A 243,793-nucleotide genomic window follows, 5' to 3' on the forward strand; every position below is an offset into this window, starting at 1 on the left:
GACCCTTGGGCAAAAGCCTGAAGGTGGAAGGTTTAGGGGGTGAGCCATGTTGTGATCTGGGGGAAGGGGATTAACAGCAGAGGGAACAGCAAATGTAAAGAAAGGCCCTGCTTGCAACTCCTGAACAACATCTCAGTGAGTTGATATAGAGTCTGGAAGGTCAAGGAGAGAGGCTGCAGTGGAACAAAGCACCAAGCTCAGGGATGACCCACCTACCTCTCAGTGGTATCCTCCATAACCTCATAGTCTATTTATTCAAAAAAACCCTTCCATTTCCCAAGACCATAGCATAAGATCACTGAAAGCAGGGGATGAGTCCCCTACCTCTTTAGACCCTCACGGTGGTCAGTGAATGCTTCTGGGTGATGCAGGGGTGCATTTGCCACACTCTCCTTCACCTCCACTGCAGGAACTGGCTTATACCCAGAAGCATAAGGAGAGGCCATGCGACAATGGGGAATTTGGTTGGAGGTACATAAGGTGACAAAGGCAAGAGAGTCACGTTTATAATTAAAAGCTTCCTATAGGGGCACATGGGTGGTTAAGCATCTGCCTTCAACTCAGGTCATGATCTCAGGGTCCTCAGATTCAGCCCCCATAGGGCTCCCTGCTCAGCCTATAAAATTTTGTCATCATTCCTTCCACAGTTAGCTTCAATATGGGACCATCGCTAGTAGTTTTAATTCAAAATTTCTTAGCTTTTACAATGCTCTTCTGCCAGTAAAAATAAGAGAAGTGAGAAAAAATGAGCACATTTTCTGAAATTAAAATTTAGAGCAAGGGGACCTGCCTTTAATAAAAATGGGACAGCAAACTGATTTTTCCAGCAATAGGAAAGTACCAATGCCACCTCTTAAAGTTCTGATTTACGTCCTGTCGACTCCCATTAGGAGTGAAACAAGTGTTTTTTTAGACTTCCATGGAATCATCCCTGACCTCCTGCCTTCAACTTATCTCCAGGCTGGAATGGTCTCTTGAACCATCAGCCGTCACCCCGACCCTGAGGGCCACCCGCCCCATCTCTTCCATGCTGCTGTGACCTCGGATAACAATCCTTTCCAGACAGGCTTTGTTCCCACTGTGTTTGGAATGCTTCAGAGCAAAACTGAGTGTGAATAAGAGCCTTAGTCCTTTCCTTCACTTAGTTCTCCTTCCTTTCACCCGTCACACCTCACTCTTAGCTGGAGGGGGCTGGTTGTTTCCTGCTCAGGACTCCCCCAGTTCCACCTAATTTGTCCAGACTTGTTGGGAGACTAATCTCTTTGTTCCCGTCCTCCCTGTGGCTCTGGGCACCCTTCCTTGCTGCCCCATGCCTGCAACAGTCTCCTCCTTGTCTGTCAAGAGCCTTTCCGGATCCAAATCCTCATGTAAGACTCTGGCCCTGCAGCTATTTTGGGGTGCTATGTGCCCTTGGCCTTTCACTGAGGCTGAGATGGGAAAACAGAGCATGTTTAAAGGGTAGTGGAAAGAGAGAGAGAACAAATATCAGCTAGTTCCCGAGCCTTGCACTTTGTGGGGTTTTCGAAATAGAAATGTTCACATGGCTTCCTTCCTAGGGCTCCCCTCTCGACTTCAACACAGAGGGGCTTGGTGGATGTGGGAGTGGGCTGCCCTAGGCGTCTTTGTTTGTTTCAGCAGGAATGTCGGGATGGGAAAGGGTGAAGAATGAACAAAAGGCCTTGGTGTGCCCAACAGAATCTCCTTGGAACCTATAAATTCCCAAATATCCTTAAAGGGCTCATAAATTAAGCCATATTGAACATCCTCAAGGCACCTTGCACATTCAAACTCCTTGTATAGTTTCATCCACACACACACACACATCCCTGTGGGGTAGTTTTATTAGCCGCATTTGTAGATGCAGAAACTGAAGTGTGCAATGCTAAGTGCCTTGCTGGGTTGCATAGCTGGTAAGGGGTGAAGTCTAGACCAGATTTAGTTCTGCATCCAAAGTCTGAATGCTTTCATTTTTTTCTTATTTAAAAATAAATAGGGGCACCTAAGTGGCTCAACTGGTTAAGGAGCAGCCTTCTGCTCAGGTCATGATCTCAGGGTCCTGGGAGCAAGCCTGTAGGGCTCCCTGCTTGGCAGGAAGTCTGCCTCTCCTCTGCCCCTGCAGCCAACTCATGTGTGCCCATACTCTCTCTCTCTCTCTCAAATAGTCTTTAAAAAAATATATGGTTATTCTTCAGATTTATCTAAATAATGACATTCCTCTTTTAATTTTTTTTGAGTGTAGTTGATATGAAATGTCACATTTGTTTCAGATGTGTACAACATAATGGTTCAGCTTCTCTATGCGTTATGCCATGCTCACAAAGGATAGGTGCCATCTGTCGCCATACAACCCGGCTACATACAATACCATTGACCATGTTCCCTATGCTATGATTTTATTCCCATGACTTATTCATTCCATAACTAGAAGCCTGTATCTCTCCTTCACCCATTTTGCCCATTCCCTCACCCCATTCCCTCTGGCAACTATCAGTTTGCTCTCTCCAAACAATACATAATCTTTACAGAAAACTTGGAAAGGCAAAATAAAGTGTAAAATAAAAGTAAGCAATAATTCCACCATCCAGGGAGATCATGATTTACATTTAAGTGTCCTTTCCACCAGCCTAAGCTTATATTAATCATACTATTGTATGTCCTGCTTCTTTTGATATTTGGGTTTTTGTTTGTGTGTTTTTATTTTTTATTTATTTTTATATTTTTAAATATTTTATTTATTTATTTGACAGAGAGAGAGAGAGAGAGAGCACAAGCAGGTGGAACAGCAGGTAAAGGGGGAGGGAGAAGCAGACTTCCCGTTGAGCAGGGAGCCTAATGCAGGGCTCCATCCCAGGACTCTGGGATCATGACAAAGGCAGACACTTAACCTACTGAGCCACCCAGGTGCCCCTGTTTGTATGTTTTTAAATAGATTTTAATTTTTAGAAGAGTTATAGGTTCACAGCAAAATTGACAGAAAGGTACAAAGTGTTCTTGTACTTCCCCAACTCCCTTTTACGCACAGTCTGCCCCACTATTGATACAACTGCACCACAGCGATGTATTTGATATAATCAATGAACCAATCTCAATACATCATTATCACCCTAAAATCCACAGTTTACATTAGGGGTCACTCTTGTGAAAGAGTTGTACAGTCTATGGCTTTTGAAAAATATATAAGACATATATCCATTATAATAGTATCACACAGAATAGTCCCACCACCCTAAAGTTCCAGTACTCCTCTTCATCCCTCCATCCCCCAACCTCTGAACTTCTTACTGTCTCCATAGTTTTGCCTTTCCCAGAATGCCATATGGTTGGAATTGTACAATGTGTAGCCTTGTCAGATTGGCTTCTTTCACATAGTCATATGCATTTAAGCTTCCTCCATGTGTTGGCTTGGTAGCTCATTTCTTTTTAGAGCCGAATAATATTCCATTGTCTAGATATACCACAGTTTATTTATACATTTGCCCACTGAAGGACATCTTGTTTGCTTCTCTTGGCAATTATGTACAAAGCTTCTATAAACATCAGTGTGCTGGTTCTGTGGGGAGATGAATTTTCAACTCATGTGAGTAAATCCCAAGAAGCAAAACTGCAGGATCATATCGCAAGAGTATATTTCATTTTTTAAATTTATTTATTTATGATAGTCACAGAGAAAGAGAGAGGGGCAGAGACACAGGCAGAGGGAGAAGCGGGCTCCATGCACCGGGAGCCCGAGGTGGGATTCGATCCCAGGTCTCCAGGATCCCGCCCTGGGCCAAAGGCAGGCGCCAAACCGCTGCACCACCCAGGGATCCCCGAGTATATTTCATTTTGTAAGAAAGTGCCAAACTGTCTTCCAAAGTGGCTGTACCATTTTGCATTCCCACTAGCAATGAATGAGAGTTCTTGTTGCTCCACATCCTCACCGACATTTGGTGTTGCTACAGTTTGGGATTTTTGACATTCTAATAGGTGCGTAGCCATACCCATTGTGATTTTAATTTGCAATTCCCTAATGACATAATATGGAGCATCTTTTCATGTGCTTATTTTCCATTTGTATATCTTTTTTAGTGACGTATACATTCAGATATTTTGTCCATTTTTAAATGAGTTGTTCATCTTATTATTGAGTTTTAAGAGATCTTTGCATATCCTGGATAATAATTATTTTATCAGATGTCTTTCATAAATACTTTATACCATTCTGTGGCTTGTTGTCTCATTCTCTTGACAGAGACTGTTGCAGAGCAGAATTTTTTAATTTCAATGAAATTCAAATTTGTAATTATTTCTTTCATCAGTCATGCCTTCGGTGTTGTAGTTTAAAAGTCATTGCCATAACCAAGATCATCTACATTCCCTCCTTCTTGGAGTTTTGTAGTTTTGCCTTTATATCTAGATTTGTTCCATTTTGAGTTATCCTTTTGTGAAGGGTATATGTGCTGTGTCTACATTTTTTTTTCCTATGGGAATGTCCAGTTCTTGCAGCATCATTTGGAGAAAAAAGTATCTTCTTCATTCCACTGCTTCTGCTCCTTTGTCAAAGATCATTTGGCAATATTTACATAGGCCTATTTCTGGGTTCTCTGTTCTGTTCTACTGATCTATTAATCTATTCCTTCATCAATGCCACACTGTCTTGAGGTCAGATAGTGTCAGTCCTCCAACATTGTTCTCCTCAATGCTGTATTGCCTATTCTGGGTTTTGCCTCTCTATCATATAAACTTTAGAATCAGTTTATTGAATCCACAAAATAACTTGCTGGAATTTTGATTAGGATATCATTGAATCTATAGATCAAGTTGGGAAGAGCTGGCATCTTGAAAATATTGAGCGTTCCTATCCATGAACATGGAATATCTCTCCACTTATTCAGTTCTTTGATTTCTTTCACCAGAATTTTATAGTTTTCCTTACATAGATCTTGTTCATATTTTGTTAGACTTATACCTAAGTATTTCATTATGGAGGGGGTGATAATTTAAATAGTATTGTTTTTTTTAATTTTTTTAAAAAGGTTTTATTTATTTATTCATGCAGAGAGAGAGAGAGAGAGAGAAAGGCAGAGACACAGGCAGAGGGAGAAGCAGGCCCCATGCAGGGAGCCTAACGTGGGACTCGGGACTCGATCCTGGATCTCCAGGATCAGGCTCTGAGCTGAAGGTGGCGTTAAACCGCTGAGTCACCCGGGCTGCCCAGTATTGTGTTTTCAACTCCAAATTCCACTTGTTCATTACTAATATACGGGAAAGTAATTGACTTTTTTTTTTTGTAAGATTTTCTTTATTCACGAGAGACACGGGGAGAGAGAGGGAGAGAGAGAGAGGCAGAGACACAGGCAGAGGGAGAAGCAGGCTCCATGCAGGGAGCCAGACGTCGTATTTGATCCCAGAACTCCAGAATCAGGCCCTGGGCCGAAGGCAGGTGCTAAACCACTGAGCCACCCAGGGATCCCCAGTAATTGACTTTTACGTACGGTAATATATAAAAGTATATATCTCCCTTATCCATCGGAGATATGCTCCAAGCCCCTCCATGGATGCCTTAAAACCACAGATAGTATAGAACTTTATATATACTATGTTTTTTCTTATACGTATATACCTATGATAAAATTTAATTTATAAATTAGGCACCATAAAAGATTAGCAACAATAGTAATTTATTTTTAAAAAATATTTTATTTATTAATTCATGAGAGACACAGAGAGAGAAAGGCAGAGACACAGGCAGAGGGGGAAGCAGGCTCCATGCAGAGAGCCCAATGTGAGATTAGATCCAGGGTCTCCAGGATCACACCCTGGACCGAAGGCGGCGCTAAACCGCTGAGCCTCCCGGGCTGCCCAACAATAGTAATTTAAAAAACAATTATACCAATATACTGTAATAAAAGTTATGTGAATATGGTCTCTCTCCCTCTCAAAACATCTTGTACTGTACTCATTGTTCTTCTTATGAAGATATGAGAGGATAAAATGCCTATATGAGAAGTAAGATGAATGACATAGAGCATTGTGATGCAGTGTTAGGCTACTATGGTTAGACCTTCTGACCATATATGAGAAGGAGAATCATCTGTCTCCAGACTGTGGTTGACTATGGAAAGTGGAATTGCAGATAAGGGAGGAATTGTTATATTAATCTTGTATCTTGCAACCTTGCTATCATCATCTACTAATTCCAGGAGTTTTTCTGTTGATTCTTTGGGATTTTCTACACAATTGTGTCATCCCAATCTGTACAACTTTTATATCCCTTATCTGTCTTATTATAATACCTAGGACCTGTAATACAATTTGAAAAGAATTGATGAGAGAAAATATCCTTGCCTTGTTTCTGATCTCAGTGAAAAGCATGTAGTTTCTCACCATTAATTATGATATCAGCCATAGGTTTTCTGTAGACTTTTTTTTTAAGTTGGGAATGTTCCCCCTTTATTCATAGTTTGTTAAAAGTCTTTTTCATGGATGGGTGGTGGATTTTGTCAAATGCTTTATCTGCACTACTGATATGATCATGTGATTTTTCTTCTTTACCCTATTGGTGGGATAGATTACATTAATAAATGAGCCTTACATTATCTGAGATAAATCTCCCTTGGGTGTGGTATATAGTTATTTTTATACATTGTTGGATTTTATTTGCTAATATTGTGTTGAAGATTTTTACATCTATGTTCACGAGAGATGTTGGTCTTAGTTTTCTTGTAATGTGTTCAGTTTTGATATTAGGATAATGCTGGGCTCATAGAATGATTAAGAAGTATTCCCTCTCTTTCCACCTTCTGGAAGAGATTATAGAGAATTGGTATTTTTTTCTTTAAATGTTGGTAGACTTCCCCAGTGAATCCATATGGGCCTGATGCTTTCTGTTTTGGAAAGTTATTAATTGTTGATTCGGGTTTATTGCTACTTGTCTATTTTTTCCTGTGTGAGTTTGGGAGATTTTATCTTTCAATAAATTAGTCCATTTCATCTAGGTTTTCAGGTTTGTGGGCATTGAGTTGTTCATAGTATTCCTTTAGTATTCTTTTTAAGTCCATGATATCTGTAGTGATGTCCCTTCTTTCAATTCTGATATTAGTCATTTGCCTTTTCCTTTTTTTTTCCTTATAGCTTGGTCAGAGGTTTATTTATTTTATTGATCTTCTGAAGGAATAAGCCTTGATTTTATTGATTTTCTCTATTGATTTCCTGTTTTCAATATTAATTTCTACTGTACATTTTTCTTTTCTTCTGCTAATGGATTTTATTTGCTCTTCTTTCTTTAGTTTCCTAAGGTGGAAGCTTAGATTATTGATTTTAGATCTTTCTCAAACTTTTTTTTCCTAATATATGCATTCTATGCTATAAATTCCGTCTAAGCCCCACTTGCACTGCATCACACATATTTTGATAAGTTGCACTTTCATTTTCATTTAGTTCAAACTATTATAAAAGTTCTTGGGTAGCCTGGGTGGCTCAGCGGTTTAGCGCCGCCTTCAGCCCAGGGCCTGATCCTGGAGATCTGGAATGGAGTCCCATATCAGGCTCTCTGTGTGCAGCCTGCTTCTCTCTCTGCCTGTGTGTCTGCGTGTCTCTCTCTCTCTCTCTCTCTCTCTCTCTCTCTCATGAATAGATGAATAAAATCTTTTTTTAAAAAAAGTTCTCTAGAGATTTCTTCTTTGAACTATGTGTTATTTAGATGTGTACTGGTTAACCTTGAGTATTTGGGGATTTTTTAGCTACCTGTTTTTGACTTCTAATTGAATTCCATTATGGTCTGAGAGCAGTCATTGAATGATTTCTATTCTTTTATACTTGTCAAGGTATGTTTTATGTGATCTATCTTGTTAAATGTTCCATGTGAGCTTGAGCAGAATGTGTATTCCACTGTTGTTGGATTAAGTTATCTATGGATGTCAATTACATCGACTTGATTGATGGTGCTGTGGAGTTCAACTGCATTCTTACTGATTCTGCCTGTTGGATCTGTCTGTTTCTGATAGAAGGGTGTCGAAGTCTTCAACTATAACAATGAATTCATCTCTTTGTAGTTTCTCTGTGCAGTTTTATCAGTTTTGCTTTATTATTTTGATGATGTGTTGTTAGGCACATACACATTAAGGATTGTTATTTCTTCTAAGCAATTTCTTAAGTCTATGTTTGTGCTATGTTGTACAATTTTATGCCTTACTTTTTTTCTCACTAAAAACATGATTTTTTCCTAAGCAAATTTCTTTTTATTCCATAAGTCTAATTTTTAAAATTTATTTATTCATGAGAGACACACAGAGAGAGAGAGGCAGAGACACAGGCAGAGGGAGAAGCAGGCTCAATGCAGGGGCACGACATGGGTCTCAATCCCGGGTCTCCAGGATCATGCCCTGGGCCAAAGGCAGGCACCAAACCGCTTAGTCACCCAGGGATCCCCAAGTCTAATATTTTTTAATGAACTTGATTCAGACTAATTGATGATGACTCACAGTACTGCTACAGCAAGATTCACTTCAAGTGCTTGGGGGAATAATAGGAAGGGGTACAAGACCTCAGACAGGCAACAGGTTGAGAGAGCCCTTGACAGACATCAGCAAGAGAAATGGCAGAAGAACAAGTAGAAATTCAGTTATTAGGTGAGAGAGCAGATCAGCACCAGCATAGACAGGGCCAACCATGCTCATTCCATCCTAACACCTGATCGTGAATACAGAGTGAAGATCAGGAATCCAAGGTGAAAGGAAGTTTGAGTGCTTCTTGAGAGAGAAGCCAAGGACATGCGCAAAGGGCAGGCCAAGATTCAGAGTCGCTTAAACTGGAAATCGGGGTCAACCCCACTCACCCAGGATGAGGGTCCAGCAGGTCTGCCAGATGGGGCATCCAGTCTCTATTCTCAAATGCAGGAAACTTCTTTCTCATCTGCCACTTTGGACTTGTGTATAACTGTGTGCCTCCTGGGCAGCTGAACCAGTTTGAAAGTGGGCTGTGATAAATGTTTGACTCTTTAGTAATTGCCTTTGGGAATTGCTTCAATTACTGACCCATTCTATTGGCCTGGGTGTACACCAAACATTTCCTTGTCTTCTGGAACCCTGGCTTTGATTGGCCTTGTCTATGCTGAGAATGGAAAAGGGGAGAAGGGCTCTAAAGGTAGGACTGGGCATTCTTAAAACAGGACTTTGGGTGAGGGTGGAGTTAGTGGCAATGTCCTATTGCTACTGAATCAGCTGGGTTTCAGGCTGTCCTTCAGTACTGAGGCCTCCAAGGTCTCCTCACAGTGCAGTTATACCCTGGGCTTCTAGACTTCCAGGCTCCTTACATGATGGTGCCCCTGAGCAAGCTTTCAGTGCCAACCAACTCAGTTAGCTAGGAAGATAAGACTGGCTTATCTTGCTCTCTGAGAAGGACTTTGGCATTTTCTGTGAACTAAAATTTCCCCTGAGCAATCTTTTGTTTTTGTTGGAGTATGGCTGTTGCTTTTCTAGAACAGAATAATAGAGAATGCTCTGTAATTGGCAAGGATATCCTCCAGTGAGCATTGCCTTGAATCAAGGAGACATAATGTGGTAGACTACAGAAGACAACTTTTCAGCATGAACATTTGAAGCCTCAAACTTTTTTTTTTTTAAGATTTTATTTATTCACCTCACAACCCTGAGATCATGACCTGAGCCAAAATCAAGAGTCAGCCACTTAACCAACTGAGCCACCCAGGCACACTTTTCTCTCTCTCTCTTTCTCTCTCTCTCTCTCTCTCTCTCATTTTTTCTCTTTGTTTGTTTTGTTTCTTATTTTGCTTAGCATTACTACTGTCTAGCTCCATCTGTATCATTGCTAATGGCAACATTTCACTCCTTTTTATTGCTACCTCTTCTTTATCCGTTCACCAACCAATGGACAATTGGATTGCTTCTATATCCTGGCTCTTATAAATAATGCTGCTATAAACACAGGGGTCCATGTACCCCTTTGAGTTAGTGTTCTTGTATTCTTTGGGTAAATACTCAGCAGTGCAATTGCTGGATCATAGGGTAGTTCTATTTTTAACTTTTTGAGGAAACTCCATACTGTTTTTCATGGTGGTTGTACCAGTTCGCATTCCTTTTTGTGATTCTACACAAATTTTAGGATTGTTTCTTCTAGTTCTGTGAAATATGCTGTTGGTATTTTGATAGGGATTGCACTAAATGTCTAGATTGCTTTGGGTAGCATAGACATTTTAACAATATTTGTTCTTCCAATCCATGAGATGGAATGTCTTTCCATTTCTTTGTGTTGTCTTCAATTTCTTTAATCGGTGTTTTACAGTTTTCAAAGTATGGGTCTTTCACCTCTTTGGTTAGGTTTATTCCTAGGTATTTTATTATTTTTGGTGCAATTGTAAATGGGATCATTTTCTTAATTTCTCTTTCCACTGCTTCATTATAGGTGTATAGAAGTGCCATAGATTTCTGTACATTTATTTTTTTTCTTAGAAATGTTTTAAAGTAAACTCCACCCCCAGGTGGCTCAGTTGGTTAAGACTTTGGCTCAGGTTATGATCTTGGGGTCCTGGGATGGAGCCCTGAGTCGAGATCTTTGCAGAAGGGAATTATAGACCTAAATGTGAGACTTGCTTCTCCCTCTCCCTCTGCAGCTCCCCCTGCTTGTGCTTTCTCTCTTTCTCAAATAAATAAAATCTTAAAAAAAACCTCCACCTCCAACATGGGGCTCGAACTCATGACCCCAAGATCGAGTCACATGCTCCACCAACTGAGTCAGCTAGGTGCCCCTCTGTACATTGATTTTGTATCCCGCAAGTTTACTGAATTTATCAATTCTAACAGGTTTTTTTGGTGGAGTCTTTCAGGTTTTCTATATTTAGTATCATGTCATCTGCAAATAGTGAGAGTTTTACTTCTTCCTTATTGATTTGTATTCTTTTTATTTCCCTTTGTTGTCTGATTGCTTTGGCTAGGACTTCCACTAGTATGTTGAATAAAGTGGTTAAGAGTGAACATCCTTGTCTTGTTCCTGACCTTAGAGGAAAAGGTTTTTCCCCATTAAGGCTGATGTTAGCTGTAGGTTTTTCATAGATGGCCTTTATTATGTTGAGGTATGTTCCCTTAAACCTAATTTGTTGAGTGTTTTTATCATGAATAGATAGATGTTGTGCTTTGTCAAAAGCTTTTTCTTCATCTAGTGAAATGATCATATGGTTCTTATCCTTTGTCTTATTGATGTGATGTATCACATTGCTTGATTTATAAATATTGAACCACCTTTGCAACCCAGAAATAAATCTTGCTTGATCATGAATGACCTTTTTTTTTTTTTTTAAGAGGGAGAAAGAGAGTCCACACATGTGCCAAGAGGGTGGGGAGAGGCAGAGGAGATCGAGAGAGAGAATCTTAAGCGGACTCCATACCCTGCATGGAGCCCAACACAGGATTTGAACTCACCACCCTGAGATCATGACCTGAGCCAAAACTGAATGTCAGACAGTTAAGATTGAGCCACCCAGGCACCCCAGTGAATTATTTTTTAATGTATTGTTGAATTCAATCTGGTAGTATTTTTTTGAGAATCTTTGCATCTATGTTCATCAGGGCTATTGGGCAAGGCCAGAAGTTAATCGGCTCCACTGTGTAAGGAGCAATGTGGCCAACTGGGCCAAGTCCATTAATACCCTTGTTGATTAATTTCTTAGTTAATAATTGTTTTGTCATGGAAGATAAGCCTGAAAATTGAAATATCAGTTGTTTCAGCATTTTGAATTCTTCCTATGTGTCTGGGCCCTGCTAAGAGTCACTGTGTGATATATGGAAATATCAGTGAGAGAATGCACATTTTAACCTTCTGAAGAATTTAAATAAATTCAAATAGCATAAATTTAAATAAAATCTCCTGGGTCACCTGAAGAGGATTGAAAGCAGTCAAGAAGGTGCACTGGACTGACTGTCCTAAAAATATGAGTGCTCTAAACAGGTTCTCGTTTAGAATTTGAGACTCTCCAATGGGAGAATTTGAGACTCTCTGATGGGGCTGGCATAAAACAGGGTCACTCCATACCTAGTTTAACGGAGGAGCTCTAGAGATTTTTGCTTTGCCCTTTCCTTTTTGTACACAACAGAAAAGTCCATTTTGCTGGGGTTCTGGAATACCGCCAACTCCTCCTGCCCTATCTGTCTCTAAAATTCAACAAGGGATCATAAATAATAGCCCACAGTCCAAAAATACATTTGGGGAATCCTGTCAAATGGAACAACTGAGGTCAATGACTTCTGCATGGCCTCTGATATTTAGTTCAAAGAGTGAGAAGGGGTGAGCAGTGCTGAGTCAAAGAAATGAGAAGAGCCAAGCCCCAGCACCACCCAGGTAACCCTGATATTCACTTACCTATGGCTGCATAATGAACTGCCCCAGAACTTAGCAGATTAAAACAACATTCTATCTCATGACTTGTGGGTCAAGAATCCACGTGGCGTCAACTGAGTTCAGTCCGGGTGGTCACGTGATGGCAGCTTCTAAGGTCCAATATAGCACCACTCACATGTCTAGAGCCCTGGTGGGCTTCACTGAATGGCTTGTTCATTTGGCCTCTACAGCATGCAGTCTCAAGGTACTACATGGCAGCTCAGAACTCCCAAAGAGTTCCAAGAGACCTGAGTAGAAGCTACAAATTTTCTTATGTCCTTGCCTCGGAAATTCCAGAATATTCCTGTGTAGCATTTTTTCCAACCAAGCAGGTCACAAAGGCCAGTTCAGCTCCCAGCAGTAGGGCACTAGACTTTACTACTCAGTGGGAGAATTAGCAAGAATTTGTGGCCATTACTAACCTAGGACATTGGAGAATGGAAGAAATTGCTACCCAGTGGAAGTGGGTCATCTGTACAAGCATCTTTTTACTTCTCTGTGTCTTTCTTCAGTAGTAGGAAGGATACTGGAGAGATGCAAGACAGGTCTTGAACACATCATCCCAGTCCCTCTCAAAGACTATGGGATGCTGTATATCCTGGAGACTTGGAGACCCAGAGCCTTACTGGGAACCAGCATTCCCTGAAACATCTTACTCTGACCTCTATCGCTAAACTTACAGCCCATCTTGTCTACAAAGTCTTACCCTTTTGGAGGTCTTAAAAAACTGGAGATGCTCTTTCTTTAGGAACATATCAGACTCAGTGAATGAACCAAAGAACAGACCCCAAACTTGGCTCATCCTACAAACATTCAAGCACAGCCTTTCTTCACATGTTGAAGGCATATTATTTCCAAACATTTTATTATTTTTTCCAGTTCCCAAACACTATCATTCAAGATCATGGGTGAAGGTAATCCATGCATTCCACAATAGACAACTATTTATCAACCATGGGGTAATCACAGAGGTGGATCCTTGGCAGTACAAACGAGAAAGAAGAAACACACAATCCCCTCACACTAAGCGGATCTTGGGTAACAACAATAGCCCAATACTGTATAAATATCTTCTCAAAACCCTGAGTAGGGACTATCATTTAACCTTATGTATAAATGAGGGAGGAATCATGGGCAGCTCGGGTGGCTCAGCAGTTTAGCGCTGCTTTCAGCCCAGGGCCTGATCCTGGAGTCCCGGGATCAAGTCCCACATCAGGCTCCCTGCATGGAGTCTGCTCCTCCCTCTGCCTGTGTCTCCACCTCTCTCTCTCTCTCTCTCTCTCTCTCTCTCTCTCTCTCTCTCCCCTCTCTGTGTATTCTCATGAATGAATGAATAAAATCTTTTAAAAAGAAAAAAATGAGGGAAGAATCAAGCTCAGAGAGGTGAGGTGATTTATCCAAGGGCACACAACAAGGAGGTGGCATCACTGGGATTAGAATCTGGATCAGGTTGTGCAGTCTCCTTTCAGTCTCCTCTCTCATAGCAAAGAAGCAATTTGCACTTCTGGGTAAAACAGAGGGTGCTGGTCTTTAATGCTGTCTCCCTCACTTGTAGACCACTGGAGCTAAAGGTGGGGGACTTGGAAGGTGGTCTGATGCAACACACAGACCAACATTTCCAGTAAAGCTACAGTTTTTCCAGGCCCCATTGTCTTTGGCACTTTTGAAAAGTATCTATCCCTTCCAGAGTTCAGTCTGGACAAATGTAAAGAGAATTATAGGGCACTTGGGTGGCTCAGTTGGTTAAGTGTCTGCCTTCGGTTCAGGTCATGATCCCAGGGTCCTGGGATCAAGCCCTGCATCAGGGAGCCTGCTTCTCTTTCTCCCTCTGCCACTTCCTCTACTTGTTCTCTCTCTCTCTCTCTCTCTCTCTCTCTCTCTCTCTCTCTCTCTCCCTCTTTCCCTCTCTCTCTCTTTCTTTCCCTGTCAAATAAATAAATAAAATCCTTTAAAAAAAAAAGCTATAAAACTATTCCTAAGCGTTGACCCAATTGTCCCCCCCCCCTTTTTTTAAAGATTTATTTATTCATTCACAGAGAGCGAAGAGAGAGGCAGAGACACAGGCAGAGGGAGAAGCAGGCTCCATGCAGGGAGCCCGATGTGGGACTCGATCCCGGGTGTCCAGGATCACACCCCAGGCTGCAGGCGGCGCTAAACCGCTGCGCCACTGGGTCTACCCAGTTGTCCCATTTTTTGAATACACCCCAAGGAAATATGCAAAAGAGAAAAAAAAGCAAATAGCACAAAGATGTTTATGGTAAAACCATTCATAACTGGAAACATGAGACATAACACATAAGGTTATGAAAATTATGGTACATTAAGACAGTGAAATGTTATGTTGCTAGTAAAAGGAATTAAGTTTATAGATTCTGTTGATATACCAAAATGCATATGTAGGGGCAGCCCAGGTGGCTTAGCGGTTTAGCGCCGCCTTCGGCCCAGGGCCTGTCTCTGTCTCTCTCTCTCTGCGCCTCTTATGAATAAATAAATAAAATCTTTAAAAAAAAACAAAAAACCAAAATGCATATGTAGGATAATGGAAAGAGAAAAGAGAAGAATACAAAAGAGAATGTGTACTCTGTCTACAAACATAAATCAGTCTGTGTGCTCATTGATAAGGACTCAAAGTGAACAGGGTGCTGCAAATAGTGGTGCTCTAAATTATGGCATTTTCCCCTCTAAAGTCCACAGTACAATGAAAATTCTGAATTTTCATTTGGGGAAAGAAAGTGAAAAAAAGATCCATCCTTCCCTTTTTCTTTTTTAAGTTGGCAACCATGTTATATGAGTTTCATGTGTACAATATAGTGATTTGACAATTCTATACATTATGCAGGGCTCACCACAATAAATGTGGTCATCATCTGCCACCATACAACATTATTACAGTATTATTGACTATATTCCCCACACTGTACTTTTCATCCCTGTGACTTATTTATTTTACAACTAGAGGTTGTATTTCTTAATACCCTTTATCTATTTCACATGCTACCCTCTCCCCCACTGGCAACTACCAGTTTGTTCTCTGTATTTATGAGTCTGGTTTTGCTTGTTTTGTTTTTTTCAGATTCTACATACAAGTGAAATCATAAGATATTTATCTTTCTCTGTCTAATTTCACTTAACATAATACCCTCTAGGTCCATTTATATTGTCTCAAGCAGCAAGATTTCATTCTTTTTTATGGCTGTAATATTCCAGTGTGTGTGTGTGTGTGTGTGTGTACACATATACACACATATACACACACCATTTCTTCTTTATCCATTCATCTATTAACGGACACAGGTTGCTTCAATATCTTGCCTATTGTATATGATGCTGCAATAAACATAGGGGTGCATAGATCTTGCTCATGATGAGGGGAGAGGGGATTTCCTCATCTCAAGGCTCAATGTGTGTCTGCCATGTAATGTGTTTCCAAGAAGAAACACAACTCCATGTTCATCTACGTAATAGAAATGCAGCATTCCAGCGAGGCCAGGGGATGCCTGGCCTATACTCCCTAGTCCATGTCTTGATAATGACATGTAGTTCTAGGCACTACTCTACAGGGGGGATTGACAAACTGGACATCATTTCAAGGAGGATAACTAGCATGTGAACTGACCAAAGATCCCAGCTATGGAAGAAGCTTGAAAAGCCTAAGGATTTCTAGCCTTCTCTAGCAGAAAAATTTATCAGAGACACAAGAAGCACTCCTCTAGCCCTTCAGAAACATTTGTGTGAAAGAGGTTGTTTGAAGCTGGGAAGCACTGTGGCTTGTTTGAAGCTGGGAAGCACTGTGACCCATGGACAGAAGTTAGGGAAGGATGGGGTTCAAGTCAACATGAGAAATAGAGCCATTCAAAAGAGGCAGTGAGGGGGATCCCTGGGTGGCTAGTGGTTTAGCGCCACCTTCAGCCCAGGGTATGATCCTAAATTCCCGGGATCGAGTCCCACGTCGGGGTCCCTGCGTGGAGTCTGCTTCTCCCTCTGCCTGTGTCTCTGCCTCTCTCTCTCTCTCTGTCTCCATGAATAAATAAATAAAATCTTAAAAAAAAAAAAAGAGACAGTGAGTTGCGAACCACCCGAAATATGTAAGCAAAGCATGTAAGGTCCCAACACGTAACAACTAACAGCCTGTGAGTCCATGGCCCTCTGGTTTAACATTTGCCAACTTAAGTGAGTTTATATTTCACTCAGGGACAGACACAGCTTCTCTGGTTCATGAAGCCCTGAAGGGAGAGCACATAGTAAATATGAAATATTCTGCTCTTTATATACTGAGATAATTCCACTGGCTCACTGTCAATAGGATTTCTACTTCCAGTTGTTTCCCTAGAACTGATGATGTGTTTAAAAGTGATAACAGTGAACTACACACAGGCCAGAGGTACCACCTTCTGCTGATTTTCTTTTTCCCAGTGAAAAGTGAATTGTCCTGAACTGAGCAGCACCTGTGATCTTTGACCTCAGTAATCAAGCAAACAGAATTTTAAAAATCTAGCAAACAGCGATCCATCACCTTTTTGTGTCTTCCAATCACTATGCTAGGCTGTCTGAAAATGTAAAGAAGTATTAGCCATGATCCATGCCTTCCAGGAACTCATAAACATGAGGTTCTTTGTCTAGTGGCTTCCACGCTTTTTAGATTAAGAACCCTTATCAGTAAAAAAATTGAATGTGTAAACATGTACTCCCATGTATGTATGTTAATGTAAAAATTTATACATGAAGTACTGTCAAAATATACATTAAATATTCATAAAGCTTAATTTCTTTCTTATCTAGAGGCCAAAGCATATAAACACAAGTTCCAATATTTTCTTCCTGAACTCTTCACTTTGCTCCCGTACCACTCTCTGCCCTCAGTGTGAATGTTCATTCTAGAGACCAACCATAGTTCTTTCTTTCTTTTTTTTTTTTTTAGGATTTTATTTTTTATTTGAGAGAGAGAGAGCATGAACAGGGGAAGAAGCAGAGGGAGAGGGAGAAGCAGACTCCCTGCTGAGCAGGGAGCCCAATGTGGGGCTCCATCCCAGGACTCCATGACCATGACCTGAGCCGAAGGCAGATGCTTAACTGACTGAGCCACCCAGATGCCCTAAAGACCAGAATTCTTACCAACTGAGAGGTAGTTTGATAATAGCGGACAAGCCACAATAGGAATAATCTAAGGGAATGGAGATATTTAATAAATACCACCAGCTCTGAAAAAGTTTTAGGTTTATTGGTAGATACTGGAGTTGAGGTGTTTTTTTTTTTTTTTTGGAGTTGAGGTTTAAGCAACTTTTCCCAAACCAGTTTCAAAGTAGCTGACTGACAGAGAAAGACAATTATCATATTATTTCACTCAATATGTGGAATTTAAGAAACAAAACAGAGGAGTATAGAGGAAGGGAGGAAAAAAATAAAACAAGACAAAATCAGAGAAAGAGGCAAACCAGAAGAGACTCCTAACTCTAGGAAACAAACTAAGGGTAGCTGAAAGAAAGGGGGGCGTGGTACGGGGTACCTGGGTGATGGGCATTGAGGAGGACACATGATGTAATGAGCACTGGGTATTAAATACAACTGATGAATTACTGACTAGTCTGAAACTAATGATACAGTTTATGTTAATTGATTGAATTTAAATTTGAAAGAGTAGTTGGCTGATAAAATCTTATAGTAAAATAAATGCAAATTTATAACCAATTTTTTTTAAAGGAAGCTTTAAAATAGTAAGGGCTCTCATTTGATTTAGGTAGAGCTAGCACTTAATGATTGACTCATTTATTAATTCAATATTTATTAAGAAAGTAATATGTTAGGTATTGGGGATACGGCTGAAAGAAAAAAAAAAGAGCAGATAGAAGGTCCCTGAACTTGTGAGATAATAAACAAGCATGACACAGAAATACACGGGCTAGCAAATAAATATCGAATTACAAATTGTGATTCATGTCATGAGAATAAGCAAGGTGAGCAGGCTGTTGGGAGGAGACTGATCACTGGTTTGGATCAGGGCTCAGACAGGCTTCTCAGGGAAATGTGATCTGTCCCAACTGCTGAAGACCGAGGAGGGCCTGCCACATGGAAGGGGGAAGGCACATTGCCAAACACAGACACCACACCCCAAATCCCCTACACCCGAAGGCACACTTAAACTGTCATTCTGATGCCCTTGGGGCCCATCATGCATATGTAAGGTGTCCTCTGCAGAACCTGCCGCAGAGTTCTGCTCATTTTAGGTGCTTAATACACTGGGTGAACAGACATCTGGCCCAAAGAAGAGCTTTCCTATTATCAGGCAATTCAGATCCCCATTCAATGCCTCACATACACTCTGCTATCTTTGGTCAAGTTTCTGGTCAACTATAACATATGACACAAAGGCCAGAAGATGGACAGCCATAGACAAACCACCCACGTGTCCTGCCAATGATGAGCACTCTTAGTGAGCAGGGTTACCACATCCTGCACCTGGAAGTAACAAAGAAAACCGTCGATTTGCTCTATACCTGTTCGAGCACCCGGCAAGGGCACTTGCTCTATTTCAGAATGTAAGACTCTGGAATGAGCATGTTGTAGGTCCCATGCCCACTGAAGATGTTAGTATATGGTAGGTTGGTTGGATTTATGATGTGGTATTATCTGGTAATCACATTCTGTCCGTTAGGTCAAGCTAGGTGCCGTCAGGAATGCGGGGAAGAGCCTGCTGAAGACAGGGAGCAGATAAGTGGTCTCAGTGCCTTAAGTGAATCCAGCTGGGGCTGTGGGTCCCTTGGTAGCTCCACACCGACCAACATGGCTAAGTAGAATGCACACTCAACCCTCACAAGTTTGGAGTTCAAACCACCAGTCCCTTGTGGAGTTTCACTTGCTTTTTATAGTAACAAGAAAGCTTGAAGAGAAATCACCCAGGACACTCTTCAGATGAAAAATAAGAACTATAGGGGTGCCTGGGTGGCTCAGTAGGTTAAGCATCTGCGTTTGGCTCAGATCATGATCTCAGAGTCCTGGGATCCAGCCCCACATCAGGCTCCCTGCTCGGTGGGGAGCCTGCTTCTCCCTCTCCTCTACCCACTCATGCTCTCTCACTCAAATAAATAAATAAAATCTTTAAAAAAGAGAGAGAGAAAAAAGAACTGTAAATCTGCCCTTGAACTCAGACTTATCTGACATTCTAGGGTCTTGAGGAAGGCAGATCCCAACCACTATAGCGCAGAGGTTCAGTTAATGCTTATTTCAATTCCGAATATCTATGACAAAAAAAAAAGAGTGAGGAGGAAAGTCCCTTAATTCTGTTTATAGAGAGATAATCCCAGAGCCAGTGAAAATTGGGCATTAAAACAGTCTTACAAGAGAAAGATGTCTTCCTAACAGAACCAGGAATAGCAGAGACACTTCTAACGTAAAAACCTTGTCACTTTAACTTCAAAGCAACATGAAATACATCCCATGGTACTGTAAGGATGTAATTTGAGCCATTCTCAATAATCATTTACAAACTTAAAACAGGTAGCAACCAAATGTGCCAAAATTCAACAAGAGAAGAACATTTTCCAGAAAGCACAGATTGGAATTTGTTTGATTTTAATTCCCGGCAAAACCCAAAAATTGATAGATAGCAGATGGTACGTAAGCCCTGTAAAAAGGAACAAATGAAAGATACAACCAAACTAACTACAGTTATTCCTAAAGATTTTTAAAAGGTAAGTTTAAAGAAACATGAAAGGCTGTGTACCATGTGCCACGATTTGCAATGGACATCTAACCAAATCTCTCATGGCACCTTCTTGGCCAGAAGATGATCTGCAGCCTCTATAGGGAGTGAGTGGACTCCATTGTGACAGAGCAACTTGAGTGATGAGCCCATAGTGATCCCCGGGGACCTGCAAGGTGTCTGTCCTGAGTCCTGTCCACTTCCAATAGTATTGCCAGGCTCCACATGGAAACATGGAAGACGAGTTTATCAGGTTTATAATTGACCCCACGTTATACGGGACTGCTGACGTACTAGAAAGTACCACACAGGCATCCACTCACCCACTCACCACCTGCAGCACCTTCTGTGAGCTTCATTTTCCTTCTTTGAGTCCTGGTAGAGTGAAAAAAAAAAAAACTCATAGGAACTTTGTGAGAAGGAAACTACACAACAGAAGTAAAATACCCAGGAGAGAGCTTCTGTAAATCCAATTGTCCTCCTGATCTTAGAAAGTGCCAGGGTTCAGGGCACCTGGGTGGCTCAGTCAGTTGGGCATCTGACTCATGGTTTAGGCTGGGGTCATGATCTTGGGGTTGTGATCTCGGGGTTGGAGGATAGCGCCCCGGTGGGGGTCTGCGCTGGGGGTGGAATAGGCTTTGGATTCTCTCTCTCTCCCTCTCCCTCTCCCTCTGCCCCTCCTGGTACTTGCATGTGCACATACACGTGCGCACTCTCTCTCTCTCTCTCAAAAAAAAATAAATAAATAATAAATAAATAAATAAATAAAATCTTTAAAAAAAAAAAAAGCAAAAAAGGAAAGTGCCAGGATTCAATATTATCTCAACAGCTGAGATTGATTAAAAATCCAAACATAAAATATAATAAAGCAAACACACAGCTATTGTATGTAAGTATACAAAGGTAGGCCATGGGAGAATTAACCTCATATCAACATTGATTAAATGATTTTTTTAGGGGCACATGGTGGCTCAGTCGGTCATGATCTCAGCATCCTGGGACGGAGCCCTGAGTCAGGCTCCCTGCTCCATAAGGAGTCTGCTTCTCCCTCTCCCTCTGCCATTCTCTCTCTCCCAAATAAATAAATAAAATCTTTAGAAAAAATTTTTTAAAAAAACAATTTCTTTGGAACTCTGGCAATTGTGTAATGAGCTACAAGTTCATAGTAAAGAGGTGGTTGTTGTTGTTCTTAAAGACATGCTCGGTCTGAGGATACAGCGCTAGTGATGTGGTGTGGAATAAGGCTCATGGCTGGGTGTGGCCCCCAGGTGGAATTTGCTCAGTACCATGACACATTGTCTAGAATTAAATCTGTTTGTGAATGAAAATTGTTTTCAGGATGCCTTGGTGGCTCAGCGGTTAAGCATCTGCCTTCAGCTCAGGGAGTGATCCTGGAGTCCCGGAATTGAGTCCCACATTGGGCTCCCTGCATGGAGCCTGGTTCTCGCTCTGCCTGTATCTCTCCCTCTCTCTCTCGCTCTCTCTCTCTGTGTGTGTGTGTCATGAATAAATGAATAAATAAATAAACAGAAAATTGTTTTCATTCACAGGGATAGTGGCACCTCCTCATCCCTCCCCCCCCACCCCGGGGACAGAGTATCCTTGTGTTCAAGGTTACTCAAGGTCTCTCTCACTACTTGGGGCCTCACTCCTGGGCTCCTGCGGGGCTCTGGTTCCCCAGGAGGGAGGTGTGCCTGGGCTGGGTGTGGGTGCAGCAGTGCAGCAGTAGCTTGGGCTCCCGAAGAAGGAAGCTCCTCCCATGTTGAGAAACCTGGTCTGGCATCATCACCGGGTAACTGTCTGATTCTGTTTCACACCAAGGTCAGGCAAGTAATTGAAGTAAACAGACTCAGAGTCCCAGTTTTAGAAAGGTATGTATGCCCTACCTGCCACTCACTTTTAAGCCACGTTGGGTGATATCAAATATACAATCACATGATCAGTTCTTATCAAATAAAAGTCCTATATTTGACAACACTGATTAAGTCATCACTTCCAGATGAGTGAAGTGAAACATAAGTATATTTATTGAGTGATAAAATGGATTATCTCTTAATAATGAAGTATTCTGTAATTCAAACTTTATAATTTAGGCAGCACTTTCCTTCCTTCTCCTTTAGCCAAAAGTATGGTGAAGACTTATAACCTGGTCCCATAATTTCACATCAGGAAGCACCACTGACTTCTTCCTGGAGCCTAATTATTTTTAAAAATTCATAATGACTCAGATAACATAGCCTTCAATTTTTTAAAGTAATCACTACTTAAATGTAGAGATAGGGCTCGAACTCTCAACCCAGAGATCAAGAGTCCTATGCTCTACCAAGGGAGCCAGCCAGGCACCCCCATTGTTTTCAAATTGTATTGTTTATAGAATCAAGTCATTAGTGAATCATGTATACAATGGCCATAGGCAAAAGGACAGTAACATATTTAAATAAAAGTAGCAGACTGCATTGGGTCTCTGAAGAAAGACATTTTAAAAACATTCACAAATATAGATACTGGAAATCTGCTTTCTTTACATCCATCCAGTCTTATTCTTCATCTACAACCAAATTTAGTACATGCCAAAGTTATGTTATTAAAAACAAAGCCATTGTTTAGCTATGAGTGTAAAAAATGCATCTGCTTCCCCCCACACCCCCCCCCAGACAAAAAAGGAAACATTTTTAGCCATTTTCAAGTGATCAAAAACAGCCAAATGGATTTTTAGGGAGTTTTCCAAAAGCAAAAGAACGGGGAAGTGAGCTGATGTTAAAAAGACACAATCTGGGTACCTGAATAAATTTTGTCCAAATATATCAAAGATTAGTTTACCAAAAGTCAAAGTACAGCATGTCCCACGGGCTCAGAATTGCTCCTGACATATATGGATAAACATATGGTTTGTTATACAATTTATATTATTGTGAATGCGATCGTCCTGTGAATCTGGTGTGGAGGCAGATGAAGAGTACAACCTTTGTCAACCCAGTACATTACAATTTTCTATTGTTAGAAGTTGTTATCAGTAATTTTGTCTCTCAGCCCTTCTCTTGTCATGCTTTACACTAAGCAGAGCCTCCAAGTTAAGAAAATATTCAAAACAGTTGAGAAAATATTTGAAGCACTTTTGAAACAGTTAAGAAAATATTTGAAACACTTTCTTTGGTCGCCTTTTACGTGAGACTCCTTGAATGAATTAAACCTGTTTAGTGCTACCCACACTCTCATTTCCCCTGGCCGCTGTCTTCACTGCACTTCACGATATTTTTCAAATCATCTCCTTTCATGGGGTTGCCTATAAATTAATCCATCTTCTAGCCACTGGCTTGCCTTCCTCTCAAAATTCTGTTTGTGCGAGGTTCTTCCCTCTTCTGCCAGGAAATCTATTGCCTTTAGTCTTTCTCTTCTGGTTAGCTCTCTGATGTAAAATGTGGATATTGAATTTAACATGACTCCTCATGCTGTTTGGAAATATTCTTACAGCAAAATATCCCCCAAGCAAAAAAAAAAAAAAGTTGGGGGGAGTAGATAGAGCAGAGAATTAGTCTAGTGTGTGCATACCTACTGCCAGGAGGATAAATATAAAAGGCATAATTTAACTTGTAAAAAAGGGATCTACTAAAATGCTGTTTTTTATTTTGAAAATCAGGTGGGATTTTATCATGTGGATGTAGTCTGTGCATCAAATCAATAAATGAGAACAACTTTAAAGAACTCATTTGTGTCCCATTGTATTAGGAAGCCTTGCATTTCACTGGAGCCCCATTGCAAATTTGCAGCATGGCAGAGGGTGCCCTGGGTGGCTCAGACCGTTAAGTGTCCAAGTGTCCAACACTTGGTTCAGGCTCAGGTCATGATCTCAGAGGTCCTGGGATGGAGCCTCTGCATCAGGCTCTGTGCTCAGCGTGGAGTCTACTTGAAAGATTCTCTCCCTTTGCCCCTCCACCCCCATCTCTCTTTCTCTCTCAGATGAATAAATAAATCTTAAAAAAAAAAATTGTAGCATGGCATAAAGTCCAATGGCAGATATCTCAGTTTCCAAAAACCTATGGCTCTCTCTATATACATAAATAAGATCATTCTTTTAAAAAAAGGGAGGGGGGCGTAAAAAAGAATAAAGACAATCACATTATTTGTAGATTGAACCAGGACACAGGTAGAAAATTTGAAAAAAGGGATGGCAGGGCAGCCTGGGGGGCTCAGCGGTTTAGCGCTGCCTTCAGCCCAGGGCATGATCCTGGAGACCTTGGATCGAGTCCCATATCGGGCTCCCTGCCCGATGGAGCCTGCTTTGCTTCTCACTCTGCCTCTCTCTGTCTCTCTCTCTGTCTGTCATGAATAAATAAATAAAATCTTTAAAAATTAAAATAATAAAAAAAGGGGGGATAGAGAAGGAATGTTGATGCTATGGGCTCCAAGCCCAGGCAACTGGGAAAAGTAATGAGCTCAAGGTTTCACAATCTGTAAAATGCTATAATGTCCATTTCTTTCTTTATTCTTTTTTTTTTTTTTTTTTTTACTAATTTCCACACACAGCGTGGGATTCAAACTCACAACCCAAACATCAAGAGTTGTGCATTCTTCCTACCAAGCCAGCCAGGTGTCCCTCACGATATGTATCCTACCACTGCCTTTTCTTTCTGTATGTAGCCAGCTGTTAGGACTCCTCCATGCCTGTCTTGTCTTAGCTTATGTACTCCCAAAGAGCAAGAGCGTGTCTATCTAACTCACTCTCAACAGTGTGCAGTTCATTGTCATTGGCAAGTAGGCTCTCAATGTGCACACTCCTTATCCAGACATGAGTTGGTTTGGCCTGGGCTTGGGCAAGAGAATGTCTGGCTCCAAAACACAGAGCATGAAGCCAAGGGTGAGAAGAGAGACAGAGCTTGGAGTAAAAGAAAACTGACTTAGGGACGCCCGGGTGGCTCAGTGGTTGGGCGTCTGCCTTCGGCTCAGGTCGTGATCCTGGAGTCCTGGGATTGAGTCCCACATCAGGTTCCCCACAAGGAGCCTGCTTTTCCCTCTGCCTATGTCTCTGCCTTTCTCTGTGTCTCTAATGAATAAATAAATAAAATATTTTTAAAAATCAAACAAACAAAACCGACTTAAAATCCAGCCTGATTGTGAAGATACCTAGGTGTAAGCCAGGTGGAAGACCACAAGAGGGTAGAGTAGAGCAGAGTAGACAGGATGGACAGAAGGTTTCAGGAGCAGGGAGGCAGCGCCAGCTGTGAGATAGTTTTCCTTAACCTCCCCTTCCGCTTACATATTCCTGTTCTAGCAGAAGCTCTCTTCATCTTTTTACCCTGCAAAGAAACAAATTATAAGCATCTCAAAGGCGGAGGGAAGGGTGTCAGAAGCCCCACTTCGTGGTCTACCCTGGAACCCTCTAGGAACTGTCCGGGTCTTCTACAATCTAGCTCTCATTCAAAGGGGTGGCCACCAGATGCCCCAAGTTCCCATGAATTGGGGTGACTTGGTTTACAACACCAAGGGCATCACCCTGACTGCCCCTTACTTCCTCACACCTTCCTCTACATCACACAAGGCAACCACCTCACTGTTCATCTATGCTCACTTGCTTTTCTCACACTCTACTATCTTCGCACTCTGGTCTTTCTAGGCTCTGTTTGCATCTCTCTCCTTGACTCAGCACTTTCTCAGAAAACCAGGCCTCAGGGTAAATGCTTGACTCGGTTCAGGAATCTCAGCATTTCCCTGCAAGCAGGCAGGGCCCAGTGTGTCTAGTCACTGCAGGGTTCGTCCGTCCTGGGCTCTGGCCTATTGATTCCATAGGGCTGACAGTCTTGCCCCCCACATCTCTCACTAGGATGATGAGTAAGAAGTTGACGGTGGAAGGAGTCACAGCTGTGATAAGAACACATATGACAATCAGCAAACAAATATAATCGAGTATAACTCGAATAAATAAAAACAGCTTCAGCTTCATGTGAATATACAGCTTTGGGGGTTTTTTTTGCATAAAATTAGAACCAGTTGCTGTGTTCACAGAAAAGGCTTTGCTTTGCCAAGCAAATTGGCAGAGAAGATGTTCTTGCAATAAAAAGACAACATCCTAATATCTTTTTCTAGCACCATCCTATAAAATGCAGTCTCTGTTGCATTGCCAAACATAAGGGAATTATAACTTCCTCCCATCACTACCAACACTGCTACAGACAGAAAAGGAAAAGCCAACATCTTTATTAATTCTTTGAATAAATTGTACTGTGCACATGTCAAGTGCTGGAAATTGGGCTAGCCACTAGGAGAGTTACAGTTGCAGGGAAGCTGTGATCCCTGGCCCACAGGCACTCACAATCTCGCTGGGGAGATAAGACAAGTACAATTAGACACTCCACTAGGCAGTGTGCCATAAATGCCAAGTGGGTGAGCGGTAAGGATCTGAAGAACAGTAGGATTTCAGAGGAGGGAGAGAAAATTTCTGGCTTAACAGAGGAAGTTCAAGTTGAGCTGGGCTTTTGTTCCGTCGATAAATATTTATTGGGTGTCTCTGAGGTCTGGGTACTGTGCTAATTGCTGGGGAAACACAAATGGGCATTACAGACATGGGCCATGGGTCCTATGGGAGCCTATGAAGGAAACAGACATCAGTCAAGTGATCACACAATTCTTTAACAATTACTCCTCTTGAGTTGCATAAAGGAAACAGCGGGAACTATGAGGGCATAAAGGAGCAGGTGGGAAGACTTCTCTGCCACAGGGATATGGTGGCTCAGATTTTTAAATGAGTAGGGATCAACTAGGAGAAAAGAAAAGTAAAAAGAAAAAAGAGAGTGAGTATTTCTGCCAAAGAGAACAGCACAAGCCAAGTTCTTGAAATAGAAGTACACATGGCAACTTAAAAAAATTTCACTGCCCCTGTAGGTGGAGCAAAAGTGATGGGGAAAGGATGTTTGGGTGGCTCAGTCCATCAAGCAAGCAACTGACTCTTGGTTTTGGCTCAGGTCCTGATCTCCAGTTCATGGGATTAAGCCCCGAGCTGGGCTCTGGGCTCAGGGAAAGGATTTGCTTGGGATTCTTTCCCCCTCTCTCTACCCCCAGCTCCTCCCACTGCTCATGTTCTCTCTCTTCCTCTTTAAAATAAATAAATAAAATCTTTTTTTTAAAAAAAGTGATACCTGAAAAGGAAGAACAAGAAAAGACTGGAGCAGACCGTCAGGGTCTAGTGAGTAAGGACTTTAGTCTTGATCCCTAGAGAAGTGAGAATCAATTGAAGGGATTTAGGAAGAAGGTTGACCATCAGATTCATCTATTAAAAACACTATTCTGGTTTCATTGTGGTGAATGATTGCTGGTAGGACTCTAGAAAGGATGTGGAAGACCAACTAGCCAATTGCCCCAGTCCAGGCAATAGGTAACAGTGGCTTTGGAGGACAGAGTTGATGCATTTGGGAGCTACTCGGTGGTGAAAAGCTAGTATTAGTAACTATGATAGATCAGTAACTATGGTAGATCATGAGGTTGTGGAAGCCATTTCCTCAGTCCGGATGTTTCTTAGCTATGAAAAGTGTTTGTTTCAGCCCTTCATCTTTTCCTTCCTCCTCTTCTTGTTCTTCTTCGAAGTGAGCTGCCACAGAGAGCAAGAGTTCTCTTCAGCTTCCCCTGGCAGTGACTGAGCTCTAAGCACTCCTCAAGATCAGGTGGGTGAGTGGGTCTGCTTTCTTCTTTCTATCTGGCCCTTAGGTTGAATTAACCCCCAAACCTTCGTGATCAATAAAACCACTGTAAGGTTTTCAATATCTTGGCCTCCATATTTACTGTTTTCTTTCTCAAATTTCTTAACCTGGGCAGAGAAAAGAGATGCTATTTATTAGGGAATCCTTTCAGACTTCCTAGATGTGGGGATTCCTTGTAGATGAATAAGATTTTGATAGAAATGAAAGCAAAGGCATTATAGGTGGGGGAACAGCAAAAGGAAAGGAGCAAATGGCAGAAAAACATTTAAAGTGTGAGTGTGGAAAACTGAATAAACCAGTCTGGCTGGAACTGAAGATCTATGTGGGGAAGTTGCTAAAAGCAGGCTGGAAGGATTAGGTTGGCTTAAGATTTGGAAGGTGCAAAGGGCCATGCTGAAGATTTTGGATTTTATCCTATAAGTGAAAAAAGTCACTGTAAGGGGTCTTCAAGGAGGTGGCATGAGCTAAACAACTGGTGGTATGTAGGGTAAATTGGAGCATAGAAATCAGGAAAAAGAAAGAAATCAATCAATCAATCAATCAGTCAGGAGATTATTACAAGGTCCTGAAGAACTAGTGTGAAAATGATAAAGAGGGAACAAATATAGATATATGGAGGAAGAATTAGCAGATCTTCCTTAGATGATCAGAGGTGATGGGTGATATGCAAGAAGAATTCAAGATGGCTCCATGGTTTCTAGTCCAAACTGACCATTTTTGAATGCTTATGCAAACTGCTATCTATTTACTCAACAGAGTATCTTATTTCTTTAAAATATTACCTATAGGCAGTGACTTTAAATATTAAATATATTTAATATTTCTTTAAAATATTACCTAACAGTTTAGCACCACCTTCAGCCCAGGGCATGATCCTGGAGTCCCTGAATTGAGTCCCACATCAGGATCCCTGCATTGAGCCTGCTTCTCCCTCTGCCTGTGTCTGCCACTCTCTCTCTCTCTCTTTTTTTTTTCCACTCTCTCTCTCTATCTCTATCTCTCATAAATAAATAAATAAATAAATAAATAAATAAATAAATAAATAAATCTTAAAATATATATATTACTTATAGAATATGGGTAAATACTTTTTATAACGTTAAATTTTAAAAAGGTGGATATAGGAGTGCCTGGCTGGCTCAGTCAGTAGAGCAACTCTTGATTTTCGGGTTGTGAGTCTGAGCCCCACATTGGGTAGAGATTACTTAAAAATAAAATCTCTGCCCCCTACCCCATTTGTGTGCTCACTCTCTCTCTCTCAAATAAATAAAATCTTTAAAAATAAATAAGATCTTGGGATCCCTGGGTGGCTCAGCGGTTTAGCGCCTGCCTTTGGTCCAGGGCGTGATCTTGGAGTCCCGGGATCGGGTCCTACATCGGGCTCCCTGCATGGAGTCTGCTTCTCCCTCTGCCTGTGTCTCTGTCTCTCTCTGTTTCTCTGTCTCTCTCTGTATGTGTCTCTCATGAATAAATAAAATCTTAAAAAAAAAAAAGATCTTAAAACAAAAATAAAAAATTAATAAAAATTAAAAGCTGGGTATAAAATTAGCAGTCCAGGGCAGCCCAGGTGGCTCAGTGGTTTAGCGCCGCCTTCAGCCCAGGGCGTGATCCTGGGTCCAGGATCGAGTCCCACATCAGGCTCGCTGCATGGAGCCTGCTTCTCCCTCTGCTTGTGTCTCTGCCTCTCTCTCTCTCTGTCTCTCATGAATAAATAAATTAAATATTTTTTTAAAATACATAAAATAAAATTGGCTGTCCATTATGAGTACAGCTCAGAAAAAAATAGTTTGCAAAAGGAAAAAGTCACTTTGAATAAATAAACCAAAAATGTCAAATGAGATTATTTTTGAGCAGTGGAATTCTATGTGGCAGTTCTTTTCTCTTTTACCTATTTCTCAAATACTCTGAAGTGAGCATATATTACTGTATAATTATAAAATAGAATAAACTTTATTTTATTGTATTTTTTTAATATTTTATTTTTTTATTTGACACAGAGAAAAAGAAGAGAGCACAAGCAGAGGAATGCCAGGCAGAGGGAGAGGGAGAAGCAGACTCCCTGCAGAGCAGAGAGCCCAATGTGGGACTCCATCCCAGGACCCTGGGATCATGACCTGAGCCAAAGGCAGATGCCCAACCTACTGAACCACCCAGGCGCTCTAAACTTTTTTTAAAGATCTTATTTATTTGAAAGAGAGAAAGAGCACAAACGGGGAGTTGGGGGAAGGATGGCAGAGGCAGAAGGAGAGGTAGAGAAACTAGCAGACTCCCCACTGAGTGCAGAGGATTTGGAATTCGATTCCAGGACCCTGAGATCATGACGTGAGCTGAAGGCTGACAAACCCTTAACCGACTGAGCCACCCAGGTGCCCCTGAAATAAAAATTTTAATGAAAAAGGACAAGATCCATATTCCTGTTTTAAACAAGGGAGTAAGGGCAGCCCAGGTGGCTCAGCGGTTTAGTGCCGCCTGCAGCCCAGGGCCTGATCCTGGAGACCTGGCATCCAGTCCCACATCAGGCTCCCTGCATGGAGCCTGCTTCTCCCTCTGCGTGTCTCTCTTTCTGTGTGTGTCTCTCATGAATAAACAAATAAAATCTTTTTTAAAAAAAAGGCATTGCTTCCAACAAAAAGGCATCTGCTCTTTAATAAATAAATAAATAAATAAACAAACAAACAGACAAACAAACAAGGGAGTAAGAGAAAAGATTTTCTTTTTCTAATTTCAAAAGTGGTATGTTCTTTTTATTATGTCCCAGGAGCATGAGTGTGATTAAAGGGATTGATAAATGACCAAGAATTTATGAGTCATCAATTACAACTCCCTGAAGAACAAGGAGAAAACCCTAAGCCTTGAAGTTAGTATGAAACTAACATCATGTAAATCTACCAAAATTGAATATTCAGTACTTCATTTATTGTCTAGTTATGTAAAGACACACTCGGCATGCCACTGCTGTGAAACGGAAACAAGTTGTAATAACAAACAGTAAGAGAGGCTTCCCTAGGTTAGGTAGAAACTCAACCAGGAAGACTTTGGAATGATTAGAACCTTACAAAGAGCCAGAGACAAAGTCAACACAAGGAGCCCTTGGCTGTTGTAACAGTCTGGATGGCTCACTGTTCAGATTAGTGCAAATGCCTCAGGTGACCTTGGGGAGAGCTGGCCAACAGGTGGGGAGGGACTCATGACTCAATCACACTGAGACTCGGGTGTAACGAGGTGAGCCCTGATACTAGATGGACACCACGAATCTGCGATTTGGTCTGCACAAGATTTTTTTTTTTTTTTTACCTCAGTCTCTCTCCTGAGGTAATTTGCCAATTATTTTCACGAATCCCAAGACAGTTTTACATGGATCCAAATAATGCCTCTTACTTTTTAATATCCCTACTTAGCCATTAGGTTTTTGATGGATTAATTTTAATTTTTAATATTGAGCACATTCTGTATTTTAGACCACAGAGCACAAAGCTATTATGCAGTTAATGAGTTTCATAATTATATACAATACAGTGAACTGTGTTTTATTTAAATTGGGCAAACATTAACAATCATACCCAGAGCATTTTTTCTTTCAAGCCTCCTCCATGCTCTATGGCACATGGCAAAGTTTCGTGGTAAATCCAAGGAAGGATAAGGAAGAGTGAGGGTTGACTCTGAGAAAGCCAGAAAGACCAAGATAGGGCTAACTCCTTGTTACTCTCTGTGTCCCTAGAGGACAGCTTTGTGGGATGAGAAGCTGGGTACCCACAGGCTGCACATCCACAGAGATGCGGTCATCTGGAAGGTGCTGAGCACACCTCCCAGCCCCCACATATCTTTCCTGTAGATTGACCGCAGGGCTGGAGGCTTTACCATTACAATTCTCCCTGAGAGTTTTGAAGCCTAATCACATTTATGGTCCTACTTTGAAAAGTGAAAAGCACCTCTGGCAACATTTATTTGCTGATACCTCAGAGCAAGTGCTCTAACCAGTTGATCTAGATTAACTAGTAGATCTTTCGAGGAAGAGGCAGTAATGCTAAGAGTTTGGGCTTCGGAGTTTAAATGTTGCCTCTGCCACTTATTAGCTGAGAGTGACCCGGGCAGGTTAGGTACTTGGGCCTCAGTTTCTTCATCTATAACATAAAGTTAATAATATTTGCCTGGAAGGGCAGTCGTAAGGCAAAGATGTATGTAAAATATTTAATCACAACAGATGGTACCTATTTTGGGACAACCAGTCAGTCAGCAAGAAGCTCTTAGCTCCTGACTGAGCACACGCCCCTCCCTCAACTCATGAGTGTTTCTAGCAAAATAGTATTTAACCTTGAGGTCCCCAAACCTTGCACTGAGGAGATTTGTTTGTTTTATAAACTCAGAGGCACTTGATTTATAAAACACCAACCCTTCAGAGACTCTGATTTAAGAACTTAAAGAGGCGTAGAGGTCAAGAGTAGAGATTCTAGAGTCAGATTGCCTGGATTCAAATTCCAGCTTGCTGGCTTACTATGTGTGTCCTTGGGCAAGTCACCTATCTTTTCTGCCTTGTCTCTTCATCTACAAAATTATGGATAATAACAGTGACCTACTTTACAGAATTGTTAATGGGATGAAATTAGTTATTATTACTAGTAAGCATGAGGTAGGTCCTAGATCTGATGTTGTAAAAGAGGCTGTAGGGGCACCTGGGTGGCTCCGTCTGTTGAACGTCTGACTCTTCTTGTGTTTGGTTCAGGTCATGATCTCAAGGTTGTGGGATTGAACCCCACACTGGGCTCCACTTTCAGCATGGAGTCTGAGAGATTCTCTCGCTCTCTGCCCCTGCCCCCACTCATGCACTCTCACTAATATACAAATAAAATCTTATAAAAATAAATAAATAAAAAACAAAAGAGGGTGTAGATCATGAGATGCAGCTGAGCTGGGGAATCACTTTGCCACAGAGCTATTTCTAATCAGCTTCAAACAATTGGCCTTTGATAAGATCTCAGAAGTAGAAACAGGAGACTCTGGGACATCAAAGAATAACTTTTGGCAAATGACTGATCACTGACAAGGAAGATGAAAACTAAGAGGCATGGCTTTTTGATCATGCTTTATGTGGATACATTTACAAAACACTGGACAATTTTCAAGGTAAACCATTTACGTCAAGAAGCACAGTCAAAAGATTGGAAGGGAAATCTATAATTACAGAATTGCACACGACAAATCAAAAGTCAATTAATCATTGCCAGAAATGTTTAAAACTGCTTGAGTTGTCCACTGAAAGTCGGGGGAATAAGATATACCCATCTTAAAATGGAGAGAATTCCATCAAATTAGATCCAGATGCTTCTAGAGCTCTATACCTGTATAACACAAATAGACCAGCTCCTTTAAGAATCAGAAATCAAATGTAGGGCAGCCCAGGTGGCTCAGCGGTTTAGCGCCGCCTTCGGCCTAGGGCCTGATCCTGGAGACCTGGGACCAAGTCCCACATCAGGCTCCTTGCATGGGGTCTGCCTATGTCTCTGCCTCTCTCTGTCTCTGTCTCTCATGAATAAATAAATAAAATATTTTTTAAAAAAATCAAATGTAGACAATACATGATGAGGGAATTTCAGTACTTTTAGCAACTTAGAATGTTACCCATTCTTGCAAAATTCAGAGGTGCAAACAGGCATATTATAGCTTCTTTCTTCCTTGTTTTTCTTTTCTTTTTTAAGATTTTATTTATTTGGCAGAGAGAGAAAGAAAGCACAAGCAGGGGGAGTAGCAGAGGGAGAAGCAGTTTTCCCGTGCAGCAGGAGCCCGATGTGGGGCTCAATCCTAGACCCTGGGATCATGACCTGAGCCTAAGGCAGACACTTAACCGACTGAGCCACCCAGCTGCCCTTCTAAGTGACTTATTCTTTATTGTTGAACTTATTCTTTATGTATTCTGGATACCAGTCTTTTGTCATATATGTGGTATGTGGTTTGCAAATATTCATTCCCAGTCTTTAGCTTTCTTTTCATCCTCTTAGCATAGTCTTTTGCAGAGCAAATGTTTTCAGTTTTATGAAGTCCAATTTATCAATTTTTCCTTTTATGGATCATGCTTTTGGGTTTTTTTTTTAAGATTTAATTTATTTATTCATGAGAGACACACAGAGAGAGGCAGAGACACAGGTAGAGGGAGAAGCAGACTCCATGCAGGGAGCCTGACGTAGGACTCGATCCCGGGTTTCCAGGATCACACCCCGGGCTGAAGGCGGTGCTAAACTGGTGAGCCACTGGGCTGCCCTGGATCATGCTTTTAGGTCAAATCTAAGAACTCTTTGCCTAGCCCTAGATCATGAAAATTTCTCCTATGTTTTATATCTTTTTATAGTTTTACATTTTACATTAACCCAGTGATCCATTTTGAGCTAATTTTGGTATAGGCATAAGGTCTAGGTCAAGATTTTTTGCCTATGGATGACCAATTGCTTTAGCATAAAGGCTGTCCTTCCTCCATTGAATTGCTTTGTACCTTTAGTTTTTAAAAAATCAATTGACCATATTTCTATGGATTTATTTCTGGAATATCTTCTGTTACATTGATGTATGTGTCTATCTCTCTGCCAATACCACAATGTCTTGATTACTGTAGCTATGTAGTAAGCCTTAATAATGGGGGAATGATTCCTCCCACTTTGTTCTTTGTCAGGATGCTTTTAGCTATTGCCTTTCTATATAAATTTGCAAATAAGCTTGTCTATGTATACAAAAAAACTTTCTGGATTTTTGATAGGATACTATTAAATCTGTAGGTCAACGTGGAGAGAATTGATGTTTTTATTATAGTGGGTCTTCAAACCCATCTCCACTTATTTAAATCTCTGATTTCTTTCATCAAGGTTTTGTAATATTCACCATACATATCATATTTTATGTCTAAATATTTTGCTTTATTTGAGTGTTGTAAGTGGCCATATGTTCTAATTTCTATTTCTGTATCTTCATTGTCAAGTAGAAATGCAATCATTTTGTGTGTGTTGATCTTACACCCTAAATCCTTGCTGAACTCACTTATTAGTTCTAGGAGATTTTTTTGTAGACTTCCTGGGATTTTCCACATAGATAATTATGTTATATGCAAATAAATATAGTTTTATTTCCTCCTTCTAATCTGTCTACATTACATTCTTTTTCTTCCCTCTTGCACTGGCTAGAACTTTCAGTATTATGTTGGACAATATAACTTCCTTGCCTTGTTCCCAGTCATAGGGGGAAAACATTCATTCTTTTATCGTTAAGTATGATATTAGCTCCAAAGTTTTTTGTGGATGCTATTACCAAGTTTAGGTATTTCCCCTCTATTTGTAACTTGCTGAGAGTTTTATCATACATCAGTGTTGGATTTCTACATCAAAGTAATATGGTTCTATGATTTTTCTTCTTCAGTTTGTTGATATAGTGGATTACATTTATTTTTTTGAATGTTGAACCAAACTTGTATACGTAGAGTAAATCCCACTTGATCATGGTTCATAATTCTTTTTATGAGAGACTTTGGTCTATTGTATTCTTTTCTTTTACTACCTTTGGTTTTGTTATCAGAGTAATACTAGCTCTATAAAATTAGTTGGGATATGTTCTCTTTGTGGAAAATATTGTGTAAAATCAGTACTAATTCTTTAGGCATTTGATAGAATTCTCTAGTGAACCTATCTGAGCCTGAAGGTATTTTTGGAGGTGGGGGGAGTTTTTAAAATAATAGGCCTTATTTTTTTTAGAACAGTTTAGATTTACAGGAAAATTGAGAAGATGGCACAGAGTGTTTCCATATATTCTGTACCCATTTTTCTTGGTCATTAACATCTTAAATTAGTATAATTAAAGAAAAACATTGATAAATTATTATCAACTGAAGTCCATATTGTATTCAAATTACCTTAATTTTTACCTGATATCCCTTTTCTGTTCCAGGAATCAATCATCCAGAACACCACATTACATTTAGTTGTCATATCTTCTTAGGTTCCTCTTGACTGTGAATTTTTCAGACTTCCTTTATCTTTGATGACATTAATGGATTGGATGAATACTGATCAGGTATTTTGCAAGATTTCCTTCCACTAGAATGTCTGATGTTTTTCTCATCATTAGACTGTGGTTAACAGTTTGAGGGAGGAAGACCACAAAGGTAAAATGCCACTCTCATCACATCATATCAAAGACAAACTACCAACATGAATTATTACTGTTGATGTTGACCTTAATCTCCTGACTGAGCTATTGTTTGTCAGGATTCTCCACTATAAATTTACTTGTCCCCCCTTTTTATACTTCACTCTTTGGAAAGAAGACATTGTTATTGGTTTATGATTTGATTTTATTATGGCCAAAGAATACACTCTGTATGTTTTTAATTCTTTTAACTTCACTGAAGTTTGTTGTTGTTGTTTTTCTTTTCTTTTTTTTAATAATAAATTTATTTTTTATTGGTGTTCAATTTGCCAACTTACAGAATAACACCCAGTGCTCATCCCGTCAAGTGCCCCTCTCAGTGCCCATCACCCATTCACCCCCACCCCCCGCCCTCCTCCCCTTCCACCACCCCTAGTTCGTTTCCCAGAGTTAGGAGTCTTTATGAAGTTTGTTTTATGACCAGGGTGTAATCTAATATTAGTAAATGTTCCAAAAAATATATCTTAAAAATTTGTATTCTGTTGCTGGATGCAGTGTTCCATAGATGTTAGCTAAATCCTGTTGGTTGATCGTGTTGTTCCAATCTATATCCTAGCTGATTTTGTATCAGTCCAATAGTTGTATCAGTTACTGAGAGGGGAAGATTGAAGTCTTGAACTATAATTGTGAATTTGTCTGTTTCTCCTTTCAGTTTTGTCCATTTTTGCTTTGTGTATTTTAAGGCACTGTTGTTTGGTCCACATATATTTAAGATAATTGTGTCTTCTTGGGAGAATCTATCCTTTTATTATTATGTAAGCTTCCCTCCTGTTTCTGGTGATTTTCTTTTGTCTCAAATGTCTGACATTTATGTTATCAGGTAACAGAATCACTTTTGCTTTTTTTGGTTAATGTTTGCATGATACATCTTTTCCCATCCTCTTTGACTTTCAGTCTACCTGTGTTGTTGAATTTGGAGTGAATTTATCCATTCTGCCAATCTCTGTCTTTAAAAGGTATAGTTAGACCATTACATTTAAGGTACCTGTTGATGTTACTACTTAGTTTACTAATTTGCTGTTTTCTGTTTGTTTCTTCTATTTCTCTTTGGGGTTTTTTTTTTTTTTTGTTTGTTTGTTTGTTTGTTTTCTCCCTGCAAGTTATTTGAATATTTTTTAGGATTCCCGTTTGATTTTTTTTAAGATTTATTTATTTATTTTAGAAAAAGAATGTGCATAAGCAGGGGGAAGGGGACAGGGAGAGGTAGAGACAGAACCTCAAGCAGAGTCCTCTCTGAGCATGGAGTGGGATGTGGGGCTCGATCCCGCAATCCCGAGATCATGACCTGAGCCGAAATCAAGAGTCAGACGCCCAGCTGCGTGAGCCACCCAGGTGCTCCTCCTTCTTGATTTCTTTATAGTATTTTTTAAAAGATTTTATTTATTTATTCATGAGAGACACACAGAGAGAGAAAGGCAGAGACATAGGCAGAGGGAGAAGCAGGCTGCCTGCACGGAGCCTCATATGGGACTCAATCCCAGGACCCCGGGATCATGACCTGAGCCAAAGGTGGCTCAACCACTGAGCCACCCAGGTGCTCCTATACTATATTTATAGTACTTCTGGGTATGTCTTTTAGTATAGTTTTGGCAGTGGTTGTCCTGCAAACCACAGCAGAGGTTAGACTTCTATCAACACTTTAACACTTTGAGCAAAATATGGAAACCTCACCTCCACCCCCTTTTGGGGACCTAATGATACTCATTACCTTGAGTATCAGATGATGTTATAATTTTTGTTTGAATCATCAAATATGATTTATAAAACTCATGAGGAAAAAAATTGTCTGTTGTATGTACCCAGATTTCTGTTTTCTTCTTTGTTCCTTCTTTCTTCCTGATGCACCCAAATCCATTCTTTCATTTCCTTTCTGTTTGAAGAACTTACTTTAGCCAATTTTTTAAAAGATTTATTTATTTATTTATGAGAGAGAACACACACAACCTGGAGGGAGAGAAAGAGAATCTGAAGCAGACTCCATGCTGAGCACAGATGGAACAGGGCTCCATCTCATGACCAGGAGATCATGATCTAAGCTGAAACCAAGAGTCAGGTGCTTAACCACTTAACCAACTGAGCCACCCAGGCATTCCTAGCCAATTTTATGGGTGGTTCTGACAATGACAAATTCTTTCAGTGTTCCCTTGTCTTAGAATGTTTTTATTTCCTTTTGTTTCTAAAGGAGAGTTTCACCAGATATAGAATTCCCAGTTGACAGATCTTTTCTTTCAGCATTTGAAAATTAATGTGTGCCGTTTCCTTCTGGTCTTCATGATTTCAGATGAAAAATTGCTGTCATTTGAATCAATGTTCACTTATAGATAATGGACTGTTTTTCTCCTCCTGCTTTCATGGATTTTTTTCTTTGTTTTTGGTTTTTAAAAATTGAATTTTGACATGTCTTGGCATGGATTTCTTTAGCTTTAGCCTGTTTGGGTTTTGCTTAACTTCTTAAATCTGTAGGCTTGTATCTTTGGTCCAATTTGGGGAGTGTCAGGGGCACCTGGGTGGCAGTCAGTTATGTGTCCAACTCTTACTTTTGCCTCAGGCTGTGATCTCAGGGTTGTGAGATGGAGCCCCCTGTAGGGTCTGTGCTCAGTGGGAGTTTACTTAAGATTCTCTCTCCTTCTCCCTCTGCCCCTCCCTCTTGTGTGAGCACTCTCTCTCTCAAAATAAATAAATAAATCTTTAAGAAAAATCTTTGTTACATGTTTTCAACATTTGTAGGAGGGCCTTTTCTTTTAAAAAATTATTTATTTATCTGAGACAGAGAGAAGGAGAACACAACGGGGGCGGGGGAGAGGGGCAGAAGGAGAGAAAGAGTAAGAAGCAGACTCCCCATTGAGCAGGGAGCCAGATGCAAGGCTCAATCCTAGGACCCCGAGATCACAACCTGAGCCGAAGGCAAACCCTCAACTGACTGAGTCTACCCAAGCACCCCTGTTTTCAACATTTGATTAAACTTGTTATGGCATTAGTTGATTGTCTTTTCTCATTCAACTTGTGACTGGTTTTTTTTTTCTTTTTCTTTTTGGCTCTTAGTATAACAAGTGATTTTCAATTGTATTGTGGATATTTTGTCTCTTATGTAAGTGATTCATGTCCTATTTAATTTAACAAGTAGTCACTCTGTTTAGGTATTTTTTTTAAAAGAGTTTATTTATTCATGAGAGAGAGAGAGGCACAGACACAGGCAGAGGGAGAAGCAGGCCCCATGCAGGGAGCCCGACATGGGACTCGATCCTGGGTCTCCAGGATCACACCCTGGGCTGAAGGCAGTGCTAAACCGCCGAGCCACCTGGGCTGCCGTCTGTTTAGGTTTAGTGTATGGTCCTGGCCTACATTCTGGACTGGGGTTCCAATGGCAGTTTAATTTCCAGACTGAAGAGACTGAGACTCTTGACTTTGCATTATTATTCAGTAGTTTATCTAGTGTCACTGGGACTCCCATTGGTCCCTGGTGCCTCCTGAAAGGGCAAAAGTATTTTCCCTTCTGGGTATATCCCTTCTGGGTATATCTCATTGTGGTAGGATCTCCTATCAGTTTCTCCCCAGCTGCTCCAGACTCTCTGGTTAGAGGAAGGAAGTCTTGGCCTGTAGGGAAAAAGACAGCTTCATGACCCCTTTGGCTACAACTTGCTATAGCTGGGTTCTTCTTGCCCATTCTGCCCTGACTCCATAAATAGGTTGGCTTGGTCGGCCATAACAAAATACCACGAACCGGGTGACTCAAACAGAAATTAATTTTCTCCAGTCTAGCGTCTGAATGTTTGTGTTGCCCCAAAATTCATATGTTGAAATTCTAACTCCCAAAGATGATGGTATTGGGGGAGCCTTTAGAAAATGCTTGGGCCATGAGGGTGGAGCCCTCATGAATGGAATTAGAGTTCTTATAAAAGAGGTTCTGGGGATCCCTGGGTGGCGCAGCGGTTTGGCGCCTGCCTTTGGCCCAGGGCGCGATCCTGGAGACCGGGGATCGAATCCCACGTCTCGGGCTCCCTGCATGGAGCCTGCTTCTCCCTCTGCCTGTGTCTCTGCCTCTCTCTCCTTCTGTGTGTGTGTGTGTGTGTGTGTGTGTGTGTGTGTGTGTGTGACTATCATGAATAAATAAATAAAATCTTAAAACAAAACAAAACAAGTCCTGCAGGACATAGGTAGAAGGCACCAGCTATGAACGAGGAAGAGGGTCCTCACCAGAGTGTGGCCACTGGCCACTTAATTTTAGACTTCCAGACTCCAGAACTGTGAGAATAAATATCTGTTGTTTATAAGCCACCCAATCTGTGGCAATTTGTTACAGCAGCCTGAACAGACCAAGATAGGATGCTAGAAATCCATGATCAGGGTATGGGCAAATTCCACATCTGTTGACGCTTCTCTTCCTGGCTTATAGCCAGCTCCCTTCTCCCCATATCCTCACATGGCTTTCTTCTTAGTGCACAGAAAAGAGGGTGCTGTTCTCTGGGGTCTCTGCCTCTTCTTGTAAGGATAATAATCCTATTGGATATGGTCCCCACCCTCATGACCTCAGTGAAACTTAATTACTTCCTTAGAGATCCCATCTCCAAATACATTGGTGGCTAGGGCTTCAATATGTGAATTTGGTTGGGGTGGAGGTGAGGAACACAAACATCAGCCCCATAACACTTTGTGACTCTGGGTGGGAGAGAAGGACTTGGGGCCCGCAGGAACAAAGGCTTTCGGGACCAATCTACCTGCTGTAGTTGGACCTCTTTAGCCAGTTCCATCTGTCTTGGTATCTCTTGGCAGAAAGGGGAATCTTAGGCCCATCAGGGAATAAGAATGCTTTGCCTGGCCTCTTATTTTTGTGAGGCTCCAAACTAGTGCCCTCTTAGTGAGTCCCCTTGCTGGTTGTGTTAGGATCACCTAATATAAGGATTTCAGTCAATCAGAAGGGAAGAATGAGCCTGCCTGGGCTGCCTTCTGTTACCAGCCCAAGGAGTCAGAGAATGCCAGGTCTGGCTTGTCTTCTGTAGGGTGAGTATATATTAGGTATGTTTCTCTAGCTTCAGAGTCCCAGATTAGTTCACTTTCTACTTACCACTGTCCAGAGATCTCTTTTGTTGGTCTCTTGTGGTATTTCTGGGTTTAAAATTGTGCCTAATGGAGAACAGGGGAAAATGGATCTATCCTACCTGGTCCAGAAAGAAAGTTTTGTACCACCTTCTGAAAATGAGTGTTATCTCAGTACTATAATTGATGAAAGAGCTGGAATAGGAAGACTGCATGACTTTCAGCTTGATAAAATACACTAAGCATTCCCATTAATCTGGCTGACTGAAATGGAACTCAAGGATTACTCAATGATGCAGGTAGATGGTAAGTATCCTTCATGGTACCTTCTTGATTGTCTCTGTATTTCCAGACCACATGGTTTCATCTGGCTAACATTGATGGTAATCAGGGGTTCTAAAATCTATGGATCTCAGCCAGCTGAAACTTATTGCTATTTATAAAACATACGCCCATTTGAAATTTTTGCCTAATCATTATTTTGATTCAAGATGGTAGACTAATCAATACATTGAAATTCAGGTGTGATTTAATGGAAAGAGTCTTGGAATGAAAATAAAGAAACCTGGATTCAGGTTTTATTTCTGTTACTAATTTGTTATTCACCCTTGGAGAAATACATTTGTTATTTAAAATGAAAATAATAATTCCCATCCAGGACTATGAGAATCAAATGAAATAAAGTATGTGAAAGCATTTTGAAAAACACAAAATAGGGCAGCCCCAGTGGCGCAGTGGTTTAGCACAGCCTGCAGCCTGGGGTGTGATCCTGGAGACCCGGGATCAAGTCCCATGGCAGGCTCCCTCCCTGCATGGAATCTGCTTCTCCCTCTGCCTGTGTCTCTGCCTCTCTCTGTGTGTGTGTCTCTCATGAATAAATAAATAAAAATCTTAAAAAAACCCACAAAATACTATATATAGGTGTGACATCAGTATTTTCTTTGGTAGGAGCAGTGGTTATGACAGATTTTCTTTAATATATCCACATTCTCAAATGTTACTAATGGCAGTTATGAGATGGTTATCTAGTGAAATGGTGAAAGCACCCATTATCCTTGCTTGGTTCTGAGACACTTGATTTCATAACGCTCGCCTCGCCTTATACATGCTGTGTGGCATAAGATCATGTTTGAAATCAAAGCGAATAGAAACTAGGTTGGGTCCTGGTGAGGATACTCATGCTCCCTGCACATATTTGGATGTCAGGGTGTCATGGTGCCAGGCTAGTCTGGGAATTAGGAGGCCTGAGCCATTCTGTTCTTGACTCTACTGAGTTATGTGACCTTGGGGAAGTCACTTTAAGTCACTCTGGAACTAAATATGCTCACTGCGTATGCAAGATTTGGACCTGAGGAGCTCTAAGAGACTCTCCGATTCTAAAAATATTCCATGTGTTGCAAAGCCACAGCTAGGTTCCGAGTACTTAACTGGTCACTACAGCAGCAATCAACCACTGTGGTTTTGTTTGACCAGCATTGATGTATAGAGTTTAACCAGACAAGGGGTGGCCTTGTGCTCAGCCCTGCCTCATGGTTCCTTCACGATGTTTCCTAACTATGCCTACCCTCTTCATCCTTGTTCCACACTGTTATTAAGGTAATCAAGCTACCTTGCCTAGACCATTGCAAGAATCTCCCCATGGGGACACCTCAGCTCCCATGTCTTTTCCAATAATTTGCTGTACATCCTGCAGTAAGGGTTATCTGAGATTGTAGACCTACTGAAGGTTGGGTTGAAGGAGATCTTAGAAAGCCACTATTCCAGGATATTCCAAACCATGTTTCTTTTAAGAGCTGTTCTACCAGGGTGCCTGAGTGGTTCAGTGGTTGAGTGTCTGCCTTTGGCTCTAATCCCCGGGTCCTGGGATCAAGTTCCACATCAGGCTCCCCACAAGGAACCCACTTCTCCCTCTGCCTATATCTCTGCCTCTCTCTGTGTGTCTCTCGTGAATAAATAAAATCTTAAAAAAAAATAAGAGCTATTGTACACACAGATACACATGATTCTGTGGTAAACTACTTTGGAAAATCCTGTATTGCTATGGGGAAACCCTCCTTGTTTTGTTTAATCTAGAGTTCTCCAGACTAATCTGACTACAAAGTTTTGTTATTGTTTTTGCCACAAAATACCTAACATATCTTAGAACTAGTATTCTGAAGAACATAGTTGGGAAATGCAGATCAGCCCATTTTCTGAATGCAACAGAAATGGCTTTCCAAAATAATTTGATTATAAAATATTTCTACACATCTAAGTTTTTAATAATATATATGTGGAGTTAAAAACAATATTGAAACAAACACCCATCATCCACCCAAGAAGAAGAATATTATCAGAATCAATGAAGCCATTTTAGGCCTCTTCCCAATTGTACCATCCTGTGTTTATCATTCATCTGCTTTTCTTTATAGTTTTAACACATATATAGATGCCCCTAAAATACATCTTTACATTGTACATACCTTGAACACTTTTTTTAAAGATTTTATTTATTTATTCATGAGACACACACACACACTCACACACACACACAGAGAGGCAGAGACACAGGCAGAGAGAGAAGCAGGCTCCATGCAGGGAGCCCGACGTGGGACTCGATCCCAGGACCCCGGGATCATGCCCTGGGCCGAAGGTAGGCACTCAACCACTAAGCCACCCAGGCATCCCTACCTTGAACATTTAATTAATGGTTTTACTATAGTTATGCAACATATGAAGTATTTGCTCATTAATTCTATGAGATTCATTCATTCATCATATAGAATTCCACTGTGTGAATATATCACAATTCATTCGTTCGTTTTCCTGTCAACTGATATTTAAGTTGTTTTCTTCCCTTTTTTTTTTTTGGTTTATCATAAGCAATGTTTATGAATGCCTTATGTGTACACATGTGTATGAGCACACTGCTAGTGTTTCTCTAGGTTATAACCTCAGAGACAAATTGCTGAGTTTTAAGATATATTCATCTTCAGTTTTACTGAGTAATATAAAATGGCTGTTCAATTTACAATTTATATTCTCACCAGTGGTGTATGAGGGTTTCTGTTGTTCCATGTCCTTGGCAATATTATTTTGCCAGACATTAAAAAGAAACTTTAGGGGATCCCTGGGTGGCTCAGTGATTTAGTACCTGCCTTTGGCCCAGGGCACAATCCTGGAGTCCCGGGATCGAGTCCCACATTGGGCTCCCGGCATGGAGCCTGGTTCTCCCTCCTCCTGTGTCTCTGCCTCTCTCTCTCTCTGTGTGTGTGTGTGTGTGTCTATCATAAATAATAAATAAATAAATAAATAAATAAATAAATAAATAAATAAATCTTTAAAAAAAAAAAGAAACTGTATATTATGGAAAATTTCAAACATGTGCTAGAATTGCGTTATGATCCACCCTTCAGCCTCAACGCTTATCAAGTCTTGGCCAATCTTCCATTGGCCATCTTAGACTATTTTTTTTTAAGATTTATTTATTTATTTATTTATTTATTTATTTATTTATTTATGATAGACATAGAGAGAGAGAGAGAGAGGCAGAGACACAGGAGGAGGGAGAAGCAGGATCCATGCCGGGAGCCCGATGTGGGACTCGATCCTGGGACTCCAGGATCGCACTCTGGACCAAAGGCAGGGGCTAAACCGCTAAGCCACCCAGGGATCCCTGTCTTAGACTATTTTAAAGCTAATCCCAGACACAATATCACTTCATATTTTAAAACTTCAGAACAGGGTTTTGAGTGGCTCAGTCTATTAAGCATCTGACTTTAGCTCAGGTCATGATCCCAGAGTCCTGGGATTGAACCCCACACTGGCCTCCCTGTTCAGCAGAAAGTCTGCCTCTCCCTCTTCATCTGCCTCTCTCTCACCCCCCATTCATGCTCTCTCTCGCTCTTGCTCTCTCACTAGCTCTCAAATAAATAAAATCTTTAAAAATAAATAAAAGAAAACTTCAGAACATATCCTTAAAAAAATGGACTCTACCTTTTCAAAATTGTGATAAAACTTACATAGTCAGGTACACAAATCTTAAAAGTATAGCTCAATGTATGGTGAATTTTTACACATGTCCACAACCGTGTAACCACTACCTAGACCAAGATCTAGAACATTTACAGGGGTACCTGGGTGGCTCAGTTAGTTAAGCATCTGCCTTCGACTCAGGTCATGATCTTGGTGTCCTGGGGTCAAGCCCCACATTGAGGCCCACACTGGGCTCCCCACTCACAGGGAGTTTGCTTGTCCCTCTCTCTCTCCTTCTCCTTCTGTCCCTCCCCCTGTTCGTGCTCTCTCTCTCCCTCAACTAAATAAATAAAATCTTTAGGAAAAAAATATCTAGAATAGGGACACCTAGGTGGCTCAGTGGTTGAGCATCTGCCTTCAGCTCAGGGTGTGATCCTGGAGTCCCACATCTTCTCTGCCTATGTCTCCCTCTGCCTATGTCTCTGCCTCCCCCCCTTCTCTGTGTGTGTGTGTGTCTCATCAACAAATAAGTAAAATATTTTAAAAAAAGATATAGAGTATTTTCAGCCCCCCTCTGCCAAGAAGGTTCCTTCATAGGGCCTTATAGAAACATAAGTACAATAGCTTATCACACCCAAACTTTAACAGTAATTTCTTTACTTGCAACATACATTGGTTTTTGTTTTTATTTTGCTTGTCTTATTGTCTGCTCAAATCAAGGTCCAAATAAAAGCCATACTTCTCCCCTCCTTGCAGTTTATATGATGAACAAAGCAGCTTCCCACAGTCTGGGTTCAGGTCAATGCATTCGCTTGGTGCTGTTTCACGTGTTCCTCTGTTCTCTATTTACACTAATGTGTTTGGTAAGTCCAGAGATTTCATTAGATTCAGGATCAAGTTTCTGACAAGAACATTTTATAAGTGGTGGTGTATTCTTCTATAAGAATGCACATAAAATGTTTGGTTTTGTCTAATTTGTGTGGAAAGGCAGCAATCACTGATAACCACTGGTCATTAATTCATTAGAGGGTGAATTGTGAGATGCTTCCTTTTTCATATATTAGCTAGGATACTTCTCTACAGGGAAGATCTCCCTCACCCATTATTTGGTTACTTTGAGATGCAATTTGTATGGGAATTGACAGATTTTGAAATTTCTATCAAGATAAAAAATTAAATGATGTTGTGGCTTAAATTTTATATTTCCTTGATTATTAATGAAATGTTCATATGTCTCATTTTTTCTTCTGTGAAAGAAAAAACTTTCTTGCCTGTCCTTGTCTTTTGTACATTTCCCCCATTGAATTGTATGTCTTTTTTGTATTGATTTTTAAGAGTTGGTCACATATTTTGGTTACTGATTCTTTGTTGGTTGCAAATATCTCCTCCCAGTTTGCGGTATTCAACTTTGGCCTCTGAGGATATCCCTTACTTTGTTATCAGCTTAGATATACATTTTTTAAAATGTTCATTTGGCCATGTAAAGGGTATAGATATACACCACTAGCAAATTACATGTGGTGACTATGTAATATGAGGTTTGCTGGGGAACTTACAGGCAAAGAATCAGCAGTGTAGGTCCCCTCCATCCTCTCACTATCCTGTGGGTAGGTGTGCTGAAATAAGGCATAATTAATTTGTAGGGAAATTAGAATATGACAATAGGAGCTTCAAGGAAATTAGCTCTTTCTAAAGGAGGAAGCTCTGGAGCTCAGCCTCTGGCAAGGCTGTCCTTCTGCTGAGCTCACATAGATTTGCTGAGGCAGCTGCTTGGTAAGCTACAGAAATGGGAGAGGAAATGAGCCTCCAGTGCCATCTGGACTTGTCTCTCCTTATATCTGAGGTGTTTTGTAATGGGATGTTTTTTTCAGGTTATCTCGCCTGCCATTTTACCAGAAATGGAAGTCCTCCAAAGAATGTTTTTGAGGTCAACAGAATGCTTGCAATTAGACTGTATATAGAATGATACAAGCCAAGTTACACATTGCTGCCAGATTAAGCTTCCTAAAAATTTCACCTTGTTCATGCTAGTCTCTGGCTTGTGAGCTTTTTGTAGTACCCCAATGTCTACATATTAATATCCATGTGTTTTGGCTGCAATTGTGTTCCAATCCAGTTTTCTGACCTCACCTTTCTGCAAATTTCCACTCTACTAAATTGGGCTTGTTATTGTCCTTTAAGAGCACCAAGAAATTCGACTGCCTTCCTTCTTCCCTCCAATTATCCAAGCCAGATGTCTCTGAGACACAAAACAAATTCTCCCTTCTCTGTGAAGTGTCCCCTGACCATTCCTGTTTTTTTGTGAACTATTTGATTATTGAGTAGAAGCAATGACTTTTGACAGCTAGTGCTCACCAAATAACCATGTGACATTTTCCAGCCACTTTTGCAGTGGGTTGGGGTTATGAGACTAGTTCTGGCCAGAGGACTATGAGAAGTGATATGTGTCAATGGGCCAAGGGCAGTTAGGAAGTGGTCATTTTCCTCTTCGCTTGATGCCACTGCTGTGGCAACCTTATGTTCTAGACAGGGTTGTTACAATATGGGAGGGAACCATCCTACCCACACTGAACTTTATGTGAAGGAGAAATAAACCCTAGAACTTTGAGAGTTGGTTTGTTATTGTACCATTGATTAGCCTATCCTTTTCATGCAGACCTCATTTCTTCAGACAATATAGAAGTGTACTGTTTCTTAACTCTAACATTATTTTTCTTTCTCTTATTATTTTTGCCTGCCAAGCACCACCACTCCATATTCTGAACAATACCCCCTATTCCAGAGGGATGATCCAATGGGAGTGGCTTTTTCTTACAGCTCCCAGTTGACCCACCCAAGGCACCTGATTCAAGCTAAGTCAATGAGCTCCTCCTCATTATTTTTGACTTGGAACCAAAAGAGTCAGCTCAGACTTTCCTAATGATTGGATATAAAGTTTTATATACTGGAGCTCTAGGATATAAAACTGGGAGCTGCCAGCAGCCACATTCTGATGTTTGGAGAATGCAGGTCTGCAAGAAGATTGAGTTGACACAGGGAAGCAGAGACATTTAAGGTGCTGCTTCCAGTTGTTCCTGAGGCCTATGTTTCTCAATGCTTACTCACCATGATATACCAAAACTTTCTTGTATTCCAAGAGACAATAAATCCCATCTGAATCAAGTCCCCTTGACTGTCTGTCACCCACAACCTAGTGAGTCCAGCTGACATCTATCTACTCTTTCCCTTACAGAAGTATTATCGTGCCTGGGTACCTCAGTTGGTTAAGCATCTGCCTTTGGCTCAGGTTATGCTCCCAGGGTCCTAGAATTGATCCCCATGTCAGGCTCCCTGCTCAGTGGGGAATCTGCTTCTTCCTCTTCCCCTGCCCCTCCTCCTGCTTGTGCTCATGTTTATCTCTCTCTCTCTCTCTCTCTCAAATAAATAAATGACATCTTTAAAAAAAAGAAGTATCATCAAACCAGCATAATAGGAATTTGGAGAAATGGTTGCCTCTGAGTTTGCCCCCAATTGGTAATGTTCTTTTAAGGGTACAGGATGCTCTAATCCACAACCAGGTATAATCTTGTCAGACACTTTCTACCTTTTTGTTTCAAAGAGATACTTGTAGTTTGGCTCCACGGAACCATGGAGAATGGGTGGAAAAAGAAAGGGGTAGGAACCCCAAAGGCACAAACCTAGCCATGCAGGAGGAAACTGAACAATAGGCTGATTATGTGGTGTTAATGGGCTTAATTGGATTATCTTAAGACAGCAAGGGTTACACAGTTCTCAAGTCTTGCTTCAAGGAAAGAGAGCATTCTCTTTAAAATGTGTTAACTAAAAATAAAATAAAATAAAATAAAATAAAATAAAATAAAATAAAATAAAATAAAATAAAATAAAATAAGATGTGTTAACTAATTGAAATACTGTAGCAGATGCCATTGGTGCTCACCAAATATCCTCCCAATTCACCCCTAAGATCACCAGCTGCACCTGAGTCTCTTTTCTTGAATGCTTTCTCTGGCTACAGAATAGGGCTCAGCCTATGTACCAGGCAAGCTGGAAGTACCAGGGAAGGACAACCCCTAGTGTTCTCATCCCTTGGTAGGACAATTCTGAGGTGCATTCTGTTGTCTTAAAGAAACCCCAGTGGGGGAAAAAAAAAAAGAAAAAAAAGAAACCCCAGTGGGAATGAACATCAGACTACTCATTAGCATACTCTTTCATCTCCTCCCAGAATCCCCGCATTCCCTATCCATACTTCTTTGTTGTTGTTTTTTTAAGATTTTATTTATTTATTCATGAGAGACACACAGAGAGAGGAGAGAGAGAGAGAGAGAGAGAGGCAGAGACACAGGCAGAGGGAGAAGCAGGCTCCATGCAGGGAGCCTGACACGGGACTCCATCCCCGGTCTCAATCCTGGGTCTCCAGTACTACACCCCGGGCTGAAGGCGGCGCTAAACCACTGAGCCACCTGAGCTGCCCCATACTTCTTTGTTAATAAACTACTTATACCCAGATCCTCGGGAACTAAAACATTATGATGATGATTATGATGATGATGATGATGATGATGATGATGATGGAGGTATGATTAAATGCAATAAAAGTCACCTTTTTGGAGTATAGTTCTATAAGTTTTGAAAGACATAATTGATCAACATGCTGTACGCCTTAAACTTACACAATGTTATATGTCAATTTAATATATATATATATATTTTAAAGATTCACACATTTATTTCAAAGAGAGAACATGAGCAAGTAGGGGGAGGGACAGAGGAAATGAGAGAGAATCTTGAGCAGAATCCGCATTGAGCATAGAGCCCAAGCTCAATCTCATGACGCTGACTGAGATCATGACCCGACTTGAAACCAAGAGTCAGACACTCAACCAACTGAGCCACCCAAGCACCCCATGTCAATTATATTTCAAATAAAATATAATAGATTGTAAAAATTAAAATTAAAAATTCTGCGAAAGGCGGGCACTTGGCTGGTTCAATCAGTAGGTCATGCAACTCTTGATCTCAGGGTCATGAGTTTGAGCCCCACGATAGGCATAGAGCTTATTTAAAAAAAAAACTCTAAAAAATAAAGGAGAGACACACTGAGCAAATACCACCACATTTCTATCACTCTCCTCCTTCCCTGAAATTCCCTGGCACCCCTGTATGGTCAACCCTCCCTCTACACCCAGCTCCTGATGATCACTGATCAGTTTTCTGTCTTTCTTCCAGGATATCATATAAATGGAATCATGCATTATATAGCCTTTTGAGTTTGGCTGCTTTCACTTAGCAAAATGTATTTGAGATTCATTCAAGTTGTTAAGCAGATCAGTAGTCTGTTCCCTTTTATTGCTGAATAGTATTGAATTACATGAATATATCACACCGTGTTTAACCATCCACCAGTTGGAGAACATTTGGGTTGTTTCCAGTCTTTGGAGGTTATACATAATGCTGTTAGGCTTTTGAGTGAATGTAAGTTTTTATTCCACCTGGGTAAATACCTAGGAGTGGAACTGCTGAGTTGTATGGTACATTTTTAAGAAGCTGTTGAATTGTTTTCCAACCAGCAATGCATGACAGTTATAGTTGTTTCATAGCTTCATCAGTACTTAGTATTATCAGTTTTTTAAATTTTAGCCATTCTGATAGGTATGTAAACTTATCTCATTGTGATTTTAATTTTCATTTTGCCATGACTAATTATATTGAGAATTTTTTTAGGTGCTTAATCACCTTTCATATATCTTCTTCATATAAGTATCTGTTCAAACGTTTAGACCATTTTTAAAGATTTATTTATTTATTTATTTAAGAGTGAAAGGGGGGGAGTGGCTATGGGTGGGATTTCTTCCTATGTCTAGGATCTCCACACTGGTGTGGAACATGCAATCAAAGGAGTAAACACGCTAAAAAAAATAAAAAATGGAACTACTAAATGATCCAGCAATTCCACTACTAGGTATATATCCAAAGGAAATTAAAACAGCATATCAAAAAGATATCTGCAATTCCATGTTAATTGCAGCATTATTCACAATAGCAAGAAATAGAAAGAACCTACATGACAATGGATGAATGAATAAAGATATGGCATACATATACAATGGAATATTATTCAGCCATAAGAAATAAAGAAGAAAATCCTGCCATTTAGGACAACATGGATAGATTTTTAGGACATTAAGCTTAGTGAAATAAGCCAGACAGAGAAAAACAAATAGTACATGGTATTACTTACATGTAGAATCTAAAACAAACAAGTCAAATTCATAGAAACAGAGAGTGGTTGCCAGGGCCTGAGGGTCTGGGAGGAAATAAGGAGAGGTTGATAAAAGAATACAAACTTTCAGCTAAGGACACACAGATCTACCTAAATAGTCAAAATGTATTAAATCTATGTGGCTTGCAAAGGGAGGGGAAAATATCATTAAATGGTGATTTCAGAGGATCTTCTAAGAATCTCTCATAATACTCATTATTATAAGACTCAGGAATATCATTAATATTTTCCTTTATACTTCTCATGCTTTTTTCTTTTTTTTCTCATGCTTTTTTCTATGCACAAACACGAACTAGGATATAAGTAATATTTTATAATAATTTTTTCATTTGTCATGGAAGTCTTTTCAAATCAATAATGATCTATATTAATCCTTTTTAATGATTGTTCAGTATATTGTGTGTTAAATGTAATTTATTTATTCAATCCCCTACTTGTAAATATTTAGGTTGTGTGTAGCATCTAGATATTACATTTCTTTTTTTTTAAGATTTTATTTATTTGAGAGAGAGAGAGCATATAAACACATGTGTGTGAGCTGGGGTGGGGAGGAGCATGTGGGGAGGGACAGGGAGAGAATCTCGAGTGGATTCTATGCCAAGCTCAGAGGCGGATGAGGGGCTTGATCTCACCACCCTGAGACCATGACCTGAGCTGAAATCAAGAGTTGGATGCTTAACCAACTGAGCCACCCAGGTGCTTCTAGATTTAGTGAATTGTCCCTTTGTGTCCTTTGGCCATTCTTCTTATTTATTTATTTATTTATTTATTTATTTATTTATTATAGTCACAGAGAGAGAGAGAGAGAGAGAGGCAGAGACATAGGCAGAGGGAGAAGCAGGCTCCATGCACCGGGAGCCTGTCGTGGGATTCGATCCCGGGTCTCCAGGATCACGCCCTGGGCCAAAGGCAGGTGCCAAACTGCTGCGCCACCCAGGGATCCCATTCTTCTATTGAATTATTGAAAATCACCCTAAATATAAGTGATGTTTAATATATTTAATTAATTTAAAATGTTTAATAATCATGAGCAACCTTCTTTCCTTTCTTCCTCCTTTTCTTTCTTTATAATTTAATGTAAAAAAAACACTATGCAGGTCTGAGCATTGAAAGTGGTTGGAGTTCACACAAGGAAGGCAGCCGAGCAGGGTGACAGCCTGGCAGGCCTTAGAAAAAGTACAGGGGATTTAAGCAATAAGTAAATATATTGAGGATAAGGAGAGCCAGAATTCTCACAGAAGGGAATTTCAAATATGGAAAAGAAAATAAACTCAAATGATCTCTGAGTATTGGATTGGAATTACAGGGATTGATGTGAACTGATGGTTTGGAATATAGGGATGTAGAAACAAGTATATATCTTTATGTACATACAGATGGTCCCCAACTTACAATGGTTCAACTTAATGATTTTTTGACTCTATGATGGTATGAAAGTTATACATATTCAGTCGAAGGTCTATTTTGAATTTTGATCTTTTCCCAGGCTAGGGGTATGTGGTATGATCTTCTCCCACGATGCTAGGCTGTGGCAGTGAGCTGTAGCTCCCACTCAGCCATGCCGTCATGAGGGTAAACAACTGATACACTTACAACCATTCTGTACCCATACAATCATTCTGTTTTTCATCCTCAGTACAGCATTCAATAAATTATGTAGGATATTGCACACTTTGCTAGGAAATAGGCTTTGTGTTAGATAATTTTGCCCCAACTGTAGGCTAATGTAAGTGTTCTGAGCACATATAAGGGAGAATAGGCTAAAGCTTTGATGTTTGATAAGTTAAATGAATTCAGTTAATTTTTGACTTATGTTATTTTCAACTTACAATGAATTTATTGGGATTTAATACCATTGTGAGTATAGTGTTATTATACATGTATTTTCCTTATGATTTTCTTAATAATATTTTCTTTTCTCTTGCTTACTTTATAGTAAGACTACAATATGACATACAAAATATGTGTTAGTCAATCATTTATGTTATCACTGAGAATTCTGGCCAACAGTAGGCTATTAGCAGTTACCTTTGGGGGAGTCAAAAGTTTATACATGGATATTTCCCATTGTACAGAGGAGTTGGTGTCCCTAACCCATATGTTGTTCAAGAGTCAACTGTATATATGAGGGGAAAAAAGTGTGTATGTGCACGTGTGTATACACATTTATATATTCTCTAGCTCTGTCTGCTAAGAGGACCTATGGCAATAAACATACCTAATGTCCAGATCTTGGTATCTAAATTCCATTCCACTTTTGGAATCCTTGTAGAAATGCCTGGTTCTAGGTCTGGAGCATGGAAAATACAAGATAAATATTCTTGTATTAAAAAGTAAGGAAGTGCTCAGAGACCAATGGGGCATATCAAAAGGACACAGGATTTAGCTTGAATGGGGGTTCAAATCTGGGCTAAACATGAGACAATATGGGCATCAAAATAAACAATGATAGGAACAGATTATATCTCTTTGGGTAGAATAGGAATCCATGAGTTCACACTGATATAAATAGACTATGAATAAATACATGGGGAGAAGATAAAAATTTTTCCTTAGAGTAGAAGGCCAACTGATAAGTTTAAAAGGCATGATAGAATTAGAAAATAACCACTTGTTGATCATTACAATTAATTATTATTAATTAATTATTCAGGCAGGAAGCATGAGTTGATGCTAAAACAGGCAGGTGAAAGTTGGATGAGAACAGGATATTTACACAGCTTCTTAAGTTCCCCACTAAATAGTGATTAATTGTAAGAGGAAAAAGAGTCACTTTATCATTAGATACTACTAACCTTGTTTGGGACAAACTGACATCATGTGTTACCTGATAGGAATGCAGTAAGAAAAGCACATCTCCTACTTCTGTGATATACCCGCCAAAAATATGCAACCTTAAACATGAAGGAAGAGACATCAGACAAAACCAGTTCTGCACAATAACTGAGGAACTATTCCAGATTGAAGGAAACCAAAGACATGTAGCTATATATGTATACCCTAGATTGGATCCTTTTGCTTTATTTTTATTTTATTTTTTTTAATTTTTATTTATTTATGATAGTCACAGAGAGAGAGAGAGAGAGAGAGAGAGGCGCAGAGACATAGGCAGAGGGAGAAGCAGGCTCCATGCACCGGGAGCCCGATGTGGGATTCGATCCTGGGTCTCCAGGATCGCGCCCTGGGCCAAAGGCAGGCGCCAAACCGCTGCGCCACCCAGGGATCCCATGGATCCTTTTGCTTTAAAGGACATTGTGTATTGAGATGGTTAGTGAAACTTGATTACATTTCTGGATGGACAGTATATGGGAATTCTCTGTACTATTCTTGTAATTTTTCCATAAGTTTAAAATTATTTCAAAAGAAAAAGTAAAAAAAAAGAAAATTATAAACAGAGGAAAGAAAGAAGAGTGCTGAATTTATAGTCAGATGTGAGAACAGGACAGAATTCTCAAAAAAACTCTTCTTAGTGGTGAATGAGTAAAAAAAAAAAAGGAAAGGAGAAAAGATTTATATGACTATAAAATATGATTTTTTTTCAGTTTGTTAGTGAAAATACTTCAGTGCATAACATTTGTATTAACAAAAATATAACAGAGGCACCCGAGTGGCTCAGTCAGTTAAGCATCTACCTTTGGCTCAGGATCATGATCTCAGGGTCCTGGGATAGAGCCCCTTGTGGGGCTCCCTGCTCAGCAAGGAGTCCACTTTTCCTTCTCCCTCTGCCCACCCACCACCTGCTCAAGCTCTCTCTCTCTCATATACATTTTTTAAAAATCTTTGTAAAAAAATCAATATGTAATAGAAATAAATCAATCAGGAAAGGTGACAGACCCGTCAGGTTGATGTGATCATTGTCACTACCTCACAAACAACTGCATAGTGAAAAGCAAGAGTTTATTTATTTTTAAGTTTATTTATTTACTTGAGAGAAAGAGCACATGAGAAGCATACTCTCCACTGAGCAGGGAGCCTGATGTGGGGCTCGATCCCAGGACCTTGGGACCATGACCTGAGCCAAAAGCAGATGATTATCTCCTGAGCCACCCAGTCGCCCTGAAAAGCAAGAGTTTAAAGTGAAGAAACTGCATGTGTAGTTCAAAATCCAATAAAAAATATAGTACTGAAAAATATATATATATAGTACTGTGGGCTTGGAGCCAGAGGACATTCTGAGGATGGGCTTTAGACCTAAATTTAACCATCTGGAACACTGTCTCTCTCTTTTTTTTTAAGAGTCATACTCAACCTTTTCAAATAACAGAGATACCTTTTAATAGGAAGTCTGTATTTCATCATAAAGATGGAAGAAGCACACCATGCCCTTGGCTGAGTACTCACCCGAGAAGCAGGTTCTATTTTGACATTGCATCGCATGTTGTAGAAACATTGCTTATGGCAAATTTATTTTATGTAGTCATGTGCAAGCAAATCAATCAAGGAGCTTACAGACTGGCAACTTATGTCCTAACTTATGCTCATACTTCTGTTAAAATGAATATGTGCAGTCTCTCATAGGATCTTGACAGCAGCTCTTGGTCAGAGGTAAACCATCACCACTAGTCCAATTTTACAAATAAGGAAACCACATGTAAGCAAAATGAAGTGCCTTTCCCAAAGTTGATACCTAACAAGGGGCAGAGCTTGGGCTCAACATAGATACCTTGTCTTGAAATTTGCTGGAATTTCCATGACATCAGTCTCACCCAAAGAAACACAAATCAACACTAAGGTGTAAGTCCGTGATCTCAAATCGTTTGTTCATATTTTATCACCTATAACTCAAAAAGCTCATGTCTTCAGTAATAGCTCCTATAAAGAACTCATTTGTAATCCATTTCTAAACTCTGTTATTGAAAGTATCAACAAGTGTTTAAAGCGTTTGTTAGTGATTATGTTACAGAAGCTGAAGCATAAAGCTATTTCTGTAACCTCCACATAGACACTCCTCCATATTTCTTCACTGGCTGTGGTACTGTTCAAATTGACATTCAAGATGCAGGCAAAATTTGTCGAATCAGATCAGGTTATTGGTTGTAGTCCAGAACCTGTGACAGCACGTCTGATTATCTCGTCAGCCAGAAATCAAGACCAGTGCTCAGAAAATAAGTTCCAGACATTTTCTAAACAAATAATGCTTAAAAAAAAAAAACATTTTCTAGAATGCTTAACTGGTAGTGGCATCAAACTTGAAAGACCATTCAGTGGATTTGCATCATGGCTTAAGAAAAGCATCATCTAGCCAAGTCTGCCTATAATGATTTTCACATGCTTTAAATAGGTATAAGCAGATATAATGGAAGTGTCAGATGAGACTATTTTCCTAGTCTTTAAAAGTCAATAAGCAGAGGCAACGGGTGGCTTGGTTGGTTGGGTGTCTGACTCTTGATTTCTGCTCCGGTCATGATTTCAGGAACATGAGATAGAGTCCTGAGGAAGGTTTTGCACTGGGTGTGGAACCTGCTTATAATTCTCTCCCTGCCCCTCCCCTGGTGCCCACTCACCCCCAACTCTTGCTCTCTGTCTCTCTCTCAAAAAAGCCAATACATATTCCAGCAAAATTCATATACTTGCTCATCTTAAAAAAAAAGATTTTATTTACTTATTCATGAGAGACACAGAAAGAGGCACAGAGACACAGGCAGAGGGAGAAGCAGGCTCCATGCAGGGAGCCCAATGTGGGACTCAATTCCGGAATTCCAGGATCATGCCCTGAGCCAAAGGTAGCCGCTCAACCGCTGAGCCACCTGGGTGTCCCCACTCTTGTTTTTGTTTGTTTGTTTGTTGTTTTTTAAAGGTGGTGAAGTAAGGAAGTGAATTAGAGACTATTATTTATTTAAAAACCATTCATTCTACAAATATTTATCCACTATGTACCTGGCACACAATCTAAGTGAATGTATCATTTTCTTATGCTAATAATGGAAATTAAATAAGTTTTGGCTAACATACCAGTGGCAATACTAAGCATACCTGAGCATACTTGAAACCCCAAATACTGGTTGTTTTAGAACATTTTTTTTAGATCAACTAAGGCACTTTCAGAAATATTCATGCCAGGGACGCCTGGGTGGCTCAGTGGTTGAGCATCTGCCTTTGGCTCAGGGCGTGATCCTCGAGTCCGGGATCTAGTCCCACATCACGCTTCTTGTGGGGAGCCTGCTTCTCCCTCTGCCTCTCTCTCTCTCTCTCTGTCATGAATAAATAAATAAAATCTTAAGAAAAAAGAAATATTCATGCCAAATGCAATAGATAAAATTCTCTTAAGTAATTTTATCAGAATTAAACAGTGTCATTAATGTTTAGAGATGTTGTAAAGAGTGAGATGATTATGCCTGGAAAAAAAAATGGGGGAACTAGATGGAAAAGCGGTGGTTGAGAGTAGAGGATGGAGGAAATGGACGCTGGAGTGGAAGAAGCAAAAAGACCTAAAGGAATAGAAAGCTAACTGTAAACCTGGTCACATCACTTGTTCACTCAAAAACTTTCATATGCTAAGACCACCACCGATGGTCTTCTACCAAGTAGCTGTTACTCTTCCCTTCCCTCCCTCCTTGCAGATAGAAGTCACTTTCTATCACAAAGGGTGAAAATGCCAGATACTACACAGTTTCCCAACATTTAGTCCAGCTATGTGATTCCCTGTGACTGGGTTCTGGCTAATGAGAACTGGGGAATTCTAATAGAAGATTCTGGAAAAGATTTTCTTCTCTGTTTGCACAGACTCTACCTACCTTTTCCAGGCCATTGAATATAACTGTGTAAGGATGTGATGCTTGGAATTGCTGCAGTTATATGGGGGCTAGAAGAGGAGATATCATGGGGCCATAAGAAGGGGTGTCACATACATTGAGAATGGCAGAGTGAAAAGATGAACCAACCCAAGAACCACACTTCTCATTATGTGAAATATTAAAAAGTTTTCCCTGTTTAAGTATTTCCCTTTTATTTATTTTTATTTTTAAAATATTTATTTATGTATTTATTCATGAGAAACATAGAGAAAGGCAGAGACATAGGCAGAGGAAGAAGCAGGCTCCCTGCAGGGAGCCTGATATGGAACTCCATCTGTGGACCCCGGAATCACTACCTGAGCTGAAGGTAGATGCTCAACCACTGAGTCACCCAGGTGTCCTTGTTTAAGTCCCTTTTAGTCAAGTTTTTTGTTGCTACCTGTAGCTGAAAACATTCTAATGAATATACTTTATTATTGCCTTAGATAAAGCTGAAATTATTTCCTATAACTTATAAAGTTTTTAAAATCTGAATAATCTGGCACCTTTACCTTTCTTTTTTTTTTTTTTATTTATGATAGTCACAGAGAGAGAAAGAGAGAGAGGCAGAGACATAGGCAGAGAGAGAGCAGGCTCCATGCACCGGGAGCCCGATGTGGGATTCGATCCCGGGTCTCCAGTATCGCGCCCTGGGCCAAAGGCAGGCGCCAAACCGCTGCGCTACCCAGGGATCCCCACCTTTACCTTTCTAAGCTAGTCTCTCACTTTTGTATTCTTCCTTTTTTTTTTTTTTTAAGTTTATTTACCATCTTTAGTAATCTCAATACCCAACATGGGGCTTGAACTCATGATCCTGGAGATCAAGAGTCACATGTTCTTCTGACTGAGCCAGCCAGGCACTCCTCTTCATTTTTTTTTTTTTTAAATTCTAGTCAAAGGTACTCTCTCTTCTTCTCAAGCTAGTTTCTAGTGGAACCTTCACCACTCCTACCATTCCTGCTTTACTGCTTACCTATTAGGACTTGGTGAAATGTCACATCCTCCTAGAAGCCTCTACTTACTAACCACCCAGAGTATGCAGTTGCCACATTTATGATGTCCCTAGATATCTGAACTTCCACAGTTAGAGCACATATTCCACTTTATCATAACAGCTTAAAAAATTGGCTCATGCAAGTCGGGTTTGTGTCTCCCTTGTTTATTACTGAATCTTAAGAATCTATATGGCACCTAGCAATCATATCTGTGGAACACATGAATGGGGTGCAGGATATTAGAAGCAAAATAATTTCAAATATCAATTAGAAAAGGCAAACATCTGATTAGAAAAATGCACAAAGACATGCTGGGCAAATGGCTATAAATAGATGAAAAGATGGTCAGCTGCTGTAACAATCAGGCTGTTGGTAGAGCATGAGACTCTTGATCTTGGGTTCATGAGTTCAAACCTCATGTTGGGCGTAGAACTTATTTAAAAATAAATAAATAATGATGTGCCTGGGTGGTTTAATCCGTTGAGCATCAGACTCTTGATTTCAGCTTAGGTCATGATCTCAGGATAGTGAGATTGAGCCCTACAATGGGCTCTGTGCTGAGCGTGAAACCTGCTTAGCGTCCTGTCTCCCTCTGCCTCTCCCCCACTCACATGTGCTCTCTCTCTTGCTTAGATAAATAAGTAAACAAACAAATGTACAAAAAAAGTAATATTTTTCACCTGTAGATTGGCAAAATGGACAAAGGTTTCTCCCATTTTGGAAAGGCTGCAGTGAAATAGGTACTCTCATATACATTGTAGGAGCAAGTGTAAATTGTATAAGCTTTCTAACCATAAATATCAACACTTAAACTCACCTACCATCTAACCTAGTAATTTATTGAGAATGTATTATAAGAAAATAATCGGGCAATGTACAAAGATGTTTGTACATGGATGTTCACCACAGCATTGCTTAACACTAAAAAACTGTAAGCAGCTTAAATGGACTCCCATACAGAACTTGTGCACGCACACTGGAATTCTACAAAGCTTTAAAAAAGATGAGATGGCAGCCCCCCGTGGCCCAGCGGTTTAGCGCCGCCTTCAGTCCAGGGCATGATCCTGGGATCCTGGAGACCTGGGATCGAGTCCCACACCAGGTTCCTTTCATGGAGCCTGCTTCTCCCTCTGCCTGTGTCTCTGCCTCTCTCTCTGTGTGTCTCTCATGAATAAATAAATAAAATCTTTAAAAAATAAAATAAATTTAAAAAAATAAAAACGGAAAAACTGAGCTGTCTCAATATGGATAAATGTTCACAAGACATGTTCAATTCAAAAAGCAAGTATAGAGTATTATTAAATAACAATGCCATTTAAAATACATGTTAAATACCAAATTTAAAACCATTAAACCAATTGATAAATCGGTTGAAACAAATCATCCAAAGAACACCTTGGACCAAGATGAACATATCCAGCCTTTAGTTTTGAACCTTTTCAATTAGAGAATGTTCACTTTACATTCACAACAATCAATCATACTAAAAAAAGGCACAAGTTGTAAAGTGAGCCACTTAGGGTAAAATGATGGCAATGTTTAGGATTACTGGGAACTGAAATTTACACACACACACACACACACACACAAAGATCTGGTTTTGCAACTTTATAGTCACCGATGCTTATCTCACCGAATTAGTCTTATTTTTTGCCTCTTAAAAATTTATGGATTTATTTATACTTTAGCTGATTTGATAAGATTCTTCTCATATGAAGAGAAATAAACAAATAAAAATGAAGAAATGCTTGTTTTTCTTTTTCCTGTTGGATAGTCCCAAAAAGAAGGGAGAAATTTAAGATGTTAACTGAAAAATAAAATGTAGGGAAAAAAAGAGGAATCTGGGTGCAAACCATATCTTCCATCAAGCTTCCAGGTAAGAGCCCCATTTTCACTGTCATCTGTGAGGTGCCAGCTGGTGTCAAGCCTTGGGTCTTTGGGGGATTCCTCAGTGTATGGTTGCTTCTCAGTTTTTTCCTATCAGACTTAGGATTGAGCTTCTCTGTATTTATCTATAGGCTTTGAGGCTACCCAAACTGGCTGCTGTTTTCTTTCATTCTCTTTATCCTTATTAGTTTATGCTTTAAAATTATGCCAATGACAACAACAAATACTTTTCATGTTTCTATGAGAGATTTTGGAACACAGTGGATAGAAATGTGTAGGGGCGCCTGGGTGGCTCAGTAGATTAAGCATTGGATTTGGGATTTCAGCTCAAGTCAAGATCTCAGGTTCCTGGGAAGGAGCCCTATGGCATACTCTGCAGTCAGCACGGAGTCCTGGAGAGTCTCTCCCTCTGCCCCTCCACACACACACACACACACACGTACTCTAATCTAAAATAAATAAATCTTAAAAAAGAAAAAGAAAAGAAATGCGTATGTGTAGCTTGCCATCTTAAAACAATAAAATGTGACAATCCATGTAAAATTTGGATCATGGTCCCCTGGTCAAAGCTTTCAACTGCTAGTATTTTTATTAGTGGGCTTGTTCTCTTATATCTGACTACTTGGTCTATTTTCTGGCAAGTCTTTCTCCTTGTCCTGTCTCAGCATAAATATTTCCAAAGATTCTACTCTCTGAAGCTGAAACTCACTTATGATTTCAATTCGGATGGTGCCCAAATATATACATTATCTCCTATTTCTTCTGGCTGATCATTTTCCAACCATTAGTGTAATTCTGACGCTAACAAATCTCATATGCCTGATACTGAGCTCTGTATCTATCCATACAACCAGGTCTTCTCCTTTGAATATCTCTTTTTCCTTATTCCTTTCTTTTTGGAATTGGCATCACCAAATCCTTGAAGTCTTAAAACCTGGCTGTTAGTTCAAATGCCTTATATTCCTTTACCCTCTACATTCAATCATTTGTCAAATTATGTAGCTTCCCCTTTGGGAATGGCTTTCACTTCCACATCCTTTTTACTGCTTGTCCAGTGGGAAAAAAATATACGTTATTCAAATCTACTTCGTTAGCCATTAAGATCTCTTTCTAAAGGGCAATTCTTAATGATGACCTAATGAAGTCCTCAGCCTTACCTTCTAACCCTCACTTACGGTCTCTCCACATTCCAGACAAGTTAGACTACAGTAGACATTAAAAAATGTTAAATTTAGCATTTGACCTTTGATTGTTTATAAGTGACTTTCCAAAAGGCTGGAGGCATTGCTAATTATTATTTTCCTGAAGCACAACTTCAAGTTACATATGCTATAAAGTTGGTGACAGGAAAAGTCACTTAATTATAAGAGTGCCTTGCCATCTGCCCCACAGCCACACCTCACTCTGGCCTTATTGATTTCTATTTATCCTCATTGTAGTCAGCAAATTTTATTAAAGTTCTGAGGGACTATCTATATTTTTCCACTTTACTGTCTCCCAGAAGGAAGAGTCTTATGGTAGGAATGGCATTTGTGATTTTTGTTTTATAGATAGAGCTCTTGCATCAGGGGTAACTCTCCTTGCTTATCCTTAAGAATGCCCAGGGCTTTCTGGTTTCCAGAGCCTTGCTTTCTTGTTTCCTACGCCAGTGATTTTCATTATATGTTGCTACATAAGTAACCACCCTCAAACCTGGTGGCTTAAAAGGATAATCATTAATTTGCTCAGAAGAGTGTTTACAGTTTGGTCAGCATTCTGACATAACAGCTTGTCTCTGTTTCATGTGGTGTCAGCTGGGGTGGCTCAGGAGGGAGGACCTACCTCCAAGATGGCTCACTAATAAGGCTGGCTGCTGGTGCTGGCTGTTGCAGGCAGCTCAGATGAAGCTGTGGGTGGTGGAGTTTGGGGAGATGGCTGGGGCTTGACTTTTTCCCATGTGGGCCTCTCCAGGTAGCTGCTTGGGGTTTCTCATTACATGAAAGACAGGTTCCAAGAGGGAGGAGGCAGAAACTGCCAGAATTTTCTAGTGCCTGGGCTCAGAGCTCCCAGAATGTCATTTCCTCCACACTCTATTCATCAAAGCAGAAACAGGCCTAGCTCAGATTCAAGGGGAGGGCACATAAGCTATAACTCTTGATGGCAAGAGGGGCATGCAAATACAAAAAGGTGAAATTATGGGAGGGGGCTGTGTTTGAAGACTAGCTATGCCATTTACCTAGTAGCCACAGCAATACATGTCCCCCACCCCAATGTGAAAAATACATTTATCTCCTCTCCAAAGTTATGAAAATATCCATCCTATTGTGAACATCAGTTCACAGTCTAGGACAGGGGTGAGTTAACCACAGCATGAGGTCCAAACCCGACCTTTTGTACAGCACCTGTGATAAGAATGGTTTTATATTTTTAAAGGGTTATAAAAAAACAAAACCAAGAAAATGTGAGAACAATTATAAACATGACCTGCAAAGCCTCAAATATTTACTATCTGGCCCCATACAGAAAAGGTTTGCCAACCTCTGGTCTAAACCATGAGCTTCTAAATGGGGTCTAAGGGCAGATGTGGCTCCTTGAGTGTCATTCCTTAACTATGGCTCCTCAGACATGGATCCTCTTGATCTGAAGACCAGTGAACTAAAGAGACAAAGTATATGTTTCTCTCACACACCCAACATCTGATGGTAAGGTAGGGACAGAAAACCAATAATAGACACCCCCATTCGAAAAGGGAATGAAACAAAATGGACATGGAAAGTGGCCCATAGCAATTCTGAAATCTGACTGGGCAAATGATGTCAGTTCCTTTTTTTTTTTTAAGATTTATGTATTTATTTATTTTATATATAGAGAGAAAGAGAGTGAGCAGGGAGAGGAGCAGAGGGGGAGAGGGACAAGCAGACTCCACTCTCAGCACAGAGCCTGATGCAGGGCTTGATCTCACGACCTTGAGATCATGACCCTGAGATCATTACCTGAGCTAAAACCAAGAGTTGGATGCTTAATCACCTGAGCTACCCAGTTCCTTAATTTGGCCCACTCCTTCTCTTTGGAAATGATTCTCAGGGGCTTTTTGCTCCATCTTCAGTCATCTCCCCTTTTGGAAACAGCCCATAATTGCAGATGAGTAGCTTCCTCAGCCTGCTTTCTGCCTGTGAAATTGAAGCTCCAGAGGCCTCTTTTCATCACACACAGTCTCTTTGGCTGTGCAAACTAGTCAAGATCCCTTAAAAGCCATAGGTTTCTTATATTTCAGGTTTTAATCAACTCCTTTTGGGAGAAGCCATACTCCCATTTCTTTCCATGGGAGGCCCTTCTCTGCATTGAGTCAGTGTGAGATTTTGTGGGCAATACCATCCAGATTCTTAGAAGCTCTGCTATCTAGCTGAGAGGATCTATGAGGTACCACCTTAAATCTTTCTGAGTTATCAGTTTATCTATTGCTGCATAGCAAGTTATCCAAACAGAATGGCTTAAGATAGCAATCTGTCATTATCTCACAGTTTCTGTTGGTTAGAAATCCAAGGTTCTGCTTAGTGGGGTCCCTTTGCCTCAAGGTCTCTCTCAAAGGCTGGAACCAAGGTGTCAGCTCAGGCTACCATAACAAAATAACCTAGTTTTGGATAGTTCTTGGGAAGTCCAAGATCAAAATGCCAGCCATTTTTGTTCTTGGTGAGGGACTTCTTCCTGGCTTGTAGATGGCTACCTTCGCAGTGTATCCTCACATGGTAGAAAGCAGAAACTCTTATGTCTCTTTATCTCTTAGAAGGGCACTAATCCCAACCTAGGGGTTCTACCCTCATGACCTCATCTAAACCTAATTACCTCCCAAAGGCTCTAACACCATCACACTAGAGATAAGGGCTTCATACTATGAATACAAACATTCAATCCATAAGAGGTCTCCTCTAAGACTGTGCTTAGGGAAGATCCACTTCCAAGTTTGCTCACATGGTTGTTGGCAGGATTCAGTCCCTTGTGAGTTGTTGGACTGAAAGTACCATTTCCTTGCTGGCACTTGGATGGCACTGCTCCTTGTCACATGGACCTCTCTGTAGGGCCACCGGTATCATAGTAGCTGGCTTCCACCAAAGGCAGTAAGTGACAGAGCAAAGAGAGGGTGTGTAAAAAGAGAGCCATGGTGTCCCTGTAATCTAATCTTGAAAGTGATATCCATCACTTTTGCCATACTCTATGTATTACACAAGGGCTTGAATACCAGGAAGTAGGCATCTTTGGGGGCCATGGTAGAGGTTGTCTACCACAGGCTCTTCCAGCTATACTTTTGTCTTGAACTTCACCTAAGGCCATATTTTCCCTGAGAGCACCCTGGATTTGACCTTGGCCCTAAGGCCATTTCTAATTTTGAGAGTTGTGTCCTCTGGAGAAGCTAGGAATAACAGTTTTATTTCATACCCAGCAAGTCCTGGCTTCTTTATGCTTCCTCTAAATTCAGATTGAAAATAGAACAATTCCCTTTTGGGGGGCTCATCTCACTTCTCTTGTACTATATCATAAGCATCTGAAAGAAATTCTTCAACCTTTTTAACACCTATCCAGATATGTCCTTAGCCAGATCCACATGTTCATTCAGTATCTTTTCTATCTTTCATGTAAACAGCAAGCTAGTTTAGCTGTTTTCCAACAGATAAATGGAGTCCCCCTCTCTTCAGCCTGTAATAACAATACTCACTGCCCCCTTAGTCATGCTCTTCACTAGTAGACTCCTCAAAGTTTTCCCACCTTCCATCTTACACCTGGTCCAAAGCCACTGCCACATGTTCTAGGTTTCTATACACTGGGACCTCACCTCTAGGTATGCATTATGTTTCAGTTCTCTATTGCTATATAAGAAAACGGCCTAAAACTTAGTGTTTTAAAACAATAGCATTCACTTTATTGCTAACAATTTTGCAGTTTGGGCATGACTCTGAGAGCAGCTCATGTCTCTTCCGTGTGGCGTCAGCTCCACTAGGCAGCTCCACTAGGGCTGGAGTATCCACTTCCAACAGAACTCACTCAGAAGGCTGGCAATTGGTACCAGCTGTCTGCCGAGAGCTCAGCTGGAGCTGTGAGTCTGGGACCTAATTCTCTTCCACGTGGACCTCTCCACGTGGCTGCATGGGCTTCCACAGATGATTAGAGGGAAGTGATTGCATCTCACAACTATTTAGGAGGTAAAAATCAGGACGTTGCACAACGATGTGAGTTACTTCATGGTACTGAACTGTGCACTGCAGAACGGTAAATACAGTGCTTTGGGTTTTTTTTTTTTTAAGCCACAAAACCTAATAAATAAAATCAGAGGAGGATGTTGATGGCCTAGAGATGGGTGGGGCTGGAGAGACACATGTCAAAGAGGACAAAACCCCCAAAATAGCCTCTGGCCCTGAGACCTTTTTGGGTTGAGTAAAGGATGAAGCGTTAACAGGTAGTCATAACAGGTAGTCACAACGCGTAGTAGATACTTTAGCTTTGTGCTGCAGGGCTAACACAGGTACCAAAACCATGCCATGCAAACTACCTCAGAGTAGAGCTTTAATGTCTGCAATTCCCAGAGACAAACACTGAGAATGTCATTATAGGTTTGGGTTTTTTGTTGTTGTTTTTAAAGACGTTATTTATTTATTCATGAGAGACACACAGAGAGAGGCAGAGACATAGGCAGAGGGAGAAGCAGGCTCCCTGGGGGGAGCCCGGATGTGGGACTCAATCCCTAGACCCCAGGATTACTCATGACCTGAGCCAAAGGCAGATGCTTAACCACTGAGCCACCCAGGTGCCCCTAGGTTTGAGTTTTCTTAAAGCAAGCCTCCAAACCAATACTGCCAGAGAAACAGAGATAAGTAATAAAACTACAGGTGCATACAATATTCCCCCTTTCAAGCATGTGACCTTTTAGGCTAGAAGCAGTACGGTGAAGTGGTGGGCAGGGAGAAAGCAAGATGTTTCATGGTCATTAACCCTATTTTTCTAGGATGTAAAAATCCCTTTGTTGCTTTATAACGAGTAGTCTGGAAACTAGTGCTACTGAGATCTTACTTTTGAAACTTTCTTTCTTTAAAGTAGCAAACAGGTCATAAAGATCATTTATATCCTGAATGATTTCTTTCACTGAGGTTTTATAAACAGCTAAAGTCTATTTACAGATTTTCAGTGGGTTTTGTTGGTAATGTATAGCCTTGTTTTCTTCAAAGTAAGCCTACACCATTTTTCATGGAAAGGACAGAAAACGGAGTCCCTCTTTTCATGGTGTATTTACCCTCCTCCTCATATACTTTTCTGAAAACACCTTGAATTTCATGCTCATCACTGATACATATCCTAGTCCTCCCTGCTGTATTGGTAACTGTCTGGTACGTTATGTGACTGGTGCAATTTTTTTTTTCCTTTAAGATTTTTTTTATTTGTTTATGAGAGACACAGAGAGGCAGAGACATAGACAGAAGGAGAAGCAGGCAGGGGAGCTGATGCGGGACTTGATCCCAGGACCCCAGGATCATGACCTGAGCCAAAAACAGATGCTCAACCACTGAGCCACCCAAATACCCTGCAATTTTATTTATTTTTGAAATCTCATCAGTTGTCTCATTCTGAGCAAGCTCTCTATCTAAGTGGGTCTCCCCTGCAAAATAATGCCTAAAGACTACTACCATGAATCTGCCTAGTCCTTGTGGTGGCTCCCTATGCTGAGACACTTCCACTTATTCAGTCCCTCCTGCAGGGGCTTTGTAAAGATGTGATGTCATTTAAGGCTGAAAATCAATCTCTGATAAGATTGTGTTCATTTATTCAAAAATATTCACCAAGAGCCTACTGTGTGTTAGGCACTGTCTAGATATTGGGGACACAACGATCAAATCAGACAAAGATCTTCTTCTAGCCCTTATTTTTTTTTTTTTATGCCAGATGTTTTTGACTTTTAACAATGGACAAAGTGCTGGCAAAAGAATCAGGTTCTACATTTGGAATTAGGCCACATTTTCCTGGACGGAGGTAGCAACAGCATCCTGGAATCATACAGCACCTTCCACCGACTCGTAAGTGGAGTCTGACTGGAATCATCAATGACTAGATCAACTGTCATTTTTCTTGGGCCTTTGCCAGGCTCCAGCAAGACAATATCTTTCTGTGGAGTGTATTCAGTACCTGGCAATGGCCGAGGAGGGCAAAGGGCCTGTGTTTATTGGTGGCGCAGGGGCCCAAGACCACCACGCAGCCATTGCTCAGGAACACATTGCCCCCTCGTGGTTCCTTATGTAACTGAGGGAGGGACTGGGAGTGGAAAGGCTCTCCAAGTTTCCAGATTAATCGTGGTGGCCTTTGCCTCTTCTGAACTTCCACTGCAAGTTCAACAGTTTCTTGGTTTATTTTCATCCAGGATACGCTTTTTTTCCCCCCACAGAGGCACATGACATCCTGACAGCAATTAAACCTATTTATCAAAAGCTTCAGACTTCCCCCACCCCCAACCCAAGAAAACTCCAGTAAGTGAATGCAAGAATCACCACTGTTTTTCTTCACAACGCTCGTCACACAAGTATTTTCTCTGCTTTCTGCTATTTGAACCAGGATCGCTGATCATGTGGCCATGGAGTTGTTTTGGGTGTTTCGTCTCCACAACACCAGTTAAAACTCCCTAGAAGCAGGAGCCTTATCTTCACCCCCACCTCCACCCCACCCCCAGCAGCACTTAAACCAGTACAGGGTGAAGAATGTCTGGCGGGGAGGGGGAGAGCAGAGAAAGATAAACAGTGAAGCGAGCAAATAAATAGAAGTTGTGATTGGTACTGTGCTGGAAAGGAACAGCATGTCGTGTGAGAGAATTCCTGGGCGTGGGAAGTGAGGGAGAATCTTCTGATAGAGGCCCTTTTAAATTTATGTGTTTATGATACAGGAATGGAGAAGCTCTCTATGGCCCCGGGAAAATGGAAATTTCCTTAATAATAATGCTAGTTTCCCTGTTCTGTAAACTTACACCGGGCAGGAATGAGTGCTGGGTGCTCTAGCTCTACCAACCTATAATCTCCTCTAATTACAACCCCCTGGGAGGTAACTAACTATAACTACTCCCATTTCGCAGGTGAGGAAACGGAACCCAGGCAGTCCTCTGGCGCGTGGTGCTTAAACAGGGACTGGGTGCCCCCCTCCCAGAATGCTGAGCCCTTTTTCTTCCTTAAGGGGCTTTGACCCTCCGAAGATCATCTGGGTTGGCCTCCAGCTCGGCTCGCGGCGAGCAACAGTCACTTAGCCAACGAGTATTTATTGAGTGCCTACTGTATACCCGGTAGCGTATTTAACTAGCCGTGGGATTATCAAGGTAAACAAGGACACGGTGTGGTGTTGCGTTGTGGGAAGGCTCCCCTGGAAGGGTGAGGGAGGCGGGCAGGTAAGCAATTCCAGGACGGTCTGCTGAGGGCCGAGAGAGGGGCCTGAGCAGAGGGGGGCGTGAAGCCTAGCAGAGGGCGAAGGCCGGGGCTGAGAGCCTGGGAGGGCCCGGCGTGGGAGGTGGGTTTGAAGCTGCGCCCTGGAAACGCCGGCCCCGAGCCGGCTGCCCCCGGACGTCGCTCGTTCTCTCGCATCCTGTCATTTCGAGCTGCCAAGTAGGAAGGGAGGAAATAGGTCTGAGCCGGTGCTGCAGAGGCAGGGCAGGCTGAGCGACGGGGGCGCGATCCCCACGGCGGTAGCCCACCGCGCGTCCCGGGCGTCGCGCGGGCCCGGCCCGGCGCCCCGAAGCCCCTCTCCAAGCGGGCGCGCACCGCCGCGCGAGCTCGCCAGCTCCGGGGGCCCCCGGGGGCCGGGGAAGCGGGAGGACCGGGCCTCCCTCCCTCGTCCGCCTCGGCCCCTGCCCTCCGACCTCCCGCCGAGTCGGGGGGCTGGGGTCGGCCGCTTCCGCCCGCCGCCCCCCGCCCCTCCCCGGCGCGCGCCATCCGGCCGCGGGCGGCCCCTCCTCCCGAGGGGGGCTTCTCCGTCCCGCGTCCCGTCCCTCCCGGCTGAAGCCGGCAGCCCACGTCTAGGGAGGGCGGAGGGAGGAGGAGGGGGAGGGGGAGGGGGAGGAGAGAGGGGAGGGAGGAGGGCGAGAGAAAGGGAGCTGCTTGGATCCCGTACTTCTCAGAGCCTGCCTGGAGCGCGCACTCCGCGGCTCTCCGGGTCCCAGCGTCCCAGCCGCGCCCCGCACCACCTCCTCCTCCTCCTCCTCCTCTTCCTCTCCTCTTCCTCGGGTCTGGGCACCCCTCGCCCCCTCCCTCCGGCCCCCGCCAGGCTCGGGCAGCGGCCGCCCCCAGCCCCGACGCGGCCACATCCCCGACTCTCTGGGCTCCCTCCTGGGACGCGCGCCCGCGCCCCATCCTTTCTTCCTTCCTTCCTTCCTTCCCTCGCGCCCGCCCGCCCGCGCTCTCCAGGTCTCCCTCCCGGTCCCGATTGTCTCCGTCCCCGCCGGCCCGCGCCTCGCCCTGCCCCGTGTCTCCCGCGCACTTCCTGGGTCGCCTCGCCTCGCCTCGCCGCGGAGCCCGAGCCGCCGCTGCCCCGGCTCCAGCCCCCGCAGCCCGCGGCGCCCGCCCGAGGGAGCCCCGGCGCCCGGGGAAGGGACAAGCGGGCGAGCGCGCCCTCGCCCCAGCCCCGCGCCCCAGCCCTGCCCGGCGAGGAAGGACCGGGAAGATGAACAACGGCGGCAAAGCCGAGAAGGAGAACACCCCGAGCGAGGCCAACCTTCAGGAGGAAGAGGTACCGGGGGGCTCGCTGCGGCGGGGGCACGACCTGGGGCGCCGCAGTCCGGCGTCTGGGCACGGCCCTCGCCCCGACCTGTGGCCCGGGCCGGGCCGGGGGGGGCGCGCGGGGCCGGGGGGGGGTCTCTTCGCAGAGCGCGTTTCTAAAGTTGCGTAACTTTGAGGACTTTTCGGAGTTTGCTAAGTATAATGCTCAGCTTTGTCTGCGTGGGATTTTAAAAGCGGAATCGAGAGCTGACTCCCGGGTGACCTCCGGTTCCTGGGACCCAGAGGGTCAGGACTGAGGCTGCGACCGGGGCTGGGAGTGGGGGGTGCTTGCGCGTGCGGCGTAAGGAAGGAACTCGGGGAAAGTTCTCGGCCGGGAGACACCTTCAGTTCCCTGCCCCCTCCCCCTCCCTTTTCAGTGTTAAAAGTTCTTGGTGAGCTCTCTTCCCAGCTGAGGCATTCTGGATTAATAGATAACTCATCAGCTGCATTCTTCTCTGATGAGTCAAAGACCTCGAATCTGGGTGATTAGGGTTTGTACATTTTAGGGGCGATGCGGCTGGGGTGGGGTGGGGGAAGCCGAATAAAAGAGTTTGAGAGTTTACAACTCGCCAAGAGATCGTCTTGGCTGTTTTAATAGGACTCAGACTCCTGAGCGTGAATTTTATGTGGTGCGTCCGTGACAACGTTAAAAACGTTGCGGCGGCGGAGCGTTCCTTGGGGGGGAGAAACCCCATTTATCCGTGGGAGGGAACACCTGAACGGACGGTTTCAGAACTTTGTAGTTAGGATATTTGTGGTATTCTTTCAAGTGGCTTTGTTCCTGCAGGTATGTTATCTGGAGTCCAAGAAACAGTACATGTTTCGCCTGCTTTTTAAGTTCTCCCGTAGCTGAGTTCTTAAACGTCCTAAAAAGAACTTGAGTGTGTATGTGCAAGGGAGTATGCACCTAGATAGGACTTGTGAGGCATTACTTAGAGGGATTGTATTCCAGTATATAGGGCTAACAGAATGGCAAACTAATTCTAAAGCGGTCAAGATGTTGAGATTATTCTGGAGATAATCTGTCGCGTGCAAACTAAGATTCTGATAGTGAAACCAAACGTTGGGGGAGGATTTAATTAGTACTGTGAGACCTCGGCACATAGTCCACTTGTGAAAAGGGAACTATTTATATGAAGATGGAAGGACCTAAGACCATGTAAGTCCATGCAAAACACAAGATTTTACTGCTAGCACATTTGTATGGGGCAACCCGCCTGACTTGCAGTAAGCTGAAAATTGCCTTCACACCTGAAGATAATTGCGCATTTTATTATAAACTAATTCGAAAAAGGTTATTTACATGCTAGTTCTTTACAACCACTGACATGCCTCTTTTCAAAGAGGGGGGAGACCTGAATTGCAAGTTCCACTTTTGGTCTTGTTCTTACTGGCTGCTTTGCTATTTATTTTCCCTACCCTTGAGATAACATGTAAAAAATGACAAGTGTGCTTCTTTAAGGACTTGCTATACTTAACTAATTCACCTAACACACCAATTGCTTCAGAAACCTTTTTATTTTACTTAAATGGGCAGTCTATTTATTTCTAAGGGTAAGAATGTATTGTGTGAAAACATCTTTTTCTGCTTGTCTAGTTGAGAACACTTGTAAATGGAAAAAGTTAATCAGGCAAACCAGAAGCTTTTTTTTTCTTTCTTTTCTTTTTTCTTTTTCTTTCTTTTTTTTTTTTTTTTTTGCTTTTGTAGGTAGCAAAAGAGGTGTACGCGTTCCAAAACCATAACCTACTTAACTTGATACAATTAGAGAAAAATCACATTTATTTTACTTAACCCATCTCAGCCTCACAGCCCCCAGGACTGGTGGTGTCGGCCCTGGTCCTGGGTCCCCTTAATGTGTGAAGCTTTCCATCGGAGTTGGAAGCACAGGTGAGCTTAGTACAGTTACTGCTTCTTAACCTGTTCTGTTGCCCTGACAATGTTCCTCTTCCGGAGGGAATGGCATGTGGCTCTGTGGTGTATCAGTTTTGGCAAGACAGCTCTTTTAAAGGTAAGAGGACAGGAAGATTTGAGAACCCACGTTGTGTAAGAGGTAGAGGATAAAGACAGATCCACCACGAAGAGAGAGGGTTTATAATGTTAAAGATTCAGGAAAAGAAAGGAAATAGGCCTGGAGTGATCCAGGTAGTTTTCCTCTAATTCCCTGTTTTGAGTATGTTTTGTTTTTTTGATAAACTCTAACCTCTTTTTTTTTTCTTCTAACTCTGAAAGCCACAAGTAAAATAAATATGGTATCTGGTGAGTCCCCATTAATGTACTCAGCATCATACAAAACCACTGCACTGGACCCTTTCCCTGCCCACCCAGTGATCAGCAATTTGTTCTCAAACACATTTAAAAGCTTTGGCTGAGGACTCCAGTAAACAGAACACACACATATAAAATGTATATACACATAATGACAGAAAAATGTTTTGTTGTAGTTTCTGGTGGCCATTGAGCTGACTTGGAAGAACAAGTCCAATCATCATTAAGAGAAAATAGTTTATTTCCTAGAACATCAGGGCAATTTAAGCTTTCTCTACCACTTCATAGAATCTGAGGGGGTTTTAAAAAATAGGTTCCTTTTATCTTCCAGTACATTTTAGCCCTGTTTGAGAGCGTTTAAAGCTTACTCTGAAATAATTGATACTGAAACACTTATTTGGTTCCAACTGTACAAACTGAACAGTCCAGGATTTAGGAGAATTTCTGCAGCTTTTTGGGGTTGGATGTTTGAGAACTTGGACAGGACATAGACTTCTGCTTTGGAGAGTATTTAAAGCTTTGAGGAAAAATTTTTAAGATTTGACTAGTTAACTGTAAGAGATAATACATCTGGCTTTCTAGCTTGTAGTGTGCTATACATGTGTGTTTCTCTGCAACATGTCCCTTTAAAGAAAAACCAGTTGTCAAAATCTTCCTGGGATCTGAGATTTATAGGGCTTATGTATAGGGTGTTAGATAATTTCTAACATCATTTTAGTTGATAAAATCCTAGAATTTTTCATCTAACTTTGGACTAGTCAGTATTCTCTTTAAATGCTTTTGGCAGTTTATACTGAACCAGACTTTATTCATATTGATATGTATATAACAGACTTGTTGAGATTTACATATCGACTTTTTCTATCTGGGAGTAGATAGAAAATTATTTTTGGTTACTTATTTTTCAAAATAGATTTTTTTTTTTTGGAAAGGAGATATGTAGTTTGGTTTTTCTTTTTTTTTTTTTTTAATTTTTATTTATTTATGATAGTCACACAGAGAGAGAGGCAGAGACACAGGCAGAGGGAGAAGCAGGCTCCATGCACCGGGAGCCCGATGTGTGGGATTTGATCCTGGTCTCCAGGATCGCGCCGTGGGCCAAAGGCAGGTGCCAAACCGCTGCGCCACCCAGGGATCCCTGTAGTTTGGTTTTGTCTTTACTTTTATCCAGGTCATTGAGTATTTTTCAGGCTGATCACAAATCCTAAGAGGTGTTTTATTATGTTGAAGCACGAATGGTAAATAGCAACTTTTCCTTAAATTGACTTGAGCCTTTTTGTACTTAAAACTGGAAAAGCAAAAAACTTGGCATTGTTGGAATATTGACTGAAAAGATGTTTGGCAGATGTTGGGCAAGAATCATGTAAAGTTGATTCTTTACAAGCTAATACAAATCTTTACCTCCCTTTTCTTTTAAAGTGCTTAGTGGGGCGCCTGGCTGGCTCAGTTGAAAGACCATATGACTTTTGATCTCAGGGTCATGAGTTTGAGCCCCTCAAACCCAATCTCAATTGGGTGTAGAGATAACTGAAAAATAAAAAATCCTGAAAAAATGCTTCATAATCTTGCTCCAATATTGGGGTCAAGAAGAAAATGGTTTCCTCCAATTGGCCCACAGAAAGGGTACCAGGTCCTTTTGATGTGGCAACCTCAGATTTTTCACTTGGGCGTTAAGTTTAATCTACCTTATGACTTGGGCAGAGTACAGAAAGTTCTATATGGCTCAACCATGTCTGGAGTCTGTTATTCCAAATTAAATCTAACACAACAAAACTGTTTCGGCCTTGGTGATAGTGTTTTAAAAAGAAGGCACAGTAACTTCTTAGTGAGATGTAAAAGAGCACTGCAAATAAGGCATGTGCTCCTAAGCTGTTTTTCCAGCAGCGGTTTTAAAATTTCGCTCATGAACCCTTGTGCTCTTGTGCAGTCTGTTTCCCATGGCATTTGTTGGATGGATTGTTTGGTAGGGTAGGAGTTCTTTTTTGCAGTTGCTTTCATATGGTTTTTGTGGGTTCATATTAATTTGTGCTTTGAGGACAGAGTTCAGTGTCGGTGCTGGGCAAGAAAGTGGGCACTTAGAACACCAGAGTCCTCCAGAAGGCTGCATTAATTTGTGTCACCTTGCAGTACCTATGGCAAAATATGTTCATGAATTAGTTACTTCTGATCGTGAACATTCATAAAGATTGTCTTACCAGGGAAATTGCTAAGTAAATCATGGTTATGATTTCTGAAGGAGAATAGTAGGCAGCCATGAAAAGCCATGTTTTTAAGATCTATATGTATTTGATTTTTTTTTTTTTTTTGTTATTGACTTAAAGCAACAGAAATGATTCTCTCACAGTTCTGGAGGCTAGAAATGTGGAATCAAGGTGTCTACATTGCCACGCTGCCTCTGAAAGCTGTATGTGAGAATCTGACCTTTTCTTCCCAGCTTCTGACAACATTTTAATTGAGTGCATAATTGTCAATGTTATGACATTAAATGAAAACAAATTTAAGGGAGCAGCCCGGGTGGCTCAGCGGTTTAGTGCCGCCTTTAGTCCAGGGCCTGATCCTGGAGTCCTGGGATCGAGTCCCACATCAGGCTCCCTGCATGGAGCCTGCTGCTCCCTCTGCCTGTGTCTCTGCCTCTCTCTCTCTGTGTATCTCATGAATTAAAAAAAAACAAAACAAAAACCCCAAAAAACCAGATTAAGAGTTCTATGTGATGCCAATTCTTAAACAACAACAAAAAACCCTAAATGGGTTAAAAGTTTTTATTGATCTATATTTTTTTTTGTAATTTATCTGGTATATTACAGATAATTTTTATTTATATATATTAGCCATTTGGGGTTAAAAATTATCTGGTAGGTTACAGATAATTTTAACTTTCCAGTGCTTTTCTGTGCTTTCTAAATTTTCTAAAATAAACATGTGAATAAAATGGTAAAAAAACAAACCCTACAACAACCCGAATGTCTTTCTCTTTATTTATTCGGGAGAGGAAGAGGCAGAGGCAGAGACATAAAGCAGAAGGAGAAACAGGCTCTCTGCAGGGAGAGCCAAAGGCAGATGCTCAACCACTGAGCCACCCAGGCGTCCCTCTGAGTCTCTCATGAAATTTCTTTGCCATATCTGTAGAAGTCCTAAAACCATTAGGTTGGTCTCGCTTCATTTTGCTTACAAGCCTTGTTGCAGGAACCGGGACTCTTCTGTTCTTTAGCCTTTCCTCTTCCTAATGTTAATCTCTTTCCTGGCTCATTCTAGTGCTCTTTAGCTGCTTACCTTGTTCTGATGTGCTTTCTCAATGCATCCTTCTACCATACTGCTCTGTCCTCTGGTGGGTCCTTCCCTGATCTGTTCTCTGTACAACAAAGCCCAAACTTGACATCAAGATTGCCTAAATTGTACCCCTTGCTCCGTACACCATTGGCTTCAACCATCTTTTCCCTCTTGATCTAACTTGAGCTAGATCCTTTCTAAAGCCTCCTTTCAAGGCAGGAGCCAAGTTTCAGCGTAAGTTGTTCAGGCTCCTGTCACCCGAAGGTATCCTCCCAAAAAGATGGTTGTCCTCAGAATCCCAATAGAAGTTGCTTTGTTCATTTAACTCCCGGATCATTACCTTCTGTCTGTGTGTCTATGTGTCTGTGTGTGTGTCTGTCTTTCTCTTTTTTAAAGATTTTACTTATTCGTGAGAGATAGAGGCAGAGACCTAGGCAGAGGGAGAAGCAGGCTTCCCTGCAGGGAGCCTGATGCGGGACTCAGTCCCAGGACCCCAGGATCATGACCTGAGCCCAAGGCAGACGCTCAACCACTGAGCCAGCCACCCAAGTTGCCCCCATTATCTTCTTTCATGTAACTTTTTTTTTTTTTAAAGATCGATGCCATCTTATCACAGTATTCCCAACACTCCTACCCAAAGGTAGTAATCCAGTACCAGGTGAGTACCACACACACTTACACATATTTACCTGTATTATTCTTTATAAACACATAATTTGTAAACACAAAATACCCCCCTTTAAATATTCATGAGAGCGTGCACGTGTGCGTACAAATGAGGCGAAGAGCAGAGGGAGAAGCAGGCTCCCCGATGAGCAGGGAGCCCCATGTGGGGCTCAGTCCGAGGACCCTGAGATCGTGACATGAGCTGAAGGCAGATGCTCAACCAACTGAACCACCCAGGTGCCTCAACATGAAATATCCTTATTAGTAGGGTTGGTGATGACTTTGTATAGGTAGGCTGTTTAAAAGGGAGCCATTTGTTTACTGTTGAGGTCCTTGCCCACCAGGAAGTTAGGGAAGTAGTGGATGGATCAGCCGGGAAATGAACTGCCTCCCCTGAAGTGCACAGGTGGAGCGTGCCCAGTGCATCTGGTTGCCCAACTGCAGGTCTGCTCATTCTGAAGTGCGTTTTGGTTTTCACCATTAGCACTTGGTTTGTGCTGTGGAACTCCATTTGACCTTTTGGAAGCAGGCTGCTGAAAGCTTTGGTTAGGTGGAAGAGCGGAGATCTCCCTGTGTTCCAAACAAGCCTGCTCTGTGTGACAGCCACTTTGGAATGTTTGTGTTCAGTTTCATTTGGCACCTTAGTGTCTGCCTGGGGGAAGGGGAAAGGGAATGCAAATGTTCCTCTTGAACAGTGCTTGCTTTGGTCAAAGAAAAAACTTAGGAAGGAATGAGGGAAATGAACCTTAATAATAGCTGGAGCAGAGAAGGCTGCATGGCTCAGTGGGCTTGAGGCCAGCTGGGACCAGGTATTTAAATTAATGCTGTTGATAGGAGAATATCCTCCATAGATGGGGATGAGTTTACCTGATGTGTGAGGAAGACTTGGCTTAGGACTCCTTGCACTCACATCCCTATCTTTAAAGAGGAGAATATTTAAAGGAGAATAATCAAAACAATTTCAGTGCATAGTTGGAGGGGTGACTGCATACCCAAGGTTTGAGCTTATCGCAGTAAAGTTGTTGCCTGGTTTGTCCTTTTTTTTTTTTTTTTTTTAAGATTTTATTCATGAGACAGGCAGAGGGGCAGAGGGAGAAGCAGGCTCCCTGCAGGGAGCCTGATGGGGGACTTGATCCCAGGACCCCGGGATCACGATCTGAGCCAAAGACAGATGCTCAACCACTGTGCCACCCAGGTGCCCCTTGAGTGAAGATTCTTGATTAAGATTTTGCCAGATGAGGAAAAGGTTGATACCACGGATGGAAGACTGGCCTGTGTGAAGACACAGGCTTAAGAGCACTTCCAGGAAGAGCAAGCAAGGCATGGCAGGGGAGGAAGGGAAGTTAAGGATGAGGCTAGGGGGAGAGGGGGGCTTTGGTGGGGGGAGAAGGTGGAGGAGCTTGTTTTTGGCCAGGGAATCAGACTCCACTCTGCGATTGGAGTTGCCTTGCCGATTGGAGTTGCCTTGCTGTGCTGTGCAGCAGGGACCTGGCGCTCTGGGACTCTACCAGCGGGAAAGGCAGGTTGCAGCAGGTGTGGGAAGAGTTGAGAGAGCAGAGTGAGGCTAATATTGTAAGAATCCTAGTCTCGAAGTAGTGCCTGTGGGTGGCGACTCAGCCAGAGAAATTCCAGGGCCCCGGCAACTGTCCGAGCGCAGAGGAAAGACTAGGAGTTTCCTTCATTCAGCCTCTTGGGTTTCTGCTTTGGGTGGCCAGCTAAATGGTGGTCATGTTTGTAGAAAGAGCACACTGAATGGTTGAAAACGGGGAGAAAAGGCCATGAGGAGGTGTGGATGGTAGGGTCTGAGATGCAGAGAGGAGAGGTCTGATCTTGAAAGCAATTTTCAGAACTGTGTAAGAGTCTATAGCTGGTAACTGAAAAGGTGGGTGATGTGAGTGCCTGGAGAGTTGGAGGCGTGGGACTCTGGTTCCTAGGGAACCTTGTAAAGGTAGGCAACAAAAGAGCTAGAAAACCTACCTAACACTTGAAGGTATGTAGAGACCTAGAACTTGGAGGAAAGGGGAAGAGCTGGAAATTCTTGGGAAAAGTGGAAGCAAATTTTTTAAAGCACTTTTAAATTTAGGAATAGAAGAGTGTTCTGTATCTGCTAGTTTATAAGCTAATAGTGTTCAGTGTGCTCATCTATTTGAAAGGTGGGGAGCTTAGAAAAATCTAGGTATATCTATATATCTATATATTATATATGGTAATCCCCATATACATTTTTTCTTTTTCTTTTTTCTTTTTTTTTTTTTTTTTTTGGCTTTCATCAAGTTTCTGGAAATTGTCTTCCTCTACTATTTGCAGTTAATTCTGAGACTTTTGCTTTTCAAGCTTTTTTCCTTTTCCCCAATGCTGCACTCTAGAAGGTGAAATCAAGCTGCCACAAGATTTTTGTAAGGGAGTTTGGAAGGTAAAGATGGAATACCTTGAGAGAGGCTTAAGTGTTTTTATAAGAAAACATTCCCTCATGGTTTTTGGTTCTTTTATTTTATTGGGTGGGGAGTAAGAGGAGTCTCTTTTGCCAGACCCCAAACTCCTCTTATTCTGTGGGTCCTATTTTCCACTGATTCACTTAGTGCTTTCCTAAAAGTTTGTGGCCCTTGTTGCTCACAGGCGAGTGTCAACCCTTGAAAGGAAGGTTGTCTGGGAATTTAAGAAAAACAACCACCTGCATTTATATTCCTCCTAGGTTTTCACCTTGCTGCACCCATTATGATGCGCGTTATGTAGAATACTGGAGGGAAAAGGGAAATGGCAGTAATAAATGCCAATCACACCGGGAAGATAGTTCCAATTCCAGGCTGTAATACAGTATTGTTTCACAAATTTAAAATGCGGAAGGAATGCGGAAGCGGCCTAGCCTCAATCCTCTGGGCCCCCAGGATTTTTGCAAAGACTATGAGAAATCTGGGGAGTCTGAGAATTGAGGTGCATCTCACCAACCCATGCAAGTAAGTTAGAGACCTGTTTCTACTTTCAACTCCTGTGTATTTCTCCTGAGTCAATTTTTTTTTAAAGTTTATTTATTCATGAGAAATACAGGCAGACACGTAGGCAGAGGGAGTAGCAGGCTCCCTGCAGGGAGCTAGATGGGGGACTGATCTCAGGACCCCAGGATCAGGACCTGAGCCAAAGGCAGCCTCTCAACCACTGAGCCACCCAGGTGTCCCCCCCTGATTTTTAAAAATGATGTTCCTCTGCTCTTTCTGAATTGTTAATGTCACCAGGTAGATACACTGGTAGGTGGCCAACATTATCCTAAGAGAAATCCTAGAGATTAAAAAACAAGCTGCTTTTCTTTGAATCCCCAGGATTCTGTTAGAATTTCTCTAATGCCTGCGTATAGGATGGGCAGTTGTGCCCTCCTGAGAGAAGGCACAGCACAGAAAGTGCTACCTTATTACAGAAGTACCAGAATTTCCTTTGCTCTGAGGGGAAGTGTTACACGAGTGTAATTACTTTACCCAGCATGTGTGATTTACAGGACTTAAAAATGTGTGAGTTTCCAAAGAGGCATCTGTTTTTAAATACAGTATCCCTCGAAGCCAACAGGATGTGTTTGGGGGCTGGGTCAGGGTCTCTCATGCGCACACACACTTCCATCCTGTACCTGCCCAGGGATGCTGGGTGACTGGAGATTGAAGACGCTGGTAATCGCTTCTCTTGAGAGCCTTGTTTGTCAGCAGAGGGAGACCTCTGGAATCCAGCTGGCTGCTACCAGGCCCCGTCCCTGTTTTCTGATTCCGCCTTTGCTGACTCCACTCTAAGCCAGTTCCTCATTTTTTTTAGGGTCTCCTAGCTCTTTTGCCGAAAGGAACTGTTAGAGCTAGTGCATGCTGAGACCATTTTGGTTGCAGAAATTTCCCTTTCCATCTTACATGTAAGAAAATTGGAGAGTTGAAGATCAGGTGCATATCCAAATGTAATCAAACTTGTAGAAAACTTTTAAGGATTTTTTTGTGTGTGTGCACATTCCTTAAGCATTTACTGAACAATGTCTACTCTGTCTTTAAACGTTGCACTTTAACAAATCAGATGAGGTGTTATCATCTCATGGTTTAGGTACAGGAAAACGGAGCCTCTGAGACATTAAGTAATTTGTCTGAAGTTTTACTGCTGGTGGGTAAGAGCTTAAAATTTTTCCAGTGGTGCACGAGGTTCATGTGATCAGGGCCCAGCTGGTTTCTGACCTCATCTATCAGGAATCACAACCTCATTCATTATGCTTCAGCTGCTTGGGCCTTAATTAGGTATCTCCTACTTGCCAAACTTGTTCCTGCCCCAGGCCCTTTGTGTGTGCTATTGGGTCTGCCTGAAAAAAAAAACAAAAAAAACCTACACCCAGGTATTTACATGGCAGCCTCATCCTCGTCACTCATTCAGATGTTGCTCATTCAGATCTCGGCTCAGATATTAGAAAGATCTTTGATCTCCAGGTTTAAAGAAGCCCACATTCCCAACCACTGGCCCACCCCTCCTTTATTTTCCAGATAGATCTTACTCACATAACTTAATGGTACTTATCCTCTTGGAATGTTACTCTATGGCAGCAGGGACCTCTGTCTTAAGGCTGAAACTGTCAATGCCTAGAACAATGCCTGGAACTGCCCAATAAATTTGTTAAATGAGTGGAATATGAACCAACCTGTCAAACGTGGGGCCTGTGCAATATACCACATTGTCTTAAACCTTTTCCAGCAGTCTTAGATTTCATTTCAATTCTTGCTGCCTTTGAGATGATCATTTCTGGATGCCTATCTCCCCTTAATTACATCAGAAAGTAAAATCATCACATGCTTTGTTAGGCCAGCAATTTTATTTATCTTTTTGGCTTTTAGTGTTTAAGTCCAGCTAATTAACATACAGTGTTAGTTTCTTTCTTTTTTTTTTAATTTTTATTTATTTATGATAGTCACACAGAGAGAGGCAGAGACACAGGCAGAGGGAGAAGCAGGCTCCATGCACCGGGAACCCGACGTGGGATTCGATCCTGGGTCTCCAGGATCGCGCCCTGGGCCAAAGGCAGGCGCCAAACCGCTGCGCCACCCAGGGATCCCACAGTGTTAGTTTCTAAGCCAGACATTTTAGATGGTGTTTAGGTCCTTTCCCCGGGGAGGTACGTAGTAGTTTGCACGTGTAGAGGAATCCTTGCTTTTGTCCAGTTAGGATGAAAACTTAGCACAGAATGTCATAGAACCAGGAGTGTGGCCTGGGCCCGGCTTGGCATGCTTAGTAAAAGTAGGGCAAGATAAATTGGATTCCTGTTCTGCAGATGTGTCCGTACGGTTGGGTTGCTAAGGGTTAATGTTAATAACCCAGGTGGAATTGATTTGGAGATAGGCTTAGCACTCTCCTTTTGATTTAGTCTAGCCCCCAGCTCAACGTGCTTTGCTCCTCTTGGCTACAAATGGCATAACTCTGGATAAGGCCAGAGTTAGCTGGATGAATCCAGCCCTTATGGCACCTGTACGGACTGCTGTGAGGGAGTACCTAAATCGGGCTCTGTGAGCCTTTATGGAGCAGGCAACTTACAGCCCCAGTTTCTACCTCCATGTCCGCCTCACAGACTCCAACGGCTTTTATTCCTCGTAAAGCGAGGGAGATGACATTTCGGGAAGAAAAGAATGTAAGTCGTCATTACTTTGGTCATCAGACTGCTTGTTAACTGAGCGAACTAATGCACTCAGTGAAAATGCAGGCCATTGGATTTATCCCCATTTATGGCATTTATGTCCTAGTACTTGACCTTAAGTGAACTTCTTAACCATTCTCCATTGTCCGTGAGTCTTTGAGACAGCGGAATATATGCCCTCTGATCTGTCAGTTCCTGACCAAATCGATACTCTCTATTTCTTTGCCAGGGGACCTAGGACATGCCATTTAAGCTGCTTGCTTTGACATTTAAGCTCGTTTCCTTAACTAAATTGTGGGGATTGGACGGACCATGCCTGCTGTGCATGGAAAGAATCCTAACTCCACTCCCGTGTTTCTGCTTCATTCTCCTTCCGTTTCTGAATCGCGGTATAGGATGCTGCCGTGGTGGCACGCCAGCCACGTTCCATGGGGAGTGGGGAGGGGGGGGAATGGTTTTAAGCCTGTAATTTTGTTTTGCTTTGTCTTTTTTTTTTTTTTTAAACTAAGAAAATCAATGCTTCTCCTTGAGAATGGGTGGGAGTTTCTGGGTGTGAGCTAACGGCAGGAAATGACCCTCTCTAAACAAAAGGACTCTTTAAGGCCCATCCTGAGTCTTTGTGTTTTGAGAAGGGGTTATGCAGAAAACCTGAGCTACAAAATTAATCTCTGTTTAGCCATCCTAATGGGGGGTGGGTAGAAAGAAAATACCTTTCTTGCTTGCCCTCCCAAGTGTTCCAGGCACCAGGTGGAACCCACTGGGAGTGCCAAAGTGGTTTAAAAGTATGGCCTATCCTTTGGGATAGCCTGGCTTCGTACCCCCAGGGGCAAGAAGGAACCAAGTCAAGCAGAACTACACGCTCTGTGACCTTCATCTTTAATCTGGACTTCTTGAAAAACCCATCCCTAGCAAAACACAGAGACAACTGAGGAAAGGGGGAGAAACCTATATTGTATGATCTAGGTCTCTAAGGTAAACATGGATTTAAAAAACGAATCAAAGGTTTGAATTTCTGTGTTAACGGTTTTCATTCTTCTAAGTCTAAACGGGCGATCCAAGAATAGCTAGTGACTTCTGCCTCTTGACTAACAGGGGATTTGTAATCATTGCTGTGTTAGATAGCGGGCCCATATGAAGAAATGTCGGGCCCTGCCCCTGCTCTGGAATGTTCCTGCACTTTAAAGTGACTGCTCATTATTCTCACCATTTGTACAGCAGGATGCTGAATTTATATTGCTAGCAAAGTAGTTATGTCTTATCAGAATTATTTTGCCTTTCCGAATTCTTGCTGACTTGCTGCAATGAACTTCTTTTCTTCTCTTCCAGGAACATGATTTTTTTTTTTTTTCAGGAATATAAATCTTCCCACCAATAATTAGAAACACACATTTTGTTGAAAATGATTTTGTGGTTTACTTAGTTTTCAGAACACTTGAAAACTACAAACATCTTTCCAAAGAACATTGTTGCGTCACTATTTTTAGGCTTTATGTTGTAACTATATTTTTAGAAAGGCCTGCTGATGTGTTTGGTGGACACTGGTGTGCTAGAGGGAGAGAAAGGCACCAGAGACTTAATAGAAGATTGAAGTTGCTGCTCAGATCCTGGTGTGAAAGGACTTTGTTCATGTATTAAATGTGTTGGAAGACCATCTTTAAGTATGAATCTAGGGGCCATACTGTTTAAAAGAGGCCTGATCATTGTATATTCCAGGGCTTACAGGGAAAAATGATTCTCATCGAGAATTCCAGTGTCTGATGTGTTGGTAGGGTTTCTCATTTTCTTAATACGTAAACTTTGGAGAAAGGTTACTGTTGTAGTGTTATTAATTTACACATGTGGAAATATGTACTGACTTAGATTCTTTTGGAGGCTTATATACATTGGTATATGTTTTTCATTTTTAAAGTATCCGCTGTTTTCCAGTTATCTATAGTAACATCACTTTTATTTTTACAAAGATAAAAATACCAGTGATAATCTACCCTCGACCTTTAAGCTGCTTATAACTAAGCAATGCATGGGGCTGGAATGCTTTGCCTTGAGAATGGTTTCTGCATCATCAGCCTTCCAAGCATGGTGACTAAGACAGAACATTCCCAACCTGGTATACCTCACCTAGGTTGGTTTGTATAGTTGGGATGGATTGGGGAATGGCGTGGATCTGTTTTTTTTTTTTTTTTTTTTTTTGCCTGGGTGGAGGAGCGGCTTTTTCCTCTAATTCTTCACGTTCATGCAGCTCCTGGTAAACCTTGAAGTCAAGTGAAAGTGCCCTGATCAGGCATGTTTGTCCAATCTCTCCATGATGTTGGATGATCAAAGGGAAGTGTCCTGCCCTTTGCAAGACCAGCATCTGTTGCCATTTGGTCATAGTGCGCCCAGCCTGCGGACTCTGTATCTTAAAAACAAAAGTTGGAGGTGGGAGGCGGTGAAGCCTCAAAACTGCTTATGGGGCTTTGGAATATCATGAGTTTGATTTTTTGGCAAGTTGACATTGGAGAAGTTTTAACTATTAAACTGTCCTTCATTCCATAAGCCTCACAGGCCTTTAATCAACATGAAAATTGCTCTTGTTTCTGTTGTAAATCAAGGGGCATGATTATGCAGAGGAATCCTATTGGTGGGAGCTTATCCTGAAGTCAACAAAAAAGTGTGGTTTTTCTTTATTCACTAGTAAAGGCAGCCCAAGTAAAACTTGGGTGCTGTTCAGCCCAGGAGCCCCAGGTATAGAAATCCGGTAGTGTGCCCTGGTTCTCTTATTCCAGTACTCTCTGAAAGCTCTCCACAAAACTAATATGCACTATGTTTTTCCAAACTGAAGTTGCAGCCCTTTTCCTTGGAAACCCATCATAAATACCTCCCCTCCCCTCCCTCCCCATTTCTTGTTTCTTGTTTCTTTTTCTTTTAAGATTTTATTTATTAATGAGAGAGACAGAGGCAGAGACCTAGGCAGAGGGAGAAGCAGGCTCCCTGCAAGGAGCCTGATGCTGGACTTGATCCCGCGTCATGGGATCACTCCCTGAGCTGAAGGCAGAGGCTCAACCGCTGAGCCATCCAGGCATCCCGCTGTCCCCATTTCTAATGGATTATTTTTCGGAGGAAATTTCTCCTACAAGGGATGAGATGGAGGAAGCCTGTTGTTCATTGAGAAGTCCTGAGGTGGCTTGCCTTTTGGGAGCTCTAGGATATTAATGTGATTTTTGGTTGCTATATTGGATGCCAGAGGTACCCACTCCTTTCAGCGCTGGGCCATGTTGGAGCAAAGCGTCAGCGTGTGGCAGAGCTTTCCTCCTGGGATATTTCTGCATATCTTAAGTCCCATTATGCACTTAATTCTATCGATCCTCTCTCCCAACATTCCTCAAAGGACGAGTGGTAATGTATTTCTCCTATTTTTAGAGATTAAAATAATGGTAATGAATCCATTGGATTTTTAACTTCTTTGATTTTAGTTATCTTTTTTAGGATTGAGATTCCTTTCCAAGTTTTCCTAAGCCAGTTTGTTCACATAATTGGATCACATTGTGTCTCGAGTTGCTCTTCACTTTTTCTTATTGGAGAATCAATTCACCTCTCTTATCTCTTCCTCTCCCCCCCCCCAATATAGGTAAATAAAACACACACACACACACACCCATGATTCTGCAATTCCTTTCTCTGCAACCAGTGCAGTGGATCTTAATTCCCTTTCTGTGTACAAGCACACTCCCTTCTATTTTAACAAAAATGAGATCATACTATACAAGTGTTTACATTCAAATTTTTTTTGAAACTCAGCATTATGTCATGAACATCTTTGCATGCCAGTGGATACATTTGTGCTGTCTCCTTTTTAATTCTTCATACTATGCCATGAGGGATGTGCCTTGGTATATTTTACCCATCCCTTCTGTTTCCAAAGCTGCATATAAACAGTGCTGTACATCCTCCTCACTAAATCTGTTGTGTACACCCTTAGTGATTTCCTAAGCTTGAACACTTAGAACTGGAATTTCTGGGTCAAAGGGCATGCATTCTTTTTAAGACATTTGATGTTTATTGCCAAATCTCAGCAACATTGTGCTAACTTCTACTCCCACCAAGACTATCAGCAGGCCCCTTTTTCCTGCATCCTCTGCCACTGCCATTTTTAAAATGTTTTCAAAGGTTGCTCCTCTACTGTGGAGTTTGCCACATTTGGGTTCGGTGATTCATAATTAATATTCCAGTCCGATCTGTACAACACTTGGACATTACATATTGACTGGAATGATAACAAAAAAAAAAAAAAACCCCACCCCATTTCAAGACCTCTCCCAGTTGTTTCTTGTTCTGCTGTTGGCCCTAAAATAATTTTAGGAGGTGTCTTTCGCAAGTTCAGTTGAACACGATGAAAAGTGTTGATTTTGTGATCTTCGTGTAATATAGGTCCTTGATATATGATATGGATATATACACACACTGTTGGCTATAAACCTAATGACTGGGGATGGAGACCCATACTTGAGGTATTCTGTGTGCATGCACATAGTTTCAGTGACTCGGTTCCAGCAGTATTCAGGTGAGCCAATAACCCTGCCAATTAAAAGCAGTTGTAAGATGTATCTCGAGTTTAGAGATGTTACGTTGTGGAAACCTGTGCTTCAGAACCTGTATATCCTAGCTCTGCTTTTCTGGTCATGTCATGGGCTTGCACTTGAGAAGAGAGATCTTCTTGGCCACATTGCTCAGTTTGACATCAGTTTTGGAGGACAGCTAATGAATTACATCCATGGAAGGGGCTTTTATAAAGTTAAAACAATGCCTTTTATTAGGTGTGGACTGTGTAGTGTATCTACTAGTAGAAATGTTTTCTTTTCTGAGTTGAGGAGGGCCTGGAGTGCCAGTGTCAGAGCTGGCACAAGTATTGCTTTGTCTAAGTGACAGACCATCCTCTTCCCCACAGGGGCTGTGTTCACGGTGGGTGCCCACAGCGTAGCAAGAGCCAAACTATCTGAAAAGGAAAGCTCAGGTCTCCCTGTATCGGCGGGCAACCCCAGCCCACAAGGCCTCCTTAATTGTTAACAGAACATTCCTGCAGAGCACACACCCTCCACAAAGCCTACACACATGTTCTTAGAGTGTGACTCGAGGAAACGAGCAGATGTAATGGAAACCTCAGTCTTGACTCACCCTGACTGTTACATATGAATGGAATTTGCATCTCATTTAGCTTTAATCTTAGTCTTTCAGGGTAAATTCCCATGGAGGTCATGAAATACTGAATTTATATGCGCGTCGTGCCTTTCTCAAAGGGGCTAGAAACTCTTCTGCAAATAAAAACGTGCCTTCTTTCCCTGGAGTCCTTGATTTCAGTTGACAGCTGGTGAAGGAGTCTGTGAGGGGAACATTGTTTAGTGGTGAAGAGGTTCAGCTCCCCCTGGGATACAGTCATTAGTCCTGGCTGAAGACAGGCCTTGAACCCAGTGTTTTGTTGGCTGTTCGGTTGGGGATGTAGAGGTGGTTACCAAGAAGCACTTTTCCTGCCTGCTTCCTTTCCTACTTGGAAAGACCTAGTCAACGCAGAAAACAATGGGAAAATAATAGTTCCTATGTGAATTGACAAGTTGTGTTATATAGACAGGGCCTAGAAATTCAAAGAGATCAGTGTGGATAAGTGGAAAATAAGCATTGTGGAAGAAAGATAATGAGCCTTAATGAGCTTGTAAGATTGAAATATGTAGAAATGGGCACTGGGGTAGGAGTGTCCCCATCATAAAGGTTTGGAAGTGGGAGTAAATGTGGGTGTCCTTCTGTGGCAAGGAGAAGCCTAACTGGCTGTTAATTTTTAATGAATAAATAAGTAAATGAATGACCAAGAGAGGGATATTTTAAAGACTTTTTTGTCAGTTGTCATTGGTTTCCCCAACCAGGCATGTTCCACAGATGATAGATACATGACCTGCATGAACCCAATGTCCATATGCTAAACTGCCTTTTGGTTTTTTTTCTTTTTTAAACTAGGCTTGCAAGGCCACATAGAATGTTGATCAGCATACTGGAAAAATATTTTCCTCCTTGTTTTTTCCCCTTTTGCTTCTTGATGAAGCTATTTACTCCATGACTACATTTGTTTCTTTGCTTTTCCATTCTGACTATTCAGGATGGCACGGCTGTTTATCAGTCACAGTGGCTCTTGGCTTTAGAAACCAAACCTATATTTCCTAGGTGAGAGTCATTCTGGTAATACTGCCTGCCTGCTGTATTAAGCTCTGGTGACACAATGGGCAGCAGACAGACTTGGTCCTTGACCTTCCTGGAACTTTTCAGTGTAGTGCGGAAGTGTGTATTGTACAAATAAAAGCACAAGTAAATATAAGCTCACAAATTGCCAAGCGCTATAAAGAAGCATAGCTGATATGAGAACTGTAATTGATGAGTAACAAAGGGACCTTGTTGACTTGGTTCTAGGCATCATTCACATCCCTTCTTGTATGTTAAGTCCTTTAGTTCTCTGCTATCAGGTGGGTACCAACCAGCATTATTCCTGCTGTGCAGGTGAGGACCTGAGGCTCAGACAGGTGAGTCACTTGGTTTAGGTCACTAATAAATACCAAAGCCTGGATTTGAACCTGGGCAGTTCAAAATCTGTCCTCTTATGCTAACCTCTATGCTGGTCTGGAGGAGTAGCCTTCAGAGAAGGATATTCCAAGGAGATCAAGAGGTCTCTTGGGCCTAGTGCCTCTTGGGATTCTGCTTTGACAGAGGAATTTGAGATATGGGACTTGCCCAGGTCCTTGGCGATCAGTAATGTGGCAACTTCTTTTCAAGGAGGTGAGTCACCCAGTTATACATAGCATGCTAGTTTCAGAAATTCTGGGTTGCCTTGGACTTCACACCATCATCTGTTCTTTTCTTTTTCCATCCCCCCTGTCTGGACTCTGAATTACTCCACCAATCTCTGCTGCCTTTCTCTCCCCTCTAGTCCTTTCAATACTCCGAGCAGATGACTCTCCAGAGGTGTTACTCTCATAAATCAGCTAGCACCTGAAAACATTTGCAAATTCCTTGATCAAAGGGGTCTGATGTATGTGAAAGTGCTCTGAAGACAGGTGAGCACTGGCCACGGTTTGTTGTTGTTAGTGGGTAAGATCCAGATTTTTTTTTTTTAAGGTTTATTTTAGTGCTCATGAGCAGGGATGGGGTGGGGCAGAGGGAGAGAGAATCTCAAGCAGACTGGGCTGAGTGTGGACCTTCTGATCACCACCTGAGCCTAAACAAGAGTCCCAACACTTAACTGACTGGCACCCAGGTGCCCCATGATCCAGATTTCTTTGGCTGACATTCAAAGCCCCTCCCAGGCCCTTCCCCATATTTCCAAACTCCTCTACCATCTTCCTGTTATCTCCTCAGCCTGCAATCCAGCAGCTAGTCTAGTGTTCATTTGTTCTTAAGTAGGCTCCACGCCCAGCATGGGGCTTGAACTCAAGATCCTGAGACCAAGAGTCTGCATGTTCTAATGACTGAGCCAACCGGGAACTCTGAGTACTTTGTTCCTTTTGATCGCTGTAGTGTTTCCGTTGTGTGGCTATAGGCCACATTTTGTTGGTTTATTCATCAGTTGAATATTAAGTTGCTAATACTGTTTGGATGCCCTGTCCTATAAAGGCATTCCACCTCCAAACCCTTTTATTTTATTTTATTATTATTTTTTTTTTTTGCAGAGTGCTTTCTTCCATTCATTCCTTGCGTTTACTTTTTTTTTTTTTTTTTTTTTTTTCTTCTGGGCCTTTCTAGTTGCTTATGTCAGTCTCTGACTTGGCTACTTGAATGTACTACCTAGTATATGTTTTTCTGACCTTTCGTTTATACATGTTTATTTGGACATTGAGCTCGCTCTCTTTTTTTTTTTCTCTGTTTTTAAAGACCATTCAACAAATACATATGGAGCACTGACTTTGTGCTGCATACATAGTAGGTGTTGGGGGATAATCCGTGAACAAAGCTAAGAGCCTTGGTCTTGTGGAGACTTTAGATTCTAGTGGAGCTTACGTTCTAGGTGATTTAAAAATTATACACACAAAGTTAACTGCTATTCTTGTATATTTCCAGCACCTGGCCATCAGATGTCCTACAGTGTAAATTCTCAGGAAACTTATTTGATAACTATTACATTGAAATTTTCTTAATTAAAAATTAAAATGGTTGAGCATCTACCTTTGGCTTAGGTTGTGATCTCAGGGTCCTGGGATTGAGGTCCCACATCGGGCTCCCTGCAGGGACCTTTCTTCTCCCTCTGCCTGTGTCTCTGTGTGTCTCTTATGAATTAGTAAGATCTTTAAGAAAACAACAACAACAAAAACAAAAAACAAGACCCCTTAATCCTGTCCAAGCTGTATAGATGGCTACCTGATTTCTTACAGGCCCTATAATTATGGTTGCCAAATTTACTCATAAAAGTGAAGTGGTGTCTTCACTTATTAAGTGTCCCCTTAGAAAATGAAAACCACTGTGGGGAGAGCAGATCTCCTATCACACAAGCCATATCTTCACACCCTTGCCTGTATCTTGCTGCTTTTGCCTAGACTGTTCATGTAGGAGTCTTAATCATTCCGAGCATTGGAATCTTATGGAGACCCTGTGGGAAATGGAGGAGGGAGGTAGGTGGAGCCTGTTCCTTGCTGTCAAAGTTGAAAAATCCTCCTCCTCCTCCTTCCTGTTCCTTAGTAGGAAAGCGTTTACTGGGTTCCTGACACAATTTGAGGCTCGTCTGGCGCTGAACCAGGCACCCAAGGAGAGCTGCTGCTTCCTTACCCATTTTGGCGTGATACTGTAGTCCGTCAGGTATCCATCTTCTCCAGTCTCTTGGAAAGGATAGTAGCCGAGTTCTCTCAGAATGCCATGAGCACTAATGGGTTAATATTTGTAGAGGCCTGTGGAAATGTTAAGTACTCAGTGTTGTTGTTATCTTCTCTCTGAGCATGGTTGCCTTATAAGGCTGTCCACTGGGCCCAGGGACTTGTGTTGGGGAGCTGGGCCAGCCTGTGAGGCTCGATGGCTGTGGCAGCCCAGGACCTTGCTCCAGGAATGGGCTCAGATTTCCTATTTTAATACTGACGATACCACTTTTTGCTAATTGCTGATCCGGCTCTCACAAGTACTTTTCCCTCCACTTTATAGCATCTATTTTTAGCCACCGCATCTCTGTGATTCTTTCCCTCTGAAAACCAAGTATAGTAAAAATCCCCTTGAACAAAATAATCCAAAATTCTTAAATTGTCTGGGAAGGTAAGCTACTTATCTGAAGAATTATTGAAGTAGATGCATTCTTTTTTGAAAGGCTGTATTTAAAAAAGAAATGGCAGGGGTGCCTTGATGGCTCTGTCGGTGGAGCCTGGGACTCTTGAGGTCAGGGTGGGGAGTTCAAGCCCCACACTGGGGATAGAGTTTACTTAATTAAAAAGGCAGGTGCAACATTCAAATTGTGCTCCATTTTAAAAAAATGAAAATGCATAAATATTCAATATAGAGAGGACTACGAAAGTTTCCGCTTCCTTTCATGAACCAGACATTTCTTTTCAGACTGTACCATGTAAACATGGAAATTTACGTGTTCAAAATCCAGTTTTAAAGAGTTTTCCTTCTCCTGGTTGTCAGGGAAATGACACAGATATTTATGCTATCTTAGGTTGTTGAGCTGAAAGGGACCTAGGAGTTGCTTTTGTTCAGTACCCTAACTTTGAGCAGTGTGGCAGCTGAGCCTGGAGCCGGATCCCTTCTTGAAGGAAGCTGCAGGGGGACACCTGAGGTGGTGCAGTTGAACATCTGACTCTTGGTTTCAGCTCAGGCTCAGGGCTCAGGTCTTGATCTTATAGTTCCCTGCAGAGTCTGCTTCAGATTCTTTCTCCCTCTTCCCCTCCCTGCTTGTGCGCTCTTTCTCTTTCTTTCTTTCTCTCCTAAAATCTTTTTTTTTTCTCTCTCTCATAAAATCTTAAACTATATTCTAAGATCCAAAACTATATTGTTCTAGTTGATCACTATTTCTCTCCCTGGAAGAAGAGCTGTCCTCTCTTTCTGGCTCCCAGATGTCAAGTAAATTACTCCTGTAGTTTGTGTGAATTTAAAAAGCGGACAGAATGAGAGATCTTAACAGCACCCTTCTTGGGGTAGGCTGAGAAGGTAAGTGCTGTAAAATAGGCCAAGATGGTGGTGTGGGTCAAGAGAGAGTAGACTATTATTTCTTACTTAGAAGTATCTTGGTCATACTTACTTTTTTGTGTAATCAGAACAGTGGGTCATTGGTTACTATCAATGCTGGCTCTGTGAGCTACCCTCATTTTCATTAATGATACACTTTTGTTTGCTGGGGCAAGTACCTTGTAAGTCACATAAGTCGTCTTTAGAGGTAATAAAAAATACTTTTGGTTAGCCTTGGACCTTCTATATATATATTTTTTTTTCCTTAAAGATTTTATTGGTTCATTTGACAGCAAGAGAGCACAAGCAGGGGTAGGGGCACCGGGAGACTTAGAAGCAGGCTCCCCGCTGAGCAAGGAGCCTGGTGTAGGGCATGATCCCAGGACCCTGAGATCCTGACCAGAACAGAAGGCAAATGCTCAACTGACCGAGCCACCCAGGCACCCCTACATGAATGTTTAGAGGCAATCTCTTGTTGATGGGAAATGGTACAGAATTGGGGAACTTTGGTTTGGCTTTAGTAGTTGTAGAAAGTGGGACAAAGTAGGTAGGGTCTGTTGCTGGTTAGCTCATTTGATTAGAACAGTATGCTAATGAACCCAAGGTCACTGAACCACTCTTCTGTAGGCCAGCCAGCTCTACGTTGCTGGGATTCCAGGCCTTGGCCAGGAAGCTGAGCAAATAAATGTATGTCACTAGTCACGAAGCTGGAGCAAATAGATCACCAGACCCAGTAGAGGAACTCAAAACACATGTCCTATGGATCATAGATTATAGCTCCTAAACGTATAAGATAGTATAGCAGATGTTTTGTATAGTTTTTCTTTTAAAAACTTTTCTGTGAGGGGTACCTTGGGTGGCTCAGTTGGTTTAAGAGTCTGACTGTTGATCTCTGCTCGGGTCTCCATCTCAGGGTCATGAGTTCAGGCCCCACATTGGGCTCCACACTACACTTGGGGCCTACTTAAATTTTTTTTTTTCTTTGAGTAGTAAATACATGTCTATCAAAGACCCTAAGAAAATATAATAAAATATAAGAAAGAAAAATTGCTTGTTACCCCCATTTCTGACCAGTTTTACTTCTGGATTTTTCTGTCCTTGACATTTTCTTCACTTGGCTTCTGTGTTACTACGGATTTTTCTCCTCCTCTCCAACCCCTTCCCTTTATTCACTTTTTCATCTTTTTTTGTTGATTTGGTCCTTTCCAGTCAAAGTATACCTTAGAACCTCTGTCCTGTGGCTTAATTTTGTCATATCCTGCATATCCATGGAAGATATCTTTTATCCCAGAGTTCTGCCCTGAGCTTCAAATGCAAATATTCAAGTGTCCACACCACTTCCAATTGGATGTCTTCCATCCACCTTAATAAACTCAACATGTTCAGTAACTGATGTCCTTATGCTCACCTCCAAACCTCCTCTGTTTCACATCTGTCCTCCTTCACCCAGGTGTCCACCTCTTCCAGCTCCCTCCCTAACTAGTTCCTCACCAAACACAACTCTGCCTCCCTCAAATCCGTTGACTTTTTTTTTTAAATTCACAAGAGAGGCAGAGACTAGGCAGAGGGAGAAACAGGCAGGAGAGCCTGATGCGGGACTCGATCCCAGGACTCTGGGATCATGACCTGAGCCGAAGGCAGATGCTCAACCACTGAGCCACCCAGGTGCCCTTTTCCGTCCATCTCCCTTACCCTCCTATTCAGGTTCTCAATGAAGCTGTTCATCCTGCTGGGCCGCCTGTCCCTCCCCATAGTCCTTGCTCTTCAGGTCAGCCAGGGTAACCTTTGAAAAAATGGAAATGTGCTCTGTCCCTCTGCTTAAAACCTTTCACTGGCCCCCTTACCAGATAGCCTCATCTACAGTACTTGTTCCTGGAGACTCTGCTTTTGTCATTCTGAGCTTGGTTCACTTCTCTAAGCTTTATTACTTACCATGTCTGAAGCTAAGTTCTGGGAACCCACTTCAAGAAGATGGGGAGGGATGACGACAGACCTGGGAGTTAGGAGTAGGTGTACCTGGGAGGATGTAATGGCTTTGTCTTTAGGAGAACCTGGGCCAGGACCATGCAGTTGTTAACCCCTTGGTGTGTTAGATGATGATGCACATGTACACCGTACCTTGCTTGATGTTTGGCCTGTAAGTCCTGCAGTATTTCAGCTTGCCTCTCTGTTGGACTCTGAAGGGTGGCTCCTTGATTGAACCATGTGGGAAGCACATTGCACGGAGGGAAAGAACATTTGATCTCTTCATGTAAATTAAGTGCTTCTAGGGTTTTCAGGTTGGCTTTGTGTTAGTTTTATGCTTAAAGTGACTGTATAGGGCGAAATATTAAAGTGACACAATGAGTCCTTTTTATAAGGTTTCAAGTCCTGTTACATTGCAATGTGGGATTTTCAGAGTTGGGAAATCCCTGTGAGCCAGGACATAGCGTGGTATCTGGATAACCTGGTGACTTATGAGTTGGAAGAGTTGCATAGATAGTAGCCATACCCCCTGCTTCGTTTTGGGTTTGTTTTGCATCATTGTCCAGCTAAACTAAACAAAATGATAAAGGGTGGAAAAGGCCCTCCATTACTGTAGTCAGTGTTTGTATAAATGTTAATCCCTAGGAAATAGAATGATGTTCCTCTCCAGTCTTCCAGATCCACTCTTTTATCCTCATTCTGCCCTCTTGATGTTTTCCATTTATTGTTCTTTCAGTGGGGGAAGCTTGTTCTTCAAAGAAACACATAGATCTTTTTACCTTCTCTAAGAATACAATAAAATCTTTTGTGTTTGTGATCCTTGAAAAGGCAGTTAAAATGTTCAGATAGTTTACTTTCATAGAGACACAAAACAAAGCAGATCATGTTGACTGGGTATTTAAGCATTTATCAGAATGTTTGGAATTGTTGGATGCCATCTCTGTTTTTACTTTTTTTGCTCTCTGTGGCCAGCATAGTGAATCTTCACTACACACTCCCAGATAACTGATTATCAGTAGCTGAGATCAACATGGAAACTCCTCAGAGCACCTGTTTCTCATAAACTTAGAAAGTAGTTGCAAGGAACCATAAATACCATGGCTCCCCATTTTTCTGTTAAATTTACAAAGTAATAAGGACTCATAATTTTTAAGGTCTAAAAATATACGTTGCTACAAATAAGGTAATATTCTCAGTCTTCCATTCCAGAAGTGTAATCAGAGTTAATGGTTTAATATGCATCTTTCTATGTGCTTAGATACATGAAATACATGATATATTCCTTATATTTTAACTTGACAATAAATCATAAATCTCCCATGTCAGAATATATAGCAGTAGCTCAATCTTTTAAAAAACTGTGTAGTACTATATAGTATTACATTGTAGGGATGTACTATAATTTTTATTTCCTGACATTTTGAATTGTTTTCAGTATTTTTGCTGTTAATGATATCGAGAGATTCTTTGTGTATAGAAACAGGTGTGCTGGTATTTCTAATAAAGTTGTAGAGTTGCATTTTATGCATTTGATTTGTCAAACTGTATACTCTTAAAGTATTTAAAACTGTAAAATTTTAGGGGCGCCTGGATGGCTCAGTTGGTTAAGCATCCAGTTCTTGATTTAAGCTCAGGTCGTGATCTCAGGGTCATGATTTTGGGTCCTGCCTCAGACTCAGCCCTGGGCATGGAGCCTGCTTGATTTTCTTGCTCTTAAATTTTTTTTTTTATTTTGTCCATGTATTCAGGATATATGCACATCAGTAAATATAATTTATATGTATATTATGCATATTTGAATAAATGAACTACATGTACTTGAACAGTTTATAGGATCATTAAAGATTTTTTTTTAAACGTAAGTATTGTATAATTTACCCTTTTGACTCTAGAACTTGAGTATAATGTAAAGATTCCTAGAAGCAAAATTTCTGGATGAAAGTATGTGCACTTAATTTTTTGGTAATGCTGAGTTGCCATGTAAAAAGACTTAATTTATAACCCCATCTGGAGTGTTCATTTTGCCATATGCTTTCCAACATTAGATATTATCTATCTTACTTGGCAATTGTTGGCTGAAAGAATGTATTTATTTCATTAACTTGTATTTTTATTAATGAGGTTACCATTTTAATATGTTCAGTTTTTTGTTTTTTAAACTATTTGGTTTATTCAAATAATTCCTTACTTTTCTATTAGAGGTATCTATTGATTCCTAGGCAGTTTTTATTGTAAACATTGTCTAATATGTGTATTTTTGGAAATACTTCCCTGGTTTTTTTGCTTATCTTTTTTTTTTTTTTAAGATTTATTCATGAGAGACACAAAGAGGCAGAGAAAGAAGCAGGCTCCATGAGGGGAGCCCAACGTGGGACTCGATCCTGGGACTCCAGGATCATGCCCTGGGCTGAAGGCAGCCACTCAACCGCTGTGCCACCCAGGCATCCCTTTTGCTTATCTTTTAAGGAGAGACCCAAATTGTCATTGTTGCTGTCAGTGGGACTGTGTGCTTAAAATTCCAAGATTATCAATTGCAAACGCAAATTAGAACTGATGACAAATTTCGGTAAGGTGGGCAGACAAGATAAACAAAATCAGTGCCTTTTAAAAAAAAAAAGAAAAAAGAAGAAAAACAAAACCAGCACAGGAGAACAGCGTACTAGCATAATCAGTTAGAAAACATAATGAAAAACATAGTATTCTTGGCTGCAGTAAAAACAAATTTACAAGAACTACCTGAAGAATACTGAAAAGATGTAAAAGACCTGAGTAAATAAATTATGTTCTTGGATGGGTATTTATAAAGTCCATTTCTTCTAAATTAATTAACAAATTAAGTATAATTCCGATAAAATTTATAAAATATTAAAAAGTTTATAGACTAGTTCTGAAGTTCAGCTGGACTTAATGTACATGAAGCCAAGAAAAGTTTGAAAAAGAACTATGAAGGAGGACTCTTCACCAGCTATCAAAGCCCAACTAGAAAGGTTAAAAATGTTTTAAGATAGTGTAATTTTAAACATAATGTTGAAAAAAATGTATGATGTTGTAGTTGAAAGAGACGAATCACTAATTGAGGAGAATGTAGGCCCGAAAGGTGTGAAATGACTGGTTTGAGGTCATAGAGCTTTCATGAAGTATAGAAGTATTTCTCGGTTTCTGAACTGACTGTGAGTCTAACTTTTAGCAAAACAACATTTGGGGATTTCTCGTTTTGTCAACTAAAAAGCTAGTGTATTTTGGGAAAATTATGCACTCAAGGAAACAACCTAGGGACTTTGACAAGGCTTGAATAAAGGTTAGGAAAGGAAAATGCTCCTGCAAACCTGTCAACCGCTTGTGTGTTTCATACTCTTGTCATTTTTCTCTGTGAATGTAGCCAAATAGTTCAGGAGTGGAAGGTGAAGAGAGTCCTGAGGCTTATCTAGGGGACAGTAAGGTAGGAATGTGTTAGAAACTTAGAACCGATGGACAGGCTAGTTAATATTTCAGTGATTTAAAAGTTTAAAACATTTGTGTTTGAAGTCATGAACCTAGTTTTAACTTATTTTCCAGACTAGGTTTTAAATTTGTGTTGTGAAGATGAGTATAAAGTATACACATGGGAGGGGATGTAGAGTTTTAATTGTGAGAATTTGGCACAGTTTGTTTAGATTTTTTTTTTTTTTTTTTTTTTTTTGAGTGTGGTATGAGCTGGTCAGCTGCAGAACCTTCAGTTAGTGAACTGATACCATCTAGGGTGGAGCTAAGGGCGGAAACATGTTTAATCACATACTCCCCAACTTCCTGGCAGTAAGAAAGTTATCACCAGACAGCAGCTACCAGGCTAATTTAACTTTAGTTCTGGGCAGGCACATCTGTGGCAATCGTTTATTAAAGTAAGTTTCTTAAGTTGTAGGCATTATTTAGCTTCTCCTTTCAGGTGATGTTTTCATGAATCCTCCATTGTGTTTCTGTGTGTGCATATGTGTTAGTCATTAAGGATTCCTTGAAATACAAATGCCCTATCGGTATAATACTGTTTGGTATTATATTTGAAAGCACAACATCGCATTGATGATTTTTTGAGAAAATTTTTGGGTACCCACTATGTGTAGTCTGCCCTGGACAACTCATGGACCAGGTGGTAGAGCCTGAAACACAAAGTTAGAAGAGACTAATTGCTATAACAGATAAAAATAAAGAGCTCTCCCTGGGTTGGAGATGGAAGAAAAATTCTTAGAAGCAGTAGCATTTGGGCTGGGATGTGTAAGATTATCTACTGTTGTATTATACACAAATCTAGGCTTTGCTAAAGTGTGAGTCCTCCTTGGCACTTCCTTTTGGAGGAACTTCCTGTACAAAAGAAACCCCTGTATGTTTCTGAACAAATTTACACCTATCTGAGGGTAGATTTTTGGAAATCCTTCCACTTGGGCTCATTGTCTTCACTTTATGTAAACACACACCCAGGAAGCTGTAGGAACAACTTAAAAAAAAAAATGTACCTTTAAAAAATGTTTTGAAAGGTCACAAGTTTTTGTTTTTAAAGATTTTGAGATAGAATGGGGGGGGCAGAGGGAGAAGGAGAAGCAGACTCCCCGCTGATCAGGGAACCCCGTGCAGGACGCCACCTCTGGATCCCAGGATCATGACCCCAGCCAAATGCAGACACTCAACTGATTGAGCCATCCAGGTACCCCTAGATCACTGGTTCTTTTATTTTTTATTTATTTTTTATTTTTTATTTATGATAGTCACAGAGAGAGGGGGGGGGGCAGAGACACAGGCAGAGGGAGAAGCAGGCTACATGCACCGGGAGCCCGACGTGGGATTCGATCCCGGGTCTCCAGGATCGCGCCCTGGGCCAAAGGCAGGCGCCAAACCGCTGCGCCACCCAGGGATCCCAGATCACTGGTTCTTAATGGCATTCTGTGGTTATGTTTTGCTGAAACAGTTACATTTCCAATATTTGTTTGCCTACTACTTGTGCTGGGTGAACTCAGTACAGCAGGGAATCCTATTTGCTGTGGTGAGCCCTTTTCTAATTCGCAGCTCATTTTGTAGAGGTAACTTACCTGTTTATGTCAACTAGCCACAGTAGGGTTGAGAACCAGGGCCTGGCTAGGCCTGCAGGCAGTTGAGATGTATATTATGATTCCATGCCCTAGACCAGTTGAAATATATATTAGGATTCCTTCCTTGCCCTAGACCTCTGGAGCCGTTAAGAGCTGTTCAGGGACAGCCTGTGTGGCTCAGCGGTTTAGCACCACCTTCGGCCCAGGGCATGATCCTGGAGGCCTAGGGTTGAGTCCCTCATCAGGCTCCCTGCATGGAGCCTGCTTCTCCCTCTGCCTGTGTCTCTGCCTCTCTCTCTCTGTCTGTCTCTCATGAATAAATAAATAAAAATCTTTAAAACAAAACTGTTCAGTCTCTCTTGCTGCCTTTTTATTCTGGGGGCTGAGTCGTCCAGAGCTCTGCCGTCTGGCTTCCCAGCCATTCTGGTCTCTGGGCCTTTACCAGGGCTCTCTCGATTCTCACTGTGCCTGCAGATCCGAACTCTCAAACCTCTGCAGTGTGTCCCTTATCTGTTCCGTCACCTTGTGGATATTTATAGGTCACCAGTCCTGCTTCAGTTTGAAGACCTGCAGGGCAGCGCTTGGCACCTCTCTGCTCTTTGTGTATGTCGCCTTTGGTTGCCTGGTGACCCGTGAGGGGACTGGTGAGGACTGGTCTGGGGGAAGCCTAGGAGGGGTTCTCCGGTGTGGGTAAGCGAGGCTTCAAGGGGCTGAGGGGAAAACCCACTGTTGGAGGAAGGGCCATTTCTTCCATTGCTTCTCTGCACTCGTTCTTCCTTTTTTCTTTCTTTTAGTTCTTCATTTCTGCTTCTTAGGCCCACTGGTGCCCAGTGGGACCACAGAATCTGTGACGTCAACTGGTCGAGGAGTGAGGGACTTCCCAGAAAGAGAGTTATCTTAGGTTTGGATTTTCAGGGACAAAGTTATGTGGGTCAGTTGAGAAGACCGGCCTGATGGTGAAGATTGTCCATTGGATCTGCATTCAGGAAATTGAGATGAGCTTTCTTTCCATTGCTTCACGGTGCTTTGAGCTTGGGAGTCTGCCAGTGTAGGTTTTGAATGCGAGTTTCCTATTCTGGCTCTCTTTTGAGCTGTATTATCTTGGGCAAGCTACTTATTTCTCTGAGGTTCGTTCTTCCTGTGTAAATTGGGAATTTCAAGATCTACAATGTAGGGTTGTACTCAGATTGTGGCAGTAATTGGCGTGCCCCACTAGGGTTTATCCTGATCCATGTGTGCACAGTTATTGAAAAGTGGATGAGGACAGATTACTGAGAAATCAGTCAATAAGCCTGGATTTTATGACATTGGACATCAAATTATAAATCCATTACTTAAGGTACATGATTATGTGGGATTCATCGATAGATTCAGAGTGATGCTTGCTGGCTGGTGCCTTTTAACTTCTCTAAACCTTAAATTTCTTTATTTATTTTTAAAATAAGATGTGGGATGCCTGGGTGGCTCAGTCCATTAAACGTCTGACTTTGGCTCATGTCAGGTCATGATCTCAGGGTCCTGGGATAGAGCCCTGCCTCAGGCCCCCTGCTCAGCGGGGAGCCTATTTCTCCCTCTCCTTCCTGCTCAAGTTCTCTCTATCTCTGTTGGTATCTCTTTCTCAAATCTTAAAAAAAAAAAAATAATAATAATAATGCCTACTTCATGGGATCATAAGGTAATGTATACAAAACATGTGGCACAGTGTCTGGCACAGAATTTGATCTAGAAAGGAAGCTCTTATTTTTACTCTTCAGTAAACCTTAAGGTATGGTAAAATGAGCAGCAATTTATTTTATAATAATGATTGCATTATTGCACCCTCTGTCCTTGGAACCATGACTGTTCTGCTGACAGAATTTTTGACCTTCCTGCATTATTTTCCCAGAGAAGACACACAGAGCAGTAGCATCAGCCGATTATGAAATAGTAATGCTTTAGTCCATTATTACTTTAGAAATTTCTGTCCTCCTTCAAAAGTTAAGGCTACTACGTTCCCCAATATATTAGATGAGTCTTAACTGTCAGTATTCTCTGCTCCTGTGGTATAAACATATATATGTAGAATGACTTTAATTTCTTTATCACTAACATCCAGCACAGTGATGAATGTGTGGTAGGAGAATCCGTAAATGTCTCTTTAATTTTCCCCAAATTAAAAAAAAAAATTTCCCCAAATTTACAATATTTTTCGTTCTATTGCCAGTTAAAGTATTTTTGCCCTGTGGTGATTATTTCTGGTGTCTTATTTCACATTGAACATTAAATTAACTCTGGATATTTGCCTGTTTAAAGAACATGACTTTTCTTTCTCTGTTTTGTTGAAATAGTTAATTCCCTTAACCAAGGAATTTTGGTAAGAAGTAGTGTATTTGTCAAATATGAACTAGGTTTTTCCAGACACTGTTCTAAACATTTTACAAACGTTACTAAGATTACCCTAACAGTCCTATAATGAGGCATAATTATGATCTTTTTATACCTGAAGAAGTCGCAGAGAGGCTAAGTAACTTGCCTGAGCTCACACAGCTTCCTGATAAAGTAGGCATTTGAACCTGGGCTGCTATTGATGCCAGCACTGGTGGTGCTCCCCACAACTCTACTCCTTGCTGCCTACCATGCCAAGTACACAAAGCCTCCTCTTTCATGGTAACGTTGCCTATATTGCCTTGACCTGAGCACTGCTTTACACATGGCGGCCAGGGAGTTGAACAGCAATAGTGATTTCTGACAACAGAAGAATTACCTGTTGAAATGCTGGTGACGTGTGATGTCATGTGATGATGATGATGACAGATGTTGGATTTGCTGTTTGTGTTCCACCAGGGGACCAAATTGCCAACCTGTAAATAAGATTTCTTGTGTTCAGACTCCAGGGTGATGATTACCCCTCGGGGGCAGTCATCCTTTTAATCTGGTGGTAGAAAATTAAAATGGGTTTCACCAAGGGTGGTTTATTTTTAAGGTTTCTTTTAAATATTAGTTGAGAAGTTAATTAAGTACCTGGCCTGGGGATCCGGCTCCTGGCATTTCTTCACTGTTTTTACCATTTAGAGGGAAGGTTTTCCTTAGGAAAATTAGATAGTGGAGGGTTTTTAAACCTATCGGTAAATCCTGAACAACTGGGGTTCTGAATTAGTGGTGGGCTTGCATACTGTGACCTGAACAATGTTAGGGAAACAGTAAGGATCTTGGATATTAAAGGCCTTTTGAACAGTCTGAAACTAAAATGTGTTCGAGTAAGGCCCAAGAGGGAAGGAAGGCTTTCTCATTTTGCTTGCAATGGAGTGTTTTTTGTTTTTGTAGTGTCTTAAGGGTTGCGCAGGTATTATAAGCTACATGGAGGTCTGGCTTTAAGCCTGCTTGAAAGCAGTGATTGTTTTTTCGGCCCACTGATCCTTTTGAGAATCTGGTGAAACGTACAGGTATTCTCCCTAGAAAACACACTAACATGCTCACTCTCACAGTATTGTGTTCATAACCCCTTAAGGGCCACAAACCTAGACTGTAGAGCCTATGGCAGTTCATCATGGAGTCCAATTAACTACCCTTCCTTCTCTGTGCTCTCTTCTGCCTGGATAGCCTGGCTCTAAAATTTGGCTAACTGGTTAGTTTATTACATTCACATTCTTGCTTGCGCCCCAGGACTATTTGTCTTTTAAAGTCTTCCTGACTGGGGGAAGCGAATCTCAGAAGAAAAGGAAAAACCATCAAACCCTATCAGATACTGTCCTTGTAGGAGACAGCTGGCAAGTGGATCCTGCTTTCTAGCCACCATAATAAGCCAGATAGGAGCCAGTGCTGAAAGGGGTCCAGTTAGCTAACCTGTAAAAGCTCCCAGTTCCTGCCCTGCCTTCCCTCCCCTCCTGCCACACTGGATTCCCTAAGCTCACTCACCTTTATGTACCTTGGCACATGCTGTCTTCACCCAGAATGCCTTTCCATTCTTCCTGCACCCCAGGAATGCCTGCTCATCTTTCAGTACCCAGCTCAATGCAAGCCTTTCTGAACTCCCCTGGCAGTCTCCCCGGCCCACGCCGCCCTAGCCGTTGCCACAGCAATTTTTAAAGGCCTGGGTTAAAGCACACATATCATGTTGTAATTATTTTTTATATGTTTGGCAGACTCCACCATGTGTAAACCAAGTGCTTGTCTTAATCGTCTTTGATCACCCAGGATTGTCAGGTGCTAGATAGGTTTGGCATCCAGCATTTAAACAGGTGGGCCGTGGGGTTAGGATGCCAGGATTCAGACCCCAACTTCCTGACTTTGTGATGAAGTTACTTAGTCTTTTTGTGCCTCCGCTTCCTCAGCTGGAGACTTGGGGAGGGAGAGGTAGAGAGGGTCAATGTATGTCATGCTTGGCATACGGCAAAATATTCAAGTGCTAATTGTTGTGATATTTAATCATAATGTTAAGTAGTATTGAGTGAATGGAAAAACTCTTAATAATCCAGCAAAATTGGAGGTTTTAACACTAGACTTATAGAAGTTTAGTAGATTCTGTGTTTTCCAAGTTTAAATCCCAGCATAGATCAGATAAATGAATCTAACATTTGTAAGCCCCCCCCAAAGAGGCTTAGTGTAGTATACTTCCCTGCAGCCTATTATTCATCTCTGTATTAATGTTAACTGTCATCTGAGGGCCTTAAGCCATTTAGAAGTGGGTACTGTGGGAATAGAACTTTTTTTTAAAGGAGTTAAGTATGCTATTTTGTACTGTTTAAATCCATTTAAATGTGTTCAAAAACCTTGTATTTTTCAAATCCCTTTTGGAGCACCCAGCAAGCTTTGGGAAGAGTAGGGGGTCACCACCATGTGTGTTGCCCGACAGCTAACTCAGTTCTGTAAGAAACCATCAAACGCATTTGCTGCTGCTTTCAAGACAAGTCAAAGGTGATAAGAAAAAGGTCATTCAAGGAATTCTTACGTTCAGGGTGTTTTATTTTGTAGGCAGGATAGAGGCATCCTGCTTGAAGTCATGAATGTAATGAATCCTGTGTTAGAACTGGAAGGAATTCCTCTCATCCAGCCTCTTCTGTTACAAATGAGGTCCAGAAACGATGGAGTGAGTTGCCATATCACACTGTGTCCTGGATGTGGACCAGGGCGGTGGGGGGCACATACCAGGGTGCCTTTGCACCTGCTTTCTGTGCAGGAGTGCCTAACTGGCTTCAAGCACATGGTTGGCTTCTAGAAAGCCTTCTTGGATTCCTTGGGCAGTATCTCCTTTGTGCTTTCAAAACGAAATTTTGCCTAAATTAAAAGCAGTGAAATCCAGCCCTCCTGGAAGGGTATTTAGTCCCCCCCCTTTAAAAAAACAAAACAATTAAGCTAATAACAGTGTTGGAAGCCTTAAACATACCATCTAATGACTGATATATGTCCCCTAGTTTTTGTAGTGAAATACAGAAACAGCCTATAATCTCATTTTGTAATCAAAGTTTAACCAGTTATAGTAGATCTCCATACATCCTTAAGCAATTGGGTCCTCAAGTCAGCAAGATCCCATTTCTCAACTTGCAGCCATCGCCTTTCAGGTTTTGGCTTATTGGTGTCTACAAAGTTTTTAAGCTTAGCAGCCCAGTGAATTGTACTATTCTCTCCAGGTTTCCATGTTTTTTAAAAATGGCGTACATTTGCTATTGTCTCCTTTTTCAAGATGTAGGTCAAGGTCAGTTTGTGCTTTTTAAGTTATTTTTTATTTTAAAGACCTTTATTTTAGCGCAAGTGAGGAGTTGGAGGAGAAGGAGAGGAAGAGAATCTCCACCAGGCTCCCTGCTGAGCACAGAGCCCAACACAGGACTCAATCCCAGGACCCCGAGATCACTGCCTGAGCAGAAATCAAGAGTCCGATGCTTAGCCGACTTGCACCAACCAGATGCCCCTTTCTACATTATTTTTTAAAGTGGAAGAGAAAGGGTGCCTTTAAGTAGTAATTTATAAATTACATGCCCTTGCTACTTTGATTTCTAAAATAGTACTTTAGGTTGTAACTATATAGGGACCCTGTGTGTAAACTTGACAAATTTAAAAAATGTGAAATTGCCTATGTCCCTTTGTCGCTGTTGATGACGTGGGAGAGAATCTTACCGCTATATGCCTATAGTATCTCTGTAGAAGAAGGAACAAGTTGCACATCATGGTTCTCTGCTGTCTTGTGGAATCAAGACGTTTGAGAACTGAAAGCAAAAAAGCAGCTTCGTTATGTGTATCCCTGAAATGTACTTTTGGGGCACACTTTTCAGCTTTTTTTTTTTTTTAAGACTTTATTTCTTCATGAGAGACACAGAGAGGCAGAGACATAGGAAGAGGGAGAAGCAGGCTCAGGACGTGATCCCATGACCCCTAGATCACGTCCTGAGCCAAAGGCAGACTCTCAACCACTGAGCCACCCAGGCGTCCTTACACTTCTCAGCTCTTAGAAATAAAACCAATCTTTTAATGAGTTAATTTTTTAAAAGATTTTATTCATAAGAGAGACACAGAGAGATAGAGGCAGAGACACAGGCAGAGGGAGAAGCAGGCCCCCTATGGGGACCCTGATGTGGGACTCAATCCTGGGTATCCAGGATCACACCCTGGGCCAAAGGCAGGCACTAAACCACTGAGCCACCCAGGGATCCCATGAGTTAATTCTTGATCCATTCCCCCAAAGTACTTTACAAAATACATCAAAGAACAGAAATGTTAGAGTGACAGCATTTTTTTTAATTACTGGTGTTTAAAAGCTATATTGAGAGACTCATGCTTGAGTTTGAGTAGCTCTCTTATTAATTGACTAGGGTGGGGTGGTCCGAGCAACAATCCTTTAATATGTGCTTGAAAATAAGACAAAACAAGACTCTTTAAGTGAGCAGTGAAAAGTAGAGCAGATAATTGAAATGCAGTTGGTAAGTATTCATGGCTGTGATTTTTTTTTACATATACATATATATAAATTAAAAGTGGTTTTATTTATTTTTTTAAAACTTTATTTATTAATGAGAGGCAGAGGGAGAAGCGGGCTCCGTGTGGGGAGCCCAACGCGGGACTCCATCCTGGAGTCTCCAGGATCACGCCCGGGCCGAAGGCAGCGCTAAACCGCTGGGCCACCGGGGCTGCCCTTAAAAGTGGTTTTAAAATTAACCAAGGCCTGCTCCCGTTAACTTATCTCTCTTCTCTCTTTCAGTAATGGTGCTTGTCAGTATACTTACTACTGATCATACAGTTCTGTTGCATCAAGTAAGAGTTAAAACTTTTTTTTTTAAGATTTTTATTTATTCATGAGAGACACAGAGGCAGAGACCTAGGCAGGGAGAGAAGCATTCTCCATGCAGGGAGTGTGATGCAGGATTCAATCCCAGGACTTCAGGATCACACCCTGAGCTGGAAGGCAGACGCTTAAACCACTGAGCTACCCAGGCATCCCTAAAACAATTTTTTAAATAGACTTCCCAAATATCACTTTTTTTTTGGGGGGGGGGGACTAGTCTCATTAACATAATTTGACAGAATGTCTTATACTTCTTCAAACCTGACTCCAATTAAAAAAAATTTTTTTTTTTTTTTTTTTTTTTAAAAAAAACCCCTACCATCTAATGAGATGCTCCGAGTCTTTGGATGGAAAACGGTAGACCCTTTGCCTGCATCTCATCTGCATTGTTTTGTTTTTATATTTTTAAAGATTTTATTTATTCAGAGAGAGAGAGGCAGAGACACAGGCAGAAGGAGAAGCAAGCTCCATGCAGGGAGCCTGACATGGGACTCGATCCCGGGTCTCTAGGATCAGACCCTGGGCTGAAGGCAGGCGCTAAACCGCTGAGCCACCCGGGCTGCCCTGTTTTATTTTGTTTAACTCTTCAGCAAGAGATCCTTTGCTGGGCCCTCTGCTGATTCTGGTACTGACCACAGAGATGCTCACGTCTTTCAGGGTCCTTTGGGAGCGTTGGTAGCAGGGGCTACTTAATTCCTTCCTGGGGTGGAATGTGTTTATCCCACAGGAATTACTGCTTTCACTTCTGTCATTGATCTGTTTTGCCTTCCTACCAACCAAACCACTTCCTTAGTTCCTGTGACTGCAACGACCATCTTCACGAAGGCAGTTAAAGTAGAAAGATGGTAACGTGACAGTTGGATGGTAACGTGACAGTTTCATTAATAGAGTGTGGTGTGCGGGTTTGTATGAAAGATAGTTTACAATCAGAATGATAGCTATTATATAATAAAAGCAAGTACAACTTCTGGCTCATTTGTAACATAGCAAGAGTCGAAACTCATGATTCGTAATTCACTGTTTTATTCTCGTTATAAGGCAAGGAATAAATGGGAAAAATCACTACCCAGTGTTTTGTATTTGGCTAAATTGCAACACAGGAAGAAAACAAAAGAAAAACCCTTTAGCTTAGACATTCCATTGACCCAAGAAAAATCACACACGCTCTGAAAACAGCTTTTATTTGGAGAGCTAGACTTTCTTGAGTCTTCCCATGTGGATCATTCAATAGAAATCCAGTGCAAGCTTCTCTAAAATGATGATGTCTTTTGCCTAAGAATAGACAGATGCTTCTTTCAGTATAGAAACCAGATAAGCTGTCCTACAGTGATCCAAATAGCTAGCGGCTTCACCCCCACCCCATCCCCAAACTTGACTAACAACACAGCAATATAATTTTACCGTTTGAAACTTGGCTGACCCAAATGTGAACTTTCAAAGAAAACAAGAGTCATGACTAAAAGAGATTCCATTTCTTTCCGGGGCCTAATTTAAGATGACTTTCCAGAACTTTGAAAAAACTTATTCTTCCAATGGCTGCTTAATTGTGAAACAAAATAAACACGTACAAGGGAGGCAAAATCTAGAGCTCTTCGTGTTTGGATTTTAAAATACCCCCCCCCCTTTTTTTTTTGGAGGGTGAGTTTTCTGTTTCTAGGGTTGTCATACATAGTTTGGAATAATTGATCTGGCTTTGTCTGAGGATTATACTCTGAATTTTAAGGGCAGTGATTTAGGAATAATGGTAATATTTCATCTCTTAGAATTTGCCTTGTTAGGCTTTTCCTACTATCTCTCTATTCTATGTGCCCTGGTTATCAGAACCACTGAATGATGGTTCCAGGACTAACTCTGGTGGGCTTGGCTTCTAGGCTCTCGCTTGTTGCACCAAACCATACCACCTCCCTTCTTGTGTGTACCTTTCCAAAAATTTGGAAATGTGATCCTAGATAAGTGGAACAGTTTTGAGGATCCGTAAGACAGTACTTAAGGTAGCACAATAGAATGTTGCACAGGCTTTGATGTCAGACAGGCCTGGGTTTAAATCCACACTCTGCTTTGAAGCTTTTTCTTTGGGTAAAGTGACCCTTACTTGTCTCATTTGTAAACCAGGGATAATTATATTTGTAGTGACAAAATCATTGGAATGGCTGCATGGCTAGTGTATACATAGGATTAGATCAACTGTCTGATACAGAGTTCCTGAAATGGTAGTTTTGTTTTAAAGTAGGCTCCATGCCCTACATGGGGCTTGAAATCATGATCTTGAGATCGAGTCGGATGCTCTACCAACTGAGCCAGCCAGGCGCGCCCTGGTAGTTGTTTTAATAATTGTCACTATAAATACTGATTTGACCTAATCTTCCATGTTCTAATTTTTGTCACTGTATACATGAGTCTTGTCATGGTTATATATTCTGTAAGTGATGCCTTCCAAGTGTGTGTTACTTCAAGAATGAAATGACTGAGCAATCATGAATATCAGGTGGTCCTAGACTAGTGCAGTGACTTCTGTGAGGTGATTGAGCCTATATTTTGTCTGCAGTTTAAAAAAGGAAAAGTAGGGACATCTGGGTGGTTCAGTGGTTAAGCATCTGCCTTTGGCTGGGGCATGATCCAGGAGTCCCAGGATCAAGTCCCACATCGGGCTCCCTGCATGGAGCCTGCTTCTCTGCCTGTGTCTCTGCCTCTCTCTCTCTCTCTCTCTCTCTCTCTCTGTCTGTCTCTCATGAATAAATAAATAAAATTAAAAAAATAAAAGGAAATGTAAAAAAACTGCTGAGTCTTGAATCAGTAAGTAAGTCACTACCTGTCTAAGCAGTAAAATGAGGGAGCTACATTAGATGGTCTCCAAATTACTCTCTAACTCTAGAACTCAGTGATTGGTATTAAGCCTAGTAATAGAAATGGGATCTTTTAATTTCCACAACCGTTGATGTATCAAGGATTATTATGAGAGTAGGGGTCTTTTGTGCCCACTAAGAACAGAAGAAGTTGGGTGTTTAATTCTACCATATTTGCAAAAGAAAAATCACAACTCCTTTCTTTCACACACACAGTTTAGTTCTCTAAGTATAACTTTTTTTTTCTATTGGCAAGTAGTTTATAAAATTCCACTTAACCAACAACTAAGGGCTCTCTCTTATGGAACAGGGAAAGGAAGATCTCTCCATCCTCAAGGAATTTATAGTCTAAGCAAGACTAAATGCTATCAAATGGAAAATGTCCTAAAACCTCTAAGGGACACACCTCCATATGGTCCTAGTGGTTGCTAACTCCTTGTCAAGGTGCTAAGTTAGAAAATATGTTCCCTGGAGGCCTTTGAAGGTGTGTTGCTCTCCGACTTGGTTAACTCTTCCACACACATAATAGATCTTGTACAATACTAGTACTACTAGATTACAGATACATGACTTCGTAGATTTGAAGCCTTTCCTAGAACTTAGAATTCTGTTATCAATAATCCTTAGGAAGCAAGAGTACTGTGTTGATAGACCTGCGGGGAGGGGTGGGGGACACACAGCAGCCTGTGTCAGTGTGTGTTGGGGTGGGAGGTATGAGGAGTTAGGGAAGACCACCACATCAAGAATGATCTTGAAGAGGGATCCCTGGGTGGCGCAGCGGTTTGGCGCCTGCCTTTGGCCTAGGGCACGATCCTGGGGACCCGGGATCGAATCCCACGTCGGGCTCCCGGTGCATGGAGCCTGCTTCCCCCTCTGCTATGTCTCTGCCTCTCTCTCTCACTGTGTGCCTATCATTAAAAAAAAAAAAAAGATCTTGAAGAGATTTCAGAGGTAAGTCATTAAGAGACGAAGAAAGAACCTTGGATGAGTGTATTTAAGTCAACAATGTATTGATCCAGGACAAATTTTTTTTGGAACATGGATAAATACAAGAAGGGAACAATTTCTCCAACACTTCCTTGAATCCTTTTTTGGAATTTCTAATAATTATCCCTATTTTTCTTTTAAAGAAGATATTTGCCCATAGAAAATGGGCTGCCTTGGAGGATAGAAAGCTCTTGGCACTAGGAAGTGTTTAGAGGTTCAAAAAATTAATTACTTCAGTCTCTCCCTCAAGTCAGGACATATTTTCACTTTTCCAAAATTCTGAACAGTTTTTGGCGCCAGGAGCTTTCTATGCTGTAAGGCAGCCTGTTTTACTATGGATGGTTCTAGTGGTTATACACTTCCAAGACCTCCTCTTGACTTCCATGCTTGGTACTATTTCTGTCTAGTTGGCCAACTACATAAAAACTTCTTAGATAAGGAAACTAAAAATATTTTAAATGTGCTGTCAAATTTCTTCTGAGCCTTGCTTCCCACTTCCCCACCCCCCTTTCAGGCTAAATATCTCTACTTTCTTCAACCATTTACATATGCCATAGTTTCCAAGTTTTTATTTATTTATTCATGAGAGACAGAGAAAGGTAGAGACACAGGCAGAGGGAGAAGCAGGCTCCATGCAGGGAGCCCAACGCGAGACTCGATCCCGGGTCTCCAGGATTATGCCCTGGGCCAAAGGCGGTGCTAAACCGCTGAGCCACCCAGGCTGCCCAGTTTCCAAGTTTCTTAACAGACCTGATGGCACACATCTGGGGCTCCAGCTTGTCTCTGCCAGTCTGCAGATAGGATTTTGTGGTCTTGAGCACAGCCCTCATATGCAGAACAGATTGGCAGCTATCATGTTTCGTGAACATTACTGTTACTTAGGACTACATTAATTTTTTTAGCACATGTCCCCGTTTCCCTGCTTCTCCAAGGCTGGGATATGTGTGATTTGCCACAGCTTTGCCTCATGCCCTTGCATTCTTTCATGCAGTTACAGTTTGCCTGTGTTTTTGTTTTTAAAAAAGAAAGAGATTCATGGTGTTACATTGATCATAGGATTGGGTTTTACACTAGCAGAGATCCTTGCTCATGGGCACTTCATAAATGTTTCCTGAATGTAATTGAGTATGTAATGAACCTTTAAATGTTTACAATCTTTATTAAATGTGTAGCAGTTTGACCTAGAGTGGCCAGGCTTATAGGTCAAACATTAAAATTGATCTTCTCAAAGCCTGCCATTTGAATAAACAAGTTTACTTCAGAAAAATTTTGCATTAAAGTTTTTGTTTGAATATGCACTTAAAAAATTTTTACTGAGGAAATGACTTACCCTGTTCAAGTCTGTCTTCGAGCACAAGTATAGTCTTCATTCCCATCTTCCTCTTTCCTTGCTGATAGTCTGATGGCTTTTGGTAAAATAGTTAATTAACAGAATTCTCTAACAGTCTGTAAAATTTCTAAGCCAACTGCTAGTCTTACATTTTTTCTTTCGAAGTTTTAGGATGGTTATTATAACCTTTATCAGGTACAGAATATAATAAGTAGATTAGTCTCTTTTGTCCTCCCTGTGCTGTAAGGTTGACTGATACCGTATGTAGAACCAGAAGTAGGTGATGGTCATTATTGCCAAGATTAAGGAAAATGAGAGCAGTCATGTTAGCTGAATGACATTCAGGTAAATGTCATTTTTGAAATGAGAATACCATTTTACCTGAAACTTTTAAGTAAACGAACTGGTTGATCATACTCTTGCTCAAGCAGAAGTTCGATTATCTCTTATGGAGGAATATGAGAATAACTATTTTGGCAATTGAAATTACTTCTTAATCCCTAACACATGGGAGGGTAAAAGGAGTGGCATTTTAAGTACAGATACTGTGTGTATTAGCCTATCTTTTTTGTTCCGTTTGCATTAGTGGTGTTAGATAGCTTGGATGTGTCACAATTTAGGTTAAGTTTGTGTAGGCCAGGGCTAGAGTTTAGGAAGATGTGGTCTTATTTTAAATGTTTTTTTTTTTTTTTTCCTCTTCCCCAGAGGAATATCTGAATTTACTTAGAAGTATCAAAAATAGTCTGATGCCAAAGACTTTTTGGCCTTTCTTATTTTAGATGAAGTTAACGTGAGGTATAGTCACCATCCTCAAGGAAATGTTTGGAGGATAAACTTTGTTTGCATCATTTCAAAGCAAATCTCTTTAATCATAAAGCCAAAAGGAAAGGATGTGTTCTTTTTTCCATGTTTCCTGTTGAATCTTAAAGCAGAGTTGGAGGAGTCATGAATTGGCAAATTCCAAGAAATGAAGAATAATTTTGATCATAAAGTAAAATCTTTTCCTTTTTTTTTTTTTTGTTTTTTTTAATCTTTTCCTTTGAAGAGACCTTTCTCAGGGTAGCATAATGAAGTGGAAGCACTGACTTTTGATTTACAAAGAATCTTGTAGCACCTGAGAAAGAGACCCTTAAGTAGGCTGACTTTGTAGTGATTGTTTCAAAGAATGTAGTGATAAGAAAATCATCTGACATTCTGAAGATCTGTTTTTCTTTTTTTGTTTTATCATGACCCTGAAAACACGACCTGAGCTGAAATCAAGAGCCAGATGCCCACCCCTGAGCCACCCAGGTCCCCAATCTGGTTTTGTAAAAACGGAAAAAAGTTCTTCCTTAATCTCCCATTTATTTCTATCTTGCTAATTGTCAGTTCCTTTTTTAAAATATAACTTAAAATTTTAAAATTAGGATTTAAAAAATTTGCCGTCTTTAACAATTTTTAAGTGTACAGTTTAGTACGAAGTGTATTCACATTGTGCAACATCTCCAGAACTTTTTCTTGCAAAACTGAAACTCTATACTTATTAACTCCCCATTTCCCTTCCCATGCGGCCCCTGGCAACCATCATTCTACTTTTTGTTTCTATCAATTTGTCTACTGTAAATATCTAAGTGGTGCTATACAGTATACCTTTTTGTGACTGGTTAATTTCAGCATAATGTCCTGCATATGTCAATTTCCTTCCTAAATTTTTAAGGCTGAATAGTACTCCATTGTATGTATATACCACATTTTCTTTGTCTATTCATTCGTTGATGGGCATTTGGGTTGCTTCCATCTCCTGGCTAGTGTGAATTATGCTGCTGTAAACATTAATGTGCAAATACCTCCTTGAGATTGTGCTTTCATTTCTTTCACATGTACACCCAGAAGTGAAATTGCTGGATCATAGGGTTATTCTAGGTTCAATTTTAAGAATTGCCATACTGTTTTTCTATAGTGGCTGTACCATTTTACATTCCCACTAACACTGCAGAAGGGTTCCCATTTCTCTCCATCTTCAGCTACCCTTGTTTTCTGGTTTTATTATTGTTATAAAGTAATTGTTAGTTTTTAACACTAACTGTAATGATTAAATAAGTGTCCAGGGGTGCACAGATAGATTTGTGTGCAATCTAAAAAGCTAGAGTTTTAAATGGTTTTCTTTCACTTTAATAGGTTTGCTGTAGACTATCATTGTTTCTTTTTTTTTTTAAGATTTATTTATTTATGACAGACAGAGAGAGAGAGAGGCAGAGACACAGGAGGATGTAGAAGCAGACTCCATGCTGGGAGCCTGACGTGGGACTCGATCCGGGACTCCAGAATCGCGCCCTGGGCCAAAGGCAGGCGCTAAACCGCTGAGCCACCCAGGGATTCCCCTATCATTGTTTCTTGATGTTCAGCACAGCCAGTATGGGAATTTTTAACCTAGGTAGAAAAAACTGGAACATTATGGTAGCTAAAGTTGCAGATCTCAAACTTGGCACAACTATTAGGCTGATAGAAAAAAAAAAGTTCAGTAGAACAGATTGTGGTGATAGCATTATTCATGTCCTAAGAATTTACAAATAACAGGTGAACATACTCAAAGCACTGGGATGTTTCTTGCCCATTAATGGAAATGCTCCAGAGACTGTACAATCAAGGAAGATGGATAAGGTGGTGAATCTTTTCAACTCTGTAGTATTTCACTTTTTCCTTCATAATGCCTAGTTTCCGTCCTTTGTTTCATAATCTAGGTAGTAGCAAAATGTTTCCTTGCTGGTAAATCTGAGCGATTAGGGCACCTTGGTGGCTCAGTTGGTTAAACATCTGCCTTCAGCTCTGGTCTTCCTCCCAGGGTCCTATGATGCAGCACCAGTGGTTCCCTGCTCAGTGGGAAGGGAATCCGCTTGTCCCACTCCCTCTGGCCACCCCGCCCCTTGTGTGTTCTCTCTCTCTCAAATAAGATCTGAGCGATGAACCCTCCAAAAAAAATGAGGGCGAAAAATCACATGTTTTATGTTTGATATGTCATCAGTACTTTGTATCCTCTTAATAAATTGTACCAGAAATAACCTTGTAATCTGCCTCCTGCAGACTGTGTAAGAGAATCAAGTGAATTTATATAGAAAGGTGCTGGAAAGTTTTGTTTTTTGCGGGTTTTTTTTTTGCGATTTTACTTATTTTTTTTAAATTTTATTTATTCATAGAGACAGAGGGAGAGAGAAAGAGAGGGAGGGGGAGGGAGAGGGAGAGAGACAGGCAGAGGGAGAAGCAGGCTCCATGCAGGGAGCCTGACCTGGGACTCATCCAGGGTCTCCAGGATCACGTCCTGGGCTGCAGGCGGCGCTAAACCACTGCGCCACCAGGGCTGCTCAGATTTTATTTATGAGAGATATGAGCGAGGCAAAGACCCAGGCACAGGGAGCGCCGTGGGGGGGGGGGGGGGACTCCATCCCAGAACCCCGGGATCACGCCCTGCCCCAAGGCAGACGCTCCACCACCACCGAGCCACCCAGATGCCCCCAGGAAAGGTCTGACCTAAGAGCATGCAGGGACTAACCATTTTACACACTACTTTTTTGGGCCTTTACCGACATCAAATGGAAGTTCCCTCTGGTGATACAGGCAGAGTAAGCCAAAATATGCCAACAAATTTCAGATTCCTTACATTCCATTTTTCTTCTCCTCCTCCTCTCCAGGTCGCAGTCACTTGTCGCCTTTATCCCCCATTTCGCAGCACCGCGTCCCTGGAAGGTTTTCCTCCCTCGCCCTGTCTCCTCGGACCCTGACAGCTCCAGACAGCGGGTTTCGTGGTGCTTCATCTTGTTTCTCCGAACCTTCCTGGCCAGTCACAGCCTTGTCCATTTTAATTACGTTTCCCCCTTCCCCCTCCCAGCCCTGCGTCCTCCTGGAAGGCTTCCTGTCCTGCGGGGAGGCCTGTTCCTAGGTCTTCATCTCCCCCCCCTGCTTCCGTGCTTTCCGGCTGATGCTCTGCGGCCCGCGCTCCAGCGGGAGCGGAAGTGGGGCCTGGTGCGCAGCCTCACTTCCGGTAGCGTGGCCTGCGCCCGCCGCCATCACCGGAAGAGCCCGGATACCTGGAAAAGTTCTGTTGGAACTTTGTTCGGCGGGAGGAGGGACGAGGCAGAGGGTGGCCTTTTGGGGGATACTAGTGACTGAACTGTGGGCTTCCAAGGAAAGATTTGGCGATTAGCTCACCGTACTGGTATGTTATTAATTATCCCCCCCCCCACACCATCACTTTCTTTTTTTAACCCTGGTATTAGTCTGTTCCTTGAGACGTCCCCTTGTGACCGTAAGAAGGGTGAAAACGGCATGTCCTTGGACGACTTTGTTCGTAATGCTAGCAGCAGCTCCCCAGTCTTTTTTTTTTTTTTTTTTTTTTAAGTTTTATTCATGAGAGAGAGAGAGAGGCAGAGACACAGGCAGAGGGAGAAGCAGGCCCTACGCAGGGAGCCCGACGTGGGACTCCATTCCGGGTCTCCAGGATCAGGACCTGGGCCGAAGGCAGGTGCTAAACCGCTGAGCCACCCGGGCTGCCCCGGATGTCGGATATTTAAAAATAATCGCCCGACTTTGCCCAAAGTCTTATTTTTCCTAAAAATGCATTACTTTCTTTTTCTGAAGCCTGACTGTGGTTTTTAAAAAATTGGAAAGGGTAATAATAGGACTCAGGTTAATTTTGGTAATCATAGCTGGAAAACCCAAAACCTCACAATATGTGATGTAAAAAGAAAAGTCTGCATAGGTAATGATTAAGAGTCCAGACTATGAACTGCTTGAGTTGCTTTTAAAAAAAAAAAATTTTTTTTTTTTGAACCTTTGTTTCCTCTTTTGCAAAAGAGCTCTTTTCTCATAGGTTTGTGGTGTGGGTAAATTGAGTTGAGAGAGGTCTACACTTCTTACCTGAAATCCTTGGGACCAGACGTGCTTCAGAGTCTTTCAGATTTTAGAAGGTAACACAGCCTGTAACCCACAGATGAGACAGCAGGCTCGGTAGGGTCTAAGGTAGCAGCACTTTGATAATTAAGCATAGTCTGTAGTGAAAGTTACATGGAGTGGGATAAATCAAGACTGTTAACAAGTAAACATCACTTAGAGTTGTGCTCTGCTTCCCAGTGAGTTTGCACCTACGACCCCTCCTCGCTCATCACAAACTAGGATTTGAGAGCTTTTAGGTTTTGGAGTTGTGGATTTAGGGTCTGTGGATCTGTGGATGGAAGCATTTGTAAACACCACATAAATTTTAGTTGTGTGCAAAACTGATTTCTTTCTATACTTTGACTTTTGGTTTGTCGTTTATGCGAATGTTAAATCTTTGTGGTTTAAAGTGGACACAGTGCAAGCCACACGTAACCGTAGGTATTTTTCATGTATCGCTGTTTTATTTGGGTTTCAAGACCACTCTTCTTTCCAGTTGTGAAAGGACAAGAAGGATAAAGTGGGGCATAAAAGTTCTGTTCCTCTTAACTCCATCTGGCCTTTCCTACCTCCTTATGGAACGTTTGCTTTTGTTTTTAAAGATTTTACCTACTTATTTGACAGAGACAACACAGGCAGAGAGAGGAATGGAGGTGGGAGCAGGAGAGGCAGACTCTGCTGAGTGGGACTCCTAACTCTGGGCTGGGTCCCAGAACCCTGAGATCATGACTCTACCTGGAGGCAGATCCTCAACTGACTGAGCCACCCAGGCACCTCCTCATAGAACTTTTTAAGAACATCTACTTCTAAGGTTTCATATAACTTCTGAAATGTTTTGTTGTGACTTTTGCCTTGAGTTGCATTTCTTATACATACACATTAAGTTATGCACACACTGAAAGCTGTCCTGTGGATCTTAATCCTTTGATCTGTTTTGCTGTTGATGGATCATTTCTGGAATATTGGTATAGAAAAGTCTAAAGTTTTAAGTAACTTAAGCACTTTTTTTTTTTTTTTTTTTTTTAATAAGAGAGGCAGAAGGAGAAGCAGGCTCCCTCTGGGGAACCAGATGCAGAACTCGATCCCAGGACCCTGGAATCACGACCTGAGCTAAAGGCAGATAGATGTTCAACTGCTGAGCCACCCAGGAGCCCCTAACTTAAACATTCTTTTTTTTTTTTTTTTAACTTAAACATTCTTAAGATTTTCACTTTTCCTCCTTTCTCCCTCATATTTATAATTTATTTTCAGTTTGTCTATAACTGTCTTTGTGTGAGGACTTTGTTAAAGAGGCAGTGAAATCAGTTAAGACATACCAATGTGGGGATCCCTGGGTGGTGTAGCGGTTTGGCGCCTGCCTTTGGCCCAGGGCGCGATCCTGGAGATCCGGGATCGAATCCCACGTCGGGCTCCCTGCATGGAGCCTGCTTCTCCCTCTGCCTCTGTCTCTGCCTCTCTCTCTCTGTGTGACTATCGTAAATAAATAAATTAAAAAAAAAAAAAAAAAAGACATACCAATGTGTTGTACTAAGCATTACTTGGAAAGTTAGGTCAGAATTATCAAAGATCACCCACTTGAAGTAAGTCTTGTTTTTTCATATAATAAATTAATCTATTACTGCCTTACATTATACTAATTTGGTGTATTAATTTTGAAAGTGACTTTAAGCAACTCCTTCTGGTTCACTTTCTCATTCATTGTAGTTAATTAGTGAGGTAGATTTAGGTCATTTAGTACATTGAAAATAGGAGACTGCTAAAAATCTTTTAGTCCTATAACAAGAAATAGGAACAGCAATTGATAAGGTGGAGCTATTTTTGTTTGATTGCTACTCAGAAACCAAAGAGGTTATTACGGAAGAAAGTAAGATATCTTAGGTGCTTCTGTTTCTAGTTTCTATTTAAAGATTTAGTACAGGTAGACTAATTTTTCAGTCAGTTTAATAAACTTAAGCTTAAAAGGGGATGATATTTAGTTATAGCATAAGAATAACTTCTGGTGTGTATGTGTACATGTATGCAGCAGGATATTAACTGCAGCAACAAAAAACAAGATGTGGCTTAAACACAACACCTTTCTCACGTGAAAACCCGGAGTTGCTAGTAGGTTTGTTGCTCTGCCATCTTGAAAAGGTAGCTTTCATCTTCTGGTCTAAGATGGCTGCTCCAGTTTCCACCATCATGTCATCTTGACAGCATGGGAGAGGGAAGATGTACTCCCTTTATATAGGCACAACTTAGAACTTGAAGGTGTCACTCCCCACATCACAGGCCAGACTTTTGCAATATAGTCCTAACTAGTAAGCGAGTTTGAGAAATTGTGTGCCCAGCTAAAATGTAATATAGGAAGAATAGATACTGGAGAATATGGGCACTTGTTGCTAAACTGTATATTAAATGCAGTGTTTAGTTAACTGTGAATAGTTATCGTTATCAATATTTACCCAAAGAAGGAAAGATTCACCTTCTCTTCAGCCATTGGGATCCATAAATTACTAGCCTTGGGTAGCCCTAAAAAAATTTCCTTCCAATCTGTCACATATGGAGAGAGATTTCCTAATTCTTAGTTTAAGGAAGACTTTGTAAGGAGAAATTACTATTTAAAAAGTGAAACAGATGGTTAAAAAACAAAAATTAAAGGTTAGAAAATAAAAGTCCTGTATCCAGCTTTCATTGAGCTACTTGTAGAAATTTATTGTGTCAAGTATACAAAATTGCACCTGCCTGGTGTTTTCAACTTAGTAATGTGTCTTAGACCCTTCTCTATATTCCCAATATAGATCGACCTCATTTAAAGAAGAATTATGAAGCATTTATTTGGGGGAATTTTTTAATGTTGCTATTAATATAACTGTCACATACTTCATTTGTGATTACATTTTGTTTGCCAGATGTTGAATTATAGATAGCTCCCTGGTATAAACAGGAGATTTGAAAAGCCTCTTAGTTCATTTTGTCCTCTTGCCTCAGAAACCTATAGTCTTCTGGTGTTCCTAAGTTTTCTCAGAACATACACATGTGCTATTAGAAGTAAGTGGGCTCTGCCAAGAAGAAGGAACAAACAACTGAAATGGTTTACGACTACAGTGCCCACTACTAACTTCAGAATGAAACGTTAAAAAGATGTTTTTTTAAAGATTTTATTTTTTTTTCGAGAGAGAGAGAGAGAGAAGCAGGCTCCATGCAGGGAGCCCAATGCAGGACTCTATCCTGGATCCCAAGATCACTCTCTGAGCTGAAGGCAGATGCTCAACTGCTGAGCCATCCAGGTGTCCCGATGTTTTCTGATTATAGATAATTTTTGCATAATTCTTTTCTGTTAATTAGAACACTAGGACTTAACTAATTGGCTGCATGTCAGTAAGGCAGGAGACTAATCTGTACTTGTTTCTCACATACCGTTTTATGCTGTAGTATTGAACATGTGTGAAGTCCTCCTTTGCATAGCCTAATGTACAGTGTAGTGTTCTTGGTGGAAGATTTCAGGATGCTTGCAAGCTGATGCATTCTGAGTATTTGGCCTCTGTGCCCTATTATTGGCATGAGATCAGCACTCCCACTCTTTTCCGTTCCTTCTCTTTTCTGTGTTGGCTTTCCAAGTCAGGGTACCTTATCTATCAAGTATAGAATTTGAAATGGAAGTAGAAGTACATTGAAGGAAAAGGGTGGCTAGTAGGATTTGGAAGAGTATAGAGAGTGAGCAATGGGTTGAAATAGATGTAATTGTTTAGGGCTCTTGAACTGAGGACTTTGATACTCAAGGGTCAAGTCTTGGTTCTGTCACTTTTCTAGTTTTGTTAAAAGTTATTGAAGCTTTCTGAACCTGTTTCCCCATTTATAAAACAGGCAGAAATAAGACCTAGTTTATCTGGTTGAAGTTCAGATAAAATTAATGCATAGAATAAAGTGCTTGATAGTATATTTAGCAAGTTTCATATACAACTCTATATACTCTGTTTCTTCTGCATGCCTAATTTATCAAAATTTTGTGAGACCATAATCCTAGGTCATCCTGCCTGCCCTTGCTCTGGAGTTGAAGTTAGGCTTAGAAATTGGGGGATGTGACCCATTGTATATTATATTCACTCAGCTAGTAATTCTGGAGGAGGACAGAACTTTTGTGGGGGGAGGGGGGACAATGATTAGAACAGTGTTAATTTCACATTATGAGGCTTTTGAAAAGTTTACCATTCTGGCATATATTCCTTACATATGTTGAGCCTAGTGAAGAATAAATGGAAAGAAATATAGGAAGAGAAAGGAAAATGTGAAAGACCAACTTCCTAACATTTTTAAACTTGAGGTTTTTAGTTAAAACAGGAGATCTCTAACATAACTTTACTTTTCTGACTTGGTCATGTGGGACTAAGAAAATGTTCTGATCTTGAAGGAATTTGAATAGTTCCCTTTCTCCCTCTAGCTCTTTGGTCATCAAGTCTGTCCTCTTCACATAGCACCTCCTCTCAGCAGACAGCAGCAAGCATTGTCACCTCCACCCCACACACGTAGAAACTGGGCCTCAGGGAGGAGCCTAACTGTTCAGATGTGACAGGGAGATCAGATTCTTGGGGATTCTTGCTCCTCTGATGGTCTCTTCAGCATTTTCTCTGAGTACTTTTCCATTGTTTTAGAATGAACTCATTCAGGATCAGAATATATGGTTTTATGGGCAGATTTTGGTTTCAACAGAAAATCATGAAAAATTACAATTTACATTTAGTTACACTCTAAGTCAACTAGGATGTCCTGTTTAGAAGCAAGGCTCCAAGCCTTTTTAAAGAACAGTTTATCTTTCTTTTAAACAAATGGAGGTATAAGAGACACAGATGGAAGGCAGGTTGCCACATCAGAATAAATTAATGCATGGTTTCCTTCTCCCAAATAACTTTCCCTTTTAAAATGAGGGGTGGGAGAATGGATTAAAATTACAAAATTTTAGATTACTCTAGTCATTTTACAATCTAGAAGCACGATGACTAGCCAGCATTTTAATACCTGTTTTAAAATAGACTGCTTTAAAAAGCGCTGGAGGTAGAATATTCAGCCACTTGCGTGGTAGTTCCTGAGATTTAATAATGAAACCATTCAGCATGAAATGAATTTATAGATGGACAATGTTGGGGTTTATATTCTCTTCTGAGTAGCCTTAGTTTCAGTCTGGTGGCAACTCTAGATGGTTACAATCTGATCTGTTGGCTTCTTATTCCTTATACCCAGAATGAGACTTCGCAAAGAGGGTAGGACAGACACAGTGGGTGGCCACTGTAAGTAGAGGCCACAGGGTATGAGCAGGATGGCATGTCCATACCTGTGATGTTGGCTGCGAACTCCAAGGTGCTCAGTGAATGGCAGCTTTTGGTAGTTTCCCTCCAACCAGCTCAGGTCTTAAGTCCCACCCAATTCAGTCCTAGTTCCTGCCTTGGGATTCATGATACTTGGATTATAGGAAGTCATCACCTAAAATGCCACGTAGTATTTCCAGAACTGCATGACTATGAAAAAATAACGAGTTGTAAATGCTGGCATAGTCTTCTATAACAATATAGGTAAATGTAGCTATTAATCTGTCACTTCTGGTTTGATTTGGTTTCTCATTGCCTGAAAGCGATAAAAATGTTCTCTTAGAATTTTAAAAAAATATGTATTTATTTTAGAGAGCTCGTGCACGTGAGTTAGGGGATGGGGAACACACGGAAAAGGGGAGAGAATTCTCAAGCAGACTCCCCTTTGAGCACAGAGCCCAATGGGGCGGGCAGGGGGTGGGGGAACTTGATCCAGGACCCCAAGATCATGACCTGAACCAAAACCAAGAGCTGGCCACTCAATTGACTGAGCCACCCAGCCCCTCCCACCCCCAAATGTTTTCTTAAACTGAGAGATAACCTTTCATTTGAAAATAGAAAAACTATGGAGTTAAAATTATTTTTCTTTAGCCTTTTATGATACTGATGAAAGGCAGGTGTCTTTATTTTTTTTTTTTAAGTATTTTATTTATTTATTCATGAGAGATGCAGAGAGAGAAGCAGGCTCCACGCAAGGAGACTGGATCCCCGGTTTCCAGGATCACACCCTGGGCTGAAGGCAGCGCTAAACCGCTAAGCCACCAGGGCTGCCCAGGTGTATTTCTTTAGTAAAAATCCTACTACATATATTAAAATAAGAAACATCAATAAGCATGACTAGCCATCATTTAATATTTTATTTTATTTTATTTATTTATTTTTTTCATTTAATATTTTTTAAAAGTCTACTGCTTTAAAAGTCCTGGAGGTAGAATATTTAATCATTTGCTTGCCAAAAGAAAGGTTCCAGTCTTTGGGTCTTGAAGAGGCCCTGGGTGCTTGAATGTAGCAATTTTTTCTCTTAACCAGCTCTGTAGCAGAAGTAGGCAGGCCACAACACATTTCACTGGCCTAGCCTCCTGAGATCTTCAAATTCACACCTGCCATCCCAGGGCCCTAGCCTCAGAAGATTTTTTCCCCCCATCCTTTCCTAAGCTAATATGTTGTAGCTTTCATTTATAAAATGATATCAATCAGGTTTTTAGCCACTGACACAGGGTCTTTAACTCCTGGGGTTTTGTTAATTAGCAAGAGTGAACTGTTTCTCCATTATTTTGTGAGTGCTTTTGTAATGGTTTTGAGGAGGCTGTCAAGCAAAGCAAGATTCCTTTGCACAGGAATGAAGTTGAGAGTCTGATAGATGTAGATTATTAGCTCCCATTATCTCAGGCTTTCTAGAAGTGTGAATAAGGCTAGGGTCCTTTCTCAGGGAAATCTGCCATGTTACTAATGTCTCCCAGCAAGAAACAGTGTTGGTGATGGATATAGACTGAGGAGAATGAAAAACAAGTGGAAAAACTAGAGATTTTTGCAGAGTTTGGAGGCTAATTTTATTCCTGGAAATACTTACCTGCTTGTTTTTTAAATCAAATAGTTAATTCTATAAATATATGTCCTGGGTACCACAGAATAGTTTGCTGGAACAGTCACTCATTATTCTATAACTACTATAAGGTATTTGGTCCTGTTTCTTTTTCATCATTTAGTTACAGTAGTAGTTCAGGCTTTCTCAGATGTCCCATCTCTCTGTTCAGCTTCTAGGAGTGAAGGTAGTGGTCAAAGGTTATTAGTGGTAAAATACAGAACTCCTTATTCTTCCGTGCTTTTTCCTTCGTAACTCTTTTTTTTAAGTTTAATTGCAGTATAGTTAACATACAATGTTTTATTAATAGTAGGTGTACAATATAGTGATCTTCCTCTTTTGTGAGTTGCCTCAACAAGGCTGCATTCCTGCTAACTCACTATAGGTTGAACTTAAAAGAAAGGTGATAATGAGAATGTGTTTTATGGTCAACAGTGCTTAGATATGAAAAATCTACATGTTCTAGAATATAGGAAACAAGTTCCAGCAAGTTTCAGCTTAGGGAAAGCAAGAAGGAATGAGTAGTTAATGTTTGATGTGCCGACATGATTGTACTGGGCATCACAGGTGACAAAGAATTCATCCAAACCATAATAAACAAAACATTAGCTGTCATGCAGAGGAAGGAGAGATGGAGAATCTCTAGGTTAGAGTTAAATGTTCATCACTGGCATTTTGTGCAGATACCAGATAAACATGACTGTTGGCATCTAAAATTTATTAGCTTTTCTTTGTGGCCCCACCCGCCCTGAAGAATTTTCTATTCTGTTAGTGCCTAGGAATAATCCTTCTCTTGTTTCTTTCTACATTGTTCCTGTAATTCTGTCATCTTCTGTGGTGATGGCTGGGTAAAGATGCCAAAAGGTTCTTCCACAAATTTCTGCCAGTCAGTGGGATGTTTATAGTATTTACTGTGGGACATATACCAGGACAAATAGCTTTTAGCATCAAATCATTTTTTTATATCCGATTGTGGGAGGCTGACTTCTGGCATTTGTTGATGTTATGTGAGGGATACTTACTCTTTTCATCTAAAAACTATCTTTTTCGGGATCCCTAGGTGGCGCAGCGGTTTGGCGCCTGCCTTTGGCCCAGGGCGCGATCCTGGAGACCCGGGATCGAATCCCACATCGGGCTCCCGGTGCATGGAGCCTGCTTCTCCCTCTGCCTGTGTCTTTGCCCCCCCCCCCCGTCTCTCTCTGTGACTAAAATAAATAAATAATCTTTTTCATATTTAATAGTTATTGTTAATTAAAACTTCAAAATCTCCTTTCCAAAATGTCGGTATCTCCTAACTTTTAGAAAAAATTATTAGCACTCTTCTTAAACCTATCATACTGCCTTTGAAGCATGGCTGTTTGGTTTGGGTATCTTCTTCCCCCTACCATGTACGTTCCTCAGAGATACCAAGCTTTACCAAATCTATGTGACCTCTATAGTAGTATTTCTCTGTGTGGGTTCTGTGTGTTTCCTGTATCCATATACTGTAAAGCCCTTGATAAAATTGCAAATTCCAGGGTCTTGGCCTTACTTAATCAGACTATCCAGGAATGGAGACCAAGGATCTTCATTTTAAATAATCATGTTCTCTTTTTTATCCTTCCTTAGGCATGTTAAAGTTTGGGTGATTGTTCCTGTAGAATGTCTCTAGTGTGGTCTATGAACCTAGCAGCTAGCTAGAAATGCAGAATCTCAGGCCCCACACTCGATCTACTGAAGCAATCTACATTTTAACAAATTTCCATGTGATCATTATGCACACTCAAGTTTGAACACTGCTTTTCAAGTTCTTACAAGTAGTAAGTTCTTGTTAATCAGTGTTGCCTGTTCATTGATCTGCTTCTTGGATATTCTTTTTTAAAAAACAAACAAAAAAAACCACCCACAAGCTTTTAGCTTCTTAGAACTTTAGAGAGTGTGTCTAGAGAATTATTCTCATTTTCAGTGGAGAATCATAGTAAGAATTCATTGTGTCACAATTTAAGCGCAGCCTTAGTGATTTCCTCCTAAATAAATGCAGAAGTACCTCATAAAATATAATTGCAAATCTGTTTCTCATACGAAAGGGTCTAATCCTCTCTGCCTGTGTAAGATTCACTCTGGGTCTGGCTCAAAGGCCTCTGCTCCAAGATCAAGCAAAGTCTTCGCACCAGGCCCTATGGCATTTGGCAATGAGGAGCTTTCAGGGGCCACAGCCTCATCTCAGTGGGAGTAAGTACAATTGAATGTTATTTGTATGTTCTTTCAAAACCAGAAAACCTTCCTGTGGATTTGGTAATATGCTATATTACTATTTCCCAAGTATGTCTGATAATGAAAATCATCTGTTGCTTGTTAAAAATTCAGAGTCCTAAGCCTGAATCAGAATTTCTGAAGAGTGCAGTCTATTTTTTGATCAACGCCCTAGACTTTCTTGCTATCAGGCATATTTAAGAAACGCTGAATTATGTGATCTTTTCTCCAGATGATCAACTTTGATTAGATTTTTAGGAGCTCATAACCTCATCCCTTTTGGTTTTCTTGGGCATACAGTGCCCCAAGAGCAGTAGAGAGGTAGTTCAGGATTTGTGAGTTGAGTACTGAAAACCAGAAATGGAGATCACTAAGTACTACAGGATACCGTTTGTCAGGCATTTAAAAATAGTTGATTAGTTACTTCAAACTTTCTATATTCCTGTAAAAATCTCTTAAAGTTGGGAGTATTGTCTCTTCCACATGTAAAGGGAGGAAACAGATCTAACATGGTGAGATGACAAGCATCTAGAGATACTTGAGGGGTGTGTGTGTGTTGTACATACACACGCCTATTGCATGGAGGAGATGAGGAGGGATTAAATGTGTGCTTTGCCATCTCTAAAACTCCTTCACATTTAATGCTAGAATGTGCTTCAACTTCAGAGGCAAAACTTGTAAATAATAATTTACTATTTAGAGAAATAAATTATGCTTCCCTTTCCTTGTAATTAAACCATTCATGGGCCATCCTTTCTGAATTTTGCAGAAGAAACCTGGTTTTTAGAAATGGTGTTGACCTCTAATTTAGGATTAGAGTCATATTTGTATCTTGTGCATTAATATGAAAAGATAATAGCTATGAGAACTCTTAGAATCTATTATTTGTGTAAATCCATAACTAGATAGTGTTACCTAGTTTGGGATCTCAAATTCTGTATTTTATCAATCTTTTCATGGTTTTAAATTCTTAATTGTTTTTGATGGATAGATAGGAAAAGGAGCCTTGGCCTCTTAGAGATAAAACCTGACATTTCTGTGCAACAATTTAAATACTATCCAGTCATGACTTTTTCCAGGTGAATGTCATTTTTAAATGTCAGATGCAAGGAGGAAAGCTCGATCCCTAATCTAAGACGATTTAGATCCCTAATTCAAGATGATAGTGATAGGTACAGTACCTGTTCTCGAGGAATTTATGCTTTAATTAGAAAGAACTTAACTACAGCCTATGAAATAGGGAACAGAATAAGACCTGTGACTGTAGTACCAACAGTGCAACAGGAGTTCAAAGGAGGGAAAGAATTGGAGCAATTGTAGGAAGCTGCTTCCTTGGAGAAAAAGTAGACTTGATTTGGGCTTCTAAGTCCAGAAGTGAGCTTTCTACACAAGTAAAGAGGAACTATAAAAGGAAAGGTTTTTAGCTTGAAATTAAGCAAAACGTGGTGTTAAGACTGACCCATTAGACCCCAAGGAAGAAAAGCGGCAGAAGAGAAGGGCATCATAATTATGGAACATTTGAAGGTGAGGGACTCTGGAATTTTGTTATGTGGAGGGAGAAAACTAATGCATGTTAGCAGCGCTGATTTCGTAGTTTCAGGGATGTGTTTAATTGCATTTCCAAAAATGTGTATGTCCATTTACTGTTTTTAAAAATCTTTGAGCCATAAGGTTAATTTCATAAATCTAAAATTTGTGATGAATGGTATACTCTCCAGCACTGATTAAGACATTCAGAGGGGAAAAAAATGATGCCTGTGCTAGCAGAAGGTTATGGGCCTGCTATCCAAGTGCTGCTTACACCTGGATTGTACCATGTCAGAGGAAGTATGAGGTCAGGGATACATGTGCATCTTCCCTGGGTCCGTGGTACCTGTGCTACAATTTAATTTAGCAAAAGAAGTATATTGTATGTGGTGTTAACCATACTTACAAGATTTTTTAAGTCAGGGGCACCTAGGTGGCTCACTTTGGTTAAGTCACCAACTCTTGATTTTAGCTCATGATTTCTCGGTCCTGAGATTGAGACCCTTGTTGGGCTTTGCACTGAGTGTGGAGCCTGCTTGAGAATCTCCACCCTCCCCGCCATCCCACCTCCGTCCCTGTCTCCTCGCATGCACCCTCATGCTTGTGCACTTGTGTTCACTCGCTTGTGCGCGTTCTCAAAAGAAAAGTCACGGGTATGTTGTAGTTCAATATATACATACATTGTCTTAGATTTGTGATGAGGTTTTATATTCTCTTGTATTCAGAACATTTGGAAATTCTTCCATGAGGCTCAAAATAAATTACATTTTAATAAATAGCTTAGATGGGGCCATTTGGAAGAATGACCGAGAAGTTTTGGCACAACAGAGCAGCATATCTGGGATGTTGGTTGTATCTTTATTTGGTCATATTAGAACACAGACTCCCTGGCACTGCAGTAACTGTTGTGGATGTGCATATCTTAGTCTGTGTTCTGGCTAGAGCTGGGCTGGCACAGCCAGGTTCCAGGGAGATCACTGACAGGTTGAGTCATGTCCACTATGAAAGATCCTTCACATGCCCCAGGTTCTCTGAAAATTTTTGAGAATTTTTCGTCGGTTGGAGAGGAACCGTTTTTGGAAATTGCCTTAGCTGTTTGAAATTTACAAAATGGAAAATAATGAGCTGGTTTCTGTAAAATATTCTGTTGTGTACTCGGAGTATGTTATGTTACAAATGTATATTCTCGTTCACATGTTAAACTTGCAAAGGAATTCCAAGTTTCTGAAGGGGAGTGAAAGTGGTTGAGGTAGTGTGAGTAACATTTCACTCTGGAAATCCAGGATTAATAATAAAATATTTCTCTTAAGTGATATGCAGTTCAGTGGCCATGCTTTTTATTTAATATTTTTGGAGTACAATATTTTAATATGGGTAACTTTTCAAATTCTCTTTAAGTGGCTAAGTAAAGGCCCAGGTTTTAGGACTTGAGTAATTTCATTCTATAGTATTCATTCAGTATAGTATTCATCAGCAAGAAGTGTTATCAGCAATTGAAGGGCTCTGTTTATTTAATAAAAACTTGTGTGTTTACTATGTGCGGTACTTCTCTAAATGCTTTACTAACACTTATTTAAACCTCTTAGCAAGCCTATTGGGTAGGTATTATGTCTCCCATTTTATAAATGAGGAAACTGAGGCTCTGTTTATTCATAAGTTGTCCAAGATTAATCAGATAATGTTGGAGCTACAGTTCAAATCTAAGCAACCTGGGTCTGGAGTTTGTGTGCTTAAGCACTCTGCTCTGTGAAGTAATTCTTGCTTGCAAGGGAGAAAATCCAATGCAAATAGATTTAATTGTGACAGGTAAGGGTTTATGATGATCTGATTGCACATTAGTAACTCTGGAGCCTATTTACCTTGTTTTGCACTGACAAATCTGCCAGATTCTTTAAGTTTGTAGTTTAAGATGTCACTATGTTTTACTATAAGGATCATAAATATGTAAATATCTCTAGTGAAATAGATTTCAATGGCTTGATTGAGAGGTTCTCAGTGGCAAGAACTCTAGATCATCTTGACTTGATGTCTTTTGACTCTGGTATGCCTTTACCAAAAACCTGTCCTTTCACTATACTTTTGGAGTCGGGAGGAAACCTGGAGACCAACTCTTCCACACCTCCACGTTATACATAAGAAAATGGAAGCTCAAGAGAGGTCAGTGCCCAAGCCCTCAACAGCTAGTGTTGAAGCAGAAATGGAATTTAAACCATTAGGTTGAATGTAGCAGTATTTTCCATCCATTATAGTAGTTGAAAAGTTAGAATGCTGTTAAATATCTAACCTGTTCTTAAATATTTTAGATCCATTTCTAAAGCATATTTATATTACTTTTGTTAATGTAGGTAGTTCCTCAAACTTCACTCATGTCTTTTTTTTCTGACATCGGTTATACTTTTATTGTGCCTAGGTCAACACATATAGTCCTACTTGTGAGTCATGCCAACTTTTGAGACCTGCATCCCTTTGCATAAGTACAAACACACATGAGTAACATATAACCTTAAGTACTGACTTGATTCGAATGACCACACAAATGGCTTACAGACATTGGTAGCTATCAAAACAATGTCTTGCTGGAGAGGTAGTGCCTCTGGTAGGCTGGGGGATTATTAGTTGTAGCTTAAATACATTGAAGTTATTCTGGATTTGGAAATTCCTATGATTGGAAAAGCTGCGATAATTAAATTTAAAAATGGAAGTTTGCTCTTTTACTGGAAGAACATGTTATAAGCAGTAGGCTTTGCAGTGTTTAAAGGAAGTAACTAGTTTATGAATTACAGGAAATAGCCAACTTAAAGTAGGTGGTATTCCAAATATTCATCTTTCAGTCATGTAGTATTTTAAGTATTTCAGCCAAACAAATTTTGGCTGAATGAATTTTCACATAAACACAGGTTTAGAAAAGTGGGTGGTTGTTAAGTAGTGAGCTTATCAAGTCCCGGTTAATACAAAATGTAGCCTGCATAGATGTCTGTCCTCTGAATTTCCTTGGGCTTGACCCTCTTAGTCTTTTCCCTGATGGGAGTGAAAAATAGCCAATAGATACTTAAAATACTTTTTTTAAAGATTTTTTTAAAAGATTTTTATTTATTTATTCATGAAAGACACAGAGAGGGAGAGAGGCAGAGACACAGGTAGAGGGAGAAGCAGGCTCCATGGAGGAAGCCCGACGTGTGGGACTCGATCCCGGGTCTCCAGGATCACACCCTGGGCCAAAGGTGGCACTAAACCACTGAGCCACCCAGCCTGCCCAAACTTAAAATATTTTAATTTCCTGTATTGTGTGAGCTCTGTCTGGAGTGAGCTATAGATATTAAAGTGGAACATAACTAAGATATCCTATACTATAATAAAAGGTAGTGATTGACTAAATCAAGAAAATTATAATCTGAGTAAAACATACTTACCTTTTTAAAAATTGGATTTATTTTGTTCTAATGTCTCTTATAATTCTGAATCTTACCAATTAAAAACTTAATGGGAAAATGACTAATCTTCTGGCAGGGCTTTATGATAGAAATGCATATTAACCCATAACTAGTATAGTTTTTCATTCTAGTTTTACCGGCTGATATAAATGTCTTAATGTTTATGTAATTATTTGTCAAGTTTATTTTTAAGTGTACACTTTAACTAAACTTCACTTTGAGATAATTGTAGGTTCATATACAATTAAAAGAAATAACAGAGAGATCCTGTGTTCCCTTTACCTAGTTTCCCTTAATGGTAGCATCTTGTAAAATTAGTGCAATATCACAGTCAAGAAATGAATACTGAGAATCTACCCACTTTAAGATTTCCCCAGTTTTGCGTGTGTGGTGTTCTGTATAATTTTATCACATATACAGGTTTGTATATATACCACAATTAAGATACAGAGCAGTCCCTTGGGGCGCCTGGGTAGCTCAGTAGTTAAGCCCCGCATTCTTGATTTTGGCTCAGTTTGTAATCTTAGGGTTGTGAGATCAAGCTTCTGATTCCACACCCACCCTCTGGGGCGAGAGGAAGCTATAGAAGGAATCCCATTACCACCAGGATCCTTGTCATTGCCTTTGTACAAGGGTGTATTCTCTTCCACCCCTCACTCCTCTTTTGTCCGTAACACTTGTAAACCCCTCATTTGCTTTTCATCTCTATAATTTCATCACTTCAAGAATGTCCTATAAAAGGAATTGTGCAGTATGTAATCTTTCAGAATTGTTTTGTTATTTACTCACCATAATTCCCTTGAGATTTATCCATGTTTTTTGTATTAATAGTTTTTTGTTGCTAATACTCCATGGTAGCGGTATACCACAGTTTGTTAACCATTCATCCATTGAAGGACATTTGCTTATTTCCAATGTTTGGTGATTATGAATCAGACCTTTCTGAATATTTGTGTACATATTTTTCTGTGATTATAAACTCATTTCTCTGGGATAAGTGCTCGAGTACAATTGCTCGGTTGTATGGTAATTGTATTTTTTCTTCTTTTTTTTCCTTCTTTCCGTCCCATCATTTCTTTTGTCCTTTCCTGTTTTATGTATGTATTTATGAGAGACCCAGAGAGGCAGAGACCTAGGCAGAGGGAGAAGCAGGCTCCCTGCAAGGAACCTGATGTGGGACTCAATTCCGGACCCCAGGATCATGACCTAAGCCAAAGACAGATGCTCAAGCAGTGAGCCACCCAGGTGCCCCGGTAACTGGATTTTTTTATGAGAAAATGCCAAACTGCTTTCTAGAGTGTTGTATCTTTTCTTAAATTCCTGCCAGCAGTGTATATAAGAGATTTAATTTCTTCACATCCTTTCCAGTGTTGGTATTCTCATTATTTTTGTATCCTGTAAGATCCTACAATCCAAAATGGATATTAATCAAGTGGGTGATTTAATTGAGTTATGGGGTACCAATCAATGTATAATGTAGCTAAAATGTATACAATAAAAAGTAGTGATTAAACAAATCAGAAATGTCAAATTGAGTAAAATATACTTTTCATGTACCTTGAATGATGCTTAAGAAGTTAATCCATGCTTTTAATTGTTTAAAAGAGGGCAGATGTTATGTCCAAATTTACTTAGCTATTTTAGGGATTGATAACTTGCCTAATATCACTTCAACATTTGTTACTCTCCTTGATTAGGAATACTAAACCATTAGCCTTTTTTTTTAATATCAAGAAGAATAAAGAGATTTTCCCTTTCTTTTTTTTTATTCAACTCTTGTCACATGAGAAAAAAGTTGAGGAGGATGCATGAGCAGCAGGAGGGTGGGGTCCTGGCCTGAGTGGGATTTGCTCCTGGCCTTCTAAAGAGGTAGAGAAATAGTAACGGAGGGACTCCGAGGTACACTTTTGAGGTTCATAATATGGAAAATACTTAGGCATTTTAATATTCTTTTTACTATGCAAACTTTTTCTTTTGCCCATTTTAAGCCTTTGTATAAAAGTTGCATGATAATATTATCAGTTGCAGCCTCTTAGGATTGCCTTTGGAGCATGAAAATGTATCTTTTGAATGTGGTAAGCCATTTCAGCGTTTGCTGAGCCCTTACTCTAGGAACCTGGTCCTGAACTTGAGGCATTTCACATCTATTAATTTATTTAATCCTTCCAACAAATCTGTAAGAAATTACCCCAGAATTTAGCAGCTTAAACAACATTATTTCATAGTTTCTGAGGATCAAGAATTTAGGAGAAGCTTTGCTAGGTGGATCTGATCTAGCTCAGTCAGGGTCTCAAGAGATGCAGTTATCTGAAGAACTGACTGGTGCTGCAAGACCTTCCAAGATGGCTGCCTCACATGGCTTTCGGCCAGATACCTGTGAGTTCCTATCATGTGGACTTCTCCATATTGTTTCTTGAGTATCAGTGTGACATAGCTGGCTTCCCCCAGAGCAAATGATCCAAGAGGGCCTGCTTCTGCTGAAGAAGACACCATGCCTTTTGCGACCTAGGGTTAGAAAGTTACACACTATCCCTTGTGTGTTTGTTAGAAGTGAATCACTAAGTGAAGCCCACCCTGAAGGGGACAGGAATTAAGCTCCACTTCTTGAAGGGAAGAGTATAAGAAATTTTGTGGACATATTTAAAAACTGCCATAAGTAGCTGCCAACAATGTTATCTCCATTTCCCAGACTGCGGAAAACTTCTGAATGGGCTGGTTAAAGGACTTGTTCAAGATTCGTAGCTAGTAAGTTACAGAACTGGGATTTGAATCCCAGCAGCCTGGTTCCACATGAATGCTTATTTATTTTTTACTATGTATCATTTTTATTGCCTTGAGTACTTAACCTTTTTGAATGCATATAAAAATCAGTGACTTTATTTCTTCTTACTCCTTCAGATCTGGATGTTCATAAATTTTATGGTTGTCTTTTATGCCTCAATCCTAGTACTGTGACTCAATTTTTATTCACTCAAATAGTTCATTGTACAGATACTAGCATCTACTGCTGTGTAGTACTAAGATGCTTACCAGTAATCTTGGGGAAGAATATTGAGTTTGAAGGTGAGCTGACCTACCATCAAAGAATTTGAACATGTTTGTTGGGTTATCTCCCACAGCTAAATATTGGAAACCAAACATTTTCACCACAGCTTTCTAGTTATGTTAGATATGGTCCATTGTGGATGGTTATTTAGAATACATTGCAGACTTGCAGTGTGAAACTTGCAGTGTGATGAAGTTCCTCAGATAAACTTTATCCACTATTAATATCAAAAACACACACACACACACACACACAAAAAAACATAACGTTAGAGCCCTGGACAATGTTGGGACCATAATCTGCCAATGTATATATATATATTTTTTTAAGGTATCCTGTAGGACTATGAAAAACTGTACTGTTGGGGATAGTTTTTTTTTTTTTTTTCTCCTGTGTAGTCAGGAGAAGTGGAATGACTTTTTTTTTTTTTCTTATTTTGTGAAGCAGATCTATTCAATCACCCAAAATCTGCAGGAGAAAGAAAAGACTTGAGATTTTTGATACACTCTTTTTCTGCTTGTGTTTCATTTTGTCAGTGCATGGAGAAGTCTGTATGTGGATAGCTCAGATATGTGGATAGCTCAGATAATCTTTTGGACATTCAACTTCAGGGTACGCTATAGGATTAAAATCCTAAGGGCAAATGCACTTCAGGAGATTAGAATGCAAACTTCTGTTTACAATACACTGCATTAATGAATACATTTTAAAATCTTTGTTTTAGCAATACAGGCAATGTAATTGAATGAAGAGTAGGATTCCATGGGCTATCCAGGGTTGAAACAGAGTAAACCATCAGAAGTTGACTTAACAGGACTAAGGGAAACCAGGGAGATAAGGACTAGAGTTAAGGGGGTAAAATGTCCTTCTTATAGGGAGCTTCTTACTGAATTCACTTGACAACCATGTACTATGTTTGGCAGTGCTTGGTGAACTTCCTAATAATGAGCTTAAGTTCTTACATGCACATGTTTATGTATCTAGTTTCCTATGTAGGCTAATTCAAACCCTAAATTCCTAATTTGCCTCTGGTACCCACCTCCCTTTGTATCTGGCACTAAGCACTAAGGAAACTTAATAATGAGGCTAAGGGCCCACATGTACAGGAACATCTGCTGCCTATTCTTGGGTGGTTTCACATCCTAGAAATTCTCAATTTGTCTCTTATCCTTTAGATCTACAGCAGACATTGAGGTATGGACTACGTTGGACTTTGGTCTAAAGCAGTTCTATGAAACTGGGAGATAGGAGATGGATTATAAAATGACATTAGGTTGGGTTGAGCTGTCTCAGTGACTATAGCAGTGTGGTATATATACCCAGTACTAACTTGCTGTTCTTACTTCCTATGCACATTCTGAGCCCTGCACATACGAATTTATGGAACCATGGCAGCCCCTCTTCTATCCGTGCTCCCATGAGTCTTCTAGCTTCTTCCCCTACTCCTACGGAAAACTTTCTAATGACTTTGGCAAAGTCAGTCTGGTATCCAGGGGCCCTAAATAAGAGTATAAATTAGGTTATCCTACAGATGGTGATATTCTACAACTGAATATCACTTAGGGCAGACAATAGTTAGATTTCTCAGAACTGAGAAAGCCTACTTGTGGATAATTATGTTCAATTTAAAACTTAAACCTAGGAGTTCATAACAAGGTAAGTGACCCCTTTTTATCCTATAGTTAGCCAATAGTGTCTGTAGCAACCTGGCCTTCTGAAACATAACCTCTTTCCTGAGCTGGAAATGGAGTGTGTCTTCAAGTTCAGTAGGTGCCCAGCAGAGTAGAACTCGACTACCTATTACATCTTGAAATCAGTGCCAACAAGAAACTGGGGCTTGACCAAACGCTGGTCAGTTTTTGTTAAGCTGCAACCAGAATTAAATTCCTGGCAGCAGACCATTTTAATAATTGTGGTAATCCATTTTCTTTCTTTCTTTCTTTCTTTCTTTCTTTCTTTCTTTCTTTCTTTCTTTCTTTCTTTCTCTCTTTCTTTCTCTCTTTCTTTCTCTCTTTCTTTCTCTCTTTCTTTCTCTCTTTCTTTCTCTCTTTCTTTCTCTCTTTCTTTCTCTCTTTCTTTCTCTCTTTCTTTCTCTCTTTCTTTCTCTCTTTCTTTCTCTCTTTCTTTCTCTCTTTCTTTCTCTCTTTCTTTCTCTTTCTTTCTCTCTTTCTTTCTCTTTCTTTCTCTCTTTCTCTCTCTCTTTCTCTCTCTCTCTCTCTCTTTCTCTCTCTCTTTCTCTCTCTCTTTCTCTCTCTCTTTCTCTCTCTCTTTCTCTCTTTCTTTCTCTTTCTCTTTCTTTTTCTTTTCTTTCTTTTTTTTTTTTTTTTTTTGTAATGCATTTTCATAGTGGCAAGACACAAATGCAATAAAGCCATCTTTGGGAGTGAGTTGATGGACTATCCTCAGCAGTTCGTTGCTGCAGTTTGATGTTTTAGGTGATGCTTACAGAATGAGAAAAGAACAAAATCCATCAATACTTAATTTAAAAAGAGTAATCAGGGTGTAAAACTTACAAATAGGGCTCTGAACCACCCCGAACCCACGCCTATTGCCTTTTGTGTTAAAAACAACCCAGTGCTAGGGACGCCTGGGTGGCTCAGTGGTTGAGGGTCTCCCTTTGGCTCAGGGTGTGGTCCTGGGGTCCCGGGATCAAGTCCCACATTGGGCTCCCTGCATGGAGCCTGCTTCTCCCTCTGCCTGTGTATCTGCCCCCCCCCCCCCGTCTTATGAATAAATAAAATCTTTAAAAAAAAAAAATCTAGTGCTATGGGGTTTATGCTGCCACAGATATGTGGAGCTCTTTCACTTTTCTGTCCCTGAAACCAAGTTTGTATTACATGGTCTATCAGAAAAAGGATGGCACTTCCTTGGGGGTTGGATGTTGCGTGATCCCTCTGTTCTTAGGTGGGGAGTTAGGTTGGTCACAAAGCAAGAAGATCCCTTAGACTGAAACTAGGATGGTCCTGCCCTTAGGGCCTTAGTCATTGATGCCTATTTTTGGTATAAGGTACAAAGAAATAGATTCATAGTCAGAATTGAAATATGAAGCAAATTACATTATTATATATATTTCTGCTAGGTCAAGCTTGTCCCTATGGAGCAATAGGCAGAAAAGTGAGATATTCTAAAGGGCCAAAGAGGAGGAGGCTGGACCCAAGGTCACATTTTCAGATGAATGAGATCTATTTGGATTTGGGTTCTTTAAAAAATGGTTTATCCTTATGGATATTTAAATACTTACATGTATAAATATATAAAATGAAAGTTCTCTAATTCTACCTTCCCTCCCTGCTATTAATACAACAGTAATTTGGTAAATATTCTTTCAATACTACTCACACCTCCCCCCCCTTTTTGGGAGCATATACTAACTTATAAAACCACTTGAAAGAATAAACTGGGGTTACGGGCAAATTCTGGTGCTTTGTGTTGGACTTAATAGGAACCTTGTCAATAGACATGGATATCTACTTCGCATTTTAAGTGTACAAACTAATGAGTTTGAGTAGCTTTTCAAAAAACTTTGGATTACTCAGTAGTTGTTAATTTTGGACTTATTTATACATAAATATGTTAAGTCCTTATGAATTGAAATGTGATTTTTACTAGTAACTATATATTGATCCTTCTTGCTATGTTAATGAGTGTATAGTCCTTAATTTTTTTGTGATCTTTGGTCTACATGAATTTGTCTTTTTTCTCCCTTGATTCTGATCAGTTTTTGTCACATTTCTTCTAAATTTCTGTGTCTTATGTTAACCTTTCTTGCCTTTTTGTCCTGTTTATCATTTGGTGTTGCTGATAAGATGGTGCTTGGTTGCCTCATTTTGTTTGCCATATTGTCACCAGAGGTGTTGACAAGCAAACACTGCCTTCCATGAACACACAATGTTACTTAGATTTCTAAATAATTCAAGATTTATAGACTGTACACTCTGCCTAGGATTATGCTTACACAGTACCAAAGAAGAGACTTCAAACTCTAAAACACTCTTTGAAAGCTCTTACCTGTGAATATATCTGTATGATTCAAAGAATAGTTACTCCAAAAGAATGACTTAAACATATAGCATGTTTGAAAGCTCCTTTTGGAGTTTACATTTATTTATAGGTTTAGGAAAGTGAGTGGATGGAGGGAAAACTTGCAGAGGATAGATTATCATGGAAGCAGGTCCATGGGCTTTACTCGTTAGAACGTTTCAAATGAGTCACTTACGTAGTTATTCTTGAGTCATTAGAACATGAGAAATAGCCTTTCCCAATCCTGTGAATTTAACATGAACCTCAAGAAGTCTGCTCAGAGCAGCTAGAAGTGATCTCCAACATATTTTTATAACAACTAAAGCACAGAAAATGCCCATAGATAGGCCAATAGTGTTTGGACACTATGGTGTTTACCAGATACAACCACTGGCTGAAAAGTGTGATTATTCTCTATTGAAACTAAGCATGTATCTATTTGGTTTATGTTTTCATGTCTAGATTACCTACAAGATAATGTGTATTCTTTGTTGAAGGTAAGACCTTTCTGGGGCACCTGAGTGGCTCAGTCATTTGGGCGTCTCACTCTTCGTTTTGGCTCAGATTGTTGTGGTCTAAGGGTTGTCAGATTGAGCCCCATGTTGGTCTCTGTGCCAATGGTGGAATCTGCTTAGGATTTTCTCCCTCTCTGTTTACCCCCTCTCCTTGTTTGTGTGTTTTCGTGCGCATGTGCACACATGCTAGTGTTCTGTCAAATAAAATGGATAAGTAAAATCTTGGGGGGAAAACAGTTGGATCTTTCCATTTCAAAGCCTGTTTTGACCTTTCCAAGAAAACTCAAGACTAACTCAATGACTTTAGAGTTTATTAAATTTAGAAGTCAGGGATCCCTGGGTGGCACAGCGGTTTAGCGCCTGCCTTTGGCCCAGGGCGCGATCCTGGAGACCCTGGATCGAGTCCCACGTCGGGCTCCTGGTGCATGGAGCCTGCTTCTCCCTCTGCCTGTGTCTCTGCCTCTCTCTCTGTGTGTGTGACTATCATAAATAAAAATTAAAAAAAAATCTAGAAGTCAGTCACTGAGGGGTGCTTGGCTGGCTACCAGTTGGTAGAGTGTGTGAACTCTTGATCTCAGGGTTGTGAATTTGAGCCCCATGTTAGGTATAGATTGCTTTCAAAAATCTTAAAAAAAAAATCACTGAAACGTGGCTCGGCTCAACTTTTTCGGTGGGACCTGGCAGTGCTGCGGAATAACACATGGTTAGTTTTATCCAAAATGTAACTGCAACCTCTGTAGGGGATGCCAGATAAATGGCTGAGCAAAGACTTCTCCTTGCTCTTTCTGTCTAGCCCTGGAAATTTCCCCTAGCATTTATTCTTTCAGTTCTGTTGTGGTAAAAATGAAGATGGAGGTACATTCACGGAATCCATTGGAGTCCCTTTGGAATAGAGCTGTCAGCAGCTTCACGTCTTGATCTTTTATGAGGCATGTTGTGTCCTTGACTAAGAAATGTGTTTCCCCATGTGTCTGATAAAGTAAACATCTGTGATGCTAAAGGCATAGTGCCAGGCACATCTGTGTCCATAGACAATGCTGGTAAATTAAGGGCTGCTCTGGATAATGATTGACCTGCCACAAAGTTCATTTGGTGTCATTCATTTTATTGGGGGGATATTTTTTTCCTGGGTATTTGATTATTTATTTACCTGTCTCAAATTTTTCTCTCTCTACTGATTATTTTGTGAATGAACTAAGCTTTCTGTTCTCATAGAAGGTCATTTGGATATTGTTTCCTTCACTGAAACTTCCCTACATTTATGATTTCCACAGACATAGCAAGACAAAACCTGCAAGTGTTTCTCTATTTAATGGCTAAGATAAGAAGTGTGGGGGTGAGAAGACTGAGGAAACGAAATGTTTTCAAATATCTTCATAACCTAGGTCGCAGTCACCATAGAAAAATATGAATTAGGTATTCAGGAAGAGGTTTTTCCCATATATTATCCATGATTTTTTTTGACTTAATGAAATTTCCTAGTCTGAGGAGGGATTCAAAGTACACAGATTCCAAACACTTGGATTTACGTGACCCTTGGTTGTATTTATAAACACATAAGTACTTAAAAATTATTTCTCCTAGTCATCCTGTTCTGTCAGAGGAGAGAATCTTTTCAGTGAGAGATGAGAGATCCCAGCAGGTTTTTGAGATCATGAGATTCACTAGATCATGGGAAATTAACTCATCTCTATGTGTAAATAAAATGCCAGACATTATGGTTTCCTCCAGTTTGATAAACAAAACCAATAGTTGCCTTGAGATTCTTGTTATCTATGAGTAAATGGCTAACCTAGGGCTAATAGGAGCTCATTTTTTTTCATGTATAATAGTTTGAGATACTAAAATAAGAATCACTTTTATTTCTGAAATATTTATATTGTTTCCTATATAAACTTTAAAGTTTTTGGGATCCCTGGATGGCGCAGCAGTTTGGCGCCTGCCTTTGGCCCAGGGCATGATCCTGGAGACCTGGGATCGAATCCCACGTCGGGCTCCCGGTGCATGGAGCCTGCTTCTCCCTCTGCCTGTGTCTCTGCCTCTCTCTCTCTCTCCCTGTGTGACTATCATAAAATAAAAAATAAAAATAAAATTTTTTAAAAAAAATAAACTTTAAAGTTTTTATTGATGTATACATTGACATTTATAGTTTCCTAAAGAAAACAATAAAAGGCAATTCTCAGTCTAACAAAATACAGTATGCAATACCATGTATATTATAAAAAATACAAATAAGCAAATATTAAAATCAAATGTTTTCTTTGAATAATTTTTTTCAACATAATTTTTACTGGTTGCATAATACATTTTATTGATGTTGAATCTTAATTTATATCAAGTAATATTGTGTTGATAACCTCCAGATTGCTATTGTATTAGTAAACTGACATGCAAGTTTGGAGTTTTTTTTTTTTTTCTTTAGAACAATACTGTAAATGGTAGGTTGTTTTCTAAGTGAACTCCCTAAATTTTAATTGGTAACCTGTTAGGCAGCTAAGCTTCCCTGATGGACAAATAGTACTCCAGTGTTTAAACCATAGGATCTGCTTATTGCATTACTTCCTTGGAAATCTCTGTAATCCAGTCAGCACCTGGCATGGTGTCAGACATATTGGGTACCCAGCAAAATCTGAATGGGAGTTGGGATTCCCTCTCTGCTCAGGTTGTTCTGGCTAGAGCATCCAAGGACAGATGGTGTTTACTTTTTTTGGACTGTGTGTGGTGGCAGGGAGGGCACATTGCATAGCAGGATTCCCTCATCATCTATATCTTTGGCAGTTCTCCATAATTCGGCTTTAGCTTTGATAAAATGAAGTTCTGGAAAGAGGCTTTATCCCTGGCAAAGTTGAGGGAGAATGGGAGAAGGCAAAGGATAGATTGAACAACAAACTTGACCTAATGGACATTTGTGTAAAAAACGACGACAAAAATCTCTATCCAGGAGCAACAGAACACACATTTGTTTTTAAGTACACAGCATTTATCATGTTCTGGGCCATAAAACAAGTAAATGAAGGGCCTTTTTTTTTTGTTTGTTTAGAAGTTAAGCATATACCTACCCATATCATTCAGTCCTTTCACTGCTAGGTATTTAAGAAGAAAACCTACATCCCTACAAAGACTTTGACAGATTGATGAAAGGAATTCTCCTAGCTATTTTACTTGGAAAAGCCAAAAACTAGGAATAACCCAAATGTCCTATTAAGTTAATGGATAAATGAACTGTGGTGTATCCATGTAATAGAATACTAAGTATAATAAAAAAGGAATAGATAATACACACAATGTTGAATGAATCTCAAAATAGTTACCAAAAAAAGGGCTAAAAGCCAGACAGAAAAGATACATACTGTATGGCTCCATTTGTATAAACCTTTAGAACATATATACCAATTACAGTGGCAGAAATCAGATCAGTGATTGCCCTGGGAATGTGGATGGTAGAACTATGGTGGCAGGAAACTTTGGGAGATGGTAGACAGGTTGATTTGATTGTTGTGATGGTTTCACAGACTAAACATCTCAAAAGTTACATGTAAACAAAGTGCAGTTTCTTAACACATTTGACTTGACCCACATGGGACCTAGGAAGCACTGATCCCCTGCATAGTCAAAAATCCACCTATAACTTTGGACTCCCTTAATACTTATAATAGCCTACTGTTGACTGGAAGCCGTACTGTTAACATAAATGCTTGATTAGCACATATTTTGTATAATACATACAATATTCTTACAATAAAATAAGCTAAAGAAAAGTTGTTAAAATCATAAGGAAGAGAAATACAGTACTGTACTGGGGGGAAAAGCTACCTGTAAGTGGACCCATGTAATTCTAAACTGTATTTAGGGATCGATTGTTTATCAATTATAGCACAATAAAGTTATCTAAAATTATGATTAACAATAAGGCTTTCATGATTCTGAGGCTGTTTATATCATCATAGTATTGGTTATACACCTGTATGCAAATGGCATGACATTTTACTCTATGCTGCATCAATAAAAGCACCTTGCTTATTTGTGTTTCTTTACGACTAGAATCAACTTGAAAGCATTAGAGTTCTAGAAAATCTCCCTTTTCACACTGAGTAAAATTCTTCTAGATTTATAGATGGTTAACAATTGAGCATTCAATTTTTCTTTAAGTAGCAGTATAATTTCTAATGAGGAACTCAATCGTGTATTAGCCTGGAGTAGAGAAGAGGAATAGAAAATGAAGGGGTAAAGTCAAGCTCAGAGAAACAGTAGAATGGTGGTTACCAGGGGATCAGGATAGAGGAAATGAGATGTTGCTCAAAGATTACAAATTTCCAGTTAGAAGTTGAAAAACCTAGGGGGAATCTAATGCACAACATTGTGTTTATAGCTAACAATACTGTATTATATACACTCAAAAGTCACTGAGAGGGCAGTCCTGGTGGCTCAGCGGTTTAGCAATGCCTTCAGCCCAGGGTGTGATCTTGGAGACCCGGGATCGAGTCCCACGTCAGGCTTTCCGCATGGAGCCTGCTTCTCCCTCTGCCTCTCTCTCATGAATAAATAAATTTTAAAAATCTTAAAAAAAAAGTCACTGAGGGTAGATCTTAAATGTTCTCACCACAAAAAAGAAATGGTTAGTTATGCGACATAGTAAAGGCAGTAGCTAACACTATGGTGGTAATCATTTTGCAGTGTATAAGTAATGAATCAATATGTTGTACATTTTAGTGTTATGTGTCCATTATATTTAAAAGTTTGGGGAGGGGGAGGGTGGAAATTTTGACTAAACGCACATGAAACATGCTAAAATAAGTAGAAAGAAAACATGGTGATAACTCCGTGATTTCTCCTTGCCTATTGATTGAAGACGAGATTCCTGAGCCAGTGATGTCGTTGGATTCTCAGCTGCTTGTTCGGTCTTGGTTCCCCCTTCTCCCAGATTACACCATACTATCTCCCCCTCTTCACTGCTTTGGTTAATGCTTTTCTGTGCCTCTGAGTCTTTTCCATTTCCCTTCAACCTTTATATATTTGTAGTGAAATTCATCCTAGTATTTAAGTTCCCAATCGAATGCTAACATGTTTTCTCTGATCCTCCCAAATGGAAGTGTGTCGTCTGTGTTCTGTATTTTAGTAGACCCTAATCGCATAATTGGTGTCTTAGGTCTTATGGGTATGGGTCAGTGAGGTTTTCCCTGCTATTCTGGAACTGAGCAGATGAACAGTTATGCATTTTGGCTACTGTTTTGGTGTGTTTGGGTTATTGAACTTTTACATGTATTAAAATTAATTAACAGTGCCTGGCTGGCTTAGTAGAGCCTATGACTCTTGATCTCAGGGTTATAAGTCTGAGCCCCACGTTGGGTGTAGAGAGTCCTTAAAAATGTTTTCTAAAAATATGCCGACGAGGGAGGCAAAGACAAAATAAGCAGGAAAAACAAATTGTTCTGATTTTATTTTTGAACCATGTTCTGTGTTCATTTGATTTAGAACAGAGAAGTGGTAGATTTACTGTTCTCATAACTTTTTTTTTCTTAAGTTGTTATTTTAACTGTGTAGACCTTCTCTTCCCTTCATTGTGTCAGAACCAGGTAATGGGGGAGAATCAATTAAATTTAAATCAGCTAGAGGTAATTCATTCTGAGTAATCCTATAGAAATATCCAGGAGTTGGTCTAATAACATCTTAACAGGACTGTACATCGGGTTACGGAAAAAAAACATGAATTAGGGTTTGTGAAATATGTGAAGATGTGGATTTTTGAGATTACAAGTGAGAGCTGATCTCCAGATGGTACAGTCTCTTGATCACTTTTCATATTTATTTTCCAGGTCCGGACCCTATTTGTCAGTGGTCTCCCTCTGGATATCAAACCTCGGGAACTCTACCTGCTTTTCAGACCATTTAAGGTACCTTTTTCCTTTCAGAAATTATAAAAGAAGACCAAAAAGTGTGTGTATAAATAAGCTTCATAGGGGCCTCTTGCAGGAAGAAATGGTATGTTTGAGAAAGCATCTTATAAAATGACCTTTTTTAAAAAGAGATTAGGAGCAGCCGCCCCGGTGGCTCAGCGGTTTAGCGCCGCCTGCAGCCCAGGGTGTGATCCTGGAGACCCTGGATCAAGTCCCACGTCAGGCTCCCTGCACGAAGCCTGCTTCTCCCTCTGCCTGTCGCTGCCTCTCTCTCTCTCCTCCCTGTGCATTCTCATGAATAAATAAATAAAATCTTAAAAGTAAAAATAAAAAAAGATTAGTTAGTAAAGGAGATTGAACAGTTTAATTCCAGTGTGCAGTCTCAGAAAAAACTGAAATTGCCTTTTGTCCTCCCCAGTGCTAAGCTAGAAAAGCCTCTTTCCTTACTAGTGTGGACATGCACCTGGCTTTGTTCCATGTAGAACAGCTTTGGGGTCCCCCCTGTTTATCATTTGCCAGTGGGAGTATTCTGAGGACAGCTCACCAAAAATACTTACCAATTACCATTATTTATATTTCTAGTGAAATAACAAGGCCTGTTCCTACAGGGTTTCTTATTGAAGTATTATTAATATCTTCTTTGCATATATAATAAGCATATATATTCTTATTTGCATATGTATAATTACACTTTCATGAACTAGACTAAGAACCCAACCACCATTACTTTCTCTGTGGGAAGAGTGTCCTAAATTTCAAACAAAGTAAAACAAAATTTTAAGGAGTTATGCTGGTACATAGTATAATACTTAATTCAGCTGCCTGTCAAGAACTGTTGAGGTAAAAATCACTTTAGAGATGGTTGATGTTGCTAGAATGGGAAACTTCATGGGAAATTGGACTAAAGCTGAAATTACCGTGCTGCCAAGGATGGTTGAAGGCCAGCCTGTGGAGAATACAAGAAAGCTGGGATTTGGTAGATTGTGGGCAGGAGGCCTAGGCCCTCTGGAGAGTACCCGGAAGTCCTGATAAATTAAGGGCTAGTGTCTGAGCTGGTCCCTGGAACAGGATAACAGCAATGCCTGGCAAAGGGCACGCTTAGGATTAGGTGGCAGACCATCTTGATGACTAAAGATTCATCCTGTTGAAGCAGTACCCCAGCCACAGAGGCAAGACCAGTTGAGGGACAGGAACTAGCTTTTCAGGCAGAGGGAGAGCAAGAGGTGACAGCTGAAAACAGCTGGGTAGGAGGAAGAAAGAAGGTTGAAGGGGCAGCCAGTTAAAAGCCAACAGAGACAGGAGTCTAGCTTATGTGCCAGGAAGGCACCATGTAATAATAGACCTACCTCTGTTCTAACAGCCATACCCTTACAGTAACAATGATGACAGTACAGAGGGAAACAGAAGGGTTAGACATGAGGTCAGCTGAGAGGAAGTGGGAAAGAAAGATGTTGTGGGGGAGCGTCAGCCTCATAGAATTTCCTGAGTATCTGCTGCAGGGTTGCCATTTGTACTGTCTGTCCCTTTCATAGGATGAGGAATTTATAAGCAAATTGATCTTATTGATGGACAAAATACTGTGATGTTTCTGTATGTGTATAGAGAGATTTAGCCAGCAAGCCCCTCGTGAATTATCCCATTTAATTCTCAGAACCCTTTGAAGTCAGTTGGCCTCTGTTTTTCAAATGAGAAAAAAAGAAACTTGGAGCAACTGAATAAATTTTGCTCAAGTTCAACCATAATTTAATGGCAAGGCTAGGGTTCAAACCCAAGCAATCTGACTTTGTCATCTGTGTTCTGAACTAGACTGTGCTACTACTTTTCTGTTTGTGACTAGAGAACACAGTATATTGCTACCATTGGTGGTGTACTTGAGTGAAATATCCATTTGTCCTCTGCCTCTGAAGCCATCAGGATGTTTAAACCTCCAGGTTTTTCAGAGGGAAAGAGTGCACACCTTGAAAAAGAAAGAGACAGGGCTGTGAATCATGACCTTTCTGGCCAGAAGAGCTCAAGGCCTTTGAGGTAAAATGTTTACAGTAGCTAATTGGTAACATAGTTCTCTGCTGGGAAAATACGAGGATGAATCAATCCAGCATCCTGCCTAGAAATCTCAACACTAGAGTCAGGACCCTGGTACATTCCTAACCACCCTCTTTAATTAAAGTCCCTGGAGGCTGACCCTAGTCTGCAAATCTGTCTTAGCACTGATATGTGCAGTGGTCAATCATGTCAAGTAGTGTTCTTAGTGTTTTTTCCCCTTGTGTCATCCATCAGTGCAAGCCACCAGCCATTGATTATTTTCAGAAATAAACACATTTTGTTATCCTGAGGAACCAGGAGGGGTCAAAAGAGGGAGTGAAAAGGGAGGGTTTCTATCCTCCTTGAGGATGAGCTGGAGTAAGAACCCAACAAGGAATTCTTTTATGTCTCCATTAGAGTAAACATGAAAACTGCTTTAATAAGTAAGCAAAATAACTCAATAGAATCTAGCATCAATACCTGGATAACTTTGCCTGGCGATTTTGAGATTTTTGAGTAATAAGTTCTACGTAGTACATTCTTAATGATTTAATGTTATTTTATAGCAAGTACATGACTAAGTCATTACACACTTATCTATCTTATTAATAAGTTTACTCCATTTTCCTAGTTCTATAAAAATGAAAAAGATCTGTTAAGAAGAACCCATTTTCCTACCATTTACAAATAAGGAAAATAAACCTAGATATATATATGTATAAATTTCAAGGTATGATTTGTTTTAGGCCTTAAGTTAGGAAGCATAGGCGCATACGTGTATGCGTGTATAAAATTTGCTTTCTCGGTTATGGCATTTGTAAGAAGAGTTAGTAGTCCTAACAGATCCCATTTTTACTTAAGATACTATTACAATTGCTTTTTTTTCCTAGTAATTGTTTTTTGTTCTAAATTTGGTTCTTAATTTTCAGGGCTACGAGGGTTCTCTTATAAAGCTCACATCTAAGCAGGTAAGAACCTCAAACTTGAATATAAATGGTCACTTCCATAATAAATTTGAATGGACTTTCGTCAAGAATGTTACTGGGTCTCAGCATTCTCTTTTTAAATTCTCATTAGGGTTTGATTTTTGTTGATTTAAAATTGTGAGGTTGGTTAGGAATTATCACAGGAAAATGATTCATAATTCTATTGTGTCCAGCCAGGATGTCTGAGACTGTCCCTGAGGAAGGCAAACAGCAAACGTAGTGCATCCAATAGGATTATATTGGGATTGCTCTGTATATTCAACAGAAATTATCTAACCCCCTTCCTGATTCTTCCTTTTTTTTTTTTTTTTAAAAAAAAAGTAAGGTTAAACAGACAAACTTTCACAATCAATGTAAGTATCTGTTGCTGAAGAATCATGCTGTGTTTCAAACTTCTAATAACCATAGGCCGAGTGCCAAGTCTAGAGTGGAGCACAAAATATGCAGAATGGAGAGTGGTAATCCATGACCCTGATAGTTTCTACAAGTTTCTTGAAGTTTTTTGGCTGTATGCTTCCTTCCCGCCCGCGCCACCCACCCCCCCTTGCTGAATATCTAGCATGCTCACATCTCAGTTACTTTTCATCTCTCAGTAAGGTGTTCTCTGATTCATCAGGAGTAAGCTAGGGTGCAAGCATCTTTCTGTATTAAAAGATGGAGTCCAAAGAGATTATCACCCCTCTCTGTTCAGAACAATTTAGTTTACATACCTAGTTAAACACAGGACTTTTTAAAGGTATCCTTTGGGAATTGAGATGGAAATGTTCATTTTATAATTTTGATCATGCAGTGAGAGTACAGGGCTTTTATCATTGTGTCATTGTATTCCTTGCACTTACAGTGTACCAAAAGGTGATTCGGTTCTCTTTCCATTTTAAAAGATGAAGAAACTGAGGTACAGTGAATTTGATTTAGGAAAGTAGAGCCTCTCGACCCAAGTTTTCCTCTATTCTCTTGTTCACTGCTGCTCACCTTCCAACCCCTTCTAGATTTTTTTTTTTTTTTATGATTCTCTAAATCCCCAGCTGTGCCCTTGAAGAACCACCCTCACAATCCCTTTTGATTCATGTTAGAAATTTGGCTAAGCCACTGCGTCATGATTCTTTTAAACTGGCTTTCTTATTTCTACCCATTGCCTGTGGTCATTTCTTTATCTTAGCTCTTCAGTTTGACATCACCTTTGATCCAGAAAAATAGATCTCTCCTGATTGGTTTTTTTTCTTCATATTTTTTTCTTTCCTCAGCCCGTAGGTTTTGTCAGTTTTGACAGTCGTTCAGAAGCAGAAGCTGCAAAGAATGCTTTGAATGTAAGTAGTGATATAATCATTCATGTTTCCTTGTGAGGTGGTGGGAGGCAATAGAACCTTTTTGGACCGGAAATCATATGGAGGGAATATGACTGCTCATTCTCCTAGGGATTCATCAATTTGCCATCTAAAGAGATTTTTCCTTGAATTATGGTCAGATGTGCAAACTACTGAATACTGCTTTGCTCTTCTCCAGCTTTTACTGTAATGTTCAAAATAACTAACAATGTCTTATTTCTAATTCAGCCTATTCACCACCCATGGTAATGTGAAGCTTAGTTTGGCCATCATTATACTCTCAAAGGCTAAGTCTAACCCAAGACTAGATCAAAATTTGGCTTTCCTTCTCTCATGAGTCTTCCATTTAGTTATGTGCATTTGTTTGGGTTATTTATTTAAGGTTATAGTTTTCATTCTCCTTGTTTTCCCCAAAGACATTCTGCATTGTGCCTATAATAAATGGTTCTCAACTCTCATTGAGTGTAGATAAATGTATTTGGTTTGTAGGCAACTTGTCTGCCATATATTGCCAGCTTCATTTTAGAAGATATTTTCCCCTTTTAGTATATTGAAAATGAAAAGCAAAACAATTTAAGGGGAACCAAGACTGAGAGAAGGTGAAGGGAGCAGAATTTGAGCTCCAGATACTGAGGGCTGACCTGAGGTGAAGGGTCTTAGTGAAAAGTTGGGCTCCATCTTGCTCCAGGCAGTCAGCCTAAGTGGCTATGAATAAGGATGAAAGTGGCCATCCAGGGTACTTCCCAAAAGGCAAGGGGCCACTTGACTGGTTGCAATCTGAGTGTCATGGTGTAGGCCTTTGTGTTGCTATGGAACCAATAGGTGCCCCTCCTGGCTGCTCCTTTGAGCTGCTGCTAAGGCTGACCATGCTACGGAGGGCTATAGGAGAGACCTGGTATCCTGGAGACTTGGAGGCCCAAAGGAAAAGGCCTCTCCAGAGGGGTCTGTTTATTCAGCATAATGGTGTAATTGTGACACAATCTTGAAAGGTTTTTGGTTTGGGGGGGGGGGGAGTACACACTCTCAGAAGAAATGATTTGCTTGTAACGGTTGGTTTTTCATGAATATCTTTGGAATCCTGGAGCTCAAAAGAGCTCAGGATTTTCCTACATTTGGATAAATAGCCTTCTGGTTAGAAAAACTACTTTTCTTACTCTTTCTCTTCCATGGAACAGAATATAAATCATTTATTTGTATACCAGTTGTATACTCTGAAGCACAGTTATAATTGAATATTTTGATATAAAAAAATTTTTTTTAATCATTACACAGATCTAGCTAGAATTTTCTCAGTGTAACCAAATTTTAAACTATCAATAAAACTAGGATTCAGGGGCACCTGGGTGGCTCATTTCGCTAAGCGTCTGCCTTCAGTTTAGGTCATGATCCCAGGCCCTATGTCCAGCTCCCTGTGCATCAGGATGTCCGCTTCTGCCTGTACCCCCTCTCCTTGCTTGTGTGCTCTCTCTCTCTCTCTAATAAAATCTTAAAACACTCCCTAGGATTCTATTCAGATAGTGGTTTTCTTTCATCCATACTAGATAGCAGGTTTCTAACTGCAGAACTATTCTGGGTTTTTCAGAGTTATGTTAGGTGAAGTTTTCACCACGTTCTTTTTTCATTGTTCTTCTAAAGGAAGTAGCAGCAATTGAAACTTGTTTACAGAATGGGCTCTCCCTGGCCTGCCTTGACTGTCTGAAAAACACTAGGCTTTTATAGCGACTTCTCTCAGCCGATGAAGTCAACTTTCCCTATGGGCTAGGGTTTGTGTTTTTGTTTTATAGAAGTTTGTTTTTAAACTGTTTAAATGGTCAAGTCCTAAACTGTGTTTCCTTGCCTCAGTAAGCAAGATATAGCAAACAATTTCCATTTTTCTTGGTGCCTAAGGGATTATATCAGTGCCAATGATCAGATTTTGAGCTCACAATACCATAGCATTAGAGGTGTTTATGTCCATCTCTATGCCAGTTAGCCCCAGATCGTTGTTTTCGTGTCCTGACATCTGGTATCTGGTTTTAGGTTCAGCTCTTCTTTTTCACTAGCAGTGAGCTTTCCTTTAGCAGCATCCCCTTCCTTAATCATTATTGTTCTTTGTTGCTCATGTACTAATAACTTGGGAAGAACTCCAGGTGAAACCGTTCAAATTCTGTTCTAGTCTGTGGACTTAAGGGTAACTCTTAATATTTATCCGTGAATTATTGAAACTGAGCTTCTGCTCAGAGGCTGACTCATGATTGTAGGGCATTTTTTGGCTCATGGTTGATTTCTTGACATTTTTAACTTTAATATATAAGATATTACAGGTCTTTGTACCTTATTAGAAACCATGCTATTGTTAAAATTCTGGGAACACAGAGCTGGAAAGTTTGGATGGCTCAGGAAGCATGGGTTTAAAGCTACAACTAAGAAGTAAGCCTTTTGCATCTTTTGCATGCCTATTTTGTACAACGTCTCACTATTTGCTTGGTCCATGAAATGTTGCTGCATTTTTCCTGGTGGCAGCGACAGATACTTAATTCATATTGTCCAGGACAAATGGCCATGCATGATAAAGTTTGGTGTATGTGACAATGGAGCAGAGTTTCTTTTCTCTCTAGAGAAAATGGGCCTGTTCAGGATAATGTACTTAAACATGAAGCTGACACATTTTCTCTATGACCCAACATATTAAGTAAGCTCTTTTCAGGGTCATATTTTCTAATTGGTGAATTAAAAACATACGATGCTCATAGCCATTACAAAATTTTCTCCTCAATATCATTTGTCCAGGCTGGCTTGCTTTGGCTTGCTTTTCTTTCTTTCTTTCTTTTCTTTCTTTTCTTTCTTTTCTTTCTTTTCTTTCTTTCTTTTCTTTTCTTTCTTTCTTTCTTTTTATTTATTTATTTATTTATTTATTTATTTATTTATTTATTTATTTATTTATAAAAAGATTTTATATATTCATGAGAGACACACAAAGAGAGGCAGAGACACAGGCAGAGGGAGAAACAGGCCCCATGCAGGGAGCCCAACGCGGGACCCGATCCCCCGTCTCTAGGATCACGCCCTGGGCTGAAGGCAGTGCCAAACCGCTGAGCCACTCGGGCTGCCCTCCAGGCTTCTTTTAAAAACTTTTCCTCACATTCTTTTGGGGAAAAGTTCCATGTTGTAATGTTTTGTTTTATTCCGTTATTGAGAAACTAAAGCCTCAATCCAGTAAGTCCCTCTGTATAGAATAGTTGACATGTTATGTTATGAACTGCTTCTCCATGCTTCTTTTTGTTATTTCTCTGTCTTGGTTACTGGTTCAGTTATTAGTATTAATAATTAGTCTTTTCCTAAATTACTGTTTTTTTTAACGTTTTTTTCCATTTTTGGATTATGCTTCAGTCTATTTGATAATTTTATGGAAAAACCTGCTCAGATTGAATTAAGTGGTAACATTGAACTTTTATCACGAGGTTACTTAAATCTTCTAAAGTAAATACAGTATATTTTGTTTTTTCAGCAGAACCTCCCAAATTAAAAATAGCCCCAACCCAGACTTCCCTTCAGGTTATCTATGGTCCCATTAATCCACATGATTAGAAACCTCATTCATTCTTTAACCTGACAACAAAATATCTGGCCTATCCTTCACCCTTCATACACATTTGTAATTTCCATACTGGCAGTTTTCTATTTTCCATGCTAATAAAGGGGGTGTTCATTATGCAAATAATCCAATTTTTAGGATTTGTTTATAATTTTGGAATGTAAATCAAATATGATGAGTGATATTGAGAGTTAGCCTAGTTTAGTAAAAATTTGTGGAAATTTTCAAAAGAAACGAAGGAAATAGAGTAGATATAAGGGTAAAGACCCTGAGTAGAAGTAAGAATAAACCCTTGGCTTCCTACCAACAGTCAAGACCCTAATATTGCTACTGTTGCCTAGCTGAAATCTTGTAGTAAATAAGAGTGATTTGTAGTTAACACTTCAAATTAACAGGCTTGTCATGGTCCTTGTGTAAGTTTCCATTGTAGGCATTGTCTTACCTTGGCATTTGGGAATCACTCATCTAAAGTCCAGTTGACCCTTGAATGTTGCAGGGGGGCTAACTACTCCCTGAAGTGAGGGGGGTGGTGGATTCCAGTCAAACACACATAAAACTTTTAATTCCCCCCGAACTTAATAGCCTGCTGTTGACCAGAAGCTAGTCAATTATGCATATTTAACTCCTTATATATGTTGTATATTGTATTTTTACAATAAAGTAAGCTAGAGAAAAATGTTAAAAATCTTGAGAAAATACATTTACAGTACTGCATTTATTTAAAAAATCTTTATGGACAGCATTGTGCAGATCCATGTTCAAGCATCAGCTGTACTTTGAAAGGTTATGTGTGATCTCTGGAGTGAGTATATGTGCCGTTTTGTTTGCGATTCTTCTTCCCCTAATTTTAAATAGTTGTTATTGGGCTAGGTTTTATCATACAGTGTATTGTAAATTATCAGAATTAGAGAAGTCTGATGTTTGTTTTTTTAAGGATTTTATTTATTCATGAGACACCTACAGAGAGAGGCAGAGACACAGGCAGAGGGAGAAGTAGGCTCCCCTGCAGGGAGCCTGATGAGGGACTCAATCTCAGGACCCCGGAATCATGACCTGAGCCAAAGGCAGACGTTCAACCACTGAGCCACCCAGGCGCTTGAAAAGTCTGATGTAATCAAACTATGTACATCGCTACAAGTTGCCTTCACAACTAAACATTGCCTGCATAAGCACAGTGATTTGCTTTACTCTCAAATTCGATAGACTCTTTGATTTAAATCTATCATTGCAACCCCTACTCCACTGGATTCTTTTTAAAACTTTGAGTTTCAACTCACATACCATATAACCCATTTAAAGTGTGCAATTCAATGGTTTTGGTATTACTTTTTAAATTATATACTAAAAAAATTTGCCATTTTAATGATTAAGTGCATAATTCAGTGGCATGAACTACATTCACCATGTTGTGCAACCATCACCACTATGTCTTTCCAAAAGTTTTTCATCATCCCAAACAAACTTTGTAACTATTAATCAGAACTTCCCAATTTCTTCTTTTAGCCCCTGGTAACCTCTAGTCTATTTTCAGTCTCTATTAATTCACTTATTCTGAATATTGAAATGTTTGTCCTTTTGTGTCTGGCTTCTTTCCTTAGTGTAGTGCTTTCAAGATGCATCAGTGTTGTAGCATGTATCTGAACATCATTCCTTTTTTGGCTGATATTCCATTCCCCTCTTGTTTATCCATTCATCTGTTGATGGACACGGGTTAGTTCTACCTTTTTGCTCTTGTGAATAATGCTTCGATGAACATAGGTGTACAAATTTCTGTTTGAGTTCCTGTCTTCAGTTACTTTAGGTATGTACCTAGGACAGGGAACTTTAGCTTTTTGGAACTTCCAGACCTTTCCACAGAGGCTGTACCATTTTACATTCCTACCAGGAAGATATTCAAGGTTCCAAATTTTCCACATCCTCACTAATACTTACTATTTTTAAAATTATGATCATCCTAGTAGGTATGAAGCCATCATTGAGATCTTGATAAATACTTTGATTGCAGTAGTAGATCTGGGTTCTTTTGGAATCCCACATGACTTAAATGTTTCTTTTAACAGGGATTAGGAAGACTTTTCTTCTAGTTAATAGAACTAACTGTTACCATTAAATAGTTTACCTGCTAATAAAATGAAGGTGGAGGGCACACCTGAATGGCTCAGTCATTTAAGCCCATCTGTCTTCAGTTTAGGTCATGATCTCAGATTCTGGGATCAAGCCCTGTGTCTAGGCGCCCTGCTCCACGAGGAGCCTGCTTCTCCCTCTCCTCCCACTCTTGCTGTCTCTCACTATCTCTGTTGCTATCTCTCTCTCTCTCAAATAAATAAAATCTTTAAAAAAAAAAAAAAAAGGAAAAAAGCCAACCATTGGGTAATTCATTTAATATGACTTAGTTTTGTGTTCTTTTTATATATAATATGCAACATATGAAGGAAAGGTATTTTCTCAAGGTCTAAAAAGACTTTGGAATAAAGATTGAAAGGGAGTTTGGTTTTTAAGAGGAAAAAGTGGCAGTCATGTACACTTGCAATGCCAAGAAGCCTTAAGTAGAAAATGAAGAGAAATTGAAGATACGTAGTATTAAATTCTTTATGATTGAGAAAAATTATCAATTTCAGGTATCAGAATTTTGTCAATTATAAAAATTTTTAGAAAAATCTTTAATTCATAAAGCATGCTGAAAAGGTACTTGATAGTATTAACAGGTTGTAAACAAGTTGTAAAAATAGGCAATCAGGGAGACTTTGGCTTTTCCAACTCCATACATTCCTGGCATTGTAGTAAACAGTATGGTTATTTACATCATAATGATTCCAGCCTTATGCGTAACTTGAGTTTTGTTGAATAGCCTGAGATCTCTAACTATGGAAGTGCTGAACAGTATGGTGTAATTAGTTAGTTCTATACTAGGTTCCTCATCACAGGTAAGGGTACTGTTTATTTCCAAAAGTGTTCAGAGGGAATCACCAAACAAAAACACTTGTAAATGTTCTAAATGTGAACCTCTATCTACCATGAGGTATGCTTTCTTAGTCAAAAGGTGTGGCCATAAGGTACTGGTACAAGCTTTTTGAGTAGAGAACAATACCAGGGCAGTCAAGATAGGCATTGACAACACAAAGACATTTGGCTTTGGTTTGACAGAAGTCTGCACAGCAGTCTCTGTTTCCTGTATCACAGGTTTTCCTGACAGGTTGTGCAAGTTGGGACTTTTGATCTTAATATTTGTACAGCTTGTGAGTTAGGTGAATTATTTCCACTAAACAAAAGTTTTCACAAACACAAGGATCCAGATGGCCTATTTCACCTCCCCCTCACCAAGCACTATGTCAATATGTTTCTTATCAGTTTTAAATTTTTCTCCCTAAATTTCTCTTAGCCTATTGCTCAATGCGGTTGAAGAGGCCCAATTAGTGTGATCCCAGCTGGGACTTTTGGATGGGAAATATGCAAGGCTGCCAGATGAGATCATGAGTCCGATCTAATGTTTATCTGTTAAATCTGTTTATAACTGCTTACTCTTGATTTGCAAAGTTCTGAAGCAGCCATTTGACGTCACTGAGCTGGGGTCTATGCTTGTGCCAGTCAGTATAGAGCTGCCATGATGCAGTTACTGGACTCTTTTTTTTTCTTCTTCTTCTCAACGACTACATGTTTGGGGCTTGACAAACAGCTCAATCAAGCTAGCCCCCCTCAACGAAATTTGAAGTAGACTTCCATGAGTTACACTACCAAAACTGACTCACAACCCAAATACAATGTAAAAAAATAAAAGTAGTAAATGCCCAGTGTATGATTGTTTAATAAGTTCTAGGATCTGTTAGATTATTTTTCTGTGCTTTTCTCTATGATGGTCCTGCATTTTTGAATGGTTCTACAACCTTCCTAGGATGGTGCAGCACATAATTTAAAAGTAATTATGAAAAACAACTCATGAAGATGAATGCAAGGAATGTTAAATTTCTAATGAGAGTCTTGGCCTGAAGAAAAGTAGTTTATTTAAATCTAAGCACTCACATGAGAAACTGAAAACATAGTGCTACTAAAAGAAATCCTAAAGAGGTTTAAAGAAAGAAAAGTAGCCAGTAATGTTAGCATCATCCTTTCCCCAAGAAAACAAGCAGGAAGAGCCGTGGATTCTCCCAAATAAACTGGTTTGTATGATAAGTATATGTGGGGGGAGGGGAAGTATATGTGGAACTCTCAAGTTCAGATATTACATGGCTATGTGAAAAAGCCCTCAGACATTGCATTGTGGCCTTTTTTTGAGGCTCTAACATATTTAAACTTAAACTTCCTTTTAAAAATGTTATCTTGTATTGACCTTGACCTTTCTCCATGGTTCTTCAGGTATTTCAGAAATGCTGAGAATCTATTTGCCTCTATTGTAAATGTAAGTAGAAAATGTAGTTAGTGTTTGTGGAACATGAAGTGCAAAGAGTAAGTTATTTGCTAGAACTCTTTTTGCTAAGAAGCCAGGCCAGTTTTAGAATGAAAGCTCGCTAGGCCATTCACATTGCTGATTGTTTTGCAGGGCAGCACGTTATGGCCCCTTAAATCACTATTGTAAAATCACTTTTATTTTTTAGTGAATGATCATACCATCCTAATGACTAGGGGTCACACACCTCCCTTCCACACTGGCTTTGTGTTTCTGGTAATCTGCACAGATTTTAACTTTCAGTCCACAAAGCTTTTATCTTATTCTTTAACTGGAATGCTTTAGAACATTTTGAAGAATTGGGGAATAGGGATGGGACTTGACCTTCCTCTCTTAAAATGGAGTAGGGTGTTGTGACATTTGTCAATGATTGTATTCTTATTTTCTTAAAAGAACATACAGTATGAGGTATTTTCATTCTTTAGTGTAAACTTTTCATGCCATTTTTAATGAATATTTTATAATTATTACATAGAAATATAAACTTAAATTATAGAACCACAATAGTCAAGGATTTTTATATACATAAAAATAAATAGGGGAGAAGAAACAGTAAATGCTTCTGAAATATGAGCATATATATATCTGCATGGTAAATACGGGATTGGGAATAAGAAATTTTTTTTTCTTCTTTGATAGAGGGAAAGAGCTTATGCTTGCGTATGAGCAGTGGGGTCAGAGGTGTGGGGAGAGAATCCTAAGCAGCCTCCATGCCCAGGGTGGAGCCCAGTGGGGGCAGCTCGATCTCACAACCCTGAGATCATGACCTGAGCTGAAACAAAGAGCCACTCAGGTGCCCCAGAAATAAAACAGTTGTAATAAACATGATTATACTTACTAATCTACAGTCTTAAAAATAATACTGTCTACAGGCTGATATTTATAGAGAAACTATGAAATACATTTTTAGGACTAAAATTTCTAAAAATGAAGTTTCAGTAGAGAATTAATGAAAAATTAAGTGGGACCTTGAGTTTACCTGGACATTGAATAAAAGGTTCTAAGTTTTTGTCTTCTAGACGTTCTGGGGCAAGGTAATTTTTATTTTTTTAAAGATTTTATTTATTCATGAGCGACACAGGCAGAGACATAGGCAGGGGAGAAGCAGGCTTCCCTGTGGGGAGTGGATATAGGACTCAATCCCAGGACCCTAGGATCACAACCCAAGGCAAAGGCAGATGCTCAACCACTGAGCCACCCAGGTGGAGAAGTTAATTTTAAAGACTAAAGTTTTCAAATTAAAAGATCTAAATAATTCCCCTAGAGAATGCAGTTGGGTAGAAAATTCCTACCATAAACTGGTAACCAGTGGTTCTCTTTTATTTTGAATCACTTTAGTCCATTTTGTCCTTTGTTTGCCTTATATAAGACATCACTCAAAAGTAAATGGATGAATAAATACACAGAACTTAAAAAGTAAATTTGGAAACGTATTATGGGAAATGAAAATAAATTTAAATGGAATGGAATTCACATCATGTTCTCAAGCAGAAGGTTAGTTTATAATGGAGCAAAACCAGGCAAAGTATAAAAGTGTTTCTGTACTTTCAAACATAGGAATAAAAGTTAGAATTCACACAATACTACAATTTTTCATAGAATTTTAGTATTTATATAGAAGACCAGTGTAATGCGCAAAAGAACATTAAGGCAGAAAAGCTATTAAAGGTTACAGGTTATGGATACACCTCAATGGGGAAAAAAAAAGGCAATTAACAAGGTTATGAAAGAGAATCAGGCTGTTTACAAATCTTAGAATGCTAAATAAATGAATGACAAAACTAATGGAGGTTTTTAGGTTTAAAAAGGGCCTAGGTAACTATATGGTAGGAAGATGCTGATTTTTTCCGACACTTTACCACCTCATCTTCGCTTATCTGTATGGGTGTTCACCAAATTCTAAAACCGTCCTTAGGGATCCCTGGGTGGCGCAGCGGTTTGGCGCCTGCCTTTGGCCCAGGGCGCGATCCTGGAGACCCGGGATCGAATCCCACGTCGGGCTCCCGGTGCATGGAGCCTGCTTCTCCCTCTGCCTGTGTCTCTGCCTCTCTCTCTCTCTCTCTCTCTCTCTCTCTCTCTCTCTCTCTCTTTCTCTCGCTCTCTGTGTGACTATCATAAATAAATAAAAATTAAAAAAAATTAAAAAAAAATAAAACCGTCCTTAAAACAATCTTAAAAATGAAATTCATTAATATCAAATACATACTGTATGTTTGATATATTAGGGTAGTTCTGTCTGTGCAGAACATTGGACGTTACTGTGTTGGTACCTGTGTAAAGATACTAAATCTCTACATTGAGGCTAAGAGAGAACAGAGAAAGTTTCTTGGTAACCAGTTATCCTGTCTGGGAGGCTTTCTAGTCAGACGCACCGTAATAAAGGTGTCAGTCAAGCTGACCTGGTTCAAAATCCAGATTTTGCTGCTTATTGTTTGAAGACCCCTTCTCTGGACCATTGTTTTCTTCCCATTAATATTTTGTTGATAATACCTATTTCAAAGGGTGTAAGGACCAAAGTAAATGAGATAGGTTTTAAAGTACTCAATTTTTAATGTAAAAATTGTGGTAATTGGGATGATCTTCACAAAGGACTGGTTTTTATTCCTTAAGACCACTTTGCTGCAGTCTGGTTTTAAAATGTATGTGGAATTCCAAATTCCACTGGATTCAGAGTACTTCTGAACTTTATATTACAGTGTAATTAATGGTAAATTGATTCATCAGTCCTTTCTTGGAGCTTTTTTGGGAAACAAAGTTGCAGCGTTGTCCTTAATATTTTTCAGCCTTCCAAGATATAGTAAGTCCAACAAACACCCCCTCTTCTTCCTTTTATTCTATCAAACTAATCCTGCATATTCCTTTGTCCATTTCATGTTCCATTTGAATCTGTTTAAAGCCAAAGACCCCACGTCCATTCCATATGAAGTCTTTTATTTAGCAGCCAGTGAGATTTCTGAGTTGATTGTCAGACAACCCTTTTTGTAGGGAGAAGTTTAGCTTCAGCCCTGGCAGGTCACCAATAAGTGGCCTTGAGGTGATGCATCAGAATGGAGGCAGCACTATGATTTAAGTTGCTCAGCAGTGAGATCCGTTTTGACTTCCTTTCTTCTTTGGTGCTCTGTGCAGCACAGGAAGTACTTTGCAATGAAATTCTGAAATTTAGACTTCACTGTTTACATTCTTTACAACTAATTTCTGCCTAAGCCCCAAACTCTTGGTTGGAAGGAGTTCGCATAGTTTTTTAAAAACAGGTTTAAGGAGCAAATGCTACCTCTTTCCTTATTCTGTATTTTTACCATATTCATCAGAGAACAGTTTCTCCCAACCCACGGATTGATTGATCTGTAGTGGTATTTTTTTTTAATTTTTTATTTATGATAGTCACAGAGAGAGAGGCAGAGACACAGGCAGAGGGAGAAGCAGGCTCCATGCACCGGAAGCCTGACGTGGGATTCGATCCCGGGTCTCCAGGATCGCGCCCTGGGCCAAGGGCAGACGCCAAACCGCTGCGCCACCCAGGGATCCCTGTAGTGGTATTAATAAGTGACTTTGAGAACCAAATAATTTATTGGTGTAGAAGGCACTCATTTTTATCCTCAGTAAAGTTGAGGGTATAAAATTTTTGACTTCAAAAATATTTTTAATACTTTTTAAAAAAGATTTTATTTATTCATGATAGAGAGGCAGAGGGAGAGGCAGGCTTCATGCCAGGAGCCTGACATGGGACTCGATCCTGGGACTCCAGGATCACGCCCTGGGCCAAAGGCAGGCGCTGAACCGCTGAGCCACCCAGGGATCCCCTTAATACTTATTTTTAAACATAATACAGTCTGCCTTCCTAAAGAATTGCCATTATCCTAAAAATCAGTAACGAGTTTATACGTGTGTTCTGCTTCCTCTTGGTATTTGGCTTTAAGATGACCTAAACTTGGTTATGCATAAGTTATGCATACACCGTGTAGGAGACTCCCCTGATTCTTGTTTAGAGGAGGGGTGGTCATTGCTGAAAAACTGGGAAACAGACACAGGGCTGGGCTGTAAAAATGTGCATGGAGGCCTGTTTGTGGGCTGTTGTGTCTGATCTTTAAATGGAAGTCTTTCCAAAATGGTTTTGGAAAGTTGAGGCACCTTTTTTCAATTGTAGAATTTGTTTACATCAGCACTTGTTTTTATCTCCTTCGTCTTTTTTTCTTCTACATCAGCCACTAATAAAGGCTCAAAGGAAAATTTGCAGAAATATCCTTAAAGGAGATACAAAAAATTGAGGGTACCTCAGATGATCCAACAAGCACCTTAGGTGAACCTGAGAGTGTTAAATGCATTTTCTTTGTCGTCTGCTTGCCTTACAAGTGGGACTTACTCTTCATATGCTTTTCTACATAGACCCAGAATATTTAGTTTTTATAATTCTAAGACTCCTTATATGGCACAGCGTTAATCGTCTAACATATCTCAGGATTCATAGTATATTTTCATGCAGACCCACGCACCTCTATTTGCCTGGTGTGTGCCTAAATGTGTTAGATACAGAGGCAGCAGATTGGTCTCCTTTTTGATAATTAGAAAATGAGTTTGTAATGAGTATAATTAGTCTTTTCCTTAAAAAGCTGAAACCATCCTTGAAATTAGTCTCAGCACCAGTAGTCCTTTTATCTTGAAGGACCCATACTGTCATCTATTAATAATATATTGGAAATCAGATTTTTAGAAACTCCTTCCTTCCCTGTTTTATCCTGGGTGTTCTATCCTTGGCAAAAGCTGTAGAAGCACACGTGTGGCCTTTATAAAAGTGATGCTCCTAATTCTCATTAGGGATTTAATCTTTTTGTGTTGAAACTGATAAATTCGAACATAAACACCCTTGCTGTATCATCAGATACACTACGTTAACCAAAGAAGTATATTGTCTAGATCGACCTGGTTTAGTAATACAAACTATGGCTAGGAATAGGGTTGTGGTTTATTTGTTTTCTTCCCTTTATGCCAAACACTGATTTAAGCCCATGATCGGGCTTTACAGCAATAAAGCATATAACCTAGAAATCCCTTACATTGGTACACGTTACTTTCTGTCACTCAGAAATGTTTGTCATGGCACCCGTAAGGCTCTGGACCAGTACAGGGAGGTACTGGTAAGGCAGAGAGCCTCTCTTTGTCTTTCTGTATTTCCCAAATATGTGCAGTTAGCCATTAGAAGTCTCAGGGTTTTCAGGAGTCCAGTAGAGCAATGAACATCAGATGAGATTGTCACCGGTTAACATTAAGCAAATGTAGGCTGTCACAAGTTTGTTTTGATATCCCCTCAAGATCTCGTTAGGGTCAGAACCTTAACTAAATGAAGATCCTCCCTAGGATCTGCTTCCTTTTAAGCTTTCATTGGTAGTGCCATTCAGTAGGGAACAGGACCAAAATGTAAAAGATGGTCCTGTAGCTATGACCATTCCCCCTGGAAAGGGGAAAGGAGAATGCTTATGGCATAGTCGTCCCAGCAGTGAAAACCTGAGAGGAGGCCACGCTAGGACTACACAGTGAACAGTACAGCTGGCAGCACCAGCCACATCTGGTGTTTGTGTGTTAAGGATTCTAAGAAAGCCTTGGTCACTACCGGAACAGCTGACCTCCGTTTACCTTCAAAATCCTCAGAGTAGAAATGTTAATGTCAGGATTCCTGAATGAAAGAATACTATTTGCACTCTGGCCTCTGTTTCTTTCCACATAATACTATCTTTTTCAAAGCGTCCCTGTAAAATACTGCTTTAATGGGTAACTGACCATGCTTGAAGTGGAGACATCCTTTTCCTAACATGGTCAGGGCCCAGGTCTTTCAATCATCTTTTTTAGGGCAGTTTGAGAACATAGTGGCAAAAGTTCAAACAATCAAGCCCTCTCAGCCCTTTGGAAAATAAACTCTGTTTGACTCGGATTCTGTTGACATGTTTAAGATTGAGTTTATAGCTTCTTCAAAGACCGTGTCATGACTTTATAGTCATCCTATACAAAGCAGATTCTCCTAGGGCATGGTTATGTACACAGAGGGGGGCTGGCTAACAAAAAGTGTGCTTTAGTAGAAAAGAACTAAATTAAGCTGGGGTGGATGGCCGAGTCAAATGGAGCCCCAGATATCTCTGAAGTACTTCCACCTAAATCTCCCAGGAGGTGGATCCAGTCTCTGCAGTTAGCAGACAGTGCCCTCAAGAGCTACTCAGACCCTGTGAACTAACAGAAAGGAGCAATAGGAGGAGGACATGCAACATCAGCTCCTTGAAAGGGGGTTGGGTGGGGGTGTTGGTGTTTGGGAGAAATGAAGCCAGGTGGAATAAGAATAATTTGAAACTGCACAGCACCGGTTTGGACAACAGCTCAGATAATCCTGCTTTCTCCAGTTGTGTGAGAATCCCACAGTTGGGTTATGAATCTCCTCCTCTTTTACAAGTGGTAGAAGCACCTTCTCAGAAAAGCCAAGAGAAGAAATCCTCAGCAGTCCATACTTAGGAGTGGTAGCTACAGCTACTAATAATAAACACTGGGCCACAGGAATGTTTATCATATGCCAAACATTAACCATTGACGTGAACTATTCTCATAAAACCAACTCTGAGATGTGGACTGTTTTCATTTCTAGTTGATAGCTAAAGAAACTGAGGCACAGAAAGATTAAAATAACGTTTCCACGGGCAGCCCCAGTGGCGCAGCGGTTTAGCGCCACCTGCAGCCCAGGGCGTGATCCTGGAGACCCTGGATGAGTCCCACGTCAGGCTCTCTGCATGGAGCCTGCTTCTCCCTCTGCCTGAGTCTCTGCCTCTCTCTCTCTGCATCTCTATGAATAAATAAATAAAATCTTTAAAAAAGGAAAAAAAAAAAAACGTTCCCAGGATTAGCAGCGAAGGTAGATTTGAATGTAGGCAGACTCCAAAGGACACACTCCTAATTGTCAGTTACAGCCTCTTATTTGGGAGGACGTTTCATCCAAAACTGGTTGTGACCTTGAATCGGGAGGTCTCCTTTGTAACTGTCACTATAACTCTAGCTGATGTTTCAGGAGAACCAAATCTCCACCCCCCTACCAGTAAGTGGACGGGGAATCCACTGGGACCATCTTCTAGTTTCTTTACTAGTCCTGGACTTGGAGGACAGAAACAAGGTTTTTTCTAACTTTGTTGTTGGAGTGCTTAATATCCTATTTTAACTACTTTGTAAGTTTCACCGTAAGAGTATGGCATGGTGTTAAGAGGGTATGAATTTGAGTGCTGTAGTTCGTTGATATGAATAAAAGTGAAGCCGAGGATAAAAACTATATTCTAGGAAGTGGCCTAGTCACTAGGCCTAGCATATGATCAAAATGCTTTTATTCCAGACCCAGGATGGCTAGTGAAGGATGATAATAGGTGTTTATTGTGTCCAGGCTGTTAGAACACCGAGAATTGAGCTTGGCACAGTGTTATCACAGGAGGAATTACATAGGCTAAAAATCAAGGATAAACCTCTAGAGACCTTCCAGGCTGGGTATGGATGCATATTCCTTTGTCACTAAAACTTTCAAAGGTTAGTTTCATTGTGTTTTATGGAACATCTGGTTTAGAAACAAAAACATTTTTTTTTCAAGGGGTTAAAAACAAGAATGGGTGGCCTCTAAAAAACTAATATTCCCTTTAAGACTGTTATATTAGGCAACAGAGAAGGGAATTGTACCTGAGTCTATAGCTTGACTTCAACCCAAGAGCCGCTTATATCTACAGAGCCCTTGGGAAAGGGGTCTCTTCAAGTATAATTAAGATATATTACCAATAGAGACATATTCTTTTCAAATGATTGTTTAGGGAAGGAGGATAATGAGTAGTAAATCAGATTCTTCTAAGGTAAATCCAGAGCAAGGATTTTGAGGTAGTTGGATTAAGAAAAAAAAAAACAAGGCATAATTGCTTTGATAGTTTCTCAGTGGACAGTGACCCAGAAGCACAGGCTATTGTGTTAACAATCCTGATGTTTCTGCAAGCAATGTCTTTATTTAGAGAAAATGAAATGTAGTTTACATGTGACCGCTTCTTCGCACTTGTTCGTTCCTTGTGGGATCCCCTGTCTACCTAAATTTCAACACAGTGGAAAATGAACAACAACCTCCATTATTTTCAGAATATAATGTAGTCTTTGTCAGCTAAAAGAATTTCAAAGGACTGTAATGTACATGCACACACAATCATGAGAATCAAAATTGGATTCTCCCAGTCAATTGTGAATTTAGGTGGATTACTTTTTTGGGGTCTTAATTTCTCTGTCTATATCGCAGAAGTCATTGGCCTTTTATATTTATATTGTATCAGACTACCCTTATATCAGGATTCTAATATCCTTGCCTCCTGCCCAGTGAATGCTAGTATGGTCTTCTGAGATCCCCAAAACACCCTCACACATTTCCAAATATCCCAATGGAGTGGGGCGGGGGAAGTTCGGGGCCAGGGCCAGTGGAGTACTACCTACAATTGAAAACTACTAGGCTAGGTCGTCCCAAAAACTAAACCCTGAAATTCTGTGAATTTCGTGCCTTCTGTAGATAGCCCTTTACAACATAGTGTCAGAGAACCTGACCCAGACCTCTCTGTCAGCGTGCTTTTGTGATCTTTACTCAGTTTTGGGGTCCCCCCCACATTCTATAAATGTTAATAGAACATTTTTACTCATTCATTTTCAGAAATAGTATGTAGGAAGAAATTTTCGAAATTGTGGTATTGATTTCCCCCTCACACTATTCCCTTTATATCATCTTTTCTATTTATAATATGCAGCTCTTCTAACTTCTCTCCACACATTGTTTCTGAGCCTCCTCTCCAACCGGAACAGATTCCCTGATGCAGGTTTCTTTTTGGCTTGTCTTGAGTCATTTTAAAGATCCAACTGAATGTAACAATTGTTTTCAGACTCCTAGGGAAATTCTTACATGTACCTTGCCTAGAATCTGTTTCTAATCTGAATATTTCATGCTGCTTTTGGAAGAGAAAGCTTGACAATACTCAGAAAGCTGTAAATAAATCTTGGTCCCCTCAGACTTCAGAATATCTCTATAAAGTATGTATTTACCTCCTAGTTTCTGATGGAAATGACATGTCTATCAATTTTCAGAAAACCATTTGCATTTCTAACTTTTGTTTTTAACTTCTAGAAGGTTAAATTCTTTCAACTTCATTTTTTATGTATCAAGATTTGTGCTCCCAAGGTTTTACTTTCATGTAGCCAAAATGCTTATTGAAAATTGGAGGCCTTTATTCTTAGCCCTCTTTAGGAAATATTTTAAAAGATAACAGCATAGGGCATCTCTGGGTGGCTCAGCGTTTTCGGCCCAGGACATGATCCTGGAATCCTGGGATTGAGTCCTGCATTGGGCTCCCTGCATGGAGCCTGCTTCTCCCTTTGCCTGTGTCTCTCTCTGTCTCTCATGAATAAATTAATAGAATCTTAAAAAAGTGTAGAGAAATGTGAATCAAAACCACAGGGAGGATACCACTTCACACCTATTAGGATGGCTAAAATAAAAAAGGCATTAACAAGTGTTGGTGAGGATGTGAAAAAATTGAGATACCCCTACAATGATAGTAGGTTTGAAATGATATAGCCACTTTGGAAAACAGTTTTACTGTTCTTCCAAAATGCAAACCTAGAATTCAGTAATTTCACTCCTAGAGAGTTGTGTTCACACAAAAACTTGTACACAAATGTTCATAACAGCCAGAAAAAGTGAAAACAATCCAATGTCCATGAACTGATGAAAGGATAGACAAAATGTGATACAACTGTACAATGGATGATTATTTGATAAAAATAGTGAAGTTCTATGTGGTATGAGTGAACTTTGAAAATGTTACTCTGGGTGAAAGAAGCCAGTCACAAAGGACCGTGTACTGTATGAATCTGTTTTAGGAAATATGCAGAATAAATAGACACAGAGGAAGGAATAATAAAAAGCAGATTATTGGTTGGAGGGATGAGTTGGAGAGGGGAAAGTGGGGGGTTTGAGAGACTGCTACTGGGTCCAGAGTTTCTTTTGAGGGCTGTGAAAATGGACTAAGCTCTGTTGGTGATGGTTGTACAACTCAGTGACTACAAAAACCATTGTATCCAAAAGGGTGGATTTTAGGTTATGTAAAGCATATTTCATAAAGCTATTAAAAACATACGGTATTCTAGCAACTTTAAGAATAACATTTAATTTTTAGGTAAGTCAACATTAAATAGAAACCGAAGTCCTGGGATCCCTGGGTGGCGCAGTGGTTTGGCGCCTGCCTTTGGCCCAGGGCATGATCCTGGAGACCCGGGATCGAATCCCACATCAGGCTCCCGGTGCATGGAGCCTGCTTCTCCCTCTGCCTGTGTCTCTGCCTCTCTCTCTCTCTCTCTCTCTCTCTCTCTCTCTCTCTCTCTCTCTCTCTCTCTCTCTATCATAAATAAATAAAAATTAAAAAAAAAATTAGAAACCGAAGTCCTAAGCAGGTTTTTATATTTGATCATTTAGCAAGAAAGAACTTAAATGCATTTTTATGGTGGGACGAAAAAAAATCTTCTGAATAGAGGGTAGCCTAATTAAGCCACTTCCAATTTCTGGATCAAGAGCCAACCCCCCCCCCCCCCAATACTATTGTGACTAGAAATCTTTGAAGTACAAAATACAGGTAATAAGAATCATTCTCTGATTTATTAGCAAGAGGTTGCTGAGAAAATGGATAGTTGTTAAAACTCAACCGAAGTCTTGATCTCAATAACTTAGAATATAAATGTTTTACAAAACGTGCATGCCATCAAGAGTATACCAGTCTTTCGGGCAGCCCCGGTGGCCCAGCGGTTTAGTGCTGCCTTCAGCCCAGGGTGTGATCCTGGAGCCCCGGGATTGAGTTCCAGGTCAGGCTTCCTGCATGGAGCCTGCTTCTCCCTCTGTCTGTGTCTGTCTCTCTGTGTGTCTCCTGAATAAATAAAATCTTAAAAAAAAAAAAAAAAAAAAGCATACCAGTCTTTCTACTCCTGATATTTGAATCCCTTCTTTCTTACCCATAACTACTGTTTAATGTACCACTGTTGACAGAAATTAGCAATATTAGTTCAACTTTAATGTTTTATCCTTGAAAATTTAGAACGAAATCAGTGGTTCCCCACCCCCTGCTGCCCCATAGCCCAGTCCTGCCACACAGATTTTTGTTTTGTGGGATCATAACCATGACCTTAGAGAAGTTAAAAGCATTAAAAGTTTTGACTTATTAGGCTGAGTGAGTGATAAGGAAGTCCAGCAGTGGACACCAGGTAGATCAGCTACCACCTGGTGGAGCTCTGAGGCTTAGAGTTTATTACAGCAGGTTATGAAGTAGCCCTGGAGATTTATTGGGGGTCTCTGCCTCGATAAATCTGAAGAGGCACATCAGAACTCCAGCTCTCCAAAGATCTGTGGTTTAGTACCAGAAACCAAGAAAAGGGCGGGAGGTGTGGAGTGGGGAGAAGACAAGATCCAGGTACTGAGATTAGATTATGAAGTCAAAGAGCAGTCACTACTACGTTTGACCTTGACTTGAGCTCCTTGCCTCAGGTTTCTTATTTCCTGGACACAGAATGGTTTCATTGACTTCGTTTGTAAAGGTTAGAAGATTCTCAAGGCTGAGGAAGAACGGTGAACAGATTATTACAAAAGAAAATGGATTTTTATACACTGAGATTTTATTGTAGTATATATTTAGTTGCTGGTGACCGTTCACTCTCATTCTGTATTAGAAAGTCTGAACGAATTGGTTAAAACCTATAACTTAAACAGGCATTTATTTCTCCTCTTCAGCCTAGACACCTGGATAGGCAGGGTTTTCTGGAAGCCTCACATTACTTTGGATTACTTTGGAGTAAGAGTGGGTTTTCATTTGGAGTTGGGCCATGGTGAAAGGGGCGGTAAAAAGCTTATTAGAATCAACCAGGAGGGGCACCTGGGTGTCTCAGTCGGTTAAGCGTCTGCCTTCAGCTCGTGATCCTGGGATCAAACCCCACATAGGGCTCCCTGCTCAGGGAGGAGCCTACTTCTCCCTCTGCCTGCCGCCCCCTTTCTCTGTCAAATGAATAAAACCTTAAAAAAAAAATCAACTACGAAACTCAACATATGTTGAATCTTATGAAATGGCTGCTGCTTTATTAGGCACCCCCACCCCCCCACCCCAAAAAGTTTCATCTGATCTAGTACGTCCATTACAGACCTACTGGATTGCTGGATCAGAAAAGATGTGTGTGAAATGCCTAAAAGTACTGAGTAGCTTACTGGGTGGCTTGTGACCGTCTCCCAGAGGAGAGCAGAGTCTCCTGACCTTGGGTAAGTGGTAAGAGGCAGCCTATTATTTTCCAGTAGCTTCATATCATCCAAATGGAATAATCTTAAACATTTGAATTTGCCCATATTGGGACTTTGTGAAGCTTTCGATCTGGGAGAAACCAGGCATCAAGAACAATTCCGCCTTGAGAATGCTTCCTCCCCAGCTTCAGGCCATGAACTTTATTGATCCTTTATAAAAGCAGTGTTTAGGGACACCTGGGTGGCTCAGTGGTTGAGCATCTGCCTTAGGCTCAGAGCCTGATCCTGAGGTCCTGGGATCGTCTACCGCATCAGGCTCCCTGCATGGAGCCTGCTTCTCCCTCTGCCTTGTCTCTGCCTCTCTCTCTATGTGTCTCAGGAATAAATGAAATCTTTAAAAAAAAGTTTACTAGAGCAGTTCAGTTATCTTTACCCATCTCTTGCCTCCTTTTAAAAAAAATTTCAACATATTTCGAGTAAGAAGTTGAAAAGTAAAAATGAACTACAATGAATTTGATTAGAAACGTTTGGTTATTTAGATGCTTCCTTTTAAAGGTTCAGTATCTTAGAAAGTCACAACAGGTAGCAAGGGATGTTAAAATTCTAGGTCAACTTTTTAGTCACCATACATAAAACTGATGAATGGGTTGTTGAATCAACTTTAACTTTTTAAGTGGTAGAACAGTTTTATCTGGTATGAATACATAGGTTGGGGAGGGACCCAAGTGGAATACAAACCAAAACAAGTGAATCTGACTGTATTTCAGGTGAGTAATATAACCACACTGAAGCGGAGGGGAGTGAAGTGGGGAGAACTAACCTAAATTATTCTCCAGTATACTGACTGTATTCTTCTAGGCTAAAAAAAAAAAAAAAAAACTGTAAATATTGAACTTTAGTTAATAAGTTTATGTCGATACTGTTGTAGCAATTCCACAACTGCTTAGTGAGCAAATAAGTAAATGTAAAATGGATAATGTTTCTAGGATGCAGATGAGGAGTTAGAAATATGGAACGGGAAGACTAAAATTAAGCCAGTGGTGTTAGATTGGAATTGGAGCTGTCAATACAGACTTAGTGTTACTGTTTTTAACATATCTAAAAAGATGTAGGGAAATAGATACAAATAGATACACATGCATGTGTGTGCATGTACATACAGAATACAGACCTGGGACCATCTGAGTACTAAAAGAACTAATAATTATAAATCAAATAAGCTATGAATCAGTACTGATGCATAAATGAACAAATGGATGAATAATAAATGGAGCAGAAAAGTAAGCTTTTCCTTAGAGTAGAAAACAAATATAGAAGGAATGATGGGATTAGCAAATCACCATTTGACAGCCACAATAGTTGTGATTGCTTCAGGAAAGAACGTTTAATAGATGTTAAAATTAGTGGGTGAAAGTTTGATGAGAAACCAGATATTTATATAGTCCAAAGTATCTCCTATGAGATCTTTATTTAAAGAAAAAAAAAAAAAAAGAGGGATCCCTGGGTGGCGCAGCAGTTTGGCGCCTGCCTTTGGCCCAGGGCGCGATCCTGGAGACCCAGGATCGAATCCCACATCGGGCTCCCGGTGCATGGAGCCTGCTTCTCCCTCTGCCTGTGTCTCTGCCTCTCTCTCTCTCTCTCTGTGTGTGTGACTATCATAAATAAATAAAAATTAAAAAAAATAAATAAAAATAAAAATAAAAGAAAAAAGTAACCTTATAGTGGAGAAACTTGGCAAGTGATCAAAGTTATCACTAGTAATGGGACAGAGATGACCTCATGTGCCTCCTGATATGGTACACTGAGAATGACACATCTCTCCTGTGATATTGCTGCCAAAAATGCATAACCTGAATCTAATCAAGAAACAAATCAGATAAACCCAAATGGAGGGACATTATGCAAAGTAGCCTGTACTCCTTAAAAAAAAAAAATGTCAAGGTTACCGAAGACAAGGACAGAGGAAGGTACTCCAGGAGACTAAAGAGGTGACAGCTAAATGCTATGTACGATTCAGGCTTAGATCCTGGATCAGGAAAACAGATGTCTTTGCTTTTGGGAAATCAAAGTATAAAGGCTAAAGGGGCATCATGCTTCAACTTACTCTTCCACAGTTCAGGGAGGAAAAACTGCGTGGTGGAAAGCTGGGCAGAGGGCATGTAGCAATTCTTTGTACTGCATCTGCAGCCTTTCTAGGAATCTGAAGTTACTTCAAAATATTTTTTAAAAACTGAACAGAAGATCCTAATATAGCTGGTTGTGCGCTAGGTGGTCGTCTTCTGGTGCTCCATAGGGAACCACTTACACTAGCTCTCTCTCCCTTTCTCCTTTTTAATCAGATTTTATAAATTATAACTTTACAAAGTAAACTTATTTGTAAGAAACTCAATACAGAACTATACAAAACACAAGTTCTCTCCCCCTTCCCCACTTTCACCACCAAAGTTACCACTATTTACAGGTTAATTGGTCCCACCATGAACATTGCTGGGCTTGCCCAGATAGTGCTCACTGACCAGTATGTATGGTCATACTTGTAAGTCTCCTCTCCCTGCCAGACTATTGAGCATCATTGATGATCTTTTTTTCTTAGCCTCATGTTGCTGTGGACGTGTGTGTATAGCTTTGCTTTTGTTCTTTACCAGAATTTTCTCTAAATGAAGGCTTTCATTGTCCATAAAATGAGTTGGCAAGGACTGACAAACCCAGCTACTTAAATTGTAAAGACACTGGGGTAGCTGCTAGCTCACAGGCTTGAAGAATGTACCAAATGAACAGCCTCCATCAGGCATTGGGACACCTCTGAAAACCTCGGTCACAGGAACTGGGGGACCTTTTCTGGGGTAGGAGACTGTTCCAGTGACTTATTGCCAACCACCTCCATTTTCTGTGTCTCCAAAACTTGAGGTTGAAATCCTCAGAATACAAGACCCCCATTTAGGGGATCCCTGGGTGGTGCAGCGGTTTGGCGCCTGCCTTTGGTCCAGGGCGTGATCTTGGAGACCCGGGATCAAATCCCACGTCGGGCTCCCAGTGCATGGAGCTTGCTTCTCCCTCTGCCTATGTCTCTGCCTGCCTCTCTCTCTCTCTCTCTCTATCATAAATAAGAATTAAAAAAACCCCATTTGGTCATTTGGAGCAGCATTTGTCCCTTGAATAGTGAGAGCTGTCGCTAGGGAAGTAAGGGCTTGGAAGGTAGACACAGGCCCCTGAGTGCCCTCCCAGAGAAGGAGGACCAGCAGAGCAGCCATCCCAAACGACTTCTCTTTCCAGGTCTCCCCTACCTGCTTCATGTCTGGTCTGTTGTGTGTCTCCTTGGAGTCCAGCTGCCCTTGTGCTACCGGAGATAACCTCACTATATTGAGTCTCAATGGTGTTAGCATCAGCTTGGGAACTTGTTAATAATGCCCGTTCTCAGGTCCCATCCTAGACCTCCTGAATCAGGAAGTTGGGTGTGTGGTGCTCCGCACTGTATGTGGGAAGTCAACCAGATGATTCTGATGCATGCTAACATTTGAGAATCTCAGCCCTGCTAAACCTGATCATATTATACAGGTTGAAATTTTTTAATAGCTCAGCTATGCGCATATTCCAAAGTCCTTCCTCATGGTATAAAAAGTCCTGTGATCTCACCGCAGAATGCTTGTACAGTCATTCACCCACCTCCCCAGCATGTGTGTGTGTACTTGTGCGCACTCTCCCTCCTCTACATCCTGTCACACACAATTTTGCTGAGCTCTTTCCTGGACTGCCACCTGGTCAATTTCTGCTCTTTTGTCACTTCCTCTGTGATGCCTCCGCCTCCTCTCTTCCCCAGTCCCTGTCCCTTTTCTGCCTTGGATATGTTTCTCACAAAGCCCTAAGTATTGTGTTGATCCATTTAACCATTAGTTTATCTGTATAGCTCGGCCGCTAGAGTATGGGCTCTGAGCTCCTCAGGGTAGGGATTTCATTGGTTCTTATGTCTCTGACATAACAAGAATTATATGCTTGGTTAAATTTTGGTGGTAGTGTTTTTGTTTTGTTTTAAAGATCTTATTTATTTGAGAGCAGGAGAGAACAGGAGCAGGAGGAAGGGGCAGAGGGAGAGGAACACTCCATGCTGAGCAGGGAACCTGACAAACCGCTCTCTGGCTCTTGATCCCAGGGTCCTGGGGGATCATGATGTGAGCTGCCCAGCTCACTGCCTCCCCCCCCCCCCTTTTTACTTTCTATTATGCAACTTCAAGCCGAGCAAAAAATAGAGAATATAGTAACGAACATCCATTAACCCATCACCAGAATTTGCCAACTTAATATCTTACCACATTTGCTGCATCTTTTTTTTCCCTAAGTGTTTTAAATACATGATGTTATATCATGACATTTCGTCATTATAGTCTTTTTTTTTTTTCTTTAAGATTTATTTATTTATTTATGAGAAACACAGAGGCAGAGACAGGCAGAGGGAGAAGCAGGCTCCATGCAAGGAGGCTGACATGAGACTCGATCCTGGGTCTCCAGGATCACACCCTGGGCTGAAGACAGTGCTAAACTGCTTAGCCACTGGGGCTGCCCTCATTATAGTATTTGTATCTTAGTGCCAAAAGCTAAAGATATTTCCTGGGTTACCATAATATTACACCTAATAAAATTGACAATTCCCAAAAATCGCCTCTGTCCATTCTGTATTTGGTTTTCTCCATTTTTCCACAAAAGGCCCTTCACATGTGGTTTGTTCTATCAAGGACCACACATCTCATGTGAGGGTAGGCCCTTGAGGATGTTTTAGTCATTCTAGAGTAGTCCTTTTCCTCTTTTTTTCCTTATTCAGTGAATAAACTCCTAGCTAATCTTTATTCTTATGTGGGATAACAGAAGTCCAAGACTAGTTTGCTACTAAGGAGTTGGAATGTTGTTCTTTCTGTTCAGAATAATTCAGGCTTGTAGGGTCCCAAATCCATGATTTGCAGCCAGTAAGTCAGTCATTCCAGCACCAGCCAGGATGCAGAAGCAGCCAGTGCCGCAAGTGCTAGAGAAACAGGAGAGCTACTTAGGATCTGGATTTTGCATATTCGCTTAATAGCTTCTCCATCTTGTCTTCAGAAAGTCACTGGAAGAGCTAGAATTCATTTAACAGTGACTCTGGATCTCTGTAGACTTGAGTGTTCGGGGTTTGGTAATTTCAACTTGCCCTTTCATTGTATTGCATTCTTTACTAGCTTTTTTCTTATCCTTTTAGGACTCTGGGCTTTGGTAGGGTTTTTGAGCAATAAAATGGCATTTTTAAGCTCTCTAACTTAGAATGTTAATATCAATAGGACATACAAATTTGCATTTGGAGGTTTAAGCCTAGAATTCAGAAAAATCTTTTTTGACCTTTATTTATATAGAGGAGAAAGGGGAAAGAAAAGAGGATTTTAAAAATTCTTCAGAGTCCTGAATGCAGTAACTCCGTTTAAAGCACTACAGTATGTAAATGCAGAGTCTGAAGTTCTCTTAGGAGTTGCTAATCGCTCTTGGTAGCTTTTGAGATAGAATTATTAGGATTTCTTGTGATTACAATACCAAGCCATATACCAGTTGAGTAAGACTGTTCTGTGGATTGAGTCACCTGTGATGTGGATAGAGGTAGGATTGGAGATGGGGCTGGTGGAAAGGGGGAAACTTACCTAAATGAGGCTACAGAAGGTTCAGAAAAAAGTACTGTGAAGTATTTTAGAAACTGGCCTGGGAAAGAAAACCGTGTTAGCATGTTAGCAAGACTAGCTGGGACAGCCATAACAAAATACCATAGACTGGAATGGTTTAAACAACAGATCTTTAATTCTCTCAGCTCTGGAGGCTAGAGTCCAAGATCACATTACCAACCGTTTCAGTATCTGGTGAGAACTCCCTCTTTCTTGCTTGTAACCCCCTCACTATGTGCTCATGTGACCTTTCCTCCATGTGCGCTTTTGGAGAGCAATCTCTTTTGTCTCTTCCTTCTCATCTCTGAGGGTAGACTAATCCCATTTTAGAGGCTCACCCTCATGACTTCATCTGAACCTAACTGCCTCCCAAGACCCCACCTCCAAATACCGTCGTGTTGGGGGTTAGGGCTTCAGTATAGGATTTCGGGGAGAACATGAACGTTCAGTCCTTGACACTGAAGTATAGGATATGGAACTGTCCTGGTACATTCTTAAGAATATGAGACTATTAAGGTACATTGTTCAGCACTATCTTTATACCTCCCAGAGTTTGTCCTGGGTAGGGGTTTTAGTCTTTGTAGATCACAGTGAACCTGTATTGGTTTGGCCACAGTGTTTCAGGCCACCTTGAAGAAACTGTTGGCTGTCCCTGTGGTCTGTCAGATTGGGTTGCTTCTAAATAATTTTATTTTCAACTTGACATCATACTAATAGCCAGAAACTGTCCTTTCTAATCACCATGTAAATAAAATACTATTTGCAGGTATAAAAGAAGGGTTTTCTTCATTGTAGGAGGAGTTTTGGTGAATTACAGGCAAAAAAGGAAAATTGATTTTGAAAGGCACAGAGTTCCCCCCCTTCACTTGACAGTAATCTTATCCTATCAAAGTTTAATGTGAAATCACTTTGGCCAGAGAATAATCTTATTAGGGCTTTAATTAAAAGCACAAGATGTTGGATTTTTTTAAAATGTCTCCTTATCTATCTTCCTCTTTCCTTCTACTTCCATGATCACCCTCCTGTGCCCTTCCCTCTCCCCTCCCCTGTCCCTTCACCATCCTTTAACATTTAAAACGTTTTTGGCTTGGCTGATCCCTCTGGATAGAAACTGAGCTGAGCAGGATATTGATTACCAAATATGGTATTGCTGCTAAAGATGTTAGAGGAATGTGGCTTGTATTCTAAGCCTCCGGCCTCTGAATAAGCTGCCAAACAAATTAGGTCATTTTAACTTCTGAGCTTGCCTTTTTTTTTTTTTTTTTTTTTTTAATAAGGAACTGGAACTTTGATTTGGAACATGGTGGTGGTATTTTAGCTCACATAGGGAGGAGGGATGTGAAGAGGGGGTCGAGAGTGGGGGGAGACTTAATTCAGCATGTTTTAGGCCCTGAGCCACCAGGCCAGGCGGTATAAAGACACAGCATGTTGTATGGAACCTCTTCGACTCTGGGACACCAGTGGAAGAGCTGAGGCACAGAAATCAGATGTGCCACCTCATTATCATCTGAGGCTAGAAGCTCCAGAGGACCACTAACAAGTCCCAGGATGCTCTTCTCAGATTACAACAGGCTGGACGACAGTCACCAAGTTCATGTGGGCTCAGGTTTAGGAAAGCTGCTTCTTCACAGGTTTGGTGGGAGTTTAGTGCCAGGGAGGACACCTTGAAATTGATGGCAGATTGTTACTCTGTGTAGCTGATGGGTATGTGAATACGCAAGTCCATTCACAGCATACCTTCTAAATGATAGCTAGAGACTGTCTGCTTTTGTCTCCCAGCAAAGACCACAGTTCTCTGGGTTCATATTTGGGAATATTTATTCTGTTGTGATATTCTCATTGATAGAGTGAAATGCTCTTAAGTGGAAGTGGATGGAAGTAGACTCTGCTTCAGAATGCTGCTTTGTTCTTTTTCCTCATCTTTGGCAAGATAATACTGAAGTTTCGTAAGTTGAAACAAACACTTGATACCAGGGGAAGAATTTTTTTTTTTTTGCATTTCTTATAACTGGCACCTCCCTTTTGCTGCTTATTGTCAGTTAGGGCTGTACAAAATGGCTTCCTTCTCTTCCTGCCCACCCGTTTGCCACCTTCAGCTGGTTTCTGCTCAGAGAATGGATAAATCAGGCTCACAAAGAAATTCCACCCACTCCAGGATGTGTGTAGGTCAGGGCTCTGTGGTGTTCGTTGTAGCTCCCCAAGGACTTCTCCCCCCCCCCCATATTTCTTTCATTGCTGCTATCATCCAGTCACAGGCTCTTCTTCCCATCTTTGGAGCTGAGCCTGTAAAGTTCAGAGTTGTTCATCCTGCTCTACAGAGTGTCTTACTAATTTCTTATGAAAATTGCTCTTTTCGTCAAGCTAATTAAGTCAAACGGGGACTTTGGGGCCCATAGGCCCACATGAGCACTAAATGGAAAACCTGTGTTCTTAGGATACTCCTTTTCAGAACCCCACCCCCTTTTCGGAACATACCATACAGACAAACATAGGATCCGAGCCATTTTGGATGCACACTTATGCACTATACTGGGATATTTTTTTGTTGCCGTTGTTGGAACACATAGCATTGGAAAATAGGTATCATGAGATTTTTCATTACACTTAGTAATGGAGGCTTTTTTTTTTTTAAGATTTTATTTTATTTTATTTTATTTTACTTATTTGAGAGAGCAAGCACAAGTGGGGGGAGGTGGGGGAGACAGAGATGCAGACTCCCCTCTGAGCACAGAGCCAAACTCAGGACTAGATCTTAGGATCCTGATACCATGACCTGAGCCGAAGGCAGATGCTTACCTGACTGAGCCAGGCAGGCACCCCAGTGGAGGCATTTTTGAATGGTGGGAAGGTTTCAAAATAGACTTATCTTGCCCTAAATCTTGTGTTATAATATTTGTTATTGAATATGTTTAAGTAAACTGCAATAATAGGGTCAGGAGTAATTAAAATTACTACCCAGTCTTTGCATTTGCCCATGTAACCTGTTGTCTAACTGTGTAGCTGATAGGCCAGCTGTAATCAAAACCAGGACTTTACCACATCAGGATTTTAAGATTTTTATATAAACGTATAAGCTAATTAGAATTAAATACTTGTTCATTGAAATCTTAAATCTTGGTTCCTATTTTACTAACTCAATACATGTATCACCATTAAGAAAACTCTCCAGTTAGAAAGGGAGGGGAAAGGGGCACCTGGGTGGCTCAGTGGGTTAGCATCTGCCCTCAGCTCAGGTCATGATTCTAGGGTCCTGAGATTGAGCCCCATGTCAGGCTCCCTGGTAATGTGAGGAGTCTGCTTCTCCCTCTCCTCCTTGTTCCTGCATGCTCTCTCAGAAGAATACATAAAATCCTTAAAAGAGGAGGTGATTTTCTCCCTCCATTTCTAGGTGATGACACTAAGGCATTGAAGAATGACATTGTTTCAGGCCAGTGTCAGAACATTGGGTGGGACATAGATGTCCATAATTTCCAGTATTGCACAGAGCTTTACAGGAATTACTTTATTCTCATTGGTAATCATTCATTGAAGTTTTTCGCTATGCTAAGAATTTGCTGGTCCATATTGAAAACTTGAACCTGAACGTTTTTGTTCAAGAAGAAAAATAATTAAACATGTAACTAAATGTTTTAAGTAAACAAAATTTCCCCTGACTTTCTGGACATGTCATATTACAAGTTTTCATGTATTCTGTGTAAGTAGTGAGAACCAGGGCTCTTGCTGACCTTTTTTTCTGAAAGACCAGGATTTACTGGTGTGTTTATTTTGTCACCATTCCGGTTTGACTCTAAGGAAATGAAAACATCTTCCATTTGTTCTTTATTTCCAAAGGGCATCCGCTTCGATCCTGAAATTCCGCAAACACTACGACTAGAGTTTGCTAAGGCAAACACGAAGATGGCCAAGAACAAATTAGTAGGGACTCCAAACCCCAGTACTCCTCTTCCCAACACTGTACCTCAGTTCATTGCCAGAGAGCCATGTAAGTTGATCTACTTTTCATTTAAAAAAAAATAAAAGAATAACTAAGAATTGTTTGTGTGCTGCACGTGAAATTACACCACAGGACATAGAACTGGCTGAGTGTCATTTTCCGTTTCTGTGAAGAGGCTGTGGATTCTTGCTATCTGAATTCCAAATACAGTAATCTTGTTGATGATTGGCTGTGCCGAAAGGTGGTTCGGTTAGATTAAAACTGTAACTACTACAGAATTTCGTTTCATGTTTTGTAGATTTTCTTAATGTCATCTTGACCTTATCATGAGGGTGTTCTGTTTGCCTGGGGTACAAATCCTCCTTTATTCCCCCATCCCTGGACAGGAAGGCTGGTTCTCACCATCTACTCCATTTGTTGAAGAACATCAATTCTGTGGCTTGAGAAAAGAAAATATTAAAAGTGAAAGAAGCAGATACTAAGTTCTGTTTTTGAGAAGAGTTGAGCTTATAAATCTAGAGAGAAAAGTAAACATACACGAAGAATTTGTATGTTGGAACAATCAGTTCTAGCAAACTAATACTGGTGAATTTAAGGAAATCTAGGGCTTTGTGTTTTAAATTAATTGGGTAAGGATACCAATTGCTAAACAAGTGTTTTACCCCACCTAATGAGCTTATTCCCTTAAATGGCCAGGCTATGGTTTTGCCTTTGATTGAATAACTTGAAAAGGTTGTCTTAATTTTCTTTCTTAAGCTCAATCAGCATAAGTGAGGCGTGAGATAGGCCTTAACTTTTCCTTTCATTGCATAGCTATATGTGATTTAATATGGCAGGGGAATCAAGGAATCCCAAGTGATTTGCTGTTATTTGGAATATTTTTGCTCTTTCGTTCTTGATCTTCTTTCCAAACCACATGATCTTGATCATCTTCTTGCTTTCCTTGACAATGCAGTATGTTCAACTTTTCTTACTGAAATTGAAGGGCACATGAGTTTCTTTCTTCCCCCATGTCATGTGTGTGTCAGATTTAATCAGGTTATTGTGGAAGTTAGAGCCATTATGTAGCCCTGTAACTCTTGAGAAAGCTGCTGCTTGTCAGTGGAAACTAACAGATAAGAGTTTCTCCCCCAGCATTTTCTAAAATTTTTCTGTGAAGCCAGAAGTCATAATAGAGAAAAAAAATATTCTTCTAGGTCTAGGGAAACTTGAAACCTTTTCTAAACAGAAGTTTCATTTTATGGTACAGTTGCACTACAGGAAGATGAATGGACATTCCTTACATAATTCTGTATCCTTAAAGCATCTAGGACAGTACCTTTTGTATATTGCATATATTTAATAAATAATAGTGATAAGTAGATAAATATTTTAATTTGGTTATTTGCAGAATTGCCCCATTTGTATGCCTCTTTATTTCCCTCTGAAATGTCTTCGCTCTTGAGACATCAGAAAAGAGTATTTGTAAGATACCTTGATTTAGAAAAGGCAACATAGAGTACCTCTTTAGTTTTCTAGTGAATTTTCTGCCTCAGATCTGAGAGTATTTTAAAAAGATTAATTTAGACATCAAGTATAATGCTGAAAATACTTGATCCTTTCAATTCTTTATTGAATACTTTTGTTCTGGGTCCTCAATTTTTTTTTTTTAAATCTGTTTCAAAAGCTCTGAAATTGGTAATCTGGGAAGCTCTGAAATTGGTAGTCTGGGAAGTGATAGCCAGTTCACAACAGGGTACACAAAAGCAACATAGATGAACAAACTGAACATCCATAAGTCTCTAGAGTTGTAGGAGAGCTTAGAGCAACATTTATTAGAACACAGCTCTGGCCAGCTCTACCCACCTCCCTTCCCTGTGCACAGAACAGCTCAGAAGTAGTCAGATAATTTCCATGGCACAGTCAAAACTCGCCTGGGCTGCTCGTGGCAAAACAAACGAAGTGTAAAACAAACAAACAAAAACAGCAGTATATTCTTGAGAAAATAAAAGAATGATTTCTCTTAACATAGCTCCTTTTTACGGCATAGGGGTCTTGAAGAACAGCAATTGCACTCTCACTCATATTGACTTTATCATCCATTACAGTTCCCTTTGGGAATTATGAACTTCCCTGTCACATATGCAGAATTGTTTTCTTGAAAGCACACTGCAGACTAAGAACACTGGTGGTTCTTTACTGGCAATTCCAATTGATCGGTGTTCAAGGTAGTAGTTCAATCACCGGTAGGAGTAGACTGCAGTGGAATCTTCAATTTTTGGGATTGAAAAAACCCTATAGGGCTGCCTGGTTGGCTCAATCAGTTAAGTGTCCAACTCTGGATTTCGGCTCAGGTCTTGATCTCAGGGTCCTGAGATTGAGCCCCTCAAAGCTCCATACACCATACTCTGCTTGAGGATTCTTTCCCTCCCTCCCTCTGTCCCTTCTCTCACTCGCTCATTCTCTCTTTCTCAAATATTTCTAAAAAAAAAAACCCTATGGACTTTTCTATTGTAGAGGTTTTTAATATTTCATTTTGTTGATGTTTTTATACGGTTGTAGCTGAAACCTATTTGCTGTCACTAAAGGAAGAATGTGCTAAGTTATACAACAAATATTTGAACTCTCATTTCTCAGGTACCTGTTGAACTCTGCTGAGCTCTCAGTGTGCTAGACACTAGGGAAGAAGGGAACTGGTTGCTGCCTTAAAAGAGCTGGCAGTCCAAGGGATTGGTAGTGGTCAAATTTGTCAGCTAACTTAGCCCATATAAAGGATGTAAAAACTTTTTTTGCAGCTTGTCCCGCAGATCAGACTGTCTTATTTGCCACGCACCTGCTGTTTCTGCAGAGCATGACAAATGAGAAAACTAGGGATTGTACTTGCCAAGGGAAATGATGACTTACAGTGGAGAACCTTGGCTTTAGACTTGAAGATGTCAGAATTCTGCTCCTGCCAGTCATTGTCATGCTTGTCAAATCATTGTCAAGTTTGACCTTAAAGAAACACATTGAACCTTTGCCATGCTCCTGTTCTCTCAGCTATTATACGGGAATAATACCTTCTTCACATGCTTCTTATGAGAGCTAAATAAAGTAAGATCCCAAGGTTGTGTTGAGGAGTAAGTGGCTGTAATGGATATAGGTAGAGCACCAGTCAGACGTAAAGTAAAATCTCAATTAAAAAAAAAAAAGTTGCTTTTTTCTCCTAATAGTTAAAAGTAGGCATTGACCTTCTGAGGCTTCATCACTGTGACAGTAGACAGTTGTCTTTGCAAATTAGGAGAAAGGATGAATGAAACTGTCATACGCAGTCTCAGGAAAGTGTTATACTTTTCTAACGAAGTTTTTTTTTAGTTTCAACTTCTTGTTCCCTTGTATATAATGAAGAAAAATACTGTGGAAAAAGTAGGAAGTAAGAGATTTAGAAAAATTATAAATTATATAAAATTCTGCTCAATTATGCATTTGCTGATACAGGAGAGTAGTGTTCTGTAGTTGAACTCTACTCTAGAGATGAAAACCAAGCAAGTGACTGTATCTTTGAGTTTTATTTTTCTCATCTATAAAATGATGATACTCTGTGCCAGACACTGCAACATTTTATGTGAATTGGATTCTCAATAGCACTATTTTACAGTTGAAAAACAGGCCTTGGAAAATCCAGTAATTTTAAGGTTACCTGGTCATCGGATGTTATATATGATATTGAAATCCCAGCTGCCAGTGGATCTAGATGTAAGTGTATCTGAAGATAAAGTCTTTTTTTTTTTAATTTATTTTTAATTTTTATTTATTTATGATAGTCACAGAGAGAGAGAGAGAGAGGCAGGCAGAGACACAGGCAGAGGGAGAAGCAGGCTCCATGCACCGGCAGCCCGACGTGGGATTCGATCCTGGGTCTCCAGGATCGCGCCCTGGGCCAAAGGCAGGCGCCAAACCGCTGCGCCACCCAGGGATCCCTGAAGATAAAGTCTTTAAAGACATGATCAAATTAAGCAAGGCCATTAGGGTGGGCCCTAATTCAATATGACTACGTTCCTTAAAGATGAGCAGGGATGTGTTTACACAGAAAAAGCCAGGTGAGGATATGGCAAGGTGGCCAACTGCAAGCCAAGTTACAGAGGCCTCAGGGAGAAACCAGACCTGTCCCCACCTTGGTCTTAGAACTTGTAGCCTCTAGAACTGTGAGAAAATTAATTTTTATTATTTAAATCACCCAGTCTGTGATATTTTGTTACAGCAGCCTGAGCAGACTAATATGTCAAGGGATAGAGCCTGGATTGAAATTCCGATCTGTTACTTTTAGTTTTGTGTATTTGGTCTAGTTACTTAATATCTCTCTCTCTCTCTCTCTCTCTCTCTCTCTCAAATCTTTAAAAAAAAAAATTTAACACTCTTATTAAATACCTGGTAAGCACACACCTCTTGGTGAATAATCACTGGAATAACCACTGGAATTTCCCCTTTATCCAGTACTGACCCTGGCTATGTGGAAGTGAATTTTCTATCTGAATGTTTAGAAAACTACGTATTGTACCAGGGCAAGGGCCTCCTGGGGACAACACTCTGTAAGCCTGAAATGTGTTAACTTTCATTTCTGTGGGGTAGGGCCATTCAGGGCCTTATCTGAAACTCCATGTGCCCCTGAAACAGAGTTGGGGGACCTGCCTTTTTCTAAGAAGCATACACAGCATGAGCCATCTGAAAGACTCGGGTGCCTGTCCAGTCCCTGGCTCTGCTCAAAAATGTACAGGTCTGGGGTCCTGTGTCATGTCTCCCTCCCTCCCCCCACAACCCTTCCCCAGCAGCAGGTGCTATGTATCCCATACCTGCCTTCCTCAAGTGAGGTCATTTAGAAAGCCAGCGACTGGCTGGCTTGATCAAGCTGGTTAGAGGGAGGCAAGGGTGAAGACAAAGTTGTAGGTGTTCTGTGGGCATGAGGGCAAGACTGTTTTGCTATGAAAAGCAGCTTCCTTAGATGTTTGTGTTTCATATTACACGATGCAAAATAGTTTGTTTTCTCTGAAGATAGAAATTGTACTTGCTTCTCAAGGGAAAAATTTCTTGCAGTTCAGAAAAATACAAAGAAGAAAATTCATCAAATTCTACCAGAGATAACCACCATTAACAATTTGGTGTATATCCTTCCACAACTTTTAGTATGCATTCAATAAAATAATGCATCTATCCAGTTTTTGAATTTCAGAATCATTTAACTTATCCTTTTAAGATAAAATTCAGTGAGATTAAATGGCCTGTAGGGCCAAAAATAGTACCTGGGCTCTCATGGTCTATTGCCACAGGTTCTGTGTTGCCTTTGCTGGAGGATACTAATTCACAGTGACACAGATCCTTTGCTAGAATTAGAGCAGGGGGAGTGGTGGTAGACTATCTAATGTCCCAAGTGAGCACAACCAGCTAGCTCCTGGAGTTCAGGTGGTTGAATGAATAAACTGTGGGATTTTATTAAGTGGATAGGAAGAAAGGAAATAGCTATTTATTGAGCTACTATTCTAACTTCCCCCAAATCACACAGCTCATTTTAGGCCTAATTGCTGGTCTCACTGCACCACTTTCTGACTTAGAGCCCACAGGTGCTTTCGGCTCTAATTGTTTTTAAGGTATTCCTTAAGGGGTGTTTTAAACTCACCCCAGCCTTGGAGCACCCAGGTGACTTGTCGTTTAAGCCTCCAACTCTTGATTTCAGCTCAGGCCATGATCTCAGGGTCATGAGTTCAGGCCACATGTTGGGCTTCACACTGGGTGTGGAGCCTACTAAAAAATGAATGCATAAAGTTTCCTCATTTTCAAATGTCAGTAACTAATTGAAATTTTTCTTTAAAATACAATACAGAAGGGCATCTGGGTGGCTCAGCTCAGTTGGTTGTTAAGTGCCTGATTCTCCATTTAAGCCCAGGTCCTATTCTCAGGGTCATGAGATCAAGCCCCCAATCAGGATCCACACTGAGTATGGGGCCTGCTTGGAGTTGTCCCTTGCCTTCTCCCTCCCCACCGGCCCTCCTTGACCATGCTCTCTCTAAAACAAATAGCTCATTTAAGTCTTTAGAGAAGATCGTATTAGAGACCCCTGAGACCTGCAAGAGATTATAAGGAAAAGATTTCAGATCACGTCACTACTCAGTGAAAGTCAAGCTTCCATATAACTCTGTGAAGCATAAGATTTTTTTTTTTTAAGATTTTATTTATTCATGAGAGAGAGCGGCAGAGACATAGAGGGAGAATCAGGCTCTGTGCAGGGAGCCTGATGCAGGACTCTATCCCAGGACTCTAGGATCACGCTCTGAGCCAAAGACAAACACTCAAAGGCTGAGCCACCCAGGCGTCCCTGTAAAGCATAAGATTTTGATGGCCAACGTGCATTAACTGTAAAATATATTCTTACATAGTTGACCAAATTGAACTACTGATGGCTTTTAGTTTGGTGTAATTCATTCTGAGTTATTTCAGAAAATAAGAGTGACCGTTTTCAACAGTTGAGGTATTTTAGTTTAATGAATAATTGCATCATCAGCAAAGATGAGGATATTTGACTTTGATCTATAGTTGAATGACATGCCATTTACTCAAGTGTTTCACATCAGATAGAAATGGAAATGGGCATGAATGGAAACAGGCAACAATTCAGCTCTGTTTTATATTTCAGATCCTAAGACTTCATCTCTACCTTCTTGAAACAGTGATAGTATGAAACCAGCATATATATCCCTACTAATCCCTACTAATTTATGGTTAAGTAGACAGTGTATTCACTAGGTGGTCCCCCTTGTCCCCCTTTGTAAAGTCCCAAAAGACTGATGAGCAGTCCGCATAAAATTTTCACACAAATCAGACCTCACCTGCTCCTTATATAAAGGATGGGATTGAGAGGCCTGGTCCTGCAATTGTTTGAAAGTAAAACTAAAACAGAAATAGGAGGGATTGTCTGACTGGATTTTGGGTCTCTTATTTAGGGAGATAAAAGGTTTGAGTCCCTTTTAAGGAAAATCCTTGGAGACAGGTATGTTGACCACGTGAATCACAATCTGGGTTTATCTGCATTTGAGAAATAGGCTCAATATCCTTTTTTTCCCTTGAATCTTCTCTTTGCAAAATAGTAGTTTCATTTCACTTTGTAAAGTGACCTTGCTTAATCCCATTGTGGTGTTAGTGGAGGAATACATAAATTTAATGGGTTAAAAGTACACACTTTCCTACCATCTAGAAATAACTACTATTAATGTTCTATCATTTATCTTTCTACATATGTCTCTATCCTTTTATACAGATGTGTATAAAAAATAAAGTGTATGTCAGATTATCTTTGGTTTCGTTTGGTTACAACAGACAATACACTGTCCTCACTCCTCACTTATCTCATGACCAGTTTTCCATCCAGGGCTGTATACCCTAAGTGACTTGAAATGTCATTAGGAAGTACCATGGAGATGTGGTGCTGCTAGGAAGGAAGCTTCCCTCTTCCCCAAGCCCCCACCTCACTTCTGCCAAGTTTTGGGAAAAGAAATCCATGGTAGTGAAGTCACAAGTTATTATTACACCTATTTTTCTTACCCAGTCCTTGCTGGTAAGGGTTTTGATGGGAGGGAGAGCCCAAATGTGAAAAGGAAGTTGTGGATGATGGCAGTAATGGGGAGTCTTTGGGTGGTCAGAGGCATTGGGAAGTGGAATAAGGAGAGGGGCCAGGAGATGGACACAGGGAAGAAACCAGGAGGCAGTTGGCTGTCAACTGGAAAAGAAACCAGGGCATCAAAGTATGGAAGCTGGAAAAAAAAAAAAAGTGTGGAAGCTGAGCGTGCAGGATCCTGTTTGCTTAGATCATGTGCCCCATTCCCTCTGAAGTGGCTCCACAGTAGGCCTGTGGAGGGATTCTGTCTTTGGCTGTGCATCCATTTGAAGCTACCAGAAATGATGTTCATAGAAACATACCAGTGGTTTCCCTTCTGGATATCACGTCATTATGATTGAGTGACCCACTGAGCATTCTCTCACACCCCCACCCCCCCCAACCAGGTGTTTGCAGGCCCGATTCTCCCATGACTGAGAAAGGCCCACTGTCAAGAATCAGGACATGAATTTAACACTCAGGGTGTGTGTAAGGGTGCCGGGTGATTAGGCCCCTGGACATCCTGAGAAATAGAAACATGAAATAAAACTGCAGTCTATGAGGACAGCAAAATACTCTTAGACACCAAGATACCTTAACTAATGTTTGTTTCCACATATGTCCCATTCTGACAAAGCAAAACTATTGTTTTCCTTAAAAAAAAAAAAATTACTGCACCAATGTTGACAGCCCACATTTGCCTTGATCTTCTCTTTGAACCTGCACACGTTCCTAGTTTTTGCTCAGTGTGAATAATTTTTAATAACCAAATTTAACAATAGTATTAAAATAATACCTAGGTAATGGATGTGGTAAGAATGTTTTTTTTTGTTGTTGTTGTTTTTGTTTTTTTAAGATTTTATTTATTCATGAGAGAGAGGCAGAGACACAGGCAGAGGAAGAAGCAGGCTCCATGCAGGGAGCCCAATGTAGGACTCCATCCCAGGTCTCCAGGATCAGGCCCTGGGCTGAAGGCGGTGCTGAACCGCTGAGCCAACTGGGCTGCCCAGGAATGGTTTCCATATAGATAAATACGGTTTTATGTGGGAGGTGAGTTATTGTAGCACTGTGCGGATCAGCGAGTCTGATCCAATTATTTACATTACAGTTTAATGAGGAGCCTATCTTTGATTAGAAATGGCTATTAACATTTTGCTTTGAATTTGTTTCTTGTTTAATCATTGATTAGCTATAAACAAAGGCCTTAAGAACTCAGGAAGTCAAATCTCCTTGGAAATCACAGAATTCTTTTGTAATGCAAATAACTGCCTCAACTTTCATGTTTTGTAAACTCAAATTATTCATTACATCTGCAGAGAAATGAAAGAATAAAGGAGTTAATTTACTGGGACATTCCAGAAGAAACAGCTACCATAGACTTAATTCTTTTAAAGCCATGTACTCATTAAAAGGAAGGCATTTCTTACTTTTGTTAAAGTTTGATGCAGGTTCTCCGCTTCTTCCCTTCTTCCTTTTCACACATTTGTAAATCCTCAGATAAAGAGGTGCCTTTTCTTGTACAGCAGTTCTCAAAGTATTTGTCTGCCAACCTTTGGTTGATCTCCAAGACCCTTTCAGGGAGTCCCCAAGGTCCAAGTTGTTTTCGTGAAAATAGTTGATTTTTCTTACTGCATAACAGTGGGTACAACGACTGGCACCATAGCCCATGTCAAGACAGTGGCAGCAAACTAATGGCCATTGTATTCTTCACTGTCCCATGCTCTCTGCTTAAAAAAAAAAGAAAAAGAAAAAAGAAACCAGTTTCACCTAAGAATGTCCTTGATGAGGAAGTAAAAAATATTTTTATTCAATCTCAATTCTTGATCACAAGTCCTTTTGTTTTTTTGTTTTTTTGACAAAATGGGAAGGATACATATTACCATATTAAAAATTAAAACAAAATTTTGAAATATTTACTAATCATTTAAAAAATATAGCCTCATGGAGCTAGGTAGGTTGTAAAGGAAGGGGTATTTTAATATCTTTTACAGGTAATTGCAGATACTCCTTTTTTACATTACACCAAAAGATTTGTTACATTGTGAAATCTGAAACTTTGAGCTGTTTGTATAGTTACATTAAATTCTATTTTATTTATTTTTTTAAAGATTTTATTTATTTACTCATAGAGATGCAGAGAGAGAGAGAGAGAGAGTAGTAGAGACACAGGCAGAGGGAGAAACAGGCTCCATGCAGAGATCCTGACTGGGACTCGATCAAGGGTCTCCAGGATCACTCCCTGGGCTGCAGGCGGCGGCGCTAAACCGCTGCGCCACCGGGGCTGCCCCTAAATTCTATTTTAGATGGATCTTTTACCCATGCTTGATTTTATAATATAACACATTGGTCATTTGGAAAGTATTTGTTCACTGAATTTTGCTGATACTCCAGATGTCTACTCATTCACTAATAATCACCACTGATCTCACCTGTAAAGCCATGGTTTCTTTTTAATACACTACAACCTATACAATACCTTGCGACAGATTGAATTAAAAGCCAAAGAATCCAGTTGTCTTCTATTACACCAGATATTAAAGAGGTTCGCAAGAATGTAGGACTGAAGTGTTTGCTTATTTGTTTTGGTGTATGTAGTTTTTTTCACAAAACATACCCTATTTATCTTAATGGGTAATGGGTTTTTTTTAATGAATTGATAAATGTTTTTAAAAATTGTTTGAATTTTTAATATGATAGAAGCCACATAAAAGTTCTTTTGGGTCTTTAATAGTTTTTGGGCATGGAGAACCTGCAGTCATGGAATGGCTACTATAGCTGTGGGACAGGTGACTTAAGTTTACATCAGCTGAAGCCATTCAGAGCTAGGCTGCAGGCTTCTATTTATGCCACTTACTCTCTGGAGACCATCTCAAGAATAGCTGCATGTGTGGTGGTTTGAAGAGCTGGATGATATGCTTCCCATTCATTTCTCAGAGAACTTCCTTGGGGAAATGGATCTGGACTGAGTACCTTTCAAAACTGTCTACCCTCCCCCACCCCCATTACCAACTGGAATGCAAGTTCACTTCAAGAAACTTGGAAAAGATGAGAAACAGGACAGATTAATGTTTCTAAGTTTCTAAACCTAAAGACACGTGCTATTAAATTCTATTGTATTTGCATTGTGTTTTTTTTAACGTACAATTTTACAAATGAAATATATTTTTAAATACAGAGGTTTAAGGCACCTTAACAGTCATTGTTTATTTTTTTATTTATCTTTTTTTAAAGATTTTATTTATTCATGAGAGAGAGAGAGAGAGGGAGGCAGAGACACAGGCAGAGGGAGAAGCAGGCTCCATGCAAAGAGCGGGACATGGGACTCAATTCCGGGTCTCCAGGATCAGGCCCTAGGCTGAAGGCGGTGCTAAACTGCTGAGCCACCTGGGCTGCCCTCATTGGTTTTTTAATAAATATAACTTTTAATGTAACATAATATCTGTTTGGCCTGAGCCTGGAGCCCAATGAGGGACTTGAACTCATGACTGTGAGATCTATACCCGAACTGAAATCAAGAGTCAGATACTTAACTAACTGAGCCACCCAGGACACTAGTATGTGTATTTTTTAATGGAATGCAAAACATTATTTCACATTGCCCCCCAGAGATAAGCATTTTAACATTTGTGATGAATAGCCATACAAAGATACACATGTTTGGGAAGCCTGGGTGGCTCAGCCATTGAGTATCTGCCTTCAGCTTAGGGTATGATCCTGGAGTCCCAGGATCAGATCCCACATGGGGCTCCCAGAAGGGAGCCTACTTCTTCCTCTGCCTATGTCTCTGCCCCTCTCTTTCTCTCTGTGTCTCTCATGAATAAATAAAATCTTTGAGAAAAAAAAGATGCACATTTTATATATTGACTGGGTTTATATATTACATGCTGCTCTGATACCTGCTTTCATTCTCCACTCAAGGCCTCATTTTTGTGTATCAGTAGACAGATAGCTGAATTGATTGTAACATGTAACCAAGTTCTTTTCCTTGGGGAAAAGTCTGGCAAAAGTGGTGGTGGTTTGGAGAGTAAGAGAAGTGAAAATCCAGGCTTGTGGTGCAAATATATGTCCTCTATCATCTTTACATTCCACAATGTGTAGCCACTAGAATTTGAGCTATCCTGAGAAACTATGGAGTTAGAGCCAGAAGCAGCATCTTGGTTTGAACAAAATAATCTAATTAGTGGCTGAGGGTGAAGGATTGTCTTTCTATCCTTTAATTAAATATCTCTCCAGAGGTCAAGGAGATCAAGCTGGTCAAACATTAACAGCTCAGTGCAGGAAATTATGGTGAGTTCCTGTTTCAGTTTTCTCACTTGAGTTTAGCAAACACTTGGAGGTGAGAGATAAAAAGCTGAATAAGGTACAGTTCTGCTCTCGAGGTGTTCACACTTTAGTAATGGAGACAGGCCTGTAAATGACTGCAGTGGAAGGCAGAGCAAGTGCTAAACTGCTCTGAAGGTCTTGATAATGCTGGTAATTAGGGAGAAGGGAATGATCTGGAGGTGTGTTAACCTTGTATCTGAAGATGAGCAACATCTCAGGAAGAGATTATGCAGAAGTAATCTGCAGACTGAAGGAATGGCTTCTGTGCAGATCAGACCAGAAAGTGTAGGAAGGAAGGGATTGAAGAAGAGCTTGCGGTCTGGTGAGGCCAGAGAGGTACACAGAAGGAAATAGAGGGTGACCACACTGGACTGGAGTGGGCTATTGTGCCAAATTCAGGAAAACCATAGGTACCGGGTGAACAGGATGAGTCTATTTATGGTTTAAGCAAGCTGATAAAGGAGGCTGGATTAGGGGCGGGGGTTAAAATGACTTGCACTTACTGTTTCACAGATGCTATAGGTTAGAATTCCAGGCACAGGTTTCCTGGATGGGTCCCCTGGTCATGGTCTCACAAAGCTGAAATGTGTTGGCTGGTCTGCAGTTGCACCTTATCTTCTATGCCCACATGGTTTGGTAGATTTCAGAATCTTGAGGTCATGAGTAATTGGTTAGGAGTATGATTTTTTTTTTTTAATAAGCTGTCATTTAATTGAGCCACTGCCATGGGCCAAGTGAAGGCACATGTGTGCATTATTGCTAACCCTTGTAAAAAAAAAAACTTCAAGGCAGCATTGTCTCCATTTGACAGATGGAGAAAAGCCTGCAGAGAAGGAGTGGAATGCTGTTTTGTTTTGGCTTTAGAAGGCTGAATTTATTTGAAAAGGAAAACCTTTATTAAAAATTCTCATTTCTCAGGCAGCCTCGGTGGTGCAGCGGTTTGGCCCCGCCTGCAGCCTGGGGTGTGATCCTGGAGACCCGGGATCGAGTCCCACATCAAGCTCCCTGCATGGAGCCTGCTTCTCCCTCTGCCTGTGTCTCTGCTTCTCTCTCTCTGTGTCTATGAATAAATAAATCTTTTAAAAAAAAATCTCATTTCTCTGTGACTTTAAGGCAGGGGTAGGCATTTTTGCACAACAAAACTCTGATGAAAACATCTCCTGGATAACTTAAATCACCTACCACTTAGGATCCCATCTCCATGGACTCTGTGTCTACTTGGCAACTTTACAGAAGGAACTTGTTTTTTGGCCACAATACAGAAAAGATTGGTGTCTTGAAGGTTTGTTTTATTTCTGTTTAGGGGGAGTATGTATCCCTCTCTATTGTTTTCAACATACCAAAACATTGAGAGAATCCTATAATCAACCCCAGAAACTCATCATTCATATTTAAGTGTTATCAGGATTATACCACAATTTGTTTGCTTTTTAAAATCTCTAGCTTTTCTCTGCCTCCTCAGCCTTTTTAGTCTAATTGTTCAAACTAGGACCATATATTGATTTAGTTATGTCTCTCAGGTGTTTTTTCTACCAGAGCAGTCCCCTTCCCCCTCCTCCTGTCCCTTTTCAGTGCCAGTGTTTTGTTGAGAAAAGAAAAAGGATTTGCCTTCCTGAGAAAAAACCCTCCTGGTTTTTTTGTTGTTGTTGTTTGCTTTCTTTAGGTATATCTGTCTGCACTTTCCGGCGTCCCCTCTATTTACTGCAGATTAAAAAAGCTTGATTAGATTTGGAAAGTTTGGTTAAATTCAGGGTCACCTTTTTGGTCAAGAATCCTGGGTAGTGCCCTGTGCTTCCCGTGGCACTCCATATGAAGTAACCAGTGTTTGGGTCATTCTGTGTGGATGAAGGTGGGCTGTGTTGAGGTAGTAATGGTGTGATGCCTCCTTTGTAAAGGTTCCGGTCAGCTTCATTTTCATGGCTTTATCCTTTGATCTTGACCACATTCCTAATTCTATATGTTTAACCTAAAATAGTTTAAAAAAAAAAAAAGGTTGAGGGCAAGATAAGTGATTCTTTCCCTTTCATTGCCACTTCTGAACATAAGGGATTGGTTCCTGGTGATCACTTTTTCTTTCACTTTCCCTGCTTTTGAGCAGTGTAATGAACTCAGGTTTCTGTGTTTCAGAGCGTTTCAGGGAGTCATTACTTGTGATGTGTGGGAGCAGGGAACCCGAGGCATCTTTTTGAAGGAAGGAAATCCCAGGATGCCTTGGTAGGTGGAGCTTTGGAATCTCCATCTTTCATATAGTGATGGGGTTTTTCTGCTGGTGGTTTAGGCTCTGTGCATTGCCCCTTTGTTTGGGTGTTTTCCAAGTGCTTGGATAGGACCTATGTTCTTGGAATATAATGAGTTTCTTTGGCTATTTATCTGGCCAAAGCAACTTTTTATTCATTTTTGGATAACAAATTGCCACTTTTACAACCTTGCTGAGGTTGAGTTTTAGAAAATAGATTGTTGTATTTTGGAGTTTTTAAAATTCTGATTCTAATTAGGAACTGCAGTAGAACACTGAGATTATTAGTGGTTATAAAGGATTGGTAATTTCCTTCTTAATTTTAAGAATATGTGGACAGAAAAGTAATGAAAAATAGTTCTATGCGCCCAGTAATTTCCCCCAATTATTTTTTTTTAAAGATTTTATTTATTCATGAGACACAGAGACATAGGCAGGGGGAGGAGAAGCAGGCTCCTCGCAGGGAGCCCGATACACAGGACTCAATCCCAGGATCCGGGGATCACACCTTGAGCCAAAGGCAGACGCTCAACCGCTAAGCCACCCAGGCATCCCATCCCCCAATTAAATTAAACTAAAAATGGAAAGGTGGGACATGTAACAGAATGCTCATCAAAAAGAAATGAAATTTCATAAAAAGTGTTTTTGAACTATGCACATAAAATAAACGTAAAACAGACTGACCAATTATTTTAACTAGACACTTTAAAAATAAGCTCAGGGAACAGAAAGTTAAATATTTAGATTAGTGCGAAATGTTCGCTTTGTAGCACTGTGCCATTGATGGGAGTATTCCTGGAACAGGTCTCCTCTGCTTGTTTTAACACCTGACCTCGGTCCCTGGAATGGAATGTATAGATGGGAAGATACTCAGTGATATGGGTGGGTTTGTTTGACATTTTCTCTTTGTTTGTATAAGCCCTTTAGTTGTTTCTTTGCAGTCTCCATACTGTTGAAAGTTTGGTGGCTCTATAGAATCAAGACAGTATGGATCTATCATTCCATTATGATCCAAATTGGGTTCACTGCCCTTTTCGTTTTGTGTTCATGAGGAGTAGACTTCCTTCAGGAAGTATGGTGCCTAGCACAAACATGGAAACTTTGTAGGCATTTTGTATAAGAATGCCTATTTTCTTGTCTCTCCCCCTTAGCTGGGGAATATTATTGTATATAAATGGATTCATTCTGTCTGATAGGCAAAAATGGCATGGTGTTTTATTGGTTTATTAATAAAGTTAATTTCTTGTCATTGGTCATTTAATTTGAGATATTTGGATCCCTGGGTGGCGCAGCGGTTTGGCGCCTGCCTTTGGCCCAGGGCGCGATCCTGGAGACCCTGGATTGAATCCCACATCGGGCTCCCGGTGCATGGAGCCTGCTTCTCCCTCTGCCTGTGTCTCTGCCTCTCTCTCTCTCTCACTGTGTGCCTATCATAAAAATAAAAAAAAAATTAATTTGAGATATTTTTCCATTGTCTATTCTTTTTTTTTTTTTTAAGATTCTATTATTAAGTAACCTCTACACCTAGTGTGGAGCTCAAATTTACAATCCCAAGATCAAGATCGCATGGTTTACCAACTGAGCCAGCCCCCACCTCCATTTATCGGTTTCTTATTTTCTTTATTGATGTGTCTATGTAAGAACAGTGCTTTCTTGACTCATGTGGTTTGTTTTCAGTGGCCATTTTTTTTCATCATTTGGTTGAGAGGGAGGGAGGCTGATAGTTCTGAGCTTTCTTTTTTCCTCCCCCTCAAAATTAATAATGTGAGCATCTCTCACAGCTGGTGGTTTCTCTTTAAAATAATGATGAACTCTGTTTTGTTTGACCTCACTGAGCTGTAGTGGGAGTAAAATGAGATAATGTGCTTTGAAATATATTAAGCACTTCATAATGGCACATTACAAATGGTACCAGAAGGACATGAAGCTCAAGGCTTACATGTAGCATCATTTGGATTGTCATTTGGAATCCGATCCCTCTATAAGTACCTTTTTCTTTTCTTGGTTCCTGGGCTCTTAACAAAGTCCATAGATTGCATTACACTTAATATAGACAGAAATTGTGAAATCTGTCTCTTGGTCTGTTACTTTCTGGTGAGTGGAGGAATAATCAATAACCAAGAGGCTAAATAAGAAAAGAGAGTTCATGTTTACAACTTGATTGTTATGTTTCCAGGTTACCAGTTTTAGTAGTAATCTCCTGATTTTTTAACCTTTAATATGGAAAATTTCAACCATAAAGAAGTAGATTCTTAGCATAATGTTTTGGGTTTTTTTGACAGTTGGTTGAATCAAGGTCCAAATCTGTAGCATCTCTACATTTGGTCCATCTCTTAGAGTGATCTTTGTGTTCTCATTCTTTTTTTTCCTTGCAGTGTATTTGCTGAAGAACCCAGATTGTTTGTCCCGTAATTTCCTATAGTATGGATGTTGCTGACTGCATCTCTGTGGTAGTGTTTAGCATGGTCCTGTTTCTGAATTCTCTGTAAGTTACAAAGAGTTGCAGATTCAGGTTAGAATCAGGAATGGAAGGCAGTATATACTTCCATCAGAAGGCACATAATGATTAGTTCTCTCACCCTGTGTAATGTTAACATCCATCAAAAGTCTCTACCTAGATCTATTGGTTAATTACCTGTTCCTTTTTATGTTTTGTTATTCAGTTTTTCATTATATTTCATGAAACTAAAAAAAATTTTATACATTTGCCAAATAGCTTTGTATAAAGATTATACCAATTTACATAGCCAGTAGGCACATAGTAGAGCACTTCAGTGTTCTTATATAGGTGGCATCTGAAGATTAAGGAGGGTTCTAGTTTTCCACACAGTATAGGGAGTGCTCAGTCTTGTACAGGAAAAGAGCAGCTTCCTTCCCTTGCAGCATAGCCCCAGACAGTTGCTCATATTCACGTAGAAACTGCAGAAGGGAGGAAATGAAGAAGGTGAGTTGAGAGATTAAAAGGAAGGAATTTTACAGTTCAGATAAGAGTTCAGGACATAAAAATGATTTCCACACTATTCCCCAGTTTCTTCTCCTCATTTTTTTTTTAAATTTATTTATTTGTTTATGATATTCACACACACACAGAGAGAGAGAGAGAGAGACAGAGACACAGGCAGAGGGAGAAGCAGGCTCCATGCACCGGGAGCCCGATATGGGATTCGATCCTGGGTCTCCAGGATCGCGCCCTGAGCCAAAGGCAGGCGCCAAACCGCTGCGCCACCCAGGGATCCCTCTTCTCCTCATTTTGACTCCCTGATACTTATAATGATTCAGCCGTCGATTATCATTACTTAGGTCATTACCTGATCCTATGTGTTTTTTCAAGATACACTGACCAAACATCATTGCATCTTAATTTCCAACTTTTCCCAGAAGACTTACCTTTTTGTAGCACTTTCTTCTGCGCCCTTTAAAGACCATTTATTAACACTATAAAAAGTACCAAAGCTGGGATCCTGTGGGAACATTCAAAACTGAGTCCATCATTCACCCAAACATACCATTTTTCCTGGCACTTATCTTAATTTATCAGTGGCTGTATTCATGAAGAAACTCAATCTGGATGTGTTTGATAAACCTTGTCATTATAAGGTATTTCGGGGATCCCTGGGTGGCGCAGCGGTTTGGCGCCTGCCTTTGGCCCAGGCCGCGATCCTGGAGACCTGGGATCGAATCCCACGTCGGGCTCCTGGTGCATGGAGCCTGCTTCTCCCTCTGCCTGTGTCTCTGCCTCTCTCTCTCTCTCTCTCTGTGTATGACTATCGTAAATAAAAAAAATAAATAAATAAGGTATTTCAAAAGCCATTTTATTATATAGTAAAAGTTTCTCAAGCTTGTTTAATTTCTTTTCCTAAGAAAAGAACTTTACCAATTTAATTTGACTTCTGGCAAATAGTTACCCCTCAAAGGTTGAGCTAAGTTTTGAATGTGGTAATTTTGTATAGAAGCTAAATTTAGCAATTAGCAGTCTCCCACTTCTAGTTTAAACTCAAGTGAACTTTTAAAAGTCTAAAATATATTGGCCTCTCCCAAGACCTAGACTCTGATATTAACAAATGCCAAAAGAGATGTGCAAACAGGAAACTATGTGATCCTTTTTAAAAATGTTTTAAGTTCTGTAATCATTTTTCCACTTGATCCTCCCACTCCCCACAAAATAAAAAGATCTACAGTAATCTTGTGGAAACTTTAGAAATCTGTTTTTCTTCCCCACATCTCCCCATTTATATATTTTAAGTGCTACCTGATATGGCAAACAAATGTAAATGATGTCCTTTCAAAGTTCACTGGTTTCCTCTCTGAAGTCATCTAAAATTCTGGAGCCATAATACAAACCATCAGATAAAAGTGTGAGACTATACTTGAGAAACATTAAGTGCCTTAAAATGATTAAGTGGAACTACAAGAGCCATTTTTTTTTCCAGTTTCTAGAAAGAATTGTTACTTGTTTAAGTGAATCAGTGAGAGTTGAGGAGAATGGAAACTCCTTGAGGGTACTATAGGTAGGTAAATCCTGGGATATAGAAAGTGTTTGATGAGGCAAAGACCCTAAGGCCAGATAGGTCGCCAGTCCAGGTCGCCAGTCTTAGGACCAACCTGATAGAGCTCCCACCTCTATCCCTGAGGACAGCCCCTCCAGCTGATTTTTACAGCCCTGCCTCCCTGAGACTTCCCAGCCTCTGGCGCGCTCTCTTGAATTCTCCCCTGAATAGCATTACACGGTGTATGAAAGAGTTCCTTATTGCTTGTGCAAAATCTGCTGATTTATTTTAAAATATTTGATGCATGTAAATCCCAGATTAGTGGCAGTTACGATAACAGACATTTTGATGAAAAGATATTTTTAATAGATGGAAGTGGCTGAGAAAAGCTCCATTGCCCTTTGGCTAGAGTCTCACCTCCTTAGTATGATGTACAGGCCTTTTGTGATCTGTACCTGTGTTCTTCCCCACCAGAGACGTCCTCAACAGTAGCCTCCAGCAGCGCACTCTGCTGCGGGGGAGTCTTTGCTGGCATGTCATGTGCCCTCTTTGCCTCTGACCTTTCCACTCATAGTGCCCATTCCCTGACTATGAATTCAGTCCTTTGGCAAACTAGCTGCTTGTCTTCAGAAGGCACTTTAACTGTCTCATCACCCAGAAAGCTTGTCTGTCTGACTCTCCTAAGGTAGATTAAATGCATGGTGCCTGGGTGGCTCAGTGGTTGAGCGTCTGCCTTTGGCTCAGGGCGTGATCCTGGTACCTGGGATCGAGCCTTGCATATCAGGCTCCCTGTGAGGAGCCTGCTTCTCCCTCTGCCTGTGTCTCTGTCTTTCTCTCTGTCTCTCTCATGAATAAATAAATTTTTTTAAGGTAGATTTAATTGCCCTACTGAGTTGGTAGCTGCTGTAGAACTCTCTTCTTTGCTACACTGTGTTGAAATTGCCAGTTACTGCTGTGTCTCCTTTTAGCTTCTTGTAGAAGTCTCTAAGACTGGGCTTTGCATAGTTAGACACCTAGTAGGTGTTTAATAAATGGCTTGCTGAATAAATTCATTCTTGCTCAAAAATCTAGTGTAGATTAGTATAATATAGTCAAAATCTATATACCCTGAAAATTCCCCTCACCTCTTTTTACTCTCTGGACCTCATGGAACAAGTCTGATCTGATTTTTATGTGCTAGCCCCTCAGAATCTAGATTTCTGAGGGATGGTTCCCCAGAAAGAATGTGATAGTCCAGAACGAGTGAGTTCTTATCCCTGGTCAGAGCAATACTTATTTGCTTATGGACCATCTGTCATGAGGAGAAGACTAAAGCTTTCCTTTCAAAGAATGGTAGGCAGGGGTGCCTGGGTGGCTCACAGTTAGGTGTCTGCCTTTGGCTGGGGTCAGGATCCTGGGATCCGGGATCGAGTCCCCATCGGGCTCCCTTCAGGGAGCCTGCTTCTCCCTCTGCCTTTGTCTCTGCCTCTCTCTGTGTTTCTCATGAATAAATAATCTTTTTAAAAAATGGTAGGCAGAGATCTTAGAGTTTTTGTTCGTAGCATAGATAATGACTACACTTAAGAATAAGTGTGAGAAGTTCTTAAAGTGAAGACATTCCTCCGTGATCAAATTTGGGGGCTTGATTTTATGTTAATAACTTTGAAAGCTGGAAAGCCCTGAAGTTGGCTCTTGAAGCCTACATAGCTTTGGGGAAACCATTCTAAGCTATATGGCTACCCCTTGATTTAGACAAATCACACACCAGGCCAGAGGAAGAACAAGTCTTAAAGTAACTCCATTCACAAAAATCATAACTAGAGGTGAGTTGTTGGTGTATTAGATGGGTATGAGAAGGAAGGAAGGAAGGTATCAAAACCCTTATTACAGTTAGGCTAGCTCTTTAATTCAGAAGGAATTGGAAACTATTGGAGATTTAGAAGAAGAGGAATTACATTATTAGAAAGAACTTAGCAATGGATCTTAAGGGAGATGTGGCTTTGTTTTAGCTATTTTCTCTTCCCATAAAAATTAAATGAAGGATTACAAATGCATCACCAAAAGTGCCAGGATGATGATTCAGATGGTGCTTTGTGGCTCCATCCTAAAAAGGGCACGTTAGCCTGTTTTTCAGACACGTACTCCCAATAAACTTTCCCAGTACTACCCCCTACCTCTATTTCCAGCACCATTTACCTCTTTGAACCTGATTTTCCTCAAAAGATATTTGAGTGTGGGAAAAGTACCTTTTCCAACAGAACCTTGAGATAAGTTTCTCTAAACCCCCAGGCAGGCTTCTCATTCTATATTTGCAGCTGGGGCAGAAATTAGCATATGGAGCAGCCCTGGGAGCCAGTGTTATAGTCTCCACACTGTGGAAGTCTTGCCCTGGCCCTGATCTCACTCCTGTCCTGGGAGGTCTTTTCTGGGGCTCCTAGCCTCACTCTGGATGAGGCTTGTCCTCCTTTCCCCCCAAACACCAGTTCTCCAAGTCTTTGACCTAAACTTCCTGTGCTCCTCTCTTTTTTCATCACTTCTCATGAAAGGTCCAGAGACAGCTCTCCAGTTTCTCATCCCTCTGTGGGATGTTTGTAAACTGCTGTCACTTTACCCACTAGCTGGCTCACAGCCATTGGTTACATACACAACCTAATCTTTTCAGAATTGACCAAGCCCCAGGCTGAATGTACTGCAGGCTCTATGATCTGTTTACCAGACCGTTCCCAGCCCCTGCATCCCGTGCTGGGCCTCAGTGCTGTGTGAGAAAAGGAAAACTTGGACGGGATCCAGCCTGAGGGAAATGATTGAAAGATTGGAAGGAGGCATTCCTGTGAGAAAAGGATAAAGGAACTGGGTAGGTTTAGCTCTGGGAAAGAGATAGGGAGAGAGAGGTTGAGAGAGAAGGTCCCTTGCCTTTCTTCATGTTCCTCACAATTAATAATATTACCTGTAATAGTACTTACTTTTTTCTTCAAGATTTTATTTGAGAGAGAGAGCGTGCACAGGAGCAGAGGGAGAGGGAGAAGCAGACTCCCTGCTGAGCACAGAGCCCAATGCAGGGCTCCATCCCAGGACCCTGGGGTCATGACCTGAGCCAAAAGCAGACACCCAACCTACTGAGCCACCCAGGGGGGCCCCCTCGTAATGATGCTTTTAATTTTTTAAATCCTTGCTAGTGATGGATTCTCCTTGTGGAGAATGTTCCATTGCTTAGGACGAGTGATCCGAGTGCTCAGTCTCTGCAGTGAGACATTGCTTCGAGTGTTTTCTGTCCCTCTGATTTGCTGTGAGGTTTTGATTTTGAGAGGGGTAGCGTACACTACATGGAACTGGTGGGATGCGGAGGGCAAGACTCCTAAAGCGTTTGCCTGACGGTCCCAGATGCGGAACCAGGACAGACATCCAGATTCTTCCTTGCTGCAATGGTGGGTCATTAGGTTTTACGTCATTCTGAGAGCTGGTAAAACCTGAAGTCAATGGGTAGAGCATGTTTGACTCTTGGGAATCTTGAAGTATGAAAAGTTTAAAGATGATGATAGCAACTGTTGCTCATTTGGGGCATTTTATTCAACTCTCTTTCCTCACTCTTCCAAACAAATCTGTGGTATATTACAGTTATTCTCCTTATTTCACAAATGAGGAATCAGGCTCACAGTCTAAAAATATGTCTAGGGTCACAGTTGATAAGCTGCCCATCTAGGATTTAAAAGCCAGGTCGTTCTGTCTGGCCACAGAACCCAAAGTGGTTTTGGGTTTTTAACTTAATTAAGATATAATTTAGGGCAGCCCCGGTGACTCAGTGATTTAGCACCACCTTCAGTCCAGGGTGTGATCCTGGAGACCCGGGATTGAGTCCCACGTCAGGCTCCCTATGTGGAGCCTGCTTCTCCCTCTGCCTGTCTCTCTGCCTCTGTGTGTGTGTGTGTGTGTGTCTCAATGAATGAATGAATAAATAAATAAATCTTTAAAAATATATGTATATAATTTAAAATTTTTTTCACATACTGTACAATTTATACAAATCGTGTTTTTTGTATATTGTCAATCTTTTTTTGTGGTAAAGTATATATGACATAAATTTTGGCACTTTAACCATTTTAAGTGTACAGTTCAATGGCGTTACTTATATCTACAGTGCTTTGCAACCATCACTGCTATTTCCATAACTTTTTCATTGCCAGTAACTCCCTGCTCCCTTCCTGCTACACTCCCCAGTAGTCTATAATTGGCTTTCTATCTCTGTGAGTTCGTCTATTCTAGGTATTTCATAAAAGTGGAATCATACAACACGTGTCCTTTAATGTCTGGCTTCTTTCTCTTTATATTTTCAGGGTAGATCCATGTTGTATAACATGTGTTAGGACTTTTTTCAATGACTCCTGTGCTGGGGTTTAGATATTTTTTCTTCTGTATGCTTTTACTGACAAGAAATTTCACAAGTATGAAATGAAGAAAATCTTTGGTTTTCATACTCCATTTCCTATGTGTGTTGTTATAACATTGGAACAATGTGGGATTTTTTTTTTCATTCCCCAAGTGGTCCTTATGTCTCTTTGTATTTTTACTTATTTATTCATTTATTTATAATTTTATTTACTTGAGAGAGAGAGAAAGCACAAGTGGGGGTGGGGCAGAGGGAGAGCGAGAGGGAGAAGCAGACTTCCTGCTAAGCAGGGAGCCCAACACCAGGCTCCATCCCAAGACCCCAGAATCATGGCTTGAGCCAAAGGGAGACGCTTGATCAACTGAGCCACCCAAGTGCCCCATATTTTTATCCGTTTAAAAAAACAAAAACACTATGGGTAAAATACATATGTATGCTAGAAATTCAGAAAGCATAATGAGCAAAAAAGAATCCAGAGATATATTTATCCACAGAATCTGCCATCCAGAGATAAATCATAGTAATATTATTAAATGTGTGATATCACAGCGGGAGCCTGGATGGCTCAGTCGGTTAAGCATCCAACTCTTGATTTCAGCTCAGGCCATGAAAATGAGCCCCACACTTGCCACCCTCTTCCTCTGCCCCTTCCCAGTCATGTGTGTTCTCTCTTTCTCTCAAAATCTTTAATGTGTTCCATCACAAGGGGTTTTTTTGCGGAGTGAGGGCAATTGTTGCGTTTTGAGGGTTGTGCGTTTTGAGGGGGGTGGTTTTGGGGGGGCTTTTTGTTTTAAGTAGGCTCCACAGTCAACCTGGAGCCCAATACAAGGTTTGAACTCACAACCCTGAGATCAAGACCTGAGCTGATATCAAGAAATCAGAGGCTTAACTGACTGAGCCACCCAGGCACCCCTATCACAAGGAGTTTTTTTTTTTTTTTAATTTTTTTTTATTAATTTTTATTTATTTATGATAGTCACAGAGAGAGAGAGAGAGAGAGGCAAAGACACAGGCAGAGGGAGAAGCAGGCTCCATGCACCAGGAGCCCGACGTGGGATTCGATCCCGGGTCTCCAGGATCACGCCCTGGGCCAAAGGCAGGCGCTAAACCGCTGCGCCACCCAGGGATCCCCACAAGGAGTTTTAAAAAATTGTTTATATATCTCATTAAATTTTCATGATAGCCTATAAGAACATGTCCTCCCCTCCTCCTCTTCCTCTTCCCCTTCCCCTTCCTCTTCCCCTTCTTCCTCTTTAACAGTTTTTAGATGAAGAAATTTGGCCTTAAGTTACTAACTTACCCCAGGTCATATAGCCGATGATTGACTTAAACCTAGGGCCAGGATCCCTGGGTGGCGCGGCGGTTTGGCGCCTGCCTTTGGCCCAGGGCGCGATCCTGGAGACCCGGGATCGAATCCCACGTCGGGCTCCTGGTGCATGGAGCCTGCTTCTCCCTCTGCTTATGTCTCTGCCTCTCTCTCTCTCTCTCTCTCTCTGTGTGTGACTATCATAAATAAAAATTAAAAAAAAAAAATTAAAAAAAAAAAACAAAAAAAAAAAAAACCTAGGGCCACCTACCTACCAGAGCATTATGGCAGTCACTCATGGAAAGCGTTTGTGTGTCTGTGTCTTTGTACTGATGGGATTGTACTTACACATAGTGTTCAGTAACCTATTCACTTTTTCACTGAGTGTTTTGTTAACTCCCATATTCATACATACAGATCTCCTATATCATCCCTTTTGGTGGCTATATTATTATGCTGTTTTGTAGTGTTGTTGTTTTAGATTTTATTTATTCCTAGAGACACAGAGAGGCAGAGACACAGGCAGAGGGAGAAGCAGGCTTACCGTGGGGAACCCGATATGGAACTCGATCCTGGGACCCCAGGATCACGCCCTGAGCCAAAGGCAGATGCTCAGCCACTGAGCCACCCAGGCATCCCATGTTTTGTAACTATTTAACCAGTCTGTAGATTTGAACAGTAAGGTTCTCCTCCGTGATTCTTCTTTTAAAAACCTTGTATATAGGGATCCCTGGGTGGCTCAGCGGTTTAGCGCCTGCCTTTGGCCCAGGGCGCGATCCTGGAGACCCGGGATCGAATCCCACGTCAGGCTCCCGGTGCATGGAGCCTGCTTCTCCCTCTGCCTGTGTCTCTGCCTCTCTCTCTCTCTCTCTCTCTCTCTCTCTTTCTCTCTCTCTCTCTGTGTGTGTGACTATCATAAATAAAAATAAATTTAAAAAAATTTTTTTAAAAATTAAAAAAAAAATAAAAACCTTGTATATGAAAAAAATAAAAATAAAAAATAAAAAAAAACCTTGTATAACCATCTTCATAATGCTTAACAAGCTGCCAGTTCTAGATTTTTGAGGGATCTTGCTGACATAGGATGACTTGGGCATGCCCTTTCTACTCTAAGATGTTCTCATATCTAGCTTTGGGGAGTTGAACCACCCCCACAAACCCCTGGTGCCACCGAGGATGAGAAGTACTGCCAGAGCTATCCAGCCTTCCTACTCTGTCATGCAGATCTCCCTGGTGTTGCAAGGCAGAGGAGAACTGGAAAAAGCCTTATCCCAACAGGCAGTCTTTTAGAGTTTGAGAGTAATTTTTTCCTCACAGACCCAAGATCTTCATAAGATAGGATTACTTATCATTCCCAAAAATCGAGAAGCTCAGCCTAAACTCCTCTGGTTTTCTTTTGGTATTTCAGTGCTTCTCACAGGTTAGGATGTCCTGTTCTCACCAGTGAACCCTTTGCTGTCATTCACATCCCAAGAATGAGTACAGTCTTCAGTAGGAATGAGAGGGTGGGTTGTATACGTTAGTGCTGGCCAAGTTTGCACTGTTTATCTTACTGGAAAGTGAACAGTGTGACTGTTAACCTCCTACACAATTAACATCTAGGCTTTTTGTTATGGTTGTTCTTAAACTTTGTGGTTAAACCTGATTTTTATGAGGCAAAGAGATGGGGAGAAAATGGGAAAATCTGGCCAGTCAGGGGCTAAAATGGATCAACACGTGGAGTTGCTGTTGTAACTTGGAAGTCTGGTAGTCTGTGGAATTGGGTGGTCAGGGAAGTGTAGAGCAGCTGCAAAGGTACTTGGCTGCTTGTGTTTAGGAGGTTAAATGGGCCTTTTGAACAGATCAGATTCCCTTAGAGAAGCTGAAGGGCAGTGACACTTCTTTTAAAGAAAGCCTTCTGTTCTTAAAAGAGTATTTGTTGTTTTAAAAATATAAAATCCCATGTAATTAACAAAGCTTTATCTTCCTGTGGTCTTCAATTCATTCCTAGTTTAAAAAAACAAAAACAACTGAACAATAAGTATGAGGCACAGAAGAATGAGGAAGAAACAGGGTTAAACTGGAGAAGTGGCTGAGGGCATACATTCCAAAGCTCCACTCCCTGCTGCCGCCTCCGCGCAGGTATGGCCCCAGACATTTGGTGAGACAAGGAATTTTCTTTTAGAAAGGATAGATTGCCTGTCACAGAGATCACATTATTTACACCCCCAGATTGTGTCCTCAGCTTTTGTACATAAGCATTGGTCACTGCTGCTGTTCGCTAACAGACACTGTTGTGATACCACGCACTCACTCTGCCTCTCAGATTCTCGTTTACTTTTCTTTCTTTCTTTCTTTTTTTTTTTTTTTTAAGATTTTACTTATTTATTCATGAGAAACACAGAGAAAGAGAGAGAGGCAGAAACACAGGCAGAGGAAGAAGCAGGCTCCATATGGGGAGCCCAATGTGGGACTCGATCCTGGGCCTCCAGGATCACACCCTGGGCCGAAGGTGGCACTAAACTGCTGAGCCACCTGGGCTGCCCTCATTTACTTTTCATAATAAAACTATGCAGTAGTCTGTATTTTTACCTGAGGAAACCAAGGCCCAAAGAAATTAGATTGTGCATGTTGTCCGAGGTTCTCCAGCTAGCTACATTCTACTACTAAAAGATGTAAAGATGAGAAACACCAGTTTGACTTTTGGGTGAGACGTTTACTGAGTCACTTTTCACCACGTTTCTGGAATTACCTCATGTGTAATGCACCAGAAGGCCAGTCATTATTCTCTTGTCTGTTTTCTTTTCAGTGACCATTTGCTGGCTCCCTGCAGAGTTTATGGCTCTTCTAGCCCTTTCCGGATGACAAATCACATCTTCCTAACAGCCTGCCACTATGAAATTAATAAGGAGTTCCATTTCCACACAGTTTTTCTCAAGTACATTCTTCTCCCCACCCTACCCTGGGCTTGCCCAGATACATTCAGTTAAATAGGAATTTCTTTCAAGTCTATAGAGAATGGGGTCCTTCTGTGGCCCTGTATCACTGCCCCAAATTTGGGCTGGAGAAATAAACGATGTTGGTATTCATCCAGCATCAGCCTACAGTAGGTACTTAGTAAATATTCATTACAAACATTGACAGAGAAGGAAGATTTGGGAGAAAGTAGTCTTGACTAAGTCTTTGGATACTGTGGCCTTGCTTCATTCATGCTGGCCCTGAGCTGCCTAATTTAAGAACCTAACTCCTGGGATCCCTGGGTGGCGCAGCGGTTTGGCGCCTGCCTTTGGCCCGGGGCGCGATCCTGGAGACCCGGGATCGAATCCCACGTCGGGCTCCTGGTGCATAGAGCCTGCTTCTCCCTCTGCCTGTGTCTCTGCCTCTCTCTCTCTCTCACTGTGTGCCTATCATAAATAAATAATAAATTAAAAAAAAAATTTAAGAACCTAACTCCTTCTTTTCATTTTTCTAAGTGGTGATTACCGAGTTTCTTCATCCATCTCGTGGCCTCATGGTTCAGTACCCTCAGAAAACATTTTGTTTGGTGCCATCACAGAGTATGCAGGTAGAGTTGTCCTTTGGTGGTAATCTGAAGCCTGTGTTGTCTCTGAGAGCCTAGAGGGACGAAGGAAAGCAGCTCAGAGACAGCAACAGATGTTTCTACAAGTGGAGTTTGGCTGCGTACTCAGAGTTTAATCTGCCCCACCATATGGTAGAACTGAATGAATAAAGCAAGGGAGGAGTTTGGAGAAGATGGAAAGGGGAAAGTTTCTGAGTTTTCTGAGTGCTAGCAACCTTGTTACCTGCAGACGGTGGTTCCAGGTCTCCTGATGGCTCTGTTCCTATAGGTTTTTTGTATCCCCAGTGGTTGGCAATGTGAGACTTTCTGTACTTAGGTGTTGGCTGTTTAGCCTCCCTGAAAGACATGTTTAAAACACCTCAGCACAGGGCAGCATTTAGCAGCCTCTGCCATAGCTGTCAGCATTGTGGTGCTGAGGCATTCGATATGCTTAGGAAAACTTTCTTTAGGATGGTGATGATGATCAGACATTCAGGACAGTTTTAAAATACTGTTTAAAATACCTGGGTAGGGCAGCCCTGGTGGCGCAGTGGTTTGGTGCCGCCTGCAGCCTGGGGTGTGATCCTAGAGACCTGGGATTGGAGTCCCGCATCAGGCTCCCTGCATGGAGCCTCCTTCTCCCTCTCCCTCTGCCTGTGTCTCTGCCTCTCTCTCTATGAATAAATAAATAAAATCTTTAAAAAAATAAATAAATACCTGGGTAGCTCAGCAATTGAGTGTCTGCCTTCGGCTCAGGTCGTGATCCCTAGGTCCTGGGATCGAGTCCCACATCAGGCTCCCCTTAGGGGACCTGCTTCTCCCTTGGCCTGTGTCTCTGCCTCTCTCTATCTCCTGAATAAATACAATCTTTTAAATAAAAATGAAATACTGAAATACTGTTTCAAATAATGATCACTACAATGCCATGAGGGATAGATGTCCTCGTTATTTGTGTCTTCCTCCTATTCCCCAAGTACCATTTAGAGGCTAGGGCAGGGATAGTTGGGAAAAGCATGTTAATGCTTGGGACACATGCAGTTGGGCCACTTATGGACCCCGGTTGTGGCTATAGTGCATTCTCTGAGTACATCATTCTCAGTGCATGGACAGACAGGAGGATGGAGTGCCCACACTACCTCAAGAAGATGATAAATGATACATACAACTCCTCTATGTTAATGGATTTGTTCAACGTTACAGTTGAAATTTTAGTTTGAATTTCTAGGAGTCCAAATTACAGGACCACCTGAGAAGCTAGAAAGAAGAGTAAAACTTCTCAGCTATTCATCTCTAGATATGATGACATTTTACTGTATTAGGTCTTTATCATCTACATAGGACTGACACTTTTTAATCTATAGGCTCTTTCTTATTGGTGACTGGAAAGACCTCTTGGGTTACAGAATATTAGCATAAGCTGGTGCCTATTTGTTGTTGTTATTTCCATGAAGCTTGATAAATTTTCCTGAGTTGAAGAATGTATGCATAGAACTTTTTGACATAGCCGCTCCTGTTTATCTCAGAATTCTTTTAGGAACAGACTATATATATAGATCAGGGTTAAACTGGCATGAGAGAAAACCAAGAAGGTGGGAAGCAAGGGTGACAGGTTTGTCCATGTGGTCCATCTACCTCTCATCTTTGCAGGTTCTGCAGCCAGTGTATTATTGTCTACCAATGGCTTGTGAATATTCTTGACATTACCTGTCCATGAAGCAAAGGTATAAATAGTGGGGGGCAGCCAGTGAACATAGATTGGGAATTGGGGAGACAAAATGAGGACGGTTGCTGAGCTCCTAGAGCAGGAGCTCAGTGAAGACACACACTCCACAGGGCCCGTAAGGCCGCCATACTTCTGTATGTCTGGCTTTTTGTTATTTGTACTGTAAGGCATGTTTTGAGGTTCTGACTCCTCAGTTCCCTAAGTCAGTTTCAATCTCTTTAAACCTGATAATTGTGACAAGTTATTAAAGTTTCTGCCTTTTTATCCAGACTGGAACCTGTAGAGATTTAGACTGACAGTTTCTTAAAAGTCAAGAAAAGATGGTAGGCTAGAAATCACTGGGTTGATTAAATGTTTCTCAATTTTACATGCTTTTGATAGCATAAGAAGTTGCAGCCACTTGGTAATATCAGTTAAATTTAATAAACTTTCATTGAATATCTTCTATGTGCTAAATCCAGGTGCTAGGAGTAGGAGATTACAATTTGGGAAATAAGAATGGTACATAAAGGGCAGCCCTGGTGGCTCAGCGCTTTAACACTGCCTTCAGCCCAGGTTGTGATCCTGGAGACCCGGGATCGAGTCCCGCATCAGGAGCCTGCTTCTCCCTCTGCCTGTGTCTCTGCCTCTCTCTCTCCACCCCCCCCCCCCCGTCTCTCATAAATAAATAAAATCTTAAAAAAAAAAAATCTTAAAAAACGTTGTCCATTCTGGGTTTTCATCAGGCCTTAATGAAGAAGACTTCTGTAGGCAGCACCTGTTCTGACTCAGAGAATCACTTCAGCTTTGTTAACTATGAAAGAAATATACATTAAAATAATGGAAAGATGGTTTGCTTATGGAATTATTAGGTTTTGTTTAGTTTTGTGTTTAAGGATGATTCCCGATGTTGTGTATAAAAGTTGGTATAAATGTATCTATTTTTCTTGGGAATGTAATAGGGAAGCAGTTCAACACAATAAGTAAGATGTATCAGGGTCTTTAAAATGCTCATCACCTTAGGGGCACATGAGTGACCTCAGTTGGTTGAGGTCCCACTCTTGATTTTGGCTCAGGTCATGATCTCAAGGTCCTGAGTTCTTAGGCGCTCAGCAGGGAGTCTGCTGGAGATTTCCCCCTTTCTCTGCCCCTCCCCCCACATGCTCTCCTGCATGCATGCACTCTCTCTAATCTTTTTTTAAAAACGTTTATCACCTTAGACATAGTTTTTCTTTTCTTTTTTTTTTTAGACATAGTTTTTCTACTTTTATAATTTATCTCAAAGGAGGAAAAAAAGATGTACTGAAAGATTTATGCCTAACACAGCACTTATTAAAAATTATGAATGTCTGCTCTGTAACAGGTACTACACTAAGCACTAAGAATCTAATGGTGAGGAAAATAGACACGGGATACCCACTCAAGCAGCTTCTAGTTTAATAAATGGTTTTGTTGGTGATCCATTTTTATGGACTAGATGGAGATCTCTTCAAGTAGCAATTTCATTAAAAAGACACCTGTGCCTCTCCCTGTTCTTGAAAACACCTACCCTTTTTAGCTTTCCTCCTTAATGAAAAAAAAAAAGGTGAGTGGCAACTGGAAGTTTTAGGAAAAGGCTAAATGTTGTTTAGATAAGGAAGAAGTTTTCTTCTTCTTTTCTGTTGCCTCTAGGATTCTCAGTACAGCACAGCTTGTTGACATTTCTAGTCTATCCTCTCTGGGATCTGAACCTGCAATTTCTCATGCCTCCTCTCTCTTTTATTCCATGTTCATAGACCATTATGTCTTTTAACTAGTTTTTGTAAAACATATATGAAAATCACCTTGTGGCCACGTTTTTCTTATTAAACTTAAGTATTAAAAATCATCATGGTTCAGAAAAGCAGATCAGAATTGTCATGTTTTCAAAATAACCTCTTATGTTACTATCCTAAAGTAATATTTGTTTTGTTTTGGTTTTGAAGTTAGTGACCTATCTTTTCTAACTGGGTTAAGAAGTTAAACCTTAGCGTTTTGAGGGAAGGCGTTTGGCTGGACAAAATCACCATCTTAACCTGGTGGGTAATGCATGAGCTCTGGAGCCATGGCTTGGCTTCCAGCTGCATGGCCTTGGGCCTGTCATTTAATCTCTCCAAGCCCCTAACATCCTCCATTCGGGACAGATAATACTAGCAGTACCTACCTCAGAAGGAGGTTGTGGAGAATAAATAGGTTAAAGTCTGTGAAGTGTTTTTGCACAATGTGCCGTACAAATATCCTTACTATTGATGTTTAGTATGTGAATAGCCCCATAGGCTAGCCATGTTACCACTCATATGTACAATACTGAAATTCCTTTACAATTTAAATTCTCTACTACAGATGGAAAGGCCATTTGGGGCACAAAGAAGCAGAAGACACGCTTTAACTGACCATACAGTTATAGAACAGAAGAAGAGGGGGAAGTGAATATGTTAGGCAAAAGGGAGGGTATGTATATTCGTTCAGGAAATATTTGTTGAGTGCCTACTTCGTGTCAGACACTGAAAAGGCACACTTGTGAGTCCAGCCTTGTGAAGCTTAGCCAGGTCTTGAGCAGAGCGTAGCTGGGCAGATGTTTTTGTATTAATATAAAGCCAGCACTTTCTGGAAATGTAGCTCCTGTTAAACATCTCGATTTGATTGCAGTTGTTAAGAAATCCAAGGTCTCAGAGAGGCTGGCAAAATACCCTCCAAGTTCAATTGCCCGTGTCTAGGAAAGGAACTGACAAGAGAAGGGCTGGGGAACCCTCACCCCTGTAATTGTGGGTCTCGGGACAGAAAAGAAATGAATGTGTCGGGTGGTGAGAAGCATAATAGTAGTGACTTGAATTAAGTCCCCAGAGGAGCAGTTTTCTTCCAGCCTATGCTCTGGGTACCCTTTAGCTCTCAGATCAGGAATCACATCCACTTAAAATCACGGATTGTATTGGCTGGTTTTTTGGCCTGGAACAGCTGTACAGTAACAAAAGAAGGGGGACCCTTAAGAGCAGTGACGGCTCAGGCTTGACCAAAAAAAACCATTAACTAGAGAGGAAGTGACTCTGGGCCAGCTGAATCAAGACCAAGTTGGTTTTGGAATTTCCTTGGCATACTTACTTTGTGGGTCTGGATTGGCCTTCCTGCAGATTTGAAGGGTTGCTCCAGGAGGAAAAAAGGGAGTGGAGAGAGGGTGGAAGTTAGCAGGAAGCCAGTTCAAAAGTCAGGCAGCTGTGAAATCAGTCTAGGTGACTAGAACCTGCAATTGGGTGGTAGAAGGAGAAGTGGAAAGGAAAAGATGGTGAGAAAGGCCTGGAGGAAACATAATCGGTGTGGAGAGGCAGGGAAGTGAGGGGTTGGATTCTGGACTGAGAGGACTGATTCACATCCTGGTTCTGTCACTTTCCGTGAGTCATGTACTAGTTCTTTACTAACCTCTGTGTGCCTCTGCTTCCTCGCTGTGTAGGAGGAGCAAATGTTCATACTTCCCAGGAGGAGCCACTAGCACAGCGTGTGGCACACTTTCCGTGCTTGGTAAAACTGCTCTGTTACTACTGATTACAGTTATTGTTATCAGTATCTTTGTCATCTTTACTATTAATAGGCTTTAGCAGCTGTTTGGATATGAGAAATGAAGGAAACTCTGAACCTGAAAACATGGGATAAAGGCAAATGAGGGGAAGTGAGAAGAGGACTTGGTTGTGAGTGACAGTTCGCTTGTAGATGAGTTGGAGGAGTTGGGAATATTGACATTGGAGTAGAAACCAAAGCTGTAGTTTAATGAGTTATTGTAGACAGAATTCATAACTGAAACAGTGGAAGTGGCCAAGGGCTATCCATAAGGAGTAGGTAGGAGATGGGGCAGCCCGGGTGGCTCGGCAGTTTAGCGCCGCCTTCAGCCCAGGGCTTGATCCTGGAGACCCGGATCGAGTCCCACGTCGGGCTCCCTGTGTGGAGCCTGCTTCTCCCTCTGCCTGTGTCTCTACGTGCCCCCCCCCACTCATGAATAAATAAAATATTTTTTTAAAAAAGTAGGAGTGAAGGAGAGCCGAGCACAGACTTGATTTCTCATGATGTCTGCAGCATTTGCTACAATTAGCTCCATGTGTACAATGCAGAAATTGCCTTTGTGATTTGTGCTGGGTGGTGCTGAGGACGTCCTTTGAGCTTTTCACAAACCTTTTGATTCTTCACTTACACTTCTTTTCTTGGGGAGCCAGTGAAGTGTGTGGCCTTCCATGGGAACGGTCCTTTCCTAGGGCTACCGTAATAAATTACCACCAGTGAGTGGCTGAAAACAAATATGTTTTCTCGTAGTTAGGAGGACAGGAGTCTGAAATCAAAGGTGTCAGCAGTGTTTGTTCTTTGTGGAGGCTCCAAGAGAGAAACCATCTCGTGCCTCTCAACTCTGATGGCTGCCAGCCATCCTCCGCATTCCTTGGTTTGTAGACACATCATTCTAGTCTCTTTCTCCATCTTTTTTTTTTTTTTTAATTTTTATTTATTTATGATAGTCACACAGAGAGAGAGGCAGAGACAGAGGCAGAGGGAGAAGCAGGCTCCATGCACCAGGAGCCCGACGTGGGATTCGATCCCGGGTCTCCAGGATCGCGCCCTGGGCCAAAGGCAGGCGCCAAACCGCTGCGCCACCCAGGGATCCCTCTTTCTCCATCTTCACATCACCTTCTCCTCTGGTCCTCTGTTATCAGAAGGACACCAGTCATTGGATTTAGTGTCCTCACTAAATTCAGGATGATTTCATCTCAAGATCCTTAAATAATCAGAGTAGACTGGCAAAATTGCTGTTTTCAAAAAAGTTTCCAGAGGAATGTGAATTGGGGGAGGATACTGTCCCACTCATTGTGTGCTGTGCCACAGAAGCTGGCATGTGCTGCATTCTTAGCCCTGATATTAGAAGATAGTGTGTCCTGATTGGATAGTCGAAGAATTGGCCTCATAACACTGATTTTTGAGGGGTTTACTTAACAGACATGGATCAGCTACTTGTGAGGTATGTGAGTGGGAGTTGGTTGTTTAACAGCCTTTGATTTATTTTTGTTTCAAAATTGATTTTCATTAAAAATGGAATTTTTCATTATGTTTGGGCTTTTTGTGTTTTCTGGTCAAGTTCTTCATCTGTCAGGCAAGCTCTTCTGAAGGACTTTTGTCCCTAGATTTATTCTAGTAAACTGAGTATGCTAAAAACTAGAGATGAAGACCATCTGCACTCTTAAGGCCTGTCCCCACCACAAGTAGTGGGTAGTGGGGGGCAGGATGGTGTGTGGAAGGGACCTTGAACCATGAGACAACAGACAAGGGTTCTGGTCCAGTTCAGACCAGTTAACTATGAGACCTTGGATAGGTTTTTTTTCTTATTGTTAAAATGAGACCACCCATTCTTACCCTTTTCTCCACAGCTTCTAATGTGTGTCCAGAATGATAATGGATATACATGGTCTTAGCTGTAGATAAAAAATGTATGCAAATATGTGTTATTAAGACTGAGTTGAGATGTAATCTTATTTAAGAAGTCACATTTCCATGCTCTCACATCTATCCTTTTTGTGTATATTTTTCTCCCACATAGAATTGAATTAACCTACAATTTGATCATTTCCTCCTCTGAAGGGCAAGATAGAAGTTACCTTCTTTCTCCCTTGGTTTTATCCAGTTTGGAGCAAATGATATTTTCTGATACTTGTTGATAATTTCTGATACACTATGCTAGGCATGTGATGAGCAAAGAGTGAGAACTTGCAGTCCTGGAGATAAGTGCTATGGCCAGGAGATAAAAGACCCAGTAGAGCATGGAGAAGGTTCTCCCTGCCCCCACCCTCTACCCAAGGATATGACATCTAAGTGGAGTCCTTTGAAGAATGAGCAAGGGTTAAGCCAGTTGAAAGAAAAGAACCAGGCACAGTCAAGCAATTAGAAGGACTTGATCCTAGACCATGATGGGGAACCAGGTGAGAGGCAGGTCTGCAAAGGTTGAGATGAGGGGCAGGATCATGTGTAGTCTTCTTGGCCATGATACCTGGAGTTCAGACGCTGTCCTGAGAGCAAGGCAAAATCATAGAAGGGTTTTAAGCAGGAGAGTGACATTGCAAAATTGTGTACTTTAAAAGTTGTCCTGGCTGAAGCATGGCTGCCAGGAGGACTGTAAAGAGAGGCATTTTCAGTAATCCTGCAATGGTAATTAAGATCAAAGTGGATGATGGCCGAATTTGGTAGGACCTTGGTGAAAAACTACCAGGTCACCATGGCTTGGCAAAATCAGGAACCAAAGAGAAAACAAAGGCCATTAGAGGGACTTTGTTTAGTTTCAGACATATTGAGTATAAGATTGCTGTGGAATATTTCCAAATAAAAATATCCAAGAGGCAAGCAAAGTAAATACTGACTTTAAAGTTCTTAGACCGGGATCCCTGGGTGGTGCAGTGGTTTAGCGCCTGCCTTTGGCCCAGGGCGCGATCCTGGAGACCCGGGATCGAATCCCACGTCGGGCTCCCGGTGCATGGAGCCTGCTTCTCCCTCTGCCTCTGTCTCTGCCTCTCTCTCTCTCTCTGTGACTGTCATAAATAAATTAAAAAAAAAAAATTTAAAGTTCTTAGACCTTGTGTTCTCAGCTGTACACAGGTTAAGTCCATTAAAGATTGTCCTTGTTCCTCTTGTTCTCGTTTCTGAGAGTCGTTTATCTGTTTCAGTGTGACGTTAGACTGGAACCTTCACCTTTCTGCATGTTTGTTTTCTCATCCAAAATGAAAAGGCAGACTGGCTGATCTTAGTGAGCTCTTGCAGTTTAAACCTTCATCAGACACTGCAGTTTTTTTCCTTTCCAAAGGGATTGAAAGGTGGAGTTGGGGAAGTTTCTAGTCTTGTTTGTCAGAATTTAGTTTGAGCTCTTCTGATTGCATATTCTTATGCTAAGAAAAAGGCTTATTCAGATGTATATTGGGAGCCCTCAAAAACATCCTCAGACATGCTAAAGGAGAGAGGATGTAGCCAGATCTAGGGCAGTGGGAAAGGCCTGACCCACCCTCTCAGGAGAGGATCAGATTAGGCCTAGACAAAAAGCTCTGGCCTGCTGATCCCTCTGCTCACTGAGGCCTGGCTCACTCTGGGTGGTCAGGAGCCTCTCTTGTCAGGGGGAGTCTCACCCCCTCCTTGAACTCTACTCATTCTAATGGGCCCAGGGCAGCAAACTTTCTCTTTCTTCAGCTTTTCCATCTTAGGAAGTTTTTAGCAGAATAGGCCAACTGAGGAAGCCAGAAGCCCACCTGAGCCATGCTGCTCCCCTGCTGTGGTCTGCTCCTTCAGTTGGGAATCTGTGTGAAGGTCCTGAGCTAGGGAGAGCCTTGTCCCTTCAGCTGCTATAATTTTCTGAAGACCATATTGGCAACCAGGAAGAAGTATGCAAATGCAAAAGCTCATTCACCTTACTACCCTCTTCTGTCAAAGGAAAGTATGTGACTCTTCAGAGTGTCCTCAGCCTCCTAGTGAAATGTAGGTAGGTGTCTGTGAGGGCTGCTTTACCACAGATGTGATCCTTACCTGGTCCGCAGGTCCCCATTGTGCCTGTAGTGCTCTGTTACTAGGGGTTCTGAGCCATACAAAGGATGTCAGGTTGAGTCTGCTCGTCCCCTCCAATTTCTCTCAAAAAACAAATCTAGAATTATTGCTTTCATTTGCATTTTCTTTCCTAGGGTGTTTCGTCCACTCATTGAACAAACTGCTATATAGCAGGTACCATACTGTAAGCTCTCTGAAGGCAAAATGCATAATTTGCTCAAGCATCAAATAATACAGTAAGATAGACAAGAAGACAACTTAAAGCAGTGGTTCTCAAACTGAGGCATACATCAGATTCACCTAGAGGGCCAAATTCTGACTCAGTAGGTCTTCAGTGGAGCTAGGAATTTGCCTTTCTCCCAAGCTCCCAGCTGATGCTGATGCTGCTCAGGACACCCCGTACTGTGAGGGACTCTTCAGGGCTATAGTGCAGATGCGAAGGTAGGGCCAGGAGCCAGGAGTGTGGAGGAAGGAGTAAATAGCTTGTCCTGGTTTACTCACGTTTCTTCCTTTCATGTCACCTGCTGTATTTTCTGGCTTAGATTTTTCTATACTTTTTGAGGCCCTAAACACTCCCTGGAGGACTGCCTCTGCAGTCCATGGTACTCTGGGCACTGAAGCCTGTGTCAGGAGAGCCTGTCTGCTTCTATCCAAGGTCCAAGGTTCTTTGTCTCTTCCCCCTGCTCTAGCAACTCACATCCCTGCCCCCAGGTGGGGTTCTGGGAGCTGGAGGAATGCGCTCCTTCAGAGATGTGGAAGAGGAGCTTACTTTTAAAAACTGATCTGTGGGTGAGTGCAGCTGTAAACGCAGTTTTCAGACTATTCTCTGGAACCCTGGAGGACCTTTGGGACTGTTGTAGGGGTTGAGATCTTCCAGCTAACCCACCGTCGCTGCCACCACCACCGCTGCCACCAAAGCAACCAAATTTTGCTACACTTCTACTTAAAAGGGGATTCTGAGAAAAATTCATTTGAAGAGAAAGGGTTGCACTGCTTTTATTTTGAACTTTGAAAGTCACTCTTCCGGTTTGCGCCTCCTTTTTGCTTTTTGTTTCATTTTTGTTTTAGTGTGATAAATACTGAAAGGATTGGGAAATTTTAGATCTGGTTCCTATGGATAGTTTAAACTCCTTTAACAAAACAGTGGTATATCTTTAAAAATTTTTTAGAATTTTCTACCAGGTACTATTCAATCCAAGAAACATTATTAAACACTAAATGCTAGTCTCAGAGGTGGCCCCAGGGGTGCAGACTTAAGACCTGGATCTTCCCTTCCTGGGCTCTCACTAGCCAACCCTTGGGAACTTGGTTGTGAGAAATCCTCCTCAACTGCCCTCCTCTAAACTAGTACTCTCCAGCTTAGAACATCTCCACTGGTACATTTTGAGTTCCTCCTCCTCTTCTCCTCCTGACCAGCCCACTATATGTTGCATGTCTCTTGACATTTGTGGTAACTCTAAATTCCTTCTCAAGGGGAGACAGAAGAGATGATGAGAGGTATGAAAGAACTGATCAAGTCTCATTTCACTCCAATCTCTCTTAGGCTTCCACTTCACTATCTGACTCTGTTAACTCAGCAGCTTTGGGTATGGGAGATTTGGAAGCAGATGCCCCATCTTGCTGGGCTAGGTTTGTGCATGTTAGTGAATAGTTTCCAAGTGTCAGTCTAGACCCAATGGCAAGTGATGCTTTAGGATAGAAATTTGGAAATGTCTGGAAATTGTAAATCCTATCAGTTGAGGCTGAGATTGAAACCCTGATTCCACCTGTCTTTATTATTTATCTCTTTAGGATCAGATATCTTAAAAAAACCTCTCATTTCATTTTCAAAACTTGCTAGAGAAAAATCTATCAGATAAGAGTACCCCCATCTTGGCCAGTTGTTGTGAGGCAACAGGATGAGGAAGTGCCACCATCAGGCTGCAGGCCCCCTCATAGTGCTGCATAGCACCCCCATTGATGGCAGTTAGAGTCCTCTGCTGTCACAATAGGGCTGAGCGAGCTTGGACTGAGACATTCACATGCTAGGTCCTGAGACTCTCTTGACTTTTTTTTTTTTTTTTTTTTAAGACTCAGAATGTCTTAAAATAGCACGGTAGTTGAAATAATAGTACCAACAACAACAGTAATAGCTTGCCATTCCTGAGAACGGTTGTTTGTTTAAAATCCGAGGCCTGGGTTCTGGCAGCAGTTAGTTTCCACGAGCGGGGCTCCCACAAGATTTGCTCTAATGGAAATCATATGGTCTGGTCTTGTCATAACCGGAAACACAGGGGTCTGTGACGTGTTCTCCTGACCCCTCCATAAGGAATTTTCTGACCGAAACTAGAAACACCTACACACCCTAGAACTGGAGGTAGATGGTATAGACCTGATCATTTGAAGAAGCTTAGGATGTTACTGTGTGTTCCTTTATTTATTTATTTATTTATTTATTTATTTATTTATTTATTTATTTATTTATTTATTTATTTTTATTGCTGTGGGTTCCTGTTCAAATAATAATTGTGAGTCTCCTCTTTGGGCTACACTCTCCAGCCTAATCTACAAGCAGGCTGCACTCCCCTCATCAGGTCTGAAGAGGACATTTAAACTGCCTTGTTGAGTCAGGGAGTCCATCCAGCCACAGTGTAGCCCTCTGAAGGGATAGTCCTCAATCAGCCCTGGACTCCCACCATCTTCTCAGAAGCTCTTGCCATGCTGACTGTGGGAAAAACTCACCAGGTCCACAGGCACCCACAGGCTCAGCTTCTTTCTGGTTGCTCCGTAGAGCACTCCCCACATCACACTCAGGATAGGTTTTCTGTTTCTAGCCCCCTGCCCACAGCCACAGTTTGGGAGAGGGGGGAGGCTGGGAGCATGAGGAAGACCCAGAATGAGCAGCCCTCGGGTGGCTTCTTACATGTGGGAAGGAGTGAAATGACTCTGTTGACCTTGGGTCACATGCACTCTGGACTTCTGGAAAGCCCTGAATGGCAGAGTCACTAATGGCTTTATGACAGTCGCCTTTTCCTGACTCCTTCAGCAGTCCCAGCTAGCATCCTTGGCCTACTTGATTTCAGATTTTGACAGGTGATAAAAGCACATATTGAGATTGCTGCTTCCAGAATCCAGATTCATAACTATCGATTGGTGATTTTTTTTTTTCTTTGCGGAGACGCTCCCTCATGTGTTTTCTGTTACTTTAATGGATTGCTTCCTGATACATTCTGAGCCTCGGGCACTTGCCCTTCAATCTGGCAAACTGCAGCTTGACCTGAATGGAATCAAATTTAGACCAGTGTAAGCAGCAACTACGGAATGTTCTAAATTGCATCTTTGTGGAGCTTAACTTTAATCAAGATACTCCAGGCTTTTTCACTTCTGTTCTCTGCATTTTTGACATCTTAAATGCCCTGTAGGCACAGTGTCTGGCCCTGTGCTTCCCTGGGCTAAATGGGAAGTGCTTGGTGACCATGATCTATTTGTCAGTAGTAATTACTCATTACTCTGATAATCACAGAAGTCCTACAGTCGTTCTGGCCTGTCATGGCCCTGCCAGTAAACCATTGTTCTCCCAATTCTCTCTGCAGTGGATTTTCATGGGATATCTCCTACCCATCCTCTTTCTTCCTCTTTTTCTTAGAGGGCCACGTGTGCGGTTTTGTGCAGGAAATCCCCACTGTTCTTATGTTCCCCCGACTGTAGTTGGAAAGACATCAGAGTGTCCAGGGCAGATCCCAGGCCTGAGGTCCCAGCAGGCCAGACAGGCAGCAGATGCCTGTTGCTTTTTTTCACTTTGTATTTACCGTTCCCTTGCTTAGAGTTTCAGGACCCAAACCAACAGGTTATTAAAAGAATGAGAGTAATTTGACTTCTGACATTGTTTGGGGTGTGGGGTTATTTATGGTGTTTTGTTTCTGATTTGAAAGTAGCTGTTTGTAACCACTAACTCTTCCCTTATTCTTTTCTTGCAGACGAGCTCACAGTGCCTGCACTTTACCCCAGTAGCCCTGAAGTGTGGGCCCCGTACCCTCTGTACCCAGCGGAGTTAGCGCCTGCTCTACCTCCTCCTGCTTTCACCTATCCCGCTTCACTGCATGCCCAGGTAATTTATACCCATCGGCCACGACTTCACTCACCCCATCACCAGTCCTTTCCAACTCGGTTCCCCAGAGCACACCGTACAACTAACACCTATCCAGCTAACAGACCCACCTTCAGGAGATTAATGATCCCCTCTAAATCAAGCTGACACTCCTCCGGGATTTGAGGACAGTCTGACAGCAATGATATCACCCACTGCCTGATGTTTGCCCCAGATGACACCTCTCTCCTCCTTAATGATCTCACCCTCATGTCACACACGAGAGACTGGGCACAGGTTCCCTCCCCAGCCAGCCAGAGGGCGTCACTAGAACACGGTCGTGTGTGTGTGTGTGTGTGTGTGTGTGTGTGTGTGTGTGTGTGCCTGGTCGTGTGCAAGGGCTGCGGAGGAAGGTGTGCACTTGTGCAGGAGTTACACGTCTCTGTACCTGCGTACTGAGAGATTGCTGCTCTCGTGTTCTAGGAGATTCAGTGACTGAAGGGAAAAGTTGGAAGTTTCCAGGATAGCTTACACTTGTTACAGGAGAGATTAGGGGTTCTTTCTGCCACCTCGAGGAAGCCCTGTAGAAAAAGGAGGGACAGTGTAGTGTGGAGAATGTAATTACAGGTTAAGCTGAGGGCCTCTGGACTTACTTTCCTTCTGAGTTAATAATAGCCTGAGTTTTATAAACTCCCTGGTTTCTTCACAAAGATTACGATCTACATAGCAGCCCCTCCTCTCCCTGTGAAAAGAAAAACGTTGCTCTTAGTACAAACAGTAGTGATAACCATTAGGGTTCAGAGTGATGATCAATAGCAAATAAGAAAGCATGAAATTTCATTCGTCTTAATGCACGTGAAATTCCTCTAAAAGCAGGAAAGCCTCGTTTCTAAAAAAAACAGTTGGCCTAGACAGGCAGGTTGGGGATTTTTGTCTTCTTTGTTTAGTGTTTATTTACAAGGCTGGATGAAATATAGTTTCCCAGAAAACTCTTCCTTCTGACTTAAAACTCTTTCATGTTGTACAGAACTCACAGGGTTTTATAAAACACGGCCAGGCAACCCCCTGGCTAACTAACATCCTTATAGGCTGCGGGGTCAGGCGTGGTGCTGGCTGCGTATGCTTCCACTCTGTTCCAGCTGAGTTGTCATTGCTCTTTGCACACACGGACAGCCCAGCTTCCCTGCTGCTGCACAGGCAAACTACAAAGAGAGGGCCTTGGTGCCTAGGCCCCTGAAGTGATGACCCCTGGTGTTGGCAGAAGGAGGTAGAAAGTCGAATCAATGGTGAGGGAAAAGTAGATGATGGTGGTTGAGAGCACCTAGCACAGAACGTGACCTGTGGTAGCAGCAGGATTTAGAGCCTGATGCCCAGTGACCATATCAGCTGTGCTTTCTGCTTTCCCTTCCCTCACTGCTGCTACCACCTCAGTCCTTGTCAGGGCTCAGTGTCCTTGTAGGTGGGAAGGGAGAAGGGACAAAATATGAGCCCTTGAATATCTTCTGCTGAGTCATTGAAATGTTTGCGGTGGCCTTGGGGGTAACTTCATAGATGATGGGGAATGACTCAGAAAGGCCCTCCCTATTGTTGGGCCCGCCCCCACTATCCATGGATTGGTCTTCCTTTCCTCTTCCTAGACTGCCTAAATACAGATTAACAGACAGTTGAGGCAAATGTTGCTAGTACCATGGAACAGTGCCAAGTATGCCGTGTATTTTGAGTGTTGGTGGCTTTGTTAATCAGTAAAGCTTTTCACTATTGCCCTGGAAAAGCAAGAATTAACAGTGGCCATAAAGGACCGGGAATGATGGCTTTTGGGCCTTAATAACATCTGGGTAACTTGCCCTTGTTTCATATAATGGGTGAAATCCAAAGTATGTCTGGGGGTAGGTGGAAAAAGGAATTGAGAGTCTTAGGGATTAGAAAACCCATGCCCATTGTGAGAAAGGTTAGAGACAGTGCCAAGATTAGATGGACTCAACCATTGGACTTGGTGGGATGTATTGCCCATGGTGGCACCCTCCCCTGTGAGTTCTTCCTTGATCTTGAGACTTTCTCAACCTGGAATCCACTTGGCTCCGCCACATCGGTCCTAGAGTTGGTGGAACTTTCATCTGAAATCAGAGAGATCCTTGTGCTCAACCCCACAGCTTGTTTGGAGTCATTCCCAGCGCAAGCTTGGGTTCTGTATTCTAAAGGCTCATGAACAGATATGGCTATTTAAATTTCTTTGTCCAAGATGAGACTCCTAGAATGAACTGGTAGAGGCTTTCCCGATCAGCAGGTCTGGCCCATTTTACAGTTGAGGAGACAGACCAAAGAAGATGGAGAGTTCTCAAAAGTCGTGAGTGGCTCTACTGTGACTGGAGCCAGGTCACCTGATCCCAGGCCTTGCTGTTTCCACACCTCAGTGCTGGCTCACCAAAGACTTATTCTTTGTTGGAATTTTGGAAAGGCCTCGCTCTACTGACTCCTTGGATCTTTCTTCTTTAAGTAGATGAGAAGCCTGTGAGAAGAGACTTGGAGGCAAAGACAAGGGAATCAGAGCTTAACCTTCACCTAAAGGGCCTGAGAGAATAGAGCAGTGGGGAAGACTAAAATGGAGCATCCCTTTAGTGGATGATTCTGGTTTTGTTTGGAGAGCTTACTGTATGTCTTTGGAGAAGTGTTTATATTATTTTGCTTTTCTTAGCAATGTTGTGCTCTGTTTTGAGACTTGGATTTTTTTTTTCTTCTAGTGTTTCTCTCCTGAGGCAAAGCCCAACACACCTGTCTTTTGTCCACTTCTCCAGCAAATTAGATTTGTCTCTGGGAATGTGTTTGTAACATATCAACCTACTGCAGACCAGCAGAGGGAGCTCCCATGTTGAATTTGCTTGTTAGCTATTTTTCCCCTATTTTGCAAAAATTATTTCTTGGTAACATTTGAGAGATTTCAATAAAAATTTTAATCAGAGCAAAAATTATCTCAAGTAGACTGCAGCGTTTTGTTTTCATGGTGATGCGAGTTTGGAGCTGAGAGGTTATCTCTGAGATTATGGGATAATTGGGTCTGTGACGCTGAGCACATACCACATGGGAGGTGGCCTCAGAGTCTCCAGGGGAGACCCAGCCTGGAGCTGAGGCCTCACTACTGTTGCTGGTCTCTTCTTGGGCTCCCAAACCATCACGAGCTGCACGTTGGAAGATTCTCTGTCTAGTGTCTGTGGGTCACCGCTCCCAGGAGATCTTGCTTCAGCAGAGATAGTGTGACTCGCCATCAGAAGCCCATTTGAAGCAAATTAGATGTGTTTTCCAGTCTATCCACCCTGATCCAGAGAGGACCCAGGGGGCAGAGACTGTCATTGAAGATCAGGAGTTTCGTCTTGTAGCTCAGCTCCAGCCTGGTGCCTCCATCTCTAAATTGAAGATGCTTATTTGACACCACATCCTATCTCTGAGGCATTATCGCCTGAGGCAGTGGGATTGAAGACTGCACTACTGCTGTGTCATTCGTAAAGATGAAGGAAATATCTGATGCAGCAAACGGCTGATTTCCAAGAAGATCGTGAACATGTTTAGACCTGGTCATCCTGTTTACTCTCCAGGTCATTGGTAATTGAAATTTATTGCATATATTCTGTGAGTCCCTGTGAACAGGAGGGAAGGTTTCATCCGTGGCTTTTAGGAAAGTCGTCCTCTCGAGCAGAGAACAGCAGTCCTGCCAGGTTGTACCCACACATCTCAGCCGTTTCCAGCCCCTTCAGTGCTACTTGTTGCCATTTAGTCTTGTTGCTGACGATGCAGAGAGAAAACCAATAAAGTGCACTGTTCTCATCACATTCTAGAAACAGAATGCCATTTACCCTTGACCAGAGCCAGCTTGTTGGGCCCAAATCTTATACAGGTAAGTAGTCCTGAGAGCAAGTTCTGGGCACCTATCTCTTTCTCAAAGGCCTCATTTGCCCTGAGTGATAGCAGACGATCTTCCAGGGATGCTGCCCAGCTTCCGGCCAGAGCCCATCACCTGTGAGAGGACAGAAGGTCTTAAAAGCCTGAGAGACTCCCCAGGGCAAGTCTTGCCCCTTGAGAAGTGCCTTGTGACACAGTGGAAAAACTGTGAAGGCTAAACCTACAATCAGCATAGAAATGGACCATGAGAACTGTGATCCCACATGGGGAAGCAAGAGAGGTCATGGGGCAGGAAGGGCATGTGGGGGCCCACAGCAGAGCCACGTACCCACCCACCACATCCAGGCATTGACCCAGCAGCAAAAGGCAACTGCAAACTGAATCTTTAAACTTTGTTTTAAAAACTAATTTCACCAAGTGTCTCCTCTGTCACTAACTCTGTCCCATAGAGAATAAGACACAAGAGCATCTGGTTTGGCACGGGGTATATTTGAAGCTCGTAGCTCAAGGGAGTGTCTTGAGGGAGGCGGGAAGCAGGGCAGGTGTGAGTGTGGACTCCAGGGAGCACACAGCCCCCAGCAGCAAGGCAGTGATGCCTCTTGCCCAGGCACGTGGTGGGACTCACACAGTAAGACCACTTCAGCTTCCAGCCAGTGCTGGAAGTGGCAGGTCCTGCAGCCAGTCAGGTGGATGAAAGCCGGGTTGGGCCAGGGGGGTTCAGCACCACAGCCTTGCAAAAGTAAGGGAAGAAGATTTGGGAGACCTGGGACCTTTGCTTCTGTGCCTCCTGGATGGCATCAGCTCTTACCGCCTGAGACCTGGTCCTTGAGGCCTGGCTTTGTCCAGCAGCTACTGTCTCCCTGCAGCCCGGGGCTTGTGACATTCTGGAAGCACATAGCTTTGAGGGGCTCCAGAGCTTGCCTTTGTAGGCTCAAGGCTCTAGATAACTGTGAAACTGTTAATCCTCTGATATGTACCTTTCCCTTTAAACCTACAGCTCCGTGAAGGTCAGACTGTGAGGAGAAACTGCCCCTGGGTGCTCTTGTCTCCTGAGCGTGCTAGTCCCGTCTAGTTCCTGATTTTGCTCAGCTTTTGGGTTGGGGAGCCACCTGGCTTAACTCCCATAGGAGGCCAGGTCAGGGCAGGCCAGCCAGGCCTTGTGCTCTCAGCGCCGGCCTCCTGTGTGCCCTGGGCATGTGTCTCCCACTTAGCAGGGAGCACAGAGCCCCCCTCTCCCTTTCCAGCACCATCTCTGGGCTGTCTCTGTGTCTGCCGTCTGCCTCATGAATCATAAGGCTTGGCCTGTGCTGGAACTCGAGTCCTTCAGAAGAACTGAGCCTGGCTGATGTATAGGGTTGGAAGTGCAGGCCGCGAGCTACTTGGTCAGACATTGGCTCTGCCACTTTCAAGCTGTGTGACCACAACAGAACAAGTTCCTTAACCTCTGGGCTTCAGTAAAGTGAGCCTAATAATCCTTCATGTAGAACAAGAAAGCGTGCCTGGCACATAGGAAGGGCCTCAGACATTAGCCTTTTAAGGAGCTGTGTGAGTTTTTAACAAGGAGAAGGCAACCTAGGACTAGCTACCCATGCGGCTGTGATGGTTCCGGTGCTACGGGCATCCAGCACTGTCTTGACAACACTGAGGCGGCTGCAGAGTCCTCATGGCTGCAGCCAAATGGAGGGCTAGAGGTTGGAAAGAATAAATGAGGGACAGATGAGCAAGATGAGGCATCAGGGGATACCCCCCAGAGTGACAGCACCTGCCCTACACCCACCAGCGAGGTCTCTGCAGCCTGTGCCAGCACCGGGAGGACTTGTCCCCTTAGAAAGTCTCCCCCCACAGCCAGGCCCGGACACGCCTGTCAGGAGAAAACCTCTCCCTGACAGGAAGTAGATCAAGAGTAGGAAACAGCTGAATTCCCAGAGAGACCAAGTGGTTCCTGTGTGTGCTTTTACTCAAACCCGTTGTCCCCGAACTTTACAGCTGCTGCCTTATCTTGCTTCCCTATCAGAGAAACTGGAGAAGAGAGAAAGACCCGTGAGTCATCCTGCCCATTCCTGCCCAGACTCTTGGGCTCATTCTTCCCAGAGTCCATCTGCTAGAATTCTCTGCAGCCTTACTTCAGGTGGCACCAGTACCTCTTGTGCCTTGGGAAGTTACTCTTTGCATAGTCCTGTAGCTGAGCCCTGGGGGGTCCCACCCTGACCAAGCAAATGACCTCTTTACCTTTTCTATCACCTCCTCTCTTCTTTTGCTCTTTGGTATCTGGAGAATGAGGGAGCTCTTATAAGGCAGTGAGAGCCCGAAACATTGGGCCCGCCCTCACTGGCGTCTTCAGTCCCAAATCCTTCAGCCAGCGTTCCCCAGGGGTAGATGTTTCTTTGGTCAGAGCTGCTACTGCTGAGCCTTAGTGCTGTGGCCCTAGCCATTGCTTGTGGATCCCAACAAGATTTCTCAAATTCCCCATTGCTGTGACTGAGAGCGGCCTCTTCTGGCTGGGGGGGGGGGGGGGGGGCACAGGGTTTCCTTCATTTGGCGCAGTCTTTCAGGTCTTTTAAGCATGTTTCATTCTGTCCTTTGTAAGGCTAAACTTCCTAGAGCCTAGGACTCCCTCTCCACCCCCACCCCCACCTCATTCGCAATGAGAGCCCCTTCCTGAGTCCATGGACCTGCCTTGCCCTTGAGATTAACAAATAGGTGGTCTGTCAGAGTAGGATGGTGTAGAGGGTGGGGCACGGAATTGGGCCTCCATGTTTTAAATTCAAACAGGCCAGTTTTAATAACAGTTTCCACCCACTGTGCTATGTTTGGGATTTTAAGCAAGTTTATTTTAACCTCATTGAAGCTCAGTTTCTTCACCTATAAGTAGGAAGAATGAGTACCTACTTGATGGGGTCATTTGGAGGGAAAGAGTGAAATGCTTATTAGCATGGAGTCATAATTATTAACCTAGCTCTTCTGTTTCCTCCTTTTTGTTAGAACATGATCTAGCATGGCCCACAGGCTCCTGAGCCCTCCCTCTGTAGCATTAGAAGCAGTTATAGGGACTTAAGACCAGCAGCCACCAAGAGAACACCAAGGGCCCAGCCTCTCTTCTTCGGGGAAGAGCGCCGCTGGTGGCACTGCAAGAATGGTGGCCCATGGCTATGGTGTGTGCTGAGGCGAGGCTCTGGTTCAGCCAGCTGGCCAGCCACCCGGAGTTGGGCCTCTTTCCTAGGAATGGGCACCCAGATACCATCTAAAAGTGTGTCAGAATTCACTAACTGCTTTGGAAACAAAACCAAGGCTACAAAGAAAGTTGGGAAATAGAAAATGTAGCCTTCATAAAAAGAAAGTGAACTTCTTGAAGAAAACCAATTCTGACAGGGGAAAAAAAGGCAAATCAACTCCAAATGGGATCATGTTTTATTCAGGATTTGTGCTGTTGGTGGGGAAGGCCAGAGCTCGGTGACAGGAAGGGAAAGTGGGACGCCCCAACCTCAAGCCTCATCCACTCTGCCATGAAGTACTTTGCGCTTCACTGGGCTCGGCTCCTGGGGACCTCTAATGGTCCTTGATAGCAAACATAGTTAAAAATTAACAGACTGACAGAATTAAATATGGATGACAAGCAGCCACTATGGACTTAATCTGACACAGGATGTTATATGCTTGGGTGCCCTCAACCCAAGTGGCGTCTTGAGTGAACTTCTGAGATGTCTGAGCACATTTCACATGCCTGTTTGGAAGCAAGAACCTGGCTTGTGCTTAGGACAGACAGAGTGTTAAGAGCCCAGGAGAGAAAATTATCCCTGAGGGCTTATGGTTAATTAAGCCCCGCTTTGACCAGTCTTAGCAGGAAGTGTTTACAGGGTCTAGACCTGGTCACTGCCTGGGCTCAGGCCTCGGTGGTGTGCCACTATCCAGAGAGGGAGATCTTGTAGGGGCAGAAGGCCACGCCGGAGCATAACTTTTGCCAGGACTGACTGGCTCCCTTCCTTTCTGGCAATTGGGGTAGGTCGGATGGCTGACTTAACCTTTGGACCAGTTCACATAGATCTTGACATTTTGCCTACGTAATGGCAACTTCTTTAATTGCCCTAAACAAGGAGTATTAGATGCCAAAGAGGAGAGAATGGTGATTATATTTTGTGCCCTATGTCTGCTGAGAGAGGGGGTGGGCTGGCAGTTTGGGGGTGGGGGTGGGAACAGGAGAGCAGATGTTCCTTCAAAGTGATCCTCAGTGGGCCTCATTTCATGAAACAGAAATTCCTAAAAAGTGTTTCTCCAGTGTTGGTGAACACTGTATTAGATGGGGCAGGGGTGCAATTTTAAAGAACCGCATGATCGTCCCATAAAGATCATTTTTGTATTGCAGATCAATCTAGTCTCTTTGGTGAGTTTGGAATTTCTTGGACCATAGTGTGCTTCTGGCTTAGCAGCCTCTCCTTAGCCTGGCAGCCTTCAGCAAAGTTTGCCACAGGATCTGGCATGCTTTATTTGGTTCTGCTGCTCAGAGTGGATCCTTAGGCCTGGAGTGAGTGGGCCCGGTTTGGTTATAACTAAAGAATGTGTGAGTGGCTGGTTGCTATTGTTTCAGTGCTGGGAAAGCCCCTGCAGGGTAGACAGTGCCCCCATCTCAGATCAGGGACCCTACGTATAGAAACCTGAATATCCATGCCTTAAAGGGGGAGCCCGCCTCTGAATAGATGGTGCTGGGGAAATCTGTATTCAGGTACAGCACCTGCATCAGGAAAGGTAAGAAAATCTTCACTGCTGCTTATAGATTAGATCAGACATCTAGGGCACCAGCTGGTCTGGTGATCTTCCAGCTCTGATTACTTTTGTTAAGAGCTAGAAAGTTGGATGCCACGTTCACATGCCTGAGCCTCCCAGGTGATGACAGAATCACCACTGGAAGGGGCCTTCCCCACCAGTGTTTCTCAGCACCTACAGGTGAACATAATAAAAAGATTCTGTGGGCAGATACACTTGGGAAACCCAGGGTTAAATTAAGTCAAACGGGTTTCTTCATTGTTGAACTTCTCAGAGTCTCTAACATGCATCCACCAGAGGGGCAGAGACTGCATTTCTCTCCAACCTCCTTGACCACAGAGCATCTCTAGACAGCGTACTTCTTGCCACACTTTGGAAACCTCATATGGAAGCAGTGTTTCTCAAACTTGGACATGTGCATCATCATCTCTGGAAGGGCTTGAGACATGCAGGGAGGCTTGGGTTTCTCTCCCAGAGCTTCTGCATTTCTGACAAGGTCAGTGACACCATGGGCCACGGACCATACTCTGAGAACCACTGGTCTAGACTGATCCCTTTATTTCATGGAGAAGAAAATAGCTGAACCAAGGAGCATTTACTAATAACTGCTGCCATTAACTGAGGCAGGCACCTGGCAGGCACTTCCCATGCCTGTTTCTAAGGGCCAGTGTAGTGATGACAGGCAGCCACTAGAAGGGAGGGGTGGGGGGCACAGCACAGATAATTCGTCTCTTAGCGCTCTACACTGTGCTGCTCATTCAGGGTCTTCCTAAGTATCAGTGTTGGTTTGGGTCACATATGTTATTAGAGGTTCTTATAGGGACTTCAGAAGCTCCTGACACTGTATGCAGGATTGTAGGTATGCAGTGTGTGCATGTGTGAGGGTACAGGCCAGCTCGTGCATTTTTCTCTAGACAGGATCATGTCTTACATGAAGGTCAACTGGCTAGATTGATCCCTGCTGAATTGTGGAGGAGTTAAGGGACCACAAGTTTCCCCAGTGTTTATGATGCACTAAAGCAGCCCCTTGGGCAATGAGCACGAGTGGCTGTGGGTGACGTGGGGCCAGAAAGCACAGCAGAACAAGCAGCCCAAGTGGGGTGTCACATACCCCCCACACCCTGGAGGTCAGCAGTAGTTAGCACAAAACTGCTTGTTCACCCGGACCAGCTGCTTGCTGCTTGAACTCCGTTTTGCCCAGGAGCTCTACTGATCTGCTCTGCTGAGCAGAAATGTGTGGGAGAAGCTCAGGCTTGGTCTTGGGGGGCACTGCCCTCTGCTGGCAGTGGGTGCCACTGCACCTCTCAGACCTGAAAGAGGTGGCTAGGCAGGCTTGGAGTTCTGTGGAATGCAGTGAGAGGAGCCACCCTGTTGGCAGGGGCAGTGGTGTCCAAGCCACGGGGCGCAGAGTGATGAATTTCAGGGCCTCTGTTTATTCCATTACCACCACATCATCCCCAGGAATTAGCCAGTGGGCCAGGTTCAGCTGCGCTGAACTAAGTACGACTTATCCTGGACCCCACAGCCCAGTCAGCCTGCTTCTCCCCCTGGAGTGCTCGGGTGTCCTAGACCAGGCTGACTGCAGGGCTTGGGTGTGAGGACGGTGTGGGTGAAGAGGCCAGCATGTGCAAGAGGTTGGCTGAGGCTGGGGTGGGTGTGGGAGATGAAGGGCTTCCTTCTCTCAGTCACTGTCACTGAAAGTCATGCCATCCACTGCGCCCCCACCCCCTGGTCAGACCCCCTCTTCCTGTGTCTCTGAAACACCAACATGTCTTGGCCTCTTGGGGCTCAGTGCCCCAGCCCTACACCCAGGCAGCACCAGTTGCCACCACTGCGCTCCCTGCGACTCCAGTGCACACAGACCCATCCCCTCCTGCTGTGTGTTTAGGTTCCCAGCCCCTCACCTGCCATGAGGCTGTGCCCCCGTCCCCTCCTTTACCACCTGTCCCAGGAAGGCAGCTCCAACTCTGCCCTTTGCTTAGTGAGCAAGTGGATTCAGATGCACAAAGCCATAAGCCATGGGTAGGTATGAAATTTTTCTTTGTCTTTCTCTTACCCACCCTCTCCTCACTTTTGCCCCTCCCCCTAAACATCTGTACTCCTCTCTCCCTCTTCCTTCCCTTTCTCCCACACGTATCTTCTTTGTTTTTTTCTTCTTTATCCTGCATATACTCCTAAATTCCCCAAGTGACATGTTTGGTAGCCTCCCTGCTTGCAAAGAGTTTCTGGTCCCTCCTTCCCTTAATTGCTATTGAATGCTGAAGATGAAGCTGACCCTGCCTTAAATGAACTTCAGTACCAGAAGTGTGGTGAACTTCAGCCACCACCAGCTTCCAAGGAATATAGCTTTGCTCCCTCGATGCAGGGGACCCCTTCATGCTGGTGATCTGATTTCTAGGAATATCCAGTGTGGACCCCGCCCCACCAGAGGATCCCTCATGGGAGGCTGGCCCAAGGTCCCTGAGCCGCATTCCTGGTATGGGCAGAAGCTCAAAACGCATCTGTGGTCCTTTTAAGTCTTCATTTCCTGAGGAAGTAAGGAGGTTGAGATAGAGTGCCCCAGTGTATCCCCTTACCCTGGAGCCACCCTGTGAAGGAGGCCCATGGAGTATAAGGAAATGCTGAGGACTTCTGCATGTGCGCCAAGACCGAAGGCTGGGATCCTGTGTGAGCTCTGTCTGGGGCCCCCTCCTAGACATGTTACGAGAGCAAGTAGAGCCTGGGCCCTGGATCCTGCCTGACCTGGTGGGGTTCTGTGCCCATGGGGATGTCATTCACAATACCCAGATCTCAGTGGATTTCCTCAGCTGTAACATCTATTTTATTAAACTGTCAAAGTAGATGTGCCAGGGTAAGATTCCTTCCAGCATTGCATTCTACTCTAGAAGCACTTCGGGCCAGCCCCAGGTAAAAGATCCATCTTTCTCCTCCTGCCACACTGGGGGGATGCCAGTCCCCGTGGAGCCGTCCAGCTCTCTTGAGCAGGATTCCCTTTTGATGTAGTTTGCTCTCCGTCCCGCACTCCCAGCTTCCCATGTTGCCCTCGGGGTGTGATGGGGCCATCCCTCCTCCATGAAAATGAGAGGAGCAGTGGTAAATGGGCATTTCTTTCTTCCGTCCAAAGGCTGAGGCAAAACCAACATTGCCGACGGACGGACATTTCTTAAAGCCAAAGCACATTCGCTCTTTGGTTTGTGTCTTCACATTTCCTCAGCGCAGAACCGGGAACCTTCAATCAAGTGGACAAACCATCACTCAATCCATTTGTTTTGCCACTGGCCTTCCACTTTGGAAACCTAATGGAAAAGATGGGGCTACAGGTCCTCCTCAGCAGAGTGAGCAGAGGGCTTGGGGTACCAGAGACCCCACAGTGCCAAGAAGCCAGAACTCCTCTTGTAAAAGAATAGGAGCAGAATCTCAAAGCTCTCCTGGCCAGCTTACTGGCACAGATGGGTCCTGAGCTGTCCCTCCTTTGTCAAAGGAGATGCATGTTTCCATACCTGCTTAGAAAACCAGGAGGCGGCCTGCTGCCTAGCCTAGGTGTCACTGAGCGAGCGCAGAAATAGGGACTCGCTGGGCCAGGTGGGCTGCAGTAGTGGCTGGCCATCACCTTGGCAGGAGGGCGGGAGCGAGGGAGCTTCTGGGCCTGGTGTGCTCCCCCAGGGGGAGCTTTGTTGGGGGCTTGGTTTGGTGTTCTGTCGGGACCATGGAAGGCCCTTGGGGAGCCGCCCCCCACCAGCACTCGAGAGCATGTGTGAGCCGGCTCCATCAGCCCGTTGGGATGCTCCCAGGATGAGGATGGCCAGTGGGAGCCCTGGTTCACAGCCTTCTCTCCACATGTCTTTCCAGATGCGCTGGCTCCCTCCCTCCGAGGCTACTTCTCAGGGCTGGAAGTCCCGTCAGTTCTGCTGAATACTACGTAAGTACTTGGCTCGAGGGACGGCTGCATCAGGTGCCTTAACAGGCCCAGTACAAAGCAGATGTCCGGGATGTGGGCGGCTCGTGTCCCGTCACTGCCTGTCACTTGAGGAACTCCTCTGAGGTGGTGCATCGCTCCAGGGAGATTGTCACCTGGGACTAAGGGAGAAGCAGGGGATGGTGCTCTGTCCAAGTCTAACTTGAGGCCCCAGATCGTGGTCTTACACTTCCTAAATCAGCAGCTAGTGCCAGCTTCCGTGTCAGGTGCAGCCAGCATGAAACTGCCACCGTCCTCTGGCTCCAGGCGGACAGCACCCGCCAGCACACGTAGGGGGGGCAATGTCACGGGAGTCCTAGCCATTTAGCAGAATTAACTTCCTGCGTGCGAACACATTAGAACTTTAGGTAAGCTCTGATCTGTGTAGCCCCCTAATCCTTCAGTTGAAGGCAGACAGAGCGCCGTTTCTAGCAGGCTTTCCTTAGACTTTCTCATCTCAAAGGAGACAATATGCTACATTGGCATCTCTGCACCATTTGATTTTAGACTTAACCTTGCTTCAGGGAACCACCAAGTGGATCTTTTTTCTATAAATGTATAATATGCGTAAAAGTCTAAATGCCTTCTTAATTCAGTATCTTGACTGGATTTCTGTTAAATACAAAGAAAGCTCTGTTACTCTGAACTCTAATGTGGTGGAAAGTCTTTGAGGTGTTCTGCCCTTATGGTCTTCTCTTGGTTTATATCATTCCTTCACAAGACAGGAAGAGAAATGAGAACAGGGAGGGACCAGACCTTCATCCCTTTAGAAATGCTAGAGAGGTCATGCAGAGTTATGTGCCTGCTTCTACCTGATGCTGATCTTTTGAAGGAGGTATATGGGGAAAACTGGCCTCCGGTTGACTTAGGCTCAGCTTAAATGGGGGAACAGTTTCAGACCATTCATGGGGGAAGGACTGGGAGAATGGTCGATGCCCTCTGCCTCCCACGACTGTGTGCTCCTGTTTCCAGAGGCTGGTGGTGTTCACCCCAAGGTACCTAGGATTGGGTAAGTGGGATATTCTGAAGCTCATAGAAGAATTGATGCAGGTAGATCTGGGCATTTGGCATAAGGGGGTAGCTGAGAAAGTTGATGAGAGTGGAAGAGCGGTGAGTGGGACGCAGCCTTGAGGCTCACCTAGACATAAAGAGTCCGCAGAGGATGAGCAGCCTGTGGAGAAGGCACGGTGTCCAGAGGAGTAGGTGAGGGCTGGAGCCTGAAGGGCAGTGGTGAGCTGCTAGGTTCAGCAGTATCAAATGGTATAGGAAAGTTGAGTAAGATGAGAGAAGACCTCCGAATTTGGCAGTCTCACTTGACTGAAGATGGTGGTGGCATAGGGCCTAAGGAAGGATTTTTTTTTTAAAGCATTTACATAGGCCTAAAGGAAGGCATGATCATTAAGCAGTTGCATGGTTCCAGCCAGTCAGATCCTGCGCTTTGTTTATATCTGCTCCCTAAGTTGTTCCAGATCATCCTTCCTTCCCCACAGACCTATCCACCAGGGACTAGAGGCAGCCCTGGCTACCAAAGGAGGGGTAGCAGTCTCCCCCTTCCGAAGTGTGGCTTGTGAAGCTGTAGAATCCCATGCAGATGGAACACCTCCTGTAGATGCACCACTTGTTCTGAGTGCAACTTGAGCCATGAGCCAGACTCCTTGCTCGGGGTCTGAAGGAAGCAGAGGAGGGGTAGCTAGGCAGGAGGATGGATGACTGTAGTCTCCGTCCTGCCTGAATTTAGACCAGTTCAAGTGTGGATCCATTACTCTGGCTCCTTCTAGTCTCTTGGATCAGGCCCTTGAGCTAATGATCCAGGCTATGTAATCCTAGGGAAATGTAAATCAGAATTGAGAACAGTGGTTCTGGTGAAATAATAAACAGTTTAGTGCAGGGACGCCTGGGTGGTTCAGTGGTTGAGCATCTGCCTTTGGCTCAGGTCATGATCCTGGGGTCCAACGATTGAGTCCCACATCAGGCTCCCTGCAAGGAGTGTGCTTTTCCCTCTAAGTCTCTGCGCCTCCCTCCCTCCCTCCCTCTCCCTCTCTCTCCCTCTCTCTCTCTCTCTCTCTCTCTCTCTGTCTTTCACGAATTAAAACAAACAAACATAACACTTTAGTGCAAAAAGGCCAAATGTACGTTAGGTGCCACCAGTGGCATCACCAGCTCACGTGGCGTGGCCTTCCTCTGTTCATTGTGGGGGGGTTTCCTTCCTCTCTGGAAAGATGGCACCTGGATAGAAGACAAGAACAGGAGTGCTGTCTGGTGTCCGACATGATGACCCATACGCAGATCCAGACTGGCCGTCCCTTCCAACATGTGGAGCTCTGGGGTGCCACCCATCCGAATTCTGAATAGTCTGGGGCCGGTTTCCTTGGGGCCCCCCAGGGGATTTTCATTTATTCACTTTGAACTCCTACTGGGAAATCAGTGACTAGATTAGAAAAGTCAGCAAGCTCTTTATTCTTTAAGTAAAACTATATCATGTGTCCGCTGTTGCTAAATACAGAAATGTGCAGACCAGGCCTGTGCCCCTAGAACTCCAGTTCTATGGGTGGGAGTCATGGATACACATTTTAAGACAAAGAGCCTACCACTCAGGATGCATCCTACCTTCACAGGATGAGCCTGTGAGGAAAGCCCCAGAGTCAGGTGGGAGTGTGGGTATATTCACCATCATCGGTGGCATAAGTAAGACCATCAGAGGGGTGGGTGTCATTGGCGTTTTAATTTGTTCAGCATCTTGCTTGATGGTGTTTAGTCTGGCTACAAGCTCTGTGTATCACTGGAGTTTTGCTAACAGTCCTGCCAGGGGGCAGACAACCCCAGATTACATGATAATCGTTGAAAATGATCCATTTCCCAGACGCGTGGAAAACAGGAAAGCATGAGCAAGTTTCTAGTAACTCTTTACAGGGAATGAGAGTTACACAGCCTTCCTTGTTGGGTATCCAAATGTAGTTAAATTAAAAAAAGTTAGGAGCAAGGGTTGACATGGGAGGACGTTCTTTAAGAACTCCGAAAATTTCCCTGGCCATGGACCAAGACTGCAACAGCAGTTATAAGCACATGCAGTTAACAGCGTCACCAAATGGGAGGACACAGCAGGAGATAATAAGGCCGGAATGTAAAGCCATGTATTCCCCATGTTTTGATTTGGGCGGGAACAGCCTTGTCTGTCTCTGGCTATGAATACAAGGGCCTTGCGGTGCAGCCATTTTTCGGGGACCCCCTCATGCTGGATGTCAGGCAGAGCTGGGAGCTCAGATGGTGGTGGCTCCTGCAGGCACCCCTGCCTTCTCCTTAGAAGGGCCCTGAGAGGGGCGCCTGGTGGCTTAGTCAATTAAGCTTCTGCCTTCGGCTCAGGTCATGACCCCAGGGTCCTGGGATTGAGCCCCGCATCGAGCTCCCTGCTCAACCAGGAGCTTCCTTCTCCCTCTGCCCTTATCCACGTGTATTCTCTCACTGGCTCGCTCTCAAATAAATAAAATCTTTAAAAAAAAAAAAGCCCTGGGCAGTGCTTGCACCTGAATTGCCACTCCCGGTTTCCTGTTAACCACAGTCTCTGTGTCTCAAGTTCATTGGCACCGTCTTTATCCCATGAACATCAGCAAGAGACTGTTTTGGCTGCTAAGGATACAAGAGTAAGAAAAGCAGACAAAAAGCCTTGTCTATAACAGGAAGAATATGGATAATAAAACATGAGAGGTAGGGCAGTGAGAAGCGCTAAGGGAAAAATTGCAAAGCAAGGTAGGTGGGTTAGGTGTTAGGGGCCAGCAGGCGCTTCTTGCGACATGTGTGACATGGGGGAGCAGAGGGGTCGGCATCAACTTGGCACCTCCCATTCAAGCAGAAACCCAAAGCTTCCCAGATTCGTATGGGCTTCCTTTTTCAGAACAGACTCCCTTTCGAGCTTAGAGGATAATTGAAGTTCTCCAGTCATCGTCTTGCCTTCCCCTTTGCCAAGTCACAGTAAACAAACTTGCGGTGCAGCAGGCCTAGGCTGGGTGAGGTGCTAGGGGAGCACAGTGTGCCCAGGCAGCCAGCACAGCTTCACCCTGGGTGCTGATGCTTCCTCAGGAGCACCTGTCAGGTTTCCCCAGAGCCGAGCCACAAGCCTCAGTTCGGATTCCCTGAGCCCCGGTCCTTTAGGCTCCTGGATGAGTTGTAAAGGTGGGGATGGTCCCGACACCTGCACCGTGTCAGCACTGTGGGGGGCACCTCTTGCAACCACTCTTGTGCCCTCCACGCTCCTTGGGTGAAACACCACAGACACCTGCTGGCCACACCAGCACACTAGTATGGCACCCCAGGGCCGTCCAGACTGGGATTTGCCTGTCATGTTTTCTGTGGGTCTGGCAGGGAGCCTTCGAGATCCCCGAGCTGATGCACCAGGAGAACTGCTAGCCGGTCCCTGGAAGAAGTAGAAGAGGGTGGCCAAGTATGAAGACCAGGCTGTGGGGTCTGAGCGCCTTCCCTCTGCCCCACCCCACACCCCATGTACCCGGCTGGAAAGGGAAGTTCAGAAGGCCTGTGTGCTTGCTATAAGGTTAAAGATGAACATGTTCGGACTTGCCTCTGTGTTTTCTGTAGTTTGGGGAGTCATCTCATGGGGGCCACCCTGGTGCGCAGACAGGTGCTGCTGCTGCTGTCACCAGCAAAGAGCAACCCGGTGACCATGCCCCCTGCTCCCAGGACCCAGGGTGGGTGCCACACGGTCCCCATGCTCTTCATCCACTGGTCTTGAGTCATCCCAAAGGGGTTCAGCCCAGTCTGGAGGGATGTGGCCATATGGGTGGGACGTGCCGCACTGGCCTGGCCATCCCAGGAAGGCGCACGGTGGGCGCTCCCATCACCAAGGGCTCTTGGCAGGAGTGGGTGGGATGAGGAGAAGTTGGGTGAGCTGACAAGTTTTATTGCAAAGACAATTATTTCTTTTCCTGCCCTCAAATGACCCAACTTTTACTAGGAAAATAGGATTACATGTACTCATCCTTTGATGTTTTTAAAATGAAAATCTGGGAGAAACTTTCTCTTTCCTTAATTCTGAGAACAGAGATGTCCTAGGCAGGCGGTCTTGCCTTCAGCCTCACCCATAATCCCGGCAGAGGGTTTGAACTCAGGCCTAGCCTCCCTGCTGAACCCCAGGGGGCATCTTCCCATACCAGCAGACCAGTGGGGCCTCTGGGGACCTCGGGGTTCGCAGAGCACCCTGTGGTCTCCTGTTCACGCAGCCCCACATGCCCGAGTCCGTGACCCTGTCTGCAGGCAGCAGAGCAGCACGGCCGGGGCTACACCTAGAAGAGATGTCCATAGGGCCCAGGGCCACTGGCAGGCATGTGCAGGGACGCAGGCTTCCCTCCTTGGCTCCGGGAGTTCTCATGAAAACCAGCTGGCTCAGAGGCATTCGTGCCTGCAAAAGAATATAAAAAAATTCATGATTTGCTGGGTCTCGGCACCTTCATATTTCAAAATTCTCAGACCCTAGGGAATAGGATTTCGTCACAGATGTTCCTTTTAGTTTTTGTTTTCCAGAAGGTGGTTGGAGCAAAGTTTAGCTTGTGAGTGCACGTGACAGCACAGGATCCTCCCAGATAATTGCTTTTGTGGCCTTGCGCTGACCAAAGTTGTTACTGTGGTGGGAGGCAGCTCCTGGAGGTGTTAGGTTCGGGGCTTTTCTTCTTTTGGGGGCGGCTTCAGGTCTTGTGCCTTTCCTCGACAGGACTTTCCAACAGCCCTGGGGATCCAGCCCTTGGAACTCTGCACAGCTGCCTTGCCTCGTTGGCCAGGCGGCCTCGTCTTGTGCAGCCCTGCCCCAATGACCGACTCACGCCTACTCGGGTGACCGAGTGAAGACGGCTTGACGTCTCGCACAGCCCCCTTTTCTCCAGATACCCTTCCCGACCCTGACCCTTACCTGCCCCGGGGCTAGGGAGCCCCTAGGCTCGTGGCCCCCGTGGACTGATTTGTGCCCGGGGCGCTTGTCCTTAGCTCTGCAGGGGAGGCCTTGGTCCCTTTGCCATTGAGTCTCTGTTCTTTGCTCGCAGGCAGAACAGGCTGCCGTTTGGGACCCAGGGAACCCCAGCAGCAGACTGGCCCTGGGGGTTGGAAATTCCTGCATGCTGTTAATGGGCGATTTCTTTCTCCATCCCAGGTTCCAGGTGTGTGATGGTGGCTGCAATCTGTCTTGTGGGTATTAATGCAATCTTCAGTGATGGCTACTGTTCTCGAGCTGTTCTGCAAAACTGGAGCGTGCTGGTGAGTTCCAGTCAGAGGCCGAGCAGGCCCTCTGCGCTCCGGGCAGGGCACCAGGGCACCAGGGCACCATGATGTAGGTAGGGACGTCCCACCAGCATCCCGTGGGAGGAAGTCCTCGGCCTCTGGGGCTGTTAGCACCTCCCCGATGACTCCAGGGGGCGCTGTAGGTGAGATTGCCGGAGTCCGGGGCTTGCTCCAGCCACCGCGTGCTGCTGAGGTCAGGGTGTCCCGGGAGGGCCAGGGGTTCTGCAGGCCCTCGGAGCACATGGCCCAGTACCTGCTCGTGCCGCAACACCCAAAGGACTACTCCACGGACAGGAACTTACACATACATGACACTTTCCCCTTTGAACCCGTCAGCCTTTTTTGGAAATTAACTGTTTTGGTGAGAATCTTTTAGATGCAGTATGTATATTCCTCCTGACTTGTCAATCCAGTCGTACTGCACATACCTTAGCTGTGTCTCGATGATGCAGACATCTTCACAAGCCTCTTGGAATAAGCATGGTTACCCTTGAGCATAGCTGAATGAGGCAGGGTTCTCACTGAATTCCTCGAGACCCTGGACCTTCCTGCTGGGTATTGTTTTGGTGATTTGTTCATCTCATTGGTCGTTCCACCAGCTTGTAGTAGTAAGCGTAGTCTTACTACTACAGGTGACCAGCCTGCGGGCTGCCACACAGAGGGGCTTCCAGTCTCTCTGGAAAACTTGGCCTGGAACGACCGGAGTGCCAAGGGCAGGCCCACAGCGGTTAGGTCTTGGCCCAAATAAGGTGGCGAATTTCATCCCTAAGGGGCCTATGAAGAAAAGATGAGTCAGAGGGCAAGATTCCTGCTAAAGACAGAGAACCAGGCAGATCTAGCCAAGGAGGTCATTACCACATTTTTGGGACTTAGGTAATTTCTTGCTCACGCCCTGAGCCAAAGACAGATGCTCAACCGCTGAGCCACCCAGGCGTCCCCTGGTAAAACTTTCTTAAAGGACAAGATTTTGGTTTTTTTCTCCTCCCCCTCTCGCACACTTTAAAGACCAATTAAGTGGTACCTGGGCACTCAGTCAGTTGGGCATGTGTCTGCAGCTCAGGTGTCAGGGTCCCAGGGTCCTGGGACTGAGCCCCAGGTCAGTCTCCCTCTCCTCCACCTGCTTGTGTGTGCACTCACTCGCTCTCTGTCAAATAAGTAAATAAGATCTTTTTTTTTTTAAAAAAAAAAAAAAAGGCCAATTAGGGGGATGCCTGGCTGGCTCAGTGGTTGAGCATCTGCCTCAGGTTGTGGCCCCAGAGTCCCCGGCTCGAGTCCCCGTATCAAGCTCTGTGAAGGGAGCCTGCTTCTCCCTCTGTCTCTGCCTCTCCCTGTGTGTCTCTCATGAATAAATAAAATAAATAAAATATTTTAAAAATAAATAAAAAAGACCAGTTGAAAGCTACCCATATAATTTTTTGGAAGCAGGTTAGAATAAGGATTTTTTTAAATGTAATAAATTGACCCAAACATCAGTAATCCAGGGCAAATGCAGATGAGCCCAGTCAGGAAGCAGTAGCAGCTAGAGCACGCGGTGACTTCATTTAGACAATGGCCTGGGGACCTGGAGCAAAAAAGGTGTAGGGGCCAACCTTGGGACTTGGGGCAGCTGACAATCTGGTTACAAGTGGCCGGCCAGCATGGGCCAGACAAGATGGCGGGCACCTTGGCACTAGCCATGCCCAGCTTGGGGCTCACCAGTTCTGGAGCCATCCGTGGGGTACAGGAACGGGTTTGGAGGAGGCCTACTCTCAGCACTGCTTCTGGCCTGCCCCTGGAGGGTGGACATGGGCCTGGACTATGAGGAGGCCGAGCCTTCTCTGGCCAGGAGTGGGAGCTGGAACCCACGCAGGGCAGTGGCCTGCTGCCAATGCTGTGCTAGCATCTGGGGCCAGTGGGCACGCACATGAAGGGGCAGGTGGGGGTGTGTATATAGAACAGGGGGGAGCAGTTTCCAACTACAGAAGACTGTTCCCCTGGAGACTCTTGCCTATGAACCTTTTAAACTGTTAAGTAGGCCTTTTATTACAAATTAATATCGGTATTTGAGTTTTAAAAAGATCAAGCTAACAGGCATAATATGAAAACTATATGTTACGTGTGTATTGGGAGCTGAGGAGAGGGGAATATTCCTTATCTGACTTGGGTATAAATGACTACACTAGTCAACAGGTCAAGTGTATGGAGTAGGATGGGGAAACAGGATTTTCTTCCTGCCGGAGCTGAGTGGGGAAAGACCGGCCAGGCCTGGCAGGGTTCCCGCCCCAGACGCAGCAGCAGCTGTGCCCAGTCCCCAGGGCCACAGGCTGATCTTTTTGATCAAGGACAACTGACATGTTTTAGAATCGTAGAATATCCTTTCAGACGGCGAGAGTGTCCATGGTCTCCAGCGGGATGGTTGTGACCTGGCTCCGACTAGCTGTTTTTATATCTGTGTTCCCCGGTCTGTCCGTCCACCGCCGTCAGGAAAGGCTGTGAGGAGGAGCCGATCTGCAAATGGAGCCCCCCACCCTCCCCACCCCCCACCCCACCCCACCCCCCCCCGGTGCTATGTGTTCCCGGATGTCTCTGTATTCTGTTTAAAATGTCCTTGTTAATACATTCCAAGGTTTGAACTCCGTTCTTAACTAAACCCCTTCCTTGTTTACAGGGACTGAAATAGCCACATTCTGACCTTCTGTTCAGTCTGGGAACCTCTATGGCCATGTGGACGCATTCTTTTCCCATGTGAGAGTTCTATCTACAGAGCGCAGTTACGGCAAAGCTCGGGAAACCATCCGCTCTCGTCCCCCCTTCTCTCTCCACTCCTCTCTCCACGGTTTCCACTTCAAAGCCTTTCTGATCAGCCACAGTTGGCCAGCCTCATGCACCTTGCTCCCTGCTCTGGAGTCCAGGGAAGGGGACAGGGTACTGGGAGGTCAGGGGGGCTGCTGAGGGTGCCCCAGGCTCAGCCAGGGGCCTTATTCAGACTATGGAACCGAGCCTCGGTGCCATGTGCCCCGGGCTGTCCGTGGCCCCCATTTCCACTACTGCCCCAGGGTGCAGCAGGGTGCAGGTGTCGGAATTTCTGCTACACGCAAGGGACTGTGTCTGGGCTGGAGAATGTAGCGTGAGGGACAAAAGTCGTCCAAGATGCTCCTTGGGACACCCAAATGGTGGCCTGACCGGGGAGGACTCTTGGCTGGGGCTCAGGGTTTGCAGGAACAGGAGGAGGAAGGGTATGTACCGGCGTCGCGGCGAAAGTGGATCATGACCAAGCCGCTGGGTCCAAGTCCAGGTGCGGCAAAAAGATGCCGCTCAGGAGTGGGCCCGTGGTCCGCCCCCGCTCAGAGCATCTCGGCTGTGCGGCGCCTGCTGGGACGCACTGTGCATGGGTCCGGGGCACCTGCCAGGCCGACCGGGACCCTGTCCTTAGCCGGGCACCAGGGGGAGGCAACACAGTCCGAGGGGAGATTCCCAGGCGGAATCTCTGTCCTGGCATTTCAGAGAGCTCTGCTGAGAGTGAGTCACCGGGGTGCTGTGTGCACCGGGCCTCCCTGACCTTGACCTGGGAGCGCGTCTCCCACCCCGGGGCACGCTGGGCCTCGCTAGAAGCAGCAGAGTTAAACTGATGAGCTAGCGAATAGTGGCAACAAGCTCAAGGGACCGGTTAAGTGTCACTAACATCACAGGTGAGACTCTGAATGTCCAGATCCTGTGCTCGAAAGCGCACCCCAGTTTCTCCCGAGGCAGAGTGTTCCATGAACCATAGGTTTGTGGTGATGATACTGAATCTTCCGACTCGTGGTCCGATCTTTCTGCTGCGCCTGCTCACAGGCTGTGCCACGGTGTAGCGGGTCATAGCAGTAGCGCAGGCCTGGCTTAGGAGGAGGATTTCCCAACATCGTCCCGTTTGTGATGTTCCGGACTGTTCACGGGAGGTGTCTCACCTCGGGATTCACGGCTAAATACACATCGTCCCAAATAAGGCTCACTTGGGATAGTTAGATGGGTGTTACTAACGCCGTCTTCATAGCTTCCTCCCGCGCCCAAATAAGCACTGCCCTGCACAGAATTCTAGTGCCTGCCGTTACTCCTGCCGAGACCTTTCCACACCTTTATGAGTCCAGCGTGTTGGTAAGACGGCAGGAAAACAGGGACAGAAGAACAGTAGAGGTTCACTGTGCAGCCTTGATTAGGAAAACCGTAGAACCACACTGGGACCGCGCACGTGGCAGGAAAAATCTCAGGGAGGAGTCAGAGGCTTGTTTTGTTTGCCACCAAGCAAAACACACGTGAGCACTTCCTTGCAGATGCCAGGAAGCAGCTCTTGAAATGTCTGTGGCGAGAAAGAAATACATACACTGCCCGTGTGTCCACGGTGAGAACCCTGCTCCCAGGAGGGGTCTCTGGAGGGTCAGTCGGTGCGTCCTACAGGCGTCCACGCATCCTGCTGGGTTAGGGAAGCTCCCAGCCGCTCCCCGGGAGGTGAGCTCTCCCCTCACACATTCTCTTTCTGTTTCAGGCTTGAAAACACCTTGCCCAGTTTTGGTCCCTTCAAGACTTTGCCACAGCCTCTATCACACATCTGTTTTTCTCGAAGAAAAAATATAATAAAAATGTTTTACTCTTTTACACTGTATAATTTTAAGAAATAGTGTGTTATTTGTGAACGCATGGTCTGACATTTCTGTACAGTTTGGAGATATTTTCAAACAAAACATAAAAGATGTCAACAATAAACCAAGAGAGTGAGTATTTTTATACCAAACATTTTAAGTATGAGAGGATGGATGATCTTACACTGGTTTGGATCACAATTTTTGTGCTTGACTTTTGAATGCTTGTAATTAAAAATATCTATTTTTTCTCCTCCAAGATGCATGTTCGAAGCATGTCTTTAAATATTACAAAATTTCTGGAATCGTATGGTGAACGTCCGGCAGTCCGCCTGCCTGGCCGGATCCAGGGTAAT

General features: G+C 41.9%; 1 protein-coding gene across 6 annotated transcripts; it reads left to right on the forward strand.

Moving 5' to 3' along the window:
- Positions 1-70,445: 70,445 nt before the first annotated feature.
- RBPMS (RNA binding protein, mRNA processing factor) lies at positions 70,446-243,463 on the forward strand. 6 transcript variants are annotated; one of them, XM_055334866.1, is made up of 10 exons: positions 82,335-82,434; positions 144,443-144,520; positions 147,475-147,513; positions 148,776-148,838; positions 178,673-178,823; positions 219,853-219,983; positions 232,461-232,530; positions 238,715-238,818; positions 241,490-241,566; positions 243,344-243,463. In XM_055334866.1, exons 1-7 carry the CDS (start codon positions 82,360-82,362, stop codon positions 232,521-232,523), a joined length of 600 nt encoding a protein of 199 aa, XP_055190841.1. In that variant the 5' UTR covers positions 82,335-82,359; the 3' UTR covers positions 232,524-232,530; positions 238,715-238,818; positions 241,490-241,566; positions 243,344-243,463. The 6 variants fall into 6 exon arrangements, with proteins under 6 accessions (XP_055190843.1, XP_055190839.1, XP_055190841.1 ...); XM_055334868.1 differs by lacking the exon at positions 82,335-82,434 and adding an exon at positions 70,446-70,577 and having other exon boundaries at positions 241,490-243,463; XM_055334865.1 differs by having other exon boundaries at positions 241,490-243,463.
- Positions 243,464-243,793: the final 330 nt, after the last annotated feature.

Source organism: Nyctereutes procyonoides, unplaced genomic scaffold (assembly GCF_905146905.1).
Source record: "Nyctereutes procyonoides isolate TBG_1078 unplaced genomic scaffold, NYPRO_anot_genome, whole genome shotgun sequence".
Taxonomy (NCBI): Eukaryota; Metazoa; Chordata; class Mammalia; order Carnivora; family Canidae; genus Nyctereutes; species Nyctereutes procyonoides.

Coding starts and splice junctions, on each gene's coding strand:
- RBPMS (XM_055334863.1), top strand. CDS start 82,360: ATGTCCGCCTCACAGACTCCAACGGCTTTTATTCCTCGTAAAGCGAGG. Junction 147,514..148,775: donor TAAAGCTCACATCTAAGCAG/GTAAGAACCTCA, acceptor TTCTTTCCTCAG/CCCGTAGGTTTTGTCAGTTT. Junction 148,839..178,672: donor CTGCAAAGAATGCTTTGAAT/GTAAGTAGTGAT, acceptor TTATTTCCAAAG/GGCATCCGCTTCGATCCTGA.